General features: G+C 48.5%; 16 protein-coding genes and 2 long non-coding RNA genes across 39 annotated transcripts in view; 13 read left to right on the forward strand and 5 right to left on the reverse strand.

Annotated features, from left to right (window-relative positions):
* CBX7 (chromobox 7) overlaps positions 1 to 5,348 on the forward strand; it is a 12,306-nt gene extending 6,958 nt beyond the window's left edge. For both annotated transcript variants that reach the window (XM_039384884.1, XM_039384883.1), the window contains exon 4: positions 1 to 5,348. This exon is cut by the window's left edge. The gene's annotated coding sequence lies outside the window, so the exon portion shown is untranslated.
* A 4,693-nt stretch (positions 5,349 to 10,041) lies between these two features.
* Positions 10,042 to 27,696, forward strand: CBX6 (chromobox 6). Of its 2 annotated transcripts, none has more exons than XM_027715062.2 (5): positions 10,042 to 10,149; positions 10,289 to 10,332; positions 10,486 to 10,551; positions 10,764 to 10,830; positions 18,895 to 27,696. In XM_027715062.2, exons 1-5 carry the CDS (start codon positions 10,081 to 10,083, stop codon positions 19,864 to 19,866), a joined length of 1,218 nt encoding a protein of 405 aa, XP_027570863.1. In that variant the 5' UTR covers positions 10,042 to 10,080; the 3' UTR covers positions 19,867 to 27,696. The 2 variants fall into 2 exon arrangements, with proteins under 2 accessions (XP_027570863.1, XP_027570864.1); XM_027715063.2 differs by having other exon boundaries at positions 18,949 to 27,696.
* Positions 27,697 to 31,558: 3,862 nt separating this feature from the next.
* Positions 31,559 to 42,126, forward strand: NPTXR (neuronal pentraxin receptor). The gene is made up of 5 exons (XM_027715064.2): positions 31,559 to 32,320; positions 38,945 to 39,167; positions 39,303 to 39,547; positions 39,833 to 40,012; positions 40,415 to 42,126. The coding sequence occupies exons 1-5, from the start codon at positions 31,754 to 31,756 to the stop codon at positions 40,637 to 40,639; spliced, it is 1,440 nt and encodes a 479-aa protein (XP_027570865.1). The 5' UTR covers positions 31,559 to 31,753; the 3' UTR covers positions 40,640 to 42,126.
* A 6,190-nt stretch (positions 42,127 to 48,316) lies between these two features.
* Positions 48,317 to 52,521, forward strand: DNAL4 (dynein axonemal light chain 4). 3 transcript variants are annotated; one of them, XM_027715264.2, is made up of 4 exons: positions 48,317 to 48,331; positions 49,414 to 49,612; positions 50,321 to 50,404; positions 51,331 to 52,521. In XM_027715264.2, exons 2-4 carry the CDS (start codon positions 49,541 to 49,543, stop codon positions 51,493 to 51,495), a joined length of 321 nt encoding a protein of 106 aa, XP_027571065.1. In that variant the 5' UTR covers positions 48,317 to 48,331; positions 49,414 to 49,540; the 3' UTR covers positions 51,496 to 52,521. The 3 variants fall into 3 exon arrangements, with proteins under 3 accessions (XP_027571065.1, XP_027571069.1, XP_027571066.1); XM_027715268.2 differs by lacking the exon at positions 48,317 to 48,331 and adding an exon at positions 48,378 to 48,532 and having other exon boundaries at positions 49,411 to 49,612; XM_027715265.2 differs by lacking the exon at positions 48,317 to 48,331 and adding an exon at positions 48,378 to 48,532.
* A 4,309-nt stretch (positions 52,522 to 56,830) lies between these two features.
* LOC113984874 (extracellular serine/threonine protein kinase FAM20C-like) lies at positions 56,831 to 62,417 on the forward strand. The gene is made up of 10 exons (XM_027715263.2): positions 56,831 to 57,889; positions 59,078 to 59,253; positions 59,341 to 59,419; positions 59,892 to 59,984; positions 60,162 to 60,277; positions 60,572 to 60,752; positions 60,870 to 60,979; positions 61,653 to 61,734; positions 61,841 to 61,900; positions 61,989 to 62,417. Exons 1-10 carry the CDS (start codon positions 57,411 to 57,413, stop codon positions 62,221 to 62,223), a joined length of 1,611 nt encoding a protein of 536 aa, XP_027571064.2. The 5' UTR covers positions 56,831 to 57,410; the 3' UTR covers positions 62,224 to 62,417.
* Positions 62,418 to 64,431: 2,014 nt separating this feature from the next.
* On the forward strand, positions 64,432 to 72,892 carry SUN2 (Sad1 and UNC84 domain containing 2). Its single transcript, XM_027715233.2, has 18 exons — positions 64,432 to 64,519; positions 64,870 to 65,028; positions 65,608 to 65,780; positions 65,913 to 66,047; positions 66,234 to 66,329; positions 66,522 to 66,615; positions 66,796 to 66,866; positions 67,128 to 67,252; positions 67,625 to 67,846; positions 67,929 to 68,006; positions 68,089 to 68,132; positions 69,221 to 69,386; positions 69,472 to 69,699; positions 70,680 to 70,764; positions 70,857 to 70,972; positions 71,158 to 71,325; positions 71,742 to 71,834; positions 71,950 to 72,892. Exons 2-18 carry the CDS (start codon positions 64,901 to 64,903, stop codon positions 72,061 to 72,063), a joined length of 2,136 nt encoding a protein of 711 aa, XP_027571034.1. The 5' UTR covers positions 64,432 to 64,519; positions 64,870 to 64,900; the 3' UTR covers positions 72,064 to 72,892.
* A 3,789-nt stretch (positions 72,893 to 76,681) lies between these two features.
* Positions 76,682 to 96,227, reverse strand: GTPBP1 (GTP binding protein 1). 2 transcript variants are annotated; one of them, XM_027715049.2, is made up of 13 exons: positions 96,012 to 96,227; positions 90,431 to 90,542; positions 87,843 to 88,023; positions 86,467 to 86,815; positions 85,892 to 86,015; positions 83,835 to 83,949; positions 83,230 to 83,374; positions 82,905 to 83,087; positions 81,953 to 82,088; positions 81,242 to 81,420; positions 80,560 to 80,757; positions 79,428 to 79,469; positions 76,682 to 78,985 (listed from the first exon to the last, which is right to left on the reverse strand). In XM_027715049.2, the coding sequence occupies exons 1-13, from the start codon at positions 96,204 to 96,206 to the stop codon at positions 78,893 to 78,895; spliced, it is 2,052 nt and encodes a 683-aa protein (XP_027570850.1). In that variant the 5' UTR covers positions 96,207 to 96,227; the 3' UTR covers positions 76,682 to 78,892. The 2 variants fall into 2 exon arrangements, with proteins under 2 accessions (XP_027570850.1, XP_027570851.1); XM_027715050.2 differs by lacking the exon at positions 79,428 to 79,469.
* A 532-nt stretch (positions 96,228 to 96,759) lies between these two features.
* Positions 96,760 to 107,202, forward strand: JOSD1 (Josephin domain containing 1). 3 transcript variants are annotated; one of them, XM_027715052.2, is made up of 5 exons: positions 96,760 to 97,123; positions 97,570 to 98,388; positions 102,983 to 103,111; positions 103,229 to 103,423; positions 104,777 to 107,202. In XM_027715052.2, the coding sequence occupies exons 2-5, from the start codon at positions 98,204 to 98,206 to the stop codon at positions 104,874 to 104,876; spliced, it is 609 nt and encodes a 202-aa protein (XP_027570853.1). In that variant the 5' UTR covers positions 96,760 to 97,123; positions 97,570 to 98,203; the 3' UTR covers positions 104,877 to 107,202. The 3 variants fall into 3 exon arrangements, with proteins under 3 accessions (XP_027570853.1, XP_027570852.1, XP_039240826.1); XM_027715051.2 differs by lacking the exon at positions 96,760 to 97,123 and adding an exon at positions 97,155 to 97,219; XM_039384892.1 differs by lacking the exon at positions 96,760 to 97,123 and having other exon boundaries at positions 97,242 to 98,388.
* A 215-nt stretch (positions 107,203 to 107,417) lies between these two features.
* Positions 107,418 to 109,274, reverse strand: TOMM22 (translocase of outer mitochondrial membrane 22). The gene is made up of 4 exons (XM_027715053.2): positions 109,128 to 109,274; positions 108,907 to 109,025; positions 108,514 to 108,631; positions 107,418 to 108,165 (listed from the first exon to the last, which is right to left on the reverse strand). Exons 1-4 carry the CDS (start codon positions 109,236 to 109,238, stop codon positions 108,091 to 108,093), a joined length of 423 nt encoding a protein of 140 aa, XP_027570854.1. The 5' UTR covers positions 109,239 to 109,274; the 3' UTR covers positions 107,418 to 108,090.
* Positions 109,275 to 109,413: 139 nt separating this feature from the next.
* On the reverse strand, positions 109,414 to 112,773 carry CBY1 (chibby family member 1, beta catenin antagonist). Of its 2 annotated transcripts, none has more exons than XM_027715218.2 (5): positions 112,687 to 112,773; positions 111,839 to 111,949; positions 111,041 to 111,146; positions 110,841 to 110,956; positions 109,414 to 109,976 (listed from the first exon to the last, which is right to left on the reverse strand). In XM_027715218.2, the coding sequence occupies exons 2-5, from the start codon at positions 111,914 to 111,916 to the stop codon at positions 109,896 to 109,898; spliced, it is 381 nt and encodes a 126-aa protein (XP_027571019.1). In that variant the 5' UTR covers positions 111,917 to 111,949; positions 112,687 to 112,773; the 3' UTR covers positions 109,414 to 109,895. The 2 variants fall into 2 exon arrangements, with proteins under 2 accessions (XP_027571019.1, XP_027571018.1); XM_027715217.2 differs by lacking the exon at positions 112,687 to 112,773 and adding an exon at positions 112,337 to 112,421.
* Positions 112,690 to 143,795, forward strand: DMC1 (DNA meiotic recombinase 1). 8 transcript variants are annotated; one of them, XM_027715208.2, is made up of 15 exons: positions 112,690 to 112,964; positions 115,928 to 116,076; positions 133,103 to 133,193; positions 133,824 to 133,868; positions 136,068 to 136,214; positions 136,504 to 136,586; positions 137,191 to 137,243; positions 138,139 to 138,180; positions 139,382 to 139,454; positions 140,349 to 140,440; positions 140,952 to 141,025; positions 141,122 to 141,236; positions 141,993 to 142,053; positions 142,591 to 142,707; positions 143,164 to 143,795. In XM_027715208.2, exons 1-15 carry the CDS (start codon positions 112,860 to 112,862, stop codon positions 143,231 to 143,233), a joined length of 1,317 nt encoding a protein of 438 aa, XP_027571009.1. In that variant the 5' UTR covers positions 112,690 to 112,859; the 3' UTR covers positions 143,234 to 143,795. The 8 variants fall into 8 exon arrangements, with proteins under 8 accessions (XP_027571009.1, XP_039240821.1, XP_039240820.1 ...); XM_039384890.1 differs by lacking the exons at positions 112,690 to 112,964; positions 115,928 to 116,076 and adding exons at positions 130,792 to 130,852; positions 131,366 to 131,466; positions 131,932 to 132,152 and having other exon boundaries at positions 140,952 to 141,236; XM_039384887.1 differs by lacking the exons at positions 112,690 to 112,964; positions 115,928 to 116,076; positions 137,191 to 137,243 and adding exons at positions 130,756 to 130,852; positions 137,554 to 137,573 and having other exon boundaries at positions 133,106 to 133,193; positions 143,164 to 143,794.
* On the forward strand, positions 118,321 to 122,781 carry LOC120323944. 2 transcript variants are annotated; one of them, XR_005564897.1, is made up of 4 exons: positions 118,342 to 118,352; positions 118,736 to 118,771; positions 121,641 to 121,713; positions 122,357 to 122,781. It is a non-coding gene; the product is annotated as an uncharacterized LOC120323944 (long non-coding RNA). The 2 variants fall into 2 exon arrangements; XR_005564896.1 differs by lacking the exons at positions 121,641 to 121,713; positions 122,357 to 122,781 and adding an exon at positions 119,278 to 119,571 and having other exon boundaries at positions 118,321 to 118,352.
* LOC120323943 lies at positions 129,546 to 145,890 on the reverse strand. Of its 2 annotated transcripts, XR_005564894.1 has the most exons (4): positions 145,623 to 145,890; positions 138,321 to 138,451; positions 130,866 to 131,008; positions 129,546 to 130,487 (listed from the first exon to the last, which is right to left on the reverse strand). It is a non-coding gene; the product is annotated as an uncharacterized LOC120323943 (long non-coding RNA). The 2 variants fall into 2 exon arrangements; XR_005564895.1 differs by lacking the exon at positions 138,321 to 138,451.
* A 39-nt stretch (positions 145,891 to 145,929) lies between these two features.
* Positions 145,930 to 163,040, forward strand: DDX17 (DEAD-box helicase 17). The gene is made up of 13 exons (XM_027715205.2): positions 145,930 to 146,286; positions 150,128 to 150,278; positions 152,321 to 152,420; positions 152,558 to 152,691; positions 153,330 to 153,395; positions 153,685 to 153,826; positions 155,562 to 155,722; positions 155,811 to 155,983; positions 156,302 to 156,412; positions 156,868 to 156,929; positions 157,308 to 157,367; positions 161,550 to 161,789; positions 162,464 to 163,040. The coding sequence occupies exons 1-13, from the start codon at positions 146,243 to 146,245 to the stop codon at positions 162,985 to 162,987; spliced, it is 1,968 nt and encodes a 655-aa protein (XP_027571006.1). The 5' UTR covers positions 145,930 to 146,242; the 3' UTR covers positions 162,988 to 163,040.
* A 2,634-nt stretch (positions 163,041 to 165,674) lies between these two features.
* Positions 165,675 to 171,843, reverse strand: KDELR3 (KDEL endoplasmic reticulum protein retention receptor 3). The gene is made up of 5 exons (XM_027715215.2): positions 171,623 to 171,843; positions 170,552 to 170,652; positions 169,873 to 170,031; positions 169,312 to 169,564; positions 165,675 to 166,449 (listed from the first exon to the last, which is right to left on the reverse strand). Exons 1-5 carry the CDS (start codon positions 171,711 to 171,713, stop codon positions 166,409 to 166,411), a joined length of 645 nt encoding a protein of 214 aa, XP_027571016.1. The 5' UTR covers positions 171,714 to 171,843; the 3' UTR covers positions 165,675 to 166,408.
* A 3,936-nt stretch (positions 171,844 to 175,779) lies between these two features.
* On the forward strand, positions 175,780 to 193,891 carry KCNJ4 (potassium inwardly rectifying channel subfamily J member 4). 3 transcript variants are annotated; one of them, XM_027715238.2, is made up of 4 exons: positions 175,780 to 175,884; positions 176,518 to 177,705; positions 190,173 to 190,347; positions 191,579 to 193,891. In XM_027715238.2, the coding sequence occupies exons 3-4, from the start codon at positions 190,325 to 190,327 to the stop codon at positions 192,906 to 192,908; spliced, it is 1,353 nt and encodes a 450-aa protein (XP_027571039.1). In that variant the 5' UTR covers positions 175,780 to 175,884; positions 176,518 to 177,705; positions 190,173 to 190,324; the 3' UTR covers positions 192,909 to 193,891. The 3 variants fall into 3 exon arrangements, with proteins under 3 accessions (XP_027571039.1, XP_039240830.1, XP_039240831.1); XM_039384896.1 differs by lacking the exons at positions 175,780 to 175,884; positions 176,518 to 177,705 and adding an exon at positions 177,725 to 179,852; XM_039384897.1 differs by lacking the exons at positions 175,780 to 175,884; positions 176,518 to 177,705 and adding an exon at positions 187,883 to 189,593.
* Positions 185,951 to 187,809, forward strand: LOC113984862 (endosome-associated-trafficking regulator 1-like). Of its 2 annotated transcripts, XM_027715241.2 has the most exons (2): positions 185,951 to 186,522; positions 186,634 to 187,809. In XM_027715241.2, the coding sequence occupies exons 1-2, from the start codon at positions 186,425 to 186,427 to the stop codon at positions 187,682 to 187,684; spliced, it is 1,149 nt and encodes a 382-aa protein (XP_027571042.1). In that variant the 5' UTR covers positions 185,951 to 186,424; the 3' UTR covers positions 187,685 to 187,809. The 2 variants fall into 2 exon arrangements, with proteins under 2 accessions (XP_027571042.1, XP_027571041.1); XM_027715240.2 differs by having other exon boundaries at positions 185,952 to 187,809.
* A 15,527-nt stretch (positions 193,892 to 209,418) lies between the features above and the next one.
* On the forward strand, positions 209,419 to 232,562 carry CSNK1E (casein kinase 1 epsilon). 2 transcript variants are annotated; one of them, XM_027715146.2, is made up of 11 exons: positions 209,419 to 209,483; positions 213,744 to 213,831; positions 220,185 to 220,295; positions 220,458 to 220,606; positions 221,295 to 221,523; positions 227,890 to 228,060; positions 229,555 to 229,703; positions 230,189 to 230,381; positions 230,486 to 230,625; positions 230,999 to 231,064; positions 231,596 to 232,562. In XM_027715146.2, the coding sequence occupies exons 2-10, from the start codon at positions 213,756 to 213,758 to the stop codon at positions 231,029 to 231,031; spliced, it is 1,251 nt and encodes a 416-aa protein (XP_027570947.1). In that variant the 5' UTR covers positions 209,419 to 209,483; positions 213,744 to 213,755; the 3' UTR covers positions 231,032 to 231,064; positions 231,596 to 232,562. The 2 variants fall into 2 exon arrangements, with proteins under 2 accessions (XP_027570947.1, XP_027570946.1); XM_027715145.2 differs by lacking the exon at positions 209,419 to 209,483 and adding an exon at positions 209,490 to 209,705.
* Positions 232,563 to 234,656: the final 2,094 nt, after the last annotated feature.

Below are 234,656 nucleotides of genomic sequence, written 5' to 3' on the forward strand. Positions count from 1 at the left end.
ACTGCAGAACAGAGTCTGCAGGGTAACATTGGCTACTGTCGTGATTTCTGTACTCAAATCCTTTGTTTCCTCACCCCACCCCACCTGAAGCATCTCTTATATGCTGTATTTATTCTAAATGAAGCTATGAGCCTTCTGAGCTGTGAGACCACCTGTGGAAATCCTTGGTGTGTTCCTATGAGGGGCTTGGCTGCTGGCCTGCAGAATTTTGGAGCTCTGAGGCTTCTGGTCCTCCAAACATCTACTTTTTGCAAAGTTCTTGGACTGCCCCTGTGGTTTTTATTAAAAGCAGGTTTTATCTCAGATGGGACATGGCAGCTCAGTGTAGATTTAGTATTTGCCCTTCCATCTCAGAGCTGTTTGAGCAAGCCTGTCTTCCACTGCATCACAGCAGTTTCAGGACCTCTGGGAAGGTCTTGAATTCTTGGGCTCACCTTTTGTCTCTCAAAAGAAGTAAGATGGGAGTTTTATTATGGAGAAATTTGAGAGGGTTAGAAGTGGAAGCTGTGGGGGGGGGAATTACGAGGTGGGAGGAAGAGTGAGTAGGAAAGAAGCTTGCAGTAGCTAGCAAGGGCAAACTGATGAGGTAAGCATGCAGGCACAGGATGTTTGTTGAACGTGGGTGTCCAGAGCGAGGCTTCTGTGTCTGGAGTTGCACCCTCTTTTGCAGGATGTGGGGTCAGACAGTGTTGTTATCGTCACCCCCCCACACCCACCCTCTTCCCAACAACTGCCAAATGTGCTGAATACCTGCATCTCTCTTCTGTTGTGGCCAGTGGACACAGCACATGGCTGAGTCCACTCCTGTGGGTTGTAGCGGGTCAGGTAGTGATGGTTGCAGAAGCGTAATATTTTAGCTTTCTTTAAAAAATGTTTTGATCTGCAGCTCACCCTGCTTGATCTTTGTGGCATTTATAGGATCTGGTTTCTCTATTCTAATTCATCAACTGATGCCATCTCAGAGTACAAATACACCAAAAAAAGCTTCCTATTTACTAAGTTCCTGGCTTCTGCTGACATCGGAAGCAATACCAATCCTGTGGCAGGAAAGAGCTTGTCCTAATAAACTAGATTTCCATCTTCTGCTTTTCTTTCCACTCGCCAGCTGACACTTCTCAACGCTTTGTTTTGGCATTTTTCTTTAAACATATTTTCTTCCTCTTGCAGTGGGGTTTTCAAAGACCTGTGGTGGTCTTTCAAAGAGGATCCACCCACAGCTTCATATCTTAATCATTTTTTGGATCAGGCTAGCTTGTGTTCTGCTGGTGACTAATCATCTCGCTGCACAAAGTGTGGAACAAAGTACCTGGCTGCAGTGCTGCTTTGTGTCAATGAGGAGTTAACTATAATCGAGTTAAGACGCAACAAGCTGCATGTGCGTGGGTTTGGGGGAGGGGGGGTGTGAAGAGGAGTTTGTGGTAGGAAACTAAGCAGTTACTTCGTTGGCGTGGACTTTTTTTTTGACATTCATGAATTCTTGTTTATCTTAAAGATCTTTTTGAGAAGATTTTTCTCCTGATCTTTTTAAAAAAACATGGCTCTGTTCCACGTTGTCTGGTGACATATTGTTGTAAATTTCCTTGGTAGAGCTGGTCTTCAGGGAGTTTAAAATTAGCTTTATTCCCTCTCTGCAGGTGTAGAGATGTCTGGGGGTTTTAGTAGTGATGGCAAGAGAGGTTGTCTGGGTTTGTCTCTTCTCCCCAATACTGTCCATCTGCCAGTTCAACCCAAAACATGAAAATTGAATTGGGACCTCTTGTACAAACATATCGTGAAAATCAGATACTGTGCTCGAAGCTTTGTTAAGCATTCCGTTTGATTAGAAGAGCCAGAATAGCATCCAGCTGAAGCTGAGTTTAATAATTCTATTTGAAGCACAAGCTGAGAATAGAAATGGGCTAACTCTCCCATACCTCGTTTGGCTCCATGGCTGTAAACAAGAAAAACAAACTTCAGCCAGTGGAAATTACTGAACTGTACACAAGAAGCAACCTTCTCAGAGAAGAACGGTTCTAATAGTCATTCTTAGAACTGTTTCCATGTGAGAATTTACCAGCAGCATTTGGGAAACAGAGGTTTTTATTTCATAGATCTCAAAGTGAACTCGCTGTATATATGACAGAACTGAGGGGCTTCATGAGACTGGAAAGCCTTTATTATTAACACTGTGTTTAAAAAAAATACATGGAAAGTGAGGTATATATTCCTCTGTCCTGAATGGTTATAAACTAGATGTTATTGCTCTGATATATAAGTGATGCCTTGGAACAGCAAGTTTTAATGCGTAAATAGTGGCATTAAGTAGCCTCGTAGCTCCTGCATGCTCCATATTGTCTTGCATTTGCTTGGGGGCCCTTCTGCTTGTGAAGTTAGACCAAGGTGATTTTTTTTTCTTTCTTTTTTTTTTTTTTTTTCCAAGCAAGGCCGGGATATTTTTGTGAGAACACCCAAAAGCAGTTCCATTTGCCAAAATAAGCCCAAATTTGTTAGTGAATTGACTCTCGTTTATGTCAGAGCCTCAGACATAAAGAAGCTTATTGAGAAATGAATGGCTTTTTTTTGTTATTAGTGTTGTGAAACTGTCCGGAATTGTTCCTCTGGTGTTTTGTGACTGAATGTATAAAATTGTTTGTTCACCTCACAGGAGGCCCTTGGCCCCAGTATTGTTTCCTGCTGTACACCAGCTAGTGCTGCTTGATGGTTTCACTGGAATAGAGAAAGGAGGCCTCACACAGGTCAAAAAATAGGCAGGGTAGCTCATGCAGGACCCTCTGTGGTAGCTGCAACAGAGGCCAGGGTGCGGAAGACAGTGGGGGCTGTCAGCCACATCTGTGTTTTAAGCAAAGTCTACCATCACCTCTCCACCCCTTCCTCTCCTCTCTAGCTTTAAGCTTTTTGTCTTCTGAAGTAGGGAAAGTGCAAAAACCTCCTTTTATAAAGCTAGTTGGTATCTACCCATCTTCTCTTCCTCCCTGGCTTACCTGCAGCCTAGGAAGAAGAGGGCAGTGGGCCTTTCTGGGAAGATAGTAGGGGCAGCTTCCAGTCAGGGAAGATAGGAATAGAGTTGCTTCGGAGTTGAGGACAGGCCTTTGGGTAAGCTGGTAGTTGAGAGAGAAGGTGTGTTAGAAACAAAGAACTTGTCGTGAAACTGATCCCTTGCATCTGCTGTTGGGGTTCTGTGAGGGCCTTGTGGAGAGGAGGTGATGGTTGCTACGTTTATGTATCTGTCTTCTACCATTTGGGAATGCAAGGGAGATGTGTACATTAACAGCTTGCATAGGGTAACTTCTACATGGGAATGCATAGCATTGGCACATACAGGTAAAAGGAGCGTGTTGCTTCTGCCATGCCTGTCATAAAGGTTTTCCCGAAGGGTATGATAAACTTGTTTTGAGACAATAGCTTATGATCAAGAGGCTATGTTGTCCTCTGTCTGCTGAACTTACTACCCTCGCAGAGGAAGTGTGAACCTTCTGGATGTTGAACCACCTGGATTCCACCCAAGCAGGTGGTCAAGATGGGAAGACCTAAAAACAGTGCCGGGACAATTAGAAGGAGAGAAGCAATCACTTAAAATGGAGTTCAGACCCTTCAAATCCTTTTCATGTAACGAGCACTTGCTGTAGTGATGATCCCTTTTTCTCTTCTACCTCTTTCACTCTTAATTGCTTAAAGTACACTGGCTGAACAGGGAGCAGTTAGGAGGTGATCCCTAGTTAACTGATAGTTGTGGAGAGGTGCAGAGCTCAGTTGGAGCACGTAAGGGCTGACAGGGAGGGGATGGATTGCTACAAAGTCGGGTTGGAGTAGAAGCTTTGCTGCTGAGGTTGCCTCTGTCTGCTGTGGGCTGCCCTGCAAAGATAGTAGGGGTTCTTCTCTGAGAGTACCAGTCAGATGTTGAAAGGGAGAGCTGCTAAGACTGCTCGGAACCTCTGTCACAGCTTATCTCTTTACTGGGGTAGTAGAGTTTTGGCTGGGAGGGGGATTTTGGAGGAGGAGGTGGAAAAACCTTTTTTTATTATTATTATTGGTTTTTTAACCAGAAAATGTAGTGTCAGCACAAAGCAGCTTTTTGCAAATCTGTCAAAATGTTAAGTAGCTTTTTTTTGCTTTTAAATCTGAAGTATGTTTTGAAGCACTTTGGAAATGCAAAGCACTAGGAGTGCTAAGTACTCCTTATCGTCTGTCTAAAAGTGGCATTTGAAAAGCAAAAGATGTATCTGTTTCAGGCTGCGGGCTGCTCCTTATCATTTTTCCAGAGCTGCCACCCAGCCCTTTGCCTCCCTACCATGGCTGGAGGGGAGTGTGCTCTGCCATGCCAAGGAACAGAGGGCGCCTTGAGGGAGCGGGGGAGACCTGCTAAGTCCCTCACTCACCTTTGGGGTGCAGGTTGGCTTCCTCCCTCCCCACCTCCTTTGACTGAGGAAAGGGAAAAATGAAGTTGAGTTTCAGTTGGTGTGGTCCTGGTCTGGAACTATGACCATATCTCGCAGCTCCAGAGACATCTTCATAGTTTCCTGTCTGAAAAATTGCACCTTATTAGCTTAATTGAAGAACGGGGAGATGTCTGTCCTTTTGCAGGGAGTGGGGAGAGGAAGGGAGGGTGAACCAGGAGCTGTATTCAGTAGCTGCTGGATTTTTCCAGAGGCCATTTCCTCACCTCATCTCCAACAGAATGGCAACAAAAGAAATAAAATAATTTAGATGAAGCTTTTATTCTGTGTATCTCAAGAACCTTTGGAGCAGGCTAAGGGGAGTCTCCTTACCTAGCCAGCTCTACAGCATGGGGGGACGACACCCTAGTTCTCTCACTGAGTTTTCAGCATCAACCTTTTCCTTCGGTGTATGCACATCATTCAGACTCTTTAGCACACTGATTTGGTGTGCTCCCTTTCTGTTGGGGGGGGAAGATGGGGGATGACAGGGTCAGTTAGAGGGGAGGGTCCCCGATATTTTTCTTCCTGTCTCTTCAGTTGTTGCTGTTGTTCCGTCAGCACGCTAGAGTATTGGAGTCTTTGCACACAGAAAGCTTCCTTTTTGCACAGAATGAGCTTCTAGCTTTTGTACAGACTAATTGAATGTATTTGGGGAGGGGGGGAAATAGGGAGTAAACCAATTCCAAACAAACCAATCAGAGTATAATGCCTTTTCTGAGCAAGTATGTGCTGTAAAAGGAGATTGTAATAGCAAAGGGAGGGCAAGCTCAAGTATAATTTGACACAAAGTGTGGTTTTATTTTTGTACTGATATGGATAAGAGACTGTACAGCATCTATTTATTTAGATGATTTATGTGGTAAATGTTGCAAACAAAATTATTAAAATATTAAATATAAGAACTGACATTTACCTCTTGGTCTGTTTGTGTGGTCATTTACCTCTCCTTGCTTTAATTCTACAGCTGAATTATTTTCCACCAGTCACTTCTATTGGTATAAACGTGCAGTGCAGCTGGAAAAGAATGTGCGTGCATGCGTGAGAAAGATCAGTAAAAAAGGATCGATGAAGAATGGAGCCTGCAAAAGGCTGTTTCTGACATTACTCATTGCTTTGATTGGGGGAGGTCAGGTTTTTATTAATTTTTAACCCACTGGGTATGTTAGAGCTGTACAGAGGTGACCTGGGACAGTTGGTCTTTTGATGGATTATAATTTGAAGAGGAGAATGCCAATGTCAGGGTGACTGCTGCTCTGGGTTTAGGGAGTTCTCAACATCCTTGCACAAGGCTGTGGTGCCAGGACAGCTCTGCCAGCACCAGGAGAGTACTGATGTGTGCCGTATCATGTGTCTCTTATGGGAACGGAGAAAGTCTGAGGCAAGGCCTGGGCTGCCAGGCACGCTCCACACTGGTTGCCAGCAGGGAAGCAACTCTCCTCCATGACGAAGCCTCTAGTGGGTTGTCCTGCAGGGCTTCCAGGGACCTCTTCAGGAGCACAGCTGCTCCTGGGCAGAGTTTGACCCCTGGTTCACCCCAGGTAATGCAGGGCTTAGCTGAGGAGCCCGTGTACTGGAACTGCTGATGCTCCTTGGAGAGAATCCCAAATGTCAGTTAGTCCACTTCAGTGTCTGACTTGCTCCCTCGAGGAGTGTCCCTCTCCATCCTCTGTGGAGGGGCAGGATAAGCTGTTTATGGAGGTACCTCAGCAAGCGAATGGGGCTGCCCGAGATGCCTTTAATAGGCGTAAGGTGGGGGTGAGCCCTGCACCTGAGCACAGCTGTGATGTCAATCACAAAAACGTGCAGAGCAAAAGCAGAGGGGGATGGGATGCATTTCCTGAGTTGGTCATGGCTCAAGGCAGTGTGATTAGGTCTTGCCCATGTTACCAAAGCACAGTCAGCATGCTTGCCTCGAGCCAGGGCGGCTGGAGCTGAGTGATGGCATTGGAGCAAGACTCCAGCCAGCCACTTACTCTCTGGCAGCAGCAGCAGCGAGCGAGTCAGGTAAAGTTGGAAGAAACTGCAGTGCAGAGTTACGGGAAAGCCTGCTCTGGAGGTTGTGCCTTCCTCCCCCTGCCAATGCTGCAGAGGGTGGCTGGCAGTAGAAACTCACAACAGCTTGTCCTTTCGCATGCATGTGTTGGTTGGATTAAAGGTTAATCTGAGCAGAACTTCTATTTTTTAATAATCTGTTGCTATGCCACCCCTCCGATCCGTGCAGTGCAGCTGGCTTGCCTTGCACAGCTCTCCCCTTTGGATGCCTCAGAACAAGGCCACTCGGCAAGAGGGGAACCACACGGTTTGGGCAGCTCGGTGTGCTCTGAGAAGCACAGGGTGAAATGCAGTGCGTGTGACCCCTGCAATGGCACCTCCTGTCCATTCAGTGCCACACAGCTTCCCTGTTCTTGGTCCTTCTCTTTCCAGCGTTTCACTCACCAAGGCACTGTTTTCGAATCAAGAATGCAATAAACCTGGGGGACTTGTGTAATGCAAGCAGCAGCCTGGGCAGCTGGGCCTGCTTTGGGCCCAGGGATATCATAGCACCCCAGCGGTGTAGGCCCAGCACAAACCCCATTGGCCTTCTCTCTCTGCTACATCAAAAAGTTAGTGGGCTGGAGGGATGGTTGTTCTGACCACTTCTTGGGCCATGCTGAGCCACCTGTACCTGGTGTGTGGGGAGGTACATGGTCAGCTCCGAGGGATCTGCCTTTGCTTGCGTGTATTCCAGAGTTGCAGCAGTGAAATCTCAGCCCATTTTGACCTGGATGACCACAGGGTTGCTGGGTGCGTGCAGCTGTGTCCACTCCTGGGGTAGGTGAGGGAGTGACCGTTTCCGTGCCAAAATCTGCTGCTCCTGACAGTGACCTCCCTGGAGCAAAACAGCAGTGGAGCCAGTCGATCAACCCTTGGAGCTGTTCTCATGGAGGTAAGTGCTGCTGTTCCTGACAGGTCCGTAGGAAATGAGCCTGGAGGCAGCTACTGGCTTTGAGCAGGTGAGTTTCCCACTATCAAGTGCCATTTAAAAGATACATAAAAACATTCTTGCACCTGCTACTCTCTTGTATGCCCGTATACCGCTGGGCAGTGGTTCTGGTAAGAAAGGTGGTGTTGCTTCCCCAAAGCTTATTGCTTCCCAGTGCTAGCAAGAAGTGCTACAGTGTATCCTACGGCACCAGAGTCTTGCAGACAGCGAGGTGCCAGAAAAATGTTTTATTCGGTGTCTGTAGTGAACAATAGCTTTTCCGGGAGAGCCATCTTCCCAGGTGGGTTTTTTTTTTTTTTAAAGTGTTTTTCTGGAAATGTGAATGAAACAAAGGAAACACCCAACAATGCTCTGAGCAGCTGGATATTCTGCTACTATTTTGCTTTCTGAGAGTAAAAGTTAGATGAAAGTGTTAGGCAATACCTGTGCAATGGCAGCTTGCAGTGATTTGAGCAGTCGCTGTGGCTGGAAAGAAGGTTCTACTGACAGGTAGAAGGAGAAAATAACTAGAAAGAGCACATGGAACTCTAAAATGCTACTGCCCCTTCTGGTCCATGGATCAGGAGTGCCTTGTGCTCCTGCCCCGAGGCAAGGTGTGCTGTTCATGACCCATGTGTCTGTTGGGGGACAAGACCATCAGTCTTGGCTGCTGCACCTGTGTTTGTGTAGCGATGTAAAGACTTTTGACTTTTGCCCCTTTTAATTTAGGGGTGGCTGCTTTTTAGGGTGGATGATATTGCTGGTTGAAAGTTCGATTACTTGACACTCAGTTACAAGTGTAAAAGCAGTCGTTTAAACAAAGTGAACAGTAACAAATACGCTAATTTAAATGTGGATGGTGTTAATGAACACTTAATGTGCAAAGTTAAAAAAGTGAAAAGCAAAACGCAATGGGTGTGATGGACTTGCTCTTTTGAAGTCACCTTCAAGCTATGAAGAATTGAGATTAAAATAAGCGGGGTCTGGGGAAACAGGGCAGTTCAGAAGAACTTGTCCCACTCTAGGTGAGAGTCTCAGGTTTTGTTCTTGCCTGGCCCGTGAAGCCAAATACCTGAGAAAGGGCCTCTTACAGCCTATTCTGGAAGTGAGAGATATGACCTAAATGCAGAATTATCAGTGGCGAAGCATGCTGTGGTTCAGTCCCTGACCACAGAAACACCTCAGTTCTCTGAATTGTTCGCATCTCGTGGACCAGGGTCCATGTGACTGTCCATCTGCTGTCTCTATCAGTATTCAGCAATCTCTCTGTTCACCCCCCTTCAAATGGGGACACAGTGGTGAGGAGCAGGTCCTCTCCTGAATCACTTTTCCTCTAGGCAGGGAGCTTGTGGTGGCTGCAACATTTCAGCTGCTAAGGTGAGAAAGAACAAAACACTCTGACAGATCTTGGCTGAATTGCAGGTAGTGAGCAAAACATTCATTTTCCTACCTGCCTGTCTTGACTTTGGGAATTCCATCTCTGCTAGTACTGATGTTATAGCCATAATATAGCCATTTCTGGAATATCCTTCTCCTGGGTGAAACCCCTGAGCCGGAGGTGGAAAGGGAAGGTGAGTACAAGTGGAGAAAGGGTTAGTGAAGGCCACAAGGGCTGTGAGTGCTTACTGGTAGGCCAGCTGAGGAATAGGTAGCAGAGGAATGCCAGTGCTCTGCAGGTACCTGCTGATATCATGGTGGGTTGAAAAAGAGCAGCAAAAGCAAGTTGGCCGTTGCCTATGGCCCTCATCACAGGTCCCACTTTTTCCAGAGGGTGTCTGAAATGCACCCTCTCTTCACCCAAAAAACAGGTGAGAATTAAAGCAGGAGAACAAGCTGTGCCAGGTGGTACCTCCAGGTAAGGGAGGACCCTGAGCTCCACATGACAACAGCTGCAGGGCTGTAAGCTTCCATTTTGAGTCCCAGAGAATGATTTTTGACTGAGTTTTTTGTTTCATTGTCTTTATAGCACCTGCAAGAGAGTGTAAAGCACACTGCAAATTAATTAGGGTTTTGCAGAAACAGTCAGGGCAGGAAATTCCTCTAAGTGACTTAACATTTTTCCGGGCTTTTTACAGTTTTATGTAGCATGCTTGGCCCATTTACCTTGCAGTACCTTATACTGGCTCAAAAACCGGACCTTATACTGGCACAAAACCTGTACCTTGTGCTGGCACACATGCACGCCGGCCAAACAGAGAAAAGAAATAAAGATAACAAGGATTTAAGCGCCTTTATTGCTGATTTTTGCCATTGGTAGGTGCCTTGGGGCTGTCTGCTTCCCCGCTGGCGAGAGGGGGGTGACGGTGCATCTGCAGCGGGAGGAGAGGCGGCTGCCGCCATTGTTTTAAGTGAAAAAAAGGCCCCGTTCGGGCGGGAAGGGGCAACGCCGCCGCCACGCTGGGGGTCTGCCCGGGCGGGATTCGCTCCCCACTCCTCCGTTCCCTTCCCCGCTGCGCCGCCGTCCCGCGGGTCCGGGGGCGCGGCCCCTTTAAGGGCCTTTCACCGCGGGCAGTTGGGGGGGTCACGCGCGGCCGCGGCGGGAGGGGGCGCGCGGGCGTGCGCGAGCCAGCGGCGGCGGCACGAGGAGGGCGGGGCCGGCGGGCAGGGGGCGGGGCGGCGCGCGCGGGCGGGCGGGATTATTATGGGCTGTGGGCGCCGCCGCCGCTGAGGGGGAGCAGCAAGATGGAGCTGTCTGCAGTGGGGGAGCGCGTCTTCGCCGCCGAGTCCATCATCAAGCGCCGCATCCGAAAGGTGAGGGGCCGCCCCGAGTGGGGCCACGGGACCCCCTGCCCCGCTCCTCGCTGCTGGGCCGCTCCGCTGGCCCGACCGCCGGCCCCCCGCCTCAACATCTCCCCCCCTCCCCCCCCATTTTCTCCCCCGTGTGTTGCAGGGGCGCATCGAGTACCTGGTGAAATGGAAAGGCTGGGCCATCAAGTGAGTGCATCCCGCCCGGGCTACGGGGGCGGGGGGCATTGGCTGGGGCAGAATGTGATGGGGGCGGGGGGGAGGGTGTCCCTGTGTACAGCTCCGGAGGGATTTGGGCGCTAACTCCTTCGCTTGTCCTCCCCGCTGCTCCCGCCCCGGCAGGTACAGCACCTGGGAACCCGAGGAGAACATCCTGGACTCCCGCCTCATCGCCGCCTTCGAGCAGAAGTGAGTGCTCATCCCCCACCCCAGGCTGGGGGGGCTGCAGCAGCAGGTTTGGCTTTGGGTGGGCGAGCGGGAAAGAGTGTCCAGGCTCTCCTTGTTTCTTTTTTATCTTTTTTTTTTTCTTTTTCTTTTTTCTTTTTTTTAATCAAACTTGTATACTTCTGTTTCTCCTTTGGGAAAAGTTTTAACTTCTTGACAAATTTGACTCCCTAAAGGGAACGAGAGCGTGAGCTGTACGGGCCCAAGAAGAGAGGACCTAAACCTAAAACTTTTCTGCTGAAGGTAACTCTTATTTAAATAACTTGGGCCTAGCCAAATGTCTCTCAAACCTTTCCGGTGCGTGCCCTTGGAAGGACTGGACTTTCAAGTGACTTGTGCCTGATGCCTGGCTCTGGGAGCGCGGGGAAAACCGACAGGAAAGGGGGAGGGTGGGCAGAGGCACAGAAGCGTGTGACGGGAGAGCGAGTGTGCGTGCGACGGGTGCCTCAGCAGGACGATCGGCACACGCAGATGTGCATGGTGAGGCTGCAATCTCTTTTTCCAATATCCTCTTTCTCTCACGGCCTTCTGCTGCCGCAGTGGAGAGCTAGCCAGCCCTGCTCCCTGTTCCTTCAGCAGCCTGTTCCATCCAGCCCATGCTCTGCAACTTAGCAGCACGCTGAGCGGTCAGGCAGCTGAGGCGGGAATCCCGCTGCCACTTGTACTCCTCTGATTGTGTTTCAGGATGTAGGTGCTCCATAGGAGTTTCATGAAGGGTTCATGTTTTGATCTATAAACTGCAGGCTTGTTTTGCATTTGAGGAGGGCAGAGGGGGGTGGGTGAGGAGGAGGAGGTGGAGGGTTTTACCTCTGCATAGGATGGCAGCTGAAGTTTCCAGTTCTCCTCTTATAGACTTAACATCTCTGCAAGAAGATGTTGTCATAGCATCTCTGCTCCCTTGCAACGAGGAGCAAGGAAGATAGTCCCTAGTGCAGGCCCTCCCTGTATTTTTTACTTTCTCTTCTTAAAAGCACCAGTAGCTGTGTGACTGCTATGCGAGCTTTGTGTATTTATTAGTTTACAGACAAAGCACCTTGCTCTACTCCTCTGTTCCCCCCTTTTCCTCTCCAACTGTCACAATCTCAGACTTCAAATGAGCATAGAAGGAACACAGCCTTGTATAGTTCAGACAGATGAGCAAGTCCACAGCTTCCCTGGTTTCATTCTGCTATAAAGCCCTGGAACAGCCGGTGCGGACCCTGTGGTAAGGCATCGCTATCACCAAGTCATTCTGTGGCTTTGGGCAACTCATTTAGCCTTTGTGTGTGTTTCCCCATCTGTGAAACAGGTTAATACTTTCCTTTGCCTGGCAGCAGTAGGAGCTTTACTCAAGTCAGCGCAGCGCTTTTAACTGCATGAGCACTGGAAAGAGGAGTGAGAGGGGTAGGGTGTCACCTCTTCTTTGCTTTGAGAGGATATAATGAAGCACACGGAAGAAATGCAGGAACAGGCATATTCTGATGCTCTTCATAAAACCCATGAGACTGTGGTAGTCCTCGGAAAGTCCTGCTGATGGAACTGTCCTCCCTCATTGCCTGTTTTTCTGCTAACAGTGTTCTGTGTCTGCAGACTGAGAATTACAAACATATCTGATACGTACTAGCTCTTATGCTATATTCAGGGAAACCAGACTAGTTGGCTTTTCTCTTTCTGGCAGTCATGCATTAAATGTAACCCTTGTGTTTAGATTTCCAACAATGCAGAGGAACACTTAAAGGGAAACCACCAGTTTAAAATAGTTCTCTGCCTGAATTAAAAAATACTGATATTTGTAAGACCTGACACTGTTCAGACCTGTAGAGAAATGATTATGCTATGTGTAATCAGTTTCTTTTATTTTTGATTCCAAATGTGATATGGCAAAATCCATTGCCATATTACTCATTTTAAAAAAAAATCAATCATTTTCACTCATCTAAAAAACCAAAACCAACCCCCAAATGCAAAACCCACTCATTGCTTCTCTTCTCCCCTTGCTCTTTAAAACCCCCCTAAACTCGGAACCTGAATTATTCAACAGTATCCTTTGAATCACGTTGGTGACACGTTTCTGTGGCACATCTTCCTTCTGCCAGCTCCTCAAACAGTAATGAAAACCTGTAGGTTTGTGGAGCTGTCTCACTATTTTGTAGAAGGTGGATCGTGATGGGGGAGCAAGATTAACTCTCATGAAGGCTGGTGCCACGTCGTGGGAGAGGCTGGCAGGGCAGAGCGCTTCCACTGCCACTTGGTTTGCACCTCTGGGAAACAGAGCTGGCGGAACTGTTAATGCTCTGACTTGCTCTTCCTCTGTGACTTCGGATCCTACCCTAAAAATAACACCCCAGGCCAGGCAGCAAGAAGTAACTCTATCTCAGCTGGCCCTATCTGAACTTGTTTGCGCTCCATTCAGGCAAACCACAATCAACACAGCTGTGGGTAGAATTGTGACAGAGACACTGTGATGGTTTGCATCCCTCGTCAGTCCTTCTGACCCACTGAAGATGCACGTTTGACCTCTGCCAGCCCCGCAGCACCGGTGCTGGTATGGGAGGAGTGGGACTGCCTCACGCATCGCTAACAGTGTTTTCAGTTCTTTCAGCTGCAGAATCTCTCGCCAGTGAGAATTTCGGAAGCGAGGGAAGAAATTTGATTCTTGTATCCCAGAGGGAGTATTTGGAGTTGGCAGTTAGAACAATATTCTTTTTGATCTGTTAACTGAACAGATTAGATCTGGTTGCAATGATTTTTAAGCAGAAGTCTGGCCTAGGACCGCTTTGGTAGACTAATCTGCCCTGAACTTGGTGGCTTGCTAGGATTTTTCATGTGTATCAGTGCTTAAACTTAGGCTTCTGAGTCTCTGGGATGGCATCAAAATAAGTGCCCTGAAATGCCGCTCAGTCCCTTGGGTTGTGTGGGTGTTTTAGCTTGCAGTTGAGGCTGGGTTTATCCTGGGATTAGTTCTCAAAAGTTGCAGATAGGCACCCAGAGGGATTTGCAGAAAGCATTCCAGCAGGTTAGTGGCCTGCGCCTTTGGAAAAGCTTTGAAAAGCTGCATCTTTGGCCACCTGCTGCCTTTGTAAGCCAGGCTCCTGTTTCTAACACTTGCCCTTTCGATCAGACTACAGAGGCAAATTACAGTCCAGATTTTGTAAGATCACTGTCAAGATGGCCAATGTTGAAAGCAACCCCTGCAAACTTGAACTGCAGAGTTTTGGGCAGGAAGTGGGTCTTTATCCTCTGCATACTAGGGGCAAACTTTCCCACAGCTGAGATCAGGCTTGGCGGGAGGTTGTAATTCTTGGGAGGCTGCTGGTATGCTGCAGCCTTGTGCTGAGCGGTGGGAAGTCGAGTCCTTGGTCTGAAACAGGCAGCACTGTACGTAAGGCTCTTACCTTACTACTTAGGTGTCTGGCAGAAGTCATCCTTGAGGACAGGCCCTTAGGCTGCGGGTCAGAGTGGAAGCTGGTGTGAGGTTAGAAAGAGATACAGCACATGCTGGAGTGATCTTCCTCCTCTTCTTCTCCTGCTCGATTTGCTCTTTTTATTTTGCTTTTCCCTAGGCACTCTGCTGTGCAGAATGCAAAACTCACCAACTCATCTAATAAAGTCGAGCAAGTGCTGTTCGGAGACAGAGCCTGATCTGCAAGCTCAGTGGGTGGCTGGCAAAGACCCTTAGTTGGGCTGGCCATAAATACTAAGGGGACAAGGGTGGAGAAGGTTAATGGGAAGGAAGAAGTAAGGGAGAACAGAATAAAGGAGATTCTTAGTGGGAGAGTGGGGGAAGAAGGGGCTGAGCAGCGTGGTGCTCTGTCACTTTGCCCTTTCTTGAACTCTGAAGTTGGAATTGGGTTTCTTTTGATCTCCTCCCTGTTCGTAAATTATCCGCGAGCGGTTTGAAAACAAACCATTCCCCTTTGTAGCATTTTGTTCCCCATCCAGAGGGAAACTTTAGTTTATGGCAGTGTTGCTTGGGAGAACTGTGCTATGAACTGGCTTGCTTTTGCCTTGTCACTTGGAAGACTGCAGAAGAAAGAGGGTGATAAAAAGGCAGAATGGCAGCCAAAAAGGGGAAAGAAGAGCTCTTGCGAATGCTGTTTGGAGCAAGGACTGTGGGAATGCAGGTGGAGAATAAAAGACAAAGCAGACCCAGTAATTTATGAGAGAATTGTGCTGCTATGGTGCAGCAGCACTACTGGAATTGGCTTGATTTTGAAATAATTAACTAGAAATCCATTTTGCCTTACAAGATCTTTGTTTTGGTTTGTTTTTTTTCTTCTTCCAAATTGGAGAGATTTGATACAAATCAGGTAAGAGAGGCCTTTCTAAGCACACGTCCGTGTATGTGCTTGTGTGTCTCAGTGTGTTAAGGGAATAAATGAACAAATATGCTTTCTGGGCCTCAAGGGACATTTATTCAGAAACAGTAGGGAATGGGGGAGATACACTAGTTCCCAGGGGCAATGAGGGAGAGCTGTACAAGATAAATAAAGGTGATACGTATCCCAGAAGGGAAGAGGGGGAAGGGAAGCAATCCTAGCAATTGGCTTGCTCTCGTGACGGAGCACTGCAGCAAGCCTCCAGAAGCTGCATCCTGATGTAGGCTGAGCTGTAAGCAGAAAGTGAATTACTTTGTATACATGCTGAGTACCTCTTCAGCGGTGAGCACATCCTGCGGGTGAAAACAGCAAAACCCAGAGACCTAGCTTCCATTTGGAAGACTTGTGAGCAAAGTAGAAAACTGTGGTGACACAGCTGAAAGGATTGAATGGGTTTGTTTTTTCAAAGACCTTATGCTCATGTGGCTTGTGAGTGTGATCGAGAAATGGATCCGTAGCAGGGAGTAGTGCGCTTCCAACAGATAAAACTGAATGCTGAATCTTCTCCAAATCTGAGGTAGCAAGTTACTTAATGTAAAGTTGGAAGCAGGGGAAGGAGAGCCCAGAAAATGTGCTGTCCTCTGCAGTGAAGGGATGAGTTTGCATAGTTGATGTCTGAATAAACCTGATCCTGTGCTTCACAAGTGAGAGGGCTCTGGGGGTTGGTCTTAGATAACGCATCTGATACTATTTTTCTTGAAACCTTACCTGGAAAAACAATCTCAAGGTAAGCTGAATATTTGCATCTTGCTCTTTGGAACTTGCATTGAAGCTTGTCGCTGGGGATAGTAGTGTAGCACCAGGGGAGGACTGTTGGGTCCCAACTTATCCTCTCTCAATATTATCTGGCCAAAGGTATTGATGCTGCTTACAGCCTACCTGGAGACTACTGAAACTGGAATTTAATAAACGCAGGCAGCTGAAACACGAGTTAGAAGCAGCTTCAGCCTTGAGGAAGTGCCCCAGAAGTAACTGGAAATGCAGACACATAGCAAGTTAAGGAGACCTAGTGGTTCTGGCACTCTGGAGAAGTCCCAGCCCTGCACCAGGGCTCTGCACTAGCTGCTGTGCAAGCGCAAAACCAAGACAGGTCTCTGTCAAAACAGGACAAGAGCTGATTAATGTGCACAGGCAGAGAAAGTAAAATCAGCACGACTGTGGAAGTGGCCAGGCTGTGACCATCCCAGCATCATCACTTCATTTAATGTGATTGATGGGAAGCTTTGCTGAAGAATTTTGGGGTGTCCAAGGAAACTGAGGGTGTTTGTGACTGCTTCCCCCACCCCTGTGAGAAGCTGCCTTCTTTCCCATGGGTAATGGATGGTGGTACTGATGGAAGGTGGCAATTAGATTTGACTTGGAGCAGAATGGCACAGAGGGGGCAGAACTCACTCCAAGGCATGATTACAGGGTATGGAATTAATCTGAAAGATGTGCAGTGTTGGCAGCAGGAGAGGCCCTGAAGGATACCTGTGTCTATCTGCTGAAGCTGTAGATGAAGGATTTTCACTAGTGCATCTGTCTGCACCCTCTGCCTGGCTTTCCTGTCCTGCGTTTGTGTTGCACTTTGCTCTTGGCTGAGCAGTGGTAAATTGGTGAGAAGCCCAAAGCACAAGAGCAGCAATGCTAGAAGGGCTAGCTGTGATGGGGAAGGGGAGGGAAAAGAAGAATAAATTTGTTAATTCAGGCTATGCTGATATGTAATGTCAGAAAGCAAACTGTAGCTTGTCCTTGTGTCTGCCATCTGCTTCAGAGGGACGTGTGAGGAGAGGGAGCAAGCACAGCCTGTGCCTGTGACCTCCTGACAGAATCTGCGGTGTCTCCAAGTTATGTATTGATGAGATGGGATGGGGAGAGTTGGTGCGTGGCCTTGGGAGTTCATCTGCTGCTGCTGCTGGGCTCCAGCCTGTAGGATGCCTGCAACAGGAACTGTGTCTAATTATTTTCTCAACAGTTTGGGCCACGGAGCAATGTGCAAGGCTGAACAAAGAGAAACTAGCTGGACACTGGGATTCTTCCTGCTACGGCAGGATGTGTTTGGGTTTGTGTGTGCTGGGAACACTTCCCTCTAGCTAGGTGGAAACAGCCCTGTTTCTTAATGTGGAGAGTGTCTGTGCCTGCCTTGGCAGTTGTGTCATCTTGTCCCTATTTCTTTGTCAGTCGGCTAACGCAGAGTTCCTGGTCTGGGTGAGCCTTCAGTCTGTGTTTTCATGTACAGCTCAAGGAGGCTTCATTTTTGCAGCTGTTTTAAAACCAGGATACAAGGTAGTACTGAAGGCCATGATCGTCCAGCGTTAGCCAGAGAGGAACAAAATGTCTTCACGTCTCCGTTCTCAGCTAGTTTGGGATCTTCTGCGGTTCCCATAGGGATCTTGGTGGGAGAAGAGGGGCACTGGGTAACAGCAAAGCTCTGAGCTGTGGGGCCAGGGCTTTGAGCTTTTTGTGCAGCGGCTGGCTGGGCCCCTCGCTTAGATCTGTTAGATCCCGGCCTTTACACACACATTTTTTTCCCTGGGCGTTTCTCTGGTAGGAGGCACAGCCTGCAGGGTGACAAAGGAGATGGGGTTGAGTGCTAAGCTCTTAGCTGGCAAGAAGCCATCCCGATCTTGGCGTGTGCAAGGGGCAACGGGATGGAAAAGTTAGGGAGGAAAAGCAGCTGTCGTCTTCCAGCACTGCAGTTCTTGCTGTGCCCACGAGGTGGGGGAAGCTGCTCACTGGATGGGAAATCGCAGGGGGGCTCTCCTGTCCCCTCCAGGCCTTTGTGACTTCTACCTATCACCACTGCTGAGAGGGAATATGGAAGCAGGTTGATTTGGGCCACTAGCAGGGGGCAGGTGGGAGGCTGAGCTCTAAAAGCAACAGTGCTCTGGTGGGGTGTGATGTAAGAATGCACTCTGGGTTTCCATGCCCACAGGGTCTTCAGGTCATACAGCACCAGCTTACCAATGAAACTGTTGTTCCTGCTGCCAGAAAATGTTCCTGTCTCTGGTACATGAACCAGGGCAGGTTTTGGAACTATCTCCAAGCACCAGAAGAGCTTAAAAGTCTTGTTCCCCTGGCCTGGCTCTTGGGGAGAGCTGGCACAGCACAGCTGAACTGGTGCTGTTCCTGCTCTGATTCAGTACTAGGTTTTAAACAAGTGTGGTGTTTAAAGGGACAAGATGATCTCTTCTTTGGAGATGCAGTTAAAACTTGACTTGAATTCCAGCTGGCCTAATCTCTGGCTTTAAACACTGGACCTTGCTCGACAGCACAGTAAGGATGAATGACTTGCTTGTGGCCCTAATTAGAAATGAGCTTCAGATCTCCGCATTTCTTGTGTTTAGCTAAGACACCTCCATCAGACCACTCTCACATGCCTCCATCTTTGTTCCTCAAGACCCCCTTGTACCATGCTTTCCAGAGATGATTCTGGCTGTGGGAGGAGAAGAGGAAACTGAGCGCATTACTCTTCCTCTCCAGTACTCATGTTGTACAAGATACAATCCCCAGTCTTGGGACTAGTATGTAATTTTGAGTGCTAACTCAGCACTAACAGCCCCAGTTTCTAGGAGGATGCTGGCTTGTTTGTCTGACAGTGGAGGGTTGTGTATGTTTGCTGGTGATGAACTGGGGGGCCCTGGAGACCACTGACTGTAACCATGAAACATGCCTGGGGAATTGGCAGTTTCTCCCTGGGGAAAGCACGTGTCAACAGGAGCACAGTTTAGGGAGACATTAGCTGCCTGAAAAGGATACAGACAGTGCCTCATGCCTATCTGAGGGCTGTGCCGTAGCTATCAGTAGCCTGTAGGTGTGTACCCATGCTTATCATTAATGTTGGATATAAATGTGACATAGCATTGCTGGTGAGTGCTTGGCCTCAGGTAAGCAATGCCTGGTTTGAGATTTGGCTGCACCTAGGCTGCCTCTCTGACCCTGTTTGTTTTCTTTCTCCCCACCACTGCAGGCTCGGGCCCAAGCGGAGGCCCTCCACATTGGGGATGTACACTTTTCTGTCAAGCCTGGTTCTAGTACCTCCTCTCCCAAGCTCCACTCCAGTGCCGCGGTGCACCGGCTCAAGAAAGACATCCGGCGATGCCACCGCATGTCCCGGCGCCCCCTGCCCCGTCCAGATCCCCAGAACAGCGGGAGCGTGGGTGGTGGGGCTGGCATTCGTCCTCCCGTCTCCCCCTTCTCGGAGACCGTCCGCATCATCAACCGTAAGGTGAAACCCCGCGAGCCCAAACGCAGCCGCATCATCCTCAACCTCAAAGTCATTGACAAAGGTGGGAAGCCAGCCAATGGGACCGGGGGCCTGGCTCGGCCCAAGATTCCGTCCCGAAACCGTGTCATTGGCAAGAGCAAAAAGTTCAGCGAGAGCGTCCTCCGCACCCAGATCCGCCACATGAAGTTTGGCACCTTCTCCCTCTACAATAAGCCGTCTGCTGCACCTACCCCCTCTTTGGAGGGCAAGGGGGAGGCAGAAGGCTCCCAGGCAGCCTCCTGTGGGCTCATTATGGGCTCCACCCCCTATGATGCTCCCAGCTCCAGCTCCTCTGGCTGCCCATCACCCGCTCCCCACTCCTCCTCTGACCCAGATGATTCCCCTCCAAAGCTGCTCCCCGAGACCCTCAGCCCAGCCATCCCCGACTGGCGTGAGTCGGAGGTCCTTGACCTCTCAATCCCACCCGAGTCGGCTGCCACCAGCAAGCGTTCTCCCTCAGGAGGGTGCAGTGGGGGACAGACGCCCTCCTTGTCTCTCTCCTCTTCTGACCCAGAGCAGGAGGCCGGCGACTGGCGTCCTGAGATGTCCCCTTGCTCAAACGTGGTGGTCACGGATGTCACCAGCAACCTCCTCACCGTAACCATCAAGGAGTTCTGTAACGCAGAGGATTTTGAGAAGGTGGCGGCGGGTGGTGGTGGAGGAGGCAGCAAGTGAGCGGCCAGGTCCTCCCACTTGAGGGGCGTGGGGGGAGCTCTACCTGCGAGAAGTCGTGGTGTGAATGGCTGTCCTTAGTTCTCTCCTTCTCCCCTTGGCTGTCCCTCTGCCCTCACTGCCACCCTTCCTCCTTTCCTCCTGCCCACCTTCTCTTGCCTGGAGGCTGGAGCGTGTCAGTGGGGGTGTGGGAGCACCCCCTGTTCCTGGGTGTTAGTGCCGCTGGGAGGAGGCAGGGAGGGTTGTGGTGGGGCTGGGGAGTGATTGTTTGTCCTTGAATGTGGTGTTGTCCAACAGGCGGTGGAGCCTTTGGGACTGAGGGATGGGTGAGCATGTGTCTGTGTGCCTGTGCAGGTGGTGAGGAAGGTGCTGCTCTTCCTCATTACCCTTCCATCTTTGACAAAACTGAAGGGGAGCTCCAGACCCTTGAGGGAAGGATGTAAGAGGATTGGAGCCCTTGCCCACATCCTCCAAACCTTCTCCCACAATGTGCATGCAGTCTCTTCCATTCCTATGTTTCCCCCTTGCCATGAGTACGATCCTGCCATCCTTTCCCCTCTTGGCCTGTGGCCTGGATCTGCCCTCTTCTCTACTGTCCTCATGGCAGTTGCTGATCCAGATGCCCCCAGAGTGAGGGGAAGAAGGGCAGGTGAAGTGTCATGCCTGGAAGGTGCTTGAGACAAAGCTGGGGCGGTAGGGGTGCCCCATGCAGCGTATGCCCCATATTGGCTTCCCCTTTCCTTTGACTATTGGTGCTACCTTGGCAGTTGTATGGGTGCTTTCAGGTGCCCTAGTCCCTCCCCTTCTCCTGCATTTTCCAGCTTGCTCAGCTCTGCAGGAGAAAGGGAAGAAAAGAGAAGAGGAGTCTGCTTCCGGCCCAGATCTTCCTCCTGATGTTCATCACTTGCACTTGATCAGGGGAGAGGGCATGAAATGCCCTTCCCTGGCCTTTCTGTGGTGGAAGTGGGAGTGGGCTGTGCATCCACCATTCAGTCTGGGGGAAGATGACGCCATCAGCATGATGCTGCCCTAGCCAGGTGAGGCTGGTCTCCTGCCTTGTGCGTAAGCTTCCCCCGACCCTCTTTGCTTCCTCTTGCTCCCTCCAAAGGAGGGAGGGGCGGATGCTAAGGCAGGTCATTTGCTCTTCCTGCTTCCTTTTGCTTCTCCTGCTCTCCCCTCCCTGTGGTGGGTGGCCTGGAAGAGGTTTCCCCTCTTGTCTTTTCAGCATCTGAAACAGCCCTTACAACTGTCAACCAAAGGTGCTCATAAGAAATACCCGTCTCTCTCACACCATATGCATGTGTGCTGGGATCTCTTTCCCAAAGCTCCTGTGAGCTGATCTAGAAATTCCTTCTCTTCACCCCTAGCAAGTAGGAGGGAGCAAGACCACAGCTTGCTGTTCTTTGCCCAAGCTCCCTCTTTCCTGACCACCTTTGTTCACATCCAAAATAAGCTCTTTTTTACCTGCCGTTTCTGGCTTGCTCTGTTTCTGTGTGGGTCCTAAGCTTCGCGGTGAGATGCCGTTCCTTTGCTCTCTACTTCCTCTACTCTCACAGGACTCGGCCTGTAGGGGCAAGGAAAAGAGGTGCTGTTCAATCAGTGGGAGAACCTCACCCTTTCATCCCTGTCCCTGGATGGGGCAAAGGGGTGTCACTTCCACATAAAATGCTGTAGAGGTGAAAAGGGTGGAAATATTCCCCATGCCAGGGCTCATTTACTTACAGACCTACCCTGGGTGGGTAAACACAATTGGAATTGGCCCCTCTGGTGCTTTCACACAAGGATGCTCAGGAGCTGCTGGCTTCAAGGAGTGCTCTCATGTGGAGTAGCGATTTTGTGGTTGCAGTGATCTGAGGGTAGAAGGGAGGCAATTTGTGGGAGGGAAGTAATATTTGTCTGCCCAAGGGACATCGTCAGAATGGTAGAAGGATAGACCGGCTTCTGACCTTAATTAGGGCTTCTGTGCCCAGAGCTTGTCTATTCCCTTCCTCCAGTGCCTGGGTTGGTGTAATAAAATCTTTGCTGTCCTCCCTACAAACCTTGTCTCACAGCAGGTGGCATTTCAAGCTGTGGGTCACGGTGATTTTACAGCAGTTGCGGTTGGGTGTCTGTGCAGACAGTCCGAGGGGGATTCCAGGTGCTGTTAGCACCACCCTTTGTACACCTCTTTCTTTTTCTTTCCTTGATTAAAGAGCATAGTGGACTCTTTGGGGATGTGCTTTCGTTCACAGCTAAAGCTAGGGGCAGGGAGAAAGAGACTTCCCTGATCCATTCACCAAGCTAAGGCTTCCTATAACTTGTTGGACTTGTGTGCGTGTCTGTATTAATACCTGCTTGTATTTTTCGTGGGGGTTGGGGTTTTGGTTTTTGGTTTTTTTTGTTTGTTTGTTTGGGGTTTTTTTCATCTTTCCTGTGCCTGGCACACCCAAGGATCCCTTATTTTAGCATAGCCTATCCATTTGACTGCAGCTTCAAAGATGAGCAGTTTGTAGGCATAGGGAAAAGCTCTTTCTTAGGAAAATAGCGCGGAGGTTCTTCTCTTTTTCCTCTCCCTTCTGAACAAGAACTAATCTGTGGCTGCAAGATAAGAGGAGCTGCTTTGTGGGGTGGATGCAAACCAGCCAGTCACTTTAGGTTGTTAAGTTACTGTTTGGTGTGTATGTGGTGATGTGTTTTGTTTCGTGGTATCAAGGTTCTGAAAAAAATATTGAAGCGTTTAAGTGGGAGATAAAAGGGAACTTTAATAGGAAACTCTTGATGTGTTTTGGCCAAGATGTGTTGCTTGGCAGAATTCTTTTCCCCAGTGTCTCTTGTATGGTGTTCTTTGGGGGCAAGGGGCAGGAATTGTTTAATTGAAGGGGTTTTGCCTTTCTCCAGAGTGACAAAGCAAGGGAACTGTCTGTGAAGAGGAAAACAGTGGGTCATTGTAGGGATGCTCCGCAAGGACTTTCTTCGTGCAGTGAGGAAATGAGAGGACTTGTTGCAGCAGAGAACTTGTGCAGTAGATCCTCTGTGGAAGAAGAAGGGAGTATGATCCGGCTTGCAGACACAACTCACCTGCTTGTGTGACAAATCCCTCCCTGGGTGGGTCACCAGGTGGGAACCAAACCCTGAACCTCTGGATCCGAAATGAGGATCCTGTGCTGTTTTGAGTTAGAGGTTTGCTAACTTGAATGCAGCAGCAACCTCAAGTTCCCTCAGGTGGACAAGACACTTGAGGCTGACTAACCCTACCTTCGTATTCACGTGGGTGATGCTCCTCCTTCTGAATTTTTGCCCTTGCTCCTTATGGTGGAGATGGGAAAGAAGATTCATCCATGCCTTTTAAAAAGGGCATGGAATTGAGGGAGGAGTTTATTTGAAAGTATCCCCTTCCCTTCCCAATAACCCCTAGAAAAAAACCCAACAAAAACAGGGAAGTATTCTCTGTGTCTGTGCCATGTTTGTTCTCGTTGTCGTGTTTTTAGAGGAGATTTTATGATGGAGTGGAAAAAGTGAAATGATTAGTTTTGCATAAAAAAAGAAAAGTTTTAAAAAAAATTTCTACAGGGAGAGAGCGAGAGAGAGTTTAAAAATGAATAATAAATGCAGTGATTGCACAAATTGTAGTGGTATTAGATGGTCCTTAGGGAAAAGAGTATTTTGTAGTATCGAAGCATGTATGTCTGGGATGGTGTTTGGCTTGCTTGAACTGGAGGGAAAGGCATTCTAGGACTAAGCAGCGATCTCCGAGTTGAAAAGGCAAATTGCATGTTGGAGGAACCCTGTCTACAAACCTTTCCCGTCCTTGCCTCCCAAGTGTTGGAGTGACTTCCCTTCCCTCCCATACCTCTCCTGTGAGCTAAGGTGGAGTCTCCAAGTGGTTTTCTGGCCGAGCAGCCCTCAGAAATGGCCAGTCACGTTCTGCCAGAATGTGAATCGGGCCATCAACATGGAAACAGTTGACTTACTTTGCATGCACAGCAAGCTGCTAAGATTTGGGGTTGGCATGTACTTTTCCTGCCAAGTTGCTGTCTCTTCTCTTTTCTGTCCCCTGTATCCAAGCAGAATTAATCACGGTGGGCTTATTTCCTGGGAAGCAGATATGCCTCCCCTCTGTAGGGTCTCTTAGCTTCTTCCAGCATCAGGTGGGGAGTGGCATTTTTCTGTATAGGATTCACCACATCAGGACAGAGAACGGAGTCCCATTGGTATGTAGTCCAGTGTCTCTTCTCCAACAGTGGCTGGATCTTCAGAAGTAGATGAGAGAGCTGCCTTGTGTGCTCTGAAGGTGTTGCTGAGTGAGGTGTACCCTCTTCTTGAGGCCAGCAAATGTTGGAAGTCTTTGGGATGGGGAGGGGAGATGAACACCTTGATGGGACTCTGCTCAAGTAGGGCAGCCTTCTGCTTCAGCTTCCTGCAAGTTGGCGGGGCAGAACGTTACTTCAGAGCAAGGGAACTCTTGTGTGCTGGCTTCCTCATCCAGGATGTCTGCTGGGTGTTCATCTGGTGTGGGAGTGCCTGGAGGAAGAGGGAAGCTACCAGATGTTGGTGTCTGAACAGAAGGTGGCAGGCAGAGACACTTGGACAGCTTTTCTTCTCTGGACTTCTCTGGTGCCCTGGGCTTTGCAGTGGCGGATGACAGATGTCTTGATGCCTCCCATAGCCTGGGCTGCTTCTGGGAACTTCTCCTCTCTTTGCCTATTGAGCTCTGTCAGTGCTTCCCACAGCTTTTTACTTGGAGCAGCAGCCTCCTGTCTTGTGCCCTCTTCTCACTGAGCAGAGTGGGACTGGGGAGGCGTGAAGCTAATGAGATACAAGCTCCTTTCAGGATGGAAAACAGAAATAGTGTGGTGAGCAGGCCCAGCTGTGGTGAGCCTCTGCTTAATTTCTGTTTTCAAAAGAGAAAGGGAGCATTTCTCTGGGTCTCCCCTTACTGAAGTTCCCAGGGAGATTTTATGAAATAAAAAAAAAAAAAAAAAAAAAAAAAAAAAAAAAAAAAAAAAAAAAAAAAAAAAAAAAAAGAAAAAACCACAATTATGCTTTTTACCAGGTAGGAGCTGTCTCTGAGCTGAGTCTTCCTAGGGATTTCACTCCCTTCTCCAGCCCCTCTTTGTAGAGGAGGCTTTGGCAGCTCCCAGTGTTTGGAGATGATCACCTTCCTGGGGACCTCCTGGCAGAAGGAGGTTGCCATGCTGAAGGATGGTTTCCTGAGTCCCTCACACTTTTGCCAATTCCAGGTCATGGCATTAGTGGGGCTGCTCAGGAGCCAGGTCCTTCTTACCAGGGGGGTGTAACAAACCTGGAGTGCGTGTTTGGCTAAGTGCTTATTTTTCCCTTTGCCTCTTTCCCCACTTTCTGACAAGACTTTTTCCTCCTTGCCTGGCGCATCCTTTTACTCCAATGTCGCTTGCTTTTGCTGCATTTTTCAATTGCCCAATAATCACGCAAGAGCTGGGACCTTATTTACTTTTTATATATAAATATATGAATATAAAAGAAACCTCCCTCTCCCCTCTTTCTCCCCTGTGCGCAGCCTTCCTAATTTCCGCTCTGAAGGTGGTCTGCTGTAAAGGGTTAGTTCGAGGTCAGGGATTTGGTGTCTCCTGGGTTCTGTTCCTTCTTGGCTTGCCATGGCCTTTCTCTCAGCTGTGTCACTGCTCTGTGTCTCTGTCTCCCTCATGAGAAGGGGATGAGGGTGGAGGGGGCCATCCTGCTGAGGGTGCTGGCAGCCCAACTCTCGAGGCATTTGCACAGAGACGGAGTGCTGAGCATTGCTTCAGAAATCCCCCACTCCCTGTCCGTGCTTCCTTCCCCAGGTAACTCCAGGAAGTATCTTCATTTCACCAATGCTTCGGGGCTGAGCAAATAAGTGTCTTTATTTTCTTTTTTACTTACATTTTTGATGTCCTTCCCCAGAGTGCAATGTGTATGATTTCTTTTTGGGGGGTGTAGATGGGAGGAGATGTTGGAGTCTGTCTCCGTCCTCACCTTGGCCTTTCCGTCCTCTGCTCCTTTCCCATTTCAGCGTTGCCCTCTGTCAGACCGGTGTGGTCAGAGGCATTTGCACCTTTGTCTGTGCAGTGTCAGCCTTGGCACCAGAAGCTTCGTGTGTGTTCTGCGTGGTGCATCTGAGATGCCCTGTGTTCCACCTGCCTCACCTGTAAGGATGTGGCAGGGCCCTGAGTTCTTCTTTCTTCCTTTCTCTAAATTTTTCCTTCCAGGAGTGAAGGGAGATATAGTCAGTTCCCCTTCCTGGGGTGGTGGGCTGTCTCTGGCAGCTCTTCTGTCCCTTCCAGCTTCTCTGTGGTGGGAAATTATGTTTCCAGGGCCACCCAAAAGCACAGTACTTGGAGTGAGGGTCTTTCTACTCCAGGTAAGTGCTGTGCTTTGAGCCGGCTCCCTCCAGGCACTGGTAGATGGCACTGTGATGGAGGAATGGGGATACCCTCTGCAGTCCTGGGCTGAGCAGAGCTGGGAAGGGGACAGCAAGCACCATGCTGTGGGCACAGGGAAAAGTCAGGTGACAGAAGAGCAGCAAGATGCAGTCAGGGTGATGCCACCTTCAGCAGTGGCTCAGAAAATGTATCTGGTGGGAGGGAAAGGGGCATGGTTGGGACATGCAGACAAAGTGTTAATTCCCACTGCAGGGCCTTGGTTCTTCATTCCTTGCTCAGCTGAGTACTTAGAGCTCACACTAAACCTCTGGAATGCAGTTGGGTGGGTCAAAACACTTGATGGGGCTTCAGGGCCTCATAGGACTAGTGGGGCCCACTTATGCTCCTGAGCAGCCCCTCAGCTGCTCTTCAGGTTGGTTGCTCTTCCGCTGCTTGGAAGGAGCCTGCTGCTTCTGGCCTCCAGCTGCAAAGGGGGACAGAGTCTTAGGTCAAATTCTCAAACAGAACAAAAAATTAATCATTGTGATGACTTTTTTTAGAAAAGAGTTGTCATGCCTGCGCCTCCCCCAAGCAAATCAACTTTGTGTGCTGTCCTCCTTCCTCTTCTCTCCTCTGCCATTAAGCCTTGTATGCTCCCAAAGAATAGAGGAGACTCTCTATTTTGGGATTTTTTTTTTTCCCCCGTTTGTTTTCTTTTTGCATAGAAAGTTGTCTGCTGGTGGTGAAGGACAGGGGCCTGCCTCATCTGTTCCTTCCTTTCACCTTCCCCTGTGCCAAGCTTAGGCTCAACTCCTGCAGATTCCTGCAAACACTGAACTTGGAGTAGGCGAGTAACCCCACTGAGTTCTGTGGTACTTGGGTGCTTCAGATTCTGCCTGTGCTTGAGCTTTGGCAGCATCAGAGCCCTGTCCTTTCTCTTGGAGAAGGTCAGCCCTGACTCATAAGAGTGCTGATAGTTCTGGTGCAACCCATTTCTCTCTTCATTTCCCCTCACTTGGCATACAAAGTGAAGGTGGTGTTTTTTTTTTTAATTTAAGATAAACCTAAATATGTATCTTGTAATTTTTTTATTTTGAAAAAATGCATTTAAGGATTGTGCACGGATGAATTGTATATCTATATATTATTTTTTTTTGTCTTGCAATTTTCATTTTAAATATAGTGTTTGTTTTGTTCTGTTTTGTTTTTTAATCCAGTTCCCAGCTGGCTAAACTCTGTCTAGAGCGGATGGGTGGGAGGCATAGCCATTGGAGGGGTGATTGAATCACCCCTTCCCTTGGTGCTTCCCACAAGAAAATGGTTTGCTCCAGGTTTGGGGGTGGGGGTTGTGCTAATTACTCTTGTATTCTTGTACATTTTGTTCTTTCTGCTGCTCTTGAATATTGTATCAATGCCAGAAATGGGGAGTTAAAAATTAAAACAAAAAATTAACCCCAATAAATTGTTACATTCCAAACTCTGTTATTGTTTCCTTGGGTGGGCTGTGACCTGTGGAGTGGGGAGCAGGGGTGCTGAAACAGCTGCCCTGAGCCAGCAGGGATCAGCTCTGCAGTCAAACACAAACACACTTGGTACCTTCCTGGGCACTGTGCATCAGTCCTGGTCTGAGTCTTTGGATGTTTCTGGACACAGAGAAGCTCTGACAAAAGTCAGGAGAATTCTGGAATGTTAAGGGAATAGGGAGCACTTCACGAAGGCCAAGCTGTAGCAACCCCTGCTTCCAAAATGCTTTGGAGAATCTCCCATGGGTGTCCCACATCCTTTTCTTTTAAAAACGAAATTAGATCCGAGTACAACCTAGCACTTGGTGGCTAAAAATTGCTTTAGGCTTTTCCAAACTCCAGACTGTGTGCTTAAGCGCAATGTATGACATGCTAATTTAGGAAATATGGTGAAAAATACTCTCCCTGTGTGTAATTGAAGCCCCACATTCACTCCATTAGCCTCCAGCCCACAGCAGCTGCATAAAAAGGCTACAGCAAACCTTCAGGTGGGGAAGTGCTGGTGGTGGAGATGGGACAGGCTTTGGGCAGCGATGCTCTTCAGGCAGGTGGGAGAGAAGAGCAGGAAGGTAGCACTTCTGGGTGCTGGGAAAGGGCAGTGTTTGGGCTCAGCTGTGGGGTGTCACCAGCTGGCTCCAACCCAAATACCCTCAGGGCTGCCCTTTGGAATGGTGTGATCTGGTCTCCCCTGGATGGAAGAGATAGGGCTGAGCTAGGGCTTCCTGGGGGAGAGTTGCTTTAGATACTTCTGCAGTGTCTGAGATTTGGAAAGCTACAGGAGAACCCTCTCCAGTGGTGACGTGTCTTGGCTGGCTGGGAGCAGGGAACACTGCCCACCAAAGCCAAGCACAGCCAAGGTGTGCTATTTATGTCACAACACCAGGCTCACCTTGCCTCTGCCGCGTGCCAAAATGCCCACGAGGCTGGCACTCCCTCCCTTGTCCCTGCCCCCTGGTTTTGTTCAGAGGCCAGTGGGCTTTTGGCTGGATTTGAGAACAGCCAAGGAAGCCACCTCTGACCCATACTTTCTGGAGTAGGACGAAGGCTGGAGAGGCAGATTCCAGCCTGGCTGGACACATCCAACGAGGTCCTGCACCAATGTGCTGGTGCAGGCAGGCCATGTAACCAGGGCAAGGTGATGTGAGTCACATCTGCAGGGCTGAGAGACCTGGAAATGAGAGAAATCAGGATTTCCATACTATACAGAGTCTGCAGATCCCCAGGCAAGATGGATTGAAGGCTCTTGGTCAAAGGAGACTGGAGCTGGGTCCATGGAGTGGCAGCAGCAGAAGAGCCCTTTTATGTCATTAGGGTGGCCCTGGGAGGGAATCCCTCACCCCAGAGGCATGAGGTTACCCTCCCGTGGGAAAAGGCTCTCCCCTTTCCTCACACCCACCACTTTGCTGACCTGAGCATCCTGAATGGGCCAGGATTTCACTCTTGACTCGGGTGGGGCTGCCTTGTTCCTGCAAGGAGGGTTGGATGGGGGCAGCCTCAGAGCAGCAGGTGTCCTTTCCCTCATGCCAGCAGTCCATCCTAAATCTCCCTCTCACACAGGGGCCACAGCGGGGCAGCCCCTTGTTCTGCCTTGCCCTGTGAGCAGCCACCCCTTGGGAACAGCTGCCAGCCCCAGACTTAATTAGATGGAACAAAATCCTTTAGTAGCTCGCTCCCTGTCCCTCTGGGCTGAATCCACGAGTTCTTGTTAAATCCAGCTTCTGTCACCAATCCCGTTCTAAACAGGGCTCCCCAAACCCTGGCATTGCCTTCCTCCGGCCTGTCACCTGCTGGAGGGCAGGGTTTCAGCAGCACTGTGTCCTTGCCCATCCAGCACCTCTGAATTGTTATTCATGGGACAGGGAGGTTGCTCTGGCTACCCACCAGTCTGAGTCATCACCCCTTGTGAAAATCTATTTTTGCCACCTCTTTTATCTCCAGGAAGAAGTTGTGGTCCCTGCTGAGGGAGAGGTCAGGACCCCAGGAGCAGTGAGCCGTGCCCTGCTGTGATACCCAGCATGGGTGAGTGGGTCAGGGCTGGTGCAGAGGGGCTCACTCGCCCCACCACAGTGGCACCCGACAGAGGTATAAACCTTGCTACCATAATCCTGCAGCCTTTGGCAATAAAATTTGGATGTCCAGGACAGTGCAAAGTCCCCAGCATAGCAACATTTTCCCCAACTGGGGACACAAAAAGCTTTGTAGAGGTGTACAGCACTTTTCTTCACAGGGATGCAGGCAAAGGTTGTCCCTTCTCCCCGGACCTGCACACTCTGGGGCAGGGTGGGCTGGTCCAGCACTCACATGGGTTCCTTTCGAATCTGCTCCTGCCCGGCTGCTGCCAGGGGTGGGCATGCTGCAGGCAGGGGGTGACTCTGGGGGGTGCAATCCCCTGCCACCACTAGGAAGGGGCAGGTTGGAGGCTGGTGGCCTCCCTTCAAGCTGCGGAGTGCAGGCTTCTGTTTTCTTTGCATCCCACGCCAGTGCCCACTTGTCCCAGCACACCAAGCACTCACCCTCCCGAAGCACTGGCCTTGCTGCCAGAGCCAGACACTTGTTGCTTGGGCTTTCCTCACACTCACCTGCTCAGCCTGCTCCATGTCCACCTCCACCTTTCCTCCTCATGGTTACCTTCATCTCTTTCTCTTCCTTAACCGCCCCATCTGTCTTCCTCTCCTCCTCACAGCCTCCCAACACCATGAGTCTCTTGGTGGCTCCAGGGATTTTGATGGGCTGGGGCACAATGTACTCTGTGGGGAGAAAGGGTGACTGTATCTTGCCAGCAGCATTCCCCTCCCTGCTCCCATGAAGCCAAATTTGAAAAGTCTTTGTAGCTCTGGCTCCCTTGCTATCCACTCAAATATGCCTGGGGGGAAAGAAGATGTAATCTTTACTGGTGTTTCATATCCAGCACTGGAGCTGTTTTAAACACACATGCTGCTGATTCCCTGCTGGCTAAAAAGGATTTCCTGCCATTACTGAGCAGAGCTTGAAATCAATTTTGTTCGCTTTCCCTCCTGTGTTCCTGGCTTGGCTGAGCTGTGTTGCCAAGGCTCCGATGTGCCTGGGGAACAGGAGAGGGCATGGCACAGCTTGTGTCTCATGGGCAAGTGTGGTGTCTGAGCAAGAAAAAAGTGGTTATCTGAAGTATCTCCTTTATGAGTGGTTTAGAACAGAGCAATGGTGGGGGAAGATTAAACATGGGCATTTATTTCCCAAATGGATAGCACAGGTGTGCAGGTTGGAGGGTGAGGCATCCCATGACAGAGGGTGAGGCTCTCTGCAACTGTCCCGTTTGAGGTGGGAGAGCAAGACAACCACTCTGTGCCCTCCCAGAGAGGCATTTCCAAGAGCTGGAAAGTTGCTGGTTTAATTTTTAAGAGAAAGGCAAGGAGGGAAAGGCCCGAAAGACCCTCCCAGGGAACGCCTGATTACGAGGCACTAACCCTCGGAGTATCGAGGGGCCCTTTATTTTCAGCCTAGGCATCTCTCAGGGAAAAATCCTCCCTTGGGCTGTCCCGGAGGAGCATCCTCTCGCCAGAAGCTCCCGCCGGGCTGATTTCAGCAAGCCCGAGCCAGGGCTGGCCCCGTCCCCAGGTGCCCCCGGGGTGCCCCCCCTCCTCTCCCCGTCTCCGGGGCTCGTTGCCCGCTCGCCTCCCCCCGCCTGGACCCTCGCCCTTGCATCCCGGCGAGGGATGCTCGGGAGCAAGGGGGGTCGCTGAGAGGGGCACGGCCGGGGCGGGGGCGGCGGCGGGGGCGGTGCGGTGCGGTGCGGGCGGCGCCGCCCGGCACATATAAGCGCGGCGCGGCGCGGCGGGGCCCCGGCGCCGGTGCTGCTGCCGGTACCGTCCCTCGCCGCCGGCTTCCTCCGGGCTGCCCGTCCATCTATCCACCCCTCCGTCCGTCCTTCCCCCTCTCCATCCCCGCCCGCTTTGTTTTTCTCGCCGTCCGCGGGCTCGGGCCCCCCACGCCGCTGCCACCCTGAAGTTTCTGGCGGTGCTGCTGGCGGCGGGCATGCTGGCTTTCCTGGGGGCCATCATCTGCATCATCGCCAGCGTCCACCCGGCCGGCACCGCCGCGCCCGCCGCCGCCGCCGCTGACAATGACTCGGCCGCCGCCGCCCTCCTGCCCGCCGCCGACAAGGGGCTGGGAGCGCTGCACGGCCCCGCCGAGGCTCTGGCCAGCGCCGGGCCGCGCCTGCCGGGGGGGCCGCCGCTCTTCAGCCGCTTCGTCTGCACCCCGCTGAGCACCGAGTGCCCCGCCACCGGCACCGGCCCCGCCGCCGGCCCCGAGGAGCTGCTGGCGCTGCGGAGCGCGGCGGCCCAGCTGCGCCGCACGGCGCTGGAGCAGAAGGAGCGAATCCGCATGGACCAGGAGACCATCCGGGAGCTCACCGGCAAGCTCAGCCGCTGCGAGGGCGGCCTGCGGAGCCCCCCCGCCGCCGCCGCGCCCCCCGCCGCCGCCGGGCTCCGCGCCGCCCCGCGCCCCGGCACCATGGGCCACCCCCCCGACGAGCCGCCCGCCGTGCGGGAGCTGGAGGAGGCTGTCCGCACCCTCCAGGACCGCATCGACCGGATAGAGGTGCGAGGGATGCTCCCGCGGTGTTGGGAGGGACGGTCCCAGGGGAAGACGCTCCTGGGGATTTGGGAAGAATGCTCCCAGGGGATGATGCTCCTGGGGCGATGCTCCCACATGTGCCATTCCCCAGGCATGCAGCCACACACACCCCGAACCAGCTCATCCCCCTCATGAGGCTTCAGGAAGGTTGTCTGTGCCCTGCTCTTCCCTGAGGTTTCTGCTCAGGAGCAAGGGGCTTGCCCTCAGCCCACGTCTCTTCCCTCCGCACAGGGTAGTCCCAAGGGGCCAGGGCTGCTCTGCTTTCCCCCCTGTCTGCACCCAGGTAGGGTACTTTGCTTGCCCCATAGCACCTGCAAGGACTCCTCCAGAGCAGGTTGGCAGCTCAGGGCCAGACCCTGCCCTTTAGCAGAAAGGTAAATCCCATCTGATGCCATCGCAGTTATGAATGGGACTGCTCACAAAGTGGAGTGCAGTGCAGAGCCCAGCACCTCTTCCCCATATAGTCCATGGGAGCCAGAGAGAGAAAGGCGCAGCTGCAGTCACTTGCTGTGCCCATCCCTGCGGCGTTGGGCTGTTGGCATTTAGGATGCAGACCCCTGATCCCCACTCTTTAGTGGCTGTGCAACGTCTGCCCAGCAGGCTCAGCCCTGGCCCGTCCACAAGCCATTGGCACTAAAGGCTCTACCGTGACATCTGTGATGGGGCATATCATGGAGTGCATGTGAGTGTTGATTTATTTGGGCTCAGCAGACCCCTGAACTCTGCTGGGTATCAGAGCCACCTGCAAGAAGCCTCCTGTGAGTCCTCAGCCTTCTCATCTTCCTGTTCAGTTCCCTGTTGCCCTCTCCACTCCTCCGTGGAGTGTGAAGCTGGGAGTGGGGCAGCATCCCATGGAGTCCCTCTCCTCAGCTTTGGGCTTCTGCCTCTCTCACTATAGCCACATGAACACAGTGGCAGCAGGCAATGGGTGGGGAAATTCTGAGCCACTAAGGTCACAGGCTGGAAAATGAGGCTGGGAGAGAGTGTTATTGTAATGGATGGAGATACGAACAGGGATAGAAAGACAGCGAAAGACAAACACATGCATGCAAGATGGAAAGAGCTGGAGACTAGAGGAAGCACCTGTGAACTGCCAGGGTAACTCACACAGGCACAAGAGGAAACACAGAGGCATGCCAGGCATGTGCAGGGAGGGGGGAATGTGCAGCCTGTCTGAGCGTGTTGCCCAGAGCCAAATGCAGCCAAAGGGAGGGACAGAGCCACCACAAAAACCCCCCTGCAACCCCCAAAAAATGATTTCCCAAGAGTGGGATAGTGCTACTGGTGTGCTTACCCAGAAACAAAGGGGAGAAAATAAGTCCCTGCACACATATACCTGTGTGTTTTTGAGGACCGGGTGATGCATGGCGGAATGGCACCCAGCACATCAGTTTGTATCTTGGGAACCATCAGACCTTTAGCTGTTCTCCAACCATCCTCTCCCCCTTCTCCAAGAGGAAGCACCATCTCTGAGCTGCCTTGGTCCCTGTCCTGGGTTTTCTGATGATGGCGGGAGGTTTGGGGTGGAGGAGGGTGATGCTCACAAGGGTCGGAGCAGGCTCTTCTCTCCCAGGGAACCTGAAGCAATGCTGGGATGAGGTTCATGCACATACTGATGAGGAAGCCAAGTGGCACGTGGCCAAAAATGTTCTTTTTTTGTGCTGCCGGGAGCCTGAGGGTCCCAAGCATACTTCGCAGGGGAGACACAGCACCCTGTGGCTCAGTGAGCCCTGCCGGATGAGGAACTAGGGCAGCGTGTCACAAGTGGGCTGGACCTCAGCTGCCCTGGCTCCTGCCTGGTATGTGCCACCTGTGTGAATCACACCCCTGGGAGGGATGGCCACAGCCCAGCCGGCCAAGCCCTGGGGTCACACCTCAGCCATCCAGTGATGGTTGCCTGTGCCTTCCCTCCCTGGATTGCCTCCCCCTGCCCCAGGAGCAGGCACCTAAAACTTCGTGGTGGGGTACCTGCACACCTCTGTCCCACATGGCTGCGGCTGTCAGCCCTGGGAGCCTTCCTGGGGTACCCCATGGCATGGGAGGCACCCCCAGCCCCCACAGCTATCTTGGATCGTGGCAGTGATCACCCCAAAAGGTGACCTGGATGGGGACAGTCCCGGGGTGGCTCCCAGTGTGCTGGAGGCTCTGTGAAACCCATGGGGGAGTAGAGGAAATGCTGCAGAGTCTGTGGTGGCCTAATCTCAGGAGAGGGATGACACAAAATGCCATGTGCTGCCTTGGGAAGTCTGCATCCCAAGGCATCTCCAGGTAGGATTGCCAGCAGGGATTACTACTGGAGGATTTGGAGTTGGTACTGAGAGGAGGGGGCAGGTAGAAGATTGCTGTTCTAATCCAGGCACTCTCAGCTCTGTCTGTAGGGCATAACAAGATTTATTCATGCACTGAAAAACTATTAAGACGTTTGTTTCTTAATTTTGTCAGCATGGCAGCAAGACTTCCCAGGGGAGGATTCAGGGAGGGACCCCACAGTCTCGCTCTTTGTCCCCTGCCATTTCAGCAGGGATGGGCTTGCATCGTCACAACATTGACATGGGGACTTCTTCCCTCACCTCTTCCCAACCCACTACAAGGGTTGTTGTCCTTTCCTCATGCACAGCAGCCTAGTTAGGCTTTTTTGTCTTGGTTTTGAGGGTTCCCCCCTTCTCTCAGCATGTGCTCATGTCTGTATGCTTGAGTGTATCTTGGAATACAGAGCCAGGGGGCTCAGGTGGTCCTTTTCCATGCTTCTAGCTATTGCTGCAAATGGAAACGGAGCACGGAGGGAATCACCTTGGCTTTCTAGGCTGTGCTGAGATGCAGGTGCTCCCTTTCTTCCCATCATCCCTTGCAGGAGGTGGAGCAGGAGAGGAGACAGACTGGTGGGCTCTGTGGAGGACCTGGCAGAACTGTAACAGCCTGTTTGCTCCTCAGCCAGCATGTGGCTGTGCCGGTGTGGCTGGTGACCTGGCTGCTGGCAGGAAACCCTTGGCTATGAGAATGGGAATGGTAGTGACCTAGCTGCCTTCCTCCTGTCTCCATCTCCAGCAGTGTGGGGATGGAAATCCCCAAATTCTGATAGTCCCAGGCCCTGAGCAAGGTTTAAGGGGAGCAGGATCAGTGGTGAGCTCTTCCCTTGTTAGGAGGAAGGAGAGGCTGATGCATCCCTGCTTGTCTTCTACCCCATGCACTCCTTCTTGGGGTTTAATGAACCCCAAGGATTTGCTCGGGTCCGAAAAGGTGGCAGGGTCCAATAAAGAGTGGTGCAGCAAGTGTGCCATCCTGCAGCAGTGAGCATCCCGGGGTGGCAGGCACAGAGGAGTTTTGTGCAGCCTGGAAGAATTCCTGGGTCCAAGGAACAGAATGGGGCTGCTGTGTGCGCGCACCCAGGTGACCATCACGATCCCTGGGATGTGCCGAGGCATCATCCCGTGGTCCTGCCTGCCCTGTCCCAGCAGCTAAGGTGGGCACTTGTGTGCTGGTGGCCGAGGGGGAGCAGCAGATTTGCCGGTGCATTAGTAAATGAGGCTCTGATCTCCTTATGTAAATCAAAGTGCATTTGCCGACTGAGGGCTACAACCCCAGCGAGCACACGCCAACGTGGCTGCCGCAGACCCCTAACCCCACCTCCCCCTCCCCAGCCCCCGGCAGCCGTTGACATTTAAAGTGATTAATATTACCTGGCATCTTTCAATCTTTTTTGCCCGTTCTAGTGGCCAAAAAGCATCAAACGAGCCTCCCCCGCACCCGCTGCCCACTCCCCTGCTGCCTGCGCAGCAGCAGATGGGGAGCCGGGTGCCTGCCGAACAGCCGGGGAGAAGGCGCTCCCCCCTTCTCGTCCCCCCCAAGGCTACTGGTAAATAACAGCTGCACGTCTACCATTAATAATTTTACAAATAATTTGGTTTGGGAGAAAGATGCTTGAGCGGCAGCTTGGAGATGAGGAGGATGGTTTAGGGGATGCAGCCCACCTTTGCACCAAGGGGATCACCCGGCACATCTCAGCTGCATGGGGTAGAATGGTCCAGTCTTCTGTCCAGCCATGGTCTGGCTGTGGGGATGGGAATGGTATCCACTGGGATGGCCCTGAAACTCTGCCAGATGAGGCTACTGGCTACATTCCTTTCCAGAAGGAATAGGGGGTCAGCAATGGTTCAGTTGGCCGTGTGGATCTGTCTGTCCATGCACTGGCTGCCATGCTGGAGTGGCCAGCAAGATCTAGAGAGAGGGCTGAAAGGGGAAAAACTCAGGGAAAAGGGAAGAAATTGAGCAAGAAGGGAGAGATAGCATGTGTGTGCACAGAGGGGAGCATCAAGAGGAGACGCTCCAAAGCCAAATAAGTGAAAAGGCCATAGGGAGAAAAGTTACAGAAGGAAGAAAATAGCAGCAGGGAGAAAAGCAGGAGGAAGAGGGAGGTAAAAAAAGCACTCAGTCACTACTGAATAATGTAGGGCAGGCTACTGGGGGCTAGTGAGAGTGACAAAAGCTCCCAGCCTTTTCTTTTTTCGTCATTAACAGATGGAGCCGTGCATGAAGCAGGGACGTAGGCTCCAAACCCGCAGCTCGAGCAACCAAAGCGTGCAGCAGACAGGAGCGTGCCAGCCTCCACTGTAGCTGGGTGGCCTGAAAGGATGAGGAAAGCTCTTGCAGCCCATGCGATGTGGACACAGAGGCAAAGGCAACCCCATCCCACCTCTGCCAACCCAGCCAGCTCTGCTTGGGTACAAATGCAGGCATCCACCACTGGGAACTGTCCCTGCCAGGAGGATGAGAATTAACCATTTCACTCACCTTTCCTTCCCTCCTGCCAGCCCTCCCCTGCCTTTCATCCTGCCTCACCAGCAGATCCCCAAGTCTTCTCCAAAAAAAAAAAAAATAGGCAAAAGACCTATAGCCCCTTCCCCATTGGCTAATCCCTCCCTGTTTTACAGGGACTGAAGGTAGGATGCCCTTTGCCAGGCACCTTTCCCTTCCCGGAGAGGTTCTGCTCTCTGCAAGAGCATCCTTAGTGCTGCTGGAGCAAGCCGGCAGCGAGAGCTGGCGTTTGGTCAGGGCTGACAGATGTCCCCTGCACAACCTCTCTTCCCATGCTGGGATTTGCTTCTCCGGATTGGTTTTCCTCACAGAACCTGTGGGTTTTCCCCAACAGACCCTGCTGGCACCTCTTGCAGACCCTGGGACATCACAGCCTCCCTTTTATTTGTAGCCTGAGTACATTGCAGCCCAGTGCAGGTACATTTGTGCTCGCACCAACACCATGCTCTTGCTTTTCCTCCCCCTGCAGTTCCCATCCACCAAGGCTGTATCCTGCCCAGCCAAACCTGGCTTTCCTCCAGCCTCCCTCTCGTCTCAGTTGTTCATGATGGATAGCAAAGATTGGGGGTGAAATGGGCAGGCATCCCCCCTTCAGCTTTGTGTGCATGATTATCAGGTCCTGTCCAGTTTGGAAAAGCAGAACGTAGGGAAGAAGAAAAAGCTAGAAGCCACAACCACAGCTGAGCATGCTGACCTCCTCCAGGCCAGCTCTGAGGCCGTGGGGAGGCTGTTCATACCAACAGGAATGGCATCCCCCCATGTCCCACCAGTGTAAGCCACATGAATATCCAGGGCTGAAGAAGCTGTGCAGAACTCTCGGTGCTGGAGCACCCAAGGCAGCTCCAGCACCTTTGAGAAGGTCTGGAAACAACAGAGAAGGGGGTCACCATCTTTCTGAACCCGTGGCAGAGAGACTAATGTCCCAAGGACATGGGGAAAGGAGAGGGCTCCTATTTACAGAGAAACCCCACAAACATGGCAAAGGGTCACCTTCTCCCTTCCAGCCTGATTTTCTTCCAGCTAGGATAGAGTCTTCTGGTAAGGTAGGATCTGGGGTCTTTGCAGAATGTAGCAGCAGCTGGGAGCATATTCACCAGGTGCCATGTTAGAATTGCCATGGGAAGAGTTTTGGTCTGGGTGTTAACCCTGATGAGACAAGACATGCTTGATGTGCCCAGGTGATGGGTCATGTCTTGAGAACAGACACACACAACAGCCTCACCACTGGTCCCACTTCTCCATGGCATCCGCAAGGCCTGGGAGAGGCTGGCTTACAGAGAGCTACCTGCCCAACCTGGCGCACGTGCACACACCCCCGCATGCCGGCTGAGCTGAGCTAAGAGGATTACAGCCCCATTAAGTGATGTTAATGTGCCGGACATAGGTAAGCAGCCTCACGAGCAGAGCAGCAGGGATGGAAGTTCCAAGGTCCTTCCCACGTTGTTCCCTCATTGTGAGAGGCTGCCTGCAGGAGCAGAGCCAAGGGATGACCCAAACATCCCATCCTTGCTCTGTTTCTGAAGCAGCAGAAAGTCATTAAGAGCAGCCAAGCTTCATTTTGCAGTAATGATCTCAATGGGGCTCTGAGAGGGGAGGTACAAAGTCAGCTGGAGGCTCTTGGAGGAGACCCCAGTGCGGATACGGGACTGTCATCTCAGCACTCCCTGTAGTGCTACAGGCTGGGCATGTCCTTATTTAACCTCTTACAGTGACACCTCCCTGAATTTTCTCTTTTCTCCCTCCTTTCCCCTCTGTCGTGGCTGCCGCTGAGTGCAGCAGGAGCTGCCAGCCCGCACCAATGGCTCAGCACCCACTGCCCCGGCATTTGCTCGCGATGCCCTCCACACCAAGATGGAGCAGCTGGAAGAACAGCTCCTCTCCAAGATCCTGACCCTGCAGAAGGAGCGCCAGGCCGCAAACACTGACCGCAGCCAGCAGCAGCACAACATCGAGAAGGAGCTGAACTCCCTCCAGAACCGGGTGACGGAGCTGGAGCACGGTAAGTCCTGTTCGATGGGGATGGAGGTGGGGCAAGGGGGTCCCTAGCCCAAAGTGTATCACCAGGAGAACCCCAGCACAGGTCACCCTCCACAGGTGCTGACCCTTCTCTCTCCTCCCCATCCTTGGCACGTAGGACCGCTGGGTTACAGCCCTCCTGATGCCTTCAAGGTGACCATCCCGGTGCAGAACAACTACATGTATGCCCGCATGAAGAAGAGCCTGCCGGAGCTCTACGCCTTCACCATCTGCATGTGGCTGAAGTCCAAGGCCCTGGCAGGGCTCGGCACCCCTTTCTCCTACTCTGTCCCAAGCCAAGCCAATGAGATTGTGCTGTTGGAGTGGGGCACTAACCCCCTGGAGCTGCTCATCAATGACAAGGTCAGCTGGGTTGCAGGAGGGGCAGGAGAAAAGTCCCTGCTCTCATGTTCCCTGTTTCAACCCACACTGGTATGGGGGAGCTGGGAGGAAGGGCCCAGGCATATGGGGAGAGGGAGGAGAGTGGGGAGGATGGCTCACTGAGGTGGGTTTTGAGAGGCAGAAGCAGCACAATGGGACGTCTCTAGATTTTGGGTTGTCACCACCATGGGAGTGCGCCACTTGCTTTGGGAGGGGCTGGGGAGACACTGGGGTCCCCCAGCAGTCCCACTTGCTCTTCCCCGGAAGGTTGCCCAGCTGCCGCTGAGCCTGAAGGACAAGGCCTGGCACCACATCTGCGTGGCGTGGACCACCCGGGACGGCAAGTGGTCGGCATACCAGGATGGTGAACAGCGGGGCACCGGCGAGAACCTAGCCTCCTGGCATGCCATCAAGCCCCAGGGTGTCATCATCCTGGGCCAGGAGCAGGTATGTACCAGCTCGACACCGAGAACTGCCAGTTAGCATTGCTCTGGTGGGAAGCTGGCTGGGGGGAAAAGCCCCCAAATGGGGCAAAGGCAGGGCGTGGTGTGGGCACGAGTGCTCAGCATGGCACGTTGGCTCTCCTGCCTGCTCATCTGACCTCCAGCCTGGCCACATGCACTCATTGTCTCCTCTTTCCTCTCCCTATTCCTCTGGCCTCTACTTGCTCCCTGTCTTATCTTCTTTCATCTCCTCCACACATTCATCCCCTCCCCTCCTTGTCACCAAGCATCAAGCTCTGCTTCTCTCCAAACTTTTCCCTCTCCCTCTTGCCCTTTTTGCCCACTGGGTGCATGTTCCTCCTCTTGTGCTCATCCCTGTCCGATCACCTCTCCTGCTCTTTCCCAGGACACTCTGGGGGGCCGCTTTGATGCCACGCAGGCTTTCGTGGGGGAGCTGGCGCAGTTCAGCGTGTGGGACCACATGCTGGCACCAGTGGAGATCCTGGGCTTGGCCAACTGCACCTCTCACCTCCAAGGGAATGTGATTCAGTGGGACGACCAGGCGGTGGAAGTCTTTGGAGGTGCCAGCAAGGCAGGCTTTGCTGCGTGTGAGGAAGGGAGGAAGGCATGAGTGGCGCCGAGCCCTCCCCCCAGCACCGAGGAACCCAGTGGCAGCCACAAAGCAGGGAGCCCCTTTCTCCCCTCCCAGACCAGTAAGCCTTGTCAGGGTGATGCTTGAGCCCCCACACTGGTGTCCCAGGAGGGAGAGGGGACCCTGCAAGCCTCCCTGTTGCCCCTGTGCTGGTGGTGTGGCTTGTCCCCACCCCTGGCACAAGCCTGCTCCTGGGTCTCATCTTGCCCTGCTTCTGTTTTGAGTGGATATTGCTGTACCTGCAGGTGTCCCTGGTACAGCGAGGGTCCTCACCTTGTCAGCCCCAACAGGGAATGGGAAGGAGAACTCTGTCTATCCCAAGTGCAGTCCAGCCGCAGTGGGATGCCAGGGTGCAGGCACTCCCTGAATATATCCCCTTTCCTTATTTATTTCTAGCAACCCCACTGTCTGGTTTTACGAGCCCGCATTCTAGGATCTCCCCTCCAGTCCCATCCCCTCTTCTGCTGCCCTGGTTTTTCAAGCATCACCCCAGGGAAGCCAAGGGAGAACAGCAGGGAGCCAGTGGGGCAGTACTCACCATTCTGCACCCCTTCCCCTGCCTCTGCTGCCTGTTCAGGCAGGGCTGCCTGAGGGGAGCCAGGCTTTTGAGGCAGTTGGAAAAGAGCATTCCCCACTCTCTTCCAGTTGGGTGGTTGTTCGGCCACCAAGGGAATGGGAGAAATGGGGCAAAGCATGTCCTCCAGCGCTGGCCAAGGGGGAAGGAGTGCAGCACTGCCATCAAAGGGAGTGAAAGCAAGGAAAAAGGAGATGGAGGATGGTGGTGGTCAGAGGAGCCCTGCCACCCATCCCCCAGTCTTTTGGTTACTGGATCAGGTTGCTGCCCTTGGTTCCACCCAGGCCCCATCCTTTAGCTGCTCCTGGCCAGGAACAGGGCTGCCACTGGCCTTGGAACTGGGAGGGAGATGGGGTGGGCTGGTGTTTCCCCTGTGGAGTGCCTGAGAATACTGTTTCCATGCCGCGTGGTCACCAACATTTCGATATGTGTGTGTGTGTATGTGCACATGTGTGTGTGTCTGGGGTGGGGTGGGGGGGTTATTTCAGGGCTCTCATGGTTGCTCAATGCAGTGTCCAGCTTGCAGTGCTCCCCCCTTACCCCAAGTCCCACTTTGTGCTTTGGGCAACAGCCACCCCCGCCCCTGGGGGAGGCGAAGCTGGCAGGAGGGACAGTCCTGCCACCCAGCATTCCCCCCACGCAGGGTCTCTGCCAGCGCTGGGGTGGCTCAGCCTGCTGGGGAGGATGTGGCAGGGATGGGGTGCAGCCTTTGTGCCAAGTGGGAACACTGCGACCTTTGTGCACCCTGACGAGCTGCCCCTCTTCCTCGCTCGCTTGTGCGCTTTCTCTAATGCACGTTCATGACGGGGCCCCTGACGCGCACCTGTGGTGGGACATTTCTTTTGTAAAGCTGATCGTGAACAATAAACGTGATGTTTTCTGTTCGAGCCTCCCACGGGGTGTGAGGTTGCTGCGGGGGCGGAGGGGACTGACCAGCCCAAGCCAAGGTGTCCTCCCCTGGGATGCTTAGGGTTGCATCCCTGAAGGGAGATGGCTGGGCCCGTTGCTGGCATTACAGAAATATCATTGCAAGGGTCTGGTATCATTGCTCCAGAGGGGCAGGGAGGTGGTGTCACAGTTTGGGTACTTCTCATCTACCACACTGCAGAGCAGCATGGGGTACAGGCTGCTGCTGGTGCGGGAGGAGGTCTGGGGGAAGCACCTCTCCACAGAGGAGGAGCCCCCATCCCAACAACAGGAAGCAGAAACCAGTGAGAAATCATGGCCTCTAGGTCAGAACGTGGTGTCAAGGAGCTCATGTCAAGTATAAATCTAATTAAGTACTAGTAATGAGTTTCTGACCTAGCTAGGCACAAGATGGTTCAGGCACGGCCCTTGGAGCTCCTGTTGTAGAGCAGCTCGTGACCAGGTCTGAATGGTGCTTTTGCCCTTCAGTAGGTCCTGCCCCTCCTGGGAAAAGCACAATCTCACCTGTATTCTGGGAAAAAAAGCACAAAGCCAGAAGGCTCAGTATTCCCTAAGGCCCTGAGCCAGAACTGACCCCACCAGCTCCCACTTCTGGAGGGTATTTAATGCCATAAAATAAAGTCTGGTGCTCTCACCTTCACCACATCTCCACAAAGTTGAGGGTTTGTTTTGAAGAAAAAGTATGTACTTCAGCTGGAGCATAGGCTCAAGGGCTTTGCTGAGCTGGAGGCTCACCCCCACATCACTAAGAGAAGGGGGTTCAACAGGTGACAGGTATCTGCTTGTGCTCACAAATAACAGCAGCGTAATTAGGAAGGGCAACACTTTTTAGAGGAGAAAATGTCAAGAAACATTGTTGGGGTCACAAACTTAGGAGGAGGTGAAATGAGAGGACTGGTCTGGAAAACTCTCCTATTAAAACTGCAGAAGCCCTGAGAGAGGGCTCTTGGGGCTGCTGGCCAAGGCAGGAGAGATGCACGAGGATGAACAGGGATGGAAACAGCCTGGCCACTGATGTAGGCTACTGGCATAAATCTTGTCTCCTCCGCAGCCCAGAAACCCAGCCTATGCTGAAACTGCGTGTAAACGCTCTTCAGAAAAGCAGAAAAAAGGAGGCACTAGGAGATGCTTGAGCAGGGCCTTCTGTGCTGCCCTCTTTGCCCCTGCCAAGTGGCGCTGGCATGATCCCAGCCCAAGCCATGTACCTGAGACGTGTGGATCTGTCACTTCTGGAACAGGAGAAATGGGGGAGCCCGGCAGCACAGCTTCTGCAGGGAGACCTCCTCTCCCACAGAGGTTCACAGCCAGACCAGGGGGAGACCAGGGGGCACGCGGGAAAACTTGATAGAATTTTCCCAGACCTTTTAAAAGCTTCCAGCAAATGCCTCTGCATAAGGCTCTTCAGGAAACAGAGGCATTTGGGAGAGATTAGAAACTGGTTGGGAAACACAAAATCAAGAGCAGGAATAAATATTTGATTTCCATCCTGCCCTGGCTCTCTGCAGGAAGCAACGTCTGCTTCTCACCCATCTCAGGAGGAGGAGAGCAAGACTGAGACCATTTCTTTTCAGTAAGCTGAGTCTTGCAAGAGCAGCAAACCTGCAGCAGGGCTTAAAAGGTAGAGGAGATGACAAATCAATGGCGTTGCTGGCTGGAAGGAGTAATTACAATGACTTACACATATTGCTTGCTTCTAAATTAACCAGGAGCACTCAGGAGAAGCCCCACATTCTCTAAGGGCAGCTGGCTTGAAAACAATGCGTCGCACTCAGAAGAGATGAGGAACAACAATATCACCCTTGGGAGGCCGGGTATAGAGGGGAATTTTTAAAAATGGTGTGAAGAAGGTTTTGTGGTTGTGGTGGGTGCTTCAGCTGGGTTGCTGTGTTGTGTCTGGATATCCAGAATGGGGTGAAGAAGGGACTCAAGAGGTGGCCAATGCAGAGGCAGGGGCACTGCTGGGCTGTAGCAGTTCAGCAGGAGCTGTCACAAGAGGAGATGGTGTAGGAGACAGGTTGGTGCGATGGATACCACCTGTGTGCCCTCCTCTATCTCCCTGCCCAGGGGCTGTTAACATGCTTAGAGTGGAGAGAGACTGCCATTTCCCTTCCTAATCTGCAGGACTCACAGCTGCAGGGCTTTCTGCAAGCCAAGGGCTTAGCCAGACTCAAACATACCCCTCATACATCCTCCAAGGGTTTTGTCCAGCAGCAAAGAAGACCAAATCAAACATGGCAATGGGAAACCTTCAGGCCTGATGACTGTTAACTAAAGTGCTGAAATTCTTGAACCCCTCCAGCCCCTGCCCGTATTTCCAGAGGGCACCACTGGCCATGCAGGCTCTGCCTTCCCAGGGACATGGACAGTCCTGGGACCTCCCTGCGTTGCAGTGGGCTTTGGGAAGCTCCTGTGCTCCCCAACACCTACAACCTGAGGTTTGGGTTTGCATGTCACAACTCCCTGCAGTGTGTCAGCCTCCTGGTCCCTCAAATGAGGTCAAGCCAGCCCATGCTTGTCCCCCGGAGGTGACTTCCGAAGTCCCCATTTACCCGCTCTGCCCTAGTGATGGGGCGCTGCCTTAATTGCATCCTTGCGCTTCTCTGTCCTGCTGGGAGCCTCCTCTGCTCCCTCCCAGAGCCAGGAAGGCTCATTAAGACTCGTGCAGCACTTGCACAGGGAATGTGCCATGATTCCAGAGCATCTGTCACAGGAACAGCCCCCGCACGGCTGTTACTGCTGAGGCAACAGACCTTACTAGCAGTAGCTGTTGTTACTAGAGGTAGTAGCTGTGGGATCATATGAGAGGTACTGCATTTCCCAGCAGACCAAGGGATCCAGCTGTCCCAGAGCAGGTTGCCACATCCTCCAGAGCAGAGGGTTGAGCTGCTTTTGTCTGCCTCCAATTCCTGATCATCAGCATCCCTATCTCTGCTTTCCCTCAGCTCAACACAACATGGTGGGTCTCTGATGCCAGTGAAATGTGGCTTCAGCATCTCCACAAGGCCTCCTGAGTGCTCCTCCTGCCTCCAGCGAGCTGCATCTATACCACCCCGGGACAGCTGCAGGGCGGACCTCAGTGTGTCCCAAGTCCCCAGCCTGGGCCCTCTGATACTACCCAAGGCAGTGTGGAGCAGTGCCCAGGCCCTGGGCTGTGTCTGACAGGCTGGAAAGCAATCACCAGCGCCCTGCTTTATCACAGGGATGTTGGGGAAGTCCCAAAACATGGCCTGAAGCAGGTAAGAAAAGAAAGAAGAGAAAGAAAAGAAAGAAACAAAAGAAAGAAAAGAAAGAAAGAGAGGAAAGAGAAGAAAGAAAAGGAGAAGAGAGGTACCTTCACCTGATGAAGAGTCAGCCTGCTGTCTGGTCAATAAAGATGGCTAAAAGAAAGCATGAGGCAATATATATATGTTATATATATGTGTGTATTTTGCAGTTGGTACTTGCATTTCTGTGCTCAGCTAAGGAGTACAATGCACCCTCATGTCAGAAGGCAAATGGCACTTTGTTTTAATGCTTAATGCTTTCAGCAGCCACAGTGAAGTACAAAGGGCTGAAAGAGTTACCATCTGTGATTAGTGGCGAATAAGGAAGGACCAGCCAGAGCACAGCAATGATTCCAGCTCCTTACAGATCCAGAGGGGCGAATTGGACCCTTGCTCTGGACTTGCTTTCACCTACAGTAGGGCACCTGGTTGCTTGGTATGGAAACTAAAGACCAGTACCTGTTACCTGTGTTGGCCCAATAAGACTCTGACTGGCTTGCAGTGTTGTATAGAGGCAGCCTGCACTTGAGGGTGCAGAAACCAACCCAACTGCTCACATTTTGCTAAGCCACAGTAGATGGAGACAAGCCAGCAGAATGCTCTCCTTCCTCAGGAGGCATCTCTGCCTTGCAGCCTGACCGCTATCACCCACCACAATCACAAAACCCACATTGTTCCTATCTTTGACTTCTGGGGTTGGCCAATTTTCCCTTAGCTTCTCACCTAGGAGCTGCTGCTGAACAATCATCACAACCAGTCCCAGCATTCCCTGAGGGAAACACTCCCTGGGGTCACATTGATCAGAACCAAAGCACATTTAGTTGAACCCAGAACTGTGCAGGCACGCATGCTGCCCTCCTGCCCCACGCATAGGGGCATAGGCACACAAACACACCAGCTCGCACTGACTTGCTGCTTGGTAGTAAAAGTGGGTGAACTACGCAGGGATTAAAGCATTAAAACACAGCAAGAATACGATGTTTGAAAGAGCCGTGTCCCTGGAGAGATTAGAGTAGCTGCCTGGAGATAAAGCAATGATGATGGAAAGATCTACTTCCTCGCAGAGATTCTACTCCTAATTATCTCGTCTGAAAAGAAAAAATGATGATCTCCCAGCTTTTATCTGCCTCTTGACAATTTTAGCTCTGTGCCTGCCTCGTTGCAAGAGGCCGATGCTTGTCGAAAGGAGGAAGGGGAAGGAATCAGCCCAGGGGGCAGGAGCAGTAGGAGAATGAGGGGCACAGGAGGCAGAGCTTCATTTCTGTCACCGCCTGCAGCGATGGCAAAGGGAAAGATGAATGATCACTGCAGTGTTGTCTTTCCAAGCCCAAAGGCATCTCTGCTGCCTCCAGCACTGGTCTGTCAGGCAAAGGACAAGCAGGAGATTGGATTCACTGCTTCACGAGCAAAAGAGACAACAAGGCCATAGGGCATAGCTCGGTACTACAGTGTGAGAACAAGACTCATGAGCTGGCAGGGGCAGAGGAGTGCCCAGCTTGTTCCTCCCCCGCTCTTTTCCTTCTCAGACAGCCAGAAAGCAATTCTTTCAGCAGACAGCCAGCAGTGAGGACATTTCAAACAAACACCAGCCAGAAGGATCACGTGAAAGATCAGGCCCACGAGCCACTCTGTGAGACAAGGATGGGCACTGATGGAAGCCCAGGCGTCACATCCAGCATCTGAAGCTTTTCATAGGAGAAGTCTTTCCCCTCGGTATTACCCTGAAGCTTGCTGCTTCTCCACCTCTATTAATTTCAGATTAATTCAATGCTAGACCCCCAGGAAACTGTTTAAGCCCTGGCTTAGAGGCAACTGGTGTTTGGCTAGCAGGGTGGAGGGGCAACAGAGGTTTCCCAGCAAGCCAAGAGCCAAGGAAAACGTGAAAGCAAAGAGACATTACAAGCTCAAAGGCCACGGAGGGCAGGAGGGGGGCTACTGTTATAGGAACTGTTTGAAAACTCATGATCCATCCTCGCAGCACCACTTTCTCCTTCTGTACAGTCATACTGACATGCGAACGTGGGCGGTTGCCTCTCCCACACAATGAGAACTGTGTCCAGATCTGGGCCCCTCAATTCTGGAAGGTTCTGGAGAGGATCCAAAAAAGAGCAACAAAGCTGATGAAGGGTCTGGAGCACAAGTCTTATGAGGAGCGGCTGAGTGAGCTGGGGCTGTTTAGCCTGGAGAGAAGGAGTCTCATGGTGATCTTATCACTCTGTACAACCACCTGAAAGCAGGTTGTAGTCAGGTGGAGGTGGTTTCTTCTCCCAGGCAACTAGGGACAGGACAAGAGGACATAGCCAGGGGAGGTTCAGTGTGGACACTGGGAAGAAATCCTTCACAGAAAGGCTGATTAGACATTGGAAGGGGCTGCCCAGGGAGGTGGTGGAGTCACTGTCCCTGGAGGTGTTTAAGGAAAGACTGAATGCAGCACTGAGTGCCATGGTCTACCCATCATTGACACGGTGGGTTGGTCACGGGTTGGACTTGATCTCAGAGGTCTTTTCCAACCTAATTGATTCTGTGATTCTGTGATTAAAAAAAACAAACCAAAACCCATGAATTGCCCCAAATCGCTCCTTGTTCTTACAGTAATCCTTGTTGTTAAAAAAAAAAAATAAAAAAAATAAGGTAGAACTGGGCCCCAAAGGGGTTTTTAGGCAGAACAATACTAAGTTGCCGGATACCGGGTGCTGGGGCGGGGACTCGGCTCAGGCGCCTCGTGGCCACCCCAGAGCCGCTGCGCCCCAAGGCCCCGCGCGGCGCCCGCCAGCGCAGGCCGCCAATCAGGCGCGCCGGGCTTGCGCTCCGCCCAATGGCCGCTGAGGTGGGCGGGACTTCCCGCGCCGGTTGCCATGACAAGCGTGGCCTTTCCTTGGCAACGGTGCTGCGGCAGCGGCCGCGCAGGTGAGGCCGCGCCCGGAGCCCCCCTGTCCCTTCCCGGGCTCCGCTCAGCGCCGCTGGCCGAGCTCGTCCGCCGCTGCGCCGAGGGCGGCGAGTCGGCGGGGCGGGGCGGGCCTGCTTCGGGTGCGCGGCCCGCTCAGACCGCGTTCCGCCGCCCCGCACCTCTTGGGCTGTGGCCCCGGGCACGTCTCAGGCTGCGGATGGGTATGGAAGTGGCTCCCGGGGTTTACCAGGTGTCAGCCGGCGGGGGGCTCTGGTCTGCGGAGGTTGTGGTTTGGGACTACCCCGTGTGAGAGCTGGCAGTCTGCTTGACTTGGTGCTTCAGCCAGCGGCTGTACATACTTGGCATAAATGCTTGGTCTGTCGCCTGACGTCGTGTTTGTTTTGCTTTGCCTTTAATATGGGCTCGCCTCTGCCTCCGCTGGGTAGGAGAGGAAGATGCTTTGTTCCGGGTGAGGGAACCAGCGGGAAGACCACGGTGAAATGCTCTGGATCTGTCAGTCAGTGCTGTGCCTCTGTGTTGCCAGAGTCAGGTTGGTAATTAGGCCCAGAGGCACGGTCCAGAGTTTTCCCATATGGTCCTCCCCAGCCGACAAATGCTCAGGGATCTGAGGAGCAAGTGCACAAACGAGACCAAGATGTTCCTGTTAAATGTTACGTACACAGATCCTGTGTCTAAAATACTCCTGCCCTTTGCTTGTCATGTGCTGTTTGAAGCTCTGGCAGATAATAGTGCCCTGGGAAAATCATTTTGGAACTAATCAAGAGTTGTAGTGGCTGATGTATTGTTCTCCCCTCCTCTGTCAAAAGCTGTAGCCTGGCTCAGGGCTTCCCTCCAGCTCCGTTGGTGCTTCTGGGAAGTGCTGTGTTCTTAAAGCCTTGCTTATGGAAAAGGATACATTTTTAAAAATTTGTTTCCATTAATGGTCTGTGAGATAACACTCTCCGTGCGTGGGATGTGAAGGCAGTGTTGAGAAAATGGCCAGTGAGTGAGATAGCGTGATGTTCTCGTAATAGTTTTATTTGCCTCTCGCTTTAATTTAAAGCTTTCTGTCTCTTCCTCGTGTTTGTTTCTGTTGAAGCAGTGTCCTCTGGGCCAAGAAGCAACTCCTCCCGCTGAAGCTGCTCATGTTCACAGAGCTGAGTTCCTCTCAGCTTTGCTGAGCTACAGGCAGCCCCTCTACCCCTTCCTGGGGTCCCTGTGGAAGGACCATGGAAGAGACCGAGGAGGAGAAAAAGGATGAGGCTGATTATAAAAGGCTTCACAGTTTTCCACTGATTAGGGTAAGAAGGGGGATGGATTGCACATTTACCAGTGTCACAGATATGAAACTGCCTTCATTCCTACCAGCCTTCTCCCACTGAGTAGCTGCTGTGAGAACATGGGTACTGATGGTCCTGTGGAGGGATCCTGGTTGTCACTGCTGCTTTCTCCCTATCCTTGACCCCTGTCAGAGAAATCTGTTAACACCAGTGTTCCCCATGTCAGCCAGAGGAAGTCTGGAGCAAAGTGATCCATCTAATAGATTGAGCACACTGCCTTTAGAGCCCTCTCCTCTGTTCTGGATGCACCTTTCTTTTTGTCCTAAGAAAGCTGGAGCAAAAGGTCTTGCTAGCCAGCCAGATAGCAGCAACAGAAGAAAAGGCTGTGTAATTTAGACTTTGTTATGCTTATAGCAATAATTAAGGACCATGGTCCAAGCAGTATTAACATGCTTTCCCTTTATCTTAGAGCAGAAAAACTGACAAATGCCTTGATCTCCTCCTTTAAGCTGTGCTTACTTAGTGCTAGTCTTCGTGTAGGTAGACAAGAATTCCATGTTGGCTGCAACAAGGAATGAATGAATCAATTCTAATGCAATAAACCATTTTCATATTTACTATGTCTAAGCCCCAACTACGGCCAGTGCAAAAGCAAGGGCTACTTACTGTTGTCTTGTGTCCAGCTCTTGTTTTGTTGCGTAGTTCCTCTTGTTTTTTTGCCCTTTCCAGCACTCGGACATGCCGGAGGAGATGCGTGTGGAGACCATGGAGCTGTGTGTCACGGCGTGTGAGAAATTTGCCACCAACAACGAGGTACTAGCCAGATCCCAAAATGGCCAGCCTGCTGTTGATGCAGCTCAGGGGACCTGCAGGAGCAGGGCTAAGGGTGCAGGGCAGGGTGGAGTCAGGTCCTGACATCCTATTACTCTCTTTATGCACTGAGCAAGGGTAGAAGGAATCAAAGAACTTGGCTAGATCTCAGATTCCGTTCCCTTGGTCTGCAAGATTCCATAAGAGCACTTTGCTTTCCTGCAGGAAGCAGAGATTAGTAGTGACCTTACCTCCTTCCTGATCCTACCTTCCTGTGGTGTGCTTCCACTCTGTTCATAAAATGCCCTGTGTTCTGAGGGCTTGGCTCAGAACTGTGTGGAGACTCCTGTTTTGGGGATGAGTACAGGAAAGTCTGCTAAGTATTCCTTCTTGGCTTTAGGACCAAGGATAAAGGGAAAACACACCTTGCTCCATGGGCAGTGCACTGCATGCCCCTACAAAATCTTCCTCTCTCCTTTTTTGGATCAAGCAGGGTGTGATCTGGGAAAAGCAAGCCTTTTAAAAGTCAGCCTAGTTTCAGTGTTTTGGTAATTAGCTGGAGGAAAAAAATGGACTCCTGTAAAAAATAGCCACAGCTTAGTGACCTGAATCTCCTCTTGTGCTCCCCGCACCCAGCATCTAACTCCAGCAGCATCTAAAGCAGAGCTCTTGCTTCAGACTGGGTGAACAACAGAAGGGGTTGCTAGATGCAGTTCTTTAATTTTTCTGGCTGCTGTATTGGAGGCTGCTGAGACCTGTTTTACCCTTGGGTGTACCTCTGGGCAACTCCCTGTTCCTGCAGTGCAGCTGCTATACCTGTTGCTCATGGCTTGAGTAGTCTGTCAAGGGAGAAGACTAGGGGGATGTTTGCATAAAACCTCATTGGTTGCTTTATCTCACCCTATCCTCTCTGCCTTAATGTTCACCAGAGTGCTGCCAAGATGATCAAAGAGACGATGGACAAGAGGTTTGGGTCCTCCTGGCACGTGGTGATTGGGGAAGGTTTTGGCTTTGAGATCACTCACGAGGTGAAGAATCTGCTGTACATGTTCTTTGGTGGCAGCCTGGCCGTGTGCGTCTGGAAGTGTTCCTGACCCCTGTCTGTGTCCCAGACTTGTTGAATACAAGAGATTTGTCCTTCTCTTGACAGGTTTTCTACAATCTGGAGGTGGGGCTTTATTTTTAATAGTTAAATGTCAAGATTTCTCTTTTTCATACTGATGTAACAGTTCCGTAGGATACATATAGTTGGTGCGTGTGTGTGTGTGTGTGTGTGTGTAAACTGGCTAAGCTGTCCTGTCCTAGCTCGTGAGATTTCTCATCTGTCTGTGGCTCTTTCCTTGGTGTTTGAGCCAAAGCAGAAGGGAAGTGGAGGATAGTTAATCTCATGACATGCTGCAGAGCCACACAGCAGCACTAGCAAAGGTCAGCAAAAGAGAAGAGGTGCTATCTAGCCCTATGGTTTTTATAACTCCCACTTGTTCCACATCGTGTTTTTTCTCTTCTACTTTCCCCGCTACCATGCAGTATAGTTCTGACCAGCACCTGTCTTTCATCTCTCTGAATGCTGCTCATACATTCTTTCTCACTCTTAATATGTCCATGCAGACCTGGCAGCACCAAGGGTCTCCCTTCAGGCTGCCCGTGGAGGTGTGAGCCACAGGGAAGCAGTCCCAGCTCGCCCTTCCCTGCTGCTTTTGGGAGCGTACAACAGCTGAGCTGCCTGGGTGTAGGAGGTTGCTATGCAAACTGCCCCCTCCTTTCTCACCCACAGTGCACTGAGACAGCATGAAAACACAGGCGGCTGATGATGCCTGGGGAGTGGGTGAGAGCTCTTTTTAAGGCTCAAATGCCTCCCCGTCAGTTCCTGGGGGTGTTGCAAGTGCTGTGTACTTTCAGCATCTTGTTTGGGGCTGGCAGAGGAAGGAGGCTCCATGTGAAATATAACTTGGTCATCAGAAACCTAATGTCTTTCTGGACTTGCATTCTTTTAGCCTGTTTCATTTTTTAAAGCTGTCGGTGTTGGAGGATGGAATGAACATAACTGTATGTTATGTCTGTGGCTTATTTATATAAATCTGGGGAACTGTGTTTTTACAATAAAAATTTAGCAAAATGTCTGTGTGTGTGTGTTTGTGTAGGAAAAGTAGTTCAAGAAACATGGAAATAAGTACGCAATGGTGTAGCACAGGCAGAGGACAGTGACAGATCTCCATCCTGCAAGTTTTCCGTGTGCCTCTCATCCTCCCTGTTCATTTCCTTTTACCAGTGCAAATCACTGTGCTGAGGCAGGTTGCCAGGCCCACAGTGCTGCTGGACAAATCCCCCAGTCTACGCAGCTCTCTAAGCAGTAGCAGCAAGGGAGCATACCTGTGTCTGCTGGTCAGCTGGTGCGCTTTGGCTCTAATTTTCAGAGTCTCATATTTGTGGCTTCCTTATTTTCAGATTTCCTCTCAGAATGTTGCCAGCTGGCACCTCTAGTGCATAGTTCAAGATGGAAGGATCTCTTTGCCTTAGTGCCTGCAGTGGATCAAGCTGGTGGAGGGTCTTTTACAATTCCTTTTGTTCCTTTTCTGAACCTCATTGTTACACTAGAGATGTCCTTCTTCCATTTCGCGTCAGGAGCTCTTCTATAAGCCATAAATTGGAGTAATATGAAAACAACTGGAAATTATTTCAAATTGGGACTGTGTGTGCTTGGCTGGGACTAATGTCCTCTCACGTAATTCCTCACTGATCAGGTGGAAGGGAGTTGTGAGGTGGGAGGGACACAAAACTACTGTTATAAGGTAGTTAGTACCGTGATACCTGGCCTGTGGTCAGGATTTCTGTGCTGCGTAGAAGAGCCCAAATCCTTTGAGCTGTCTCATGATGGGGTTGCTCTGTCTCGCTCCAGCTGGCTGCCATTACATGAAGATAGTGCTATTGACTGGCACTTTCTGCAGCTGGCAGGTGGAAAAGATTATTCTCTCTTCCACAACTTTCTGTCTCCTCTAGATTCAGAGGAAAATGTAAAGCCAGTGTCTTTGGAATGCCCAACGTTGGAGCATGATGATACCCTTAGCCATACCACAATTGCTTTAATCATGCCTCTTTCAGACTAATGAATAATTAACTGCTGTGTGCATATGCACAGACATGCTGGTCATGGGCATCTCTGCAGGGTCGCGGTGACCTGCAGATGACCGCAGGGAGCTGTTTACCTCAGTATGCAACCTCTTGGCTGCTGCCTGTTTGTTATCTCCTTGGCTACCAGCTGACCAAAGCTAGTGTCTTCATGACCCGCTTCGGCAACAAGGTAGCGGTGACTGCTCCCCAGTCTTCTCGAAGCTTGCATGTGCAAACAGATTGAGTTGAGCAAGGTGCGAATGTGCAGCAAGGCAGCTCCCACACTGCCACTCCCCCAAGGTAAGTGTAAGGTGGCTCACAGGAGAGTGGCAGGCTATTTTTGTTTCCAAGGGTAACAGCTTTCCCACAGGAAGTTACCATGAAGAGGCCAACCCTTGTTAGCTGGTTTCCAGGCCTGTCATTGGCTCTGTACATGAAAGCACAAGCCTCAGCCTCCCAAAATTCAGCTGCATGTGTCAGGGCCCCTGCTCTGAAGCAAGTGTTTAAGGTAATAAGATTGATTGTCCTGCCTGTTGCAAGTTGAGCCATGTTGTGCTGGTCCCCGTGTGCTAGAAGAAAGACTTTTGTCCTCCTTTTGCTGTAGATGTGGCACATTTTTGGCCATACCTATAATTTTCAGGGGAGTAAGGTTTACGGATCAGAAATGGTCCCTTGTTCTGTGTTTTCCACAAGAGACTCCTCTGTGGCTGATGGACTTGCTGGATCGGGACCAGAGGAGGCCATGAAGATGATTGGAAGGCTGAAGTACCTCTGGTATGAAGACAGGCTGAAAGGGTTGATGTTGTTCAGCCTGAAGAAGAGAGGGCTCCAGGGAGACCTTATAGCACCTGCCAGTACCTAAAGGGTGCCTACAGGAAAGCTGGAAAGGGACTTCTTCGCAGGGCATGTTGTGATAAGACAAGAGGAAGAGGTTTTAAACTAAAAGAGGTTTGTTCAAGTCTGAATATGGGGAAGAAGTCTTTTACAATTAGGGTGGTGAAACACTGGAACAAGTTGCCCAGAGCCATGGTGGATGCCCCATCCCTGGAAACATTCAAGGTCAGGCTGGAGAGGGCTCTGAGCAACCCGATCTAGTTGAAGGTGTCCCTGCTCATTGCAGGGGGCTTGGACTAGATGGCCTTTAAAGGTCCCTTCCAACCCAAACTATGATTTATGGTGGAGCCTCTGGGGCCTCTCTGCTTTTGACTATAAAAGTGCAGTCTGTTGCTGGAGGATTTTACCTTATGAATTTTCAGCAGAAAGCTAGGAAAGTTGGCAACAGTTGGCTTGCTATTGTGTTTCCCTCTCATTTCTTGCCCCCTGCATATTGCTGCCATTACCCATTAAAGCATCAGAGTGAGTCAGATGTAGAAAATGAGATAAAAACCGCAGGGTGATGCATGGGTGCCAGCCAAATGACTCTTTCTATCTCCCCGTCCCGTAAAGCTGTGATAGCAGCTCAGGGGGCTGTGCTTCATGACTTCATCCCTCCCTGCTGAGGGGAGATGGGCAACATCATTATCAGCTGCCAGGGAGTCCTGACTTGGAGCCTGCAGTGAAAATGTCCTCAGATGTAGGGCTCCTCCTCTGCCCCGAGGGTGACTTGAACCTGCTGGGAAGATGGAGGAAGAGCTGGAGGGGGGAGATGAGAAGAAAGAAGTGCAAACTCTACTGCTTCACTGTGATGATGTCATGGCAACAAGGTACATCGATGTGCTGTCAGGCGATTGGGGCAGGCTTTGAAGGTCTCCAGCTCTTCCCCGTTGCTGCAGGCTCGTGACTGACTCGCTGAAAAATGTCTTGGTTAATATTTTATGCCTCCATTGAAGTGCTAAGGGTGGCAAGTGCCCCACCTAAGCCCCCTGCCTCTGCTTTCCAATGGGATGCTAAATCGGGGAGGGGGGTAGGATTGTAAGCTTCCCTGGGATGGGACTCACAGTCAGTAGGGTGGCTTCAGCCCATAGCGTCCCTGTGCCTGTCTGACTCTAGGACATAGGAAGGAGGTTTCTATCCCCTCCAGCCCACTTTGGAGCTGGTTTGGGACACTGGAAGGAGGGGGGTCTCCCTCTATCCTCAGTCTCCCAGGGCTGGATCTGGAATAAAGAAATCTCTGGCCCTGCTCTGGGAGCTGAGCTCAGCTCCTTTGATGCAATCAGTTAGTACATGGATTTTGGTGGGGGGTTTGTGGTTTGGGGTTTTTTTGTTTGTTTTTTGTTGTTTTTTTTTTCCGCCCTAAGCAATGACCTAATGATCCCATGTTCCAGTTACCAGCTACCACCCCTCCTAGGTGCCTTCTTTCCAAATCGTGCATCTGGACTGGATCCAGCAAACTTCCCAGAGCAAGACGCCGTGTTCCCTTCCCCAAGGAAGCCATCTGCTTCCCTCCACTCAGCTCCTTCTGTGGGGCTTTGGGCTCGCCAGCCGGGCTGGAAAGCTCTCCTCCTCCTCGCCTGCCCCGGTTCTCATCGGCCATCTTGTCAGCACAAGGCACGGGGAAGGGAACACGGGGCTGGCTGAATCTGGGGCGGCTGATGGTGTCAGCCGGAGGCGGTTTCCAGGCAACTGTCGCGCCGTGGGACACGCTAGCCAAGAACACCGGGAACACCGCGTTCTCAGCGCACCGCCTGGGAGGGGACCAAGCCTGACACGGCACAGCATGGTGTGGAGAGGGCAGCGTGAGCGAGAGGGTAGTGCAGGGATGGCAGCAGAGGAAGGGGTCTCCAGAATATCCCCCCCGTCCACTGATCATCATACCCTCTCTGGCTTGGAGTGAGAATTTCCAAGCTGGCTCCTGGTGCAACATGCAGCAAGGAAGGATCACATGATGTATGGGATTTCACATGCCTTCTGCATCCTTTGGGAAATCAAAGAAAGGAGAAACATAATGCCAGATTCTGTACCCAAGCCCCCAGGCTTGTTGCAGGTGGTCCCGTGCTTCTCTGTCCTTTAACAAATCCAAAGTTCCCTCCCTACAAGTCATGAGCCATTTGTGTGCACTCAGCCCAGCTCTGTGTCCCTGGGTGTCACTAAGAAAGGGAATTTCTTGTAAAGTTGGGCTGCCCTTCCCTTTCACAAGCTGCCAGTGCTCCCCATGCTTAGTAGGTCCCCGTGCCCCTCTGCGGTGATGTCCAAGGCAGCATCCCCACTCCTGCCTACCTGCCTGCTTCCCCCACCTGCTTTAGAGGCTCTGGGAGCATCCCTACCCATGAACCTACCCTGCTTGGTAACCCTTCCTTACACTGCCAGCCCACCATTTCCCTTCCTGGCAATGCTGATACTCACATTCCCTTTGTTTTATGCCATTTGAGTGGTTTTTGATAGGTGCATTTAGTACAACTGATTTTGAATGGATGAAGGAGGGTGATAAAATTGCTTTGGCTAAGCAGCAGGGAAAAGATTCTCCTGGATTCTGAGTGTGAGGCTGTGATGCACATGGAGAATGGAGCTGCATAGTGCTTGGCAGGGTGGGTGCTGCAGAGGGGCAGAACTGCTTTAATGCCATGTATGCCAGGAAATGTTCTGCAGCCCTGTGTGGGTGATAGCACAGAGAGACAGGACAGTGAGGGGGTCAACTGCAGCCAGTGCTGCCCCTGGGCCAGCTTTGCAGCTATTGATTTGGAACTTGCCCTGTTCACCCTAACCTTGGCAGTGCCAGCTTGACCCTTATCAGCACTGATAAACCCCGCCACAACCTCCTGTCCCATCCTGGTGGTGTCACTCTGTGAGTGCCACACTGGCAGATCTGTCCTGTGACTCTGTTCTTGCACCAGTTGCTCTCTTGCTGCGATGCTCTAAATCCAGGACACCTCTCTTTTATTTTTACACAGGGGCTGTGGCCACACCAACTCTTTTAACCCTAGGTGGGTGCCTACCCCTTGCTGAGTGTTTTGGGCAAGGAAGGATGTGGCGCCGGCTGCAAACACTTTTCCAAAGGAAATTTAAAATCAGTCTTCTCTTTCTTCTGCTCTTGGCTCTCCTCGTGCACCTGGTGATGGATTTTGCTCTCCCTGCAGCTCACAAGCCCTGTAGCTGCAATACAAAAGCACCAAAAGCCACAGGTGTCCCATCAGGCAGCCCCATGCTGTCCGGCCTCAAAAAGCTGAGCCTGCGAATCCTTCAGGATTTCAGTGGCAGCAATAGCTCCTTGGAAAAAATCTCCCAGCTACAGGGAGCAGGGCTGCACGCAAGGACTGGAGAGCTGTGGGTCCAGCACCAACAAGAAGGCGGCAATGCGGGACGGACCAAGGAATCAAAGCTGGCGACACTTTTTGAGCATCCTCTTTACAACATTCCAATCCCAGAGGTGACAGAGAAAGATAAACTGTTTGTCGTCAACCCCATGGAGAAATTCAGCCTGCGCAGCAGCAGGAGTGACGAATGGTGAGGAGCAAGCTCAACCCTAGCTTGCTTTTGGGGGATAAGTGGGTTTGAGGGGACAAGCTGTGGGTACCAAATATGTACTTTCCCTACGGAGAGCAGCATCCTCCCCTGGAGGGGCCCCCCCTGCTGAGCATGCTCTTCTCATACCTCAAATCCTCTCTTAGCCCTGAATTTTTGGGCTGCTATTCATAAGCCTGTAGCACATGGCAAAGCCAAAGGAGATTCTTGAATTATTCATTGTATTATGTAGGGTATCTATTGGGTGGTCTCCTTCCCTTCCCCAATGCAGACTAGCCTTTGGTCCCTCTCTCTGTATATGAGGAAGTCCCCAGTCCAGATTTCTAACCAGTTTTATCCCCTCTCCCGATATGTTGAAGATGCAAAGCCTGCAATGTGGGTTATCTCTAACAGTGAGACCATTCCCATCCTGCATTTGGCAGAATATCTCCTGACCTCTTTAGGCTCGGCTGTATGCTGAGCTCACTGCTGACGGCTGCCTATTTTTATCATTGGACTACTAACCTCTAATTAGAAGGGAAGATATTAAAAGCTTTAGCGTTGTAACAGCTTCCTTATGGAAAGCACACCTTCCAAAAGTGATGCCTGCTAAATTTGGGAGAGAAGAAAAGCTGGTTTAAGAGCTGTTTTCCACAAATGGCATTTGCCTTGTTTCTGAGGACCATCTCACCTATGGAATAACCTTGGGTCTGTTTTGATGAAATTGAGGCACAGTTTGTTTTCCTAGAGAGAGACATGGATTTGGATTATAGATGTCCTGGGCTAACTGTCCCACTGCAGTGCCAGTGTGTGCTAGCACAGAGGGGGGGCAGATACTCCCACGAGCTCCTTTGAATGCCAGCTAACTGCCAATTTGCAGGATGCAAATTGACAGGGATAGTGCTAACCCAAACTTATCCCCCTGGGGAAACCAAGGGTGTGTGATAAACCTGTCCAAGGGGAATGGGTTGTTGGGGGTGGGAGTTCAGGTCAGTGCTGGGGATGGCTGGGAAGCCTGTGCTCCGGTTTTGCCACCATGAAACCTGGAACTCACACGGGGCTTGTGCAGGGCCTTCCCCACGGCTCACCCTCCACACACTGGCTCCTGGGAAGTGCCTGGGGACTGAGGACAGATCCCATTCCACTAAAAGCTGTTGTTGTTGTTGGGTGGTGGTGGCTGTCGGGCTGCAGGGTCAGCAGCAGTAAAGCCGAGACGCTCCTCCCGACAGGGAAGACGGCCTATGACACCTACCCCACCTGGCTCAAATTCCATGTTGGCATCAACCGCTATGAGCTGTACCCCCGCTGGGACCCCCTGTTGCCCACACTCCTCCAGGACTTGGCCACACAGAGGATTATCAGCTCAGGTACCATCTCCCTGCCCGCACCCCTGTCCACACCCCTGCCCCACTGCCTGCTGCCTGCCTCTCTCATCCCTGTGTGCCTCCTTTCAGTCCAGAAGTCTGGCGGGACCCAGCTCAAGCTCATCATGACGTTCCCAAATTACGGGCAGGCCCTCTTCAAGCCCATGAAGTGAGTAAAGCCTGGGACAACCCCTTACCCCACCCACATGGTCCCATTAGGTAGCAAGGAGTGGCCAGAGGGGACTATGGAGGAAGAAATGGACAATGCTTTGTGCACTGCCTCGCTTCAGCACCTCTATCCCAAAACTGAGGCAAGCAGAATAGCCCCCATTCCCTTGTCTTCCCTGGCTGCTTATGACAGCCTGGATGCAGCTTGTGATGGGGTAGTGACCTCCAGTGGTGGAAAGAAGAAGGTGGTCCATGAGGACTATCCAGGAGCCTCCAGTCCATGAGGCTTCCCAGCCCTTGTGTTGGAAGCAAGGAGTATGTGGGAGCCTGGATGGGGTTTTGGAGTGACACCACCCATCAGGAAGTGACTGGAGGAGACTGGGTCTTGCTGTGTCTCCAATGTCACCAGGGGACACAAGGTGAGGTGTGGTTTGGAACCAAGCCCACGCTCAGAGTGACCCCCACCCTCCCAGGCAGACCCGGGACCAGGAGACCCCTGTTGATTTCTTCTACTTCTCGGACTTTGAGCGGCACAACGCAGAGATTGCAGCCTTCCACCTTGACAGGTGAACATAAGCTTTACATCCAACCCTGCCTTCCCATGCTGGCAGAGCAGCAGAGAAACTGCTCCTTCATCCCATCTCTCCCTCCTTTTTGTGACGGATACCTCTTGGTGGGTTTAATAACTTGCTGTGAAAACCAGCTGGGGTCGATAAGAAATGGTTCCAAGTTCTGTATTTCAGGATCCTGGATTTCCGGCGAATCCCCCCAGTTTCTGGCCGTTTGGTGAATATAACAAAGGAGATTCGTGACATCACCACAGACAAGAAACTGGCTAAGACTTTCTTCATCTCCCCAGGTGAGCTTTCATGTTATCCATCCTCTTCTGCGGCCACCCACATGGAGCTCAGCTGGACCTGTCTGCTCCTGCCCTGGGGCAAACTATCCCTCTGGGGACTGCTCCGGCTCCTGTGGATCCCCTGCCACAGGGCTTTGCTCCTCACAGCCTTCCTTGCCATTGTGTTACCAGTGGTGCATGGCCACAGTGCATGGAGCATCCTCCCCCGGCTGCCTGCCAGACCACCCTGCCTGGGGGTCACAGGCTTGTCACCTTCCTGTTCTTCATCAACCTTTGCTTTATCCCCATGGCCAGCAGGTAACATCTGCTTCTATGGGGAGTGCTCCTACTACTGCTCCACCGAGCACGCCCTCTGTGGCAAGCCGGACCAGCTGGAGGGCTCCATGGCTGCCCTGCTCCCTGACAAGACCTTGGCCAAGCGCCGCTCCTGGCGCAGCCCCTGGCGCCGCTCCTACCACAAGAGCAAGAAAGCTGAGTGAGCCAGGGCATGGGGGGTACGGGGGGCATGGAGCAGCAGAGCTATGGGATGGGAGGGGGCTGCTCCATGGCCACTCTCAGTGGCCCCCGTTCCCTCCCCGGCCTCTGCCAGCAGGTGGGAGCTGAACCCCAACTACTGCGCTCGGGTGCGAGAGACGCCGCCCTACGACAGGGGCCATCGCCTCCTTGACCTCATTGACATGACGATCCTCGATTTCCTTATGGGTGAGCCCCTCCATTCTGGTGCTGAGGGCTGTGGAGCTCCCTTGGGACAGAGAAGCCCAAATGTCTCCGTGTCCTACAGTGCTGTGCCCTGTGAGGCTTGTTGGCCAAACTTGTTCAGGCTGCAGCTAGCTGCACTCTTACCCAAAATGAGAGGACAGGGCTGTGCCACTAGGGCAGAAGTCAAAGGACAAGAGATGCTGGGGAAATCCCAGCTGAACACCCCAGACTCAGGAAGCACCTTCCAGCATACTCCCACATGCAGCCCCTGGAAAGCCAGAGGCAGAGGTGATGCCCAGGGCTCTGGCTGCCTTTCCCGCCCCTGGGCTGCTTCTTCTTCCCTGCACTGTCCCCTCACCATCATCTGACTTGGAGAGTTTCCCATCTCCTCGTTCTTGGCCACCCAGCCATGCTTTTGCCATTACTTCTGCTCCATTTGCCACTGTTGTCCCTCTGTGGGGCTGCTGGGATGAGAAGGAACCTAGAGGCCAGTAGGGTCTCTGCTCAGTTCCCCTCCATGGCCATGGCCACCAGATGTGGCCATGGCCACCTTAGAGGTGCCTCCAGACCTTTTCCCCAGCCCTTGGGTTTCAGTCTCACACCAGGAGGGTGCTCTGTATCCCTGCTCCCATCTCCCATCCCACTAACTGATGGCAAATTTGTTGGCCCACCACAGGCAACATGGACCGGCACCACTATGAGACCTTCGAGAAATTTGGGAATGACACTTTCCTGCTCCACCTGGACAATGGCCGCGGGTAAAGCTGGGGAGGGGAGCAATCACAGCAAAGGGATGGGGGGAGACTGCCAGTCTTGCTGAAATGCCACTGTGACACCCACTGGTGGGCTTTCCCCCATTTCCAGCTTTGGCACACACTCGCGTGATGAACTGTCCATCCTGGCCCCCCTCCAGCAATGCTGCAGGTAGTAAAGGGCTGCCGCTGCCTGCCCCAGATCTGCTGTTGGGGAGAGGCTCCCGCTGTTGAGACATCTCCCTCCTCATCTTTGACAGCATCAAGAAGTCAACCTACCTGCGTCTGCAGCTGCTGGCCACCCAGCCCTACCGCCTGAGTGACCTGCTGCGGGAGGCGCTGGCCACAGATCCACTGGCCCCCATCCTGTCTGAGCCCCACCTGCGGGCGCTGGACCGTCGCCTGGGGAAGGTGCTGGTGGAAGTGGGACACTGCCTGGCCAGGGCAGCCCACCCGGATGAGGTGCTGGTGGATGATGTGGGGTCATGGGTGTGATGGGGGGCTGGGTATCCTGCTGGGTTGGGGTGTGTTTGGGTGCTGCCAAGGATGATATGGGATCAGCATGCAGCTCTGACTTTGTGTAGTGTCGGCCTTTTGGCAGTGCCAAAGCTGGTGGTGTGATGTACCAGGAAAGCAGGTTGTAAGGATAGCTGGGACAGGGAGAGATTTTAAATAAAAAGGTTGGCCTAGTGGAGATGACATGAGCTGAGATCTCCCGACCACAGCTACCTTCCCAGCCGTGGCCTATCCTCACATGCCTGGACATGTCGCTTCATCCCTCAAGAGCCTTTCAGGAAAGGGTAGGGATTTTTCCTGCCTTTTCCAAGCAAGAGCTGCCAAACTGGAGCAGTTGGCAAGCTCCTTCTGCCCCACCCCATCCCCAGTATGGTGATGCCCTGGTGACTCCCAAAAACAGAGCTGAGACTCCCCACTGCTGGTGTGCGGAAAATGAGGCAAGAGCTCCCAGCCACTCACTACTTATCCCTGCCCTGCTCTTCCCTCATCAACCTGAAAACCCCCATGGCTCTGGCATCACCAATTCCTCTGCAGCACCTGGGGTGCAGCAAGGGGGACAAGCCCCACTCTCCTTGGAACACCTCAAATTGCCTGGGAACCACTGCCAACTCCCTTACCACCCAAAAAAGTGGCTCCTGAGAAGGGGACGGATTGACCCGGGGCCATGCACCCTATTTAGTGCCTGGTGGCTCAACACCCAGCTTATCCCCTGAGCCTCCCGGGGGGTTAATCCATGTGCAAGGTTACATCAGCTGGGGCAGGTGCCATCACAAGGGCCACTGTCAGTGTCCCCAGGATGGGGCACAGGCTTGGCATCGGCATGGCCAGAGATAAATGTGCTACCGAGTAGGGAAGATGTCCTCTCTCCTAGTTGGGCACCCACAAAGGGATGGGAAGCCAGAGGAAAGGGTGAAAAAGGGCGGCTGGCACAGTGAGAGTTGGAGCTGCCCTGGAAAAGCCAGGCAGAGATTTAGGCTGGAACAAAAAATGGGCTCAAAAGGAAGAAAAAAAAAAAGAAAAGAGAGACAAAGAGGATCTGTCTGCGTTACACAACGGGGCCAGGGCCACTGAATCAGGGTTTGTTGCAGTGTGCCCCCCCAGTGCTGGCGGCACGTCCTCCTGCCGCTGCTCTGGCTTGTGCCCCAAACCCCAGCACAGGGAGGAAAAGGTTTCGGGGCTGTCTTACAACAGGTTCTACCCCTTCTGCCAGCTTCATATTATTTAACTCTTTCTATAAATACCTTTTTGCTCCATAAGCAAAGCCGAGGGGGGGCCATTTCTGCACCATGCCCCATGGACGTGGCCTAACAACCATGTCCAGACACAGGCGGCTGGTTCCCCCCACTCACAGAGCCCTGCCCGGCAAATCTTTTTCTGAGGTACCGTGGGATTTAAAACACAGGGCGTGGGAGGGCAGCTGTTTCTTCAGCCTGGTGAGTTTGCACAAGGTCCCAGCTGTGCTGCCGAGGTTCAAGGTCCCGTGGGAGCAGCCCGGTTTGGCTCACACCCTCCTGCCAAGCCGGCCCAGCCACCCGTGCAGGAGAGCAATGGTAGCGGGCTGTCTGAGGCCACGGGTCTGGGGAACAGCAGAACACGCCTGCCCGGTCAAGGCGGTGGGGCACATGGGCATTGAGCAGGGCTGCCCACGCCGCAGGGATAGGTTTGGTTGTGTCCTCGTGCCAGGCGGTGTAAGGGGTGTGGGTATTTCCCACCCCACCGGGACTGGCAACCCAGCCACCCCAGCAAAACCCAAACGGGGCTGGAGTGCAGCCCTAGATCTGGGAGCTCCCATTTTGGGCTGGCATCACCTACGCCCTTGTCTGGCAGTGTGGGCTCACTACTGCCTATGGTGGACTTGGCGAGGGGGAACCCAAGGGCTGAGGTTCTTGGTGACAAGGTCCTGGTGAACAGCAGGGGGTGAGGATGGGCCCTCGCCATTGGCCCCCCAAAACGGTTAAAATAAAATAAAGTAAAATAAAAATAATATGCCAACAGCGATAATAATAATAAATAATAACGATGATGACAAAGAAGGGGACATCGAAGCGCTCCCCAGAGGCCGGGGGGGCCGGTGGCTGCCCCCCCCTCCGCGGCGGCGGGCGGGGCGGGGCGGCGGTGGGGGGGGGCCCGGGAGGAGGGCGGGGAGGCGGGTGCCGCCTGCCCCCGCAAAACAAAAGGGAGCGGCAGCCGCGGCGGCGGCGAGAGCGGCTGGGATCAGCTAGGATCAGCCGGGAGGGACGGCGGGGGCTCCTTCCCCGCCGCGCGTGACTCGCCGGTGGGTTTGCGTGGAGCAGGGCCGGGGGGAGCGGGTGGAAGTTGCGGGAGGGCCGGCTCGGCCCGGGGCTCGGCCCGGGCGGGGGGGAAGGTGATGAGTCGGGCCGGGAGTGTTCGGAGGGACCGGCGGGGCAGCGGCTCCACGCGCGGGTGGGACCTCGCGTGAGTGGGAGGGGAGAGGAGAGGAAGAGTTTTATCGCCCTATAAGGGGAAGTGGCTCCATCCCGGGGCACCAGCTCGGGAGGGGGTTCGGTGTGTGCGGGACCCGCTGTCACAGGGGTGGGGTCCCTGCCGGTGGGTCCCTCCTACTGATAATTCCCTCTCTTTTCCGACATCCCCGCCCGCCCCCAGGTGAGCCGTGCCCTCCCCCCGTGCAGGCGCCATGTCCCGCCGCAGTCAGCGCCTTGTCACCACCCGCTATTACCCCGGGGACGACGATGCCACGACCAGCAGCAGCGGCACCTCTCTGCTGGGTGGGACACAGCTCCCCTTCAAGGAGACCGCCGGCAGGTTGGTGGGGTGCAGGGGTGGGGGAGGGCCGCCCCCCTCCCAAAGCTGGCTGGGGCTGGGCACTCCATCCCAGGGACACCAGGGACCGGGTATCCTCCCGGGTGGGGTGTCGGGATGGCTCGCAGGAGGGAGCGTGACGGGGAGCCCGGCACATTCCGGCATGGCCGCCGGCCGCCTTGGCACTGGCTGTGCCCCTGCTCCAGCGAAAGCCCCGTTCTCCCTGTCTGGGCACCTTTGCCCCGACACAGGAGCTGCCGTGGGTGGCTGGGTGCCTCCTCCCAGCTGCAGCTGCCTCCGACTGGATGGCGGGAGGCAGAGAGAGGGAGGGAGGGAGGTGCGCTGTTAGTGCCGGCCGGAAAACCGCAGCGGTGCGAGCGGAAGCGATGCCCGTGGACGGGCGGGAAGGCCTTTTGCAAAGCAGAGGTTGCACCCTCCGAGACCTGCTGCCGTCTGGTGCAGAGGGGAAGTGATGCCGGTCGAGGGATTGGGGTGAATTCCCCATTTCTCCCCCCCGGGTGTACTGTGATCCCCCACGCAGTAACCACTCATGTCTGATGAGCCTGTTCTCGCCTCCGGCAGGACGATCAGGAGGAAATCGAGCAGCACAAAGCGCCTCTCTCCCGCCCCCAGCACCCAGACCTCCTACTACAGCGAGTCCATGATGAGCGAGTCCTACCTGGGGGGCAGTCGGGGCCTTGCTGCTCTGGGCAGCTCCATGCTGGATGATGACCTGGACAGTGGCACGTACTGGGGTGAGCCCTCCCACCCTCCTGCAGCACGTGGGGGGAGGTGTTGGGGCAGCCCCCCAGGGTGGCTGACTGGGTTGCCCCCTGTGGAAGTGGTGGTGGGTGGTTTCTCAGCGGGACTCTGTGTTTTGGGAGCAGGTGGGGAGCTCTCTACCAGGAGGAGAAGAGGCACAGGGGACACAGAGTCCAGTAAGATCAACGGGCTGCTGGAGAGCAAGACGTACGACACCTATGCCTCTTCATCTGGGTACTCCTCAGAAGATGACTATGCTGGTAGGCATCACCAGCCTCTTTGTAGTGCAGGGATGCAAGGAGACATTCCTGGGGGACTGGCTCAGGGCCTGGCCATACTCAGGGTGCTGCCAATCCCCCCTGCATGCCACCTCCAGTGCAAAGCCTTTGCCCTGGGCAGCACCGTGGGATGCTGGCTCCGTTGGTGACTTGCTTCTTCCTTTCCAGGTCACTTTTACTCAGGCCAAAGTAGCTCTGGGTCAGGTCTGAGGACTGCAGCCTCCCGAGTGGGCTCCTTCCTCTGGCAGGTGTTCACCTCCCCAGGTGAGTGGAGGGCTGGCAGGGGCGTTTCCAGCAGCAGCATTCTTGTCTGTCAGTGTCTCTACTCCCTAAGTGCTGTGTGTGCTGTTCCCTGATCAGGTGAAGGGGTTTTTTCCCCTTCTAGGATCACCCCTGGGGGATGGAGGGGACATCTCTACCAGGACCCCTCCTGAGGCTTGTTTTTCCTCCTGGCAGTTCGGTTCATGACATGGCTGTTCTCAGGGCTGGTGGGTGCCTGGCGCCGCCTCACTGGCACAGCTCCCCGCCTGGACAGCGTCCCTTTCTCCAGGTGAGTGTGGTGGTGGGGCACCAGGAGGGGGGAGGTGTGTTGAAAACCTGCAGGACCCTGGAGCAGGGGCGTGTCTGATGCCAAAGCCCATCTGGACTTTGCTTTCCCTCGGCCCCCATCCAGAGGTGGTGGAAAGGTGGCTGCAGTCCTACAGGTACCTATTCCTTTTCTATGCTCCAGGCGCTACCCACGTGTGAAGAAGTCCCTGCTTCTGCTGCTGCTCCTCCTGCTCCTCGCTGCTGCCGCCTACGGTAAGCCAGCCTGACTCCACGTGTTGCCCTGAGGTCTGGGGCAGTGCAGAGCATGCCACTGCCATACCTGGGGGATGGGATGGCTCCCAGCTCAGTGCTCATGGCTCCTGGTAACATGGTCCATCTCTGCTCCACTGTGCTGGGACCTCCTGGTAATCCCAGGGGATGCTGATGGCTGAGTCTCTGCATGTCCCCCCTATCCCTGGCTGTGGCCCATTAGCAGCCTGTGGCTTTAACCATCTTATCCCTCTGCATGTCCAGGAGCTTGGTACTTCTACCCATATGGGCTGTCAACACTCAGCCTGCCTGCCTTCCCGTGGTGGGGAGCTGGGAAATTTTCCTCCTCTGATGTGCCTGGAGCAGGGGACCTGACCATGCTGGACCAGGTGAGCTTCAGCAAAGACATGGTGGTGGCCCAGGTGGGATGGGTGCCTTGCAGGGAGAGCTGGAATGATGTGGTCCATGGCTGAAGGGTTGCTTCTAGGGGATGGAGAATGGTGGAGAATGGGGCAGATGTGGAAACTGCCCAGATTGTGACAGATTGTGGTGGAAATGGCTTTGCCAGCTTGTGGCCATCTCACTTTTGGGCTGCCCCAGGAATGGAGCAGGGGCAAGTTCTGCCGTCTCCTGGGAAGCAGCAGATGAATAAGGTGTTAACTGACTCTGGGGAATGGGGGGTATGGACCCCTTCCACAGGGGTGCTGTGGAGCAGGCACCTCCTGGGGGGGCTACATCTCACCATGTTTTGGTTGCTGCAGGGAGGACACCGGCTCCTGGCTCGCTTCCAGTCCCTGGAGAAGCGCTTCGAGGCACTGGAGGCTGAGCTGTCACGGTGGCAGCTGCGTCGGGGGGCGGCAGCTGTGACAGCAGGAGAAGAGCCACCCCCAGGGGACATCCTGGTGCTGCTGGAGGGGCTGGTGAACCGCCGGGATGCAGGGCTGAAGGAGCATCTCCGCACTGACGTGACCAGCCACCTCCAGGTGAGGGGTGCGGGCGGCACATGGGGAGATGGGGGTGTGCAGGGCCAGGCTCTGATATTCCACCCCGTTCCTCATCCTGCAGGGTGAGCTGGATGCCTTCCGAGCCCAGGTGCAGAGGGATTTAGACGGGCGCCTGGGGAAGATGGCACAAGCCTCTCAGGTAAGGGAATGAGCATGTGGTGGTAATTGGGCAGGACCACTACCAGCGTCACATGTCTCACCCCTTCCCCTTTTCCTGGCAGGAGATGGAGGCGCGCTTGCTGGAGCTGAACTCGGAGTGGCAGAGGTAACGCTGGCTGTTGGGCAGAACCACTGCTTGGTTAGGGGCAGGCAGGAAGCAGAGTGAATTCCCCACAGCGAGGCTTAGGAGGGGCTTCTAGGTCTGGTTTGCTTGGGACAAAAGGAGAGATTTAGAGGTGTTGTCTTGGGGGGAAGGAAGGGATGGATATGTGGGTATGTTGGTATGAGCCAGCAGGGACCCTTGTGGCCAAGAAAGCCAATGGTATCCTGGGGTGCATTAGTAAGAGCATTGCCAGAAGGTCAAGAGAGGTGATCCTGCCCCTCTATTCAGCCCCAGTGGGGCCATATCTAGAGTGCCGTGTCCAGTTCTGGGCTCCTCAGTACAAGTGATGTGGAGCTCCTAGAGCGGGTCCAGCAGAGAGCAACAAAGATAAATAAGGGACTGGAGCTTGTTTTTTGTAAGGAAGGGCTGAGGGAATGGGACCTGTTCAGCTTTGAGAAGAGACAACTGAGAGGGGACCTCATCCAATGCCCATCAGTATCTGAAGGGAGGGTGCCAGGAGGATGAAGCCAGGCTCTTCTCAGTGGTATCAAGCAATAGGACAAGAGGCGACAGGCAGAAACTGGTGCACAGGAAGTTCCACCTGAATATGAGGAAGAACTTCTTTACTGTGCAAGTGACCATGCACTGGAACAGATTGCATCCAGTAAGGGAAACTCCACAACCTCTCTGGGCATTCAAGAACTGTTGGGACACAATCCTGTGCAATGTGCTCTAGGATGGCCCTGCTCAAGCAGGGAGGTTGGTCCAGGTGACCCTCTGTGGTCCCTTCCAACCTGACCCATTCTGTGATTCTGTGGCTAGCACCAGGGCTACAAGGGTGATTGCAGCAAATGACCTGTGCTGCTGTCGTTTTGCATCCCTGTGAGGAATGTGGCCCTTCAGCCAAGGGGTGAGCTGTGTATGCTTTCCCACAGGATACAGCAGAAGATGTCACTGCCACAGGAATTAAAATGATTTGGGTCTGGAGATGGGGTTGAGCATAGGCAATGTGGGATGAACCTCTTCCCTCAGTGTGCAGAGGGGAGCTGGGGCTATTGTCACAAAGTGTTGTTGCCTTTCTCTCCACAAAGCTCAGCAGAGGAGAGCCTACGAGGGACCTTCCAGCAGGAGGTGGGCAAGCTGGAGCAGGAGGTGGCAGTGCTGAGGAGGGAGCTGGTGGGCCTCAAATCAGACCAGGAGGTGATGGGGAAGCATGTGGAGGGGATGCTGGAGCAGCTGAAGACAGTGCGGGCTGATGTGAGTCCCCAGTCCCCACCCTGCCTGGCAGAGAGAAGAGCGAGGGTTCCTGCTCCTGGACTAAGCTCTGTCCCCACTGTTTCAGGTGGAAACGCAATTCCCAGTGTGGATCAGTCAGTTCCTGTCACAGTCCCGGCAGGATGGTGCCACTGGCCTCATCCTCCAGCGGGAAGACTTGCAAAGAGAGCTCCAGGCTCTGGAGCGCAAGATCCTTGCCAAAGTCTCGGAGGACCGGAGACTCTCGGCCAAGGATGCTCAGGCTGGTAGTGGAGTGGCCCTGCAGCACGGGGGGACTGCAGGGGTGACAGAGGAGGTGAGTGCTGGCCTGAGCCCCAGGGACGTGATGGTGACCTCAGGTGTGAGATTGGGGACTGTGCCTCATTGTGTGTGTGCAGAGGGGCTTGCACGTGTGCCTGGCAGATGGCAGAGCCATTGGAACAGCCCCTACAGTTGGGATATTGAGCATCCCTGAAGCTCCTTCTCGGTCTGTACCTGCACTCTGCCCTGGAAGGGGTCACAAGTGGTGATACTTGCACACCTGTGAGGTTCTTGCTGTCTTAAAATCCAAGCTTCTGCTCGTGCATCCTTGACCCAGAAGGTAGGGCGGGTGCCAGCAAGGATTCCATGGGTGGAGCATCTTGCTTATCCTCATTCTTAACAGCACTGCTGAGTTGTTTGGTGCAAAGCATTTCAGCAGAATGACACCAAGGGGAAAAAATGAGTCTGCTTGCTTTGGAAAGAGTTGTTGGCAATTCCCTGTGGAGGTAGTGGAGGGAGGGATCAAGCTGGGATTAGTAGTCCCTGCAGTCTGTGCAAGCTTTGTGCACTCTATAAAGTTTAGACCTGCAGTGGTGCTGCGGTGTCCCAGCTCCTTTGGCTGGGTTTGGCTCCAGAAGGATTCTCCAGCCAGCTCCCCCTTTCCTGGATAGGGAAAGCTCCCATCAGTCTTGCGGGAAAGGGCAGGAAGGACCAGCAGATGATGCTGAGGAGAACTGGGTGGTGTGTCAAGTTGTATCTGGTACCCACTCCCCTCCCCTGGGCACAGCCTCTCTTTTGGGGATGGGCAAGCCCAGCATGCCTGGGGTATTTTTAGCAACGTCTAGCAAGGCTTCCCAGCCAAATACATGTCCTCTCATTTTTGCCGTGGTGATTCATCCCCCGGCTGTTCTGTCCCCTAGCTGTTTTGTGGGAAGGTCTTTGTGCCCTCTCTGCCCCTGCAGGGTGGAGGTTGATGGGGGGCAGGATGCCTGTCCTGGCCCTTCACCCCTCTTGTGCCCTCTGCTCCTGCTGCAGCAAGTGCATCTCATCGTGGGCCAGGCCCTGAAGCGCTACAGCGAGGACCGGGTGGGGATGGTTGACTACGCCCTCGAGTCGGCAGGTAGGTGGTGGGGGATGAGCCAGCTGTCCTGGGGAGGGGACCACAGGGTACTGGCATGCAGCTTACCTGCTGCCATCCCTTCTCTGTGCCAGGGGCCAGCGTCATCAACACCCGCTGCTCGGAGACCTACGAGACACGCACAGCGCTGCTGAGCTTGTTTGGCATCCCCCTGTGGTACCACTCACAGTCCCCCCGTGTCATCCTGCAGGTGGGCACCCTCGGGGCGGGACCCCACTGAGGGGGAGGACTGGCTGGGTTTTATTGGGCTCTTGCTCATGTGGGTTTTATTGGGCTCTTGCTGTTGCTCCAAGCCAGCAGCTGGGCTGATGTCGGGGGGAGAAAAAAGGCGCTGATGGTGATAATATTGCTGGTGTCTCGCTTCCATGCTCATAGCCAGACGTCAACCCTGGGAACTGCTGGGCATTTCGTGGCTCCCAGGGCTTTGCTGTCATCCGTCTCTCCAGCATCATCCGCCCCACAGCTGTGACACTGGAGCACATCCCAAAAGCCCTCTCACCCCAGGGGACCATCCCCAGTGCCCCCAAGGACTTCACTGTCTATGTGAGTATCCCTGCCCCTACCTGAGGGAGGAGTGGGGGGACATGGTGGGAGGGTGCAGGAAGGGAGGGCTGACAAAGCCCATACCTGGCTGTGGGGTGCTCTGAAGGGGGTTCATCTTACCCTGAAGAAGAGGAAGAAGCAGTACTGGTGGGGAGAGGGACAGCATGGGCTTCAGAAAGAGTTTGGAGGGACACAAGGGGAAAGGGGATTGAGTAGGTGTAATTTCTGGTCTTCCTCCCCCATCCCTCCCCGCTGATCCCTGTCCCCATTTGTCTGTTTTGGCCTGGAAGAGCAGGAGCGGAGGCCAAGCACACTTGCGTCTCCCTCTCTCTTCTGCCCTGGGTGTGCTCGTCACCTCTGGTCTCCCTCTCTGATGACCCCTGGTTCTCCCTTTCTGCCTCCCTGCCCCTCCATAGGGCTTAAAGGAAGAAGGAGAGGAGGAGGGCCTTCTCCTTGGACAGTTCACCTACAACCACGATGGCGACCCCATCCAAACATTTTACTTGGAGGTAAGCAAAATGGCCCTTGGAGCACCTGACTCCAAGAAGAAAATGGGGTCTCTGGGGTCTCTGAGCCTTAGAGAGCTCCCAAGGGCTCACGTTTTTCTTTCCCCTTCTCCCCAAGGGTGACTCTGTAGGCACATACCAGCTGGTGGAGCTGCGGGTGCTGAGCAATTGGGGCCACCCCGAATACACCTGCATCTACCGCTTCCGCGTGCACGGGGAGCCGGCGCACTGACCCCCGGCTCCCGAGCAGGATGAGGATGCCGCCAGGCTGACAGCAGGAGCGGATTCGTCTGGTTCACCGCTTCGCACGTAGAAATCCTGGGATGCGCCAGCAGCTGCCCCAGGAAGCTGCTCCCCTGCGGGGAGGAGAAGAGCTGGTGTTTAAGGGGTGAGGCTTTCACTCTTCTAAGGACTGAGGTGGTGAGACAAGAGCATCCCATATGGGTCCTAGCGCAGCCTGGCTTGTTTTCTGTGCATATCGGACTTTTTAACTTTTTGAGCTAACTTTTTATCGGGTCTGCGCTGCCCCTTGTCCCTGTTGCCCCGCTCCTTTCTGATGGTGTGTCTAGCATTGCCAGGACTTGGGAAAGGGGTGTGTAATTTTGCGATGTGCTTCATGCGGGCTTGGGTGCGATACGGTTTATGGGACTGTGGTGCCTGGCCCGGTTCTGCCGGCGTAGGTGGGAGCCACTGGTCCACACAGTGGAGTCCCCTCCACACAGGGTCACTTCTCTTGCCTTGGCGTTGGGTTGGCTAAAGATCTCCAGCCCTCCGATGCTGGTCTGGCAGAGAGGAAATGAGACAGTATTAATGAAGTATTAACATAGAGCTAACGGTTTGGGGCGGCAGGGGGAGAGAAATGTGGCACATGTTGGTGGCAGAGCCCGCCTTGGTGCTGCCGTCCGTCTGCTCAAGCCCTCATGCTGCCAGTGGCTGTGCTGGGTCTTGGTGATGCTATTGGCCTCCCAGGCTGGCTGCCTCCCCAGTGTTAAGCTTGATGATTCTATTGAAAATTCCTGTTGCCTGCTTCTCCTTCGGGGTTTGTTCTGGGTGTTTTTTTGGTTGTTTTTTTTTTTTTTTTAGGGGTGGGGGAGGGCATTATTTTACAGTTGGGGTGTTGGGGTTGGTTTTTTTCTTTTTTTGTAGTAACAACGGGAAAAAAGACTTTTTCCTTGCAATTTGTACTTAACCGGAGAATGTTACATGGGGGCCACTTGGGCAAGTGGCTTAGATGTGGAGAGGGCTAGAGCTTTGTTTAGTAGCAGAATAGCGCACATAGTAGAATAAGCTAGAACAAGAGCAGCAGAGCTGTTTGAAATATGGGCCTCGTTGTTGGGGGCTTGGTAGCTGGACCTGGGAGATGGGGTCCTCTGTAGACTGCTGCTGATGGGGTGCTGGAGGCATTCCTGCCCTCCTTGCTCCGAATGTCCTCTGAGACTGCAATGGCTGGCTGCGGCCTTTTGCCCATGGCTGCATCTGTGTATACATGACTGTTAGCAGCAAGCAGGAACTGCTGCTTCAGTGCTCTGCAGGTCTCTTGGGTGGGAGATGGGGCAGTCTCCAGGGCTTGCAGGTGCCAACATGCTTCTGCTCATTGGGGAGCAGCAGAGTCACCCCCACCTGCAGTGCTCTGAGCTGCCTCCATCAGCTCCCAGTCCCTGATGGCAGATGGCTGGTGCAGCCTGACCTCCTTTCTCTTGGAAGGGCTGCCTTTCCCTCCTACCTCTCCTCACAGGCATTGCTCTGTTCTCTGAGCCCTGGCTGTGGAGGACAGTGCTGGAGCAGGATGGGGAGTTCTGACTGCAGCAGGCATGAAATCCTGCCTGTGCTAATGTTGTAGATGGGGGGAGCCACAGCAGGGGTTTGCAGGAAGGATGCACAGAGAGCTTCCCTGGGCTGAGGAGTGCCAGAGCCATCTGGCCCCTCCACCTCCTGGTTCCCTGCATCACATGTATTTTGGCTTATGTTCTTTTAGCATTTACAGCCTCCACCTTTGTCTTGTGTTTTGTTGAAAGAAAAGCTAAAGGGCTCACATTTAGCGCTTCATCCCTGTCTGATGCTGGTATCATCCTTCCCTTGGCACCATGAGAGCACCGTGTACTGATTCCCACTCTGGTGGTCTCTGCTTGAAGAACTGTAGGCATAGAGGAGGAGGGAAAGGGACTGAGGAAGTGTCTCCCTTCATAATGCCCTAATGTGTTGATCAACAGGCAGAGTTGCTGAGCCCTGCCCCCCTCCATGCCACCCTGAGGGGATGAGGATGGTGGCAGCAACATCCCTTCTGGAGGGGTCTACTTGCTCCAAGCAAGGGAAGTGAGCCCAGAGGCCACAGCCCCATCTCCAACAGGTTAAAATTACCCTGTGGAGCCTCCTGCAGAGCTGGGAGGCCCTGCTGCAGGGAGAAAGCTGACCTGTAGCCAGATCCAGTGACTATAAATTCTCTCCTATATTGAGCATAGTCTTAATTCTTGGCATCCACAGCCAAAGTTATTTTAAACTCATCTACAGCTGCCTGCTTGCCTTGGAGTCATGTCCATGAGTGCCCTGTGCACATGGAGCTGTGCTTTTATCAATGCCTAGACCTGTTCTGGGCTCAGCAGAACAGCTCCTGTATTTATTTGAATGATAGAGAGAGCAGAGATGAAGCTCTCCCTTTTTCCCACCTCTCTTTGGCTTCTGGAGCAAATACCATAACCATGAGACTGGGAAAACCCCTTCTTTAATGTTTTTTCTGGCTCCCTGGTCTCTGGTTCGGACTATCAGGGCAGACAGGGTCTTTGCCCAAGAAAAAGTTGTTTGTTTTGTGGTAAATCACGCATGCTGGTAAGAGGTGGGAAAAGGGACCTCTTTCCCTGAGAATAGAATTGTAGCATGGTCTCTGCACCTTCCAAGGGGGTGTTAGCTGGTGGCTCTGGGTTAGGGAGCATTTGGCTTTATAGGGCAAGCTTGCCCTGTCCTTGGGAGATGAAAGTCTCTGCTGTTCTGAGGTAAAATCCTCTGGAGACACCAGTGAGAGCTCATCTTGGGGCTTTATGCTCTTCTCTAGCTGGTTTTAGAGGCCTCATGGTGCTGCCTGTGTGAGGATCCCCAGGAACATATGCTGAGGCTACATGTAGTTTTTCAGCCCCCACATTCAGCATCAGTGCTGGGCTGCAGCCTGAGTACCTGTACTGAATGCCTGGGCAGCTGCCTTTCCAGCAGCCACTTGCAGGATTTCTGCAACATTTCCCAGAGCTACAAAAAAAAAAGGGCACATAAAACTGCTGCTTCAGCATGTGCATCTCTGCCCAAGGGTATTTAATCCTAGAGCTGATGCAGAAGATGAGCCTGGTGAGGCAGGAGAAATGCAGAACAGCTGTGGGAGCAGATTTCCCTTATTTACTTCATTTCCCTCCTCTATTTTCCCTCCTTCTGAGTTTCCCCTACACACGTTACAAATTAACCCTGCAGAAACAGATGGTTACAGGCAGGAGTTTGTATTTGATGCTGTAGCCTGTTGCAAATGCTGCACTGTTTTGTTCATTTTATTTTTTAATCAACAGATTGTAATTTATGCCTATGCAAGAAAAAAAAAGACCAAGACAAATAAATTATATCAAAACTGTCCTGTTTTGTATGTTTGGATGTTTTGAAAGTGAATTTGCTGTTGGAAATGATGCACAGCTAGTAGATGGACAAAGCTATTCTTGTAGCTCTTCTGTGTAGTCTTATGGCAAATCCTTATTTTTCAGCTTGATGTGCTAACTCTAGGGTCAGCAGTTGTCACCTTGTCATTGAGCAGGCTCTGGGATGCAAAACTCAAATTCCTTGGGACTTCAATGACTTCTACTAGACTTAAGTCTGTGATGGACCATGGCTGTGTCCATCCTGCAGCGACCTCCAGGCCCTCCCTGGGCATCAGTCCATCCTCTGCCTTATCATGAACAGAGCCTGGCTTGGCCCTCAGGAGCAGCAGGGAGAAAGCCTGACACAAAGCACAATTAAGGGTAGCTGCAGGCTGCTCTTTTCCCTAACATGGGTTGCAAATTACTGAGCAGGCAGCTAAGAGCAAGTAGAAAGGAAATATTTAATTTTCCTCAGCATGAGAAAATGGCGCAAAAAAGGTGGCCGCAAAAAAGGGAAATCGAACTCACTCGAGGAGGGTCACAACCCGGTCTGCTTAACCAGGATGGGCTTGGAGGCAGGCTTCTGTTGAGGAGTACCATGCAGCTCCTCCCAGAAGGTCACGTCAGGGCCAGGCTTGCTCTGTGCTGGCCCTGGACCAGCCATCTCCAGGATAAAGGCTGTGTGGGCCTCTGCTCCAGCTACCACTGGCTCCCAGCCCAACACTTACCTATGTTGGTAAGTGCAGGGCAGAAAAAGCGTTTGCGAACCTCTGAGATAAACTGAGGCAGAAAAAAAGCTCATTCCACACACTGGGGAGTCCTGCTGTATTTGCAGAAAGAGGTGAGGTGCAAGTCCTAGCGAGGGCCCAGGGAGCACAATAATATGCAGGCAGTGCAAGTGCTGTGCTAAAGTTGCATCCTGCAGCAGAGGTTCTCTGATGGAGCTGGCCCCAAATGATTTGCTATAGCTTCTTTTCACGCGCACTCGTACACATCTCACACAGCTCACACCACACGTTTAACCACTCTACCACCAACGTGCACTAAATCTTGTTCAGAGTAAAAGCTGTCAGGGCTGTGCAGAGGCTCAGCAGCAGCTCTCCTGTGCCATGGAATGCCCTCCCCTGCCCTCACTGTGAACGCAGCCTCCTTTTGTAGCCAGCAAAGGAGACTGGTGCCAGGCAAACCTGCTTTGTCCGGCTTTCATCCTGGTTTTCCAGAGGGACAAAAAGCAACAAGACACACTTTAACTTGGAACAAACTTTTTTAAAATTTATTTTATAGATCACACCAGCCTGAGTGATCTTTAAATGCTGGTCACAAAAGAGAGATCACACCGCCTCCTTTGCACAAATTGAAGTGAACCTTCTTTCATTCTCGGCAGTCTCCTTCATTTGGAGCACAAGGAATGGAGAAAGAGAAAACCGCCTGGAGCTCCCTGCTCCCCTCAGAAGCAGAGGGCAGTGAAATCAGATGCAGTTTGATGCTGCTACAGGGTCAGAAGACAAAAAAACCAGGCCTTCATGCCCTGCTTAGCCACACCTCACACCCCCTCACAATGTGGGTGCTATTAGTGTTGTAGCCGCCTATAGTTCCTCCCTCGCCAGGAGAGTGCTGGTATTTAGGCACATAGCTTGGAAAAGGACTGTCTGACCTCCCCCTCCCACCCACGCTCAAACCACTGAAGTCTCTAAGGCAAAGTACCCTCGTTTCCAAATCACGTTTCTCACCTCTCCCGTGCCGCTTAATGCTCTTGGAGTGCTGGTGTTGGCATCAGGAGATGCACTGTGGCCCCTGAGCCTGCTGCCACTCGGTGTGAAAGCCTCACCTTGAATCACAAGGTGAACTGGAATGAACTCCACACAGAAGCCACAGAGTAAGAAACAGGAACAACCCGCTCAGGAGGGACAGAAGCTTTACAGTCTCCCTCTAATTAAAACAGAAGTCCTTCATTGGAGGAGGAAGCCCTCAGAGAAACCGAGGCTGACCACACCTGCTGGGGAGAGCCATGATTTGCTGAGGATGCCACCTCCTCCTCCTCAAAATGCTACCACGCTCCCACAGCTCACCACAAGCTGGCAGAGGATAACTCCTATCCTCACTGGAGCCAAGCGAAGGGGCAGGGTTAGAAGGGAGATCAAAATATGCAGAGAATCGATCACTTGCACAACTCAGGGTTAAAAAAACATTCTAACAGTAATTTGTAGCCTATCCTTGCAGGGCCTTCCTGGAGAAGCAAGAATTTGTAATTAAAATAAAATACAATCTTAAAAAACAATGAAATTAAAAGTCACAAAAATTACTATGTACTTCCAATCCTGAAAGCACTTCTATAAATTTGGTACCAATTCATCACTGCCCTCTTTGGTCAAGAGGAGAGAAGACAAATCCTACCTCTGCCATTGCAAAGTTTGGCCACTGAGTTCCAGGAAAGATTTTGGAAATCTTGGAGTAAACAAAATCAAGGGGAGGTCATGTTAGCCTGGTGTCTCTGTTCCAAAGGTATATTGCCACCTGCGACCTCTGTCCGTCGAGGTGAGAAGGCTTTCTCTGGCTCAAGGGACGGACTGAGTGTTCCTGCACTATATTCTTAATACTGTCAATTGAGTTGCTGCAGCCTTGAGAGGCAGGTGAGATTTGCTTCCATGTGCACTGAACAAACACTAGGAAAAGCAGCACAATGGGAAGGGAAACAGGATGGGCATACATCTGCCCACTTAACTCTGTTACTAATTAAAATCTTAAGTGCTATCAACATTATTTGAGAAGGAAATTTAGCATAGGATCCCTGAATTTAATATCAAGAACTGCTTTCCAATTTGTTTCCCTCTTAGATCTCCAACTAAAGAACTTTCTTACCATCTTCTTCAAACTTCAGTCACACTACAACATTAAATTAAATCCACTTAGAAATAGTTTAAGAGGGAGGGAATCCAGAAACATTTTGGCACGGGGCCACTGTGGTGAGGAAACAATGCCCCATGGAGCCATCCTAAGCAACATGTTTTAACCTTTGCAAGTCTGAAATTTCAGGCGTTCGATAACCCCTGGATCTGAGACAGCAAATAGAGGGAGAGCAGCAAGTCCTGTGGACAGAAAGGGGTGAGGGAGGAGGGAGGCAACTAACTGGCTCTTCGCAGTTCTATCCAGACTCTCCTCTCATCTTCATGCACACAAAATATAATAAAAACTAATAAGAATAAAAACTAAGCCCATGATGTACAAAAATGTGTCAACAGGTGGAGGAGGAAGGTGTCAGTTACTCAGTTCTCTGTGTCTTATCACCTTCATTAGCTTATAAATTATGCTCCTCTCCATCGCTTCCTTCAGGGAGGAGGGACGATTCTTCTGCAGCCAATCAGCTGGGATGGGTTTTGGTTTAAGCTGCTCTGGATCTTTTGGATAAGAAATGAAAGGAAGGGGAGGAATTCCTCAGAGAGAGGAGGAATAAGAAATTCAGCAGCCACTGGCAGGAGTCACACAGGCTCCCTGAGATTTCACTTTATGGCGCTGACCCCCACGTCGCCGGCCTCCTCCTCCGACTTTTGACTGAAAAACAAGAAGACTGACTTTAGTGCAAAGGGACCCCTCAATCAGAGCATCAACACAGCAGGAGTTCAGATGGATCATGCACACGTTCAGACAGCAGGAGGGCAGTTGTGACTGATTGGCTTCCTACCACTGCAGGAAGGAGGTAAGGCAGACAGACACACCATGAGGGAAGGAGGAGAGACAGATGCACCATAAAATTCTGCCTTTCAAGCTGGGAAGGATTTGATTTCCCAATTTTCTGAGTGCTTCACTCCCAAGAGAGCCAGCAGGTGCCATGGGCTTCAGCATTCAGGAAATCAAGGCCTCGGGTTCCCTTGACTTTGTGCAGAATGGAAGGAGAGCCCCCCACCCCCCCTACCACAGCTCTCTTGCTGACCTGACTCTGTTCCCAATCTCAGGCCAGCAAACCCACTGTTCCTCTTTGAAATCGGCCAAATACCTTATTGCCCTCACGGATGTGGGGCTCTTCGTCCAGGGCAGGCTGAGTGGAAGCAGCAAGGAGAGAGAGGAAGAGGTAAGCAAGAACAAAAGCAACAGAGTCTCGGGGAGGGATGAAACAAAACGCAAGCTGGGAGTGCTACTTACAACCACAGTGATGCTACAACAAGGAGGAGATGGAGGACTGGTGTGAAGCCCCAGGCATGTGAAGAGGGAGAGAACCCCTGCCACAGGGTTATTTCACCAGCCAGCATGGCTAAAGATTTGACCAATGGCAACTAATATAGCTAGAGTTAAGAAGGGGAACACTGACCAGGTCTCTTGACAGAGTCAGTTCCTGAACCTTTCACTTACTAGGTAAATACACTAAAAGGAGAAGATCTTTCTTCTGTCAGTAATAAAGCTGATAAATAGCTCCCAGAACCTGCAGCTAGAATTGAGTTTCCATTCCTTTCAGGCCAGAAAGGCTAGGTATCCTTCATTAACAAGCTGAGCTGAGAGGTCCTAACCAACAAAACAACCTGGATAAATTTCTCTAGGAAGAGATAAGCCTTTCCTTCTCCTTGGATGTCTCCATCCTCCCTCTTTGACAGGGCAGATGACCTGTGACTTATACTCAGGTTGTAATTTCTCTGGTGTAGGGATATTCTACATCTCATTCAGACATCAGAGACCCATTCTGTGACTGGTTGTTTGATGCTTCACTAGTTCAGCTACTGGGTATTATGAAGACACATCTTCCCTGTGAGCACAGTCGTACTGAAACAGCTTGCCAAGAGAGGTTGTGCAGTCTTCCCTTGGAGGGTTTTAAGACATGACTGGATAAAATCCTGAGCAACCTAGTCTGACCTCACAGCTAATCCTACCTGGAGCACGGGGTTTGACTAGACATTTCCTAGACATAACCTGAATTGTCCTAGGACCTTCAGCAGCTGTCTGCTGAAAGGTCAGCCATAGGGTCAGTCATCAGAGAATTATGATTTCTGCTGTGAGACTACTTCTATTTCTATTTGTTTCTGTGGCACATTGAATCCCAAGGAGAGTGCTATGCTTGCGCTTTAGAGTGCCCTTCCTCCAATGGATGAAATCAGGATGCAAACAGCTAGGACTGACACGGTATTTTCCTCACTTACCAATGGTTGCAGGGCAGTAGCTGTCAATGGTGCTGCAGCTGTTGAGGGGGCCTCGTCCCCAGCTGGTGGGCCTCCAGCTGCCGTCCCAGTGGCGGGAACACCATCCTCTCGTTTTGTAACAGCTCCCTTCTTAGTTGACTGCATCTTGATCTGCTGTGGCTTGGAGTTCATTGGCGAGTTATTGGTGGTCTGGAGTAACTGCAAATTGCAAAGGGAGAGGCCAAACTCAGCATTAAAATAGCTAGGCTGATCTGGCAAGGTTCAATGCTGCTTTTTAACAAAAAGCCTCAGGAGAATTTATACCGAAAGCGATTGGGAAGATTGCAGCAGTAGCAGCTATTCAAAGAAACCTAGGCCTCTGAGCTGCCCTCAAGAATTCTTACCAGGAGGAAAAGGTCACTCAACCCTCCACAACATAAAGGGACCGGCTACAAGATGTCTGAAAGAGACTGAGCCTTAAGAACCAGAGGCCTGGTTCACCCCCCACCTTCACATTCCTTCACTCATACCAGCTAAAGACGCACCACATGACAAAGCACCAGAACCCATGTCAGGGCTGATGTTTGTAATTGAAGGACAGCCTCTTCCCTCAATTTTCCAGAGCTACCCAAATCCTCCTGCTGGCTTCTCAGTGTAAGAAGTAGCTAACAGGCAAAACCAAGTTGGACTCTTCAGCCTTTACCTTAGTGATGGTGCCCACAGCTTTGGTGCGGCCTTCACGGAAGACCAGCCGCTGGTCTATATGCAAGTATTCCGGGGTTTTGATGAAGCGAAAGTGCACTGTGGCTTTGTCCCCTGTTCGCAGGCAGTCCTTGTCCATGCTGAGAATCGTGGCCGTCTGGCGGATGCTGCCACAATGCACTGCAAAGGTAATGCACAAAGGCTTTCAACAGCCAGTGCCATTAGTGGAACGAGCTCCAGACAGACATCGAAGGCAGCTTGTTGCCCTGCAGCAAAGACTACACGGGTCACGCAGCTGCCTTTGTTCAGTCCTCAAAATGAGAACACTGTGATCTAGAACAGTTGCCTTCAAATGGCGCCTGTCCTGAAGCACCCTCAACAGAATCCTACACACCGAGCAGCTCGGCTAGAGGGCAGGACCCAAAATGAGTCTTTCCATCAGCATTTGAAGGTGAAGAATCTTTGCACCATGGAGATCCAGCTCAGGCAGGCTCCAAGTACACTTGAGGGCACACATCTCCTTTTTACCTCCTCCACTCTCCTCTGTCAGCTCCCTCCCCTCTTTCTTACACATTGCTGAGAAAGGCAAAACCAGGAACTATGGCATGTACTCATGCTGACAGAGCCACCAGGAGCAGAATTATCTCAGGCTAGAACTGATACCAACTGCTACCACTGAGAAACAAAGACGAGACAACATTGAGGCACATACCCATGGCCTGATATCGTGGGCTGATGGTGGTGGGGTGATGGAGCACCAGAATCTCTGCTTCAAACTCCCACGATGCTTGTGGATTCAGGCGAGGTGACACCATTACCATGCCTTTCCGGATGGAAGAGCGCTTGATCTGGAAAGCAGAGACACAAAAAACCTCAGCATGATTCTCCAGGGAAGAAATTTACTTCTCTGGCTGACTGCATCCAGAAGGGTCCTAAGGGATTTCACAGATATTATCTCACACTTGCCAAAAGGCAAAGCAAGAGCTGTTAAGCAGCATGTTATATATATGATGTTATGTAAAGGTTGCGAAAATCAAGTTCTGCTGAAGTTTCTAAGGAAGCTTTAGTTAGAGTGCTGGGAATGCTGGACACTGACAAACATACCTCACTGCTCCTTTAAAAGCAAAACATACATTCTGGTTACACATTACCCAAGCAGATGATCTCCAAAATCACGATATCTGTTAATACAACATGATAAGCCTGAACACATGAAGTATGGTGTAGTTTAAACTATATCCCCTTAAAATAATTGGAACTTCTATTGACAGAAACCTTTTTGGAAGAGGAATTTCATCAATTTTTGCTTATTTTCAAATCCCAAAACATGCAGCTGGTCCTACAAGCCAAGACAAATAGTGTAAATATACTGCTCAGGATACTAATGCAGTTCCAGCACAAAAGGAGACTTTTCTTGCAGTACCTCCACTTTGTTAGACATCTCCAACACTATTTGTCATTACCTAGGGGCATTGCAATGGCCTGGCAGCTCTCAGGAGGAACAACCAGGATGTAGAATCCACAGAGGTTCTATGGGATTTTATTTCGCTGCAAAATGAGGCAGCTGAGGTTTGTAGAAACAGTCTTATTGTAGCTGATCTCTGAGAGCACTTGAAAATTAGAGGGTGGTTTCTTCTGGGGGGGTCTAGAGCAGATCATCTCACCTTCTTCAAAGCAAAGGAGGCAGTCTGGCCTCCCCGCACTTCTTTGACAGGCATTCTCTTGCGGTGGATGGACTTGACAGCAATAGGCAGGAAGTTGCCAAGGGGATCTGGCCCCAGCAGAAGGGTGTCATTTAGCTTGATGAGGCCTCTCAGTGTCGTCCCAGAGACAACTGTTCCTACGCCCTATGCCAAAGGAGAAAAAACAGTAATTGGGGTTACTCAAGCAGGCTGACAGAATAGCTCTAGAACTCCCCTCTCTAGAGAAAATACCTTCTTCGACCTGAAAGAGGGAACAGAACATTCTTCCAAAAACCAGGCCCCTTACCGGGACAGAGTAAGTATCATCTATCTGGAATTCTGCTGGCTCTTCTTCCCTGTAACTGGTCCGTGGAGACAAGAGATTAAGAAACATCTTCAGCAAATCTAGGTTCTCCCCGGTGACATTTGAAATCTGGAAAATTGGGCACATCCTGTAAAGGAAAATTGATGAAAATGGAGTTAGTTCACCTTCCTACCTAGGTTTCCACATGTAGGGAGACATCCAAAATCTTGGGACTTGAATTCAAAACACAGTGCTAGGAAGGGAGAGCCTGGCAAGAAGTCAGATGCACAACACCCCATGTTTGAACACCTGCAACATTGCCTCTGCCTTCTAATGACATTTGGAATAATGTGTAAGGTTCCAGGACTGAAGGAAGCCGAATGCCCTGACGTCTTCTGCAGACTGCCCAGAAGCAGCCTCTCATTTCTGTCTCAGAGAGGGGAACACAAGCAGGTCAACCTCAAAATCAACACACTCTTATGGAATCAACACACCACATGGCAGATGCAACCTTCACACATCTAGACAATGGGACTCTCTTTCTGAATCTCCTCACCCAGTCTCCAAATAGGATTGAAAGAGAAATGATTCTCCTCTACTCCCGTTACCTCTCTGAGCTGAAGTTGGAGGCTGTTACAATGACATCATCCTTGCTCTGAACCAGCACGGGAATCTTCCTGCACCCTGGGGACTTCAGCAGTCGCTGTAACAGCTTCAGGGTTTCTTAAAGGGTGAAATGAATATTGTTAGGGCAGCATCTCCTGTCTTTACAAATCACTTTTGTGGGGTCTCTCCCTGAAGGGAGACGGGTGCTCTGGCCACAAATAGACAGGAGAAGATGGCTAAAGGTGAGACTATGAGTTTGCTGCAGCCCAGGTAGGACTTAGGAGCCATTCCATCTTTCATTTCATGCCAGCTAGCCTGCTGCCAAGCGACACCATACACAAACAGACAAGTTTGCATCTGCAAGTGCAATGCTGTGAAGTAGACATTTTATAGCTGTCTATTAGTAGCTTTAAGCAGTTACAAGGTATTTCCTCTTCCTATAAAGGATTTTTCATATTGAATTAAATGAAAACCATCAGGACTCAGGAACGGAAAATATTTGAGAACATGTGATTTAGAAATCAATTTTGACCAAACACACCTCAATACATTTTTCATGGAAGTCAGCTTTCCCTAGGAGGCTGGAGAAGCATGAAAGAGGTAAAGATCACCATCATAGACTAGAACAGTGTGGGTGGACCAGATTTGGAAATCATTGTTTTGGGACAAATCTCATGGCTCCCAACTTTCATCTTTTGCCTCTTTTTCATGTATTTTCTAGGCCTTGTATCTATGAGCCAGCAGGGGCATTACCTGATGCAATGGCATCAGCCTCCTGCAAAGTGCCTTACAATAAATGAGGAAAAAACAAAAAAGGGTAGTAAGGACTTAAAAGAGAAAAGAATTTATATTCTACAATTGTCATCCAATTAGATGGGTTTTTGTGAACAAATGATTGCCTATGGGAAAGTAATGTTTTGGATACAGAAACACAAACATCTAATCATGCCATCTGCTCTTCACAGATACACTTGAGTCAAATCTTGTGTCTATTTACTTTAAACAGAGCATGTCATGGGAGTGGCTTCTCCCAGGAGCAGCTCTTTTCTTCTCACACCGAGCCAAATGTTCTCCTTCCTTCCCAGTTATTATCTTATATTCATTCAGGCCTTACATTTATTTGCCAAATAACTACTACAGAGACATTTAGATTATCTTCTGTTCACATGCTTCTATTTACCTTAAATATATTTGGGATTTTTACAGTAATGAACTAACCTCAGTACTGGGAGCATTCACTTCCCAGATTCTTAGGACCGATTATCAAAAAACCCGAAAACTTTCTTCCAATTAACTACAGAATATTCCTGTGGGTGTAAGAAATGCTTAAAGAGCATTTCAAAGGTGAGAGTTGGTCACTGCCTGAAAAAATGTCAGGCATGGGTTAATGGGTCACTGCTGGGGTTAGAGGTACTGCTTTAACTGCTGCTGAGAAAAAAAAAGAAATCACTAGCCCCTACTACTCACTGCCATCCCTGCCTGTGTCTAGTCCTGTCTCCCATCCTGCTACCATAGCCCACATATGCAGCTGCTTCAAATCATGATTTATTAAGTGTTGGTTGTTCAGACAGAGGAAGGAGCTGCTGTAGTTATACCAGAGTACCTGAGAAGTGCCCAGGTGAGCAGGATGTAACAAGCAGCTGCCCCTTCACTAACAGCTGCCGGAGAACAAGTCCGATCACAGCGTAAGATCACACTCAAACTATGGGCAAGGAGGAAAGCAGCTTTCAAAAGAACTTCCAGACTTTTCTTCCAGGTTGAAATACCCAGAGAGAAAGCAAAGCCCCAACCCCAACTGTATGCTGCTCCTCTTAGTGTAGGAAACACTTTCAGGTTGCTCCGCTGAGTCCCTCAACATGGGTAATTTTGACATGGTGACTCCCAGTGAAGCACCTGCAAAATGGGCAAGGGAAAAAGGATAGATTGCTGGAAGGTGTTTAGTATGCAGTCAAAATCAGATAAAGCAGCTTTCCTCCAGCAGTAATTCCTGAACCCAAGCAGAGAACAGCAGCAGATACAGAGGTAAGAAACAGCCCTGGAGAAAGCCTGGAGGACTCACCTTGCAGGATGTTGGCAGGGCACATGTCAATCTTGGTCACCACAACAAAGACAGGAACATTAAGTGCAAGCGCCAGGCCCAAGTGCTCCTTGGTCATGCCAACAATCCCAGCATTACTGCCAACCTACACCAGGGATATAAGACACAGGGATGTAAATGTTCCTCCTGCAGTAAGCTGGGTTACAGAGAAGACCTTGTGCCAGATGTGCAGTGGACTGTGATTAGGTTGAAGATGTATCACTGTGACTGTGTGAGCAGTCCCAGCTCATCTCAAATGCTGTTGGACACTGGCAAAGGACTCATTTCTCCCCATTTTTAGCAAGGTTTTGTAGAATTTAGAAATCTTTCCATTTTCAAGAATCACAAACCTTGGGACTGTCTGGGACTGACAGCTTTGTGGCACTTGCCTCAGAGTCCTGGGGAGATACCCACAGAGGCTTCTGCTCCCCAGCAATGTGAGATGCTGCCTCCCTCCATAACCCCACAGGGACTTTGCAATAGGAAAGAAGTCGAGGCTGTTAAAGCTGTGAACAGACCCACTCCAGCTGGTATGGTACATGTTTCTTGCTACCTACCATAAGCATGCAGAAATCAGGTAAGTGGCCAGTCATGCCAAAGACGGTGGTTTTCAGGTACTTTTCATGACCAGCCAGGTCAATGAAAGTAATGACCTTGGTGGATTTCTCACAGATCTTTGTCCATTCCAAACTGCCGCCGTGGCTGTCGGGTTTGTTCACCACGTTGCCCTCGCTGTCGAAGCCCAGGATGTCATTGCCCACGCTGCTGGTGCGGCCTGACTCAATCTCGTGCTTGTGGCGGAAGAGCTTTTGCCGAGCAAAGCCTCGGCCATTGTCTAGCTCGCCGTGAGTCAAAACACCCAGCAACGTGCTCTTTCCTGCGTCCACATTACCAACCACTGCTACCCTGGAGGGGAAAGGAAAAAGGAACCTGGTAAAATACAATACCTGAAGAAACAAACAAGCAAGCAAAAAACCCTGAACATCGCTGCTCCTGCAAATAACTGTTTTTTTCTCCCTATCCTTTAAACAGAGATTAAAAAATGTTAGACCCTCACAGGCAGAGCAGAGATTCTTTTACAGTTATTTATTAACAGCGGAGATCACAGGCTCTGGGGACTGGGATGCAAAGACTGTGAAAACATGTCACTGGCGTCCAGCACATAGTCAACTGAACCTGACATTGCCTGATGCCACACAGAGTGTCTCTCTTCTGTCTCTGCAATCCAACATATACACTGCAGCAATTCAAAAGGAAGACTAAATCACAACTTGGTCTAGAATACCTCTGCCTTTCTCACATTCCTCATGTTGCAATAGCACCAAGTGCTAAGTAGAGCACAAAAAATGAAATTGTTGTTTCCAGAAAAGCTCAAATAACAATAAAATATTTTAGGAGAAAACCATCTCCTACAGCAAGCTGTTTCTTTGACTCTGATCAAGGTGGCTATTATGGCTGTCAGTAAATGTTGGAAATCCACTCCATCCAGGTCTGGGCAGACCCGCAATCATGTTACATAAGGTAGTATATGTCCATTAAAAGGTGACTTGGATCATCACAGTCTTGGAACAGAACTGAATCCTTAGTCAAAAGCATTGTGTTCCAGCACTGTCCATATATGCACATGCATACTGCCACATGTGCACACGTGACTTCCTTCTGAGATCCCACCATACAAAAGATCCCTAAACTGTGAAGCTCTCACCCAGACAGCAACAGGCAAATTTTCACCAACAGTTTGTTCACAAAAGAGACAGCAACAACAACAAAAAGGCAATTGCATGAGCAAGGAGTGGTCAGGCTCAATTCCCTTTGTTGGGTACCTACAACACCCAGACTCCAACCAGCGTTGCTGGCTCAGCATCACGGACTGCTCACACAGTAAAAATGCAGCTGAGCTGCTGACTAACCCTGTCTCCACCTGGCTCCTCACCTGACCTCCAGGAAGTCGTTGTCACCCACGCGCTTCCGAACGAGGTAGTCGCGCACCTTGCCCCCTGCCTCCTGGTGCTCCCGCAGGAGGATCACGTCTGCCTCGATCTGCTCTGCCATGCTCTTCAACGTGGCATAGGACGCTTCCATGTCTGCCTCGCTCAGACCGTATTCAGTCCCGTCTAGTGTGGTGTTGAGACAAAGAAGAGTCAGTGAGCACCACCTTGCAACAGCCAGCAGCAACAGCATCCTGCCTGGGACCTTCACAACAATCGGTATTCATACATGGACTGGAGGTATCAGCCACGTACACAGAACAAGCATCCTTTACCCAAAATAAAAAGAGATGGTCTTCACTGTGAGTCTTAAAAGACACTAGAAAAGCACCATCTTTCATCTAGAGGAGTTTTCACAATTTTTACAAGCAAATACTTATGGACTGGCAAGAAAGACACATTTTTGTCTAATTCCCTTACTTCACATGCTGAAGGTACTTTGTGTCCTTCAGTCAGACGAAATATCTCCTCTTGCATTGCAATAAAGGGTAAAGCATTAACAAAATGAAAGCTGTGACTAAAATATCACCACAATTAACCAGGGAATGTGGGACCAATGTAAACAATCAGCTTGTTTTATAAAACCACACCCCAGTACACACTTTCTGCAAGTCTGGCCAGCACAGCAATTTCTTCAGCCCCCACATACTCCAGTTAAAACAATGTTTTTGGCATGTCTCACTGCCTTCATCCTGGCACTTGAAAAAAATGCTGACAGCACATTGGACCAGAAAACACCAAGGAATTAGTGCTTCCTCAGAACGGCTCACCCAAACAAAGAGCCAACAGTCACAGCAAGCCAGTGGCAACTACCTATCTAGTTTCAAGGCCACCACAGCCTCTCTCCTAACCCAGGTGCTGTGAAGGTACACAGATTTCAGGCCAGAATCTCCTCTGTGGGTAAAAAAACCCCACAAAACAACAAACAAAGGTGGAGGGCCACACTGCACCTGAAGACCAAAAGCTATTGAGTGTGTGCGTGTTCATATGCATGGCTGACTCATCACCTGGTAAGCAGTAACTGCAGTTTGCATGAACTAATCAGCATTTTAACTACTGCACAGCTCTGAAACTAGCAGTTACTGGGTGATTTCCAACCTAGCTCATAAGCTGGCTGAGAAGCTGTTGAGATGGTGAAGAAAACAAAAGGCCTCATGGCTGGAGTCTTGGGTCATAGAACGGGAAAAATAAGTAGGGGACAGGAGAGGGTAAGAGCCAAGGGAGAAATGGAGGAGTTGCCACTGGTGAAACAGTGAACTTCCCGGCAGTCTTCATTCACTTCTCAGTCTGCCAAGTTCATTATCTGGGATGATCAAAATCATAGACACTCAAAGTGAATTAGAAGGAGAGACGGCGGCAGGGATACCAAGATTCTCTGTTATATATCCCCATCTTCCTTGACTATGCAGCAACCCAAAATGAAGTCAGAAGTTTAAGCTCATATTTTAAGAAACAAATGCCTGCTTCTAAGTACCTCATTGCAACAACCACCAGTTAACACCCTCACAAGGTATCCTTGAAGAAAAAGCAGGTACTAGCCTGATTAGCTAGATCTCCACTGTAGATGTGGTTATCCCAAACACCAACGAATCAGACTACATATGGGAAGCTTTCCTGAAGGCAAGAGCATTATATTTATTGGCTGCATGACCACTGGCTATCTAATTCTGGCTTCTCTTCTATGTTGGCTGCTTTGCAAGACTCCAAGAAAACCCAAAAAGACACAGTTCTGAGGTAACACAGCTCTCTCTCTCCATTTTCTCAGCCAACCCTGGTACCCACAACCAGAATTCTGTATGACAACTTCATATCCATCAAATATCTAGTATATTTGAAACATGCCTTTAGCTTTATGATAGTCAATTATTTTATATTCAGAAAAGAAATTTTTATTTCAAAGCAAGGCCACATTCAATTTTATTTTACCAGCATCAGATGAAAATATTCAAATTGTCAAAAAGAACAAAAAGGTAATCTGTGCTAAATGCTAAAATCCGCGAAGACAAATGACTGTGGTCGCACACAAATTAATGTGGCAATAAAGGCCTCACGTCGAGAAAAGGAAAACCTTCCCCTCCATAGTACAGATACATGCTAACAAAGAAAGTCAGCAGCATATATTTTGGCTATCTGAAGTACCTCTAATACATTCCTGTGGGATGAAAATATGTTATTTGCAATGGAGCAGTGACCAAAAACAGACAGAACAAGACCTTTGTACACACTGAGGAAGTCTGTACTAAAACTGTTAATATGCGTTTAGACCCTTCGTCTTTTCCTGGTGTGCTCAGACAAGATATGCCTTATTTCCAAAAAAGAACTTGGATGATTTTATACAAAAAATATGTTTAGCTCTGCTACGTAAGACAGCTGCTGACAGGAATAAAAGAAAAGAATCTGTCCCACATATTCTGCTATACTTTATGGAGGTTTCCAAATTATTCTGGAAAAGTAAGCATTACCTTCAGCAGCAGTCAGATAAACTAGGTTTTTCTTATAATTTTTGTTGTTTTCCTGAAGAAGCTATACTCACCTGATCCTTGCCCAATGACATAGATGGTCTCCCCACATCCCTCATCAATCCTCTCTGACATCTGCTGGAGCAAACTGTCATACTGCTCTGAAGTCGGACTCACCATCACCAGCTGGAAAAAGATTAAATATCCATTTGCAGGTGCCAAGCTAACAATTTCAAAACCAGCTTCAGTTACAAGGACAATCAATCCATGTGCTTTATTGAAAGAGAAGGGCTCTTTTTCCAGGACTGCTTTCTGGTATTTTTGTTTTGTTTTGCTTTTAAACCAGTTTTGCTGTCAGCTATTTCCTTGTGACACTACACAAGGTTGTTTGTCTGAGCTCAGAGTTCATTCATGCTGGAAGATACACTTCAAAGCAACTAAGAATACCAAGCATCTCATTCTGATGTAACCAATGTTTAAAAGCCACATTTAAATGAACACTCCAGTATGTTTCCATGCAAGGAAAACAGAAAGGGGAGGAGATATTTTCTCCACAGAAATTTCTTAGCTGAGTACTCCACAGTCTCTGCTGCACAGAGCGCTGCTGCTCCCCCAGAACATGATGGGACAGACAGAGGAAGCCAGCCAGACCTCACTGCAGAGCACACCAAGGCACTAAAATCAAGAACATCTCAAGTGTCTTTCACATATTTGATCTCCTCTTTTGTGTTCTGAGGGGGCAGAGGGAAAGAAGAGAATATCAATAAGTATTATTTTCAAACTCCTAAGAGAATTTTAGCTACTTTACACTACAGTGCTGAGGGACAGACATACAAAGCAGTTTGTACAAGCACATCTGCAGGTTCACGAGTGAAGAGCTGCAGTTCTGCAAGTCAGTAGTTGTGCTACCAATAAGCTTTGACTGCAGCTATTGCAATAACCACAACTTCCTTTGCCCTGCAGAGGCATCAAGAGAATGAAAAAATAAGACAGAAACAAAGCAGAAAATGAGGCCAACAAGACAGTGCTTCAGGAATGATTTTTCTTAGAACAGAATGGTGTAGCACCACTTCTGGCAAAAACTCGTATTGCTCACACAGTACAGCTGAGGACACTGGCACAGAGCGGCCACAATGGTGGCATGGCAGTGACAGACCAAGGAGACCTCACATCACCAAGTTTACTTCCCCTCTGGATGCCTCCATGGTTGCAGACCTGCTGGTGGCTGAGCATCCTGCTACAGTGGCTCGATAGCTGTAGCAACTGAGACACACATTTCTGTTAAAAGGCGCTTTTAGTAAGAGCCGTAAGGGCTGTCACCCACCAAGAGTCCCATGGGTAGGCCCACCTGTGCCATGCTACAACACTAAATGACATCCATGCTTTCACTAGCTGTCCCTACACACACGTTCCAAAATCACATCCTAAAAGATGCACTTCCCTTGGCTACACACTAAGGCCAGCCTGAAATCCGTGCTAGATTTGCCTAAAACACATGGTTTACAGCAGTTCACAGTATCATCTTCAAGTCTGCCCGAGATTCTGTAACACAGTCTGACTTATTAGCACAGCTAACACAATGTGCATTCAGGAGGAACTACTTTTACTACCACTTTACTACTACCACTGCATAGTTGATAAAGGCCTTCATTGGAAACCTAGAGTGTAAGGGAACCCCAAAACCCCATAAATAACACTTAAGCAGCTTTCAAATCCATAATGATGCATCTGGGAAACTGAAGCACAGACAGCAGGTGCTGGTTAGAAGGTTTAAGGCATCCAAAGCAACACTTTCCTCAGATGTTAAGGGTCCCACAGAGCATGGATGTGTCTGCAAGGGCCACAGAGCTACAAGAGAGACAATCACCTTCACGTGCCTCTTTTGGACACATGCCCTACCTAAGCCTTTTAACTACTTGGCATGGTCTGCAAGGGGTACTAAAGCACTCTGAGCTGGAAGGCCACATAGTCTTTCCACTTCATGCTACACAAGACTGAATTTTGCCTTTATTAGTTTTTCTTTCAGTTTTGTTTTCTTCTTGAAGGAAATCACTGGATGTAAATGTATTGAGACAGAAATCAGCAACTGTTCAGAGGCTTGATCTGGGCAGGAATGGAAGGCTGTGTGTTAATGCCTAGAGTTTGTTTTGCTCTGCAAGTACTTTCAGGAGTTCCTGGAAGCAGAGCAGACAGGCTCACTGCTTAGGCCAGTACACCAGCATAGGTCAGGGACTCGGGAAGATCTATTAAAGAGGCTGTCACATACATAAAGGTCAACAGAATAAGAGGGGCCACCAGCGCCGAGGCACACTAACTTCAGCGTCTTCAAGTCTCATCACCAGCTTTATTTTAGTCCGAGTTCAAGTGCTTCAACAGTGTGAGCAGGCACGGTGTGTAACAAGTACCAAGGGACATTTCAGCTGAGCAGCTCATTGTACCCTTTCTTCATGTTGCCAGGCAGGAGGGCTGGGGAGTTCAAACAATACCAGCCCATGCATATCAGCTCAAAATACTGTTCTCCCACCCTGCTGCTTTCACTGCCACACAGAGGTGCTGCTAAAGGGTGTTCCATTGGTAGACTGCCTTCAAAGGTTACTCTGGGGCCCATGAAGCTTATGGCTGATATGACGTAGTGGGACATCAGGAGAAGTATGTGTAGATCAAATAGCAGATTTCATGGATCACACTTTCCCATTCTGCAGCCACAGCCTCAGCCAGTTCTACAGTTTCCTGGGCCACTGCAAGACTTGATGTGCTGGTTTGAAGGTCTCTTTAGCTTCCTGGGCAGAGAGAGTCTGGTCTTTGCCATCTCCTTGGTCGGAGAGACGTCCTCCATTTTGGCCCCTCTGCTTTTTTTGCTTTTCACCTTTGAGCAACGCCCTCCGTGCTTGCACTACGTATTGGTGTGTTTCAGGGGTTTTCACAAAGTCAAAAACGTTCACTTTTGTTCCTTCCACTTTGCCAGGCACTGAGCAGTTATCAGTAGGAGCCATGTGGATCTAGCAAACTTCAGATTTCCTACAGGGCAAAAAAGTAACAACCAGTTATTGTTTTATTCTTAAGACAGCAGAAGGAAACATATCTCGCAAGTTTGAGATGCCATTCTCTAAAGTCCCTTCCCAGTCTCTGGGGAGAGGTGGCTTTGCTCACCTTTCCTCTGATCACTTTTGGGATTAACACACACCAGAGGTGGGTAAAAACTACAGTTGCCTGAGCTAACTCCTGGGGGACAGATTGGACTGTGGCATTCTGCACTGCCCGACAGCAAGCAAGAGGCCATAGCGTTAATTAACAGCAATTTCAAGAGACCAGCAAGATGGAGCTCAGGTTATAGCAGCACTAATACAAGTGGTCCTTACAAAAAAAGCATCCTTTATATCCATAAAGCGGACAAACTATTAATATTGAGGGCAAGCCAAGTACTATGTGGTAGGTAGTGCTGCTCTTTATTGGCAAAACACAGCCTGACATTTTGCATGGCTGGAAAGCCACCACCAGCCATCAAGAGGTCAGGGAAAAGGTACCTTCTGTAATGTCATATTTTGATTTCTATTCCCTATGGATATACACAGTTCAAGTGCTATTAATGTTCTGCTGTCAATGTAGATCTAATATAAGTATCAGTTTCACTAATAGTCGTGTGATTTGGTTTTTGACCTAAAAGTTGATTACTGCTGCTGTGTGTTGACACTGATGGGAAAACAAACACCCATTAAGATCAACATGACAATGAATTTGTGCTGATGAATGGAACCGTTTGCTTGACCAGCAGACAAGGAGCACTTGATAACGGAATCCCAGTGTTGCTCTCTAAAAAGAGCTCACCTTACAGTGAATGAACTGGGAGGGGACTGGGAGACAAGTATGTAACAGCCAGGGGGTGTAGATCAGACCCGGATAGAAGTAGCAACTAGCAACAAACTGACTGCAGTGGGAGTTCCCATTTTAAGCATGGATTGGAGGGGAGCAATTCAGCTGGGAAGACAGAATAGAAGAGAGGGATCAGGGGGTAGATGTTAGCTACTGCATTCTCACCATATGGGATTGCTGTTTTGAGTACACAGTGGGAGACTAACTTGGAGAGATGCAGCAGAGCTCACAGTTTTAGCTCTGATACAAGATGGGAATGAATGAAAGGTCCAGGGAAAAGAAAATAGGTGCACAGTGCTGAATGGAAAAGTAAATTATAATAAGGTCAAAAAAAATGCTTACCTACCACCTCCATAGCGCCTGCAGATTTCTAATAGTGGAAGACAGACTGACACCACAAATGGAGTTTGTGGGAGAAAAGCATTCTTCTTTCTTTGACAGTGTTTTGGTCAGGTTCCTGGCTGTCAAGAATCAGTGATGCAGTCCTCGGCATCCTCCTTGGCCCTCTTCCACATCAGTCACATCCAAGACAAAGCACAGATCAATATTGGCATCCTGTACAAAAATCTTGTCCAGCTCATTAAGGCATGAACAGGTGGCTTAATAGATACGGCAGGTTTGACTTCTGTTCTTTACTATCTTACAAGACATCTCCATAATAATTTGTTTTAATACAGTCCCACATTATAAAATATTCAATCATCTCCTCAAAAAAAAAAACAAACCAACCACATTTCCATGTCCACACACTCATTCCTCTCTCTCCACTTTCCTCTGCACAGAGTATGAGAAAGTCCAGGACTTTGGAACAACTTCAGTTGAAAGCATGAAAAGGAGGCATGGCAGAAAACTAGGAGGAAACACCAGCTATGCTGACTTCTGGGTCACATAATTACAAGTGGACCAAACTAAGCTTTCAGGAGACTTTAATGTGGGAGACAGCACCACAGTACATCAAACCCATGGCAGCAAAAGGTATACAGTTAAAGAGATCAGCCAACCGGGAAAAAAACCAGGAGACAGTGTGGAAAGGCAGCTAATGTAGTCTGTGGCAGGCTCCGGCACGCACGTATTACTACAATGTACCTTCCTGCAAGATGAAAGTGAGAACTGGTTCTGACGGAAATAAGACCATCACACAGTTCTATCACTGGGACCCTAGAAAGGAACTGCACAAGGTGAACCAACCTTTTTACATTGAATTTAACCCGTGTGCAAGAGCCAGGCACCCCTGTCACTGAGCCCTTGCACTCAAAAGTTATGAGCTCTGACCTTCTTTTAAGATTGCGAAGAAAGCCCCAGGAACTAGTGCAACTGGCAGCAGAGATAACTACAGAGCACCAGCGCGGAGGGAAAACGTCAGCGGGACGTTGCAGTAGCTGTCAGCTCCAAACCCCGCGCTCGCTGAAGATGCTGCACCGGCCGCGGGCCGGCGATCCCCCCAGATTGCCGCGATGGGGAAAGCGCCGGGCGGAGCAGCCTGCCAGTACCCTCCTGTCCCGGCCGGGCCACGGCACAACTTTACTGCGTTTCTCCCGGCCGCCTCCACAGGCACCGCGGGCTCTGCCGCCCGCCCCGGCGATGCTGGGGCAGGGGGAGCCCTGGGGGAAGCCTCCCGCTCCGGCGGAGCCAGGCGGGCCCCGGCCTCTCGCTCTCCTGAGGTGCGGCAAGCGGACAGGCTGGGGGTGGCAGCCCTCCGTGGCTCGGCGGCCGCTGGAGAGGAGGGCAGAGGGGGCCCGGCGGGGTGATGGCGCTCGCCGCCGCCCGCCCCCCCGCCGGGCCTACCTTGCTGGTGAGGTCGATTTCGGGCTCGCCGTTGAGCGCCTCGCCGTCCTCGCCGTCGAAGGCGGCGCGGAGGGGGCAGGCGGCCGCTGCCACGCGAGGCCGTCCGCCCGGGGAGCCGGGCTCCGGGGCGAACATACAGGCCGGCACCGGGGAGCCCCCGGGAACCGGGGATCGGCTCCGCTCTGCCGCCGCCATCTTCCCTGCCCGGCCCTCCGCTCCCCCGCCCCGGCCCCGCCCCCGGCCCGCCAAGGCGGCGCCCGCCAATCACCGGAGGCTGAGCAGCGCGATTTGCATGTTGCCATGGCGGCGGCGGGCGGGGCCGTGGCTATTCATACGGCGAGGCCGCGCCCCCGCGAAGCGCGCGAAGCCAATGGGAGCAGCAGTGCCAGCTCGGCTTGTTTGCTACACATACGGACACACACAACACAGCCCGCGCGACGTGTCGGGGGCCGCTGTCCAATGGGAGGGCTGAGCTTCGTGACAAACAACCCCGACAGCCAATCGGATACGGAGACTCGAGCGACGGGGCGGGACTAAGAGGCTGCCACAGGGCCCGCCCCAGTGGGTGGGCTTTCTCTCGGGTTGGCCAATGAGAAAGAGGCGATTTTTCACTGACAGTTTTGTGAGCCAATGGCACGGGGAGGGCGCGCTGGGTGTCTCTCCAGCCCGCGGGACTGGCTGTCCTGGGGCCGGCGTTCCACCACAGCCCCCGGCGTGGGAAAAGGGCCCCTCCGCCCCGGGCTCCTGGCAGAAGGCCTCCATGCCATGCGAGCCCACGGTGTTCAGACCGCCTGTGGTGCCCGCCGGCAGGCAGGACGCCAGCACCAAGGAGGAAACCTCTCTGGCTGAGGGGCTTTGTGGGCCGGCAGGTGACCCCTGCGGAGCGGCAGGGAAAGCCGTCCGTCCTGGTCCTCCGCCTGGTCGCACGTCCACTCCTCCACCACCGCAAGCTTCAGCGCGCGGCACAGAGCGAAACCGGGGGAGGACTGGCGTTTGTTTGTTCACCTGGCGGTGAAACCGCTCTCGGCTCTGTCCCGGCTCGTTTTGGCGCTGACGTCAGAAGGGGTGGGACCGCGCCTGCGCGCGGCGGTGGCCGCGTGCGGTGGGAAGGGGTGGGTTCCGCGCGCGTGTGCGTGCGCGAGAGCGGCGTGAGCGCGGTTCGGCGCGCGCGTGCGCCGGTGGGGGCGGCCCAAGGGGCCGAGCGGGCGGTGAGGAGGCGGTGGCGGCGGTACCGGCCCGGCCCGGCCCGGAGGGGCCCTCCCGAAGGGAAGGGCGGGCGCCTCGGCCCGGCCGCGAGCCCCGAGGGACTGGGGGGGGTTCAGGCGGGGGCTTCTCCTCAGCGCGGTGGGCTGCGGTGCTCGCTGGGCCTCGGCAGCGGGAAGCGACCGCCGCCCGGGTTGTTGTTGTGGTGGTTGTGAGGGCGCAGGGTGGGGAGGGCCGAGGTGGGAAGGTGCGGGGCAGGCCGTGGGGCTGGTCCCGCCTGTGCTCCCCTCCCTCCCACGGGCTTTGTGCCGCCTCCTCCCGTTGCTAACGGAGACTTCCCTTTGTCGGAGCGCAGGGTGACCTGTGAGGAATCGCCTTCCCCGCAGCCTGGACTTGGGCTTCTCGTGGCCTAGCAAGAAGCGGTTTCTTTTCCCGAGCTGTTGGCATCTTCCTGCCAGGATTCATTCGTTCCCAAAGGAATGGAGGAATGCAGCTGATAAGTGCTTAACCACGCTGTGCCCCCATAGGCAGCACCAGGCGCTGGCTTTATCGTCACCACTTTGGCACTTTGGGGTGGGCTTCTCCTTCTTACCTGCTCTGGGTACCCTTTTACTGTCACTGTAGACCAAAGGAGATGGAAGAAAAGGAGCGATGTGATAAATTCCAGCTGGTACCAAGACGCTAAGGGGAATTGTATATTTTGACTTTTTTTTTTTTCCTTTTTTTGTTTTCTGTGAAGGGGAGGGGAAGTATTTTATGGGGTATGGGAGGAGGGAGGAAAAATATGCTGCAGATCTTCATGTGGTTTTTAAAACCAGCTGTCAGAGGGAATTACTGAATAAACTGAAGCACAAGAGGAGGGTTTGTGAGCTGGAAGCAGCGCTAGCCCATCAAAGAAAGGGGCAGTGAGCTGCTGTTGTGACTGTGGAGGCAGAAACTTCAGCCTCCTTCATTTCTCACCAACTACTCCACATCCACCCATCGAGAAAATGAGTTGCGTGCCATGGAAAGGTGACAAGACCAAATCAGAATCGCCAGAGCCACCCCAGCCACCACCACTGCACATTTACCATGAGAAGCAGCGCAGGGAGCTGTGCGCCCTCCATGCCCTCAACAATGTCTTCCAGGACAGCAATGCCTTCACCAGGGAAACCCTGCAGGAGATTTTCCAGAGGTAGGATACTCTCTGTATTGGTGGTAACTACCCCTTGTCCTCTGTTGATTGGAGGAATTTTCAGGTCTTATTTGGGCAAGTGTAAAGAAAAGGAGGGATTCAGACTATGCCACTGCTTCGAGATGAATGTATCTTCTTTTTTTACACCCGGTCTTTTTTTTTCTTCCTCCATGCAGAAATTCTTTCTCTTTTTACTTGTTTCTTAACCTACTCTGGCTGCCAGTTTTGGGTCCAAGGGCTTTATTGCAGATGCTGTCATGGGGTTGGACCTCTGTCTTCTTCCCTACCCGCCTTAATGCCTCTTCTACCCATCTTCCATGTTTTTGCCTCTGACTTGTATGTATTATCTTGATGATAATAACACATTTGGGGATTCCCTTGGGAGAATGAAGGCAGCAGGAATGACAAATGGGTCATCATAAAAACTCACCTAGTATCAAAACACTTCTAAGATTTTTGGAAATTAGCAGCTTTGCAAAATGAGTGACTCCGTATTTGAGTGGTTCAGTGAAGGTTTTCAAATATTATGTCGGGGTTTTTTCCATGCAGCAAGACCCTGATTTAATTTCAGTAGCTGGACCCCTTTTTTCTGTGGCATTGCTAAATGTTTCCCAACAGCTTCCAGTAATTAAAGTGCTTAATATAATAATAATTCCAATAATTAATTCCGATAATTAAAGTGGTTTTGAGTTTTACAAGGATGAATGTAAATTATTAACGTAGCCCGTGCAATAGCTCATGCTTTGCTCAGTGTTTATTTTACACTGTTTTGATGCTTTGTGGAAATTGTCCTGTTCGTGCCTTTAAAAGTTCTGGTGATCTTTCATTGGTGGAGCTAAGTGATCATGTAGGAAAAGAGGTCTCTTTTGATGCTCAGACTGCAGATGTTGTAAGTCACGTAGGTTATGCTCAGCAGTTCACAACATCTTGTGTTTGTGACAGGTAGGAAATCCCACGTCATGGCAGTGGTTATGTAGTTATTGTGGGACAAGGCAGTCGGGGTGCCCTGTGCTGATGAGGAGGGAGCTGTGCACCTCTGTCACTGCTCTCCTGAAAATAGCAGATTTACGGAACTGGTGCTTGACTCGTGCCTGTCTTTGGCAAAAGAAGTGTGGTAATGGACAGTAGCAGATATCAGATTGAAATGCTATTTACAATAGTGTTGTAGATAAAACTCCTGCTGGTCCATGGCAGGCTCAAGGCGCTCTTTGTCCAGTGTAAAGACACTGTGGTTTTGTTCTAGAGCAGCAATTGTCAGAATCTTAATCACAGCTGGATTGCTCTTGGCCTGAAGCAAACAAAGGCAGTTCATGTGGTAGAAGGAGTGTGATGATCTAATTAGTTGGCTTTTGTTGGGTTTGGTGAGACAGAATTAGTGTACAGCATGAAACCTCTCAAAAAGAGATGGGATGTTAATCTTGCTAGACCTCTTGCCATAGAAGGGAGAGTTTGTTTTTGAGTCCAACCTGGTGGTGTTCCATCCTAATATTAAGATGAAGATAGATTGATTCAGCCCTATGGTAGTATGGAGGTATACATGGAAATTCCTCTTGGAAATGGATGAGCTATAAGCTGTGTGTAAGAATTGCCACTACCTTTCCATTTCTTTTGGGTTACTACTTGTGTGTAGCTCTTTGATTTGCCTTTAAAAAGCGTGGATTTAGTTGCCTTTTATATATCGCTTGTCTTTTTTGTGTCTTATCATATTCTGTATGTTGATAAAGGACTGATGAATATTTTTAATAAGCTACAAAAATGTTATGGTATGATTTTTAAACCCAGTGTTGACAAGGTAATGACATCACAAGTAACTTAAGCTTTCTGTAGCTTTTACCACATCCCTTGGAGAATGATTGAACCACATCGCTTAATCATTAGCTTCCCTTTTGCTGCATCCTATTGTGAAAGGCCAGTTTTGATGATTATCATCTCAAAAGTATGCCAGAACTTGTTCCAGGCACCCCTCTGATTTTGTAGTCCTTCCCTTTTCTTTAATACCTTTTTGATGTTCTTCTGGCTTTTGTTGCAGGAATTAAGATTGCCTGTTCCAAGTGTTGCGTGGAGATACAAACAAAATCACTTCACTGGAGTCTGTGTATTGAGACCTGATTGGGAAGGACAGCTGCATACAGGAATCTTGGAGCCCCTTGTGTTAAGACAATACGTTGATGAAAGTTTCTGACTGAGATTACCTGGATTTCTGTCCAGCTTTGTCAGTCTTTCTCAGCTCAGTGTCTAGATAAAAAAAACCACCAAACAAAAAAACCCCAAACACCCCCCTCCCCTGCCAAAAAAAAACAACTAAAAAAACTAAACAACAACTTTGGGGAGGCAACTTAATTCCTTATCTAGTAGAATCCTTCAGCTGATGATTGTGGACCCTACTTAAGTGTGTGTGTGGATAGCAACATTGAGGAAATTCTTGGTGCAGGTTTGGTCACAGGTGCTACTTCTTTGAGACTGTCACCTGTGCTGGTCTCTTAATCCCATTTCTGGAGCTCTGCAAGTTACGTGAAGGAACAAAGATAAATGTGTTCTTTCAGGTCTCAAACTTGTATCTGGAGTACGGTGCAAGGAGAGGGTGCTTCTGTAACCCAAAGGGCTTTCTTGATTGTGAGGCTTTCCTAGCTCGCTGGTGCTCATGAATTAGGATGAAGCAATGATTTTGAGGAATTAGTTGTAGCCAAGTGATCTTGCTTTATGGAGATGCTGGAAGAGCTGTGACAAGCTACAGTTGCATCTCTGTGACCAGTAAATACAGCAGAGCTTTGAGACTGGAAACCGTGAATCTCTGAAAATGTCATTGCCTTACTCAGAAATGCCCTGTTGTGGATATTAACAGCTTTTCCTCTTGCCATGGTGTTGTGGACTCTTCTCCATTCTATAGTCAAGTTCTCCCCACCCTCCTGTGGGGAGAATGCTGTTTTGCTGCAGTCTGCTCCAATGCAGGAAAACACAGCTGAAGCCAAAAGCTGCCTGTCTTCAGACCTTGGTTGGTGTGAAACTCCCTACTCAAACCACTGCGTTCTTCTTCTTGTCAAATGCCTTATGCTGTCAGGGCAGGAATGCAGAAGAGCTGAGGGATTTTCACTGGATGAAATATGCCTGCAGAATGTGCACTGTGCTAAAGGCCAAGCAAAAAACGTGCAGGAACATTAGGAGTTTTGGGGGATGGAGTTGACAGGAGGGAGAGGCAGGTGAAATGTGGGTGTTTGGATGATATGAAATCTGAACCTTGCACCAGCAGAACTAAGGAAGTCCTTACCAATCAAAAGAGCAACTCATTACAACAGAACTGATCTCAGGCTTGACTTTCTTTAGATTGGCATTGCATGACCTTGCTGTTCTCTGCTCCCAGTTTCCCCTGTGCTTGGTTTTCCAGCTGTCATCTTCATCATAATACATCCCATCATCATTTTCCCTCCTTACAAAATTTCTTGGGCAGGGGGGAAGCATAAAACAATAAAAGTGGATAACAGGGGGTTTTGCCACATATCTCCATGTTTTGTGTCTCACATCCATTATCTGAAGCTGTGGAAAGGCCGTCTTCTATTTTTGCATGTAACCTCATAGCAGTCCACATCTTCCTCACAAGGGGAAGTGGAGAGACAGGCACTGATCTCTCCTTTTTGGTGACCAGTGACAGGACCCAAGTGAATGACCTGAAGTTGTGTCAGGGGAGGTTTAGGTTGGATATTAGGAAAAGGTTCTTCACTCAGAGGGTGATTGGGCACTGAAACAGGCTCCTCAGGGAAGTGGTCACAGCACCAAGGCTGACAGAGTTCAAGAAGCGTTTGGAAAATGCTCTCCCGCACATGGTGTGATTCTTGGGGCAGTCCTGTGGGGCCAGGAGTTGGACTCGATCCCTGTGGATCCCTTCCAACTCAGGATATTCTATGATTAGATGAACACAATAGAGTGTGGTTCTGCATTTTCAGATGCTGTAGTAATGGAAGTGATGTCTAAGCAAGCTTATAGGTCAAAGCTGAAGAGACTTGTTCAAACAGGATTATCTGTTTAGTTACCTACAGCAACAGTTATTTTTTACCATCTAGCAAAAGCAGTGCTTTAGAGAACTCCCAGCTGCAAATGTCTTCACAGCTTTGTGTCTGAGTACTTCTTTCATTTAGCAGTGAGAGGGTGGGGAGAACAACCTTTTCTACATCCAGCTTCCCCTGCCTCTTTTTCTCACCCAGTCTTCAAGACCGGTGTTGACTGTCGAACTCTCAAAATTGTAATAGCCATTGTCCTAAATGGCAAACTGGCATTCACTCCAACTGTGAATTGAGGAAAAATCATAATTGAAGCATCCTTCAAAAAGTACCAGTTCAAGGGAGTGGGAGGGAAAGCTTTTTGGTCTCTTTTTGCATCAAAGGTAGGACCTTTGGAGGTTTTGTACACCAAAATTATTCTTAATGCATTACTTAGTCCCCTCAGCCCCTTTGATGAATGGAAAAGGGGGAATGGAATAGTTTGTGTTTAAACACAAAACCCCTGAAAATGGCCTTCAGGTTGTACAACAAGTAGCCCTTTGTGGCTGTAGAATACAGGTTCAGCAAACGCCTGCTAGAGCAGTCCCCTGTTCTGTTTGCAGGCTGTCTCCCAACACCATGGTGACCCCCCACAAGAAGAGCATGCTGGGAAATGGGAACTATGATGTGAACGTGATCATGGCAGCCCTTCAGACCAAAGGCTACGAGGCGGTTTGGTGGGACAAGCGCAGGTACTGACAACTTGTGTAATTCTGGAGGTGGCTGCTGTTTGTAAATATGAGAAAGAGATTGAACTGAAAGCACCAGAACATAATCTTACTGCTGTCTTGTTCTCTGCACTCTTTCAGGGATGTTAACGCCATTGCCCTGTCTAACGTGATGGGCTTCATCATGAATCTGCCCTCCAGCCTTTGCTGGGGCCCCTTGAAGCTCCCCCTCAAGCGACAGCACTGGATCTGCGTCCGGGAGGTGGGAGGCACCTACTACAACCTCGACTCCAAGCTCAAGGTACCCGAGTGGATTGGAGGTGAAAGTGAGCTCAGGTAGGATTTCCTCAAATCTTTCCCTGTTGGAGGTGAGAAATATGTCCTTAAACAGTTAGTGATTGAAACATGTATGGTTGACCTTCAATAGTAAATATTTGAAAGTAATAAAGTTCTTGTGCTTCCACTTGGATTTATGCCCCGTTTGGAGAGAGCTAGGGAAATGCTTTCAGCAGCGGCAATCTCTGTGAGCTCAGGAGAGCCTGACTTGGCCTCTTAATGTGTCTGGCTCTGTCGTTAGTGGTAAAGGCAGAGGCCAAGTCTGGTATTAGTGGGTGACCCCTGCAACAAGATGTGCTGTGCCCTGCTCCCTCCTTGAATGTGAGAGTCTCAGCATTCTTTGCCTCTTTAGTAACAGTCTGTATGTTCCCAATAAAAGGCTTTCCAGACTAAAAGTGCAGCCTTATCCCTGACAGCAGTGAAAGCTGTTTGTTAGAAATCACTTTCCTATGTAAGCATAATCTTAACATGAGATAGTTGCTGTAAATGCTTTATAAAGTCTCACCTGCTCTTGGTTGTTGTTTAGTTTCCATTCCATCGTGTTGTGAATCCTACTAGCGGCCTTGCTGTCTTGACTAGACTTGTGATGAGATAGGGATTGCACATCAGCAGTATTTGCAGAGCTGACCATGCCATTGAAGTCTTGGTAAAGGGAATGTCAGCCTTCTGTGAACTTCTGGGATAAAGCAACACTGGAGTGTTTTTATGGAACTACTGTGCAGAGGTTCTGGTGGATTTTATCCTGTGTGTATTTTTCTTCAGCAGTAAATATGGGATTTCTGTATTGGGAGTTTTGGAAATCTGGAACAAAAGGTATCAGAGAAAACACCGATTTGACTTTCAGATTTATTGGAAGTAATCCAAGTTTGGTATTAGAAAAAGCTGAGGGGCAGAAAGGGGCTAAAGAACCATGTCAAATGACCAGGTGCTATGACCTGTGATAAGGACATCTCAATGATGGGCTGGTTTTTTTCTGCAAGTGTTACCAGATTTGTTGGAATTATTTTAAATTACAGTGGGATTCTTGATCTTGGAAATCTGAAGAAATTGAACTTGGTTTTAATTCTATTTTTGCTACCTTGGAAAGTGACATCTATATAGATTTCTCTCTTCTGAGGTTAAGATAATGTCTGTCTGATTCAGAGAGAGTTTTCTGGGCAGAGCTGTGTTGAATCTATTGGGACGACTTTAATATTTGTTTGGGGGGTTTTTCTGTTGTAAAATAACTAAAGACTTTGGGCAGGGTGTGTTTCTCCCATTTCTTGTCACATCTACATAGTTGCATTTAGTTGTTGTAGAAGATGATAGAGTTCTACATTCAGTAGCACTTATTTCTATTTCTCTTTATGATAGGAAATTTTTGAAACACCAGCTGAGAGGAAAGAACTGTGAACTCCTACTGGTGGTGCCAGAGGAGGTGGAAGCACATCAGACCTGGAGAGCTGACGTGTGATCTGGACCGACTGTCCTCCAACTACAGCTCTTCCCCTTTACCAAACTCCTGATGTCCTAAAACCTGGATAATGGATGCCCCGACTCTTCCTGTCTGGAATTTCCTTTGTTAGGCTCTTCTCTTCCTTCTTTGGTGCAATAGGGCAATGGCACAGGACGTTGGGGGTGGTGGGTGGGGAAGAATTGAGGCCAGAGCGGAGGAAACTGGAAGCCAATCACTTTAGTTGCAAGGTGGATGAGCTGCGTCCCTTTGGCCAGCGGGAAGGCATCGTGCTCTTTAAAACTGGGCTGGGGGCGAGGGTGCCTGGAAACCTCCGGCCTCCCTTTCCCCACGTGGCTCAAGGCCGTGTATGGTGGGACCCTGCCCTGTCCAGGGCTTGCCAGGGAGGAGCAGGGGCCGAGCATGCTGCCACCTCTTCACAAGTCTCTCCCTCCAAAACAAGTCACCATGAAGACATTTGCAATTCCTAAGGATCTCTCAGGACACTCAAAACACTAGGAATGGTACGGTGCTCAGCACGACCCTCTGCTTCTTAGGGCTGGTTTGTGCCAGTAATTAGGAAACAATAATAAGAACAGTGTCATCTTCCAAGAAATTCTTCAGGTAGCTAGAGGATTCTTCCCCAGTGTCTCCAGGGATTTATGTATGTGGTGAGCGGTTCTTTGGCAGCGTGTGGCTGGCTAAGGTGACATGGAAACAGCAAGCACAGGCTGAGGAGTATCAAGTTTCTGGACTGGAGAGAGGCCATAGTCTGCTTGGGTTTCTTCGTGCTGTGGTGCGGGGGGGGCAATTATTTTGTTTTATTTTTTAACACCTATTTTGGTTTTCTGCATGGTCACCCAGTTTAGAGGCTGCTTGGAGAGAGGAATAAAGCTGAAGAGGTTTTGAGAGAAATTTCATTCCCTTTTATTTCCCTCTTCAGAAGCATAGCCCATAGTCAGGAATGTCATGTGAAATGTCCCAGAAACAGGTCAAGTTACAAAATAAAAATGAGCTGAGGAGGGAAGCCTTCATAACAGGTTTGCCCTTTCATAGTTAGTAGCCACTGGCGTGGGAGCTGCAGAGGGTCCACCAGAATTTTCAGGCATTAGAGACACCCTGACTTGGTAGTTGAACCAATCTCCCCTTTAGTGTTGGCCGACAAACATTCCATTAATGGATGAATTGCTTTTTCCTGCCTTCTGTGGGGAGGAGTGACTAGACATGGAGACTCTAAGCAGAATCCCTACCGGCTGTTCCCAGTCACCCAGATGAGCTGTAGCTCAGCCATGCCTTCCATGGCAGGAGGTGGTAATGCTGAATTTGGAACAGACTTCATTCTGTTTAGCACTTCCTGGCTGAGCTGCTGTTTGCTTCCCTCTTTACGTGTCTGAGTTGAACAGCAGCCTCTGGTACCTGATGGAGCTCGAAGGATCCTGCTCCATCGTGCAGGAAAGTCTCATTACTGATGTTCGAGCTGGTGAAAGGAGGGCTCGTAATGATCTTTTCTCAGTTATTTTTCTCTTCAGAGCTCTGCAAATGCATGAGTGGGTGCTCGAAGCTGAAAGACCACCAAAATGGCACCTTCCCAGCAGAGAGGCCATATGAGGACGGGATGATGGTGTTCACTGCCCCCTGGACATCTGGCAAGCACTGTTTTGCAGTCCTTTGAGCACAGCCTCCCACAGTAAAGGGCAAACGGCTCTTACGTTTTAAAAAGTTGTATTTCGTAACACATTCCAATGACCAATACCAGCTGGCAGAGTTTTTAAACACTTTCCAGGCAGGATGTGCAGCCTGCAGGCATTCTGCTCCTGACTTGAAGCCATTTCTTCAAGAGGGGTAAAAATATATCTCAACAGCAACGTTTTCTATGCTGATTGAAGTTGCACTTTGGAGAAAAACCGTTTGCATGGAAACTGCAAGCCAATGGACAGTGCACAATATGCAAAGATGTTTTAAAATACTTTGGGGCTACTTTCCTCTCCTTGTACGTCAGCTGCTTCCCATGGGGGGGAAACAGTGTGATCCAGCTGCTCAGGTAAAGGGAGAGTGTACGATCACACCCCTGTGGGAGGCGAGGCTGCCGTGCCCAAGGGTGGGTGAGCCGGTCCAGTCCCACCGCTCAGGAGTGGGGAAGCCCCTGTTTGTTTTCTTGCTTGTTTGGTTTTGTTAGAGCCTTGTCTTGGGTTTGTTTACAGAGATGTATTTTGTTTAACCAAATATTAAAAATGGAAAAAAAAAAGTTTCCATATAAATGTCCTATCACTTCTGTATGTTCAACTGAATTGTTCTGTAACAAAGTATGTAAAGGATAAATAAATTTTTTTCTTTGGCTATAAAATCACCACCTTTCTGTGAGTTTAGAGCCTTGAACCTTGGTCACTAGTGCTGAGCACCTCCCTGAGAGCTCCCTTAAGCCGTGCAAGGCTTCCCCCCCACTCTGAGGGTGACAGAGCCATGTCAGTCCCTTCCCCGTTGCCAGGAAGTGCATGAAATGGAGAGGTCCCTACACACAAAGCTCCCAACAGCTCTGAAAGAACTGAGCCTCCCTCAAGGACATCTATTAAAATCACACTGCTCAGGTTGGATTTATTTAATATTCCATACAAAAAAATACGCAGCTGATATCTGAAGTTCTACTTTATGAGGCAGAGAATCTGCGTGGATGTGATCGTCTCAAACCTGGCCTGCTGCTCCCTCTGTTCTCACACACACACAGAGCTACAGTGAAAGTGTTTCTGCAGACACATCTTCCCAAAGAGTGTTTTCCACGGGGTATGGATTGCCACCTGCACCCCTCCTTCCTCTGCTGCAAAAGTCACTCCTGCCACCGGTGTCCTTCAGCTCCGAGTCAGGCAGGAAAGAATTTGTCCTCTCTGACTGCTGCTTTTCAAAGCTTGACCTGTGCCCCAGGGTGGTTTTGGGGGGGCAGGGGCAAGGAAGCTGGCAGAGGAGCTCCCCCAGTCCAAGTCTGTACCTGGTTATGGCATAGTGATTGAATAAAAGGAAATACTCATGATTTCTACAGGAGGGGGGATGCAGACAGGAACCGTCATCAGGTCCAGAGGAGGGGCTTCCCCCCCTCGTTGTGAACAGGTCAATGTCCCAAAGGAGAACCAAAACCAAAAACAAACAAAAGGAAAAAATGCCCTGACCCAACAAATCAACAGTTCAATATATCATAATCGCGAGGTCTTCCCACTTGATATGAATCCAACTCAGCTTCCGCAAATTAGATTTTTCCAGACAGCGGAGGCAGGGCCCCTGGCATTCCCCCTGAGAGCCCTGTGTTGGGTCCAAGGAGGATCTGAAAGGAAAACAATTGGTTGAGTGGCTTCAAGGACACAGGAAGGATTCCCACCCTGTCCCCCCTCCTACAGGTACTGGCAGTGCCACAGCCGAGGTCAGTGTCTGACCACAGCCCCTGTTTCAGCTATTCCAGCCCCTCAAAGCCTATCTCAGCTGGAGAGAGCCAGGTTGTGCTTGCCAGATTGTCCCACTGGAACATCCAGCTGGAGAATCTGGTGGGATGAGTGAGGCCACAGTGTGTAACAGTGCACTCCTCTCCCGCAGCAGCTGGTCACAGGGGGAGGCACTGGCACTCCCAGCCGACTTTGCAGGGCTAGGAGAGAGGGCTGGGCTGTTCCTGCCTCACCTGTCGCTGCTGCAGCTGCTGCTGTTGCTCCATCTGCAGTTTTTCCGTTTCAAAGACGACAGGAAGAACCAGAATCATGAAGGAGGTGGTCCCAATCCACAGAGCTGCCCTAGAGAATCTAGCAAGGAGGAAGACCATTAGGATTCAGAATCAGTTCTTTAGTCACTTCTTACCCGCTTCCCTTCCCACGCTTCCCTTCTGCGCCGCGGGCAAAAGCCTTCCCCCAAATCCACCCCCGAACTCCAGGTGGCACCTTACCCCCGCCCTCCTCGCGCCGCCCAGAAACAAAGCGCGGCCCTGCCGCTGCCCGCCGGCCCCGCACTGCGCTACCCGCGGCCAAAGCCGCCCCGCGCCAGCCGGGCCCGCTTCGAGGGGCTCCCGCCGCCCCCTCACCTGTACATCTTCTGCGCTACCGTCAGCGACAGGTCGAACGTGGCCCCGGCCGCCGATCGCACGCTCTCGGGGAACATCTCCGTGAGCCCCCACAGCCGCTCCGCCAGCGTCTCGTCCAGCTGCGGGCGGCACCAGCGTGTCAGGCCCTGCCGCCCGGCCCCGCGGGGTCACCGCGCCCGCCCGGCCCGCCCGGCCCGCCACGCCGCCGCTCGCCCTGATACCTCCTCGTCGTCCTCCTCTTCTTCCTCCAGCTCGTCTTCCAGCTCCTCGGCCTTGCCCGCGCCGCCCTTGGGCAGCAGCTCCTCCGGGGACAGGGACGCCGCGGCCGCCATCGCCACCAGACAGGACGGAGGGGAGCGGCGGGCGGAGCGCCGCCGGAAGCGGGGCGGCCCTCCCGCCGCCCGGCCCGGGCGAGGCAGCGGCCCCTGGCGGCGCGGAGGAACGATGGCCCCTCCCCGCCCGGCTGCCCCAGCGCAGCGCGACCCGACACAAACACCCACAAGAAACGTGTTTTAAAGGCGAGGTTTTATGTAGATTATGCAAAACCCTCGAGAACGAGCAACTCCAGCATCCCGCTCGCCCAAGGCAGGCGGCGAGGCTTGTACGAGCCTCCGCGGGCTCCCCATGGGGGGGACAGGCTGGAGGGGGCAGGGGTTTCCCTGCCTTCCTAAGGCAAGGAGGAGCCCGCACGGAGAGGGATCTTCTCCACCGCCCTTGTCCGGCTGCCTTGGAGAGAAGGGTATCTATGCTGGGTTGCTGCAATGTAAAGTGCTCTGAGAAAAAACGTGTTAATTTCAACAGTGCTGCGGTGCCAAACCAACCATCAGCAGCATCACGGCACCGCACAATGCTGGAGGCATCTCGTCACTCTTGGTCCCATGAAACAAAGTACCTACAGACAGTACCAACGTGGCTGGGAGGCCCAAGCTGGCCCTGGCATCCTGTGCGCCAAGACCCAGAGCCAGCCCCATTCTCCAGCCACCTCTTCTTCACTTCCTCCTCCGGCTGTGCTGCTTCAGCTCCTCCAGCTCCTTCTCCATCAGGTGGGACTCAGCGGTGGTCTCGGAGAGCTGCAACGCACAGCAAATGATGACAAGAGTAAGTTAAAAGCTTGTGAGGCTTCTCTGACTTCACAGGACAGTTGAGATTTACCACTGCAAGCCAGGACCTGCAGAAGGGAATTTGTTCCTATTGAGCAAGGGGGAAGCTGCCATGTCACACTTCACTGAGATCACCCGGAAAACCTGGAGAGCAGCTAGGGTTTCTGCTCAGTGCTCCAGCCACAAAAGCCACTTGCCAGTTTCAAAATATGGGAAGAGTAAGGAAGGAAAATAAAGGAAAGAGTATTTGTCCAGACTGACATAAAGGCTAAATCACTTAATAGACGGAGAACACACGTGTTCTATTTCACTGAAAGTCTCTCCAGATTTTAAGCACAAAAGTTGTGATCTTAGGATAAGGCTGAATTTTGGTTTATTTAGGGCTTGGGAATTCTTTCATCCACAAGTTTAAACACAGAACAGATGTCATGTCCCTCGTGACAGCAGATGGAAGTTTTAATCCTCTGTGACCAGAGAGGGTGGCTATAACTCAGTTTCACAGTTAGGGCAGAGGCCAGAGTGGCAAGAAAAATGCCATTCTCCGTGCAGAAGGGGAAAGAGGAGACATGGCGCTTGCAGGCGCTGCCCTCTCCTCAGCCACAGCATTCACAACAAGCTCTGGTGCAGGGGGAACCTTTCTCTCTCCTCACAGAGCAGATCAGGCTCTACTCCCACAGTCACTTCACTGTTACATGAATGCTGCACAGCAGGGTAAGGCAGAAAGCAAGGTGCAGTGGGAGCAGCCTCCTTCAGCAGTCCCAGCACCCTTCACTTGGACCCTTCACCGAGGAATCTCCACTGCTATGGGCAGGCAGGAATAGGGTGAAGACTCACCATGTCCAGCAGAATATCCACTTTCAGCCGAAGGAGGTTGTTTTCTTCCTCTAGCTGCTGGTTTCGTTTGCGCAAGCGCTGCAATTCTCTGCGATCCCCCGTGAAGCTTCCTGATTCTGGGAGGAAAGAAAGAGGTCAAAATATAGATTGTCAGCCAACTGTGGCTACTTCAGACCAAAACAAGCTGAGCTGCACTTTACCTGACACCCACTGGCCATTTTCAAACTTCAGGCTCTGGCCAGCAAGGTTCATGGAGGGGGTGCCGTACTCCAGGCCCAGCTCAACCTCACGGGTGGATCTATCCATCTGCAGGGAGAAGATCACACTCAGCATTCCACAGAATTCCAAGCCACCCCCTGCTCTCCCATTTCTTAGTGACTGGCATTAAAATGGAAGATGCTGGTCCGAATGGCCCTGGATCCTGGAATCCTGCTTTGGTCATGTACTGCTGCAGTAGACAACTGGCTTCTCACTACCATCCCTGCACTTTCTCCCACCCAAACACACACTCACCTCCCTGGGCTTGAAGACCACTGGTGAGGAGTTTTCAGTGAAATGGTTCTGGACTGCATGTAGGGTAACAATGATCTTTCCCTGAGCTATTCCATTTCTAGTTTTATATATAGTCACTGGTGATCAGAAATGGGGTCGCACTGCAGGAATAGAGCAGCACAGCTGGAATCATAGAATATCCTGAGTTGGAAGGACCCCACGGGGATCGAGTCCAACTCCTGGCCCTGCACAGGACAGCTCCAAGAATCACACCACATGTCTGAGAGTGTTGTACAAACGCTTCTTGAACTCTGTCAGGCTTGGTGGCGTGACCACTTCTCTGGGGAGCCTGTTCGAGTGCCTGACCACCCTCTGGGTGAAGAACTTTTTCCTCTCCCAGAAGAAGCTGGGAGCTCTTGTAAGGGTTACGGTACTCGCAGCAGGAGCCACCCACTCCGGTTACCAAGCAAGTACTCCTGCAGCAAACCATGGGCACTGGGACTCACAAAGTGCAGGTTGGAGAGAGAGACCCATTTCCTGGGGGGCGTCTTCTTCGGGCTGAAGGAGCTCCCAAACAGGGGCATCACGTGCTGCTGGCCGGGCTTACAGGAGGCTCCCTGAAAGAGCAGGAGGGATAGGGCTGGTCTGAGGCTGTGGGACAGGAGCAGTGATGTGACAAGGCAGCTACGTTGGCAGGGGCGAGGTTTGCTTCAGCTGCCCATTTTCCAGCACTGACGCTGCCCGGTTTCCACCCAACACCAGCCCTCGCACCCTTTCTCCCCAGGCAGTGCCTCCCTGGCTCTCAGAGAGGCTGAGATGGCGGTTTGGAGGGTACCTGGCTGCCCACCCGCCACCACTGCCCGGCAGCACCGGCACTCCACGGGCACCTCCCTCGCACCTCTGTTGCCACGTGAACAAGCTGGGATGGGGGACAGAGGGTGCAAAGCGTCACAGCCCCCCCAGCCCTCACCTGTGCCCCCTCCCAACCTGTGCCCTCTCCTCACCTGTGTCCCCTCCCTGCCCGCGCCCCTGCCCTCGGCCGGTATCCCTCGCGCCGCGCGGTATCTCCCGGCACCGGCTGGGCACGGGCCGTACCACCCTACGGGCACGCCGAGGAGCTGCGAGAGGAGCACCGCAGGCGTTATTCCCCGCACGGGCCGCCATCGGGATGCTCCTTTGTTCTGTTTTCCCTCCCGGCATCTCACTGGCGAAAGCAGCGGGCTCGGCGAGAGCAGAACCGACGAGGAACACCCCCGCCCCGCAGTGGTAGGGTCAGCCCCGCGCTGCGGGGGCGGTTGGGCCGGGCTGTTCCATCGGGCTTCGCCTCAATGACGGGGGGTGGGGGGGGCCGCACCTCTCCGTTAGGCCGCGCTGGCTCCCGGCGCTCCCCGTCCGTCCCCAGTGGGATCCGCCGCGTGTCCCGGGAGCGGTTTGCGGCCGCCGCGTTGCCGTGGCGACGGGATCCGCCGGTCCGCTCCGCCTCCCGTGGACGGGGAAGACGGGGGCGGAGTGGCTGGGGCGGTGGGGATGGGGCTCTTCTCGCGTCAAAGTTGTGATGTGCTATCCGCGCTTTCCCTAGCACCCTCCCGAAAATGCTCGAGTCGGTTGGAAGACTTTCTAAAATTCTTTTGGGTGGGTTTTTTGTTTGTTTGTTTGTTTTTCAGATAAATACCTATAAGCCATGAGGCAAGCCTCCTTGCTTGGGAACATGGGAGAAAAAGTGGAGGAGGTCTGGAGTCCTGGACTGCGTCTGTTCAGGGGATGATGGGTGAGGAGCTGAAGAGGGAAGTATCCCACAGAACCGCAGAATCAATTAGGTTGGAAAAGACCTCTGAGATCATCGAGTCCAACCCATGCCCGAACTCCACCGTATCAACTAGACCATGGCACCAAGTGCCACATCCAGTCTTTCCTTACACACCTCCAGGCACAGTGACTTCACAGGAGCAGCTCCTCACATGCCTTTCTCTGAAGCAGTCCCAGCGTCCTGATTTCCTGCACACGTTGCAAAGTCCTCCCTTTCAGCACATGATGGAATACATTTAGTTTTATTGTGTTACTTACTGGCTTGTATTCCACGGGAGGTGGCTGTGGCAGTTAGTTTGGATAATATTTTAAATGAACAGCAGGGGTATGTAGCAGATATCACCGGTACTTTTTATATTGCAGGGGCAAAATGCCATTCCTAAATTATAAAATAATTCTCCAATATGTTAGAATTTAGTGATCTGAATTTACTTGCTTCATTGTTAGAAAAGCTTCTGTTGAGGACTTCTGGGGCTTTCAGGAAAATTTTAGATGAATGAGATACTAAGATGCTGACTTTGGTTAAAAGGGAACAATAAAGAAAAGAAGAAAAAAAAAGGGGGGGGCAGGCAGATAAAAGGAGAAGAAAAGAAGAAAATCACCAACCTTTTACTTTGGTTTGTACATGTATTAATACTCCAGGGGAAAAAAAAACCCCAACAGTCTTTCATTCTCGGAGTGCTTAATTGGCACCCTGCCTGAAGTGAACCAGAAAATGACTCACTTGGAATGAAAATTGAAAAGATACCACAATTAAACCCGGTGTCTAGAGACAAGAAAAATCTCTGGTGCTGCACTATCTTCTTGTAGTTCAGTTAAGCAATGTCTGTTTCTTGCAGGATACATGCTATAAACACAGTGGCCTTCTGACCTGGTGTACCAGAGTCTGTGCACTGGAAATTAGTGATTTTTGCAATAAGAGAAGTGATTATATTGTGTGTGGGGAAACCAACACCCTTAAAAGTAGAATAAAAACTTGCCATTCTGAGCAAAGTCTTTGTGAAGTAGTCATGGCTTCTATCAGCATTTAATACCCATTGGATAAGAAATATGAAGGTCCAGATAAATGAGGGCAAGAATCTTGGAAGAAAAGCTGAGAGAATGTAGAATTAGAATTTTGAACTGAAAAAAAAAAAAAATGCAGCTATCCTGGGTGCTTATAAGAGCCAAAGACCACATAGGATAGTGAGGGGCTGAGATCTTAACACTCATTTTCTTCTTTTTCATTCATTATATGCACTGAAAATTTCTGAGTTTCCAAACAGATACTCAGACCTGAAGAGCTCCAGGTGAGAGATGCATCTCCCTGAGTTGCTCAGAAACAAAGGCACATATGTTTCCTTTGTAAACACTTAAGGGTTTTTTTATTGCGGGGGTGGGAGGGGGACCAATGACAGACGTCAAGAAGCGCTGGTCAGGACGTGCCCTGCCAATAACACAGGGGGAGTAATGTTCACCTTCCTAGAAGAGACCTCTGTGTTTCAGCCCACTTGTTGCCTGAGTTCTCCTTGCACTGAGCAGGATGAGTATTGAAGTAATACATTATAGTTACTGTAAAATTAAACTGTCTCATGTATCCAGGGTCTCACCGTGATTCCCTGACAGCCTCTTTCTGTGGAGCAGAGACTCTGAAAAGGCCAGGCAGCCCAACCCTACTACTTTGGCACATGGGGTGAATGCTTCCTTCTGTGTGCCCCTGATGGCTCTGTGCATGGTGGGTAATACCTGTGTGAATAGTCTCACAGTTGGTAGGGCTTGTGAACGAGAATTCAGAAAGCTTCTCCTGGAGACTGAGAGAAAGAGGTTCAGTGTCTGATTTCCGCTGTGATTTGCTTAAGGAATCTTTCTTCTTTGGCATGGCATTACTAAGTTTCATTTCTTGCCAGACTCCATTTCCTTGAAAAATGCTGTGGAATTTCCTTGCTGCACCAACCTCCTGGGCTATTCTGGCAGCAGCTTTTCATAGTTGTTTCTCTGCTCACATCAGGTAGATACCGAGACAAGAGCTGACCATTGCTGTTTCGAGCATTGCCTCTCGATGTATTGCATTGTTCTCCTGCCAGGGGGTAGATGCTAAAAGCATCATGGCATAGCACAGTGCATCCTTTTGTGCCTGTTGCTTTGTGGGGAAGTGAATGCCTAGCACACACACTCTCTGCTGGGACAATAACTAGAGATCACTTAGGTCCTGCAAAAGCTCATTAAATGGCGAAGAAACTGCATATCACAGTCATTGTGCAAGGAAGCTGTGTATGTTCTCACGAAGACATCTTTGGGAACACTGGTGGAAGGCTGGGAGATCGACAGGATGAAGATAGGGCTGCAGCACATGGTAATGTGGAAGTTTTGGAATAGACCCAAGCTGTTCTTGGTAGCTTAATTTGGAGCATCTTCTTCAGCTTTTTTGGTTCACAAGCGATAGAGAATCTACAGTTTAGGTAGTCTCAGGGCTGCTTTTAACTCCATAGTGTTTCTCTTGCCTTTTTTCATATACACTATGGGATTATTATTGTTCTCTGTTATATCAATAATTTTAGGGAACCCCCACTGACTGGTGAGTTCAGTAGGCTTACTCTAAGCTTACTCTGATGTAAAAAAGAGTATTTATTGTAATTATTGCTGCTTGAAACTTGCTACATTGCCTGGTGGGCTAAATGAGACTGATTTTGAAACCTATAAAACCTATTTTGGCATATTGAAATTAATTCCCTGCCCAATTAAATTTTTTTCAGTAGTGAGGTAATTCCAGACACATCTTTTTCTCTCTGTGTTTCTTCTTTTCATTATAGCCAACTCAAGAGATAAAAGAACAGCCGTTTCACTGCTTTGCAAAGAATTGTGCTTTCCTCCTGCTTGACTGCCGCCGATTCCACCACCAGGAGGCCCTCGTTCCAGTGCTTACGGCTAGGCAAAGAAAGCACAAGGACAGCAAAAAGAGGTAGAGAAACCTATCCCCACAGGAGTAATCTGAAATTAATACTTATCTATAAACATAGATTTTCAGAGTACTGTGCAGGCATCTATTATTAGAATCTCTTTTATTGCAAGAATCCTAATATCCCACTATTAGTTGTACTGTAACTTCTGGGAATAATGGAGTGTCACAGATGGTATCCCTGCATTGAATCCCTCAGTGACAGCCAGGAAAGTTCATGCCTTTGTCTTCTGGATAGTAAAGCTCTTAGTGACCTAAGTAAAATAATAAAATGAAGTAAAGCACAGGTTTGACTTCTAGTCACTCCTGTCTGCCCTCTATTACCCAATGAATATGCCTTCCCCTTCTTTGCCTCTGCCTTCTCTCTTTTAGTTACTTATTCCTGGGTTCTTAATTTTCTTTCACTTTTCACAGCTGGCTTTTATTGTCTCTGAAAAGTTCTAAATATCTGCACTAACAGTCTGTCTGATTGTTCTGTTTTGCTAACATGACCTTTAAAGAAAGGGGGAAGGAGAAATGTTTTCATCCTTTCTTTTTTACCAAATCATGTACTTCTTTCCTTAATTATTGGCTCTTCAAAGCTGCAATCATTGCTTTGGCTGAAATGTAGTTTTTGTTATTCAAAAGAACAGTGTGTCCGTGATCTCTTAACTAAAAAGTGTTTAGAGTTGCCTTTTTTTTCCCTTAAATCCTATTTTTTTCTCTTCATTGCTGAGTCAAGCCTTGTATATCTGCTTCTGTGCTGGTTTCCCAAGATCATGTTTCAGTGCTGATGAGTCCAAGACACAGCTTTGTAATGCAATTTCAGAATGGATGATAGGTGAGAATAGTTTTGCTCCTTGCAGGAAATGTGGCTCCTGCAAACTGTAGCCCCTTCTCTTTCAAACCCAGTTCCCGCCCTCCTTCCCTGAATTCACACATATGCATTTTACATGTTTACATTTGTCTATTTGGACCTTTTCTTATATGTACTAATGTGTAAAACACATATCCTCTGCTCTAAGAAGCAGAAAAAGCATAAATGAAGCCACGATGATGTATGCAAAGTTCCCAGGCCTCTGAGGTTTTCCGATCACCACTCACCGTTCTGGCCACACTATTCACTTAAAAGAGTTTACACAAATACACAGGCAGTTGAGCCACTCACGCACTCTGGAAAAAATCCATCACTTCCTGACAGAGTTTGCCACGAGGCTGTCCTTAGTGACTGGGAGACTGAAGGCTCAGAGAATACGTGCTGCTCACACAGCAGTGAAAGCTCGTGTTAAGCTCTATTTCACTCTGTTCCTATTACCTGGCTACTCTTTGCTTGCTTCCACATCTGTATTTTCCTTCTTCTTTTTGTCTCTTACTTTCACAGTCATCTGTTTCCATGGATCACTTAACATGTCCTTTCTAGGAAATGATGAAATATTAAACCTCCAGTCTGTAAGTTCCTGATGAGCGGATGCAGGGAAAGGGAATACCAGTGAAAGGGTCTCAAGGATCTCTGCGTATGCGTTGGTGTTTTGTGCTCTATTGTAACCCTTCACAGCTGGCAGATGCTGGAGACAAGATGTTCAGCCTTCAGGCTTTGCTGCTGTGTTGTTTATAAGGGAGAGCAAACAGGGCCTGTATTCTAAATCCCCTTCTAAGCTGATTTTATATCAGGCCATAGGTGAACATCAGCTGTGCTTTGTCCATAAAAACAAGTGAGATACTGTGAAGCTCAATGCGTATAGCACACTATGGAAATCGGAGAGAAGTGCTAAATATTCTTTCTTCTTCCATGTTCTTTCACTGTTCCTTCTATGCCTTCACTTAGGCATGCTATGAACTCCAAGAACTGGAGACTATTCTCAGCTGGAACCAGAAAAATTCAAGATGAACAATCCGCTGTCACCAAAGTCGTGGGAACACTGATGTAAGCATTCTCCCTAGATCCCGCTATTGAAAATAAGAATTTCATACCCAACCTGGGTGGTCATTTTTCTCCCCAGGATGCCTTGATCTATAGGTCTTAGTCTGCACTAATTCTTTGTGTCAGAAAGGTATGCCTGTGGATAGCCTCTTACCAAAGGCAAAAATTGAAAGTAATGTGGTCTTTAGATGATGTGGTGTCTGCAGCAACATGACAATGGACTGTTTGGCCCAGTCCTTTCCAGTTCTGGGTATCTGCTGTCAGCTCTTGTGGTTGCTTTTCAGGCTTTTGAGGAATGCAGAATACTGGTCACCAATGGTCTGCGCTACCCAAGGGACAGCAATTTAGAACCCATTCCTATGAGGCCTGGGAAGGCCAGGTATAGTAGTATTTAGAGCAGTAAATGTGAGATTTGGTTGTTTTTTGTTTCCTGTCTTAATTCTGTGTTGTTTCCTGGCATAGCAAGGGATGCAAATATGAGACATACCAGGATCAGGTAGAAAGTGGTCTTGATAGCTCAACAGTTGCCATGTAAGTAGTTGTACCTTGTCAGTGTGTTCAGCAGCAGTAAAGCAGGATCTTCATTAGTTCACAAGGGAAAGCAAACCCTGAAAATAAAAATTTTGAATTTGCATTGAATGCCCAAGCATAATGAGCCTTAATGGAGGGTGCTCTCTCTGCATAAACTTAAAATAAAACATAAACTAAGTCTTGGATTCTAAACTTAGGAACTGTGTTTTTCACTCTGCCTCCCTTCCCCAGATTCCTTCAAGATGACAAGCAGTCCAGAGAAGACTGGTAAGCACTCTGTACAAGAATGCAGGATAAAAATATATTCACAAATATGTGCAGCCAGCAAGTGGATGTGTCACAGAAGCTAAGGCTTTCATTAGAAGGAGTCATTACTCTTAAGGAAACTTTCCAGTCTGACCATTCAGGACCTACTCTGTCAGTCACACTCGGACCAAAGCCCTTTTGCGGCGGGTGGCTCCTCGGAGTCAATGGGTGCCTCGCCTGACTCCCTACACATCCCACACTCACACAGTCAAACCAGGTTTCCTTACTGGCTCAAGCCAGGGTTTCCCATAGCAGAGGCTCAGACATCTGGATCCTTAAAATAATTTAATCTTTGTGCAATTACAGAATGACAGCTTGAGTGTAGTGCCTCCAAGGAGGGACCCCAAACAAAGGAAGCCCTGGGTTTTTATCCCCTCACAGTCTTCACAAAAAAGTCCTCAGCAGGTGTTTATTCATCTTAATTTCAAACACATGCCCCACAAGCACCTGTTGCACTTGCTCTTCAGGGATTTTTGCTCATTGAAGGTCATCAGTTCCCCAGACAACACTCGCTGCCTATATTGTACTCTCCGACCAAGATCCAAGATACAGCAGACATTTCCTTTCGAAAAGAAGTAAGAGAAGAATGTGATATAGGGAAGTTTATACTTAACCTTGACTGTGCACCAAGTGCTTAAATATTGTAAAGAATCTCATCTTTTTAATGGGAGGGAAGGCATGTCATATTTAGAAAGTGGCTCCCAGCTCACACATCTGTGTAATTTGATTCAGTTTGGAAATAAAAGCAGATGAAAATCTGAGTCTCTGAAGATTTAAATCTTGTCAGCCTGAAAGAAAGCGAAATTGTTTTCATGGGTCAGCAGACAGGCTGTTCTCACAATTCACTCATTCATTTACTGCTGAAGTAATGTGCTACTTCAGTTCCAAGATTAAACAACTGGTAGTGATAACTTGTTGTCAGGGATCGTGTCAGGATGTCAAGCCTTGTGTAGAACACAGGAAAGCTAGTAATGGAAATTGAGACAGGTGAGCCAGTGTGCAATGGGCTGCAAGTAGCGATAATCAAGTCAGTAAAAAATGGGGATTGCAGCATCCAAAACAAATATCCAAATTTGATATTTAGTCACCTAGATAAGTCATGACACTCTCTAAAATGCTCCATAATAAGCATTTATCTTGCAGGCAATCGGAACTGCAGGCACTTAAGCTTTTGCTGTTTAATTATGAGCGTCTAATTTAATTTCTGGTTTGATTTCTTGGGACCTGGATGACCTAGATGATGGACTATAATGCAACAGCATTACCACTATACTTGGATACAGAATAGCAAATTACTTTGAAATGTCTAATAGAAATTCACTGGATCTTTAGACATGGTTTTTGTCAGTGGTTTAGGAGAAAGAAAATAATGCTTGTTTGTCACACAAAGAAAGGAAAGGTTCTAAGCACAGAGAGCAAAGAAAGTAAGGGAGAAAATAAAAAACCAAGAGAAAGATAGTTGGGCAAAGTGGCATGGAAAAATTATGAACAGCGGAAGAAGTGGTAGTGGATAAAGGTACACAGAGGCTGCATTGAATCGGAGGCTGGAAATGCTGAATTGGATACAGAAGCCAGTGAGATATTTAAAGCCAGTGCTGATAGAGTCAGTAATTTATTTCTCTACAAATGCTTTGAAAAGAAACTGAATTATATTGCTCTTAAATTGAAGTTAAGAACAATGCCAATATTGTTCAGCACTTTGTGGTTTTCTGGTATTGTACATGTAAGTGAGGAGGGGAGGTGGGATGGGGAGAAAAAACAGGTAATCACTCACAAGCCTGTCTGTTAAAATCTAGAGCCTTTGAAAACAAGCTGGCAGGAAATTAGTTATTCTCCCTAAAGTCTGAAATTAGGTTTAGCAAATATTTTCTTCTATAATTACTCACGCTGCAGATGACTTCTCTTGGCATAACACACAACTTACTCAGTTTGCAATTTGCTGATTTCTACATATTTTTGTAATGGAAGTTTGTGCTGTCACGTCTGTCAACAAGTGGAAGCAACATCTTCTGCTTCTCTTGACCAAGCTAAATTGAGTTTGGTTTATTTTTTATTTTAATAGACATTATTAGAGCAATGCTGCTGGAATCCAGGTCAGTTTTTCTTCTTTGGAATTCCTGCCTGTGCTTATATTTAAGTATGATCGCAGTGATACTGCCATGCTGCCAGTCACATTCCTCCTGCCACAGTCAGGGGTCTTGCCATTATAGTTTTAGAAAACTCCCCCTTACCAGTGCTGCTTTATCTCTGTGGAGTGGCAAGGGGAAAACACATTTCACTGAGGAATTATGGGAGGGGATATTTGGGAGAGATTAGTTTGCTTATAAAACTGGCTTAGAAAAATACAGTAACCATGTGATGTTAGAACCGTTTTTTTACCCAGATCCACACACTGAAACACACAACTGTGTTGTGCTTTATTAATTTTTTTAAAGCAGTTTATAGAGTCAATACATCTCGAGGGAAGAAATGTTCCAAAATTGTTTCTGTTGGAGACAGCTCACTTGGCTGTGAGTTTTATGAAATAGTTCCATCAGTTACTCTTTACTAGGTAAAGGCATTACCCTGGTGTCACTGCTATTTTGGAAGCCTACAATTGCCTTCTATGACCCTGAAATTTCTCCTGCCATTTCAGCAGGAGAGGATGTTTTTACTTCTTTTCCCATGACTGCAATGTGATTCTGCTAGCACTACTGGCTGCCCTAGAAACAGCTATATTTCACTTGGGGATGGGCTAGACTTTTTAAAAGGAATATATGAGAATTAAGGAATTAATCCTACTATCGTGGTAAATTTCTGAAATTTTTTCTGCCTTTCATTTTTCTTGAAGAAACTGAGACACGGAGAAGCTTCTAGCAAGTACCAACCTCATCAAACAAGCAAAGTCTTCCAAGTCCAAACAGGTAAAATACAAACCAGTGACTTTTCCATGTACAGAATGGAGAAAAAATGGTAAAATACTACTTCTTTTACTAAGAATTTGCAGGCTTGTTGTTGTGAAGACCTTTGCTAGGCTATAATATGTGCTCACCATATGAGTGTGTGTACATAGATGTGTATGTGTTTGTCAATCCTAGACCCATCACAGCTGGGACCCATCACAGCTGCTTGTGTGCACATGTTCTTTTGTGTGCCTAGTTAGTGCAAATAACTTCCTTAGGTATTCCTTGGATTCACTGACATGTACTAGGCAAAGGGAATACGGACTGCTGATGTTTAATATTTCAGACCTCCACACCCAAGATGCAAAGCTTGAAATGGATAAGAAGAAAAGCATTTGGAAGCAGTCTCAACATATGCTTGAAATGAGAAGACTAAAAATAGCACCTCATTCTAGAGAGGTGATGCAGTGTTTGGAGAAGGAGATGATGTCATAGATGGAGTTAATTTTTCTCTCTCCAGCGGACATAGCTGATCTTGTTGGCACCCAAATATGCCCTACAATACAAAAAAAAAAAAAAAAAAGATTCTTAACGGTAGTTGCTCATATAAAGGCAATGTGGAAGTGGGATTGCTTTGCACATCTTAATGTTGGGTTTTTGTCAGTTTTTCTGCACAGATTCTGTCCCTAAGCCGCTAAGGTCCCTTGCCTGTGCCCCCTTAAAGCCTTCTGTCTTACTGGGAAGAATGGGTGAGAGGACTTTACTCCTTTTGCTGGAAGCAGGTCCTCTAAGAGACCTTAAACAACTTCTGTTGCATTGAAGGCAAGTACAGCTTCCAAACCTTTGTGCTTTGGATATATTTTTAGTCTCATAATTATGACAGTTCTGAAGACTGTAGCTTTGTTTGCTTCTCAACGGGCTTCCTTCACCAGTTGTTCTTTGGGAATTTCAATACAGTGTTGGTGACAAACTATATACTGCTTACTTATTGTGCCTGTATCAGGAATTTCCTTCCCTGCCTTTTTTCCCCTATCAAATATACTTGAATTCCTCCTGAAGCAACACCCAGAAGAGTCCTTCGCCCAGACAGTTCAGACTCCTGAGCTGATTTATAGGTGCTTTAACTTTAGAGAGAGTTCTTCAAGGCCACTCAGTCGTTTCTTACAAATGGCTGGGATGCAAGACTGTTGTTGCTCTCTTCAGCTTCTTATCTCCAATTTGCTTTTGCTGCATAAGCAGTGTAATAGTTGAGGGTGGGGAATAGTGACTGGTCAGTTGGGGACATCTCATGGCGGCAGTCCAATACTGAATACTATTTTGAAATCAAATATTTGAGCGTCGTCTGATTTCCTTCTTGTCAGATACTCACTGTCCTAAGAACAGAGGTCATGTGTGAAATTTGGCATCAGAAACTCTGACCTATTCCTCTGTCTTGGATTGCCTGGCTGTTAAAACAGGAAGTGGTGCCTTAATAATACAGTGGAAAAACAACAGTGAGGGATAGACAAAACAGGAAGAAAGATTGCACTAGGAAATACTGGGATATATTGAACCCCAGTGGGATTTGTTATTGAGTGGTAGTTGTGCATCTGCACAGAGTTTCAAAGACACAGGTACATCATTTATAATCACCATTCAGCAAAAACACAAGGAGGGGAGATTAAAAGCCTTTTTTCAAATATGGACACAGAAATGTTTAATAAAGAAACTCTATTCCAGTAAGGCTGATAAAGAAACCATGGTAATGAAAGGAAAGAAGAACAAGGGATTAAACAAGAATAATCAGGCTAATGGATCTCTGAAGTTTAAAGGTTCAAGATTGAAAAAATTATTAGCTTGAACATTACTGAAAATTAAGGTTCTAAGTGTAGCAAAATCAAGGAAACACAGTATTTTAAAGATCATTACAATTCCTGAGACCTTTAAATATTATTATAAAGTAAAAATAACTGTATGATGATGCACTCAATGCCTATCTAAGTTTTGGGATTTGAAAACAGTACTGCTTATGATGTCTTCTGGCCACTAGCCTGGCAAACATATGGAATACAAATGGAGCAACATTGGGGGTTTTTTTGTAGTTTACACACAAACTCACTTGCAGAAGCAGCAGGCAAAGCCAAGAGTAGAAAACTGGCCAAATAAGAGCATGTTCAGTTCTGAAATATGATTGGTTTAAAAGAAAAGCTGATACTGACTGAGAGGCTGAACTAGAAAACCTTAGCTTTTCCAAACTCATAAGGAACGTGGAGACACTGTGAAAATGATTCATTTTTCAAGTAGAGGCTCTTCAAAGTTTGGAGCTTTTTTTTAAATGAAGAAATGTCTCGAATACTAGTGCTGAACCTCTTCTAAATGTGAATTTAAAAATGTTTTTTTCCTGTAAAATGCCATTTTTGATGTGACCAGTGAATTCCGCTGTGACCTAGAAATTTAAAATTTTCTATCAGCTGCACTTTAAATACATTCTTCTTTCTGAAGCATGCCAATGAAAAAGCTGTCCTGAGCACAAACAGAGCAGTGTACTCAAAGTCATTATTTACCCTACTTGACAACAGAAGCACTCAGTTTCTGTGAGCTGGAATGCATTAAAGGGGAAAAAAAAACATTCAATGATTTATGCTTTTTTGAGCTGTAACACTGAAAGCTCTGCTGTCCTATGTTTGGTGGACAAAGCTGCTTTGCTTCATGTCTTTTTCAAATTAATTTTCAATTCTGGTGTGTGAATAAGTTAGAGAAGCACTGATGCTTTTGGCCATAACAGCTAAGACAGTATTTGCAGTACTTCCAGCTTGTTTGTATTAGGAGTCGGAATTTCTTTGGTGTCAAGATTACACACAGAGTCCTGTGTTCTGCAGCATGGCAGATGCATCCGTGAGCAATTTTCTTGTTTTAACTCCCTTTCTGATGAGTTATTGCAGTTAAATCAAGTTTTCTGACTCAGCTTCCTGCTAAAGTAGTAACCCCTGTTGCTTCTCTCATTTTCTCTCGTGCACTAATGTGTTCAGCTGCCACCAGGCAAATTCTACCCCCTGTATTTGCATTCAGTCCCAGAGAAGTCCCTCTGTCTAAAAGAATGGTGAGAGTCCACTAAATGGCAAAACTGATCCAACACTGTCTCTCTTCCCCATCTCCCAGCTGCCTGATCTCCTCTTTTCTTCTTTATTGTTGAGATAAACACCTGAGGGAATACAAATAGGGAAAATGCAAAGCATAATGCCCTGCTGGGTTAAAGCAAAGATCTGGCTCACTCTGAGGGCTGGAATGTTGGGTGTTAGGGCAGAGTGGGAGCCCGGCCATGCTCTATAGTCTGATAGGCCTAGCCCTGGTGCCAGACTGGCCATGTGATGTACTTCATTCCCTTGGGGGATGGCTTCCCACTTAATCTGCGAGCAGAGGAATATTTAGCCAATTCTTCTGGTTTACTTAGTGAAATGAAGATATTCACCCATGGACTTTAACCAGGCCTATGACTGAGCTTTAATTCAAATGCAAGCTTGTCAGTGTCATTGTCACCAAATTTGAGGACTGATAACAGTTTCATATCAAATAAATTTTACTATTGCTTTCCTCATCCTGCTTTTATCTGATCTTGGAGGTCAATTCAAATGAAAAAGATATATGTAACTGCAATTACTACTCCCACTTAGCTATATATGTGGGCAGTCTTATTTCATAATTAGTCTGTTACTTCTGTTTATCATAAAGTTAATATTAAGCTGAAGTAGAAAAAAACAAAAATCTATGTATGTGGAGTTAGTCAAGAGCAGTTATTTTGGCATTTGCAACAGCTGTTTAGAAAGCTCTCACAGTTTAAAAAAAGACCTGTACTTCCCAAAGTATACATTTCATGATTCAGACTAATATATTTTACTGACTGCATTTCATTTTTTTTCAGTAGAGATTTTTGTGCAGAGATTGATAAACTGTAGAAGGTCACAGCACCGGCCTCTCAAGCAGAAAGAAATGTTGAACATTAAAAAGCTGCTTTAAAAAGATATATTTTTAAAGTAACTATTAGCATAGGTCAGAAATATGCTCAGTGATAAGATTTTTAAAGGACTGAATTTTAGCTGCAACCAGGCAGCAATGCACTGGCAGCAATGCACAGGCAGCTGCAACCATGCACTTAATCCATGTCTGTCCATTCTGCTACTGATCTGCTTGTTAGCTCAGGTAATCCTTGAGTTTCCTCTAATTTATCAGCTAATAGTGAAAATAAGAAGTATGTCAGAGACTAGTTAGTGACACTCAACAGTTTGCTCCTGGGCAAAGAGGAAACACATCTTATGTATAATTAAAGTCAGAAATTTATTGTTAGTGTAATTGAAATCTTGAGAGTTGGATGATTATTGATCCAGATACAACTTATAGAAAGAATAACAATACAAGACTACTTCTATAAAATGGTAACACATACACTTCTTGGATTCTACCTCTTTTCCTTGTGTTTCACTCATCTGTCCACTCTTCCTGTGAGTCATAAGGTTGGTGGTTTCTTTCTGGTGTGTGGGTGATATGGGGAGTTGTCAGCACCTGGAGTCCTTTGCTGGGAGAATATGATCTTCATGTTGGTAGTTTCTCCTTCCTTACTCTAAGATACACTTGGTGTAATTTTTTATATGCTTGCTAGCACACATTTACAGCTTTCTTCATTGCTCTGCAGTGGCACACTATATCTGATTTTATGGTATGTGGTGCCCATTACATATGTTAGCTGTTATTTTTTTTGTTCTCTTTGTTACCCCTAAATCCAGTTCCATGTCAGTATTTCTTTGACTGATCACTGGTGAGTTGTTCATAGCCATCCTGTCTGCAGGGCCAAGCCTGTGCCTCACCTGTTACATTTACATCCCTGTACTCCTCTGCCCACCTTGTGTCCCCACTTTTCAAGGCCTCTGCTATTGCACCACGCCTGTATTTCTCTACACTGCATGCTTGTGCTAGTCATAACTCTCTTTCAACACAGAATAACTGTTTGTTACTTCTATTTATATAAAATGATGACTGTACCACACACAGATAAACAGAAGTAAAACAAATTAGCCATAGACCTTGTTAGTTATGGAAACTGCTGTCACAGCTAACCAAGTAAAAGATACAGAAGGGTCAAGAGAAGTTCAAACAAAGCAAACCTGACAAGCCCCAGTCCTGAGGCCTTGCAAATTCAGTACAAAGGTTATGGCAAATTACTGTATTACAAGGCTGCATGGTTACAGGGTTTTAGACTCAAAAAGTCACGAGCAGGTAAGAGCAAGCTGTACACACTACCACATCATCCATCAGGTTAGGCTGGTTTTTTTAGAACTGGTTATGCTGGCATTTTTTCTCTTTTGGGGAAGAAAAAACATGAATGCAAGACTTAGAATCTCAGTTATCTGAAATTTTAAAACTAGAGGCTAGTTCAAAGAATACTGCATATTTTTACAGATAAAATTGCATGGCATAGTGAAGTGGAGAAAACAAGGGTAATGGCAAGGATAGCCAAGCAGTGGAATTGTCTGATTCTTTCTCAAAAGATGAAAGAAAACCCACAGCCTCCCCAGGCAAACAAACATCTGATTCAGCTTTGAGCTAGATAATCTCTTGATGTTGCTTTCAGTCCTATTGTTTTCTATTACTAGTCTGCTTTTTTTACCTTAAATAAAAAACTCCTTGTGCATTCTCAAAAGGGACAGCTTTTCTTATGTCTTTTGTCTTTTTGATAGACCATATGTGATATACTGATGCATGTCTCCATAAATCCTCTAACTTGGCTTAGGTTTTGCAAAGCTTAAGAGTGGCCTTGTTTTCCCAGTTTGCTTTTTTTTTTTTAATAAAGAATCGCTAATTTCATAATCTTTTATTCAAATAGTGAATTTTATGGTGCTTGGACTGCTATCACTTACTGTATTTGTATAGCTGACATACAGATTATTTCTTTTTCATTTAGAAAAATACCCATTCATGAATTCTCTGGTTGATGTTTTGATATTATGTTATCTTTGGCATCTTTTCTTCTCCAGTCACATATAATTTGTTGTGTTCCCGACTTGACCTGGCACCTGTTTAATATCAATGGGCACAGCCCTCTAATTCATCATTTCCTCCATAGCTGCAATTCTGAACCATGATCTGGACAAGACATCTTGAGAAACAGAAGGGAGATCTCTAATCCTATAACATATCCTTAGTGATTAACTCAAAGTAAATTAGAGGCAGCAAAATCTGTGTCTTTAATGCAGGATCACTCTCAACACTGTAGGATTGAGTACTTTTTCAAGGCTTTTTTAAAGATCTCAAGACTGCAACAGAGACATAACTGTCTCCCACTACCATTTCTATTCCTTCCATTAATTCCATTTTAACAATAGAGCTCTCCTGTCTGAATGGTGAAGCTTGGCTGATCTGATATTTTTGCCAGTCCCCGAGACCCATTGTATGCACACAGCTTTTGCAGTTCATCTTAGTTCTGACCAAAGAGAAGGAAAACACAGGCAGAGTTATTTCCTTCATGTAAAACCTCAGAGTCTACCCCAACATATGCAGGCACAGTTTCAGTCATATTCCCAAGATGGACATGGAATTCAAGGAACTGTACCAGAGAGACTGCAGATAAACGAGGAATTTGGACATGAAGCAGCAGGAAGATAAGCAAGAATTGCATAAGTACAAAAAATTGTGTGGATTCATCCTACCATGTTCTGATAACCTGATTCAATTCTGCTATTCTTCTCTTTTGCTAATCTGGTATGCTTTTAGACTATGCTAGTCTAGTATACTTTTGCTAGTATAACCCATTAGCTAACGGGGTTTTCAGAAGAGCTTTCAGGTGTGAAGAAAGAGGAGAGAGTTACAATCTGTGGTGTGAGTTAGTATAAATTCCATGGGGCACATTTAAACAAGGTGGCCTTTCCCTGATACTGACCAAGACGGAATCTGTGTTTGAGCTTCCTCACAGAAAGTTTTTGGCAGATTGTTTTTTGGAAGCAGTGATTGTTCACTATGATGTGACTAAGGGAGTAGCTAAAGTGACACAGCATTGCATAGCTACCATGATTTCTGGATTTGGGTAGTTTTGGGAATATAATAGCTAACCTAACTTCCAAGGTGGTGCTGCTATTTACTCTGTATATTCCTTTCCTGTAAGAGAGTTTTTTGCCTTGTTAATATTTGGATTGTCTTTGAAATATTCAGTATCCTTTCTCCCTCTCTCATCTGCTTTCCCTCCCCACCTCTCACCCCCAACATGGATTTTACAGGGGAAAAAATCCAAACAATGGTAGCTAGAGAAGGGAGAGCTGAAGAATATGAAGAAATTGCTGCACCTTTACCCGGAAGCATTCTGCAATTCTGGGAAGATTTCAGATATCATATTATTTTATCCTGGTTAGGAACAGGCAAACTGTCAACTCGAAAGTTCAGAGAAGGCATTAGCTCCTATATTTGACTTTAGTCCATTTGAGCAACATAAATATGGATCAAAACCAGGTAATCAAAAAAGAAAAAAAAAAAAAAACAAACCAAAAGCTCAAACCCAAACAAAACCCACCACCACCAACAAAAAAGCCCTTATCATTTCCCTGTTCTGGATACCTAATACTTTTATGGTAAGGTTTTGACTTGGGTCTTATCTTGTCCAAACTGGTACACGATCCCACATAAGAGGAAATGCAGATAACAGTGGGGTGTCTCATTGCCAGTACCTCACTCCCAGCTGCAGATGCACTGGTCAGCAGCAGAACATGTAAAAGGGAAGGAGCAGACTCCAGCACACCTCCACTCACCTGGCCGGTGTGTAGCAGGATGGGGTATGTAGGGTTATTGCACAACACCAGCTGGAAGCCAAATGAACAATTAATGATCACACAACATTTTGAAGCTGTAGAATGGAATTTATTGCCCAAAGTAGCACTTTGGAGTGGGAAATAATCTTCAGATTCTGTGCGTTCATTGACCTTTCTGGGAACTATTTTCCAAACTAAAAAAATAATGAAGGGAAAGTTGTTTACAGAGACATTAGCTGTAGCAGAGGTGCTCTGTAAGACCAGAAGGGTCACTCTCTGCATGTGCATTCTGTTCTGGAATAAAAGCATACTTTGTGAAGGAATTCGCCTTTAAAGGGCTGCCTGCCTAAGTGCTCTTCTGGAATAGCTCTTGTGGAATAATGCAGTTTTCAAAAGCAGTGCCAGCCGGTTCCTCAATATAGACAAAGCCTCAGGGCTCCCAGGATTAGACTTTTGGTACTCATGTAAATTGCTTGATGTCTCAAATGGGGACCCTGCAAGCACTCCTGTGGTGTGCTGATGATGGCTGAGGGCTGTGGGGTTTGTTGCTTGGTTTCCTGACTTGGCTAAGAAACAGCTTGGAAAAAGTGCCCTTAACCTCCCACAGACGAAGGGTGGGTAAGTTTTCACAAACACCTTGAAACAGGCTGAGAATGTTGCTCCCATCCCTTCTGCCATTTCAAACCCACGCAAGGGGTGGCCAGGAACTCCTCCTGCTCACAGGAATCCGTGGATGTCTCCTTGACATGCAGTCCCGTACTGACTGTGCTACCAGAGGCAAGCTAAAACGGGTAATTGCTTTCCACATACTGCCTCCAAGAAGACTGCAGATGTCTCAAAGTGTTCATATACTAAAAAGCACCTTTTCCATCCTTTTAAAATGGCAGATTAAGTCATGTGTGTGACTCAGCCTCATTTTCTTGTCCTGTGACTTCAGGCAAGTCACTTCTCTTCCAGCTTCTGACGGGTTTTGGGCATCCAATCCAAAAACGCCGTGTGCCTTGTTTAGGAAGATGCGTGAGTGGCACCCTGGAAAAACAAAGGCAGAACGTGTTGAATTGAATATCCTGCTAATCAATGCCATTCCATGGTTTTCACTAAGGCTGCCTTTCCCAGCTGTAAAACAAGGGCAATGCAATATTCCTTAGACAGAGCGAGTACATATTTCATAAATCATAGATGATGAAGTGATTAAAGACAGTGATTAAAATGTATTTCAGCGCTGAAATACCGCGTTATAACGGGGCTGAGGGAAGGGACGGCCCCCATTCCTGCCAGGGGCCCGTGCCCTCCCTCACGGCCCCGCCCCTCGGTGCCGGCGGGAAAGCGGCGGGTCGGTGCCCTCAGGAGGAGGAGGGCGAGAGGCTGTGGGGAGTTTGGAGCCTTCGGCCTGGGTACTGTACCTACCCGCTCCCGGAGCTGCCCGGGCATGAGCTGGGGTTTCGTTATTGTTGTAATTTTCGTGGGGAATTACGGTGCTCGGCGGGAGAGGGAAATTCTGCGGTGCCTCACCCCTTGGGAACAGAAATGTACATCCTATGCGAAGGCAGCTGGCAAGGAAAAAAAACAAATAAATCCGTGTGTTGATAGGCGATTAATCACTTATTTTCCTCTGAGTCAACAGATGTGAGATCACACACACCGTGGTGCCCCTTGGGGCAGGTCGGATCGCCTCCTGCCCCTGGCCCAGGGGGTCGAGCTCTGCTCCAGCCATTTTCTGTCAGTCCAAAAACCCAAGGGGAACTGCTGGGACCAGGTCCCTGTCACACCTGCAGCCTGGAAGGGGTGCAGCATCCAGGTCTTCATCACTACTCTTGGGCACCTGAGGTGGCACAAGATTGATGGTGTTTCTTCATAGATTTGCTCTTTTGTCTCAGACTTTTACCCTTTTATCTACTACGTTGCAGGCTGTGGTGACTGAAATCCTTCAGGTGCGCCAACACACCAGCAGCAGGAGGACCCTCCACTGAGCAGGAGGATTTTGTTCATACCTAAATTTTTTAGTGGGGTGAGGTATAATTTCTCTGTTTTCCCTTGTAGCCTGCAGGAAGGCACTGGTCTGGGTCTGCCTTGTTTTTCTGCTGTGAGATGCCAATTGCCTCAGGATGGGGAGTAGGAGAACGATCCCGTGACCTGCTGAGCGTTATTGAAGTGCAGGATTATGTGCATTTCAGGAGGATGTTTCTAATGAAGAAGGGGATTGTAATATAGTTTTAATACCTTTTGCATTACTTGTTTTTCTTCCTTCAGTATTTGAAGTTAAGGATTTTTAAAAATCTCTTATTTTTTAATTAATGTTTTACTGTAATTATGCAAAGGCATGGTTTGTCATTCCATAATTGTCAGTGTTCTGAAACAGAAATGAAATATAACCTGACACTATCAGATACAACTGATTTTATAAGAATATTTCCATTAAGTATTAACAGAAGATAATACTAAAATTCTGATATTTTCTTTCTCCCTTTCCCAGCCTCTGTATACAGAAGATTCTTCCAAGCAAATTAGGCAGACCTTAAATATCCATTTAGAAGCTAAAAAAAAGGCTCTTTGCAGATATTTAGCCTAAACTATCCTGACCTCTGTTAGACTCCCAAATCTTACAGTTAGAAAGGATGAGCAAGTAAATATATACACATATCTGGATGAGATGGTTTACAAAACTTTTGATCAGCCATAGCTAGAGCAGCAAAGGTAAACTCACAATTAAAACAGAAGCAACTTGCCCATTTACAAAAGAAAAAAAATGATTACAGGTTATAAGGTCATATTTCTAGGGAACTACTTTGTATTTATTTTTCTTGCATTCATACAATTTAAGGAGGTCATATTTTGCTTCTTGTTTAACCATGCTATCACTAAGGGCCTGTTCCCGTTCTAGGCCTTGCTTATAGGAAGTCACATAGAGAGGGCAGTGAAACAGTGGTGAAGCAGAGACATGGCAAGTTAAGCATGAAAAAACTTGACATGAGCTCTCTGTACATGGTTTTGCATAGTAAAAGCCTCAGATTTTTATTACCCTTCCTTTATTCTTTTTATGCAAGCATACTCCTTACAGGCATGTCTTCAGCATTTATTGGTCATTCTGAACCTCGGCAAGAACTTCAAAACAAATAGAGCTTTAATAGCCTACTCTCAAGATATATCACTAAGGAGTTGTAGCCTTCTCAGTAGCACTGTTTTGTGGGTTTTCTTTCACATAAAGATGGGGAAGCTGAGCTGTTGCACAGCCTTTCCATTAACCATTCTGTCTGTAACTATGCTGACTTTTGCTATAAAAATACAGGCTGCCTTTAGCATTCTTACCAGAATAAATTCCAATAATGATAAATCATTTTAAATGTTTCCCACCTCCAAAAACTTGTCTCTGACCCAAGATTCTCACATGGGAATGAGATCTCTTTTCCTAATACCTGTGAAGCTCCTTTCTAGCCAAACTGGTTCATCTTAGAGTGAAGGAGTAGATTTTCTCCTTTTGGTCTGATATATCAGATAATGAAGAGTTGGAAGCAGAATCCAAGTTTAAATCCATATATGATGACATACTGACAAGTTTCTGTAGTTCAAGGATTTCTTAAAAGTACTTTTACAATCATTTACTCATTTATTGCCTCCCCAATACTGTCTTTGCTTGTATTTCCCAGCAGTGATCAATACTTTATTGCCTGCTCTTTCACAATGAAGGCCATGGAGGATCAAGTAGTCCAAGAAGAACCAGGATACCAGGATGATGAGGTAAATTTAAGGTTGGTTGGAAAATATGAGCAGCAAATGTTGTTTGAAAGTAATTTGATAGTGTTAAGAAATCAGTGGAGAGACAGGAGATCCCCAAAGACCATCAGGGAGTTCAATGTGTTTGAAATTTTGCTCTAATCTATTACCAAGAAAATCTCATTCTCTTAGTCCCTGTACAACCTGGCTCTTCAAGTACTCTTCGTTAACCTTTCAAAAGCTATGCACAATTTTTAATGAGATTATCGTTATTTCTTTATATTTTGTGCTTCTGTATTAAATGCAAGGGGATATCAGTTAATCTTACGCTTCCAAGGAATGGTCATCGCCATGAAAAGACTGAGAAACTGTGTCAGAAAAGCTCTAGATGATGATGATAACACAAGTTTTATTAGCTTAGCAGAGGATTAATTGCCTGTGAAGTTACACTTTATGGAGAAGGTGATAGGAAATATTAAGGCCTTTTTGGCTCGCTATGGCTTTGCCTATTTCAGTTGCCCAAGAAGTTAAGTATTATTGAGGAAAATCAATAGAAGTTTACAAATTTGAAACAGACACATAATGAGATACACATAATAACAAGAAAATAACAAGAAAAACAAAAATCTATTTTTTTCCTGCTATTTTTTTTAGGAATCCTTTTTTCAGGATATTGACCTTCTACAGAAGCATGGAATTGTAAGTATTAGCAATCACTTGACCACACAGAGTTGTGCATGTAAAGATGTTGTAAGGTTATTTCCAAAATTGTATGCACATTGATGCAAATAGCTGAAATTCCTCCTTGCAGTACATTCTAACTCAGTCATGTGGAGACAAATTTTGCCTCTGGTTATAAGACAAATTTTTAGAAAATCTCGTTCACATCAGATTCCTAAATAAAGTGGCAAGACACTCAAACTATTTAGCACCTAGCACTCTTGAAAAACCAACTGCTTGCTAATTTATTTGAAAACTGTGTGATAGATTATTTCCTGTTCCTGCCAATCTTTGTAATTACTCCTGCATTTCTGGTGCCTGTGAGATTACACTGTGACAATTGTCGCTATACTATTTTCAGCATGCTGGTGAAGGGGGGAGAGTAGGAGTGAGGAGAATATTAGTAGCTAGAGAAATAAGTGGTTTTCTTCATCAAATATGAATTCCTATCATTGTTATCATTATCATAATTATCACGTAAACATCACCTATTTATTTGAATTACTATTATATGTTTATCTAGGAGTCTGGCTCATGGATTGGAATCCTATTATATTCAGTTATAGGAGCAGAATAAAAGGTTGGGTTTGCCTGAAGTAACATAAGATTTAACTCTAAATGACTACAGATGGGAAGGACACAGACAGAATGAGTCATCATTAGTCAGCACTATAGCTACTGGGCTGAGCATGTCAGCAGTGTAATTGTTGACAACTTTTTTTATTGGCAGTTTTAGAGTTCTGAAGAAGGATCACACGATTGGGAGCTCTAACTATGGGGCCACACAGGAAAAATACACAAATTATTGTATTGTTAAAAATTTAACAAGTTGATCAAAGAGGCTGACCTGAGCTGGAAGGGAGCTGTACTAGCCTGTCAGTATTAAATAAGGCACAGCATTCACATAATGATATGAATGTATGAAAGATCTTGAAAATAAAGGATAATGACTTAGGCTGTTTTTCTTGTTTAATAGGGCTATTCTGCTCCTTTTCATTTTTTTCTTTCTTCCAAGTGGGTATTCTCACACCTCAGGGGAAGGTTTTGTTCTCAGCTGTGCCAGTTAAAAGCTTTGTGTGAACATATGATGACCCATATCTGCTAAATTAATTTACTTCAAGAAATAATTTTTGTGGATTTAGATTTTTTTTCTGAGGAGTAGAGAGAAAAATATTTACTAGATCTGACATGTAGCCACAAAGAGAGTCAGAATAGCACAACTGAGGTTGTGGTTCGATGATCAAAGGTGTTTGGTTGGAATTAAGGTGCTGTGACCCCTCAGCCTTTGCTGAGTGTCATACACATATCACAGGATGAGAAATAAGCTTCCAAATGAACATGACTAATTTCTCACACAACACCCTCCCTTCTTATGCTCTATGCACTCCCACACTCTAGATAAATAGATGATACGTCCAGTTCATAGTTTTTTTTCAAAGGAAAATCTTGGCCGGAAATGGTAAATTGATGTATTATCCCACACCTTTCACACAGTATGTTTTCTTGTGAGTAGGCTGTTTGTGCTTTTAAATTCCCAGTGATGTCAACATCAGAAAATGAGGTGAGAGGAGGCAAAATGTGTCAGTAGGGTGCTGTCTGAAGTTGTGCTGTTCCCAATTTATGAAAAACTCTAGTAGCTCGTTCCATCCCAAGGTATCAGCTAGATCTGGAAGATACATGTGTTTTAAACTGGACATAACTGTGAACATGCAAAAACAGCACAGCATTTAGACTCAGCTTCCAGTGATCCTCGTGTATTGGCTCCCAACTATCCACCCTCAGATTATATGGTTTACAGATTATCTGTGCTAAGGGACCAAGGACAGACTGAGTGTTATAGGGTTTCCTAGGATGGGCTCCATGCTATCTGTAATAATCCATACTGTTTCTTTACTACCAGCTTGGATCTAGAAAAACTGACACTGAAGAGGGACAAGTAAATACAACTGGACCCAGACACCTTTCTCTCAAAACCACCAGGAGCTGCTCTCTGCACCATGATCCCTCACACCAATCTTACTCAAAATTTTCTTTTGTTGGTGTCACAAACTACACAATGAAGAGTTTACTGTGTAAATCTGTTTCTCAGTGAAAACCCACATGCATATGAATGTATAGTACAGTATGTTTCAAATTGTTAACTGTCTGAATACTCACAGAAAGGAAATTTCTTTACAGAATGTAGCAGATATTAAAAAGCTGAAGTCAGTTGGGATCTGCACAATCAAAGGAATCCAGATGACCACGAGACGGGCGCTGTGCAATGTAAAAGGGCTTTCAGAGGCCAAAGTGGACAAGATTAAAGAAGCTGCAAACAAGCTTATTGTAAGTCACTTCCCTGAGAGTTTAAACCTATGTTGGCCTCTCCAAAATGCTGTGCAACATTTCTCTTAACAGATTTTCCAGCACATCATTAAGATAATTTTGAAAATTATTCTGTTTGTTACTCTAAAGGGATAATACTTTATACTCCACAACAACCAGATAGTATTTTTCATACCTAACCTGTGTGAATGAGGCTAGAGCGGAGAGAAGGTATTTATATGGGATATTGCACCATAACTTCAGGATAAAGCTAAAATAAACCTCTCATGTTGTCTTTGGTCTTCCTTAGGAGCCAGGCTTCCTGACTGCCTTTGAGTACAGTGAAAAACGGAAGATGGTATTTCATATTTCTACTGGCAGCCAGGAATTCGAGTAAGCTTACCTCTAAAATCCTTCCTTCATCCAAATGTTTCCAATGATTATATTTATCGTCCTCAATTGGACACAGAAATATAAGGGAATAAATACTCAGCTAGGACAAGTAGGTCCCCTTGCATTTGGAGCTACTGCTGGCTCAAAGATTCCTGCATCAGTAAGCAACAAGGCAAACTCCTTTTCTGAGGGGAAACTGAACTTTGTACAGTCACTGTAAATAAACATCCAGAGTTTGCATCCAAAAATCCTGAATGTATCATCATTTTTTTACCTAGTCAAAACAACCTGCAGGTCTCAGGTCACACTTACAAGTGTTCAAGTTCTCCCTTCAGATATTTATCTTTTCAAATGTTATTTTTTCCTCTTCTTTCTTTCCAGTTACAATTTCTACAGATCTTTCTCTTGCACGTAAAAGGAGAGGTTAAGACAGAGTTAATTCTTTATGAATCAGGGATCATTTAGTGCCCTGCACTTAATGCAGCAAGTGAGGGGCTTTAGGGCAAAAATTACTTTTCTCAAAGTAGCAAAAATGTATATTTTTTTACTTTCCTCTTCTGATTTTGTGGGTTTAACTATATCATAATCCTCTCCCTTTCTCCAGTAAACTTCTGGGTGGTGGGATTGAAAGCATGGCAATCACTGAGGCCTTTGGAGGTGAGAGAACCACATCAAATGGGTGTTACTGAACAAAGACCTGAAACTTAATTTAGATTTTAATTCATAAAAAATCGATTATTTCTATCAAATTTACCATGTCGTACTCACAAAGATGAGGACCTGCATGAGTGCAAGAAGAAAGAATCCACTTCTCTTAGTGTTTTCTCATTTTCCCTCTTCATTTGCTTGCAGACTAAGTTTGAGCTGAGTAATCATTAGACTTGGGGCATGCTGATTCAGTAAAACATATCATTATTAACACTATTACTAAGGTGTCAAAGTTCTGATGCAAAATGTTCCTTTCCAGTAACACAACTGCCACAAAAGGTATGCATGCTTAGTGTACATTGTATTTCATGTAAGATTTTGAAATTACAATTAAGCTACTATTATAGTACACTTGATTAGTTTGTGCTTAACACTTCGACAACAAGAAGAAGAGTTCATAAAACACAGCACTCTTCCCTTTAGAAAAGATAAACTAGAGACTAACATGATTTGATGTAGTGAGATGATAAACTTGTAAACTTCTCCTTGATCATTTTACTGAAAATGAAACTGGCCCAGGTCAATGGAATCAACCATTTCTTACCCCACCTGTCCTCAGTTAACACTTTACCACAGGTGCCATGTGGTTTTAACTTCTACACACAAGGGAATAAATGACCTTAGCAATCAAGTGCGATAAAATTAAAGCATTTCAGACTTTGCTTTTCATGTGACACATTTCTCTTGCACAGAATATGATTTATAAATTGAGGTTAAATGATTTAAAAAGATAGAGATAGAAGTGAGTTTTGTAAGTGTGTTCCTAACTGCAGTAATGCCTGAATCTGGCAAACTTGGAAAAAGAGACCTTGACTTTTTTTTTTCCCTTTTCTTTATTTAACAGAGTTTCGGACAGGCAAAACCCAGCTATCTCACACTCTTTGTGGTAGGTGTAGTACCTTAAAAGAGACATGTTTCTTCTCAGTGAACCCATTCTTTACCCCTATGTCAGAATTAAACACATAGAGACAACTCAGAATCTTTTATGTCCAGAAATGCAGTGTAACAGACCTTGGTGACTCTTACCTCCATTAGCTGTGTTTGAGTAGAAAACTCATAAATGATTACTTTTTAATACTGCTCACATCCATGTAAATTTTGCCATAAGGAGAGAGATGATAATAGACTGCCTTAGATAAACCAGTATAACACACCATCTGGAAAAGCAGAGCACAAATATGGGTCACATGTAGATGGGGGGCATTGCTCAGAAAAGGGCAAAGGCAAAGATTCTATCTCAGTATCTCTTTTACTTTCCTGGTTTCCAGAGGTTTTGCTGAATATGACATTCTGGAAGGGCACTGAGGGGATACTACTGGCTGTCAGTGACTGGATAAACAAATACTTTGGCAGTTGCAGTATTCGGGCAGTGCCAAATACAGCAGGACTCTGATTTCCCAGAGATATCTCTCGATGTGTAAATAGTAGTAAAAAATAACTAATATAACTATTAATGCTGCTGGAATTACCAGACACTGCGTAGGCAAATTCCCTTAAATGAACCCTACATTGTATAGTGAAATATGGCATGTTCTGGAAAAATAAGGCCTCTTCTTGTTAGTACAGTCTAATGGCCAGCAGAGTCATACCCTTTTGCATGAATGACTACAACTGGATTCAACATTTTAGCTTATTCACTCTAAAGAGACTAAACCCACAATCAATAACTATTCATGTATCAGGAAAAATTCATACCCAAAGAATTTTTGATCAGATGAGTTACAGCTGGAAAAAACCCTACTAAAACAATACAATCAATTTGGGCAGAGGATTAAGACAATGCCTTGTGTATAGGAACTTATTAATAATATCCTTAAAAGATACAGATTTAGTTAGGGTACTCAGTAAAACACAGATTTGATAGCATTTATTAAATCTCATCTGATCTCCAGTCGAGAAAAGGGGCTTGAGTTTATACTCAAGATGGCAGTAAAACTTGAGATACTCCTGATTTCCACATTGATTAAAACTGGTGGTTCTTTGTGATATGAATAAGCAGTTGTATTTTATTTTAAAAAATAATAATAGAAGGAGCAAGAAAATATTTTCCCCACTTTTTCATGTTGATCTTCTATGATTTTCTGCAGTGACAGCTCAGCTCCCAGGACCAAATGGCTACACAGGTGGAAAGATTATCTTCATTGATACTGAAAACACTTTGTATCTTTTTGACTCTTAAGCTACAGGTATGATGAACTTGAAAAGACAGTTTATTTTATTATATGGAAGCAGGAGTCTCCTGATACCTTCATATATATAAAACATTATGACTGGCACAGAAATCCTGAAGAGCACAGTGTGTAGTGGCCCACAAGGAAGTGACTTTTTCCTCTGTCATTTGATGTAATTCAACCTGGAAAAATTAGAGTTAGGATTCAGATTTTATTTTAAATAAGTTTTGCTTGCGTGTGGGTTTTTTGGTTTTGGTTTGTTTGCTTGGTTTTTTTTTTTTTTTTTTGTTTTGGTTTTTTTTTTGTTTTGTTTTGTTTTGGTTTTGCTTTTGGTGGGGTTTTTTTGTTTGGTTTTTTTTTGATTGGTTGGGGGTTTTTGTTTTGGTTTTGGGTTTTTTTTGTGTTTTTTGGTTTTGGTTTTTTGAGGTTTTTGTTTTGTTTTGTTGGGTTTCGTTTTTTGGGTTGGGGGTTTTTTGGTGATTTTTTTTTTTAAGATCTAATAGGCCTCCTACGGGTGATAGCAGCTTTTCTGTTCAAGATAAATTTATCTAAGTACTAAACACTATTTTTAACACTTCACATCTGCGATAGACTGTGTATAAACAGGTTTTGCTCACAGCTAAATTCCTAGAGCACAGATATTCATGTGCCAGCCCCCCCCCGCCTCAAACCCTAAACACAAAACAATTATCATCGTGAGTCTTAAACTATCTTTAGGGTACGTGGGACAGCATGAAGAGAAAAAGTCAGTCTTCTCTAGGATCGAAATAAGTATTCTTCTTTCCCACCCCATCCCACCCCTAATTCTATTTTGGAATGGAGTTTTATTATTTTCAGGGCATGGTTTGTATCAAGAGAAATCCTTAACTCTGACTAATGTCAGCCGACCAGACCGTCTTCGTGACATTGCCGATCGCTTCAGTGTTGACCATGAGGCAGTACTTGACAATGTGCTGTATGCACGTGCATATACTAGTAAGAACAGTATTGCAACTGGCATGATATTTATGTTTTTTCTCCGAGGTACCCATTTTAATATTGTCATTTTATCAACAGCTCCAACACACTGTGTCACCAGACACTGCTTTAAAACTTAAGAAAGTTTTAAATGGGACTTTTACTTTGAGAGTGCAATATAAATACGATTAAAACAATTTCTGTGTGTCATTTAATTCAACATTAAGTTGAACTGTTTATATTGCTTTTCAGTTTCTTAACACAAGAAAAAAAGTTGTCTTCTTGCATACTTTCATTGTGAAGCTTTTCACAAAGAAGTGTTGTGAGATGGGCAAGTGGAAACTGGAGCCTGCAGAAGCACAGGCACTGTTGGGTATTGTAGGTTGTTACTGGGCACTGGATTTAAAACTGCTGGCAGTGAAAATATAAACAGTGCAAACATTTAAAGTGGGATTTTAAAATTCAGGCTTTTGTTCCTTCAGAGCTCTTTCTGGTCCTAATTTCACTTGGCAACTCTACTTCCCACCAGGTGAACATCAGATGGAATTGCTTGACTATGTAGCAGCCAAGTTCCATGAGGAAGCTGGTATCTTCAAGCTATTGGTACAAGACTTTTTGGTTTTGTATGCTTACTGTTTGAGAATAAGTTTTCCTATTTTCTTTCACTATATTTACTTATCTAGCATAATTACAATGCAGATCATTGACTCCATAATGGCACTTTTCCGTGTGGATTTCAGTGGTCGTGGAGAGTTGGCTGAACGACAACAGAAACTAGCTCAGATGCTGTCAAGGCTCCAAAAAATATCAGAAGGTTGGTAAGCACAACCACCTAGTAGTCCAAGTGTATTATCAATCAGGCACTGGCCCAGGAATCTTTCCTCACTTTACACCTCTGTCTGTTACCAAAAAGATCAAACTGGAAATATATTAACTCAAGATGACAGATTGAGAAAACTTTAGAACTTTTCAGCATTTAGAGTTTTTCTAGAAATGCTGTCAAATCCTAAATGAGAGAATACGTTGTCGATCTGGACAAATATCCAGTAAGAGAAATTGTCTTCCCCAAATTTCTACAGTCTAAATACAAAAGAAACACAAAGAATAGAAAAAAGGATGAAGGCACAGAGAGATAAAAAAGCCGTGCCCATCACCGCTTTCCTAGGACTTTGCAATGCTCTGAGGGATGATGACAGGATGAATAGAAATGTTGATGAGGAATGAGTAAATGCTTTTTTTCTGTGCAGTAAAAAAAAAAGGCAAACAGAGAAAGGGAGGGAGAAGGGGCTGAGGGCAGGGTGCCAAGAGAGAAGATGGGAACTGAGAAAGACTTGTTCACTGGAATTCTGAAAAGTGCTCATTTTTGGTGTATCTCAGCTGAAGCCATGCAGGAGCAAATTCAAGTTGACTCCTGATTAACTGCAGCCATCAGCCATAAATGAATATTTGCAAATATTCATTTGAAATGTGAAGTGCTTCAGCAGCAGCCCTGCTTTTACTGTGGATGGGAGAGTATTTTGGCATTCTAATTGGATGTAGTCTACCTTCTTTCCATTGTTTTCCATTGCAGAATATAACGTGGCTGTGTTTGTGACCAACCAGATGACTGCTGACCCAGGAGCAACTATGACGTAAGAGAATTTTTCTCTCTCTTTTTAAAAAATTTCTCCTATTTTGTAATACACATTTAGGAGAGAACTGAGATTGTATAGAGCAAGTGGCACTGAAATGAAGGTTCAGATTTTTTATTGGTTCCTGTGGTATGAGGAATCGTTCATGGATGACACCTCTAAGTTTCTCTCAGTTTTTGTAATGTTTTTTACGTTTATCTGCTGCCTGGTATGACGGTATGATTTCACTGCGACTTGAATGAAGACAACGAGCTACAAAAAGTATTGAAAAAGCATCCCATTTTCCTTTGGAAGACCTTATATATGATGTTTAAATTGTGCATTTCTTGAGCCTCTTGAATTTAATGAGAGGCAAATGATGCCAGCACTGACCCTCTGAACATCCTATCTTGAGGCAAGTGTGTTAAAGTATTTTTTTAATATATTGACCTATTTATCATTTATTACTGAGTTGATTAGGCCTTGTCTGACAGTTAATCACAGTATTAACCTCTGGAATTTGCACAGTGAATCACTGCCATTTTCTTGCTAATTCAGCTTTCAGGCAGACCCAAAAAAGCCCATTGGGGGCCACATCCTTGCTCATGCTTCGACTACCAGGATCAGTTTGAGGAAAGGGAGAGGGGAGCTGCGTATTGCAAAGATATATGACAGGTAAATGACCTTTCCCTCACAGCAAGGAACCTGCATTATGAGCAACTGTAAAGTGACCAAGTTCAAGGTACTGAAACTTTCTGCATGGTAAATTGGGAGAAAATCTGAAAGGACAAACTAATTAACAGATTAAACAACTAATTAAAGTTGTCTTGCATATTACATACATTAAATTACGTGATCTTTCATTATAAATCCTACTAAGATGCTCGGCTCTTAAAGAAGACCATCCAATAGTTTGGTAGGAGTCGTGCTCCAGAGCTGTGAAATTACTGTTTTCCTGACATAATTATTTCACTTTGTCGGATCGTGATAATATTGATCACGTTTGCACATAGGTATAAAGGCACTGAAGTGTTCCAGGTCACTTACACACCTACAACATTTTGGGGACTGTTTCACAACTGCATTTAACATGGAGAAACCCACAAGTTTCTTGGTTGTTTTTTTCTCCAGCCCTGAGATGCCTGAAAATGAAGCTACATTTGCAATAACCACGGGAGGGATTGGGGATGCCAAAGAATAGGTAAAAAAACAATGTAAATGTACTGCTGGGCAAGTTGGAATGAAGATTTGTGCATGGCTGCAACTGCCTGGCTTCACTTCTAGCTTTTGAGAACTATTTGAGATATTTTGGGAGAACACTGGGATGAACTCTGTACAGTTCAGTTTTACTGAATTTGGTTCATTTAAGGTCTTTGTTTTTCAACTGAACTTTCAGCAGACAATGATTCAAGAAATAAGCTTGTGAATTGTTCTCAGAATCCTTTTCCCGTTTTGTGAAAATCAAAGCTGTTCTTTCACATGAGATTAAATATACTCTTTCTTAGTTTATTTCAAAGAGAATGTCTAAGTCGTAGAATTTAATGGAGCAAAATGAAGAAGAATTGGAATAAACTCAGTTATGAAATTACCATAAATAGGTGGAAAAGGCAGTGGGAGGAGCAACAGCCCAAGAACTTGATGGATTCTCATGTACTGCAGAAGAACAAGTAATTTTAAAAATATGTTTTTAGGCATTTTTATCTTGACTATTTTTATCTTGATAATGCTTACATTTTTATTTAGCAGTTTTTACTTTTTTGAAAAGAATGTTTTAAAACTGTTCTTATTAAAGTTAAAAATAAAGACTGAATTAGAACAGAGGTCTGATTATGTTTGGGTGCTTTGAATTAAACCCTTCTCTCAATAATCCTGTTGATCTTTCACGAGAGAAATAATCCGGGTGCAACCCAACATTTTAAACCTATTGTCTAGTTCTCTAACGGGACAAACTTTACATAATTGGCTTGTCATTCTTCTAACAGAAGCAAGAATACTAAAGATTACTATTAATTATTGTTATCATCATCATTATTAGAAGGAATAAAACAATCCCAGTGGCTACATAGGAGAGAGAGGCACTGGCACTGTCGCGTACACTGAGGGAAAGGCATTTAGGATTCAGTTTGCTGAGGGAGCACAGCTCAAAACTAGCCAGAGGTGTAGGTCATGGGGTACAAAAGAAGAAGCTGGGAATAACGAGAGAAACAGGGCACTGGGGGACAAAATAATAATTCAGTTTGCAATACCTCTGATGCTCATGGAATGGCTTGTTTTAAAATAAACTCAATAATTTATGTATTTATAAGGGAAGGTCTTACTCTGTCCTCTGGTAATGAGAATGGTTTAACTTTGGCCTCTAACTTTGGTCAGGGAATTTGTTCTCACTGGCACAAGAATTTTTTTCATTTAGATTAACAAATGCCTGTAGAATAACATGAAGTAAAAAGGCAGTGATGACCAGAAACTCATCCAAGAGAAGCCTGATGCTGTAGCCAGGCTTTTCCTTGTGAAAGACCTAGAGGGCTTGCCTTCCTTAAGTGGTTTCTTTACAGAGAGTTGGTATTCTTCTTGAGGTAAAGCACAATTTTTCAGTGGAGAAAAGTCTAGAGAGACAAAGGCAGGGAGGCTGGCTGATCTGGGAGAGCCAGGAATGGATCGGCTATTGTCATTTAATGCAATGTCTAGTCCTTTGCATGTGTCATTCCCACACCAGGCATTCATATCCAGTGGCCAAGTACCAGGTGTCAGTGAGAGCGCGCAGTGTCACTTTACTCCCTCTCACCTAGAAAGGCCCAAGTTTCTGTCAATACTTTATTTTAGGCACCAAGATCGCTTTTTGCTTTCTCACGGGTGCCATACATACATACATACAGCACATAAAACTAAAATGGTAATTCGTGTGCTGTTCCAGCCTGTTACTTTTATTCAAGGGTCTGGAACTAAAGGGGACTCACTTTGTCTTCTGCCAATACAGCCAGTTTTTGATAACCTGACGGCCCAGTAAGCACCAGTGATAGTGCAGCCGCCGTTTGAGCCGGGGCTGGGTCTGGCTGGTGTGACCCCATCACCCACCCAGCACGGCCCCTGGTGCCAGGACATGCTGACCTGCCCCTTGGCGATATTCCAGGCACGGCACAAAAGAACTTATGGCCTGTGCCACATAATCGCCTCATGGATTATTCTTTCATTCGGCGAGGAGTCCCTGGTTGATCTGGGGAGTTCTCTCCCGGCCTGCTGGTGCTCTGGCGACACCAAACATCATGGCCGCTGTCACTCTGCTCCTGCCCCAGCTCCGCGCCAAGATTCCCCTACTAATCTAATATGGAAAAACCTAGACGCGCCAGAGCCGCCACGGAGGCCTGAGGGGCCGCTCCCGGCCCGCCGCCCCTCGCCCCATTATTGTCCCTCCATTGTGTCCCCAGCCCCGCCGCCACCGCGGCGGGGCCTGCGAGCGCGTAGGCGACAGGTCGTATTCTTCAAACCCGCTGCGCAATCAGCGTAGCCCTCCGGCTATGCCTGTGCGCTCCGCGGAAGAATGTTACACCAAGCGCACGGGCTCTTCCCGCCCTACGCTGGCCTGAGTTACGCACCTTGCGTACGCCGTCCGCTTACGTAACGTGCGCCCCGGCCCAGGTTTTGCCTGCCGAGCCGAAGGCGTTACGGAGCGCGCTCCTCGCGCAGTAGACTTTGGGGAATAGCGTTTCTCTCCTTCTCCCGCCCGCCTTCCTCACGCGGAGCACCGGCTCTAAGTAAAGAACGCCACGCACCTTTCGTAGCCCGCCTGCTGCTGCGCGGGGCGGTGTTTCGCCGCGCGCGCTTCGTGCGTAGCTGGCTTCCGTGAATAGGCGTAGGCGTCTGGGAGCGCCGCGGTTTGCGCAGCGCCGCGCCGCCCGTAGCGTAAGCGGAGCGGGCCGGGGCGGCGGCGGCCATTTTGTGCCGGGAGCGCGGAGGAAGAAGACGCTGGTGTCTCCACACCGCCCGGGCCCTGGAGCCGACCGAGAGCCCCGCCGTCCCGGCCGCTGACGCCCAGCGGGTCTCGGACCCACTGACCACCTCTTCTCCTTTTGTGTCCCACCAAAGAGGCGAGGTGGCGCAAAGCGAGTCCTCCGAGGCGCAGCCGCCCCTGGCTGGACCCTCTCCCCGTACCCCCAGCCCCTCGCCGTCCCCACGGCCGGCGTTCCGCTGCCTCTCGCCCACCCCTCCGGGGGCGATGAGAGGCTTCGGGGACCGGGGCCGCGACCGAGACCGCGGCGGGTAAGGGGGGGGTTCGTCACGGCCGGGAGGCGATGGGGGGAGCTGAACCACCGCGTTGGGGGCCTGGGGAAGGCGGAAGGCCGGAGAGAGGGGCGTGCGCTGTAATAAGGGTTTTGGGAGAGCGAAAATCCCGTTTGTTGGGATTTTCCCCCACGAATTCTCGTGTGGGAGTGGGGGGAGCTGGAGACTGAGCTGACAACAACGTGGGGTGGTGGGCTTTGAGGTGGGCTTTTAAAATTTTTTACTTAGCTTTTCTATCGTTCGTATGTAACTGTGAGCCTTGCTTGCAATTTTAAGACCTGCATCCACAACCCTCCCCCTCCCCCAATTATTTGCTGCCAGCCCTGCGACCCCCGTGCCCCCCCTCCGCAAGCTAGGAAGGTCTTGGTGTTCCTATCAGGGTTGGTTGGTTCCTCTGCCCTTCGGGTTGTCATTGCTCCTTCTGGACTTTCTGGAAAAATGGCATTGGGGGGAAGATCTCTCTCAGCTGCGCTCCGAGGCTTATCGTGAGAGGAAGTGGGGTTGGAAACTGCTGCCATGCGGGGGACTTCGATACTGGGGATCACACTTGCCAAGCTTATGTAGCACAACAGGGATTGTTCGTGTGGCACTGTAGAGACCCTAGTACTTGATACTCTTGAATGTATTATTTAAAGGAAGTTTGGCTTGGAAAAGGCTTTTGCAGGTTTGATTTGATGTGATTTCTTGTTTCTGAGAATGACAGCAATAAATAAATACAGTGGCATTATACTACATAACTGGATTGAGGCTCGAGTTTTTTAAGAGCTGAAAGTAATAAGGCATTTGTGCCAGGCCTTTTTAAAGAGAAAGTTAGAAATAATTTTGGAAAGTGGCATTTTCTGTCCTTCAGATCACGAGTAGTTAGGCCTCGGTTCTCAAGGATTAGCAATGGACGTATCATGCGGGTTCTGTTATTCTTAATATGGCAGACTAGATCTCAGTTAATAAGTCTTCTCTCGTTTTTTTTTTTTCTTTTTTTTTTCCCCACTTCCTTTTCTTCTTGTTTTCCCTCTCCACAGAGGGATTAAAGAATATTTTGCTGCATGTTGCAATGCACTTTAACATTTAGTTTCTGGTCGTCTGTGAAGGGAGATAGTTATATCATTGCTTTATCTTACACCCACATTTCACGTTCTGAAATTAAAAGATACTTTCATTTTTTTTTTTCCACAGAGAGGAGGGTTCTGGTGTTTTTCCGCTATGAGATTTCCAGCTCAGTTTAACACAAGGACATTGGAGTAAGCACTTTGGCAAGTCTGAGATAGGTCAGACCCCAGCTGTTTTTGGAGTTTAGTCAGTGAGTTTGAGTATGCAGATTTATTTACAGTTACTTAAAAGAATACTGGCCAAAGTGTTGACACGAAACTTGATGTACCTTAAAATTAGTGTAGCCTCATTTTATGTAAAGTCTTTGATTATAGTGGATGCTTCTCTTTGATCAGGGGCTTTGCATGAGTAAAAGGAGTGCCTACATGCTTTTTTGTGAAGGTTTTGGGCATTTGCATGACAAATCTTTTTTTTTGGCATATTATCCTGGAGGTTTTAATGCATTGGAATTCAATTTGTTATATATGTCCTTTTAAGGTGTGAAAATATTTGTAACCGCTAATAACCATCATACTTCATAAACAAGCTGTATAAAATTTCAGGCCACCCAGTGTGCTGGTTCAACACCATTTGAAAGTTTATCACCAGTTGTTTTGTAGGCTAATCAAACACAAGTTTCTGGTTTCTTCTTGTCAGGAACAAGTTGTAGGTGACTACTTAGGATGAAAAATTACAGTGTTTTGCTCTCAAATTTAATTGGTTCTGTCCCAGAAATGATGGCATCAGTAATATGTCAGAAGAATGTTTTGGACCAGACGGAATTTACACTTTAAAGAGAGCTGTTGGCAAATCGGGGTAATATTCCTAGATTCAAATCAGTTTACTTGGAATTGGAATCTCGTTTTACTTGTAGTCAATGTAAAGTGTCAGTTACTGCCAGTTCAGTAGATAAACCTCAACAGGCAGGTTCAAGGGCTGCTGTAGGGCTCACGTCTTTCAGGACAGTATCTGGGCATATTGTGTATAGGAATGGAAAACTGAAACTGTGTGACTTCAGTGTAAAATACATCGGTTTTTCCCTCTGGATAGCTGCGGGACAAATACAGTACCAGCTGTTCCAGTGTCCAGTCTTGCCATCAGCCCTGTCATATGTTTCCTTTCATAGGGGAACTCACTGACCCTTTGAACCTCCACTGGACTTCAGTGAGACTGTGGGTTTTGTAGTGACTACTTGGATACAGAAATAGTTGCCATTTTGACCAGTTAGCAAATAAGGGATATTTATAAGAAATGGAAGATTCTTAATGCGCAGTTGCAACAGAGCAAGCATTTTAAAACTTAGTAGGTTTTAAGTTAGATTATATCTACCATACTTAGCTTTTTCAACAATTTAACCCCTTCTTCCTGTTAAAATGTCGATTTGAGTTCTGTTTTCTTGGTCTCTTAGTCACTATAATTTGTGGTTTCCATTGGGAAGTGATTTAAAGAACAAATGCCCTTAATGTTTGAGGAGGTAGACTTGTACCTATGATAATTCAGATCTTGTTTATTTTTTAGCAACTCTTCCTCCCCTTCCCCCACAAGTTATTCCTGTAAGAAGGTTGCTTTGGGGTTTTCGTTGCTTTCAGTTTGTTTCATTAACAGTTTTTTATTTACTGGTGGACTACCTGGGAAAGATGCAGACACTTTGGATTTGCTGTCTAAATAAGAGTTGTTTCAAATATGCATGTCTCATGAATTCATGTTTAGCAGAAAGCTATAGCTTTAGGACAAAATTTGACCTGATAACATTTGGAAAAGTACCTTCTGCTGAGTTTGTATGATACTAATAGAAAAGTGTAAATGGCTTTTTTTTTGGTGGAATTTTAAAATATAATTCATGATGTTTACAGTAAAAAAAACATTTCATGCCACTGGGTTTTTGGTTACTCTTACAACTTATTACCATGAGCTCATTTTGCTTATTGCATTAGCCGGTCATTACAGTTAGTTCTTAACCTTTTGAAGTGTATGAAATAACTTGGATTAAAAAAGCTTAGAGCAATAACATTTGAATTGTTATGCTAGTTGGAAATTTTTTTGTAAATGTGAGCTTCTTACTCTTTTAAGTCTTTCTCAAAATGCATATGAGAGGGGATGTGGTTTTCCCCAGGTACTTTTTTGGCTTTTTTTATTCCTGTTAGACTGTGTTTTAAAAATAATTTTTAATTTTTTTATTTCATTGGTTCCAGAATTACAGATGGACTTGCAGACTTGGCTGGAGTTTCTGTTCTTTACTCTGTTTTTCATTTGAGACATACTTTTTGATAAGAAAGGAGATATAGAGGGGGAGATAATGAAGTAGTTATTTTGTATAAAACTAACTTGAGAGAGATAGAAGGAACTTGTAATTAGAGATTTTTCTCATCCTTTTGATCTAACCATGTTGTTAGTGCACTGTCACTTTCAGGACAACCTGAAGTTGTATAGGTAATGCAAGTGCTATAGATGTACCCACAGCCGTGTCCTCGAGACAGAAACTTTGAAGGGGTGATGTACAATAAGATGGTTTGGGGTTCAGAACTGATTTAAAGCAGTTTTATGTTATTTCAAGAAGTTTTATACCATCACAGTGAATTGAGGGAGGTGACTTTTGCTAGATTATTGTGCTCATGTGTCAGCTTGGGGAAAAGAGAATGGAAAATGGTTAAGAAACCTGCAAATTCCAGAGTGATTTTGAAATAGTTTTTAAATATTAAGTATTTTTTTTAATAACTAACATTCACATTCCCAGGTTTGGAGCAAGTCGCGGGGGTCCTCTTCCTCCAAAGAAATTTGGGAATCCGGGAGAACGTTTGCGTAAGAAAAAATGGGATTTGAACGAACTGCCCAAGTTTGAGAAGAATTTTTACGTGGAACACCCAGAAGTGGCCAGGCTTACCCCAGTAAGTTCTTAGATTCTGTCTGTTCCGTGTTGCCAACAACAGAAAATGTCGCAAGTTGAAAAACTTGTCCTAGGAAGTCTGGGACAGAATATAATAGAACTGCCTCTTCATTAGGCTTGTTTGATGTGTGTACTCTGTAGGATACCAGCTCTTGTTGCCTTCAGTATTTAACATTAGCAGAGGTGATGCTTCTGTTCTTAGATATTTTATATTTTGTCATTTGTGACTCATCATCATAGTGCTTGTCCGGTCTAGCAATTTGTCCGTGGAGACGAGACTTAAAGAAATGGAGTTACAGTATTGGAGAGGCCCTGAGAAGACATAAAGTAATGAACTAAAAATGGCAGAAATACATGAGAAACATTTACAAGTAGTATTTTATCGTAAAAACAATTTGGACTGAAAGAGACCGTGGGGAGATCTCTAGTCTAAGCCTCTGCTCAGAGCAGGGGAAACTGCAGGACTAGAGCAGTGCCTTGTCCTTTAAGTATGAACCCCGGGGATGGGAAGAATTTATATCCTCTCTGGGTGGCTGTCTCAGGGCTTAATGTTTCTCATGGTATTTTTTCCCCCCTAATAATTATCTGCAACATCTTCTCTACAGCGACCCATCTGGTCGGAAGTGGTTGAAAATAGCAGTTAAATTGAAGGTTGAAAATGGTTGAAAGTAGCAGTTAAAGGTCACTGTAAGCCCCTTCTTTCCCGAGCTAAACAAACCCAGCGCTCCCAGTCTTTATTCATACAGCCTGTACTCCAGCCTCTAGCTTTCCCCATGTAATTGGACATGCCCTATTAAAACAGTATCCTGTTTACACTGGGGGCTCAAAACTGGGTGCAATACTTTGTGTTTACTCTGTAGTTACAGTAATCTTTTCTTCCTACCTGACTTCAGTTTAGGGACTTTTATTCTCTTTGTAATGCATTTTTATATTAGAAATTTAGAGATTTGTTCTTAACACGAGGCAACAAACTGTCATTATCCAGTTACATAGACTTACAAATCCTTATGGGAAAAATTCATCTGGCATAAAGGAATTGAAGGAGACTTCGACTTCTTAAACATACAACTTGAACTACTGAACTACAGTTAGCATTAGCTGCTGTAGCTGTCATTGACTTAACCAGCTAAAAGGATTTTCACATTTTCCCCAGAAGTCATTTCCTTTCTTTAACTTTTCATTAAAGCTCAAGAGATTCTCACAAATAGTCAATCTATTGCTGTGAATAAAGTGCCTGTTATTGATGTGTATCTCTCTATTGATTTCTAATGAGCATTAGAATAAGGTCATGAATTGTGGAAACATGTTGCAAAGGGCAGTTGGACTTGGAAGATAAAGTGAGATTTTTTTTGTCTAGATTTTCTAATTCTAAAATTACGCTTCTGTGGATACACATTTCAGAAATATTACAAGGATTTCCGTTACTTAGAAAAATTGTTAGGTCTTGGGTTATGATTATGGTGCTATCTGGGCTTCTTTCACACAGAAATAAGTGTTGGCTCCGAAACAGTTCCAAGCAACATTTCTGAGGTGCAGGTTGTCCAGCAAGAGCTCTGTATTTGGCCACCTGTGGCATGTGTTAATTGAAGGAGAAGGACTGTCCTGCCTTCGGTTTATTGTATATTAGGTCTTATTTAGTTTGTTTAATTCTTAGCATTGCCACATAAAACATGTTTCTTATCCTCTTTTTAATCGCTTTTGAAGCTGTTGGTCATTTCTGGTCTTTGGAAACAGTATATTTCCTAAAAATAATCTGTTAATATACTTTTCATTAAAAAGGGCTGGTTATAAGAAGACAGAGACAGTAGTCCTTCCAGGCTACTTAGAGAGCTCATACCTCTAAATGTTGCAGAAACTGTATACAATAACTCAGTCTTAAAATAAAATCTTAAGGAAAGTGGTTTTTTTAGATCTGTTTCAATTCAGTTCTCTAACAAAGCTGTTATCCAGAGGTGCGAAGAGAGTTAGCAGTTAGAATTATGCAATTTAAGTCCCTACTGACATTTGGCATTTTCCTTTTTTCCCCCCCCCCAACATAAATAGTATGAAGTTGAAGAATTGCGAAGGAAGAAAGAGATAACAATTCGAGGAATGGAGGGCTGCCCCAAACCGGTGTTTGCCTTCCACCAGTGCAGCTTCCCCCGTAAGTATTTTGCTGTTTGTTAACATCATGAGGATTACTCAGAACATGCCTAAACAGTTAGTGGGTCTGTTTTCTAAAAGGTCTTGTAAAACCTTAGTAATCTTTTAACAATGTTTTTCTTTTCTGCAATTCTGAAGAGTATGTGATGGATGCCTTGATGGACCAGAACTTCACAGAACCCACTCCAATTCAGTGCCAAGGCTTTCCACTCGCCCTCAGTGGTCGTGATATGGTGGGCATTGCGCAGACCGGCTCTGGGAAGACTCTGGCAGTGCGTATTCTTTCCTTTATTTAGCTAACTTTCCTGGTTACTTTGCAGAAATTACCTATGTGTTAGTAGTTTTTAGGCTTGTCAGTACTAGGATGAAGTAAGATGATTAAAGTTTTTAAAGTTTTCTGTATTGCATCATGGGGGAGACTTAAATTTCAGGTCAGCTAGCCTGTCGTATTCACAGGCTGTTGTGACACAACACATACATCACAGATTATACACACAGTATTTTGTGTGTGTCTTCGATTTTGGATGCTTAGTTACTTCTCTTTGGTCTATATTTGCCTTGCACGTTAAAAAACAGGATGTTCTCTTTAACATGTGTTTCATTAACCAGGCAAGTTAAAAGTCTTCAAGGTATACATTAATTTAAACTGCAGTGTTCAAAAGGATTTTTATCCTTTATGAAAAGCAGTTGTTAGGGCCAAGATTGCTCAGTTTGGCTAACTTAGACTCCAAATTGAAATGAACCTCCCTTTCAGTGGTGCTGAGCAGCTATATATTGTGCTCATGTCAAAGCAGATATGGTTGGTCGGCAGCTTTGAAAATCTTCTGTTCTGCTGGATAAATGCGAGTATATTTTTTTTGCAGAATCCTGATTTTTAGGTATTATATAATACTGTTTTCTTCTGTTTCAGTACTTGTTGCCTGCAATTGTTCACATCAACCACCAGCCATATTTGGAGAGAGGGGATGGCCCAATTGTAAGTGTTTGTTGATTCTCTTCCTTTTTGTGTGTATGGCATGGCACCGTTAATGAGATGTGTGCTTTATTTAATTGATGTATCAGAATAGTAAGTGGAAGAATGTTTACCATTGCAATGTGAACATCCCACTCAGTTGAAATTCTGTGCAATTGCTAGAGATTCTGTGCATGTTCTAAAGATATTTAAATGCTCTAACTAATAGAGAGCAGATGGTCCAACTTTGCTTATGGTTTTAAGTTAGGGATGTGTATGCAGCTTGACTATCCTGAATCAATTCCTTTTGCAGTGTCTTGTTCTAGCACCTACTAGAGAGTTGGCCCAGCAAGTGCAGCAGGTGGCTGATGATTATGGCAAGTGTTCAAGACTGAAGAGTACCTGCATATATGGAGGAGCACCTAAAGGTCCCCAGATCAGAGATCTAGAAAGAGGTAATTTTAAAGTGGGTGTTTGCAGTTTCCGGAGGAAGTGATATTGTAAAAGCTCTGTAAAAATACAACTCTTCTCAAAATCTATTTGGAAGGCAGTGAGAGCGAATGAGTGGCTGGCTCTTTCTCCTGTTAGAATGAGAGTTCATGAGGTAGTTCTCTTCTTTGTTGTATAGTGACTTGGATGTCAGATTTCCTTTCTGTTTTCTCTTTGAACTTGGTCTTGTGAAGGTCATCAGGATGTAGGAAGGGGAAAAGGAAACTTCCCAGAAAGAGAACGGGTTATTTTGAGGAAATGCAATACCGCCAAGTTTAAGGAAGGATTTTGCATAAGGCATATTTCAAGTTTCCTGCCTAGATTTGTTCAAGTAATCGAACTTAGCTTCTGAACGTGTAGAAAGTTCTTTACACGGTGGGAGAGGGTGTGTTTCTTTTTCTGGTTGCGATTTTTTAAATTATTGTTTGTTTTTTAAATTGTTCTTAAGCGCTAAGCCCTATTTCTCTTCATGTACCCTGTAGTGTTCTGCAAATGTCTTTGTGTACATAGCACGAGACTGGAGTTGGGAATGGTGAGGAACTGTGGTTGTGCAGCAACCATTGTAGCACAGTAGTGCTGAAGTGTCCCAGCCCTCATTTCAAGGGCTGGTTGCATAAAATTTCAAATGCAGGAATGTGATGATGGCTTTCATCTTCACTAGATTAAAAAAACGTAATAGAACTATGTGAAAAGATGCAAGAAGTATTACCAAGGTAAGCTTATATATACAGATCTATTCAAGACATCAGAAAATTTCACTTACCACTGCAGTTTGCAGAGTCATTATTGAAAACTGCAGTGATGGGATAAAGGCGTGCATGGTAGAAGTCTGTGGGGTAGCTCTGAGAAAACTGTAGTGCATTCCAATTCAAAAGTAGCATCTTAATGGAAGAGTCCAAAGTTACATGAAGAATCCTTGGGAGGATCAGCTTACTGGGTGTTTGTACACCTTTCTGGAGTGCTGTAAAGTAGATATTCTGCTTATGAAGAAAACCTTTTTCATGCCCCCTACTTCCCTAAACTTGCCTTCTGTGGACCTTTCAGTAACACTGAAATACTAACCTGAAAGATCTGGGAATTGGTGGAAACCAGACCCTCCTTTTAAGGAATGTATGAATTGCCAAACTGGATATTAATTTATGAATATTTAAACTCTCTTTTTATGCTCATGAATACAGGCAGGATGGTTTTCTCTCACTATTGATGCATAATTGCTCAGTATTAAAGCCCATGCTTTGGCTTTATGTGTTTTAAAAAAAAGTGGAAGTACTTTAACCTACAGAGCAGGAGGAGCACTTCATGTTTGATTAACGTGGGAAGTTTAGCTGGAGTTTGCTCTGATTTTTCTAGACACCTATCTAGACTGCATAATTCTGGATGAAGATGGGCCAGGATTGAGTAGAATTTTATTTTACTTCTGATTTTTGGACAGCTCTTCACTGGTGTTTTTCTGACAGTAAGCTTTTAGCTTCTGTACTGCATTTATTATTCTAATGGCACTGTAACAGTAGTTTCAGAATGGAAAAAAATATTAAAAGAAACTAGGGCTTCTACTGAAATGACTCAATCTTGGGTACGAATGAGGGTGGTGCTTTTTTTTTTGAAAACAATTTTGCTCTGGAAGGTGATTCATTCTGACTAAAAATACCAGTTGACATTCAAATGAAGAGCCTTACTCTTTTTCCCTATTCTATTCTGAAGGTGTGGAGATCTGCATTGCTACACCAGGTCGCCTGATTGACTTCCTTGAGGCTGGAAAGACCAACCTTCGTCGGTGCACGTACCTGGTGCTGGATGAAGCAGACAGAATGTTGGACATGGGGTTTGAGCCCCAAATTCGTAAAATTGTTGACCAGATCAGGGTGCGTGACCATTGTAAAAGCACAGCCTCCTTTGTTTTCCTATTCCAAGCCCAGTACCTTTAATAAATCCGTTTTCCTTTTTTCTTAGCCTGACCGACAGACTCTGATGTGGAGTGCCACCTGGCCAAAAGAAGTGCGCCAACTTGCTGAGGACTTCCTGCAGGACTATGTTCAGATCAATGTGGGAAACTTGGAGCTGAGTGCCAACCACAATATCCTGCAGATAGTGGATGTATGCATGGAAAGTGAGAAAGACCATAAGTAAGCTAATTTTCCTACCATTTCACTTTCTTTGGTTGTATTTAAAAATCCACATTGCTTTGTAAGCCAACTAAAAGTTTCAAATAGTAAAGTACTTGTAGTATTATTTAACCTTAGAGCGTTACAAAATAAGTAAGCCCCGTGATTGACTAATCTTTTGTGTGTATTCTGACCATACCATTGTACAACCGACTGAAATGCTGTGTGATACTGACCTATGTGGATGTATGTTGTGTACGTCCTCAATGTCAGCTGGGAGGGAGCTCCTGTATTCTGGTACATATGGACATACATCTTAGTTCTCAATGTCTCTTTTAGACTGATACAACTGATGGAAGAAATCATGGCAGAGAAGGAAAACAAGACTATCATCTTTGTGGAGACAAAGAGGCGATGTGATGATCTCACTCGAAGGATGCGCAGAGATGGGTGATTAGCTTCCTCCCTCCCTCCACTTTTTTCTAGTGGGAAACAGAAATTGTAATCAAAAGCAGTAACGTCTAAGTGTTCATGATGCTATTGTTGGGAACAACTTGTCCATTATTTTCTTGGCTGAATTCAGTCATTATTTCCCAGAAGATTCCAGTCCATCGAAGCATTAGTGCAAGAGAGTATTTGTAAGCAGTGCAGGTTTGTTAGTGTATTGGAATCCTGATATGCTGTTTGGGAGTGTATCGATATGGGAAATGTGATTTGACTTTTATGGTTGTTTATGTAGGTAATGGGTTTACAGTACACATGCTGGGTAGATAGAGACCAGAGGAGGATAGGGAATAAAATATTTCTTAAATCTTACGGTTTTGCATTTTAAACAAAATAAAGCGTCCTGTTGCCTTTAATATCTGTGCTTTCTGTCCCTACTAATGTACATTTCTGTTTGGCAGTTGGCCAGCTATGTGTATCCATGGAGACAAGAGTCAGCCAGAAAGAGATTGGGTGCTTAATGGTGAGTCCATAACTGAGGGGAGAATAACTTAGGCTGCTGTACCTAATTTACTGAGACATGCTTTTCTCCAGTCTTTTTTTTTTTAACTCCAGACCCAATAGATGCATTTAAAAGAACTTCCTTTGCCTTTGTACTCTTTAATTTCAGTACTCGTATTTGCCTTTTTTTGTTTGTTTTGACAAAACACAATGGGAAAATTTGTTAACCCAGAGAGAGGGATTTTGAAAAATAGTTAAGGCGTTATGTCCTGACTTGCTGGGGTTTCTGGGATTGACCCATCCCACCTAGCTTCTGGAAAATGAGCGTTTAGTGTAAATCAAGTTCAGGTAACTTTATCTTTTTGAAAAATTTTTCTTCATAGCATGCTTTGTTTTACAGAGTTTCGTTCTGGAAAGGCTCCTATCCTCATTGCTACCGACGTTGCATCTCGTGGGCTAGGTTTGTACACATAGACCACTCTTGCCTACTGCTGCGTATTTTTCTTCTTTGGACTGAAAAATGTTTTCTTTAAAAAAAAAAAAAAATTCAAAGCGTGATTTTCCCCCACATGTGAAATACGTTTTTTAACATTAATCTTTTTTTTTTCTTTCATATTCAAAGTCTCTTCCTGCTCCTAATGAACAGGCTTTGGTCTGCAGCAAGGCCTAGGCATGACCAATCGATCGCCAAGAGGGAGAAGAGACGTCCAATTATGCAACCCAACCCTTCCACCACACTCACTTCTTCCCCAAATCCAGCTTTTGTTGCTGGATAGTAGGGATGGATTGCTCTCAGTTCAGAGCGTGTCAGATAAAGTTCAAGTAGAAAGTTGTGGGAGAGCATTTCGACAGCAAATAGCTAACATTCTCCCCGTATGACACACCACAGATTTGAACATACCAACCCCAGTGTACATGCATGTTGACCCTGCAGATGTATTCACATCTGAGAAAGCACTGCTCCAGATCTTTGGTCTTGACATGTAACCTTCCCTCCTCTGTGTTCCTTCTAGGCAGGACCACTGAGATGATATATGGCCTTTAACAGACGTGTAATTGAATCAAAATAGCACAGCTCTGTTCTGGTGGTATGAAAATGATCTGTCTGGATGCATCAGTTGTGCCCCCTTTTATAATAAGCATGTTTGTATTGTGAAACATGGTGTGCTGAGCACAGTCCTTTTACATCTGCCCACCACAGAAGAGGAGGATGGCTTCTGAAGCGCTCCGAGTTTTAATAACAGACATTGAATACTCTGCCCACCTTGGGTTTGGTAGAGGATAAACTACTTGGGGATCAATGTCTCACTGTAGTAAATTTTAGACAAAATTACTGCAAATCATTGCAGATTAACTCGGAGAATAGTTTGTTAAAAGCCTCAGTTACCTGAGCGTTCTTCATATGCTGACAGGGTGGCTGTGCTGTGCATCATATGGTCACTTTTTAATACAGGCAGACCATTACTTAGACTTGGCAGCCTTTGTTCACACAACCTTCACCCCTCCTTCCCCTTCCCCCTCAAAAAACATCCGGCACTTCCTCAGGAAGTGATTATATGGACTTCAGTCTCTGCCCTCTAGGGTCATGTCTGGACCTGTGCAGTTAGAACTTGGGCCTGTTGGGAGAAGGGACTGAGGCCTGAAACCAGTTTGTATGAAAGAGAGCTGCTTTCTCTAGCAGCATTTTTTAAACAGGCTTGCTATGTGCTGGTAGCTTCTTTGTGCATCTTGCCTAGACATTTAAAACAGCCTCACCCCCCTCAAAAAAAACCAAACCACTCCCCCCAAAACAACTCAATTGGATAACACTTCAGAAAACAGTCTTCCCACTTCCCATCCTACACTTCACCCGAGCGAAGGGGGAAAGGTCTCAGAGTCTGTTTCTTGTTACTGAACAACATCTCTGCTTGTTTTGGGGCCCTGAGTTTGCTGCTTAAAATAAGTCACTTAACTGGCAAACTTCTGGACGACTTCCTCCAAGATCCTGGAAAGTGAAGGCTTCTACCTAAATAACATAAAACAGGGGCGCGCGCCTTTTGGCTGAGTCACCAGGGCTTTCCCTCTTCCTAATGGAACATTGATTTCAAAAAAGCTTCTTCCAGGTAAGTTCTGAGTCCCGTAATAACTTCTTTGTGATAATTCCCTGGAGTGAGGTCCTCTCTCTGCACTGATTTTTTTTTTTACTTTATTTTTTTGTTCAGTCTATTAAACTAAAAACATTGAATTTGTTTTGTTTTGTTTTCTTTAACAGAAGCTTTGATATCAGCTGCAGATCATTCTCAGTGCAGGGGTGGGGGCACATCTACAGTGATGGTCTGAACACCTAGACTAGCATGTTTGCTAGTTTATGTCTGTCCCGATTGATAATTGGAGACTGTCTGTGCCATAGGGTGTTCTGATGGTCTGACAAAGGGAATGTTTCCCAGGTAGCTGTCAGAAATGATTTACAGTCTCAATTCTTGATCCTGCTGCATTATCTTCTAAAAGTGCAGGAAGATTGTGAGTGTGTGCAGACACTTTGGAGCATGCTAGACTGGAGAAGCTGAGTCTTGTACGCGCTCTGGTCTTTTCTTCAGCGAGCTGCGTGCTCTACCAGGATCACTTTCTAGTCTGGAAAACACCCTTGCCTCTTCCTCTTCCTGCCTTCCCATTCTTCCTGCTCCTCCCCAGTCAAGTCAGTTCTGTCTACATTGGTAGCTACAATTCCCTGTGCTTTCTGCTGGGAAAGCACATCCTTGTATCCTCTCTGGTAATTGAAGTCACTTACTACTGGATGTGCAAAACGGGACTGACTGAGGACCATGCAGCCTGGAGCTTGTCAGTCTAGTTACACTCTGGCTGTGAAGATGCAATCTGTCACACATACTCCTCTCTTTACTCCACTTTCCTTTTTTAAAAAAACTGTTGCATCAAGGACCCTAGCTGGAGACTCGCGCAGCCCCCTGTGAAACCTGCCTTCTCACTCCCTTTTTTTGGTGTGATTCAGGACTTTGGAGTCAGCAAAGACTGAGGAGCCCCCCCTTTGCTGTAATAAGAAACAGACATAAAGTCCCCCTCTTGTCACTACAACCCTCATGTTTTTATTTTTCCTACAACCCCTTTGAAATTGATGCAGTCTGGGCAATAGATGCAGTCTGACCCTTTGGATGTAATTTTTGTATCTTCATTTTTTTGACAATTGCCCCTAAGAACCCCATATAGGGGACAAAAAGCGTTGGAGGACCTGAAACTTACCTGAACCCAGGTTCTCCGGCGCTTCACAACCAAATGGGGCTACAGAGAAGCGTCTAAGCCAGTTCACAGAGCGAGCGTGTGTGGGGACTTCTCGCTGCCACGGACCCTTGATGCATGCTCCCCGCGCTCCAGTGGTCCCGTGTCAGAGGGCGGAGTTTTCGAAAGGAGGCCGCCAAAAATAAAAGGCAAAGAGACGGGATCGGCTGCAGCGGTTTCCCACAGGAGGAGGGAGTGTGCATCGGTCTGGTAACAAACAGAGAATGTTTCTCTCTTTAAAACCAAAAAAAAAAAAGGGAAAGGAAATCACAAAAATCTGTGTTTTATCTTGGATATTTTCAGAATATTCTTGTTAAAATGCAGATTTTAAATATTTTTTTATGAGCTGTTAGGGCATTTACTGTAAAACTGCATTTGAAAATATTGCACACTATAGTAAATAGGTGCTTTTGGTACTTAAGGTGCTTTCACTGAAGCGTTACACTAACATTTGCTTGATTTCTGTCCTGCAAGTTTACAAAGTCTGTCATTCTATAAAGCAAACAATTCTGATCTCCCAAATTTTAATACTGTTTTGCATACAAAGCCATTTTGATCATTTTGTTTCCTGCTTCCATCTGACACTGGAAGTAGGAAATTGCTAATGGAATTCAGGATTGTCCAAATTATGCAAGCTTGCCAGAGCTGGACAGAGCAGCACAGTGAAATGTTAGTGCAATGCATTCTGGTGATAACTACAAAGCTGAGTTAAGATATTCTAGGTCTGCATAATTTTTAATGAGTTGGCTGAATAATACTAATGTAATTGGAGTGTCTTAAGCTTTAGGCTAGGGAAATTAGTTCACTGTATTCTATTAGGACTGTAAAAGTAAATATTTTTAAGATTGCCTTTTATTTCATGTTACCGAGTGGAAGGTAAGTGATCTCATTACCGTTATTTTTTGTTAGACTTCTCCCAACAGAGTAAAAGCTTTACCATGGCAGTTCTGCCCTTCCTCCACCCTAGTTTGCTCTGTCTGTTGGTGACATTTTCACTTTACAGATTGTGTTTAAAAAGAAAAACCCAAAATTCAATTAGCTTATTCACAAACACTGGTGTCTTTGATACAGGAAGACAGAGAAATGCATTCTGGGGAGGATAACTTTGAGTGCAGGGCAGAGCTGCTTTAAAACTATGACTCTTTCAGGACATTGACCTTTCTTCCTGATAGTCTTAAATTTGAGTCTTCTGCTCTTTTGGGATGAGTCTGTCTTGTGTTTATTCCATGCAGTTACTAACTTTGCTTTTTTTTTTTCTTATTACTGTCACCTGCATTCGTGCTCCCCACCTTTCGTTGGCACGTCCTCTCTTCTTCTCCCCTTTCCTCAACCCCACCCCTTCACTGTGCTTCGCTCCTGGGCACTTCACAAGATGTGGAAGATGTTAAATTTGTGATAAACTACGACTATCCGAACAGCTCCGAAGATTACGTGCACCGTATTGGCCGTACCGCACGTAGTACCAACAAAGGTACTGCCTACACCTTCTTCACACCAGGAAACCTGAAACAAGCCAGGGAGCTTATCAAAGTGTTGGAAGAAGCCAATCAAGCCATCAATCCAAAGCTGATGCAGCTTGTGGACCACAGAGGAGGAGGAGGTGGTGGTGGAGGTAAAGGCATATGGGAGAAGGGCCACACAGGGATAGGTTCCCCCTTTTTGAGGGAGGGAAGATTAAAAGAGGGTAGGGAAGTGGTAAGTGCAAGTCTTAAGATAATAAAGCTGTTCTGTACTGGAGGTCACAACACATTATGTAGATGTAGTATATCTACATAATGTCCCAACAGAGAGGCAGTCCCCTGTTTTACCTGAGCTGTAGAATTTTATTTTTCTCCTGATAAGGTCATCACAGGGCTGATTTCATTTGAAGTAAGTAATTCCTTATGGCTCCTACCTAAGCACACGCAACACTATGCGTGTGGATACCCATGCAGAATTGAAATGAGTAAAGGGATACACTGACTTATTTCGGGGACTGAGACTATTTTTGCTCCCGTTCCTTGAAGGAATAAGAAGTTTCCTTATATTTCCAAGTTAGCCCTGAATTTCTTCCGTTTCTTTGTCTCCAAGCACGTGCATAAAGAATCCTCGTTGAACTTTGTGTTTACACTTTGAACAAAATGACGAGGCATATGCACAGCTGTGCAGGGAAGTTACAGTCAAAAGAATGTGCTCCTTGTGGGCAAAATTGGGGATGTAGAAGGGGAAAAATAGGGGCACAATTGTTCCAGAATTCATTGTTTAAGACTTGTTCATGGTACTAAATCTTAATATATCCATCGCCAGGAGGTCGTTCTCGTTACCGAACGAGCAGTTCAGTAAACAACCCTAACCTGATGTACCAGGAAGAGTGTGACAGGAGGCTCCGGGGAGTGAAAGAGGGCCGGAGAGACTCAGGTGGCTTCAGAGACCGTGAGCGTGCTGACAGTTATGCCAACGGAGCCAACAAGACCTATGGCAGTGCCTACGGGAGCCCAAATTCTGCTTTTGGGGCAGCACAGAGCCAGTATGGTTACACTCAAGGGAGCTATGGAGCAGCTGCCTATGGCACGAGTGGCTATGGCACTGCAGAGTACAGTGCTAGTGGCTATGGTGCCAGCACCACAGCTGCCACCGCTGGGAGAACCTCACAGAGCACTACCCAACAGCAGTATGCAGGGATGGTGGGGCGCTCGGGCCAGCAGCCACAGCCGCTCATGTCACAACAGTTTCCGCAGCCCCCTGCCACTAATGTGATGGGCTATATGGGACAGACTGCCACCTACCAGTACCCACCCCCTCCCCCGCCCCCGCCCCCCTCCCGCAAATGAGACCACTTGGTGACCAGTGTAGACCTCTTGCATTTAAAGGAACCTTTTCTTTCTCTTCTTTCCCGTTGTGATGTCTCTCATGCAGGTTAGACTTAGAATTCACCATTCAAATCACTTGAGCCCATCAAAAATGGCCCCCAGTCCACATTAATGACCCTGTCCTCTTTGGTTTTTAATTTTTTTTTTTTAAGAGGTATATATAGTTGACTGGAAATTCATTATTTTTATCTTGCATGTTGATGAGTTTGGAAATTTTATTTTCTCTAAAGGAAATGGGTATAAGGCAGATAGGTCCCAGGTCGATCATCTTGGTGTCTAAGGTTTGTGTGAAAACTTGCTTTTGAGAGGGAGAAATTTCTATTCTGTAACACGTTAACTTAATTTCAGGAAGTATCAAGAGAGGTGGGAAACTTCGGGGAGCCAAAAAGCACTTCATTTAAAATATAAATGCAAGGGAGCAATGCTCACTTCTCCTAATCTTATTTTTTTTTTTAAGTAGCTCACTATTATTGCTTGTAATCTTGTCGTAGATGACTTTCTATAGGAAAACTCTGCTCATTTGTCTGAGCTGGCAGTGTTCAGAGTAATGCCTTATTGTCGGCATTTTCCACAGCTCTGGAAGCCCCGTCTTCTCATACCTGTGGCAGCCAGCAGTAGGGAGGTTGGAATTAAAAATCCAGTGTCTGAGACCAAACCTGCCTTGGATTTGATACCTGAAAACCTGATAGTTGCTGTGGGTACCACTGCTAAAATACTCAGTCAAGTAAGTTATTTCATGCGGAGCCTGGTTATTGTTAAATTAGTTTCTGCTCTTAAATTCCTGTTGTTGAGTTTATTGAGAGAAGTCATACTTGAGAGCCAAGAAACTAAACAAATGATGAACAACGTATCTTGTTCGTCTGTCCTTCACAAACTCCCTCCCTTTTGCCATAGGGAATGTTCTGAATGCCACTACGCTCAATAAAATGTGACAGAGTTTTCCACACTTGAATTTAAGAGGCTCGAATAGAGTGGGCTGGGGGGGAGGGCAAGGGGGGGAGGAAGAGAGGAGGAGGAGGAGATTGACTGGGATCTCCTTTCCATGAGGTAAGCAGTGAGCTGGTTAGTGCATCCTGATTCTGAAGCTTTATTTCTTTTGTACCTTGCTCTGACTATTGCTTTCTCTGGCTTTTGAGTGCATTTCCCTGCTCCATTGGTCCCTTTGAGCTGAGCTCTTGCAGGTAGGTAGTATTTTAGAAAATGTTAGAGAAGAGTGAAATTTTAGTAAATACGTAAATAAAACTTGTTTATTTTACAGGCTAAGGTGGGTGTGAGGGGGGTTCCCCTCCTTAGTAAAGCATGTTGTTGACTTGTTATTTCTAATACCAGACGGTTCAGAGACAGTAGATGATAACAGGAGTTGGCTGCTCTTGATCTGATAATGTGACAAAAGAATGGATACGTCTCCTGGTTTGAGGCATGCTCTTTGCATTATGAGAGTGCAGGGGGTTGTGGGTTTTTTCTGTTGGCGTTCTTGCATATGGATGAACAAGGCAGCCCACTCCTTCTGTAGCAGAGTGGAACTTCTTATAGCCCTGGAAAAGAGCTTGCTTATACAGAAATGATTTCTTTTTAAATTTAATTTCTTACCAGAGTAAAATTTTGGGGGTTGAACGTGCTGCCATTTTTTTTTTTTTTTTTTTTTTTTTTTTTTTTTTTTTTTTTTTTTTTTTTTTTTTTTTTTTTTTTTTTTTAGTGCAGTACACAGGTAGGTTGCTGACAGGGAGAAGGGAGAGATCTTCCAGAACCTCAGTTCCCTCATCCCATTTTATAATTCCAGTGCATGGGCAGGAAGTTCCTTTGCTTGTGTTAAGTGAAAGCCAGAAACATTTTGTTTATCCAGGCACTGACTGATTTGTCTTTGGCCTGCCTCACAAGCAAATATAGAGCTTTTTTCTTTTTCCTTTCTTTGTTTTAAATTTGAGAGTTGAATGCAGAAATGTGTTTGAGGAGTGTAGGAGTAGGACATCTCACTGACTGGCTTTAAAAAGGGTCTCTGGACCACCAAAGCTGCCTTATAGTCTGTTATAGCTTTCACTTCTTTTGGTGGGGACTTGTGCACATGTAAACATCGATGCCAAGTCTTACTTTATTGCCATTGAGGTCAGCTGAAGTCCAGGGTCTCGGTTCAGTTCAGAGTGTCAACCAGACTGTTGAGTGCATAAATGCACCGTGGCATGTGCTGCCCCTGTCCCACCTGGTGCTCGCTGCTCTGTTCCATATACCAGCTGGAGGGCCCTTGTGGATAAAGCATTAGTCTCTAGTGTTGTTTGCATTGTTTTCAATCTGTAAAAAGTTTGTGGGAGTGTCAGATGAGTTGGGTGTCTCCTCCCCTCCCACTTCCTGAAGCAATTTACTGTTTGGACTTCTCTGAACAATGGAAGGGTTAGTGGCTTTGTGTGGGATCAGCATCTTGTTTCACACACCTGCTGGTCTCTGAACACATTCCTGTTGTATTAATAAAGACTTGAATTGAGAGATTCATAGATCTGTGGTGTTCAGGCACAGGATACTAAGAGCTATGTTACTATTCTTAGTTTGTAAATTGTCCTTTTGATACCATCTTGTTTTCTTTTGTAGGTATAAATAAAAACACTGTTGTCAATAAATTGTGAACTTTGTCTTTATTTATGAAATGTAAAGCCGTCTTTGCCCCTGTTCTTCCCAGTTCTTAAAGTCAAATTCAAGGAGATGGAAACACCTCTTGGCAACCCACTGAATTTTAACTGAAATTATCCCCATCTGTAGGATATGAGGAACTGAAAGTGAGTGAGTGGGGAGGATGTTTGAATACTTGTGGAACTGGAAGATTCATATCATTCAAAGGGAATGTGTTTTTCCTGAATGTTACAGGATCTGAATAGAGAGAGGGTCAGGCAGACTTAATTTTGAAGAGGGTGTTAGTTCATACAGAGTTAAAATAACAGTTTGTAGCATCTGCTGTGTCAGATGTGACCACCTGTGAAATAGGTCAGCGGCTTTTGTCTGTGCTATCAGACTTAATAGTACCGTGGTCCCTTTACCACAGGGACTTGCCAAAGGACTAAAGGGAGTTAAAAATTCCCTTATACTCCTTGTGCCGCACGTTCAAGGTAGAGGTGTGTTCTGGAGGTAGGTGCTGGGAAGAGCCAGGAGAGAATAATTTGCACTACTTCAGTATTGGCCAGCACTACTTGGACTAGCACCAAATTCAAGTGAGAAGAAATAAAAAAATGGAGGGGAAGAGTCTTGTGGATGAAAAGCATTTCAGCTTTCCAAGCCTCATCTTCCTGTCACCAGGTTGAAACTTGGCTGAGCCATCCGTTAGTCAAAAAGGGCCAGGGAAGGAAAGCTGTGATCTTAAAAGCTTTGTCTTCAGAATGTCTTGCGTTGTGGAATGTCTTCAAACAGGCATGGGGAGACTTAGCTTCTTTCCTTTTAGGACTATGCAAAAGAGAAGGGTAATGAATGAACTTCGGGGAATTCAACTGTTTTATTGTTTCAACAATTTTATTTTTTCTAAATTGCTGTTTAGAGCATGGGGTAGTGGGATGCCAGGTTTGCAAACTGCAAATGGGAGACAACCACTACAAAATTGCTGCTAAGAGGGCAAACTCCACAAGCTAGCTATTATCCTTTATGCTAAAGGAAAAGGTTCCTGTTTCCTTTTCCATGGTTACTTGCTCTCCCATGTGGACCCTTTTAACTTTTTTTCTAATGATGTGCTATCCTTAGTGCTTTCCCCTTTTGATATAGACCATGGCCTGAATAAATGGTCTGTGGCCAGCCCCTCCTAAGCCTGCCCCACCCTGTTTGATCTGAAACTTGGGATGGCAGGGATGCCTCTGGTGGGGTGCATGGAGCAGCAGCTGCCCTGGATGCGTGGTGGTTGGCAGGGCATGGTGGCTGTTGGCCTGGTACGGGGGTGCACCCTGGGGATGGATGCTGGGGCCTGTCTCTGTTGGGTGCCAGAGGGAAGGGCAGTAATGTGCTGACAATGGACCACAGAGGGCAGTGAGTGCCTGATGCACCAGGTGGGGCCACAGGGACTGTGCCAGGCTGGAGAAATGGGCTGGGAGGAACTCGTGAGGGTCAGTGAATACAAATGGATGTCCTGCCCCTGGGGTGGAACAACCCCAGGCACCAGTAGGTGCTGGGGCCTGCCCAGCTGGAAGGGGGCTTGGCAGAAAAGGCCCAGGTGTGTGCTGGTGGATGCCAAGTTGAACACAAGCCGCCGATGTGCCCTTGTGGCAAAGAAGCAAATGGCCTCTGGAGCTGCAGGGCCAGTGTGGGGGTCCTTCCTCTCTACTCAGCCTTGGGGAGGCCACAGCTGGAGTGATGGGTTCATCTCTGGGCTCCCAGGGCATATTGGGGCAAGTCACAAAGGACCACAGGAGCATCTGACATATGAGTGCAGGCTGCGAGCTGAGACTGTTCAGCCTTGAGAAGGCAAAGGGGGATGTCGCCCATGTGTACAAATGCCTGATGGAACAAAAAAGGAGGCAGACCCAGACTCCGCTGAGTGGTGCCCAGTGACAGAACGTGGGGCAGTGGGAAATTCCACTTAAATATCAGAAAATAACATCTTACAGAGGGTGGTCAGACACCAGCACAGGTTGCCTGGAGAGGCTGCATCCGGTAGATAGTCAAAACCTGACTGGACAGGACTTTGAATAATGTGCTGTGAGTGGGGGCATGGATTAGATGATTCCCCCTCTCCTTCCCCTATCTGCTTCCAACCCCAGCCATTCGGTGAAACACAAGCTTTGAGGAGCTGAAAGCTTCCTCAGGATATCTTTCATGTCCTTGTGTTAAACAGAAAGGAGCTCATCTAGTTTTGAAAACAAGATAAAAAGAAGTAGCATTCTATAAAAATCCCTTTGCAATGCTTTGGTATAGGCTCTGAAGTCTTATTTAATACATTTCTTTATATAACACATTTTTGCTTTTTTTTCTTTTCTTCAGCATTGCTGCCCTTTTGTCTGAGTTCTTCAGTGTTAGAAATGTTTTGAAAAGTTGGGGTTTTTGAAAGAATGTAAAAGAGATGCAACCTGCTATAATATTGCTGGCTCTCATAAATGACTGCAAAGCATTTGCATATCTTCAGACCCTGTTTCTCTCCCATGATCCAGAACATTTGTGTAAAAGAAAAGAGGGGAAAAAAAGCAATTCTCTTCCTGCTGTGATGTTCCAGGGACAAATGTTTTTTCTTCTACCTCCTGTATCATCTAAATTTTGCAGCTCTGTCACTAGCGGTGTGAGACTGAAAGCCAGCAGTTGTGTTTTTTCCCCCTTTTGTTCCACCATCACAGCTACAAAGGGTATCGATTTCTCACAAAATACAGGACACATGAATGGAGCAAAGCTAAAATGGGAATTAGTTTTGAAAAGGAAAAAAAAGGAATTGACGTGGAGCACCTTGATGGCAGTTTTACAAAGTAATTTTCTGGCTACAAAAATATTGAATGACAGAAGGAAGTCTTAATCTGCCAAGGCTAGCCACCTGCTCAGTGCTCCTGTCACCTCTCTGTCAGCAGGTACAGTGCATGAAGCTACCAAAAATCCATTCCTTGAAACATCAAACGTGGGCCATCACTATTGCTTTTGGCAGACTAGAAAATGATTGTCCACTCAGGCAATTTCATCTAATTCTGTCCTCCTCAACAGAAAGGTGTTTTAAAGTGTACTTCAGCCTCGGCAAACCACAGTGTGTTCTACCAGGATTTATGCCCTTGGTGCACTTGTTAGCTCTGGTATGTAGCCATTTACCAAACACAGCACTGAAATGGAAGGGGCATCTGATTTTGGAAAGTGTCTCTTCTGTGCAGATGCCCATCTTCCTACAGAATTAGTTCTTGACAATGTTACATCTTTCCCATCAAAGGAAAAGTAGGCTTAATAATATCTCCATATGTCTGCAGTTGCCTTCTCAGGTACATTGTCTGCCTGCAGCTATTTTTTCCTCCTCAAATTTTTTTTTTTTTGCGTGATTCATAATCTTTCAGAATGAATGTAGAATTTAAATGTACCTCAGTTGTTAACTTCCCAAGGTAGGGTTAAACTAGGCTTAGCTGTGGTTTAATTTCTGCTGTGTTTCACACGCGCTTTAGAGCTTTGTGAGCAGTGATGCCCACTTGCATTCAACAAATGGTTTTTTTAAACTGGACTTCAGGTGCACAATGTGCATCACAAATACGGCGAAGAACGAAGTCATGCAAGGATTAACGCATGGCAAGCTGCAGCTCCACTGTGCATTGCAAGAGTGCTGAATAAACATTTCAGATTTATACCAACCTATTTACCTACCTTTGGTGACGTATAGATAGAAGAAGTCACAGTAGAAGATGGTTTGTACCACCCCAGAGACTACAGCGATCTGGTCATAGAAATTCTCCGTGTGGTAGCGCCAGACCCAGTTGGCAATGTAGAGAGCACGGTAGAGGCCCAGGAAGAAAAGGTAGTGCGTCGTGATGGTCTCTGCTTCCCCTGTCTTGCTGATCATGAAGAGCTGAGGAAGGATAGCCACGGACTCCAGGTAGATGGAGAAGGTCCAAAGTATCTGTGAGGTGCAAAACGAAGGCAGTGGGGAGTCGGTGCTGGTTAATATGTGTTAAGGCCCAAAGCTTTTCCTTTGGCAAAGCACTGATGTGTAAGTGGCATGAGTAGTGCTGCTGAAGTTGGGGGAAAAGAGCCTGCTGTGCTGGGACTGAGAGGAGACAGCACTGAGCATCTTCAAGGCCTGCCAACTTTGCCTTTCCTGCCTGCTTTTACTGTTAAAAATCTCAGTTATTCAACATGCTTCTCCCTCTGCTGCCTGGTGTCAGGCTGCTGCTTCCCCTCCCTCTTCCTGCCTCAGTTTTTCCTTACCTCCAAGGGGGTGAAGCTGTGGTTCTCCAGAAATGACAGGCCTGTGACAGGGACCAGCAGGAACTCGAGGCGAAAAGAGTCGTTCTCACTGTCAAATGTTTTCCGGAATTTCACATAGATCATGTACACGGTGACGTAGGCACATATCAAAAAAATGACCTGGGGGAGAGAAGGGAGATGGCAAGACCTTCCATTCTTAGAGGATGGCTTTGCCAAAGGTCTGTAAACCTGGTTCTGGTGTGGCCATGCCAGGGTCAGATAGTGGTGAATGATTTTCCCGTGCTGGTTTATGGATTGACTTCTGCTGGAGATACTCCAGTGGTCAAGTGAAGCTTGCTCCACCATGAGGATCACACGTGTTTGAGTCCCTCTGGGGCTCTGTGTGAAGAGGTTGGCTTGGTAGCAGCCTTCTGTTAGCATTCCTGCTGTGCAAGGACACCCAGGCTTGGTTCACAGCATCTCATTCTAGTTTTAGTGGTACTAAATGTGACTCAGCTCACTCACTGGCTCTGGTGAGGTGTTTTTTTTTTTTCAATGGAGGGCCAGTGACACCAAAGGAAGCATCTCTACCCAGACTTCCTGGCTGAAAAAACTCACTTAGTGACCGTGTACCCTCACCTCCTTGAAAAACCACGGCGAGCTGAGGGGAAGCTCTTCTGCTGCACTGCCCTTTCCTTACCTTCATCACAGTGTTATAGACAGAGATGAAGTTTGTGAACAGGTCCAGATAGCGGGTTGTGAAGACAAGGGCAAAAAGAATCTGACTCTTCCCAGAGATTCCTGTGTGGCAGGGAGACAAAAGGAAGGTAAAGCAGATGAAGGGAAAGACCCATAGGGTGGGAGTTTCCCCTTATGCCCTCTTTGGAAGCATTTGTATATATGCATGTTGTTTTTTGAGCCAGGTCTGGTGTGCAGGTGCTGATGTAGCTCTAGACCTACCCCAGGACTGGCCAGAGACCCCCAAGTAACAAGGCAGGCTCCTGCTGATGCCACTGAGCCGTGCCTGTAGGGACTGGTGCCCAGTGGGCATGTCCACTGCTTTGGCCAATTCGGTCCTTACTGTCATCAAAAGGCCTTTCTTCTCCCTCCTTTCCTCCTTTGTTGCCCACCTCACCAGGGATTGTGTGATGTGACATCTGACATAGGAGGGAAGAGCTGTGGGACCAGCCCAGGGATGCTGATGGAGCTTGGTCACTGCTGACTGGGAGATGCAGTCAGGCCCACCCATTTCTCTACCAGTGATAATGGTCACAGCCCCAGCAGCCCAGCCCCAAAATCTATCGCTGGGGAAACTATGAACTCAGCAAAATCCTCCTGCAGGAAGCTGTTGTCCTAATTTCCTTACCCCAGGATGGGGCAGCCTCTGGCACCTGTCCACCACTGGCACAACCTCCAACTTAAAACAGCTTTCTCTCCAGGTTGTTGGTGTTGGTGCTGCCACAACTTCTTACTCTCATTTTCCACCTCCCTCTGGCCTTGCTGCCCTCCCCTTCACTTCACCACCCCAAGACCAACACCTGCCCAAGGCTCTGTGCCTTGCCACATCACATCCTTCCAACACAGCACTCTCCTTCTGGCAGGGACACCTTCCAGAGGAGGAGGATGACTTCCCTGCGAGAGCCCAGTGGGGAGGGCTTCCAGTTTGTGTGGGCTATCACTAGTCTTTCCAGCACCCATTTTGCTTGCACCCTTCATCAAGCTGCCCTCCAAGAAAGACCACCCTCCTTCCCTGGGGCATGGAAGCACTCACCGGCACAGGACTTGGACTTCAGGATCTTCAGGAGGAGAATAATGATGGCCAGCAAGTGGGAGATATCCCCCAGGATGCGGAAGATGTTCATGATGCCGGTGGGGGGCTCCTCTGGGGCGAAGGGAGTGTGGCGCTTTCCGCAGTCAGGGAGGGCGAGGGCAGGGAGTTTTTCTTCCCTGAACCTCAACTGAGTGAACAGTCTCCTCCGGCTCAACTTTCCTTTTTCCCTGAGCACAGAGCCCTCCCTTCCTGTGGAGCAAAGTTCAGGCTCTTCTCTCCCCTGGTTGTGGGTGCCTTTCCCCTTCCAGGCTGGATGTCTCCCTTAATTACTTTTCCACCAAGGTGTATTTTCCCTCTCCCAGGCTAAGGCCTTCTTCTCCCTGCTTTAGGCTGAAAGTTGGGGTTTGTCCCCCGGAGAACCCCAGGCTGAGCAGCCCTGAAGCCAGCGCTGGGTGACGGTGACGTGGCTCCTGGCTGGCCGGGGAGGAGAGAGAGGAGGAGGCAGAGGCGGGAATAACTGCGCTATTTTTCCCTTTTTCTTTTTTTTCTTTCCTCTTTTTTCTTCCCCAGCTTGTCTCAAGTTACATACGGAAGTATGGTTAGAGGGGAAAAGGCAGAGGGAACGGGATTCCCATCCTCTGGCCTTGAGGACACACCCTCCTGCGGGGCCAGGCTTCCCAGGGAAGTTCACCATGGTGCATTAACCTCTGTCCTGCTCCCAGCCAGCAGCCTTCTGCCCTCTGCCCTTGCTGGCCCCATCCCACCTCCAGCACCTTCTCCCCAGTGCTCCACTTTGTCTCCTGGAGCAAAAGAAGTCAGGAGAGATTCGAATTACCAAACCATTGCGGCTCTTCCACAGCAGTTCATGCACAGGCATTCCCTGATGACTGCCCCACCAGGCAACCCTGCCTTCGGGTTTCCCATTTGGAGCAGCGTGGATCCCAGACCCCAGCCCAGGAGGAAAGAAAAGATCCTCCCAAGAACTGGTTTGAAACAAACTTCACTGAAAATATTAATCTTGGAAGCCTGCAAGTGTGTTACAAACAACATAGTTCATGGGTTGAGTGAAAGGAGCACATGGGCGCTGCTGGTTTTGTAGATTTCACAGAAAGGAGCTCAGTAGTGACTGTTAGAAAGTTCTAATATGTTTGAAAACAGCTCTGAGTGACCAGCCTGGTTCAGATAAACCTTGTCCTTGGAGAAGTGGTTACACAGGGAGATCTCATGGCAGCAGTGGGGGGACATCTGCATCATGAACCAGCAACTAGATATTCAATATCTAATCACTTTGTATTAAGTGTCTTAATTTTTTAAATATATTATAATATAAATAAATATAATAAATAAATTAAATAAATTTATATAACTTTATATTAAGTTGCTTTAATACAACCGAATAGATGTTTCAATTTGTCACCTCATCCCTGAGCTGTGGGTCTAATTTGGTTACTCTTGGGTTATGTGATCCTGCCTCCTCTTGCCCCAAAGTCGGCTCTAGCTGCTGCCCTCCCTGTCCCCAGCCATCACCCATGTCTGTCTCCTACACATATGTCTCTGTCCTTATGAACTTGCTTGGAGTAAAATCCTTAAAGTATAAAAATATTATTCCTGGTGCTTTCTGAAAGGATTAACAAGCCTATTAGCATCACCGGATCCCTTTCTGAATATATTTGCATACATTTCCTCCCTGCCCATTAGGCTGGCAGTTGTGTTTTCCCTCTCTGATGCTCTAGCACCTGCATCATCAGGCTTTTCCAGATGGATTCACAGGCTGTGTTGGAAAACACCTGCTCAGCCCCATGAAACTGGGGATGGCCCTGCCAGGGCACCGAGGCAGAGGTTGGTGCGACGGGAGAAGAGTGGGAGAAGACCAAACGACAGCACTGGCAAAGGAGCGACAGAATAGGGACTGGCTGAAATTGGGTTTCCAGCCATCAGAGCGGTGCTGCCTGGGATTTCAGCAGGGCCATGTTGGTGCTGGTGAAAGCCAAGCCCCAGCCCTGGTGGCCCTGCAGGGCCCTAGTATCCCAGGTCCTTTTGCAGGTGGGCAAAGAGAGGTCTGAGCCATGGAGCAAGGATGGAAAGCTTAGAGGAAGGAACAGATTTGGGGTCTTCTCTTCCAATTGATCCCTTTCCAAGCCTCTGGAGCTCAGTGTCTGAGAGCACTCGTCTTTCTCTTGTCCCTGCACTCCTCTTTGCAGCTTCTTGTCTCGCCCAGGGAAAGAAGTCCCCTGCAGAGGGGTAACACTGTTGCGGGTGGCCAAGGTTTATTCTCTTAATCTTGCACCTTCCCAAGAAGAACTGACGGGTTCCAAGTCGCGGCATTATCTTCTGCTGTGGCACCAGGAATCCCCAGCTCAGGTGACCATCAGAGGGACTTCCTGGGAGCAGCCCAATCGAGCTCACCCAGCTGGGACGTGGTGGTGGGGCTGGGGTTTCCCGATGGGACATCCCTATGTGGCACACGAGGGCCATGGGAAAGCTGCCAGGAGGCCAAGGGGCAGCCAGGCCCTAAGAGATGAAATATTGGGCACATGAAGTGGCAGCAAGTAAAAATAAACCTTCCCTCCTCCCTCCCTGCCACAACACGAAGTGCCTTGTGCCGGGTGTCTCCCTCCCTCCCGAAATAATGCTGGGTGCTGCCACCACCCTGCACTGCGATGCTCTCTCCATGCCTCCGGTTTCCATGGTGACCACAAGGAATGTCGCCAGGGTGACAGGGAGGCAAGTGAGCTGGGATTTGGCATTAAAATCAAGAATTTGGGGTTGTTGGGTTTATTTTTCTTCCCCCTCTCCCCCTCCCCCTTTAGTTCTATTTTTGGGGTTTCCCTCTCTGCCTCTGCTGGTCTGGAAGGCTCCTCTTGCAGAGCCTCTGGGCCAGGCAGCAGCAGCTCCATCCAGTGCTGTTCCCCACTTCTGCCTGTCCTGCGAGGCAATGGCCTTGGGATAAGAGGGACAAAGGGGGTTTCCTTCTTACTAAAACATTTGTTTCCTGCTACCAGGAAGGCTTCTGTGCTTTCGTCACAGAGGTGCTTGGCTTGGTGCCCCCCTCCATTTCTGCTGCAGAATGTGGCTCAAGCTGCATCCAGACCTCCTGGGTGAGTGGGCAGCCTCAGGGATTCATCCAAGAGAGGGAAATGATTCAGCATACCTGGAGGGGCTCGGAAACATGGTGGGATTGAACACCATGAGCCACCTCTGTGTCTCACCATCTCTGCCCCCCATGACCAGGTCAGTTTGGCTGGGGCGGTCCTAAAGCACTGGTGGGGGACAAGGATGGGATGATTGCAGGAGAAGCGTAGAGGGAGCCTTGCAGGTGCTAAGGAGTCCACATCTTTGTTGTCTGGTTTAAACACTCAAAGTCAGAACTGCCCAGGGCAGAGAGTGCTTGAAGGTTTGTGCTGGTTTAGCTGGTATCACAGGAACGTGGGACCATAGGTGTCCAAGCAGGGGCTGCTGGCACAAAAGTAGCACTTGTCTTCATCCCCAGGCAGGAGAGGGGTCAGGCAGCAGTTGCTCACCTTCCTAGGAGCTCTTGCTTCTCCCTCCCTTCCTTCCTCCCTCCCTTCCTTTCTCCCTTCCTCCTTCCCTCCCTCCCTCCCTCCCTCCCTCTTTCTCCATTCATCCTTCCATTCATCCCTCCAGATATTCCTCCATTCACCCCTCCAAACATTCCTCCATCCATCTCTCCATCTCTCTTTCCTTCCTTTCATCTATTCCTCTATCCATCCTTCCCTTCAACCCTTTCATCCCTCCATCCTTCTATCCCTTTGCCTCCCTCAATCCCCACAGCAGCATTGGGAAAGGTTGGCGGAGTGGGGCTATTTTTGGGAGCGTCTCCCTGGCAACGGCTACCACCACCGTCTGTGGTGGCTTTTCCATAGGTGCTAAAATATTCCACGCTTCTTATTAAAGACGGTGCTGGTGGAGACGAGCGGGGGTGGCGAGTGTGAGCCACCCTGCTGCTGGGGCCGGTGGCCATGGGGCGGTCAGGGCGTGGCACCTTGGGGGCACAAAGACAGCTGGAGGCCAGTGGCATCCTTGGTGCGACATCCCCTTGTCCCTCTCAATGGCTCCGGCAGTGCCAGCTGCCTCTTGGCCATGCTGGGCTGCCACACCATGCACGAGGTGTAGCTATTCATCCTCTTGCTGTACAGGTGAAGGGAAACATGGTAAGGTCTTGTGGGAAGCCAGCAATGAGGAGCAAAAGGCAGAGAAGAGGAAACTCAGCCTGAAGCCGAGATGACCACAGGATTGTGCAGGTATTTGGTGGCTTTGCCCACTCCAGGAAGGAGCAAGATGTCTCAGCAGCATCTTCATCCCTTTACTGCACGGAGGAGAAAGGCCTGTCATGGTGCCAGAGGGATGTCACGCTTTGCCACAGGGCAAATGGGCAGCTACCAGCCTGTAGCTCTTGGGAAGCAGCCCCATGGGCCCTAGAGACAGGGCTTTTGGGAAAGCAAGTACCCCTATGAACCTGAACAAAGTTCCCATAGGGATGGGTACAGAGGGCATGGACAAGCTGTCCCCATTCCATCCAGGTGCAGCAGCTCCCGGGGATCCTGCCACGGGAGCAGGAGGGAGGAGCCATGAGTGCACTGAGATGAGCTGGCCCATGCAGGAGGCTGATGAGCTCGTGCTTTGCAGCTGCTCATCTGCATGGAGCTACCAAACTCACCCTCTGCTTCCCTGGTGGTAGCTTTGCCAGGTGGGAGCGGGCTTTGCTCACCACAGCAGTGCTCGCTGATGCCAGTGGGGGACAGCAGGCCCCACAGAGTCTTGTGCAAGGGGATCTTGGGATGATTTTAGGAGGGAGGGTTGTGAATTTTGCGGGATTGGAGCCCAGAGGAGACTCAAAATGGGAGTCTTTTTTTTGATATTTTTTGACTTTTCAGCACAGGCCTTAACACTGAAGACAGCAGATGAGACACCAATATGGAAACCATGTCCTCAAACCATGCTGTCCTGGAGCAAGGCTGTCCCCAAGAGCCCGTGCCTGCAGCCACTGCCTGTGTGGTCAGGGCTCTCTTCAGCCTCTGGCTTCACTGCAGCAGAGTCCCCTGGCCTCTCATCACCAAGAAGTGACTTCAAAGCCTCTGAGATGCTGCTGCCCATGGAGACCCAGAGGAGGTTACCTGGACATGTTTCCTGGCAGGGTGGCTGTGCACTATCCTGGAGTCCCGAGGGCTGATCCCTCTGTGCCCACGCTCCTGTCTCCAGCATTACCCATCCCAGAAGGAAATCCCCAGGTCTATAGAGTGGGGAGGCAATGCCCCACAGCAAACGCTCTGCATCAGCTGGGAGAGCCTGGTCTTTCCTCAGAGCGAGGTGTCAGCCCAGCACCCCAAATCCAGGTGGGGAAAAAACTCTGACAGTGGATAATTCATCCCTGTGCACCAGCCCAGCAGGAGGATTCACCCCCTTGAGGGCATCTGGTGGCCCCGCCATCCCTTCCCTGGTGCTGATGGTTGCTCTCGTCTCCCCCATGGTGGTTCCGCAGCTCTGAGCTCACATGCGAGGATGGGCTAAAGTAGCGGAAAGCTGTTGGATCCTACCACAGAGTTACTGACTTCTCAGCTACAGACTGCATAGCAATCAGCGAGGGGGAGAGGCAGCCAGGGAACGGGAGCAGAGCGCAAAGGGAGGAAGAGTGGAAGGGAGAGGGGGGATTTGGGGACTAGAGCAGGGAGGCAGCAAGAGACACGGGCAAATAATGCCAGAAAAGGAGGGAATCAGGCAGGAGGGGGAGACCTGAACCCATCGCCGAGCCACGAAGGCACATCAGCACTCCGTGGGATGGACGTTCCTGGGAGCAAAAGATTCTGAGAGGCAGAGGCAGGAGGAGAGCACTGGCGTGGGCAGGGCAGAGTTAGGAGAGGAGCAGGTCGCAGCAGAGAAGTAGCTCTTCGAGGGGAAAAAATAAACCTAAGCTGGAGGCGAGCGAGGGCTGCAGAGAGACTTCCCCGATTCCTCCGGTCTGGCTGAGACATTTCATGGTGAGATGGAGAAAACGTCCGCTTTCCCCTTCCTCTGATGTTGGCTAGGCACGGCTGGAGCAGGCAGCAGCCCTCGGCAGGACCCGGGTAAGAGGCGGTGCCGGGGCGCGCTGCTCCCCTCATCGGCATGAGACCGGGAAGGGTTTTTTTCTCTTAGGAAAATAATGTATTGTTTCATTTGCGTTCACTCTGAGGAACAGCTATAAATATAACTTAGGGAGAGATGTGTGGCTTCGTGTGACTGTGCCAGTGAATAATAAAGTTGCCTGTGTGCACGGCATATGCACGTACAGCTACCGGGGTGGCCGTGGGCCGAGGGGCAGGGGTGGGCACCTGCCTGTAAACCTCCGCAACTTCCCTCCCCGCCCCTTGCCACCCTGACTTTGGTCGCTTTCAAGTAGCTTCTTCATTTTTACAGCTCCCCATGTTTCCTTAGTGTCTTCTTGCTCTGGGCTGGGTCTTGCTCAGCTTTTTCCCCTGCTCCATGTGGGCAATCGTCCCAGACAGTTTACAGGGAAGAATGCAGCTGGAGATCCGTTTTCCAAGCACTCGGGTGCAAATGGGACTGAAGGGGATGTGTTGGTTCTCCTACTGCCTGTGGAGCTTTTCGGGCTCCAGACCTGCCCCTCCCTCCCTTGCCTTCCACCTTTCCTACTCCCAGCATGGCTGATCCTGCTGCTGGTGGTCCAACATCCTCCAGATAGCTGCAAAGGGTCTTCTGCATACTGGGTTTGGGTGAAAGGAGTTCAAGAGGAAGCCATGAGCAAACTGCCAGAGAAACTCTGCCTTTGCTCCCTGTTAGCAAGGTCAGCATCCCCACCAGGGCACGAATGGGCAGGCAGGTTTATGTGGTGCTGGCAGGGTCCTTCGGATATTCCTGGTGCCACCTTCAGCCCGCAGGGCCCTCTCTTCTGGGCCAAACACCTGGAGTCAAGCAAATCCCTCTGCCAAGAACCTGGAGATCCTGTCCCCACTGCCCCATCTGGACTCCATCCATGGCAAAGTGAACAGAGGATCTGAGGCCTCTACCTTTTCCCATTCCTCTTTGTGGGGGGTTGTACTGTGAAGGGCAAACAGTGACAGCACACACGGGGGATGCATGGTGAAGGTGATGTGGCTCCAAGACTACCCTCTACCCCTGCTCTGTGCTCTCCTTGGCTTCTCAGGAGGAGGCATCCACAGGGGGTGGGAGGTGTGGAGATGAGCTTAGGGTCTGGGGCCACCCAGAGCCTGGGAGACGACAGGTGGGTGCATGGGGAACACATCTTGATGGAGACATGCAAATACACCCCTTCTCCATTCACCATCAGAAGTGGCACGCACAGAAACCTGAGACACCCTGGCATGTGACTACCCCTGTTTGTGGCCACTGACAATAATAATAAGTACAGGGGAAATATGTGCCTTAGGATGGAAACATGAGTCTGGTGGGGACAGGGGGTGGTGGGGAAGAGGAGGGATGGTGAGGAATGACCACAGACAGGAGTAGCTGGAGAGGGCTGGTCCGGAGGGAAGTGGGGCTCCCACTGCTCCACCTTTCTCCTCTTCCATCTCTCCTCCCATTCGGGTGCCAAGATCAAGTGCCCCAATGTGTGGTGCTGACAGGGGACTGGCAGTGGTCCTTGCCCCTTGCAGCCCCCCACCGTGATTTTCAAGGAAAGCCAGAAAGTGAGGAGGTGGCTGGGGAAGGATGGAGTTGTCTGGCAGGATGGATCCTCACTGGTCCCTCTGGCCACTTGGCCACCTCAAGCTCAGCTACTGGCCACCACCCTGGGAACGGCTGCATTTCTGGGGTGGTATCACTGATGGGAGGGTGGCAGCAATGGGGAGGAGGACATGGTGATGGATACCTGTGCCCGCCGTGTGCTGACATCAGTGCAGACCATAAGCAGAGCAGTTAATGGCAATCTGCCCTCAGCATGTTCCCCTGTCCTGTCTCATTATTGCACTAGGTTGGCTTAACCCGACAGTGCAGCCAGGAATCAATAGATGGATGCTGGCGTCTTAGCAATCGATCCCTTACTCATACACGCGGCTCCCAGCCTCCCGCTGGCGCTCGTTTTTCTGTGAATGGCAAGGACTGAGCGAAGCTGTCTGCGCTTGCCTCGCAGCACTGCGAAACTGAGTCAGGCTAAATTCATGCTCCTTCACAGCACTGCCTCTGTGCCCCAGGGTGGAGGGGCCTCACATGGAGCCCCGGGAGGCACCGGCGCTGGTTTTCCTCCCCAAACAAGGTGGGTTTAGTGGGGGTGGTTGGGTTTGAAGACTCTTCTTGTGAGAGATGTTGATTCTCTGTCTTGGGACAGACAGGGGGTGCCTTTGAGCTGGTTCTGACCCTCAGACCTCTCGGGCTTGTTCTCCGGCAGTGAAGATGGTGCCAAGGACCAGGGAGATGAGGGATGTGAGCTGGCTACCATGTGACCCTGCCCCAATGGTCCCAGAGACCCATGCACCTCCATGCCTGTCCTCCTGGAAGCCTGGAAGCAGGCAGCTTGCTTCAGGGACAGCTTTGGCATTCACCCACTGGTTTATCTGGGGAGAAGATGCCTACCATCTCCTGGCACCAGCACCGCTGCTGCTGTCATCGGAGATTAGGGAGTAGAGGATGGAGAACAAGGTACCCTCCAGTCTGGCACTGCCCCACGCTGCCAGCCAGGGACTCCTGCAGCTACTTTGCCCATGCCTGCACCAGCCCCTGCCACCACGGCAGTGGGTTTGCCCCTCACGATCTGGACGTCTGTTTTATTTCTATGGCAACATTTCTCCCAAAACACTTCAGAGGGAGCCTGGTGCTGTGTGAAAACATGTGAGGCAGCATCCCCCATTCTGTCCCCTGCAAAAGGTTCAGAAAAATGACCTGACACTTCCCTTTGCCTCCCTCCTCACCTCCTTTCCTCCCTGGTGAGCAGCACCAGCATTGGTACAATGAGCTGCTGGCCTTGTCCCAGCTTCCTCTCTGCTGCCTGTTCTCCTTTTCCCTGCCTTCAGCTTCGCTCTCCCCTCTCCTCTCACCCGCTCCCTTTCTGCTGGCAGCCTGCCTCAGCACCCGTGCAGAGGGACCAGCTGAAAGTAGACTTATAGAAAGTGGATGTCAAAAATGACTCTGCTATAGAGGAGGTAAAGCCCCATGAGAGCTGTATAGATTGAACCCACCAGCAGCACGGTGACTGCGGGGGCTGAAGGGCACCCGGGATCCCAGAAGCTGGACAGACAGGCTCTTCATCCCTCTGAAAATCTCGATGGCATTATGAAGAGGCGGTGCTTGCCACGGGAGTAGGTACAGCGGCCCCAGAAGTCCTCTCCTCTCCTGTTCCCGTTTTTCCCACACCATCAAGAAAGAGCCTCGTGTCTGGGTGGAGGTGACCAGGCAGAAGCTGCAAGCCGCACAGAATGCCAGCAGGCGAGAGGCAGGTAAGCAGGCAGGATGCCAGCAGGAGCAACTATTGCAGCCTGGAGGAGCAGGGGTAAGACAGCAACCTGTAGAGATGGCGGGGGGATATCGCAGTCATAGCAGTGTGCAAATGCAGCCACCGTGTCCCACTTCAAACCATTCTCCCCAGTCCGATCCCATCCGTGATGGCAGTCCCTGCTGTGCTGGGGACCTGGGGGGCAGGTGAAGGAAGGGGCAATGGTCCTCCATACTGCATCAGGTGGGGAGCACTTAGGCTTGACATCTTCTAGATGCATTTGTTAAACAAGACCAATCAAGCTGCAGCAATACAAGTCAACAGACCTGAAGTGAAATAATCGATCCACTCGCTGCGGGAATGCAGTTTTCCAGCTTACCTGGGATGCTCCCTTCGCTCTGTTTCTGGTGCTTTTCAGGCATGGCTGAAAGGGAGAAGCGGGGACCCTCTCAGGAGAATCGTGGCTCTCTTGGGCTCCTTGGGCTCCTTGTTAGCACAGCAACAAAGGGTTTGGGGGGAGGTTGTTTTTCGCCTACAGCTGATGGGTTAGTGCTCAGCAGCCAGGCCACGCTGGGAACTCAGCTCTTGTGCAGCAGCCGAGTGCAGAGCAGTGGCTGTTGCCTCTCTTGATCAGGGTCTTGGTGTGGAGCAGGCTGTGCCCTGGTTATTGCTCGCCCTTTGCTGCTGTCACTGTTGTTGTCATCATCCATAACCCATTTGCAGGCACCTGCCTTGCTGGGCGCTTGGCAGAGGTACTGCCCCGTCAGGAGTGCAACCGCAGCGAGCAGGCAGATGACATGAGCCACCCTTGCTGCCCTTTTGCTGCACACTAATAATGATCCCTTTCCCCTGAACAAGCCAAAAACCATCAAGAGGCCCTGCGTGGGCAGCTCTTCTGGCCAGGGACTCTGTGTTGCAGAGATACCGAGGTACAGGAATGCTGCTGGGAAAGGCCTTTCATCAAGGCTCCCACAAGGCAGGGTGCTCAGTGAAGGATGTTCCTGGGATGGGGGGGTTAGAAGAGATGTCCTTTTCACTGGTGCAGTTATGCTGGGAAGCTGGAGGAGGCAACCTGAGAGCACTGAAGCTGCCTGGGATGTGAGGACCTCAGGGACACCCCAGTGCCTTCAGTTTTTCAGTTCTTGTGGGTTTTACACCAACCCCTTGGGGTATAGTCCATAGTTTTAGCAGGCAGGGTGCTGGGGCATGCATCAGTCCACATGTTTCCTCAGGAGCAGGTGGGATGGGGTCTGTGCCCTGGCTGCCAAAAAAGCTCTGCTCCTTTTTGGCCAAAAAACCACCAAGGGAAGGCCAGGGGCCTTCTGACAGTTTAATTTCCCCTGTGATGCCAGCTACAAAGAAAAACACCCACCTACCTCACTCATCAAGAAGAGATTTCTCCCCAGCTGCTGTGCCAGCAGCATCCTTTCCTTACGATCCTGCTCAGCCAATCCCCAGCCCCTGTGTCTTGTCCCCCCCAGCCCCATTTTGGCCAGAGAAGAGTGGGTGAAGACCAGTGCCAGTCCCACCAACTCCACTAGACGGGGTATCCCCCGTTTACTCCAAGATCCTAGGTAGCAGGCAGCTGTTCTTGCAGTGCCATTGCCTGGACAGTGTAACTGGAGCAGGGATCGCCGGGGTGGTGTGGGAGCAGGCAGAAGGTGATGCTGTCACCTCTCTGTGCCTCTTCCTGACTTTGTCATCCTGGGGACCTTTGTGTGGTTCCCATTTTTATCTGTTTTTTCTCCCTCTCACTCTTTCTCTCTTCGTTTCTTCTCTCCCCCTCCCATCAGCATGTGGGCTGATCACTGCTCAAACTTTTAATTCAGATGGTAATTGGAATAATAATACGGGCAGAATCCTTCTGGCTCCGTTGCTGCAGCTGGCTTCAGGGAGCTATGAATAGCTCTGAGTCACACACTGAGATGGTTTAATTTCAAATGATTTTGTTTTGTTTTCATATTACCCATCCTCAGGCTCCAGAGCTTCACAGGGGGGTAAAAATATCCCCCCTTCTCACTCCATCCCAAAATGTAAACCAGGCAGAGGTACATTACTAAAATCTTTTTTTGGAGAGGGAAACTGGTCAGCGGATCATGCCTTGAGGGGCAGATGGGGACTGTTGGCACTTAATCTATTTATAATTATTGAACGAAAAGGCAGAAGTGTGTATATAAAAATGGTATAGAGTTGATTACAGCTTCCTCCCCTCACCTTCCATATGTCACTTGCCTTTTTAATACGGTAAAACTCTCCTGCACGGTGATTGTGCCTTCGTGTGTGCCCATACAGTGCCTGGCACCCAGCCCTGCTGGCACGGACGAGCGAGAGCTCGGCCACTGACTGTTGTGGCTGGACAGCCCCACGGCACTGAACTGCCTTATGAGCCCTGACATGAACCCTGGGAATATTTGTGAGGAATAGGAGAAGAGATGGAGTTACAAAGATAATGAAGAGGACAAACAAATGCTGTGGATCTGCGAAGCTCTGCAAAAGGGCAAAGAGGTCCCTTCTCGGCTGCGGGTGTTTCCGTCCTGACCCCCCAAGAGGCAGGAGGCTCATCTGCTGTGTTGTCACCGTGCCCAAGCTGGCAGGATGAGTCTGTGGATGCTGATCTCAAAGCCAGCCAGTGCTACACCACCTGTAATGGGGATAAAGGCACAAAGTGGAGCGCAACCAGCGGCTGCGGTATTGACCACAGACAGAAGGGAAGCATTTGCCAGACGACTCCAGATAAAGCAAAGACTAAGAGTGTAAAAATACTCTGGGATTTTTCCACCGTTGTCGTTCACAGTGTATGTCCCAGAGCACCAGATATGGTTGTTATAAAAAGAGAAGTGGGGGAGTGCTTCAGCATGGACTTTTCTGTTCTGTTTCATGAGACTCTTCCACTGCAAATTTAAGGAAGGATTGACAATATATGATCCACTCTGGCAGGGGCTGAAGAAAGACTGGGATGTGCGAGGCACCTCACGGTGTACTGGGGATGGAGAAAGGGAGGCATCGTGTCAGCACCAAGTGCCTTGACATTATTGGTCCACAGATCCCTTGGAAAAGGACAGCAACAACCCATCCCCCTGTGTCTACTCAGGGTCAGAGCAGAAGCGGGGTGGCAGTGTGGGCTGGTGTGATGGCTTGTGCTGCTGGAGCACAGTGTCACACGGGAAGGTGGAGATGACTGCAGCATCATGGTGGTGTCCTCAGCATTGCTCAATCTAGGACACAGGAGGGGAAAAGTGGTTGGGAAGGAAGGAGGAGCAGCCCATGCTGTGGGGCTGGGGGCGAATGTTGGCCCCTGGAGACCCACCTGGCTGACATCTTCAATGCTGCAAGACAGTGGCTGTGATGCCTATGCTGCACCAGCTTCCCACAGTGCTGCCAGGGCTTCCTCAGACTATGAAATATATGGATATTCACATACACGAGGGACAGGGGAGCAGAGGGATGAAGAGGCATCTCACCGGATTGCAGTATCCTGCATCTCCCAGGGTGCCCCATGCTGCACCCACTAGCATGGTTTCATCTGGCTCCCCAGGAGTTGCCACTGACCCCACAGCTTCCTCCTCCATGTGTGGGTCCCAGGCAGTAGAAAGATCCTTGGATACACTCTGAGATTTCCATCTCTGTCCTCAGCTAGGCTTTTGTCCCCCTTTTCCCCCCTTGTCCTGTTCAGAATGTGTCACCCCCTTTTTCTAGAGACATCTCTGAGCCTTCCCCTTTCATCCAGTTTGTGTTTCAGGTTTCCAAGCTGCAAAATGTGTTTCCAAGCTTCCAAACTGTTTGCATAGGTTTTGGCCTCCTGGTAGGGCCTCTGGCCTTGCTGAGCTGGCAGCATCCATTTTGCAGGCAGAAGTCAGTGGTGGCCCTGGGCCACCAGCTGCTGAGGAGGGACAGTGACATCTCCAGGGGGCTAATGCAAATGTTGGCACCAGTGTGATAGCAGTCCCAAGCTCAGGGCTTCTTGCCTGCCTGTTTGTCCTTCCCATGGTGGCACCACGCACTGTGGGGGTGCGTTGAGGTAGAAGTGGGAAGTGTGTTTATTTTCGTTCGTCTCCTGGCTTGTGCCGCTCTGAGTTTGTGACACTCGGTATTACTAACACTTCCCTGTGCCAGCTGGCAGCAGGGAATGAATCAGATTGGCAGCACCACTGTGTGGACCCCTCATTGGCCATCCAACTTGGAGTGATGCCTCTGGCTGGTGATATCTCTTGCCCCTGTCCAGGGTGAGCCCTGGCACCAAAATGCCAGTGGCCTGAACTTGATAGTGGCAACATCTCAGTACCCTGTGGGCAGAGTTGTCCCCTCTGACCCATGCTACCTGCCAGGGGCTGGATGGTCCCTGTCCCTCCTTCATGCTGTAAGTCTCAGGTGGCTTCATGACCCACTCTCTGCCCACTGGCAACATCCCCAAGTTGGGGTCTGCTCTGCAGCCAGTAGGATAGTTTATCCTCCTGCTGTCAAAAAAAAGGCTTTGCAGTTGTTGTGGTTTAACCCCAGCTAGCAACTAAGTTATCGCTCAGCTGCTGGCTCCCTCCCCCTGTCCTCAGCCCCTGTCAGGAGGAGAATTGGAAAGAGAAGGCAAACCTTGTGGGCTGAGAGAAGAACAATTTAATAACTGGAACAACAACAACAACAACAAATTAATAATAAGAATTGTAATAATAACTAGTGGGAGAGAGACTAACAGGATCTAAGAGAAAAAAGTGATGTACAACCCAGTTGCTCACTACCCATTGACCAATGCCCATCCCATTCCTGAGCAGTGATTGGCCCCTTTAGGTAAATCCCCCAGTTTATATACTGGGCATAATGTTCTATGGCATGGAATATCCCTTTGGCCAGTTTGGATCAGCTGTCCTGGCTATGGTCCCTCCTGGATTCTTGTGCAGCTCCTCACTGGCAGAACATGGGAAATGGAAAAATCCTTGGCTTAAAGTAAGGCACTACTTAGCAACAACTATAACATCTGTGGGTTATCAGCATTATTCTCACACTGAATCCAACACACAGCACTGTACTGGCTACTAGGGAGAAAATTAACCCAGTCCCTTCCAGAATCAGGAGAGCAGTTGACTGTTTCCTCTCCCCCCTCCCGCCCCCTCCACTTCCACTCCTGACCACTCAGTATCCATGGAACTCAATGACATCACAGACATTGGAATGTTGGTTGTTCCAGCTGTTGTCCAGAGCCAAAACATAGAGGTGTCTGGTCCTCCACTCTCTCCTGATCTCCCTCCTGTTCTAGACGGAGGGATTTTGGCGGCTGCCTCTTCTCCCACAGGCATCAGTGAGGCTGCAGAGGTTGACACTGCTTGTCAGTGTCACCGGCCTGCGTGATCTAGGCTCCAGGAGGATAATTTGGATTCTCCCACTTGCTGCAGCCCAGAGCACCCTGAAAAATGTCATGGCCACTTGGCATCTCTGGGCCAGTGGTGAGTGTCTTACCAGAATCTCAAGGCTTGGAAGATGATGATGATGACGACAGTGACAAATTCAGGTACTCCTGCCACTCTGCGCATTCTTCACCCCCGAACAAGAGCAATGACAGCTTAGATGACAGTCAGACAGAGGATCTGAGAGAACCCATCCCATTTTCCCTAACTCCCAGGCACTCTAACATGGTGGAAGGTGAACAAGTGGAGCTTGAAGAGGAAAATCAGGAGTTTCAGGAACCATTTTACAAAGACCATTTTAAAAAGTCTGACAACTTGTCTGGAGATAAGGAGCCCAGCCCGACCCAACATTTTCCTGGGCATCAGGGGTCGCCTGGTCTCCAAAGGGCCAGTATGGCACCGTGTGGCTCCCAAGACTCTTTCCAGAGTAACACAGACCAGCACTTGGAGATGGAGGCTGCTGCCCCACAGGCCCATGCCAGTGACCCCTACGTGGGGCCTTCACAGTGCACCACGGGAGCAGAGCCCCACATGCTGCACAAGGAGGCCATCTGGGACAGGGATTTCCCATCCCTGCAGCTGACCTACAGCATCCTAAGGGAGGAGAACAGCATGATCAGGGAGGAAAACAAAGTGCTCAAGGATAAGAATCTCGCACTCGAAGAGGAGAACTACGTGCTCAGGGAGATTTTCTATGGGCTCAGGGAGGACAATGTTGTGCTCATGGAGGAGAATGTCGTGCTTAGTGGGGAATACAACATGTTCAGGGAGCAGTATGACAGGCTTAAGGATGAGAATGACACACTCAGGGAGGACAATGCCACGATCAGGAGAATGTTTAAGAACTTCCAGAGCAGCTTGGAGACCCAGGCGTGCATGGTGTCAAGCCTGCAGGAGCAGCTGAAAACTAGCCTGGTTGAACGGAAGAGGGAAGCCCGAGAGCTCGAGTCCGTAGTCCAGCAGACTAAGTGTAATCTCCAGCTAATGACCCAGCGGGCTCTGGATGCAGAAGGAAACATGGAGAGGCTGAAGCAGAAGATCTTTATTCTCCAAGGACAGCTGGAGAGATCCAAGCTGGAGAATGAAAACCTGAGAGCAGACCTGCCTGAGAGCAGCAAAGCACGACTTGGACTTCACGTGGCAAAACCCCCACAAGCTCATAATGGGCGCAAATGGTTCCATCAGGCAGCTCCTGCCTCAGGAATGAAGGTTCTGCCTGTTATTGCTGAGGTCCTTGAATCTACCAGCAAAATTCTCAAATTGTAAGCAGAAAAAGACCTATGAGTGCAATTCTGTGTGAGTTCTATGGATGAGTGTATGAACTGAGATCATGGGTCTCCTACTTGCAGCTATTTGCTGTAAATAAAAGCATTTGCTTTTCCATTCTCAAATGTGCTCAGACTGGTAACTTTTATCCTTTGTGGAGATACTTTCCTTCCGATTAAGTATCAGTTGCAGGTAGTGGTGTGGCTTTAGCTGTTGATACTCTGTTTAGGTACTGCAGAACCAGCAGCAAACACTGCCCAGGCTCTGAGCTGCACGGTCCAGCCGTGGTGGGCTCTGCGCAAGAGGCTGTGCCACAGCTGTGGCTGACATGAACTCCTGTGTGGGAGCCAGGAGGAAGCACAACAGCACAGGATGCAACACTCTTAAACAGTGTGCTCATCCCTTCCCATAGCTGTACCAGCCACAATCAGAGACGAGCAAAGCCCTTGTATTTCATCTTGCTTCCTTTGCCCCTTCTTGGAGAGGTGGGAAGGGTGAGGAGCAGAGATCCAGACGCTGTTGCACATGGTTTCAGTGAGCAGAAGCTCCTTCCTTCCTCTTTCTTTGGAGCTGGCTGCTTTCTGGGCCACAAATTCAGTCTCTAGAAATTGTGCACCTGCTCCTGCATCTGGGGAAAGAGGGTTGTCGGTGGTGAGAAACCTCTGGGAAGTTGTGAAGTCATATATGTGAGCTGTGGCAGTGCCTTCCCTCCCATACTGATGTCAGTGTTGGATAAGGATGACCTTGGCATATGCAGGCTGCCTAAGGAAGGTGCCAGTTGGAGAGGATGCCCTTCCTCTCTTGGCTGGGGCTGGCGTAGAGGGGTGTGCCTACACTGCCTGCCTTTGTCGCCTCCCAGAGACATATGGGAGCCTGCGGCCCAAACTCACCATGTAATCACTGAGGTTGCATTTTAGCTTTATCTGAGCAGGATCATCTGTGGACATGAAGTGACCTTTCTTCATCACATCAACATTTCCGATTAATTCAGGTTACCAACCCCAGGTTCTGCTGTAGGTTTACCCAGCTAACAGCAAAGTTCCTATATCTGGTCAAACTCACCCTCCTTAAAGACTTGGATGCTGTAGGGTAGTGAAGGGGTGGGAGCTGGCAGAGTTCAGTGCCAAAGTGCTTTTTTCCTGATGGGAATTTTTGGGCAGCTGCTTACTTTTGCCTCTGTATGGTGAGTTGTGGATTACAAGGTTGTTGTCTCCTCCTGGTCCCATAATACCCTTGGTCTGAACAACCATGTTTGTGTTGCCACAGAGCTTAAACTGCCTCAGTAACCAGGAGGAGAAACTGCTGGTTAAACTTCATCCTATCAGAGGTGTTGTCTGAAGCTCCTTACTTGATGCTTTCCAGTCTGTGCTCCTAACTGGGGAAAGCTGGTGGGCTCCCCCAGCCACATGAAGCCCCATTCTGCAGCACTGATGACTGAGACAAGGATGGTTCTCACCAGCTTTTCCATCCTAGACAGTACTTGCTGTTCCTCTCTCCTATCCATGCATGAGCACTTACAAGCAGATCTAAACTTTAGATTTGATCCCCAAATCTTTGTATTTGTCCTCTATCTGGCAAACACTAGTTGCTCACCAGTGAGGCTGGGAGTAAACAAATTAGCTGGCTCTGTCTGCATCCTGTGCTCTGCACTGGCTGCTGTAATCCAAAGGCTACATAGCAGGATTAGCATGGGTGTACAAAGCCCTTCCTAATCTGTGAGTCATTACTCCTTCACTTCATTTCACTTCCCAGCAGCTCTGGGCAGACAGATAGGTGAGTTCTTGAGTCTTTGGTTTCCGCATTCTTCCATTCTGGGAGGACTGGATCGAGACATAACACCTGCTGCACATCCTCCCAGGACTCTGCTGCTGAACTGCTCCTTGGATGCTGTACACAGGGCATGTGCAAGGTTTGTTTGCTCTAACCGGCTTCTCCTTGGCTACCCCTAAGCCTTTCCTTTCCATCAGTTCTCATTTTTGGCTCTACCACTTAATTTTCTTCTTTTCTTTGAAACAGGGGGGGGATGTTCTGTGCACTCTGGAAATAAATCCCTTCTGGGTCAGGCTGAGTTGATGGGATCCCTGGGGGCTGCTGTGCATGCCCATGCTTTGTTAGCCATTGTGTGTGAGGTATTTAGCCTGGCTGAGCTCTCGTCCTGGTGTAAGCTCTGATATTAATATAATGGCTCAGGGTGAGGGCCCTGTGAGCTGCTCAGCTGTTGTGCCCTTGGTCTGGAGAGCAGTGACCAGCCAGCCCTGCTCCCCTACTGGCAGTAGATGTTGGGGAGGGTGGGGGCTGCGGGCCGTGTGACCCAGTCTGCATCCATCAGCTCCTCACCTGACTAAGCCAGGCTGTGGCACAGTGCCCATGGAGACCTCCAGACCCACCCTGAGCAAACAGTTGTGAGCCCTGTGTCCGCCGCTCTGGACTGGGACGGGTGCTGCCAGTGGAGGTTCTGACTAGGCTTTGCTTTGTCCTTCTCTACCAGGTGTGTGCCAGGAGCACTTGCAATGGCAGTGCCAGTCCCAGCTCACCAGAGGTGAAACCCGGAGCCACCTCATCCCATGTGACTGCTGCTGCATGAGTTCCTGTGCCATTCCAGCTCCCGTGGCCCCCTGACATCTGATGATACAGTGAGCCATGGGCAGCGTCCGAGTCAACAGGTGAGTAACCCCCCTGTCAGGGACTGCTGCTGCCCTGGGTGGCCTGGTCCTCATCATCTGGCCCCTCAGGCCCTACCTTCAGCCTACCTTTTGGTATATTCTTCTCAAATTACCTGTCAGGGTCTTTCCCTTTCCTGTTCCAAGGTGTGACTCCTCTCTCCTTCTCCAAACCAAAACATGCTGTACATAGGGGTAGTGCTTGGAGGAGTACTATTGAGGAGAAGCAAAGCACTGCATGGTGCTGGACCAGAAATTACAGATTCCAGGAGGGCTGCAGAAGCCACATGTCCCCAGGAATCACAACTCCAGCCACCAGATCTTCCCTTCCTGTGAGATGTGGATGGGTGTCTTGAAGCCCATGCTGGTGGACTCCATCTGATGTGTCAACACTATGGAGTGGTAGGGAGACACTTCCAGGGTCCTGTGAGGCTGCAGCTCAGCAGGCATGAGGGTAAAGTGGTCTTGGCAGTTCAATGCACTCTCTCGATTTCCTCAGTGGTCAGAGCATCTTCTACCATCACATCTTTAAGGAGTATCTGCAACTGTCTCAGCATCACATGAGGGGCAGCGTCAGAGCCGCCTGCAAGGATGGGGAGCCAGAGGGGTAAACGTCTCCCAGAAAGCATGTGTAGCTTCTGCCAAGGAAACTGCCAGCACTTTGACTGTTGATCTCCAAATTACACCTTTGGCCTTGGATACAGGATGCTGGAAGCCATGCATGTTGCTGTGGCAACAGAATTGTCCTGAGTGCAGGAAGTGTATAAACATTGTCAGCACACACCATGAAATCAGTGAGCAGAGCAGAGGAGAAAATAGAAACTCCCAACCTCACATAATATCAGGGCCAAAACGTGGCCAGGCAGTGGGTGCTTGCTCCTAGGCTTCCTGGCTATCCCAGCTACTGTCAGGTTTCAAAGACTTGTACCTCTCCTGACCACAAGGGCTGGAAGGTACCACAGAGGACAAGCTTCTGCTGCTTTTCTGCCTTGTCAGGACTTTGCTAGATACAACCTCCTGGCAGCAAGACTCAGCAAATATTGCAGCTGATCTCCACCAATCTGGTCAGAGAGGCTCCATGGTGCAATAACCAGTAAAATGTGCTGTTGTGAAATTCAACAGTACTCTAGCCCTGTGAGCCACCCGCATGTCTCCTGCCCTTGTTGTCTCAGTGAATATGTGAAGTTACTCTTCACATATTTCTGATGGAAATGCCTGTTTCTCCTCTTCCCAGATACAGCATCGTCTCAACTGAAGAGGATGGACACAAGGTCTCTGCACTGGGCAGCATCAACGGGCACAGCCGGAATGGGAAGGGCCACGCTCCCCAGCGGAAGCACCGCAACCGTTTTGTGAAGAAGAATGGCCAGTGCAACGTCTACTTTGCCAACCTGAGCAACAAGTCTCAGCGCTACATGGCCGACATCTTCACCACCTGTGTGGACACACGCTGGCGGTACATGCTCATGATCTTCTCGGCTGCCTTCCTGGTCTCCTGGCTCTTCTTTGGCTTCCTCTTCTGGTGCATCGCTTTCTTCCATGGTGACCTCAATGCACCATCTGTGGGAGGTGGTCCCTCTCTCCTAAAGCCCTGCATCATGCACGTGAACAGCTTCCTGGGGGCTTTTCTTTTCTCGGTGGAGACACAGACAACCATTGGGTATGGCTTCCGCTGCGTGACTGAGGAGTGCCCGCTGGCTATCATGGCAGTTGTGGTCCAGTCCATCGTGGGCTGTGTTATCGACTCCTTCATGATTGGCACTATCATGGCCAAGATGGCAAGGCCCAAGAAGCGGGCCCAGACCCTTCTCTTCAGTCATCATGCAGTCATCTCCGTGCGAGATGGCAAACTGTGCCTCATGTGGAGGGTGGGCAACCTGAGGAGGAGTCACATCGTGGAGGCCCATGTCCGAGCCCAGCTCATCAAGCCCTACATGACAGAGGAAGGGGAATACCTCCCCCTGGACCAGCGGGACCTAAATGTGGGCTATGATGTGGGTCTTGATCGTATATTTTTGGTCTCACCCATTATTATCGTTCACGAGATTGATGAGGAGAGCCCACTCTATGGGATTGGCAAGGAGGAGCTGGAGACAGAGAACTTTGAGATTGTGGTTATTCTGGAGGGGATGGTGGAAGCCACAGCCATGACCACACAGGCACGAAGCTCTTATCTTGCTAGTGAAATCCTTTGGGGTCATCGTTTTGAACCAGTTGTGTTTGAGGAGAAGAACCACTACAAAGTGGATTATTCACGCTTTCACAAGACCTATGAGGTAGCTGGCACACCTCGCTGCTCAGCCCGGGAGCTACAAGAAAGTAAGATGACTATCCTACCTTCTCCCCCACCTCCCAGTGCCTTTTGCTATGAGAATGAGCTGGCACTTGTCAGTCAAGATGAAGATGAAGATGATGACGAAGTGGGTGTGGTGTTAGGGAGCAGCACCAAGGAGGAGGGAGGTATCATCCAGATGATGGATTTTGGAAGCCACCTGGACCTGGAGCGGCTCCAGGCAACTCTGCCTCTAGATACAATCTCATACCGCAGGGAGTCAGCCATCTAATTCCTCCAGTCTCCCCATTCCATTCCTATTGCCCACAGTCTCCTCCGTTCTGCACCCGTACACTGGATAAGTTCCTTGACCACCAAACGATGTCTCCCATGACTGCCTCTCAGCCCCTGAGTACATCGAGGCCTGGAGCTGCTCTGATATACTCCCTTTCCTATGAAGTCATACTGCTTGGAAGAGGAGTGAGGATACACTACTCTTCCCAGGTATGCAGTTTATACTAGGATCCCTTTCCTGCCCAGAGACAGGAGAGCAGCAGGCCTGATTTCTTGTCTCTGGAGAGGTGACAGGAGTCCCTGCCTTCAAAGGACAGACTGGGACCTGCAGCAAGTGCATCTGCTGCTGAAGCAACAGCAGACTTTCTGTCCCCTCTCAGTACGGGTAGGCCCAATGGCTGTCAGGGGTCATGGCCATCTCTAGGAGAGGAGCAATTCCTAAGCACTGACCAGATGAGGATGGAAGGGAGAGTTCAGGACTCCTGGAGGGAGTGGGGAAGGATCTCAAGGGACAAGTTTACTTGCATGTTTGTTGCTTGTTGCACACGACTGTCTCTTTGTATATAAAACAGAAGAAGAAATGAAATCCGTATTCTTCCACTGCAAATGTGAAGGTAGGAGACAAGGACATACTACATAGCCTACTCTTGGCTTTTGGTATCTGCCACCTCCAGAAGCAGCTCAGCTCCACGGACTCAGACCCAGTTCTCCCGGTCCTCTTGAAAAACACATCCTGCTCCTCTCCTGAAACGCCTGGTGGAGGAGGCAGGGCCCAGTTCTTGCCACACTCAGACTGCTCCCTGGCATGGCACAGCTAGGATGACAGACAAATGACCTGACTGAACAGCAGACCCTCCACTTGCTCCTTTCACCTCCTTCATTCTTCTCCCTGCTGCCATCAGCTGTAAAACTGAATTTGTAACTATTTATTTTTAATAAAGTCTAATATCCCAAGGGGAGGTTTGGAAGCAAAGGACAAACCCCACGGCTGCAGCCTGGTATAGAGACTGATGAGGGTTATTAGCGCTAATGTTTGCTGTTTATATGGTGTTGGAGCCTGAAAGCTCCAGCACAAGGGCTCCCTTGTTCTGGGCCTCTCGGGTAAAGACCCACAATAAGACACTCAGAGAATTTGTTAGGGGAAGAAGGTCATACAAATGTGTGTACAGAGGGAATCATTTGCATTAAAATCACCAGTAGGATGGGTCAAAAAATTTTGCTTGCTTCGGAGATGAGAGTTTTGCCCAGGGAAAAGTTACAGTTATGCTTGATAAAGAGGCAGAGATGTGTAAGACATTGGTCTAGATGGAAGGCCCAAAAAACCCATAAAAAAGTCAAAGCCTCTTTTTTTGCTAGAGGCAAGTAGAGGGGAAATTAGGGAGGTTGTCAACCAAAGCTAGACTTGTAACATCACTTTGCTGTGATTTCACAAAAGAAGTGAAAACCTTTTCCTTCAGGAGCAGCAGAATCACCCCTCAAAACTTCAGATGAGATGAGGGCAGAAAGACAAGCAGGGAGCTCAGGAAGCTGCTCTGGGCACCCAACAGATGTGCTATAGGGGGAAAGGCTGAGGGAATTATGTCCCACCCAACCTCTGACCTAAAAGCAGAAAAACAGCGTCTCAATATCTATCTGGAATTGGTTTAAGAAGCAACAGAAAGAGGGGAAGAAGCAGAAGGATAAGGAAGGAAATAGCAGGACTGAGAGGAAGAAGCAGACACAGCAGGCAGGTGGCACAGGAGGAAGGGGAAAAGAGGAAGAGGAGGTGAGGTAATATGGAAGTGCGTTTCAGAAAGAGCACAGATAGATTAATAAGACATGTCTAGACCCAGTCACGGCCGTTTCTCATCACAGGATGTAGGTTCTGTGGGGAAGCAGCTCTCCTGTCCAGGTTATTCCATTCACTGGAGTAACTCCATTCAGCACCACTCTCCAGGCCTGGCTATGCAGCCAGTCTTCGACCCAGAGAACAGTGCACCCATCCAAGCCAGACAGTTTCTCCAGGAGAATGCTGTGGGAGACAGTGCCAAAGGCTTTACTGAATTTCAGGTGGACTATATCCACGGCCTTTCTCTCATCCACTGAGCATGTCACCTAGTGACAGGAGATAGGAGGAGATCAGGTTGCTCAAGCGGGACCTGCCTTTCCCAAACTCATACTGGCTGGACCTGATTCCCTGGTTGTGCTGCACATGCTGTGTGATGGCAAGGTGATTTGCTCCATGACCTTTCCTGACATTGAGGTCAGGTTGACAGGCCTATAGTTGCCTGGATTCTCCTTCTCGCCTTTCTTGTAGATGAGTGTCACATTGTCCAACCTCCAGTCACCCAGGGCCTCTCTGGTAAGCCAGGACTGCTGGTAGAAGATAGAGAGTGGCTTGGTGAGCTCTTCTGCCAGCTCTCTCAGTACCCTTGGGTGAATCCCATCCAGCCCCGTTGACTTGAGAGTGTCTAAGTGGTGTAGCAGGTCACTGAGCATTCCCTCCTGGATCATGAGGGCTCTGTTCTGCTCCCTGTCTTCCAGCTCAGGGGGCTGGGTACCCTGAGGACAACTTGTCTCACTATTAAAGACTGAGGCAAAGAAGGCATTCTTCCTTACTCTGTAGCAATCCTTGGCTCCAGAGCCCATCTGCCAGAGCAGTTTGCCTCAGAACCTTCACTGAAATGATGGATACACCCAGTTTTGAACAGCCACCATCTCTCCCAGCTCTGCCAGTTTTGAGGCAGAGCTGCCTCTCCTCAGAGCTCCAACGTTCCCCACTTGAGAACTGGGGTGCCTCTCTCAGGGCTAATTTCAAAGGTTTGCTGGTTTAGGAAATGAAGTCACTCCCTCCTTTCATTATTTACTTACTTTCCCCCGAGGGAATAAGCAGGGGCTGGTATTGATCTGGCTTTTAATACAGCTTTCAGAGTTGGGCGCCTGCCACTGGCCATGGCAGTGGAAACAAACTAATGGACCGAGAGAGAAGGACTTTGCGTGCGAGGACACGGGCATTCAGGACACAGGCTGAGGTGGTGGCCTCCAGGAGAGGAGGAACCCTCATGCCTGGGCACCCTCCTCACTGACATACAGCATCCATTGGAGGCAGATGGCAGTGCTTGGTGGGACAAAGTGCCCACTGCCCATTAGCTCTTGGGAGGCTCATCACCAAGGAGTGAGTGTCCAGAGATGCCAGGCAAGGATGGTGCACCAGGGCCATGGGCATGCACAGCTGGAGTGGCTGAGGCAACAAAGAGGTCAGCACTGCTGCTCCTCACATCAGCTGGTGTGGCTCTTGGGGGAAAAATGGGAAAAGGTAGGTAAAGCTGAGCAAACAAGCATCATGCAGCCACGCTGATGTTCCATCCCCCTCCATGTGTCTGAACCTGCTGGCCCTTTCCATGTCATGTTTGGCATCACAGTGGAGAAGACACTGAGGCATTGAGGAATATTCAGTTACCTGCTGTTCACAATAAAATTGTGAGGAAGCTTTCAGTGCTGTCAGATCGTTAGAGAGGAGAGAGAAAAGGGGGCTGAGAGGAGGGGGCGGAGGGAAGGAGAGGAACAACCAGAGTGCAAGAGAACAGAGATGATGGGTAAATCTCTGCCCACCAGACACTCTTCACGCAGCTGTGCTGATGTTGCTGCACACAGCTCCTCCAATGACATGGTGCAGTCACTCCAGGGACTGTTTCTGCAAGTTGCACACATGTCCACAGGCTTTGCTGATACACAGTTTCTGCACAGGAACTTCTGTATCTGCAGACTAAAATCACAGACTACTCATGTCCAAGTACACACTGCACGTACCTACATGTGTGTGCCGCACAATGGGGCATAATCCATCCTACACCACAACTTCATCCCATAAACACCCAATGCCATACACAAAAATGCCACACAGCAGCAGCATCTCAACAAAAGTCTTCTATGCTGGGAATTCTCTTACGTGCCTGTGAAAAGCCGCCAGGATAATCCATCTTGGAAGGCTGTTTGCTATAGAGGAGACTCAACATTTTTAAGGATTCTTCAAATCAGCACTCCAAGACATTCATAATCATAAACACACCAAATATTTTATCTTTTGCATACAGTATGCGTAGCGTCGTCTTTCAGGTAGATGACACCTCCTTGCCCTGTGTTCTCCAGAGAAGATATCTCTATCGAATGACAGAGCATGATGTCCTCCAGCTTCCTCCCTCCTCCAGGATCTGATGGAGGGACCACTTTCTCAGGACCTGCATCTAATCCCAAGGGGCTGGCAGCTTGCTTTTCAGGAGGAAGACGCTGTTTCTTTGTTTATTTGACCACAATCCATATTTCTTTCCTCTCTTCTGAACTTCTTACTTGGCTCATTATTGAAAGCTATTCAAATACCAGAAATATAATGGAGAGAGGAAGGACTTCTTCCCTATGAATAAGATCCAGGCACTGGTTCAGTTCCTCTACCCCATGACAACTAACCAAGCTGTTGTCACTCTTGCCAGCTTTCAAATGAATGTTGTTGTTTGAAATGACACTTGAGAAGCTTGTTTCATGTTTTATTTTTGGTGACACTTTTGGACAACCCTTTTAAAAAGAAATCATCATTGGCACCTTTCAACTCACAAAATTTGCTCAATGAAACATTTTGATACACACTGCAACTAAAAATATTTTCAAGAAACAGAACAATAATCTCAACTGGGGAGAAAATGGGTTTGGATTTCCAAGGTTAGGAAATGGTGTTGAAAATGTCTGTGCTACTGAACAAACGTGTCAGTTTTCAAACAGCTCGGTTTCATTCCGGTTTTGCCCAGGAGTGGAGCAGGGCACATGGCACTGCCCCAGCAGCTGCGTGCAGGCTTGTGTCCTCTGCAAGAATGCCTCCTCTGTTTGCTTTGAGCTTTAGCATCTCTTCTTTGCCTTTGCAGGAAGGCCTGAGGTCTCTCCCAGCTTTTGGACAGTGGCCACGGTTTTAAATATCACCAAAAAAACCCCCAACCCAGTAAAAAAAAGCCTTACCTTCCCAGGCCATTAAGGGCTTGCTCTTGCCCCCGCGAAGTCAATGGGACTTTGGCATCGCCTGTGATAAGAGCAGAGCTGGGCCCTAATGGAGCACCGCTATTGGAAAACCCCGCGGGCGCCGGCCCTGTGCTAAATCCGCAAAGCCGGGACGGACTATTGCTGCACGCGCAGGAGGGGGAGAGGAGGGAAAGCAGCCTACTGGGGTGTTGAACGCATGGGGTGGGGTAGGGTCAGCTGGGGCAGCCTCGCTGGGGCAGATCGACGGGACAGCAGAGGGATGAGGAGGCTGGGAAGGCAGTCTGTCTCCGCAGCCACCTGCGACACGGGATCCAACGGCCGGGGTTGTCACACCAGCAGGAGACGAGATGGCAGCCAGTTCTTGGAAAGGCTACACAGGCTTCTCCTCCTACCATGGTCAGCAGGGTGGGGGTCCTGCCCTACCCAGCCCCGGTGTTTTTCCGCCTGCAGGACGAAGCACAAGGAGAGTGAGTGGCACTGAGAGACTGTAGAAGCCCGGGCATTGCCTGGCCTCAGAGCACCATCTAGAGCTGAAAGCAAGGCTGGCATCCCCGCGGGTCCCGGCGTCATAGAATCATACAATTGCTTGGGTTGGAAAAGACCTCTAAGGTCACCGAGTGCAATCGTTAACCCCGCACTGCCATGTCCACCACTAAACCATGTCCCTAAGTGCCACATCTACATGTCTTTTAAATACCTCTGGGGATGGTGACTCCTCCGCTTCCCTGAACAGCCTGTTCCAGTGCTTCACAACCCTTTCAGAGAAGAATTTTTTCCTAATAACCGAACTAAACCTTCCCTGGTGCAACGTGAGGTCATTTCCTCTTGTCCTATTGCTTGTTACCTGGGAGAAGAGACCGACTCCCAACTGGCTACAGCCACCTTTCAGGTAGTTGTACAGAGTGATAAGGTCACCCCTGAGCCTCCTTTTCTCCAGGCTAAACAACCCCAGCTGTTTAGCCTGGGGTTGTTTAGCCTTGTGTTCCTCCCTACAAGTCCCAGTATCCTTGCAGCTCCTGACTCCCCGGGCTCACCAAGTGCTGCTTCTGGCCCCAGCGCTGGGGACACTGTGGGGCTGGGGCTGAGCCTGACTCCCCAAGCAGTGCTGTGGGGCACAGCTGGGGATCAGGGGAGGAAATATTTGATCTGGAGGGAAAGCAGTGTCTGAGAGGACCAGCACCCACCATCAATGCTGCACTCACAACCTGCAATAAGGGTTAGCCCACCTGACAGCCAGGCCATGGCTTTCATAGAGCAGCTACTTACTCTGAAAACAGTTTAGATATGTGCTACCACTTTCATTTCTTCTTGGGGAGAAGCCTACAAAGCTATAATATTTGAGTCCCTGGCTGTAGTACACTGATAGAGTTGTTTGAATGTCCCAGTGCTGACAGTCAGCTGAGGGCCTGTAAAGTACAAAGCCTTGTTACAGAAACTGTGCGACCAAGAGAATGAGGAGCTTGAAATTGCTCCTTACAGGTGATTAGATGCTCACCCAGCAACAGCCTCTGTGTGTCTATCAGGGACCCAACCCCTGCGCATCACTCCTGGGGTATCGAACAGAGGAGGACAGGCTGACGCAGGAACTCCAGAGAAGACTTTGAAGATATACATAACGTGACCTGCAGCCTGCACGTGCTTCTCTCAGGGATGAAATAATGAATCAGTAGGAGAGTGGGTGCGAGCACATGACAGGCGAGGCAGACCTATAGCAGAACGCTTGGTACCACATAGAAGGATTTGATTAAATGCAAGCAGAGCAGAGCCACCAGCCTTCTGGGTTATACGGTGTGCCTTTTGCTTTCCAGGATACAGTGTTGGGCTCACTAGCAATGAGGCTGCCTTGAATAGAGAAACTTATGTGACCCTTCCAGTGTTGCATGAGGCTGTGGGGAAAGCAGGGAAGAGCAGTGATGAAAAACAGCTGGGGAGTGGAAGGCTGCAGGCATAGGGTGACTGGCTGTACCCATCATGGCAGGGTTAAATAATAGGGTGCCCTGGAGTGCCCAACGAGCCAGCAGTGCTCAGCAATCTGATAGGTGCTGATGGGACAGGGCAGTCTGAGGTCAGTGGAAGAGGCAAGTCGGTGAGAATAACTGGCAGTGGTTGCTGCAGAGGAGGTACAAGGTGCACTGGTGGAGCTGTACTGGCCAGATGAATCTGCATGTTCCCTGCTGCTCTGTTTGATACACAGCTCTCCTGTGGCAGTCAGATGGTCTCATGAGCTCAAAATGCATTGTTCGTTGTTAAAATGCAAGAGTAATTTGTGAGAAATGTGGGATTTTCTGAGTCCTTGTGATTATTTGGTGCTTTGCCCCATGGAGAAGCCTCCAGAGTCCTCATGTCTTTTGTCTCCATTCTGCTTGCTGCTGCAGTCACAAGAGAAAGGACAGCTTCTGTTCTCAGCCAGAAAGCAAGCAAAGGGGAACATAAGTGGCTGACAGCAAGGCAAAGTGACTTGTCCAAGATCGCAAAGCAGTCAGTGGCAGAAGGACAAATTTAACCTTCTACTGTGGGTTGAACCTGTCACCTCCCTGTACAGCCGAGCATACTGTAAGTGATAAATGAACCAAGAGCAGCTCCTAAACTCGGTCTCTGCCCATCCTGCATCTGCAGCTGCAGTGAGGCTGTTGCCAGGACATTGCACTTCCCTGGGTGTGTACACAACACCCATCACCTTTGTACCACTGCCCACAATTCCAAGCAGCAGTTCTGACGGACCAAGTGCCATGCACATTCTCAACTCAGACGCCCCTGCCCTCTAGATGTCCAGGTGTAGGAACTGGGAGCCATTGGGCCACAGAGCTTCCCCAAATATAGCCTACATGGGGCCTTACAGATACAAATCACGACTTCCAAATCATAGCCAGAAGTGAATAGGAGGCCATGGCAGGCTCAGATGAGCATGTCTTTCGGTCCCTGATGAGCAACAGCACAACATGAGGCAGAAAGGAAAATCCACAACCTCAGTCCTCGCAGAGAATGAGTCCCAGCTGCCTCTCACCCTTCTCTGTGTGGGACGGGTGGTGAGATGGCCTTTTGTTAATCGGTGCCCTGTGCCTGGTGTTTAGCTGGCAAGGACAGACTGTCCCTTCCAGAGAAACCCCTTGCATAAGAATTAAAGAGGAGCTGGGCTGAGATGCTGAACTAATCCACCAGGGCATGTCGGGAAGATGCATTTTAAGCCATTCTCCCTGCCCTCCCATCTTCCAGTGCATTGTTTATCTCTCCTGTCCCTTCCAGAGCAGTTTGTGAATTATTCTCACTGGGCCAGCTGGTTTCATAACTGCCTGCGTTACGTCCCGTCCCTTCACCCTCAGAGTCCACATGGGAGATGCTCATACATGGGAGGCTTTTTAGCTATCACCAGTTTGCACTACTGTGAATAACAAGCCCACACAAACACTGCTCCCCCCCAGCCCGCAGCAGCTGCATGCTGCACACACATTTCACTACTATGGCCATGTATTCTCTCCCCTGGCACTTGTATGCATGCTCCCACCATAGTCTTACATGACAAGCTCCTTGCAAGCTCACTTCGCACATGTGATGTCTGGTGAGCTCACTGGAATGCACAAAAGTGGCACAGTTGCCACAGGTGTGCTCCTCACCCATCACCCATCATATCTGTGATACCTTGTCCACCGTCAGCTACACCCTTCACATAGAATTCAGGCTTGCAGCTCACACTTGCCACGGACATGTGTGTAGCACATACCTACCTGGCACACGCCAAACACACACTGTACACAAATGGGCCACTGCACATCATAGGATCAAAGGATAATTCAGTTTGAAAGACCCCAGAACATCTCTAGTCCAGCTTTCTGCTCAAAGCAGGGTCAGGAAAGAGGTCATATGAGGTTGCTCAGAGCTTTATTTTCTTCTAAAGTACTAGGATGGAGACTGTACAGCCTCTCTGAGCAACTTTTTCCCACACTGCCTTTGAGGACAGAAAGTTCTTCCTTTATTCAAGTTGGACCTCTCCTTTCAACTCATGTTTGTTGTCTCTCATCCTCCCACCACGCACCACTGTGAAGAGCTTGGCTCCATGTTTCAACAAGATTTACAGGTCCTTTCCCAAACAGCTGCTCTGCATCTATCAGGTCCCCAGCCATATTGTGGCCAGGGCCTCTTCCTTCCCAGGTACAGGGCTGTGCATTTGCCCTTGCTGAACTCCCTGTGCACCTGCAGGCCCATCCCTCCAGTCTACTTATGTCCCTCTGATAGCAGCCTTGCCCTCAGGCATATTGACTTGTTTCCCATCCAACTGTCACCTGAAAGCTTAGTGGAAGTGCACCCCATCACCTTCTCCAGATCATCAATAACCATGTTAAACAGGACGGGTCCCAGGTCAGCCCTCTGAGGCACCCCACTTGGTACCAGCCTCTAAGTAGAGTACAACCCATTAACAATTAATTACTCCCTGTGCCTGACCAGCCAAAAATTTTTTTACCCATCTGCTTGTTTACTTAATGAGAAACACCACCTTTACTTGGATATCAGAATGTTGTGGGAGCTGGTATCGAAAGCCTGGCTGAATTGGAGATAAACAATTTCCACTACTCTCCCCTCACCCATAAATCCCATCATTTTATCAAAGAAGGTGATCAGGTTGTTCAGGTATGATTTACCCATGGTAAGCTCACACTGGCAGTTGCCAGTCACCATCTTCTCCTTCATGTGCCCAGAAATGTGTTTCAAGAGGACCCCTTCCAGGGCTCAGATGAGTCTGACCAGCCACTATCAACATTTTGGCCTTTTTTAAGAAGAATGGAGGACCTCCTCTGACCCATAGTTCTGTATCCAGCATCTCCTCCAACCAGCCTCCCAAACACAAGTAATTTCACAGCGGCATTGCCTCCCACCTGACCAGCCCAGGGGAGCAGTGTTTGTGTGGGCTTTTTATTCACAGTCATATTTCATTTGGTCTGACCTGCAAATCTCCCCAAAGTGGTGATTGTGGCTTTTCAGTTCTTCACTGCTGTTCCTAAGAGAGATAGAGAGAGGGCTGTGGCTCTGAGCCTCAAGGTTGTTTCTCTCTTCCTTGGGTTGCACATCCTCTCACTAGAGGCTTTGAGAAGGTGTCAATACTGCCTAAATCCATCCCCAGTGCCTCACAGAAAGAGAGGAGGGTACTGCCTAAATCCACCCCCCAGGAAGATGGAACAGGGCTGCCCTAGCTGATGGCTCTGCCACATGATGTTGCCATGGGGCAAAAGCCCAAAGAGAGAGAGGGACCAGATCAGCTCCTTTTCTCAAAGAAAAAAAAAAAAAAAAAACAACAACCAACAAAAAAACAAGGGTTGGAGTATTTTAGAGGGAGATGTGCTGCTTTCAAGGTAAGGAAGAATCCACAAGACTTTGCAAGGCAGACGTGGTGCCTCCCCTGTGACCCTTCATCTTGCCCAGACTGCTGGGCCAGGTTCTTCCACCACCCCCTAGGCACTCAGGTGCCGTGGTGCCCACTGAGCACTCAGCGTGCAGGCGAGCAGGATGAGGTTACGTGTCTTCAAGTAAAATCCTGCTGATTCAGCCTTGAGCGCAGCTCCTCCCAGAGAACCTTGTCCCTGTCCTGTGGTTCTCTGCTACGTCTGCCCTGGCCTGACACAGCTGTGAGGGTACACCTAAATATCCCTTTTCTTTTCCCATTAGGTCCATCTTTTTTTTTTATTCCCCTTTTTCTTTTTTTTTTTTTTTTTTACCACAGCAAGCCAGTATGGGTATAACAAAGAGAGTCAGTTGCAAACTGACAGAGGCTGGGAATACCATGAAGATAAAAAAGGCAAGGTATATGGAAAAAAGCAATAAATACCCTTAATTACAGGTGTGGCCAGGAACAGCTCCTATTATTAAGGTTGCTGATACTTCCCCTTATAAGACCCTGTTTTCACTTGTTTATAACTTTGTCAAAGTTTCACTGTTGGAGCAGAAATTTTTCATAAAGTGATTGTCTCAGCTGGAATTGGGCACATTTATTTAGTTCTTCTTGAAAACATGGGCCCACCACTAGGTTTCCTGGGCTGGAGGAAGTTTATATGAGGCCCAGAGGATGAAAGCTGTGGAACTTCTGGGCTTCAAGCAGGGGCTTGGCCTCTGGCAGGATGTTGGTTTTTGTGTCACAGAGGCTGTGTTTTCCCAGCTCCCTGAAACATCCCTGCTCTCCCTCACCAGTGTGGACAAATTACATGGTTTTGTTAAATGTGGAAAGAAGACTCATCACAGCTAAAAACTTTTCAACCTCTGCTAACCTGCCCAACCCTTTCTCGGCTTCTGAGGCTGACATGACAGCATATGGGCTTTCCCAGGTAGGAGCAGTGCTGAAGGAAACTGGGAGGGCTTTCCCTTCTAGGGAAGTGACAGTCATGCACTGTCTGAATATCTCAATGCTTTCCCTTGCCCTGTACTTCTGGTCACCTCTCTTGCGCCTTCTGGGAAGCGTAGTGGAGAAAAGTCCCTGATTTGAATAGGGAAGGCAAACCCAAAGTCTGGGGAAAAGCAAATGAGACTGGGAGGCAGATGAGACTGCAAGCTCAGGGAAATGCCAGCTCCTGGCAGGGAAATGCCAGGTCTGGTTTGCAAAGAGGCTATTGCGTGAGAGCTGCTGGGGTGACTAGGGATAGCTGACCAGGAAAATCGGGAGCAGGAAGCAAGGCTGGCTGGGGCAGTGAGATGGAAAATGGGAAGAGCAAAGGCATGGTGATTAGAGATGTGGAATGGGAAGAGCAGAGGAGGGGTGATTGTCAGTGCAATAGGAAGAGGGGATGGAAGGGATATGGGCAGCACTCAGACTGTTTGCCTGGGGAGTGGGAATTTCTGGTAACAGATGGGGACTGGTGATGGAGGGGAGTTCCCACCAACCGTCTATGCAGGAAGGCTTGGACTAGCGATAGGGAGCAGCTTGTGTGGAGGGGGATGGCATGTGGTGGGAAGGCTGCAGTTGACTGGCCAAGGACACACAGCTGAGCCAGACTGGTATGTCTGGGCAGGAGACTCAGCCTGGGCATACAGAAGGGGAAGAAACAGGGAAGGGCAGGTGAGGTGGACCTGGGAAGGGGCAGTGGCTGAGCCCAGAGCCTAGTGCTGTGTGACAAGCCTTAAGAAAGAAAACCCAAAATGGGAAAGCTTAGAGGGGACAAGGGAACAGGGAGGATGGCTATATCAGCTTGTGTTTCTCTGATCGGAGACTTCTCCAGTGCCCTAACAAGGGTCTCCTCCCAAATCTTCCTCCCAAGCCTTACTGTTCCTGTACTGTTACCCTAAATGCCACCCAACAGCATGTCTCACCTCTTTCTAGTGCTGCTCCTTGCTGAGGACAAGCAATTGCTGCTCTCTATCAGAATACACATTTCTCATCACTGAGAAATGTCAGCACCAAGGCTGGCTGTGCAACTGCCCTTAAATGTCCTCATGCATATGAATTATGGTTGAGTCTTTAATTATGTGGCTACAGATTTATTTTCCACGGGACACCTGCAGCACACAGGTTAGATGGTGCTCTGGATGAGCCTGGGCTATGTCATGAAAAAGACTCTTTGCAGGGACTCAGCATAATTTGTTTTTTTGTTGTTTTTGTTTTGTTGGGTTTTTTTCCCCAGAAAGTGTGAAGAAAAAGGAGTGACTCATTGTTGAGCCAGTTTTGTGTTGGCCTGGATCCCTGCCCTTGCTGCGGATTTCCTACCTGATGCTGAGCGAGTCACTCACAGCAATCTTTTCAGAGGTAGCTATTAGCTATGTTTTATTTATTTTGGCATTTTGCTTTGTTTTTAGCCTTGTGCTATCCTAGGATCCTGATGTCTCATTTGCAGGAGTATTTATTTCTCCCTCCTGCGATGGGGACTTGCACTCGACTCTAGAAAAGGCTTTAAAATGCAGAGCGTTCTGGCAAAGCACTCAGATCAGCATCCCCACCTTGCAGGCTGCATTTGACCTTCCCTCCGGGAGTGCTGGGTCTTCTCTAAAATGCTACTCTCTTGCTTGGTATGAGTATTGAAAAGACAAATCTATTATTATTTGGAAAGTACTGAGAAACTAGAGTGTATATTGTGAGAAGAAGACCTTATGTACATCAATCATTTTTTTTTGGAGTGAGGGGCTGCATATTCTGAATGAACTGTGAGTTAATGCTTTGAAGAACTCTGTCAACCCTGTTAGATGTGTCAAGCCACAGGTACCTGCCTTCTCAGGTACCTTTGCTCTTGAATTGCAGGTGGCAATGCGTTTGTTCTCACTTCTCATCTTTTCTTGCTTTCACTGGCCTTGCAGAAGTAGAGCTTCAGCACAGTGTCAAAGTTTTCTCTGCTCTTTCCCTGATAACTCACACTTCCCTAGCACAGGCAAGTCTCTCTGTGGCGAAGTGACTTTGGTCTTCAGAGCAGTATGTCCTTCTCCAGATAGTGGGTGAAATGGGATTCTGCTCACTGTGGATCAGGCAGAGCTGCCAAATGCGACCTGGCAGTTAGCTGAGGTCTGCTAGGTCACTGAAGCTCAGCTTTCCCACGAGTTTTACTAGGTACTATGAATATCATATACCGTGATTCTGGAAGGCCACCCAGCCATAACACTGTGAATAAACAGAGCAACTTTAGTCTTTCTTTTCCTTTCCTACCTGAGGAATGACATGGTGGGCAGTGGTGAGGCTGGCTGTGTGCACAGTGAGGTACAGCCCCCCTGGATACACCAGCCCACAAGACTCAGCTCAAGACACGTTGCCATGGGTTCCCTCTACGGTGCTGCAGCTTGACTGCTGGGGACAGCTTAAGGACCTTCCCATGTGAATAGGACAGCAGCCAAATGTAGCCCCATATAGCCCATCTTCAGCTTGCCTGCCTTCAGAAGCAGCACTCCCTGTATCATCTAGGGATGCTTTGACCATATCTGAACCCTGGGAAAAGTAGGCATGAGGTGTCCCAGGTGCAGGTCCCCCAGTTGCTGAGCTAAGGGGCTTGGACTCTCTTCTGTGTTTTTACAAAGATCCCTTCCAGGCAAACCAGGGAGACAGGATGAGGTAAGGCCTACAGGGTTTTCATCCTGAGATAGGGTTCTGAGTGCAGCTGTGTCTCACTGCTGGGTCTGGGAGGTTAGACAGCCTTCCAGGTGCTGCTGTTCGAACAGAGTCTTAGTGTAAATCGGTTGTTGTATTGTGGTGCTTCATTAGGGCTAAACCTGAGGGGGTCTTCATCTTTGGAGAAGTGCACAGAGGAGAAAAGATGCATGTGACTGCAGCTGCACACCAGTTTAATTACTGGAGAGGAACAGAGATGACCCAGCACAGATTGTGAGCATGGATTCTGCTTGTCCCACAAATTTCTTCCCTCTCCAACCGAACCCCAACCTCTCTCTAGTTGCGGTCCTGCTGCTTGTGTTGTATATAACACTTCCCTTTTTCAGACACTGGGGCAGGAATTACCTGTTGCATCACTGGAGCACTGACATCCCTGACGCAGACAGGGTCCCCGCAGTACTGGCTGCTACGCACATTGCCAAATCAGCAGCACCTGGACCAGGCTCCCTAATAAAAATTACTCTATAAGAAGAGGTGTAACTAGGCAATACTTGAAGAAAGGTGGGTGTTATTAGATCATGTGGTTAGCCAGCACTAAAAACTTGATTACAATTCAATTAAGGGAATGTTTCTAATTAAAGAGTTCTTATTTTAAGCTGTAAATGATTAAAATAAAGGTAACTGAAGTGTCCATGTGCACACTTCAATTTCATCCCCCAGGACTGTATCTACATTTGGGATTCTTTCAAATTCCCTCCCACTGCCTCAGCCAGCAATAGGGGGAGAGCTGGCATGGCCATTGTCCTCACAAACATTACACTTGCCTGCCAGTCAGTATCGCCCCAGACTTTGCTCCCACCATCCATACTGAGAGCTGCCTCTCCTGGATTCTGATTCAGATCTATCCTTCCGGGTTCTCTGTCAGAGCTCACCTCGCTCAGTGCCTGTATGAGCCTGCCACTCACAGCAAAATCGTGAGTGATGCTGTGCTCCAGCAAATCCCCTCTTGGCTGATGTGCACCCACCCAGGGAAGGAGGGTAACCCAACCCTTGGCTGGATCTGGCAGTGGCTCAAACTTTATTACCTGCCTTCCCATCTGCTCACTGTTACATAAGCTGTGAAACGACAGAGGTTCAATGGAGCATGTGTAAGGAAATGTCATTACTACAAAAAACTCAATTAAATTTTAACTTCTCCAAGTGGAGGCAAAGTTCTGTGATAAAACTGGCCCAGCAGTGAGAGGGAAACACCACTGGTTCCCAAAGGCTTGCATAAGCAAGGAACTATTCCCAGGTCTCAATGGCCCAACAACTCAGTGTGGGCACGAACTGGCAGTGAGATATAGGTCGTTGAAGTCCACCATTTCGGTATGGCTTGAAGCAGAGACTGCTTTCTGTAGTGCAAGCTGCCCACACGGCTGCAGCTTGGGCCTCTTGGTGCCAACAGCCCGTGTTTATGTTGTGTATTTGGAAGTTGACATTGGGGTCCTGGCTTAGATGCACCCAAGGGTTATACTGGTATGGGGGCTCCTGAGCTCTTCCCTATTGCGCGTTATCTCCTCCTTCAGGAACCATGGTTCTTGACTTTGAGATGACTGTGCTGAAGCATCTCCTGTACCCTGATGAGGCATCCCTGCCTGTGAAGTTGGGCATCATCTGGCTCTAGCTGCAGGTCCTACTGCTATTCCCTTTCCGCTCACCCTACACTGGCCTCCAGTCTCTCCTACAGTCCCGCTCCCAGAGCTCAAACAGCACTTCCATCCTCCTTTGTCCGTCCAGTCCCAACCTCCCAGGAGCCTGCAAATACTTCCCTGTCCTGGGGTCTGCTCCTACACCACCATACAGGTCTGATGTATGGCTGCTCCCCTAAATCAGCTGGCTTTCAGAGATGCTCTGGGGCTTGCTGTGGCCACCTGGCCCCCAAACACCCTGGGGGCTGTGGGGTACCCCCAGCTTTGCACCTATCTGCTGGTGGGTGCCCCATGGACCTTGTCCATCCAGGTTAGGGTTTATATGTGTGCTTCGTCATTCGTGTGGATTTGCAAGTGCTCCACCCAAGGTGTGTTCCTGCTCCTGAGGGGTGCGGGCTGAGGAGCCCTGACCCTCTCTGTGGGGTTAGGGTGGTTCTGATGCCTCACTGGCCTTCCTGGTGGACCCCTGCTTGGCATCCGCTGCCAATGCGATGGCACCCAGCACCCAGGTTTGATCATCCCCATGTGGGGCTACCCTGCTGTTGCCCCAATGAGGAGAAACCTTCAGCGGGGTCGCGCCCCCCAAAGCCCAGCCCGTGTGTGTGTTTGTGTGTGTTTGTGTGTGTTTGTGTGTGTTTGTGTGTGTTTGTGTGTGTTTGTGTGTGTTTGTGTGTGTTTGTGTGTGTTTGTGTGTGTTTGTGTGTGCGTGTGTGTGCCCCCCTCGCCGAAGCTGAGGGCGGCAGGCGGGAAGGCGGCGGGAGCGGCGGCGGTTGCGCCTTTAACGGCGGGCGGAGGAGGAGGCGGAGGAGGAGGAGGGCCGGGGCTGCGCTGGGTGACATCAGTGGGTTTGGCTCCGGGGCTCAATGGAAACTGGGTGAGCGCCGGGCTGTGCCGAGCACACGCCGGCTGGAGGGGACGGCGAGCGGGCGGGAGGCGGCAGGCAGCGCCGCGCCGCGCCGAGCCGAGCGAAGGAGGGACGCGCCGGGCACGGCCGCCACCAGCCCTCCCCAATCCTCCGTCATCCTCCCCGCCGCGGCCGCCTGGCCCCCTGACAGCCGGCGGAGCAGCATCCCCACACGGCCCCCTTCCCGTCAGGGTGGGTATGGGGGGCGCCCGCCCTCATCTTGGGGCGCAAACCCCGGGGGAAAGGCGGCCCCTCCGGCTCTTTGTGTGCGCGGAGGGAGGGGGAGGGGGCGGGGGAGGGGAGGGCAGGGCGCGATGCGCCGGGCCGGGGGGGCGGCGGGGGACAAAAGCCCCTTTGTGGGGGCGCGGGGAGGGGGTCGCCCCCTCCGCCACTGGCAGATTGGGGGGGGAGGGGGAAGGCTCCCCCTTCTTCCCTTTCTCCGCCTGCCGGGGCCCTGCCTGGCTGCCGGCGGGGCCGATCGGGGAGGGGGGTGCCGTGTGTTCTCGGCGGGGGACTGCGGGGGTCCCGGCAGGGGGCCTCCCCCCGGATGATTTAAACCCCCCACCCCTTCCGTTCACTGATGCTCCTTGTCTCCCTCCCCAACCCCCGTCTTTGCTTGTTTCGGGGGAGAAGGGGTGTCTGCGTTTGGGGGGAGGTTGTAGGGGTCGGCGTTTCGTCTTGTGGGGGCTCGGTACGGGCGGGGGTCGATGGCCGCGGCCGGGGCCGAGGGGGGGGGGTATGAGGAGAAGTTCAGCGCCGTTCCCGGGGGTGGCAGCTTTTTGTTACCTACCCGGAAAAATAACAGCCCGGGTACGACTGTCTTCGCGTAGTGTTTTGCCTGTAGGGGGTGGGGGTGTAAGGGACATTTTTTTTTTTGTTTCCCCCTCCCTCCCTGTTTTCCTGTTGCGGCTATTTCTTCCTCAGATGTAGTCCAAATGCTCTGTGCATGGCGTTTCTTTTCTCCCCCCACCTTATTTGCTGCTCTCCTTATTGTAAGTGTGAAAGGGTCTGGAGGGGTTTGATGTTTTGCATTTCAATCAAAACGGTGGTTTTTTCTTTTTTACATCCCATTTTTAAGCCAGTTCAAATTACTGTTTTGCCAGCCTCTTCCTTTATTTCCTTCATATACCCAGCCCCCCCGCCAAAAAAAAAAAAGGCCGTGTAAAGCCTCCATGGTCTATGAGCAAAGCAGCCCCCACTCCCCACACTTCCACTGAAAGCCAGAGCAGTGCTGGGATCGGCAGCCTCCATTATGGAACCGTGGGTTTGGTTTTGCGTGGCCTTTGCTAGACAGGGCATCTTCTCATTCCTGACCCCCTCGGGTGGGACAGAGGTGGCCCTCCTGTTCCCCAGCCCCCTCCCCCCGCCCAAGATGTTCCCTGCATCTTTGGTCGCCATCGTATCTGGCACAGCAGTGTGGTATCAACTCTTATCGTGTGTTTATATAATGGCCTTTGTGCCTGTACGTGGGTATTTTATATTATATAAAAGGGGCTGGTGCAAAATGGTGTGTGTGTGTAAGCACTGCTGACGGCTGGATAGTATTATTATTTTTCTGAGGCTGTGTAGTATTGGATATTCACGTATGCAAACGCTCATGCAGAGCACACACTCGCTTTGAGGTTGTATGTGTGTTAATCCCTTATGGAAAACTAAATGGTTTAACTAAATGATTGCCTTGCAGCCCCTGGGAATGCTGCCTTGGCTGTAGAGTGCAGGAAGGGTGGCAGGGCTGGGGGGGTTAAGCCTGCTGGGGGGTGGGTAGGAGGGATGTCTTAGATTTTACACATATAAATAATATATAGGGAGTAATATAAATGTCACATATAAGAATATATATTTTATATGTAAAATTTTCTTTATGACAGTAGACCTGAAGATCAGATTATAGGAGTGGAAGCTGTAGATGGTGGGGGTACGTGTGTGAAGTAGAAGCAAATATGATAGGTGTTTGAACTCCTGGAACAGCTGTTGAGGGGGTGGGATGTGTGTCCTGCCCCATGACCATGAATCCAGGCTGTTGCTCCCTGGCTATCCTCCACCCAGGTTTTCTACGCACACTTGTATGTGTGTGCTGGGGGGGGAGATAAGGCAAAATGACAGCTGTGCGAGACCATGATTTTTTTACTCCATTATCCTGCTTCCCGCTTCCACCCCCGCGCCCCAGAGCATTTTTTAGATTCCCCTTTGGAGCCTGTTGCTTAATCAGCTAGAAGGGTTGCTGCCTCCATGTGTGAGAAACTCTTCTTAACCTGGCTCCTGTCTGTCCCAGAAGGGTGGGACTGAATTTAGGCTTGGGGCTGTGGTGTTGCAGAGCAGTATCCACTGTGCCCTGGTGCAGAGGAGACCCCGCAGAGACCTATTGCCCAGTCTCTGCCGTGTGCTCGGTTGTGCTCGCCCCAGCTGGGAGTTTGACTCAAGTGGAAGTGTTCAGGGTTCGCAGGCCTGGGTAAACACACCATGAAGGAAGGAGGTTCGAGAGCTGTCTTCTTGACAGTGGTGTGACAGGTTCCCGGGGACACAGACCTTTGATCGTTTATTGGAGTAGGAGTGTAAGCAAGTCAGATGTATGTTAATGTGGTTATACAGAACAGCAGGCAGCGGATAAAAATCATGTCTGTTTGCTGTGCCCTCGCCCAGGTCCGCCTGCCTCCTGGTTTGGTTCCCAAGGCTCTGCCTACATTCCTTGTAGTAAGAAAGTCAGAAATAGCCACAGGGTTTTGTAGACTTTAGATGCACAGAAACCCACATGCATAAGTAAATACTAGGTGAGGAGACTCCACCTCTAAGTGTTTTGTGTGTGGTTCCTGATGACTGGAGCTCTGCTTTCAGGGTTCACAATGTCCCCTGAATGCCTTGATAGGATTATTTCCCTGTACATCTCTACAGTCCGTCCATTCTTCTTTCTGTAATCCCATCTCCTGGGGCAGGAGAAGCAGCTCTGGGTTTATAGTATGCCCAGAATCCTGTAGCTGGGATTATTTTTTTTGTACTTCTGTCTCACAAGGCTGTTCCTCCCTTCTTTCCTTCAGTGATGCTTCCTTCCCACCAAGCTCCAGCAAGGGAAAGTTCCTCTCACCCACTTGTGAAAACATGAATCATTCCTCACCTTTCCTGTCCCCAACAGGCTCTGTGTCTGCATTTTGTATGCTAATAACGTGGCATTGCATAAATTAGGACTGTGGCAAATCCCTCTAAAAGAAGACGCACTGGCTGTCTTAGGAAGAGATGTGGTTCCTAGAATAAGTTGGTGGCCATAAGAAGGGGCGAGGGAAAGTGGTCTGCTAAGGGTGAACTGCTGGAACTGTGTTTGGCAGAGGTGTTTAGCAGCAGAAGTTGAGATTGGCAGGGAGAACAATCTCTGGCTGTGGTCCTTCCACCTAGTTGGTTTTCTGTGGAAGGTGAGGAGGCTAAGCCTGGGCATGTTGATGGGGTATATCAGGTCAAAGGGTTAGCTAATCACCTCAGGTAAAGGGATGAGGAAAGGCCCAAGCTGCTAAAAACAAACAGCCAGCACACCTAGGTAGGCAGCAGAGATGGAAAGGCTCACGTAGACCAAAGGAGGCTGTGATCCCATCAGCAGAAGCCTGTGGAGATAAGCAAGTGCTGTTCCTAGTCAGTGCCTCGAAGGGTTCAGTTCAGCAAGATGTCTCCTCCCTGTCCCTTGTGCCAGCCTCTGCCTAGGAGTGATACAGTCTGTCTGTCTCTTGCAGCTCTTGAGTCCTATGCTTCACCACCACTGAGTGGTGGTTGGACTAGGGCTGGGCCAGAGAGCAACTTCTTCTCATAGGGTTTTTTATGCCTGTCCTCTTTGGTGTCTCATGAGGTTACTTCTGTCCTGGTGCCAGGTACTGTAGGGTACAAGGAGCAGTACCTCTTTACAGTGGTGTGGCATGATCATCCACTGAAACCTTCTTAGAGGAGATTTCCTGATCCCCTCCCCAGTCTCTGAACAAAATGATAGGGAAGAGATTGAATTCTTCTTTCTAATAATGGGAACATGGAAAACATGCTTGAGAGGGTTGTGTTCCTGCAGCATTTCTAGCTCATGCTGTCCCTGGATGTTCAGGAGATAGGAGAGGTGATAGAGGCTATGTAGAAAGTGATGTATTTCAAGATTTAAAACTGTACTCAGCCTCTGGGTGAAGTGGGGAGGTCTCTTCTGTAGGGTTACATGATTCACTTCCTGTTTCTGCTCTGACACTGTGCTTTCTGTGCTTCTTTTCTCAGCACGACTGAACCATGGAGCTTCGAGTAGGGAACAAATACCGGCTGGGCAGAAAGATTGGCAGCGGTTCATTTGGAGACATTTACCTAGGTGAGTGTGAGAGTCTGTCCTTCTACCTGCCAGGTTGTTTTTCTCAATTGCATCATTGTTTCGGGGTTGTTTTTCTTGCCTGTTGGTATTTGTGGGCACCATGTAAGGTTGGAGGGGGTGGAGAAGAGAAAAGATCTTCAAGGAATACTGCTAGTTGCTACCTGTCTTCTGATGGCAAAGAAAGTGGGATGAGCTCAGCTTTGCCTTGCAGATGCTGGAGACACGGTGGTAGTTGATTAGACTGATTTAGATTTGGACTGTTTGGGACATATTTGACATATATGCTGCTCCAGCATTCTCACTTCCTTTTCTTGAGCTTGGGTGTGTGCGGGTATTAACTCTGTAAAGAGTGGGTGGTGGAAAGGAAGGGCATAGCTGTCCCTTCAAGGGTAGAAGGAATAAAGTTTTGGGAAGATTAGTAGTGGAAAAAGTGATCTGGACCTTTAAGAGAGAGGTCAGAGACCAGGAGCTGTAAAACAGGTCGGAGAGCCTGGTGTGGTTGAACTCCTGGGCTTTAGATCTGTTAGATCTGTAATGGGATTTAGAGTTAATGTCTGGAATGACCTGAGCTGGGAGCTCAGTGGACGGAGCCCATGAGGCGCTGGGTTTCCTGTTACTGCAGCAGGTTACCTGGCTAGAAGTTCTTCCAAGCCAGTGTGCTGATGTGTGCTAATGTTCCCTGATGCTTTGCCTGCTCATGTTTTTATTGGCTCAAACCATGTGGGGCCAGAGTGGCGAGACTACCCAGTAGCCTGATCGATCCCTCCATGAGAGTTGGTGTGGCTTTACCTGTCATCTGGTTCTCCCCACTACCTTTTTAGTTGTAGTCCTGCAGGCCAGCAGAACAACTGCCCTCTCTCTTGGTGTCTGCAAACTTTGGGGACTTACGGGTGTGTCACGTGCTCCTTGACTGTTAATTTGCTTGGTTGAATTGTATTTTGCTTCCCAGTACATCCACCACTCTTCTCTTTTGCTGCTCCTTCAGTTTTTCCTAGTTTGTCCATCTGCTGAGCAGCTTGGAGCCAACACTGCATTTGATGTGTGGCATTTCCAGTGCCTGGCAATGAAGGACTACCCTCCAGTGATCTGTAATGTGATGCCTCTGCATAGGCTTCTTTGGGTCTCCTTGGCTTCCCCCATCACCAACACTATCAGGTTGCAGAATTGGCCTTAGCACACTGTCAGCTATATTGTAGAAGATGTCTTCTAGGATCTCCAACATCTTCCCATCCCTCCCTGAGTCCCTTTTGTTGAATACCTCTGGTTCAGATTACTTTTTCCTGTGCTCGTAAATCACCGTCTGTTTTCAACCTCTGGCTTTTACCTCCAGTTCCCTCTTGCTTTATTATTCTCTCTTGATTGGTGTTGGCAGCCTCTCTTGATTAAGTGTCCTGTGGGAATCATCAGTAACAGGCTTTGTTGCCACCTTTATCCAGAGCGTGAACAAAGATGATAAATAATGGATCTGGGATCCCAATTCCACTGTGTGCTGCCTTACTGCTGCCTACTCCTGTATGCCACTCCTCTGTGACCCTCCAGCCAGTTAGTGTCTGATAGCCCAGACACAGCATTTTCCACCTATGGTAGTGCTTGAAGCCTTCCAGACCCTCTGTAGGACAGCATAAATTGCCAGGATCTTGCAAAACATCTGGGGGTACACGTGGGGTAAGAAAAGAGGTACTGAATGGAAAGGCCTGATCCTGTGTTCCTCTGCACCACATAACAGGTCATCCACCTGTGCAGAGCAGGCGTGGAAAACAGGCTCTGGTGAGGGGATTGTGCCCGCCTTGCCTGTAACCAAACAACATGAGAGGCAGAGGAAGCCCCAGTGCCCTAGTGTGGTGAGCACAGAGGGATTCAGCCAAGTTACTTGAATGCAGTATCAAAGCCAATGATGTTCATTGAGGTGCAAGCCAGCATGTTTTGAAGCAGTGATAGCGAGACTTCTTGGAGCCTGGGTGACTCCCCAGCCTGGAGGGATCGGGCATGTACTCTCTGATGGTGCGTCTGGAGGACGCTTGTGCTCATGCTGTACTCTCACAGCCTGCTCTGCAGACAGAAGGACTCATTCACGAGGACTTCTCTCCTGCACTAAATTCACCTCACAGTTCTCTCTCTTGATAATGGTGCGGAGACAGAGCAAGGACAGACAAGCCTTGTTTATCTCTGGGGATGAGCAGGGGCTGTATGGTTTATCCTCAGCTTCTCTCTTTCAGAATGTTACTACCTTCACCTGCTCTGTAACCAGTGGGTGCTGCGTGCTGTGCTCTTCGGGATTTGTTTTTGTTTTTTTCTATCAGAAGGAAACTTGGATTTCTACATGGGTAGACACAAAGGATGGACTGTGTTACTGCTCAGCTGAGGCTTAAAGCACAATGCCTTCCTTCCATGCATACTTTGGGGGATAGATGTGCTGCGGGGATATTCTGCCTACATTGATTTGGGAGGGTGGGAAATGAGATCATGCTGCCGAGGGGTCTTGGCTAACCCATTTACCTCTAAAATTGCTCATTCAGAAGAGCAAAATCAGTTTGCAGAGGAATTGCCAGTACTTTTAGGCTGTCGGAGGGAGGTGCTTTGTCAGAGGTGTTGGCCAAGAGGCAGGGCAGGGTAGCTGGACCTGGTAGGAATCATCTGGCTGGGATGCACACTGGTGGTGAAGAGGAGCTGGGCAGACAAAGCATGCTGGGACCTGCGCTGGCTGGGGACAGTTCCTGGTGGCAGGCTCCTCCCTTGCTGGGAGGGGAGTGCCTTCCCTTTGTTTCCTGGCCTGTTAACTCTCTCTCACCCTATCTGCCTTCTTCCATCTGTTCCCAGCCCTCCATTCTTCCCTCGACAGGCTGTCAAGAGGGGAGCGGGTGGTGGGGAGAGTGGGGGCCCCGGCCTGTTGCCACTGTGCTCAGGGAGGGCGGTGTTTATTGTATCAAGCATGCAGTCAGGCTTCCACTCTGAAAAGATCCTGTTCAGCCGGTGACATCCTCTGTCCCCGGGGCCCCGTTTCAAAGAGCTCATGATGAATGAGTTGAATTTGTGCAGCCCCCACAGCGGAGCGAGACTGGGGGTGGATGTTAGGAATTATCCCCGATCCTACATACGTCTCTCAAGTGGCTGAAGCTTGCAGACTCTGCTGCATTTGTCTGAAACACGGTGCTTTCCAGTCTAGAAAGAGAGCAGAGAACTGTTGCTTTTGTACTTGTATCTTTAAGAAAAGATGGTGGTTAAAGCATGGAACAAAGGACCAGAGAGATTCCTGCCCTTGGATTCCCTCCTCACTTGTGGTGGTCTCGATCTGAGTGGATCTCTAGCAAAGAAATGGTAGAGGGAGGAACCTGTAGACACAGCAGGGTTTGGGGATGGAGCAAGCCTAAAGTGTTCAGTCAGAGAATAGCTCCTCAGTAGGTCTGATTGGTCCAGAGAAGGACCATGAAAATGGTTAGAAGGACCATGAAAATGGTTAGAAGGATGGAGCATGTCTCCTATGAGGAAAGGCTGAGAGAATTTGGATTGTTCAGCCTGAGAAGAGAAGGCTTCAAGGTGACCTAATTTTGTCCTTCCAGTACCTGAAGGGAGCCTTCAAGAAGGGTGAGGAGAGACTTTTTGCAAGACCATTTAGTGACAAGACAAGAGGGAATGGGTTTAAACTGAAAGAGAGCAGGTTTAGATTAGATACCAGGAAGAAATTCTTTACTGTGAGGGTGGTGTTGCAGTGGAACAGGTTGCCCTGAGAAGTTGTAGATGCCCCTTCCCTGGAAGTGTTCAATGCCAGTTTGGATGGGGCTCTGAGCAGTCTGGTTTAATGAAAAGTGTCCCTGCTTATGGCAGGGGGGTTGGAACTAAATGACCCTTCCAACCCAAACCAGGCTATGATTCCACCTTTGTTTTTCTAGGCCACAGGATTGTCTCCTCTTTTTTTTTTTTTAAGTTTTTTTTAAGAGACTAACACCTGTGTTTGGGCTATGGAGAGTGTGGGGCTGAGGGCCATCTGAGCACATATAAGTGGCATGTTCACATTTGGAAGGATCTAAGTCTTCTTGATGCCTACCCCTGCTTTCCCTTTTCGAGCTTTATGTGCCCACAGATAACACTCCCCACCTGCAGACAGCCTAGTAGATGGATGCATCATCATCATCTTCCTAAACACCCATGGTAATGTAGAGATGAGAACTCATTCATGTTTCCACTGTTCAACTTCTGGGGTAGCATTCATTCAAAATGGTAACGCTGCCAAAAGTCAGAAAGACTCACCAATATTTGTGTGTCAGCAAATGGATTAGGAGAGGGGAAAATTTCCCCTGGGAAATGGATAAGCGAGCTGCTTCAGAGGATTTGGAGGAAAGTCTTCACAAAAGCAGGGGAAAGAGAAAGGAATGAGGGAAGGAAGCACTCTTACCTTTTTTGGGTGTCCTGAGTGTTTCCATGCTGACTGAGGGCCAGTGATTGAACACTAATTTAAAAGACAGATACTAGTCCCTTTTCCTGCTTTTTTCCTCCTTGCACTCCTGATGCTTCTAAGAAGGGTCTTGTGGTGCAGTGAAGGAAATGTAGACTTGTTTTTCTGGCCAGGAGTTTTTAAGTGGAAAATGGCAGCATCTTTTCAAAAGTAACCATTGGCTCTACCTCTGAGGATGGCTTTTTGGCTTTCCCTTCTGCTGAATCCTGTGTTAAAATCCTTATTAAATTAATCCCATTGCTCCTCCTTCCCCTCCCTTATAGCACCCTAAATAATTCCTCTCCCTCCTTAGTGTTTACAGCCTTCAAATATTTGCAGACTGTTGTCATGTCCCATTCTTCCTCCCCACCCTTCTTGGTTGTATCTCTTGTCTATGTTACATATTTAGCTCTTTTAATCTTTCTTAGTAAATCAATCCCTCTAGGCCCCGAACAGTTTTGTTGCTCTCTTACAAATTCCTAGCAGCTTGTCTGTCTCGACCTGGCGCTATAGCATCTAGATTATGTCTTTTTGCTAGCAGGCAGCTCTTGGCTAAATTTGTGTACAAGCCAGAACTCTTCAACAGGAGATCCTTAGGATCCAGGGGGAGAAGGGATCCAGTTGTGTGAACAATTCCTTTTTTTTCTTTTGGTCCCTGGCTCTGGAGGAGGTGTGGGAAAGAGGATAAATGGAGAGATTTATCTGCAGCTGTCCTTGTGGACTCTTAAAGTCTTATCACAGGGTTCAGGAGGTACAAATTAGCCAGACCTACTAAAACTAGCTATGGGATATCTACAAAACGTCACCTTTGACTCCAGCTCATGTTTGGCATGCGTGTTCTGGAGTAGTTTATTTTATGACAGTGTTCACAAGCTGCTCATGATCAGAGCAGCTCTCTGATTTGTGTTTGAGTGCAACTTCTAATAGTTCCAGATACGAGGAAGGGCTTGTCTGCGTGTGTGTGTGAGGCCGGCATGGCGGGAGGGGGGGAGAAGCAAAACTTGAGTGTCATTCCCGTGACCTGTGTACAGATATTAATTCTTTCCATTTTAGGATGATGTGAAACATCTGGAATCCTTTCAGCTATTATGAGGGAGAGAGCAGCCTGTTCCTTCTTTGACAGTGCACTTTGGGACCAGAGTGCTGGCTTTCACAGCTGGCAGCTCGGTTGTTTTTAGAGAGAAGTGTGTGGGGTGGTGATTTAGTGTCGTCACAAAGTATCTAGCAATCCCTTCAACAGAGGTGTCTGGGCAGCTTAATTCAGGACTGGATTCAGTTTATTTCTTCACGCTTCTAATTTAGGATATAGCAAATGTTTCTGTGTTGGCAAAAGATAAAGGTATTATTGAAGCCCTCAGGAGAGGGAGAAGCTGGGGACTTAGAAATTGTCTGTATTGAGCAGGTCAGGGCTGCGGAGAAAACAGATAGCTGGGAATGTAAGTAATGTCTTCTCCTGAACTAATTGGCTCTGTTGAAATGATGTAACTGAGGTAACTAGTAATTTTGCTAGGGAAGAGATACTCTGTATCACTGCCTGGGGGTGACTTGCATTCAGGGTCTGGCTATATGATCAGAGGCAGCTACAACTTCCACTTAGCTTAGGTACTGTTGATACGTACAGATTGACCTCCCAAAGTCTGGTACTTTTTGAGATAACAAAGCAGTTAACATGTTGCAAGATTGTTGTTCTAGCCTGGGTTGTAGGGTCAGACTTGGTTTCCTATTCACATGCCTTTCTCTGGCCTTGCGTTTGCAAATGGCAGCGCTGGAAACTCTCTATGAAGTGGCTGAATCTCATTTCTGTCACAGAGAATAAATCTCAGGGCAAATCATAAGGTTTTGGCATTTTTACAGGCCTTGTTAAAAGTGTTTAACTTCAGTGGAAGCTTGCGCAATCTTCATTTCACTTCTCATTTCTATGCAGGAGCCAATATTGCAACTGGTGAAGAGGTGGCCATCAAACTGGAATGTGTCAAAACCAAGCATCCCCAGCTCCACATTGAAAGCAAGTTCTACAAGATGATGCAGGGAGGAGGTGAGATGGGGAGGAGAAGATGGGGCCGGGGGAGTGGTTGAAGAAGGAAATTATTCTGGAGGGCCTTAGGAAAGAAATGATTTGGTGTTACATATGATCTTCTCAGCAGGGGATGCAGCATCTAGTCTCTGTTCCGAGGGCTTAATCTTTCTCTTTCCCCAGTGGGTATCCCCTCCATTAAGTGGTGTGGAGCAGAGGGGGACTATAACGTGATGGTGATGGAGCTCTTGGGGCCCAGCCTGGAAGATCTCTTCAACTTCTGTTCCCGCAAATTTAGTCTCAAGACAGTTCTGCTCCTGGCAGACCAGATGGTGAGTTTCCTCTGAAGCATTTGTGCCTACTCTCCTTTTCCATGCCTTTTTTTTTTCCCCTCCCATCTCCTCTGCTTAAGAACTGCTATATCCCAAGCTTTCTTCATTTAGTGACAAGTGGCTGCCAGCTTTCTATTTCTTGAGGAAGTTGGGGGCCTGGAACCTAGACACTGATGACTTTTCCCGATCTCCATCTCTCTTTCCTTCCCCTGCTGCTCACCCTGTGTTAGTGTTGCACACATAGATACTTTTGCCTGCATGATGAATGATTGGCATCACTACGTATCTCAATTCAACTGCCCATGCCCTGTGTTTAAGACCCTTAGCTCTTGTGGATGGACGCCCTACCTTCCCAGGCTGTCTAAGTTTGAAAGCTGACAGTTGTCAATGCTGAAGCTCAAAGTTTTAGTCCATGCAGATTTGCTTCCCACCCTTCCTTGTGGCGTTAATGATGACCTCCCCAGAGTGAGGACTGGGCTGGTGTGCAGGGTTGAATTCCATCTACAGATCCTGCAGCCTCCAAAGGGTGTCTTTTCCTTGGCTGTCATCTCTGATATTCTCTGTGAAATGTCCTTTTCCCTACTCTGACAGGTCAGTGTCCTGGACAGGGTACTATTTTTAGCAGATGCAGTTAAGGTAGGTTTTTTCTTGCTTGTCTCACAATTTATTTATTTATCCCCCACTCCAGATCAGCCGTATTGAGTACATTCATTCCAAGAACTTCATCCATCGGGATGTAAAGCCAGACAACTTCCTTATGGGCCTCGGCAAAAAAGGCAACCTAGTATACATCATTGATTTTGGTTTGGCCAAGAAGTACCGAGATGCCCGGACCCACCAGCACATCCCTTACCGGGAAAACAAGAATCTGACTGGCACAGCCCGTTATGCCTCTATCAACACTCACTTGGGAATTGGTGAGCCTGCTGTTTCCCCTTGGTGGGGTTTTCTAGGGGAGGTAGTGTGTCCCCAGAAGGAGGGAGTTGGGTTCTGTGCCTGATTCCGCTACTGACCTGCCTTGAGATGGTGGGCAAGTAACTGAAATGCTACACCTGTGTTACCCCTCCTGCCTTTGGTGGCACTTCAAGCTTCTGAAGACAGACATTGTCTTACCAGTTTGTGTGTTTGTGCACTCACCGCTTAGTGCAGTGGGACCCTGTTGAGCGTCAAGGCTGTGACCTCTGTGACTCTGCGGCTACTGAATCTGCCTTGCACAATTTTTGAAGGCTGATTAGATGTGTAAAGGAGACATTCATAGGCACTGCGCCTTTAGGAATGTGTGCAATTGAAACCTTTCTTGTTGACTCCCAAGCACCTTCATCAGTGATTATTCTGTAGCTGTCAGAGCTGGAGGTACAGGCCTGCTGCAATATAGTCCACCACTGAAGGTGGGGCCAGCCATTTGCTGAAAGTGTGCAGGAAGCTGGAATGAGGGAAGGCTTCCAGCTGGCTGGACATCCAGGTTTTGTGATTGAGAACTGGCTATCATGGTTCTTCAAAATACCTGTGTGTCTGTGAACCACACTACCCTGTTCACCACTGAGGCAGCTTTAGGGAGGTAGGGCTCTGCCCTCAGTGTCTATGGTTAGTACCGTGGTAATGAAACTAGGCTGGGAAAGCATGCTGAGAGCTCAGCCAGGTCTTGCACTGGTGCTGACCATCATCCCAGGTTTTGTAAAAACCTTGACCAGGTTAGTGCCCACCGTGCTCAGACCTCCTGAAGTCACCCAAATTCTTGTCCTGGGAATCAGCCCCTGGTGGGTGTGAGGAACACAGTTGAAAACCTCTTGCAGTTTTCTCTTCTGTTCTCTGACCAAAAGCTTCTTTCCGGTGTTTGACCTCCTTCCTCTGCTAAATTTTTGCTAAACTTTGTTCTCAGTATGAGGCTTCCTTAGTTACCATACGGTCTGTTCTGAGCAGGCTGACTTGGTCCTGCTATTAACTGGCAAATCTGAGGAGCAGAAACACGGAAGCTGTCTTGCCTGTGAACCCAGGAAAATAGCTACTGTGTTTACAGCTCAGTTTGTGTCTCTGGGAGACCTTCTTCTGAAATGTATAACCTGAGAATTTGAAAGTCAGAGCAAGGAACTCAAACCTTTTAAACTAGCGGCTTCCACAGGATTCCATGACCTCATTTTTCCTGCACTCTCCCCTCTTGCAGATATTTCTCAGATATCTGGAGTCAATATTTGACCTGCAGAAAATAAAGTGGTTTCCCACTGTCTTCTTTGTTTAATACTGTATAGCTGTAGATGGAAAATGCTTTATTTATATAAAAATGGGGAGTGTTGTGTGTTGAGAGTGGGCTGTGATCTCCTGACCTCCTCCATGCTGTAAAAATACTTCTTGTAGAGCTTTCCAAGTTGGCCTTCTGTATTTTGGCTTGACCTGCATATATATAACTGACTCTCCGTTGAATTCTCAGTCAAGATTTCCACAGCCATGGAAACTGCCACAAGGAGACATGCACAAAATAATTATCACTACTCTGTCTGTTGATTCTTATGTGTGTGCCTGCTCTGCCTGAACTGATCACGAGAGGCTAAATGTCTGGCTGTGGTTTTCAAATGACTTCATTATTCATCCCACCCCAACTTAGCCCTTTACTACTGGTGCTTGGCTTGTGTGTCAGGACGAACAAACAATGTCTAAACAGTAATCCTAGGGCAAATTGCATATGCCATGAGTCTGAGCACAGCCACCGCTCTCCTCATGCCCTTTGCTTCGGGAAAGTCTGGGTGTGAGTTACTTGGCACAACAGGTCTCAGATGTATTATCTCCACGTTGCAGATAGTTCCCCTGAACAGCATAAAGGTTACATGACTTGCCTGGAGGAAAGGGGATGAAGGTGCTGAGGTTTCAGCTGGAGTTCCTGTTTCTCAAGACCTCGCCACAGGGTATATGACAGACACATTTGTGAGTTAGCAGCATTGCCATGGGAACCATGACTCTGAAGTTTTTGACTTTTCAGAGACTAAACTCTCTGTCTTAATGTTACATTAATGCGCTCTAGGGAGAGAGAAGGAACCAGGTGCTGGGGTATTCGTGTGACAGGAATAGCAAATGAATAAATGCCTTTATTTGAATGTGCAAGCTAAGGGTTGGACATTCCAATGTCTGGAGGAAACACATTCTTTTCCCAGTGACTGGGGAAAAAAGTAGGAGGCGAGATTGGGGAGGGTTTCCACAGCTGGAGACTTGCCGTTGGGGGAGTCACTGGTCTGTGCAGGCTTTGCTTCACACATTCCAGTCAATTTTCACATGCTCTAGGGATGAGAGTCCCTTGCACCCACTGTAGCTTGTAAAGTCTGAAATAGATGCCCAGGGTGCCCAGGAGACAGTCTTGGAAGAAGCCTGGTGGACTCTGTCTGGTAACAGGAGGTGGGAGGTGGGGGACAGTGCCTTCCCAAGTGCGTGTCCTAGATGGCATCAGTGTAGGCTGTGCAGATCATAAAGTCCTCCTGCTCACCCTGCCCTCTGTCACCCATTCCAGATCTCTGTGTGTGTTTTTAAAGGCTGTTGCCATGCAGTGGGGAGAGAAAGGGGAACTGTAGTGCAACTTATGCAAGATCAGATTTGAGTATATAGTGAGAAAAACATTGCTTGATTAAGCCTGCTTGCAGAGCTGGGCTGGCTCCAGGGAAGACAGCTAATTTCTAGGGAGTCTTGCATGGGAGCAGCATCACTTTGAACAGAATCAGAGTGGAGGGAAACACTCTCTGGACAGAGGGACCAGAAGGCAGTTTAGGTTGCAAAGAAACATGTTTTGTCAGGAACTTTGTGTCCAAGACAACCAGTCCTCAGTCTTCCGTCTTTGCCCAAGCATGTCTTTTCCTGTCCTGCTACTCACCCCTGACTTGGCTTTTGAGGACCCTGCTTTGTGAAGGGAGTGAGGGTGTGGGCTGGCTCCGATCCTCACTGGGAGTGGGAGGAGGGAACTGGCAGGAGATTGCTTCCAGAGTGAGAGGCTGGGTTTGAGGGGTTGTGCTGGCTTGTGTGGGAAGATGACCTTGTGTTTCTATTGGAAGAGGTTTTGGGAGGGAGGGAGGAAAGGATGAGTGTCTTATGAAAAATACATTTTCATAAAATTGTCTTTCAAACCTTCCCCCCCCCTCGTTGTAGGAAAACTGAGAAGCTGAAATAAAATGGAGAGAGGAAGTATCACAGGTCATGACTGTAATCCAGCTTCTGGACTAACTTACTCTGAGCATGCGTTCACGTTACTTGTATTTTTCTTTCTCTTTTCAAACTGCAAAGTGAGATTTTTTTCTTCCTGCATCCCAGGGATGGTGTGAGTGTTAGTCACTGATTGTCAGACTTCTAAAGGTGGAAAGTAGTGATACTAAATAGTATTTCTTTGGTGCGTTGAGGTAAAGTTTTATTTCTAACTCTTTACTATCTAATGTTATCTAGTATCCTGGGAATGTTGGTATATGAGGCCAGGGAAAAGAAATAATTAAGCTTGGGAGCTGTGTAATAGTAACTGAAGATGAAACAAAGAAACGGGATGTAGGAACTGCTGTCCTTCAGAATCATCCAAGATTTAAATCAGGATCTTGCAGTTAGGGTTACAGATGAAAGACTGCTACAATGTTTTGAGGTAGCTGCACATCTGTGACCCATCGTGTTGATACTTCAGGCCTATCATAGATTTGAATCTCAGTGAAATTGTTTAAGTGGGCTACAATTGCCACAGTACGTGAGGTACTAAACATTGGGGCTGCAACGCAGTCAAACACTTATTCATTCGGAATTTTAATAATTAGGTGTTTTGCTTGCAGTTGTTTTTCCTTGACCATGTTGCTGTGTTAAGGCACAGTTAAGGTGTGTTTGCACGCATGTAATGGATACTAGTTAGCTTCCCAGTTTGGTTTTGTAACCCCTCTCATCACCTTCACTAAGGCCTTGTAGCATCTCCCAATGACTTCAGGCTCCCTAATCTCAAGTCTTTAATTCAGGCCTTCCCCAAATCGCTAGGACTGTGCCCAGGCATATGTTCACAGAACATATCCTGTTCTGGATAGGGTTGGTGACTGTGCTCAAAACTGCTGTGCTTCACACAAGTAGAGGTGTGTTATTCAGCCTGCCCTAAGCAGTTTGGAGTTCAAGCAAGATTTTGGAGGCGAGATCGTGATTTATTCCTGAAAGGCTGATTTGCTTGTTCAGTAGGTTTCTCTGGTTCCTGCCCTGCCTTTCCTTACTCCTCTTGTCTAGAGCACTACCACGCTCTAGACAAGAATTCGCAGTTAGACGCTTTAAAGCTACAGCATGGATAAGTCAAGGGCTGCCAGATTGCAGGACTGAGATTACCCTTGTCTCCTGTACTTTCAGGCCCTGGGTGTGCCTTCTGACTCCACATGCCTCCTGTCTAAGGATGTAGGTCATTACCAAATATTGTTCGGTTTTGTTTATTTGATATGCAGGATGAGTAATTGCAGCCCTCTGAGAGTACACATATCCCAACCTGAGGCCAAATGCAAACTCAGTTTCTTTTCTCTGCTCCCTCCATAGCATCTAAGCATCTCCCAGACAATCATGTAATTATCCTTGGCAGTAGCCTGATAAGATAAGGACGTATTAGCCCCTTTAAAGTGGGCAACTTGAGGCAGTACGTTAGTGAGGTCAAAAAATGCTGTTATTTCTGCATGCTCAAAATAAAACACTTTGGGGATCTGCAGGGCTGCTTTCTCCTCTACTCCTGTCTTGGAATTTGGGGGGTTTTATGGTGTTTCATGTGCTTTGACCCAAAGGCTCTCTTCTCTCAGTTATGAAGGAATAAGACCCTTTTCTTCTGCAACCCCTTTGCTTCCATTTTTTTTTTTCCCTCTCAGTAGTTTTAACTTGCCAAGCAAGCCTCCAGTTCTCAAAACCACTAGGAGACTATGAGAGAGATGCAGAAAGAAGAAAGAGCCATGTTGACCCTCAGGAGCTGGACATCTGTATCTGTGACCTGCTACAAGCTACTCTTTTGTCAGGGTTTAGCTCAGCTAACAGAATAAGGGGTAGCTGTAATGATCTACTGGCCTTTGAATGGGGCAGGTGGTAGCGTGTAACTGATACTGACAGTTAACCCACAGACCAACACATAATCTGCAGCATTTTCTAGGATGTAGCACTGAATCCAGCAAAATGGGCTGTAGTAGTGAATTAATCTAATAGGTGATTCTCTTTAGTCTTTCCTCTATCCCTGTGCTCTCCCTCAAGCCATATTTTGCCTGCCTGTTGTCTGTGTCAGTGATTGTTCTACTCGAGATGTAAAGTACTTTTTCCAAAATGTTTATTTTATTTGGGAGGAAAACAAGGGCAAGAGCTTCTTGGCAAGATTTATAGATGAATTTGCAAGCATGTTGGAGGAGCTGGGAGGAGTTTCACAAGTTAACCAGTCAACATTTGCAGTTGTTGAGATTCTGCATCAAATCCATCTTGAGCTAGCTTGAAACTTAAAATGGCTTGGCTATTCCAGAGAACAAGTTCAATGTGAAAGGGTTTTTTTTTTTGTGAGGCAATTTTTTTTGTTCCATAAGTAAGCATCTAAAAGCAAGCCCTTGCAATAGCATATTAAGGGCAACCCTTGCTCCTAGTAGAGTTGGTAGTGCTGCCATTTACACAGTCATTTCCTATTTGGAGGGGAACCTTTTGTTCAAAGTATGCCCCTTTCCTCCACAGCTTGAAAAATGCCACCAAGCTGGAAAGACATCTTTGCACAGTATTACATGTTAGACTCCTCTAAACAATTAACAAAGTTGTTTACTACTAGAAGGGGTCCCTAGTTCCTTGTTTCTGCCCTGCCTAAAGAGTATCAGCAGTTTAATTAGAAGATGTGTTTGAAAGGGTTGTGTTGGGCTTACCTCTGTTAGACTTGTCTTTCTGTGACTACCTCTGTCATGACTAATCCCTGAGTTGAAGAATCATTCTGGGTGGAGAAGTGTAGGTGCCCTTCCTCTGGGACTGGGAAGAGCAAAGTAGGCAGTGTTGCTGCAGCACTTCTTGAGCTGTTAAATTCTTGTGTGAATTAAGGCTTGTCCAAGTGAGGAGGTAGTCAGAGTCATTAGTTATGAAGTGGGTGGGGCCATATGGGGAGAGGAGCACTTTAACTCTTGTAATATGACCGTCCTCGCAGGAATTTGCACTGGAATGTCTTCTACAAGTTTGTCTATCCATAGAAATGTACCAAAGAAGAGAGAGGAGTGATTGTTCTGTTCTGTGTTTAGCACCAAAGCTATGTGATTGCCAGAGTACTTTTGATTGCTGCTCACTCCTTGCCCCTTTGTAACTTCTCACAGAACAAAGTCGCCGTGATGACCTGGAGAGCCTGGGTTATGTGCTCATGTATTTCAACCTGGGCTCGCTGCCCTGGCAGGGCCTCAAGGCTGCCACCAAGCGCCAAAAGTACGAGAGGATCAGCGAGAAAAAGATGTCAACGCCCATCGAGGTGCTCTGCAAAGGGTACCCTTGTAAGTGCTCTCGTCTTGATGGCTGTCCTGTCTGCTGCTTGGCTTGTTCACCTGCTGAAACCCCATGGAATCTTGAATCCTAAAGAGCAGTGCCTGGTACCCCAGACCAGGATGTGCTGCTGACACCAGTGATGAGAAGGATAACAGGTGGTACAGTTCTGATTCAGAAGGGGGAAATGTGTTTTTGTGGAGAGTGAAACCTTATGTTAGTAAGGGCGTGAGAGTCCTGAGAGGGATAGAGGGATCTTTAGGACCTCAGTAGCAGTTTGGAAGCGGGATGGACAATGAGCTGAGAAGGTACGCTGGTGATCCTGAGTTTTTACTGGTTAATGAAGAGTCCCAGAAATAGCCAGGCAGTGAAGTGGCAATTGGAGTTCTTTGTAGGTAAACATGGGTAATATATGTGAGAACAGAGAGAAGTCTTGGTCCTCACATCATTTGCACAATAGTAGACTCTGACTGACCAGTGCCGCTCATCAATGAGCTGTTGCAATTACAATAGGTGATTCTGTGGAAACAGAGATTTTGTGCACAGCAATTTTGTGCAAACAGTGTGCATAAGCCCATGGCCTATTTGCACTTTGCGTGCACTGAGTAGCTCTGGTCCATCCCGGATGTGGTAGACCTGGAAACCGGTCCAGGAAAGGGCCAAGAGGGTAACCGAGGTGAGGTGATTTCTACACAAGTAACAAGTTTGCTGGAACCTGGAAAAGAGGTGATTAGAGAGATGATAGAAATCTATGCACTCGCTATGCCTGCAGAAGTCAGAGTGGGAGACAATTATTTGGTGGCCCCAGTTTTTGTATTGGAAGAGAAACAAAGCTGGTTTCTGCTAGCTTCAAAACAAAATGATGCGGTTCTTCACACAGCCAGTAGTAGACTGTAATAGTAGTATTGGAACTCATTCCCAGAAGTTGATGTGGGTACTTAAAGCTTACTGGAGTTCAAGGAGAGATGGGACAAGTACATGGAAGAGAGACTCGTGGAGAGTTACTAAATAGTCAGAAACCACATCCAGATCAGGAAGTTCCTGGAGCTGAAAGTAGGTGGGAGCTGGGCTAATGTTAATAGAAGTGTCAGACATGCTTGCCTCACGCTTTCTCCTCTGTAGCTGTCTACTTCTGGCTACTGCTTAAGATAGACTACTGAACTAGGAGGACTTCTGATTTGAGCTAAAATTCCCAAAGCTCACCTCCACCTCTTCTTTAGGCCTGCATTCTTACTGTCCTTCAGCAGGCTCTGCAGGACTTGCTAAGTCTTGCTTGGAGAAACCGACAAAGATGCGTGAGCATTTTCTGTGGTAAAAATAGGGATGGGGTTTTCTAAGTGGCTGAAGCACTGCAACCAAACCAGCAGGCTCAGTTTTTGTTATACAGCTCTGTGTGTGTGCTGTCCTGGTCCAGCAAGCCACTGCTGAAATGCTGCAGTGGCTCCATGGCAGGGCATGGGAGGTTGGATGGTGTTCAACAGCCAGCTGTTCTCTGCTCTCTCCAGCTGAGTTCTCAACATACCTCAACTTCTGCCGTTCGCTGAGGTTTGATGATAAACCTGACTACTCGTACCTGCGGCAACTCTTCCGCAACCTCTTCCACCGCCAAGGCTTCTCCTACGACTACGTCTTTGACTGGAACATGCTTAAATTTGTGAGTGTGTGTGGCAAAAGGGCTGGAGGGGAGTTGTTTTTTATCATGGGGAGGGGAAGGAAAGTTGGAAACTGCCTGCTGTTTGTACTTAGCCCTGGTGAACAACTTGACAAAGGGGACGGGTAGAGTGAAGAGAGGCAGAGTTACTTGGTGCAAACTGGGGGTATAGCTACTGTTGTATTAGTGAGTATGTCTGGTCTGTAGCTATAGGTAGGTAGAGATAATTTTTCAGGAGAGGACTATAATTGGAGGTGGGACAGTGGATTCCAGTAACAGCTATAGTACCATATGCTTTCTTCTCTGTTTCTTCATGGAACAGAATGAGGTCCTCTCTTGGTGCAGTGGAAGATAGTGGGGGGAGACCATGTTTTGGGGACGGAGCTCCACTTCCTTGGCATGATGGAGTACCATGTGTTTTCTGTCCGGGGCTGCTGCTATCTCTCCTGCCTGACAGCCATGTGTGGTGTGGGGGTTTCTCTCCTCAGGGAGCAGCCCGGAACCCTGAGGATATGGATCGGGAGCGGCGAGAGCACGAACGAGAGGAGAGGATGGGGCAACTCCGAGGGTCAGCCACACGAGCGCTGCCCCCTGGCCCGCCTGCTGGAGCCACTGCCAACCGTCTTCGCAATGTCACTGAGCCCATGGCCTCCACCCCCACCTCCCGAATCCAGCAGTCCGGTGAGTGGGATGGGAGAGCTTGGGGAGAGTTCCACCCCTGCTGTCGGCTAGAAACCAAAATCATTGACTGATATTCTTGCCTCGATGGTTCTCTGCCCTGACAGGCAACACGTCCCCCAGAGCAATCTCAAGAGTGGACAGGGAGCGGAAGGTCAGCATGAGGTTACACCGAGGAGCTCCTGCCAACGTCTCCTCATCTGACCTCACAGGGCGGCAAGAAGTGTCACGGATTTCAGCATCACAGGTGAGTCCCTGCTGCCATGTTCATGGCCTTGGACTGGATACTCCAGAAGTACTATGGGCCCCAGAGTAGTTTTTGGCTGATCTGTTGGAGCTGACATGAGCCTGAAGCTTCTAGTGTGGTGAGGGGAGTGGTACCAAGTTACACCTTCACTCTTCAGTTACATATTTTCTGGAGGCCGTGCTCAGTACTGTCATCTTAGCTCTGCTTTGCTTGGAGTAAGACTTTGTCTGGTTCTCTTCCAGACCACAGTGGTTTGGAGGAGTGGAATAGTAAACTCTTGGGAGGAAGAATGTCCTGAAAGAAACGTGCAGCCTCTCTGTTTTGGTGTCTTCTTTTTCCTCTCCAACCCTTAGCAACTCTTTTTCTTTTGTAGACAAGTGTGCCATTTGATCACCTTGGGAAGTGAGGAGCAATTGCCACTGGACCAGTGTTTGCTTAGGTGAGCCTGTCCTATGCCTGGGAACCCCCAAGGGTGAAATTGCTGGGAAAAAAAAGCCTTAGGTTAAGACTTTGCTGATGTTGTGGGGGATTGGTACATTTCCTTTCCTTTCATCTTACTTTGAGATGTTTTTGGCTTCAGAGGGAAGAGTAAGGTTGGCTGCCAAAACCTTGAGGGGATGGATTGTCTTTAAGTGTGAAGGTAGCTTCCATTTCTCCAGGAGGGTAGGGAGGGTGGATAAGGTGCTGGGCTGGGGAGCCATTTTGTTAGTTCCTCATGAATGCTTTTCTGGCAGTGTGACAGTGTTGGGGAGGAGGGTGCTGAGCATGTAATCAAGTGTGTGAGACTTTGCACAGCCAGTGAGTGCCTCTTGTAGAGGAAATGACAGTAGCTGGGCAAGGTAACTCCAAGGGGAGGCAGGAGTGTAGAAGAAAGGGCTGATATGATTTGTTATGCTCCAGCTGGCATTGGAAGTGCTGGGAAGAATCTTTTCTCCTAATGTCTCTTCTCTCTTTTGAATTCTCTTTCTAGTGTCTTCACTGTATTTTTCTTTTAAAAAACAAAAAACCCAAAAAACAAAAAAAAAAAAAAAAAAAAAAAAAAAAAAGACAAAAAAAAAGAAAACACCAAACAAAAAAACCCAACAGAATTTCTTTTTGCCAACGATGAGGAGTCGAGCTGTGCCCCCGCGCTGGTGTGAGCCGTTTCCGAGAGGGCCACCTGCGTCCCCCAGCGCGACGCCTCCGAGGAGCTGACAACGCGGGAGCCGTGCGGGAACACCTCCGCTGCCCCCCCAGCCCTGACCGCCGCCCCCACGGGCTACCCCCCGTTCCTTCTCCTGACTCTCTGCTCCTGGTTTTGATTTCTCTATTTTTTTTTTTTTTTTTCTTCTTGGGTATCTTCCCCTGCTTTTTTTTTTTTTTTTTTTTGTAAATATTATTTTGAAATCATATGGTTTCTAGCCATATAAATTTTAACTTTGCTCTCCTTTTTATCTGAGGGCAAGGGATGGTGCAGGGTGGGGGGTGAGTTTTTTGTTTGGTTTTTTTTTGTTGTTTGTTTGTTTGTTTTTTTGTTTTGTTCTTTTCAGGAGCCTTGTGGGCCAGGAGCGAATCAGATTCCAGCCACACTTGATGGTAGAAGTCTGATTTTTATTATTATAACAGAATTTATTTTCTTGAGCATTAAACGAATTTTAAGCTGTGAGGGGAATTGTGGCAACAGCCTAATCATTGACTCGGGCTTCCTTTCCTTGGGTGGCTTCTCTGCGGTTTCTTTCTTGGATGTTGGGAGAAGTGCCAGCCTTCCCTGAACCGAGCAGTCCTCACACACGGAGGGATCTCTATGGAGAGGCAGCTGGTGCCATGGAGGATGGGATCGTTGGAGCTGGAATACAGGGAGAAATATACTTCTCATCCCTGCAGCGGGGTCTTTTTTTCGTCTGGCTGTGCGTGTTTTTCTATTTTTATTTTTTAATTAAAACTTGTTTTAATTCCTGCGGAGAGAGTGTGGGACTTGAGGAGAAGAGAGGGGCGCACAGAAACGGGAGTTTGGAGTTCTATCAGAGCGATGGCTCTTGCTCTCTCCTTCCCTCATGCAACCCCAAGTAAGATCCACCAATACATGCACAATCCCTTCCTGCCCTCTCCCATCCGTCTCCCCCCCCTTTCCCCCCCACTTTAGTTGTTTTTAAATATAATTTAGGAATACTCAAGCTGCTTTGTGGCACTTGGGGCTTTGAAACACAATGATCACCACTGCGACCTATGGCCTGTAGCAGACACACTGTCACTGTAGTGTGGAGCCGATGGGTTGTTGGCAGGGCGGGGAGGGTGGGGTTAGTCTTTGTTTTGTTTGTTTTTACCCTTTCTATTTAACACTTCATTTTTCCTCCCTGTTTTTTTCCTAATTTATTTACCCCTCTTACTGTCTCTCTCTTTTTTTTAATTAAAGAGCAAAACTTTTTATTACTTTGTAATTTAAAAAAAAAAAAAAACCTGAAGAACTTTGGGGGGGATTTTGTACTTTTTTCCTGTGTAAATATTGGACTTTTTTGAGCTTTATCGTGGTTGTTAATTTGAAGTAATAAAGTAGAAAATGATAAAGTGACGCCAGCATCTGTCATTTCTTCCTTCACTGGCCCTGGTATCTTTGCTGGGAGTCACATCTTACATGCAGGAAGCACTGTCTTGCAGCTGAACCTGTTTCTGAGTTCCAGGAACAAGTTTGATCAGAATTACTGGAAAAAAGGCACAGGACTGGAGCGCCTAAAAATAAACCTGAGCTGATCTCTGCAGTTACAGCCTTGGAACAGGCAAGAGTTATGTGAAATCTGATTCAGGATCTCTTGGTTCCTGGATTTGAGCCTCTGGCGTCCTGTGCATCTGGCCTTCAGCAGGAGAGGGATGGGACTGTCTGCACTGTTGGCTTTGGGTGTGCACTGACTTCAACAGAGGTGGACCCTGGATTATGTGTTTTCTTGCTTTCTTCTGTCTTCTTACCTAAATCCTGAAGGAATGGGAAGAGGAGGGGCCCGGGTGTCAGCCCTGAGCACCTAACACCACCACTGTGCCTGATGAAAACAGGCTGAACTCCCTGTGAAGTGGCACCTGCTGCTTTGGTGTTTCTGGCAGTGTGGTTTGTTTGGGTTTCCCTCTTTGGTTGTCTGACCTGTCTGACAGTAAATTACTAAATTTTAATACTGATTTACTTCTAAATCTCTGCTCCTGTAGTTACGCGTCCCTGCATTGTCCAGATGAGAGGCCTGTTACTGCCAGGCTTTCTAAAACTCTTGAAACTGATTTTCAGAAACACCTGCTGAGAATAAATGGACAGATCTTGGTGACTTCGGAAATTCCTTCCAAGCCTGTTCTCTGCCAGCTGAGCAGGAAGAGCTGCTCCTTCATTTCCCTGCTGTGTGAGGCTTCCAGCTTCTGGGATGAGAGAAGAGTAGGAGGGTAGGGAAGAAGAGGGTAGTTCAGGGGTATTGTACTGCTGCCTCTAAACTGCATTTGTCCTGCCTCCATTTTGACTGTGGTTTTGATGGATCAGAATGAAACTGGACTTTTTTCCTTTGTAAATCCTGTTTTCAGTGAGAAAGAGGAACATTGCCTGTGTGGAAGACAACACCCCCATCACTGCAGTGTGGTGCAGGCAGCAGAGCCATGATCTGGCTGGATTCAGGAGTGATTGCTGGGTTTCGGGTAGGAGTACTGTCTTGTGACAGAGGGGAAACATGCTGCCATTTTAGGAGGTGTGGGTTAGCAGCTCTATGGTGCACCTGTGTTTCGAGAGGACAAGTGTCCTAAAGCAGTGGGAGAAAAGGAGAAAGTTCATCAGGCATATCTCAGGCGGGATGTCACCTCCTCTTGCTCATGCAGCCCTCTGTGCAGGCACTTTGTGGGCTTATTAAAGGTTTTAGGGCTTGGTTTGGGGCTTTTAATTTTTTTATTTTTTTTTTTTTTTAGATTGAAAATGCCTTGTTTTGGCTCGAATAGAGGCACCACTTAGGTTTCCAACACCCGTATCTATATGTACGTTTTTTTCCTTGGGGAGTTTGGGGGACGTTCCCAACAGCTCTGTGTTTGATTTT

This window comes from Pipra filicauda, unplaced genomic scaffold (genome assembly GCF_003945595.2).
Source record: "Pipra filicauda isolate LSUMZ 115617 unplaced genomic scaffold, ASM394559v2 scaffold384_size681814_pilon, whole genome shotgun sequence".
Taxonomy (NCBI): domain Eukaryota; kingdom Metazoa; phylum Chordata; class Aves; order Passeriformes; family Pipridae; genus Pipra; species Pipra filicauda.

Excerpts from the sequence above, each read along its gene's own strand:
- KDELR3 (XM_027715215.2), bottom strand. The coding sequence starts at position 171,713 with ATGAACATCTTCCGCATCCTGGGGGATATCTCCCACTTGCTGGCCATC. Across the intron at positions 170,032-170,551 it reads TCTATAACACTGTGATGAAG|GTCATTTTTTTGATATGTGC; the intron begins GTAAGGAAAGGG and ends TCTCTCCCCCAG. Across the intron at positions 169,565-169,872 it reads ACAGCTTCACCCCCTTGGAG|ATACTTTGGACCTTCTCCAT; the intron begins GTAAGGAAAAAC and ends TGCACCTCACAG.
- SUN2 (XM_027715233.2), top strand. The coding sequence starts at position 64,901 with ATGTCCCGCCGCAGTCAGCGCCTTGTCACCACCCGCTATTACCCCGGG. Across the intron at positions 66,867-67,127 it reads CCTCGCTGCTGCCGCCTACG|GAGCTTGGTACTTCTACCCA; the intron begins GTAAGCCAGCCT and ends CTGCATGTCCAG. Across the intron at positions 69,700-70,679 it reads CTGCAGGGGTGACAGAGGAG|CAAGTGCATCTCATCGTGGG; the intron begins GTGAGTGCTGGC and ends CTCCTGCTGCAG.
- CBX6 (XM_027715062.2), top strand. The coding sequence starts at position 10,081 with ATGGAGCTGTCTGCAGTGGGGGAGCGCGTCTTCGCCGCCGAGTCCATC. Across the intron at positions 10,333-10,485 it reads TGGAAAGGCTGGGCCATCAA|GTACAGCACCTGGGAACCCG; the intron begins GTGAGTGCATCC and ends CCGCCCCGGCAG. Across the intron at positions 10,552-10,763 it reads ATCGCCGCCTTCGAGCAGAA|GGAACGAGAGCGTGAGCTGT; the intron begins GTGAGTGCTCAT and ends GACTCCCTAAAG.
- NPTXR (XM_027715064.2), top strand. The coding sequence starts at position 31,754 with ATGCTGGCTTTCCTGGGGGCCATCATCTGCATCATCGCCAGCGTCCAC. Across the intron at positions 32,321-38,944 it reads ACCGCATCGACCGGATAGAG|CAGGAGCTGCCAGCCCGCAC; the intron begins GTGCGAGGGATG and ends CGCTGAGTGCAG. Across the intron at positions 39,548-39,832 it reads AGCTGCTCATCAATGACAAG|GTTGCCCAGCTGCCGCTGAG; the intron begins GTCAGCTGGGTT and ends CTTCCCCGGAAG.
- DDX17 (XM_027715205.2), top strand. The coding sequence starts at position 146,243 with ATGAGAGGCTTCGGGGACCGGGGCCGCGACCGAGACCGCGGCGG. Across the intron at positions 152,421-152,557 it reads CCACCAGTGCAGCTTCCCCC|AGTATGTGATGGATGCCTTG; the intron begins GTAAGTATTTTG and ends GCAATTCTGAAG. Across the intron at positions 157,368-161,549 it reads CGTTGCATCTCGTGGGCTAG|ATGTGGAAGATGTTAAATTT; the intron begins GTTTGTACACAT and ends GCACTTCACAAG.
- TOMM22 (XM_027715053.2), bottom strand. The coding sequence starts at position 109,238 with ATGGCGGCCGCGGCGTCCCTGTCCCCGGAGGAGCTGCTGCCCAAGGGC. Across the intron at positions 108,632-108,906 it reads GTAGCGCAGAAGATGTACAG|ATTCTCTAGGGCAGCTCTGT; the intron begins GTGAGGGGGCGG and ends CCTCCTTGCTAG. Across the intron at positions 108,166-108,513 it reads AGCAGCTGCAGCAGCGACAG|ATCCTCCTTGGACCCAACAC; the intron begins GTGAGGCAGGAA and ends TTTTCCTTTCAG.
- CSNK1E (XM_027715146.2), top strand. The coding sequence starts at position 213,756 with ATGGAGCTTCGAGTAGGGAACAAATACCGGCTGGGCAGAAAGATTGGC. Across the intron at positions 213,832-220,184 it reads ATTTGGAGACATTTACCTAG|GAGCCAATATTGCAACTGGT; the intron begins GTGAGTGTGAGA and ends ATTTCTATGCAG. Across the intron at positions 229,704-230,188 it reads ACTGGAACATGCTTAAATTT|GGAGCAGCCCGGAACCCTGA; the intron begins GTGAGTGTGTGT and ends TTCTCTCCTCAG.
- JOSD1 (XM_027715052.2), top strand. The coding sequence starts at position 98,204 with ATGAGTTGCGTGCCATGGAAAGGTGACAAGACCAAATCAGAATCGCCA. Across the intron at positions 98,389-102,982 it reads CTGCAGGAGATTTTCCAGAG|GCTGTCTCCCAACACCATGG; the intron begins GTAGGATACTCT and ends TTCTGTTTGCAG. Across the intron at positions 103,424-104,776 it reads GGAGGTGAAAGTGAGCTCAG|GAAATTTTTGAAACACCAGC; the intron begins GTAGGATTTCCT and ends TCTTTATGATAG.
- GTPBP1 (XM_027715049.2), bottom strand. The coding sequence starts at position 96,206 with ATGGCGGCGGCAGAGCGGAGCCGATCCCCGGTTCCCGGGGGCTCCCCG. Across the intron at positions 82,089-82,904 it reads CCTCCTTTGCTTTGAAGAAG|ATCAAGCGCTCTTCCATCCG; the intron begins GTGAGATGATCT and ends TCTGCTTTCCAG. Across the intron at positions 78,986-79,427 it reads ACATCCGTGAGGGCAATAAG|TCAAAAGTCGGAGGAGGAGG; the intron begins GTATTTGGCCGA and ends CTTGTTTTTCAG.
- DNAL4 (XM_027715264.2), top strand. The coding sequence starts at position 49,541 with ATGGAAGAGACCGAGGAGGAGAAAAAGGATGAGGCTGATTATAAAAGG. Across the intron at positions 49,613-50,320 it reads ACAGTTTTCCACTGATTAGG|CACTCGGACATGCCGGAGGA; the intron begins GTAAGAAGGGGG and ends TGCCCTTTCCAG. Across the intron at positions 50,405-51,330 it reads AATTTGCCACCAACAACGAG|AGTGCTGCCAAGATGATCAA; the intron begins GTACTAGCCAGA and ends AATGTTCACCAG.
- LOC113984874 (XM_027715263.2), top strand. The coding sequence starts at position 57,411 with ATGTGGCGCCGGCTGCAAACACTTTTCCAAAGGAAATTTAAAATCAGT. Across the intron at positions 59,254-59,340 it reads ACAGAGGATTATCAGCTCAG|TCCAGAAGTCTGGCGGGACC; the intron begins GTACCATCTCCC and ends GCCTCCTTTCAG. Across the intron at positions 60,753-60,869 it reads CACAAGAGCAAGAAAGCTGA|GTGGGAGCTGAACCCCAACT; the intron begins GTGAGCCAGGGC and ends CTCTGCCAGCAG.
- CBY1 (XM_027715218.2), bottom strand. The coding sequence starts at position 111,916 with ATGCCCCTGTTTGGGAGCTCCTTCAGCCCGAAGAAGACGCCCCCCAGG. Across the intron at positions 110,957-111,040 it reads AAATGGCCAGTGGGTGTCAG|AATCAGGAAGCTTCACGGGG; the intron begins GTAAAGTGCAGC and ends CTTTCCTCCCAG. Across the intron at positions 109,977-110,840 it reads TGGATATTCTGCTGGACATG|CTCTCCGAGACCACCGCTGA; the intron begins GTGAGTCTTCAC and ends TGTGCGTTGCAG.
- DMC1 (XM_027715208.2), top strand. The coding sequence starts at position 112,860 with ATGGGGCTCTTCTCGCGTCAAAGTTGTGATGTGCTATCCGCGCTTTCC. Across the intron at positions 112,965-115,927 it reads ACTTTCTAAAATTCTTTTGG|CCAACTCAAGAGATAAAAGA; the intron begins GTGGGTTTTTTG and ends TTTTCATTATAG. Across the intron at positions 139,455-140,348 it reads ATTGATACTGAAAACACTTT|CCGACCAGACCGTCTTCGTG; the intron begins GTATCTTTTTGA and ends GACTAATGTCAG.
- LOC113984862 (XM_027715240.2), top strand. The coding sequence starts at position 186,425 with ATGTCATGGCCACTTGGCATCTCTGGGCCAGTGGTGAGTGTCTTACCA.
- KCNJ4 (XM_027715238.2), top strand. The coding sequence starts at position 190,325 with ATGGGCAGCGTCCGAGTCAACAG. Across the intron at positions 190,348-191,578 it reads GGCAGCGTCCGAGTCAACAG|ATACAGCATCGTCTCAACTG; the intron begins GTGAGTAACCCC and ends TCCTCTTCCCAG.